Raw genomic sequence first — 288,358 nt, 5'->3', positions numbered from 1 at the left:
TGAATTACCACAACAACCTGTGTTTCGTCTGTCATAGTACTTACCACACTGTTCTAGGATTTCCTAGTCAGGTGTTTATATCCCTCATACTGTGAGTTCATTGAGAGCTGAACTGTGTCTATCCTTTATTTCACTGTAGCCTAGTAACATGCCTGGCACATACTATGCAATCACTAAATAAGTCAGTAGACAAATGAATGGATAGTCTCCAGTTTCCATTTCCCCATGTGGCAGTTACATGACTTCAGGCAGCCATGAGAAAGATATGAGCCTGTTTCTTTCCTCCTTACCATTCCCTGTTTGAATAGGAAAGGAACATATGGGTAAAGCAGAATGCTTAATTATTAAAGGAAATTCTGCAAATTGGCAGAAAACTGGTTAAGATACTCTTTTTTCAAGAAGTCAGTTTTGGAGAAACAGGCTTGATCAATAGAAAGGTCATTTTTATAAATTTAATTTTTAAAAATATGTAGTATATTTATGGTATGATTTCAATTAATAAATACATGTATACATCCTTATACAGAGAAAAAATACTGGAAAGAAAATTTGAATTTGGCATCTCTAAGTTTTTTTTGTTTAATTTTCTCCTTTGCTTTTCTGTCTAGAATGTACTACAGTGCTCATGTACTAATGACATTTTTTTATTCACATATAATTAATGTACAGTGTTATATCAGTTTCAAGTGTACAATGTAGTGATTCAACAATTCTGTATATTACTCACTGCTTATCATAAATGTACTGTTAATCTCCATCACCTATTTCACCCATCCCCCTCCCACCTCCCTCTATAGTTGAGTCTGCTTTTTAATTTGTTCCTTTTTTTAAAAAATTTATTTTGTGTCTTAAATTCCACATGAGTGATATCATATGGTATTTATCTTTCTTTGACTTTTAATGTGTCTTCAGGACTTACTTCTTTTACAATCTTCCCAGATAAGACACTTGGCCAATGAGAAAGGTCCTTCCTCCATTTCTAGTGAAGCCCTTCAACATTTACACAATCTGAGATATATTTTCTCTATTCCTTTACCATTTTCTTGGGTTTTCTGTTTCCTAATTTCCCAATTGTATTAATTTCTCCCTAAAATTAGAAGCTTGCTTTTCACAGATTTCATGGTTTCTAGGATGGAGCTGAACATACAAATGATTCTTCCAAAATACTATTGATTTGATGAATATTGCTTAAGAAGATGCTTTCTACAAGAAATAAGCAAGTAAGAATACAGGTCTGCCCATTCCCAGGAAGTAGGTAATCGTTCCTGACTTTTTAGTCCATTAAAGGATTTGGAACTCAAGTATGTTATTTTACCAACTACAGTGAATGACACATTTTAAATTAGGAAAACAAAGTTTTCCTATCTTCTGAAAAAATCAAAATTACTTACCTTTGGCAATCTTTATGAGAAGTTGCTTCTGTAAAGTGTGTTTCCTTTAAAGACAAAGAAAAAATACAATAATAATGTATTCATTTATAATAATAATAATAATAATGCTGCTCTGTTACTAGATCATCAGTGGGGTTCTTACTAGCCCACTAAAGTTTAAAAGAATGCTTGAATAACTTTGAACTAATCACAGCAAATACCCTGTTCAGTATGTGATGAGAAAGGGAGAAAGTCAGTAAAGATTTTTTTTTTTCCTCTTAAGAAACTCCAGTGTGTTAGAAATATGAAGTTAAGATAGTCAGAATAATACTGTTTTTAACACTGGTTAAGGTTTAGAATATTAAGATTTTGTGCATCATCAAGTATTATACACCACCAAATCCATGTGTTTTGCTGACTGGTATTGCTTGCTGACAATTCCTCTAGTTCATACCTCTTGGAAAAAAAACATCTAGAGAAGGCCTCAGTTTTAGGAAGTTCTTGGGGAGGATAGAAAGCATTTTCATGGAAATTTGAAAATGATCAAAGGACCAGCATTCTCTGATACGGACCTGAAGTCTTGAACTAACCTGAAAAAGACACAGTCATATTTTCTGAGTCTTATAATGCTCCTTTACCTGAGAAAACTGGCAAAGATAGGAGAAATTAATGCCATCACTCTGACCCTTGTTTGTTTGTTTGTTTGTTTGCTTGTTTTTTAGTGTTTGCTTTTGAGAGAGGGAGAGAGTGAGCAGAGGAGGAGCTGAGAGAGAAGGGGACAGAGGATCTGAAGCTGGCTCTGCACTGACAGCAGAGAGTCAGATGTAGGGCTGGAACTCACAAACCATGAGATCATGACCTGAGCTGAAGTTGAACTTAACCAACTGAGCCACCCAGGCACCCAACTCTGACCCTCATTTAAATCTCAAGGTTTGGGGAATTGGCGATGATTCAGAGTATAAATGCACTGTGCCCTGAACACATAGTAGGCTGTTCAATGGTTTTTTTTGTTTTTTTGTTTTTAATATATACATATTTTTTAACGTTTATTTATTTTTGAGACAGAGAGAGACAGAGCATGAACAGGGGAGGGGCAGAGAGAGAGGGAGACACAGAACCGGAAGCAGGCTCCAGGCTCTGAGCCATCAGCCCAGAGCCCGACGCGGGACTCGAACTCACGGACCGTGAGATGGTGACCTGAGCTGAAGTCGGACGCTTAACCGACTGAGCCACCCAGGCGCCCCCAATGTTTTTTTTTTTTTTTTTTAATGTTATATTTTAATTGAAAAGCCAACCTTGAGAATCTAGCTAATGTTTACCTCACTGCAGCCTGAGGCCACATTCAGCAAATTTACTCAGAATAACCAGGAGCGCTACTTAACAAACAATATGCTCTCATATAAGGAAAAGTAAAAAGGTATGAGTGATGTCAAAGGCTCTGGTATCTGGATACAGATGTGCCCTGACTTTTTGTCACTTTTTCTTTTCTCTCTGAAAAAAATGGAAATAAGACCTCTTGTCACTGAACCATCACAATATTGAGTATATAATAAGTTAGCATTTAAAAAGGATTTAGGGTGAAAGGTGCTATGTGGGTTCAAGGTATTTGTTAATGTTATTACTCAATCTGTTCTGGCCCAACATGGAAACAAAAACAACTTCTGTTACAAATAACACAAGTTGTTATAATAACCTTAGCAAAGGGAAAATAAATGAATCTCCAAAAACAAATAGCTATCAACTGGATTATTGAGAATTCATGTCGAGGCTATAAGCTTTTAACACTAAAAACGATGTTCTTTTAATTTTCAAAGAAGAATCATTTGGGGGAAGAAAATAGGTAACATATTAGTACCTGTTTATGAAAAAGTGACATTTGTAGGTGCACACCAATAGATACATTTATAAACAAAGTTTTCATTTCAAGGCTGTATTAAGCAGAAGTTTCCTCTAGCATATTTTTGAAAAGTATATGTAACGAAAGGTGCATGTATGAACTCAGAAAATACTCACGACTTAGACTTGAGCAGATTCATTTAGGATCTTAGACAAAGCCCAAAGATATATGTGTGTGTGTGTGTGTGTGTGTGTATAAAATATTTAAATCTATTTAATATAGATTGTATTAATGTTAAGATATTATATATCATATTAATTAATATATCATTAATATATGATATATAATTGCATTGGTATATGATATAAATCCTGTTTTACCATATTAAATATATACTTATATTTTATGTGACTATGTATAAAGATATTTTAAATATATATTATATATATGTTTGCATTTATATAAGTATATGAATATATATATTTATATTTATATTTTACAATTATATATATATATATATATATATATATATATATATATATAAATTTGAACTGAGAAAACCTATGACTTTATAACATCTGTCTTTAGACTGCCTTCCAATCAGCTTCTAAAGGCTAGACCGCTGCCTTTCCTGCTCTTGGATAGTTATTAATCATGGGATAGAGTCATAAGAAATGTCTTATCCATACCCCTGATATTTCCTTCTATATAAAAGGAATCTCCACTAGCATAGCAGGTCCTGACAACTCTGCCCTTGGGGAAGAAGGAGTCACCAAATTTTATTGAGCCCCTCTATCTTCCCATTCTCTTAGGAGCTGGGTGCCTAGTGAAAGTATACAGTCCACTCTGCTATTTTGGACCCCAAGTTTTAGAGGAGGACTATGTTGTCCAAAGCTGGTAATAGGGCAGGTAAGTCTTTCTAAACCTGAAGTTCGGGATTAGTGAGTCCATTTTCAAAAAATCAGCTTTATCAGTGAGAAAATTGATAATTTGTTTTCCATCCATCTTACTGTATTGTTTTTCAGTGGTTCAGACTCAGCTGAGGAAGAGAAATACCCCTTGTTTGAGTCTCCTAAATCCCCCCCAAACTCACAATACAAGAGGTGGTACACATCTGCCTTTTCTAAGTCAAAGGAAAGAAAGACAAACCTAGGTCTCCAAAGGCTTGGAATAAAGTATTGTGGATATAAACTCAGCAAAATTAAACTCAGCCATTAGAAAATAGAATTGGGTTAGTTTCTTGTGGCTACTATAACAAATAACCACAAACTCAATGACTTGAAGCAACAGAAATTTATCCTCTCATTACTCTAGAGGACAGAAGTTCAAAATCAGTTTCACTGGATCTAAAGCAGGGAGCCAGCAGGGCCATGCTCCGTTGCAAGACTCCAAGGGAGAATCTGGTCCTTGCCTCTTCCAGCTTCTGGTGATTGCTGGCTCTCCTTGTTCATGGCTTCATCTCTCCAGTTTGCCTCCGTGATCACATTGCCTCTTCCTCTTCTTTGTGGGTCACATCTCCTTCTGTCTCTCTTTTATAAGGATAAATGTGACTGCATTTAGGGCCCACTCTGATAATCTTGGAAAATCTCTTCATCTCAAAATCCTCGATTTAATCACTTACGAAGGTCATTTTTCTATCTAAGGTAACATTTGTAGATTCTAAGAATTAGGACCTGGTATCTTTGGGGGACAATTTTTATCTACCACACAAATTCAATAGTCACAGATAAGTATCATTTCTTTCTCCCCCTTCTCTATATTCTGAAATTTTACAATTTAGGATTTTAAAATACATAATTTAATATTACAGTCTTAGAGAATCAAAACAGTAAATTCATTCTAGAGTTGCACCACCCAAATGATATTTAGAAAAAAATATATCATAAGGTGATCACGTTTTCTGTGCATGTGTATGAATTGTCAGATTTTCAAATACATACCATGTGATTTTCTTCCTGAAGTGTTGTAGAGTATAAACTTAAAAATGTAAATGATGTCCACATATATCATTAGCATTATAAATTCAGGACCAAAGTTATCTATAAACCTATTTTTAAAATCCTGGTTGAAGCATTTGCTAAAACAGTTCAAGAATTGGGTCTTTTGTTCTTTATATAGAGTATATGATGGAATTATTCATATCTCTGATAGGAATTTGGAATTTTATCATTAAATTATAAAAAACACTCACCTTTCAGCTAAGAACCATTGGCTTCTTAGATATACTCAATGTCATTTTACTCTTTCTACTCTTTTTTTTTTTTTTTTTTTTTTTTAAGCAGGCACATAGCTTCTACTAAAGCATTCTCACTAGCTAAGAAACTCAAGACCATAAGTGCAATGTTTCAGTTAGGGAAGGCTATGCTGTGATAACATATACACCTCCAAATTCAGTGTCTCACAGAACAAGTTAGCAGATCAGGATGGGAGTTCCAGGTCAGGAACAGCCCAGCTCTATGCAGTCATTCAGGGGACCAGGATGACAAAGCTTCCATCATCCTTTCAAGGTGGCTGTGGTCACCTCCCTCCCAGGAAGCCAGAAGATAAAAATGCAAAAGCACACCATTACAAGAACTCGAGCTCCTAGCAACACCAAGCTGCAAGGAAGAGTAGGAAATAGAGTTTAGCTGTGTGCTTGAGAAGAACAGGGGAAGGGATTTTGGTGAACAGCTTACAGTCTTTGCCATATGCACCATACAAATTTCTGCCTCAACAAAATTAAAGATAACTTATGTAAGTAGTAATCATGGGCCTTTAAGGTTATTACAAGCATTCACACCTGTGAACAGTAAGGATTTATTCTTCTCAAACAACTATTTATGCTTAATCTCAGTAGGGAAGGGAAAAAGGAAAGAAATGGTTTATTTTCTTTTAGTTATCTTGTGTATTAGCTCATATAAATTGTCTCAAATGATGGTAGCTCAGTCTTTTTTCTAAGTAAATTTCAGTATTCTACAATATATGTTGCGAAGCTTTTCTTTCCTCAGTTCTTCAGTCAATTGAGGAAGGAAATAGGCCAAGGAAGTTAAACTTCTTTTCTCAAGGGGCCTAACTATTGGCCCAGGCTGGGTTCCAAGAGCTGAAACAAGGAGCAGTAACTGGTGGGGCTGTCCTTTCCCCCAATGAAGAGAAGAAAAGAAGAATTCCAAGTCTGTTTCCCAGGCACAGGAAGGACCAGGAAGCAAGGAAATTTCCAATTTTCAAGTCCACTGAGCAGAATACAAGAAGAACAGGGTCCAAAACAAAGAGTTCTCCTTTGAGAACCGGCAAGATGGAGTAATCAAGCCTTGCAAGCAGGCTGAGCCTGGAAAGGAGCCCAGAAGCAATGGCATTCTTGGGAGTGAAGTTTCTCTGGACCCTTAGGGAGCTGAGACTTTGACATTCCAACCCTGCCTTCAGCTTGAGATTTGTCCACCCCCTTCATTTGGAGAAGAGCAATCTGAAGCTAAACCACTTACATTATGAAAATGCTGATGCGTAGCACCGTCTTGAAAGGAAACTAAAACAAAACAAAACTTTACAAACATAACGAGTAGAACCACCTGTAGGACTATGAGAAATTAGCTTTCATAGAAAAAAGGTGTTATGGCAAGGCTTGAGAATCAAGTATAGTAAATCTGAATTAAAAAGAGTTTGATTTCGGGGTGCCTGGGTGGCTCAGTCGGTTAGACAACTGACTCTTGATTTTGGCTCAGGTCATGATCTCACGATTCATGAGATGGAGCCTGGTGATGGGCCCCACACTGACAGCACAGGGCCTGCTTGGGATTCTCTTTCCCTCCCTCTCTCTCTCAAACTAAATAAATAAACATTAAAAAAAAAAAAAAAAAGAGTTTGATTCAATTCCTGCCCTTGTCACTAAGTAGCCTGTTATCTTAGGCAAGTGATCTGTACTCTTTAAACCTTAGCTCCTGGTCTATAAAAATAGAAGTAAAAATACTACCTAACTCATGTTTTCTGTGTGTGTGTGTGTTTCAAGATTTAAATGAAAGAATGTCCAACTGTGCTTAATAAGGTATATGAACTCAACAAATACCAGTTAAACATATTTTGAAGAATATTTTAATATTTTTTGTCTTTCTAGGTATAAACACTGTCCTTTATATTAATTAATTAATTAATTAATTAAACCCTTCTCCATAATCTCTTAGACCCTGTTGAGGGTGGGGGTTAAGTTATGACAACTGACATAAGCAACAACATAATATGCTGATTTAAGAATATTCTCTTTCAGACCTGAGTGTTCCCTGCAAACCTAGGTATAGTTGTAAGATCTTAAGGAAGTAAATACTAATGAAAAGATGACATAATTCAAGTAATGTGGAAAAAACTGTCCACAGGGATATTTCTCAGCATTCTGTCGTATGAGGTGTATCATATTGCTGAGAATTCAGGATTCTCTGCAATTTATGTAATATTTCCAAAATAGGCCATCTTTCCCATCATTACTCTGCCCAGATCAGTATGAATTGTATTTTCAAGGACTTCTAGTCCTTTCTTAGGAACCCATCATCACTGGGCATGCCAGTACATCTTCTGGAAGACTGTGAGAACAGCATTTGTTGGCAATCATGAGAACAAAAGAAGATTTTTCTAAAGGTGATGAAGCAGAAAGGGAAAGCAGTTGCCCCTGAGGAACAAGGAAAAATATCAAGGGAATTTGTCTATCTTCTTAGTATCCTGAGGCCTGAAGGTGAGGGGAATGTGCCAGGTCATTGCCTCAAGAAGAGTAGAGAGGGAAGGATTCTGCTGATTGCTCACTAAAGATGTCTTGGAAAAGGAACTTGACAGTCTTAGGAAAGAGGAGTTGCAACATAAATTGGGCGGCAGGTAAAATTCAGATAAAATTGGGAAGTGATAAGATTAAAGAGACTTCCCAAATGAACTGGGAAAATTAGTGAAATCTTCAGATTATTACAAAACTATTTCATAATAATTATAGTAACTAATATTTATTAACCATCTGGTATGTGTCCAGTACCATGCTTAAGTTCTTTACACGCTTTCCTTCAGGTAATACTGTATCCCTAAGAGATAGGCACCAATACTGTCTCCATTATACAGACTGGGAAGCTGAGGGTTGCAAAGGTTAAGTCCTCAGTCTTAAGCGACTTTATGGAATACATCAGAGCAAAAATCACCTACTCAGAATGCAGCCAGGGAAAGAAGTTGTTCATTAATGTATTTTTCAACAGTACCTAAATTCTAAGAAAATTTTGCTCACATCCTCTTGGATGAATTGACAACTAGTTTTGTGTCTGGAAAGACATGTTTCTCTGAGGTCACGTTGCAGCACTTTCAAAAGGGTTTCCCTCAAGGGTGTTTCATCTATTAGTATCAGCAAAAGGATCTCACAGAATGACTAATTTTTAGTAATTGTGACCGGCAAGCCTTTGTTGAGTCATTCTCTTCAGAAATAACACCCTGATTCATCCAATCTGTTTTTAACATTAATTATATTTAACATCTGACACATTCTTTACCCTTTCTTCATATCACTGAATACTAGAGAGAAAATAAGACCAGCCAAACTCAGATTATGGTTAAAATAATAATTGACTATTAGTGATTTATTTCTTTTCCTAAAGTGTAATCTCCATCTTTTTGATTATTAGTGATTTAAGGTGAGAATTTAATAACTTCAACATCTCATGAAATAAAAAATAATTCTTACATTTCAAAAGATAAAAAAGAACATTAAGTGTTTTTTCCTTAATGTTTGATATTAGTTTTGTCCACAAATTGCATGATACAAATTATGTACTTTTACGTTTAAAAAAAATTTTACTGTGATCATTCTAAGAAGTGAAATGATCCGCGAGGAAGCATCTACTTCAAATTAGCTGACTTTCAAGAGGGAGGTGAACCATAAGAGACTCTTAAATAAGAGAACAAAATGAGGGTTGCTTGAGGGGTGTTTTTGGATGGAGGGATGGGCTAAATGGGTGATGGGCATTAAGGAGGGCACTTGTTGGGATGAGCACTGGGTATTATATGTAAGTGATGAATCACTAAATTCTATTCCTGAAACCATTATTACACTATATGTTAAGTAACTTGGATTTAAATAAAATTAAAAGTAAAATAAAATAAAATAAAATAAGCTGTCTTTCTAAATCCTTGTGAAATAAAAAAAAAATAACTTATGATGAATACCTGAGACTTCTAAAATTGTAATGTTTGCATTTTAAAGTATGTTCTGGTCTTTAATTAAAAGTGGTTAGTATTTGAACTCCTGATGTAGGTATATAGAAAGATGTCAGCAACACTGGATCAAATAGACTACTTTCTTCCCCAGACTGATCTCATTCTTTTTAGTATGACTGACACCCAATGGTACATTAGTTTCAGGTGTACAACTTAGTGATTTGACAAGTTTATACACTATGCTATGTTCACCACAGGTATAGCAACCATCTGCCCCATTGCATCACTATTACAGTATCATTGACTGTATTCCTTATGCTCTGCTTTTTATTCCCATGACTTACTCATTCCATAACTGGAGGCCTGTATCTCCATCTCCCCTTCACCCAGTTTGCCCATCCTCCCCACCCTCCTTCCACTCTGGCAACCATCAGGTTGTTCTCTGTATTTACAGTTCTGATTCTGGCTTTTGTTTATTCATTTTTTTAAGATTCTGTTCAGTTATGAGCAGAATAATATGGTATTTGTCTTTCTCAATCTGACTTCTTTCACTTAGTATAATACTCTCTAGTCTCATCCATGTTTCTCAAATGGCATGATCTCACCCTTTTTTATGGTTGTGTATGTGTATTCCATTGTGTATGTATGGTATGTATTTTATGGTTGTGTATGTGTATTCCATTGTGTATGTATGGTACATATGTGTGTGCATGTGTGTGTGTGTGTACATACATACCAAATTTTCCTTATTCGTTCGTCTGTTGATGGACAATTAGGTTGCTTCCATGCCTTGGCTATTTTACATAATGCTGCAATAAACATAGGGCTACATTTATCTTTTTGAGTTAGTGTTTTCATTTTTCCTGGGTAAATACCCAATAGTGGGATTATTGGGTCATATAATATTTCTATTTTGAATTTTTTGAGGAACCTCCATACTATTTTCCACAGTGGCTATACCAGTTCACATCCCCACCAACGGTGCGTGAGGGTTCCTTTTTCTCCATATCCTCACCAACACTTGTTGTTTCTTGTCATCCTGATTTTAGCCACTTCAACAGATGTGAGGTGATATCTCATTATGGTTTTGATTTGCATTTCCTTGATGATGAGTGATGTTGAGCATCTTTTCATGTGTCTGTTGGCTATCTATATGTCTTCTTTGGGAAAATGTCTATTCAGGTCCTTTGTCCATTTGTTTTTTCATTGAATTCTTTGTTCAGATAGACTAATTTAGAGAGAAACCTTTCCCCCACCCCTCAATGAAACAAAAGTGTGTGTAGTAAATATTTGTTGTTCCTGCAAGTTTAGCATCCTTTTCCCTTCCCTTGATAATGTCCCTCTGATTTTCTGTGGGATCTGCCCATCCCCTTTATTACTATCTTGGTGGGACCTTCAAAATATGTACAAAGAGTGGGTTGGCACTTCTCACCATCCCTATTCTCACTTGCCAAGACGAATCAGAAGTCCTAGGAATTCGACCCATGGGCAGAATATGGTTGCAGCTGAGTCTTTCGAGTACAACTCCCCAAAGAGATTGTCACTATTTCTTCACCCAGATCCCTGCTACTGCCCTGCTTCTGTCTCTCTGGAGGTCTGGTTGTGCTTCCATTTCTCAGGAATTGGGAGCTACTCTGCATTCTTGCACTAACTTCCACTCTTCTTTAAGTTAGTCCATTTCTGTTGCTTGCATTAAGTGGTATAATACAATGTCCTTTCTTCTTTTACTGAAAATCTTAAACATTTTTACTCTTTTTTAACCTCCTAAATGAGATCAAACCTTTCCTGAAAGTGTTTTGGTCTTAACAAATAAGACATTTTCTGTTACAATGAACTCTTTTCAATTAAAAGAATCATACCAGAATCTAAATGGTGTCATAATGAGTAATTACATATAGTAAAAACAAGAGTTCTCTCTCATTCTTCATTCATTTTTTCTAACCGTTATTATTTTGAAGTCTCTTCACTGGAAAAAACAGAAAGTTTAACTCTTGTATGTGAGCCTTTTCCAATTCTGCCTTCTAGAAGGTTGATGGAGCCAACAAGAGGTTGTAGAAGGCCCTCTTTTCAGATATTGAAACAGGTAAGAAACCACCTTTTGTCAGGCTAATTGTATGTCCTAAAGAGATACTATAAAGAAGGAAAGCATTTTTTTAGACAATTTGGGTAAAATTCACCCTAGATCTCTATTATCTGGCCACTTGGAGTTGAAAGAATTAGCGGCGTAAGGTTTAAATTGATTAGTTGAGTTGAACATAGATCCAGCCACTGACTGAAGAGTTACAGTTACTAGGCTGGGCACAGGGACTGCCTCTCCCCCTCCCCCAGCCACTAGCAAACGTGCTAACCAGGCTGAGATCACCCTAGATCTCTTATTATATTCCAAACCAACACCCATCATATCTGAAGTGTTTGTTTTTGTTTTTGTTTTAATCCTAAAGTGTACACACAGACAAGTGCATAAAACTTGTAAGTACATTTTTTTTTATTAAATTTTTTTTTAAGTTTTATTTATTTTTGGGACAGAGAGAGACAGAGCATGAATGGGGGAGGGTCAGAGAGAGAAGGAGACACAGAATCTGAAACAGGCTCCAGGCTCTGACCTGTCAGCACAGAGCCCGACGCGGGGCTCGAACTCATGGACCGCGAGATCATGACCTGAGCCCAAGTCGGCTGCTCAACCGACTGAGCCACCCAGGCACCCCAAAACTTGTAAGTACATTTTAAGAGCAATTATAAAAGGAACACATTCAGAACTGTTTTTACATTCAGTATATTTAGTATATCTGTGCACCGAAAGAAAGCTTCCAAGACTCCAGAGGCCCAGGTTCCATGCCCCTCATGTGATGACCCCTAGTCCTTGTCCTTACCCCTACCGGAGCACTTAACCTGCTTTTTCATCTCTTTCCAGACCTCACCCCTACCAGTGTTTACTCATAAAGCTCATTAAGGACTATACATTGGATTATACATTGTTACCACTGTATCCTCACAGACAGGCATGGAGTTGGTCACTTAGTACATCCCTGATAATAAATGAATGAAAATAAGTAAATGACTCATCACTGTCTTCAAGCAGTTCCAAAGTCAGCTGGAGGAGAGAAACTAGTAAAATAACGATTAAATACAATTTTCTAAGTGCTTTGATAAGGAGGCAGTGAGACTCAGGAAATTGGCACCCATCTCAACCACAGCTTCTTGGAAATGGTGTGCTGAGCCTTAGTGGAAGAGTGGGTGTCAGCAGTTGAGAAGGCAACAGAGGAGTAAAATGCAGGAGGAGCAAGGGACTTAGTAGCTTGAAACGCTGTAAAGACACTAAGACACAGTCTAGATCAGGGATTTGTAATCTAGATTCTGCAGATCCTGAAAGGTCCCTAGATAGAATATAGGAGGTTCATGTACTTGGATGAGAAAAGAGATCTGATTTCACTAACTTCGAATGGAAATTTAGTGTTTCTTTTGATTATATGAACGTACATGACAAACAACTTAAGTAGTAGTGATCACCTGTGACTTTGTCAGAGAGACAAATAACAGAACTTCATATCATAGCAGAGTTGTTGTAGATATCTTGAAATACAGTTTTCACTCATTTTTCATTTGATATGGCAGTAAGAGATCTTTAATGTTTTAATAAATACACATTAAGTACAGAATGTCTGCTATGTCCTCTATATATCGTGTGAACAATGGAATGGTACAGGAAATAAAAGACAACTTCTAACAAAGCTCATTTTATTCTATATATGGAGCCAAATTATGTGTCTGTGAAGGAGTATGAGACTGTATATCAGTATAACTGGCTACAAACTTCAAAAGTAATGTATTGGAGTAGCGGGCGTTGGTGGTATGGTGGTGAGCATAGCTGCCTTCCAAAAGTAACGTATTGGAATAGAATAATGTTAACATACATAGACTTGGTGTTGCTTCCAGGAAAAGACTTAAAAGCCCCCCCTTTAAGCTCAAGAGTATCGGACAAAGTAGCATGTATTGAGCATTTAGTAAGTTCTGGGCACTGTAGTCTAGCATTTGCCAGATTTCTCATTTAATCTTCTCAGTAATTTTATTAGGTAGATACTGTTATTAATCTCATCTTACCCAAATTTAGGAAGATGACATAAATTCCTCACAGTCATAGAGCAAGTAGGTGATATGATCCTGCAGGCAAATGCAACATAGGGCTCTTAAATAATTAATCTCCATGGGGACCAGGACCCAGTCTTTTTCTACATGTTGTTCTGAAGCAACTAGCACAGTGTTTGGTATATTTTGGATGTTCATAAGTTTGTCGTTGAGTGCTTTTAACTAAATCAAGACAGAATGCCTTCGATTTATTAAGTGTTAACACTGAAATTCAAGTTAACTTCCTATTTGTACTTTCCATGAAACCCATCACTCCAAACAACCAGCAGCACAAACACAGATACAACTGCACTTCATCATTGCTTCTTTAACCTAGCTCAACATTGACAACAACAACAAAATACATCAATGTATAGAGGGGGTGATAAAAGCATATGCCTGGGTATGTGTGTAAGTGTGTGTTGTTTACCAGAAACTCCTATTAATCATTTAATTTCTTCTTGGCTTTATTTTTTTTTTTTACCACAATACCTAAATTTATTTTGTTGTTGTTATTTGTGCTACCTTTCCTTGGAGAAAACCGAGTCAAAAGCTTCCAGTTGAATTGCCTAAATCCCTGACTTCTTCCTATCAACCTTTTACCAAGGCCAACTACGACTAATATTAGCATTTATAAACAATTACATCAAATGCTTCTCAGAATTCAGATTTTAGAATGCCATGTCCTTTACTGTTAGTAAAATGGATGTTCACATTGTTTCTCACAGAATCATGAGGCTTACCTCAAATGACATATTCCAGATGAATTTTTATTTCCTCTTAAATTTTGTTCTATGATTTCGCAAATTTTTACCAGTCTGTTCCCAGGACAATATGTAGTAGGTTACCTGCAGCCAGGTTCCGTCTTTTTCCCAGGCCAAGCCTTATTTGTCCAGAGGCCAGGTAGTATTTCTTCAGGGGCTCCTTGATTCAAGCAGCATTAACTAAACAAGGGATGTCCCCTACTCAAAGTATGGTCCTCAAAGCAGCATCTGCATTTCCTGGGAATGCAAAACTCAGGTTCTACCTGAGCCCACTGAACCAGAATCTGAGTACATTCTATCCAGATCTGCAGGTGATTTTTAAAAGGTTTAATCTAGCACACTTAATGCTACATGATTGGCAGTGAGTACTTGGGGATGCAATATTGAGATTAAATCCTCAAATTTGGGCTGAGTGGAAAAGAGTAACAGAAGTGACAAGTGAGAATGTGATTTCCTTAGAAGTGGGATACCTTGACTACATTGCCAGTCTACACCCTTCTTCTTAGCTTTCCATCATTTTCTACTCTATCAAAACAACTTTATATTGAATTTCCTCACCACACATATTTTCTAATTTGGTCAGGTCAAACTTGGCATTTACATTATCCTGCAAATGTTGTGTGTCTTTACTTATTGTCTCAGTCAGAGTTCTCTAGGGAAACAGAACCAAAAGGATGGAGATAGATAGATAGATAGATAGATAATAAGGAAGTGGATTGCGAAATCATGGAGGCTGGCAAATCTCCCAAGATCTGCAGGGTGAGTTAATATGCTAGAGACCCTAGAGAGCTGATGGTTTAGTTCCAGTCTGAGTCTGAAGGCCTGAGAATCAGGAGAGCTGATGGTGTAAGTTCTAGTCCAAATGCTGGCAGGCTCAAGACCCAGAAAGAACCAAAGTTGCAGTCTGAGTTCACAATCAGGGAAAAAAACAAAAACCAAACCAAAACAAAACCCTGTGTCTCAGTTTGAAAGCAGTCAGGCAGGAAGAACTCTTTCTTACTCTAGGGAAGGGTCAGTCTTTTTTGTTTTATTCAGGCTTTCAAGGGGTTGGATGAGGCCCATCCACATTTGAGAGGACAACTTCTTTACTCAGTCTATTGATTTAAATGTTAATCTCATCCAAAAAAACAGTCTCACAGAAATACCCAGAATAATGTTTGACCAAATATCTGGGCACGCCATGGCTCAGTCAAGATGACACATAAAATTATCCATCGCACTTAACACATTTCTATACCCTGGGATTCTCCCCCTTCTAGCACATGTCTGTTGCGTACATCAAAGCCAATGTTTTCTGAGAAGCTTTCCTTAACTTTCCTTTGTGAATTTCCTCCTGCTCTCAATTGCCTATAGCACTTAAGGAGTTAATACCACTTGCCAGTTCAGGGCAATTTACTATCTTTCATTTTCTACTCTTGTTTTGGTGTATTAGATTTGTCTCTACCAAACTGGTAGCATCATAAAGGTAGGAACATTGTCATACTTTTGCTGCAGACTTCACAGTACTTAGATTATCCCCAAATCCTAGGTAATTGATTTTTTATTTATTTTCCCAGTTCAGTTCATAAAAGTGTTAATCTAAGTGTTTTAGAAGATTACTTGAATATCCTTTCTACAAGAAGGACTTACTCCTGAAATAAGCATTATTATTACATGTGCACTAACTGGGACCTTCTTGGAAATAACCATGTTGTGGAATTTGTACAGTATCATTTTTTGAGTCCATAAAATGACATCAATTTAGATGTTGTCTTAACTTGGATTCCTAACTGACATAGGTTTTGCTGAATGAGCCTTGGGAAATAGTGTGTTCATACATGTAGCCTAAATAATATTGAGCAGGCAGCAGTTTTATAGTAATGTCCTAGAGGTACTGCAGCTCAGAAGTTTGGAAAAGCAGTTAGTGACATGGTACAGGAAAGACCGTGTGCTGCATAGTGAGAAAGTTTATTTTTTCAGCCCAGAGTCCATGCAGAAATGAACTCTTCCCTCCCAAAGGAGTTTAAAACGTCCACTGGTTGGATCACTCCAGCAAGTCACAGTCTGACCATGGTAGAAGAAATGAGACAAGGGTGGCATGAGAGTCCACAACTCTGAGCTGATAACTCCTGTGTCCTTTTATCCCAGGACAATCAATCATTAGTTCTCCTTGGCACACCTAGAGGAGAGTGGTGGCCTGTAGAGGGAGAGTCAGGAGGTCAGTGAGGCAGAGCAAGTGGGTCTCTGTCCAATATCAGACTGTTGCTGTCGACTGGTCTTGCTGCTAGCCTAGGCATTGACGTATGTCCTCACAGCAGCTCCCAGGGCTAGGTTAATCACATTCTCTCTGGCGACGACACCTGGGCATTGGCTTTTCATTCTTTGATAAACTGATTCCCATGCTCATGCCTCTTTTCCTGGAACTTTTCCTTCTTGCAAAACTTATCCTTACTTAGCTACATTGTCATACTTAAAGGAGAAAAGGGAGTACGATAGAGAGTACAAACGAGGGCCCGTATACTATGTCTAAATACTTAAAAGTTTAAGCCAACGCTTGAATGAAATATGTTCCTATCTATGTCCTCGACCTAGAAATCCAGGTTCAAATTTAAGATGCATCGTAGCCCTTCAGGCACAGTTCTGTCTTCAATAAGAACAGTTGACCTTAAGCAAAATCTTGGCAGATGGCACCATCAACCCTCCAAAGAGCCCAGTGCAGGCCCAATGTGCCCAGTGTCTGTGTTGGGCAGGGAATTCTGGGGACTCTGGAATCCAGACAGTGGTCCTAGAATTGGGGCCATAGATTCAATGGAAAGGGACACAGTTAACAGACAGCTAGAGTCAAATCTCTAATGCAGTGGCCCAGAACAGTGTTCTCTAAGGCAGTACTGAGGCTAGGAGTGGGAGGCAGACAAGTGTCTCTTGTACATTAGTTCAGAACTTTTGCCACTGCACAGCAGAGAAGATACAGAGAAGACAGCCTGGTGGAAAACTCACACACTCTATCAGGTCAGGGAGTCTAAAGCTTTAGTTTCAGGAAATTTCCACACAAAGGAATAGGCATCTGATATTTTCAGCTGATATCAGGAAGAACTCAAATTCTTCACACAGAGCGATTGGGGAAAACTCCATATATAAAGTATGCTTGGTGTCAAATGTATATGTAAGACGTCAGGCCTTCCTGTGATTTTTACTAAAGCCCTGAAGCAAGATTCAGTTTTCCAGAACAAGCAGGATAGGACACAGAGAAGAGAATTTCCAGAATTTAGAAGAAGAATCCAGACCATCTGAAGTCAGATATTATGTTCTTGGTTACAGATCCTCTTATATATCCTTATAGTTTACTGATAGCAAAATGTATGTAGTTCTCCTTTTCAGAACCAGGGTTCAATCATTCTGAATGTATCCTGTTGTTAACTACCTGAATCCTCTCAGGCATATTATCTGTAGATACTTACACCAGCCCAGGAAACTCTCTCCTATACCAGCTCAGGAGAACCAACTATGGCCATCATTCCCCATCCCTACTTCAGTGACTTCAGGATGGTTGCTTGAAATTGGCGTTAGTGGGAGTATATTTTAACACCAGAGAAATCAGCAAACGCTGCAAATCAGGGTTTGTCTTTCCCTAGAGAACCTTTTGTTATGAATTTACCAGTATACAATTGTACCTAGGCCCAAAGTGGGCAAAAATATCAGATCGTAAAAATATCTAACTTAATAATGCTAATTTCTGAGTAGGGTACATGTTTATTACACACACAAGTATAAATTATATTCTTGTATTTAAATCTTATTCCAATATATTTTTGTGCAAAGATACTTTAGATTTTTGTCTTCAAGGGTTAAAAATGAGAACTATCAGTAATTAAACATTGTCAGTGTTATCTCCCAGATTACTTTATCCAAATGTGATCTTAAAAGAATGACTTGTTCCCCAGAAAGGTAAATTAGTTCTGTGTTTAGAATAAAAAGAAGGGGGGGGGGGGGAATACCCTGAGCCTGGTCAGAAAGTGCTACTTACCTTGTTGGAATAATGTTGAACAGCACAAAGGTGTGCTCATATTGATGGTTTTATCCTAGGGTTTGTTTTCTGAAACTGCCTAGAGCGGCAAATCCAAAAACAAACAAACAAACCAAAAAGCAAAAACAAAACAAAACAAAAAACAGGTGTGTGTGATTTCCTCTGGGAGTCTGTCATGCCTTTGGTTCCCCTCTCCTGAAAGAAATTTTTAAAAATTCAAGTCTCCTTCAAGTCCTGTGTCAACACGCCAAAGGCCGACACTGCACACCTGCTTCACCTTCACCGCCTGTCACTCAGCATCAGTGGGGACGAAAGGCACTGAGAGGGAACAGCGAAAGAATGAGCCTCATGATCATCAGCCACCTGAAGAACCTGGCGGAGCTCGGCTGTTCTGTGTCCGAAGGCAAAAAGTTACAAAATTTGGGAAAGTCAGAACTACAGGACACACCAGCTACGTAATTCCTTTACTGGGAATAAGGACTGAAGACAGTTTTTATGGTTTGTCAGCAGTTTCGAGAATATTAAACTCCCATGCCATTCCTCCATCCTTGTTCTGATTTATTTGCAACATCTGTGGAGAAAACCACAGACCAGAAAGAAATTACCTTGACAACTTTCACCGAAAGAGCTGTGTAGTATTTTCTCAATGTTCTAGTCTATACTTGCTCTAAAAACACATTTGTGGAGTGGAATTGGAAAGTTTCTCATTCGAATTTACTTTAACAGTTCTGACCTGACTATGATTAACTTGTCTAATGAAAAGTAAATACCTTGATTTCTAATGAAATTTTAAAGAATAACTATCTTCTTTAGAGTAAGCATTATATTGTAGACAGTTTACTGTTGTTAGGCTTAATAATGCCTCCCCCAACCCCCACACCCCGGATGTCCACATGCTAATGTTCAGAACCTGTGAATATGTGATGTGCCATGGTTAAAGGGACTTTGCAGGTGTGACTAAGTTCAGGCTCTTAAATTGGGAAGAGCATTCTGGGTAATTCACATGGGCCCACTGTAATCACAGGGTCCATATAAGAGGGAGAGTGGTGGGGGGGGGAAGAAGGTCAGAGAGATTTGTATGCTGTGTTGTTGTCTTTGAAGATAGAGCAAGGGGTCAAGTGCCAAGGACTATAGTTAGCCTCTGCAAGCTGGAAAAGACAAGGAAATGGATTCTTCCCTCCAGTCTCCAGGAGGAATGCAGCATTGGTGGAAGCCATTTCAGACTTTGGGTCTCCAGAACTGTAAGAGAATACGCTTGCGTTGTTTTAAACCACTAACTTGCGATTAGCAATTATAGGAAACTAATCTCGTTAACTTTTAGTTAAACATCTCTTTAGCTTTTAGGGGGTAAATTGTATTTGAAGTCCACGAAATTAGAAACCATATGTTTATGCTTCACCCCACACTATCACTTGTCACCATCATATGCAAATAACTATTCAGATTTTTATACCCAAGGTACTTAGGTTTCAACAATGCAGGTTTTATTTTAATGCTAAAGGATAATTTTGAGACTTAAGAACTAACATAGCATCAGTAGACACAGACATATTTGAAATACTGAAAGAGATTCAACACTGTTGAAGCAGATAGGTTGTCAGTTGATTATGAAGACTTTTTGATGAGTAAAATCTCACATTCTGTGGAAATGGAGTTTGTGTGCATGCAGTTACCTGGAAGGATTGTAGGAAGCAAAAGAGTCCATTTTAAGAGTGTTCTCTAAAACTTCAAGGGGAGTCTAAATTTGATTTCCACCACCACTCCCCCTGATCCCCTTCCAAAAGAAAAGAAAAAAGTTGGTGGGGGGAGATGCCTTGCAGGTGGTAATAGCCCAACAGTCATTGGTTTACATGCTGTGAGGAGTGAAGCTGATAAGGCACCAGCAGAGCAATTTCTTGAAGAGACCAGGCAAATGAGGCACAATACTTCAAATGAACCATAAACCCCAAAAAAGAATATAGGTTTTTAACTGACTTTTCTCTGAAAAACTATGACAAAACAAACAGATCTTCTATGGGCAGGAGGCCTACCTTGGAAGCAGGGGCCAGCAAACTGGAGCAAAATTTGTTGTTTTTATTGTTTTCATATGGTGGATATGGATCTGGATCCCTTGAGTGAATGAGGAAGGAATAGTCAAAGGTGGTGATCCCTTCGGTGGGGGTGGGGGGGGGGGGGCATCTCTGATGTTGACTGGCTGTGAAATAAGCAGAAATAAGATACCAGAATCTTAGAAGTTAGATTACCGTTTCTGAAATCTACCTTGATGGGATTTGGGGAAACTACCCAGATTTGGGGATGGAGCAGCATAAATCCTGATCTGTCAGTTTCTCTTTATTTAGCAAATAGAGGGCTGTGTAGAGGTCTCTGGATATAAGTCTCAGAACTGTATGGTAAGCCAAGTGCAATAGCAAGTAGGTCCTGGACCCATTTATACCTGGGGTGGAATCGGTATGTGAGACCCTTAGAAAAGCTGTCAGTTTTCCAATAAGTACAAAAGCCTGAAACCCCTATCTGATTGAATAAGATGAAGGTGTCCTGATGCCCTTTCCTGGAGGGGCTACATTAATTTTCTCTCTTTCCACTCAGTTGCTCCCGACATACTATTCTTATTTTGCAGCAGTAACCAGGGTTCTCTGTCTTACTTCCACGTCTACCTAGCTGGCCAGACTTGTAAAACTCGTGTATGGGAACAGTATGCATCACACCCATGTTCTTTTTCCCCTTCCCACCCACATTAGTAAAAACACTCAATTTAGACCCCAGAGTAGTGGTTTGAAAACTGTTTGTTTCACAGATCCCTTTAAAAATGTAATTAAAAAAAAAAACAAAAAAACAAAAAACAAAAAAACACGTAACTCTCTCACCACACCCAAACAGACTCTCCATATGCACATAATTATACATCAAATGCCACCTATATTTGCAGGAGTTCATGAACCCCTCCAAAGCCCGTTATGGAAGTCCATGTGAAAAAGTCCTGGTGGTAAAGAATTGTTTCACCCTGTCTTAAGGTTGCCAAGGGCTTTAAAAAGGGAGAGAAGGAGAGCAATGATGCATGTGGCTTTTCTTTTTAGATAGCTTGGATCTCTCCATGAGCAGTTGAGGAGTTGAAAAGCAAATAAACGTCAACAGTTCTGAATCCCAACATTGTTTAATGACAACCTTCCCATGTTTGCCGACTTGCTGCTTAACAACAATCCTGTTGACTCTGTGTAAAAAGCTTTCCAGGTCCTCCCAGGTAAATAACCCACTCCTACCGATCACCTGGCTGCCCAACTGAACCTTTAATGCACACAGAATTCATGAAGATGAGTCATTCTCTTTGCCAAATGTACCTTGACATGTTAAAAATTTTACTTCTTCTTGAGATCTTTTCATGTACTAATCTTGGCAAAGACGATTCCAAGAAGGAATCTGCTTTAAGTGAAACTCTATGACTAAAACATTTTCATATTTGTGAAAATTGCAAATATCTAACATTTCTGAATGATTCCAGTTTGTATTGCTCTAATAGGTTTAGCGCATGACCTTCTCGAGAGGTGAAAAGATTTTGTTTTTGCTTACTTCATTTACTGCTAAAGTGAAGTCTCTCACCAAGTTAAGTGAAATTCAGTCATGTGTTACGTGGAACAAGGAGGTAAAATTGTAACAAAATCATTGATTGATTATATAAAACAAATAGGAGAAGTGGTGGGTTTCCTTAGGAAGAAAAAGAATGACCAACAGTTAAAAGGAAGCAGGACTTTTGATGTAGAAAAGACAAGTGTGGAGTGGAGGGCAGATAAACAGCATTGTGCCCTTGCTGGTTGCTGGCTCCAATGCAAAGGCAATTTGATCACTCTCAGTCCAACCTGGCAAGAAGCCTGAGGCTAAAGCAGAGAACTAACCAAAGGAAGCAGGGGGTGGGGCATGGAATTTGTTGGATTGGTTAATCAGGCCCTTCCCTAACAGCCAAGAAGGAAACGGATTACCAGCGGCTGTGACTAAGAAACCTAGGGCCAACAAGACCAGTTGCCTGTATAGTAATATGCCAAGAAGTCTGAGAACAGTTCCAGCATTCACGGTGGTTTTACTCAAGTTTGCAAAAAAGTGGGAATATTTTGGGGGGGGGGGGGGGGGGAGAAGTCAGGTGACAGTTTTTACTTTAAACAGCAAATAAAAACAACAAAATATTTCCCAAAGTCAGAAGTAATTAAATTGCTAGAAACAAACCTAAATGCCAGAGCTCAGATTGAAGGTAGATGGATCATCTAGGACCTGCTCTGGTACAAGGTAAAAGGACCCAGAGTTAGCATTGTATAATGAAGTTTTTAGGAACATAATATATGTTATACATAATTGAATTCCCCCATTACATTCATATATTTGAGGGGGTTCACAGAGCTTCTTGTCACAGTATGACTTACCTGTGGCTAGTGGCAAACCTCAGAGGCTCCGGAGTCCCTGAGGGCTATTCAGGGACCCTGGAAATAGAGAAATGGATGTAAGGGGTATTGCAATGGAAAGCCAATTGTAAAGTAACAACACTTGAAGTTACAAATTAGTGAGAAGTTGCCACATTATAACCAGGTATTAGCAGATTTAAAATGAATTTTGGTGCCTTTTAGGGTTCTTTTTAACTTTCTTGGGTTAGAATCCTTATTTTTGTTTTAATGTATGTTTGTTTATTTATTTACTTATTTATTTATTTAGAGAGCAGGTATGGAGCAGGGGAGGGGCAGAGAAAGAGAGAATCCCAAGCAGGCTCCCCACTGCCAGCACAGAGCCCTATGGAGGGCTTGAACTCACAAACCATGAGATCATGACCTGAGCCAAAATCGGATGCTTAACCAAAGGAGCCACCCAGGTACCCCTAGAATCCTTATTTTTAAAAAGCACATTCTTTTCATTCTTTCTGCAACCATGCCTACAGGAAACCAAAAGCAATATAGTGCAGGGGTTTTACCACTACAAATGTCAAGAAAATGATCTATACTGTTCCTCTTATTTAATAGACAGTTCTTAGAAATGTCATTCAACAATTTGTCCCTATCTTGACTGATTTTAAAATGAGGACTTCTAATTATTTCTGGCAATAAATTGAGAACAAATTTTAACTTAGGCAGATTATTAGATTCTAATATCCACATGAACTTTATCTAAGGAACTGAAGGTCTAAGAACCTGGAGTAAAAAAGGAAGGACACCTGGACTTTATTGTTTTAATTATTATTTTTTTTAAACTCAAGCAGAACCTTTTCCAAGGCTTTTTAATATCCTATCATGCAAAAGTAGGGAAGAGATTTCTAGGAAGTTTTCTGCAGTTTATGAAGGAACTCTGTTTATTGGAATTTATTATAGATCAGGAAAAATGGAACTTTCTGGAGTATCTAAAAGGTCTCTCTTCTCTACATTCAAAATTCACTTTAAATCATTATCCCAGATGTTGTTTTCTTGAAATTTATAGTAAGATGCTTTTGCTATAACTACTGTTTTTGGTGCTCTGGACACAAGAATGATTAACATGTACTTTTAAAAAATGTGAATACTAACTCAAGAAACTGAAGAACTATAAAATTAGTTTTAATACCTGGTGACAATTTGGTGTCCTTTTTAACTGTTGTCTCTTCAATTGTTGTTAATCTACAGTTTATGTTTATCTTAGCCTTAGATTAAAACACAATATCCACCTGACCATCCAATGTGGTGATGTATGGCCACAATAGAATTACCTGGAGCTTAAACATTCTATTAAATGACTCTGAAGAGAACGTATGACAGAAGTGAACCCTGTCCTTTTCATTTTCTTAAATTTCTTTTTATAAGATAAATTAATTTTACATGAGTATCTAGGTATTTGAATAATGAAATAAACTAATTGGATATAAGCCAGCGTAGAACATGAAAGCATTTTGACATGGAATGTCTAAAGCATTTTAAACTCCTCTGAGAGGAATATGATAAATAGCAAGGGTTACATCAATATAATTTATATTAGTGTTAATCACAAAAGGATAAAACCTAATCCAAACACAAACTTTGTAAGAGATAGGATGTACAGCAATATCAATGGAAACTTTATAAGCTAGAAACTAAACACTGCAAGAGTATTTTCAGAGAATAGCAAGCATACTATATCACTTATCTTTTAGAAATATTGTGGATAGAATATTGTAGAAATACTTCAAACTCTACTTGTAGAGTTTGAAAAGAGAGGGAGAAAGAAGGTGTATTGTGGTGTTAAGGACCAGGCCCTTTTTCTTAAGCATGAAAAAGGCAACAGCAATGACCAAGCAAGTGTTGAATTTGTTCTGCCAGGATTTAGGAATAAACTGATAAAGTTCCAAGCAGAGTGACTGTGCATATCACTCCCATCACTGAGAAACTGTCAGGACAAAGCTTCTCAATTATGTTTCCAGTTGAATTATCAGAAAGTGTTAATCAGGGCACTAACTTACCCTTCAGAGAAGTTCCATATTACTCATGGTATTTAGACAATTCTAACTCCAAATAATACAGACAGGCCAGGAAAGAATCAGGGTTCACATTCTGCTGCTGGCCTTTGGAACTTATTGGAGCCAATCTACAATTGTCAATACCTTTTCTCTCTTCTCCTTTCTATTAATCTATACTAATCGTTTGATCATAAATAGGTTGAGTCTTTTTAAGCTAACACAAATATGTAGGATTTTTGTTTAAATCAGTTCCTGAAATTCTCAATTTCTGGCTTATATCTGGTATTCGCTGTGGTCCCACAGAATATGGGCTTCTTTGAGTCTTCTCCTGTGCCTGTCTGTGTAGCTGAAGCTTCTGCCTTCCTCTGCTATTTTGTACCTTGATGGCAACCCCATCTAACTGCATATATTTCTTTTTTTTTTTTTTTTCAACGTTTTTTTAATTGGGACAGAGAGAGACAGAGCATGAACGGGGGAGGGGCAGAGAGAGAGGGAGACAGAATCGGAAACAGGCTCCAGGCTCCGAGCCATCAGCCCAGAGCCTGACGCGGGGCTCGAACTCACGGACCGCGAGATCGTGACCTGGCTGAAGTCGGACGCTTAACCGACTGCGCCACCCAGGCGCCCCATAACTGCATATATTTCTATTGCACCAAGAGATTGAAAGAAAAAGGATTAATCTGCTCAGAGTTGAAAGTATACACCTTGCCAGAAATCTCCATAATTTCCAGGTGTTGATAACCTTAATATTTTATTCAGGTAATACAATGAAGATTAATTATAATTCTGTTAGTGCATACTATAATTATAATTAATAATAATTAATTTTTCTAACCATAAGAATGAATAACTATTACACATTCACAATGCAATATAAATTCAAGGTCTGGATGGAGTGCTGTAATTATCTAATCACAAACACAAACCGATGGAGAAAATTGTTGAAAAAGGGAGGAAGGAAAGAAATTCCATTTGATGTCTAATAAAAGTTTCACAGAATCTTTTACCATGACTTTTGTGGAAAAAAAAATAACCTCGTTAAAAGCACAGGTCTTATTAAAAAATCAAAATCTCTATTTTACACTCACTTACAAAAGTCAAGAGAGTTCAGATGGAGGAGACAAATAGCCAGAATGGAGTAGTCACTTATTTATTCTTTCATTTAATTAATAAATACTCCCTAAAGGGGGAGGCACCGGGAGGGTAAGAGCATTTCCTTTTTCTTCCTCCGATTTCAACCTGTAAATCTAAGACTAAACACCTAAAAAAATAAATAAATAAATAAAAATTTAGGTGCCCACTCCCCTAGACAAACATATAAACACATTGTTGCCTTTGTGTGTATGACTGCATCCTGTTATTGGGGATGCTGTTGATGGAGAGATGGTACAAAAGGTAAGCAGAGAGTGAAATTGTTACCTATGTAAATTGAGAGTATTTGGCCAGTTCCTTTGAAATATGGCCAACTCTTGATATATTCACTAGTTCATTAATTCATTGGTTCATTTGATTTTATTCAATCTTTATTTTCTTTGAAGTATTTACTGAGAACCTACTATGTTTCAAATATTGCCTTTAGTACAGCTAGTCTCCTTTTATTTAAAAAATTTTTTTTTTAATTTTTTTTTTTTTAACGTTTATTTATTTTTGAGACAGAGAGAGACAGAGCATGAGCGGGGGAGGGTCAGAGAGAGAGGGAGACACAGAATCTGAAACAGGCTCCAGGCTCCGAGCCGTCAGCACAGAGCCCAATGCGGGGCTCCAACTCACGGACCGTGAGATCATGACCTGAGCCGAAGTCGGACGCTTAACCGACCAAGCCAACCAGGCGCCCCCCAAAAAAATTTTTTAATGTTTATTTATTTTTGAGAGAGAGACAGAATGCAAGTGCGTTAGGGGCAGAGAGAGGGGGAGACACAGAAACAGAAGCAGGCTCCAGGCTCTGAGCTGTCAGCACAGAGCCAGATGCGGGGCTCGAATTTGAGAACTGTGAGATCGTGACCTGAGCTGAAGTCGGACGCTCAACTGACTGAGCCACCCACGTGCCCCCAGCTAGTCTCCTTTTAAATACTAACTAGCAAGCCAGAAAATTAGTTCCTATAATCTATAGAGGAAATAACTCAAATATGCTTGAGTTTCACTAATATCAAAATATTAACCTGTTTTAAAAAAAATAAGAAAATGAATACTGGAAAAAATACTGTCTAAACTAGATATCCATCTGGAGGTCTCTTAGCATTGTTAGTGATGAAATTGTAGCATAGGACCAACCTTCTAGGCAGGTTAAAAAAAAGCAAACTGTGGAAGAGAATACAATGAATAAGTATACTGTATCTACTACCTTTACTTTGAAACTCTACCTAAAAGAAAGCCTGTCTCTTCACATACCTTTTCTTTGTTTCCAAGAAATAAGACAGGGTCTCTAATGAAGTTCTGTATCACTCTTATCCAAACTGGGAGCTTGGAGTCTCAAATACATATCTTGGCAGTTGACAGATACTTTGAGAGGAAGTTTTGATGAATTTTCTCTAGTAAAGCCAGTTCCCTTTAAGAAACCAAAATTGTGTTTTATGTGTAAGTACATGACAAGTTCTACAGAATATGTTCTCCAGAGATGACTTGATATTTCCTTTATGAGAAATGGACTGGAGGGTGACATCTCTGATTTGCCATCCCTGAGTTTTGCTCAGGGAACTCTGACCATATCTGAGCTTGCATGGGCAGCCTTCCTACTTCTATTCCAGCCTGTTACGGCTAGAGTATCCCAGGCATAGTTAAGGTATGTTTTTAGATTCAAATGGAATGCTTTTGAACCTTATCCCATATACAGTGAGAACTTCACATTCCTCACAATTCTTCCAGAAAGGAAGAGAAGAAAGGAAGGAGAAATGAAGAGAGGGAAAGGATGGTGTATGTTTTTCCTGGTCAACTCTGGTTCTGAACTGCTCATCATAAATTTGTTAGATTGGGATCCTTTCCCCAAGTTGTATCTGTACCCTCCCACATCATCCCTGAAGCAAAATACAGAACTTCCTCCTTGATTTCTCCCTTAAAATAGCATTCTCACAAATCAAAGGAGTATGTAGAACTTTTCATTAAAGGTTTGGGGATAACAAGGACATTGATATAATAGCCTTGTTGTGTCTCTTTTACTAAACTTTCACCAAATTTTTATTCCCCTCACTTTATTACACTCTCTACCCTTGCATAACCAAGAGCCCATCAATATGCCAGCCTAAGCAATGGGCTATCTATTCCTATTCTTTCCTTCAACCAGTACTACAGAATTTCATTGAAGTTTTAGACTTTGCTTTATTCTGCTTTCTCCTCCTACCCACAATAGACCCTTCGAGGAAGGGAACAGTGTTAATTAATTTCTACTGATAGGAGATTTGTCATTCCCCATTTGAGCCAAAGTAGTTATAGTTTGGGTTTTAAGTAACCATTTGTTTTTGTTTTTGTTTTTGTTTTTTTTCTCCATTATATTAGATGGTCTTTAGTTTTAGAGATTTCATTTTTTTATGTCATAGGATCACAGACAAAGCCTTCTTCATACAGATTGGCTTGTGGACCAGTTATGGGTTGCCCATAATTATAATTTCAAGATCCAAACTCTTACCGATCATGCCAAGATACTCTAATTAGGGAAGGGAAAGAAATAGAATTTCTTAAGCATCTGCTCTATGCCCAACATGATAGATTCACAAAAACTGAGCAAAATAGGTACTGGTGTTTCTAATTTTATAGATAAGGAGCCTAATATCAGAGAAATAAGTTGTACAAGATCACATGGGCACTGGGGGCAAGGCCAGTGATGAGGCCCAGATCTTCTGGCCAGCAAAAATGTGTGCCCTCCCATAATATCCTAGTAGTAGGAGAAAAAAGATGTTAAACTGTAGTTTCCAAATTATTTGACCCCTCCGCTGGAGAACTTTGTTCCAGAGTCTTTCTCAGCCTCTCAGATTCTCCCAGCAAGTTATAAGATCTCATTGTAAATTGCCCAGGGGCAAATAGCCTGAGTCCAAAGGATTCTATCCAGGTCCCAACCTGAGGCAAATTCAGGCATCCATTTCAGGAGTCAGTAAGTTAGTACGCAGTTAAGAAAAGATCCTAAAGTCAATTGGAAAATTACATATTTGAAATAAACTGAAAATTAAATTTTTGGATTGATAAGTTTGGAGCAGATGAAAGTATAACTTATTTGGAGACAAGGGGCATGGTCTGGTGGTAAATGTGTACACACACATGCATCTATAAGTAGATACAGACAAATCTACTCTTCCTGCCATGACTTCAGAAAACCACTTAAGAATGGAAGAATGTACCATTATAGCTGCCCAACTGTTTGTGTATAAGTATTTTGTGGTGAAATATACATAACCTAAAACTTACCCTCTTAACCATCTTTAGGGAAGATGTACATCTTTAAATGTACAATTCAGTGGCATTAAGTGTATACACATTGCTGTACAACCATCACCACTAGCCATCGAGGACTTTTTCATCCTCCCCGACTGAAATTCTGTACTTACAAAAGTAACTCTTCATTCCCCCCACCTTTCAGCCCCTGGTCACCCCTATTCCACGTTCTGTTTCGTATAACTGAAATCATACAGTGTTTGTCCATGTATGTTGGGCTTGTTTTGCTTAGCACAATGTCTTCAAGGTCTGCCTTACTGTTTAGCTCCTCTTTGCTGCCAGTAGATAATGGCAGCAACTTCTCTAGGGTGAAATGCTCAGTTTGGTCCTGTCCAGGGGTACTTGAGTTGGATGAATGTGATAAATATGCAGATTAACCAAGCAAAATAGTCTGTTTTCATAAACCTTGGCACTTGAGTAGATCAGCAAAATCCAAAGGGACAGAGTTTTGTAGGTCCCTTCTGCAGATGTACATGGCAATATTTTGACATGAGGAACAAGCATTAAACTTAAAACTTATTTATTTGTTTAGCAAAGATTTACCAAGCTCCTACTATATTAGAGATATCAAGAGAAGGAGGTAAAGATCCTGTCATCAATAAGAGCAATGTGAAAATTTGTGCTCTTATACCTATCATCAGCCATCATTATGAAGCTCATTCTGAGGTGATATATGCAAAAAGATAACTGAAGAGTAAAAAATAAAGGTTTTACTGGTGTTCTCCATGAATACTGTTCCTAGAGAAGAGAGTCATTTTTATTAAAGAGGAAGCATTGTGGTTTAATATAGTTGAGAGTATATTAAGAACAATATATTTCTGGCTAAACTGTGCTTAGAACCCAGTCAACACAAAAGCCAGGCTGCTGTAAAAAGTTAGAGTACTTCCTCAGTTGTAAGACCTATACTTTTTTCTCCTTTTAGAGCTCTAAAATCAAAAGGTACCTTATTACCTATAGATGAAATTGGGTAAATAGAAAAAATTATTCTTATTTCCTGTGGTAGTTTACCTTTCTTTTAAGGGAAGGTTTGTTTGATGTTTTTTGTTTGGTTTATTGGTGCTATGTTTCTAAGAACTTGTTTATAAGTCTTCCATTTGCTAGTGCTTAATGATTGTATGAGCCTAGAATTTAAATGGCGCAAAACTCTGACCTTTATTTTTATTCTTTGTTCTGACCTTCATTGGGGGGTATAGGCACTGAAGCAGAAAAAAGGTCTGAAAATAGTAATTTGTACCTGAGCCTTTTCTGTGGAAGATTCTGGAACTTATCTGCCTGTGTTTGAACCTTGCCTCTTCACCCTGTCTAGATGTGTGATTTGGGATATAGTACTTCAACTTCTCTGTGACTCAAGTCAAGTCACAACTTCTTGTGACACAGAGTCAAGTCACAAGTCACAAGTTTCCTCAAGTGGTGAATAATGGTATCTACTTCATAGCATTCTGAGGGTTAAGAGAGTTTAATGTAAGTAAAGCACTTAGAATAATGCCTGGCACTCACCTCCCAATTATTAGCTGTTACCATTGTATTTTACTTCCTTACTTTCCTGTGTCTTCTTTCTCTCCAGGTCCATGTGTTTAACTATGCCCCTTATTTGGACAACTCTCAAAATTATATGTTAAGTGTGAGCCTTTCCTCTAAACTCCAGATGTCTATATCCAACTGTTTACTCCACTAGGATATCTAAAGGTATCTAAAAATTAAGAGGTCTACAAAAGCACTCACAATATTTCTTAACCTTAGTCAAAATTGTTCCTCCTCTGATTTTCCCAGTCTCCATAGATGGTCCTAGATTATCTTTTTAATCACTCTCTTGGTCTGTCACATCTATATGCAAGCTGTTGGTAAAACCTGTCAGTTCTACCTTCCAAATATGTTCAAATATGACCATTTCTCATGACCTCCACTGCACTTACTCTGGTTCAAACTATCATAAATGCTTTCTTGAACAACTGGATTAACTTTCTGCTGACTTCTCACCTTCCTTCTTATTTCCTATACTCTTTATCCAGAGCGGTCCCTTTAAATTGTGACCTATTGTCATGTTTCTCCTTTGCCAAAGACCCCCAATCATTTCCCATCTACTCCAAGTTATGCTTCAGTCCTAGCACAGCTTATCATTGGCACCTGATCCGGCCCGACACTCCAGCTTGCTTCTCTTCCTTCCCCTTTTCACTCTGCTTCAGCCACTTTGACTTCTTCAAGTAAGTGGCTCAAGTATCATCCTACTCTTGCTAGTCTCTCTTCTGACGAATATCAGGATGGCTGGCCCCTTTATTTCCTTCAGGTCTCTTATCAAATAGACTTGCCTTCCCTGACCCCAGTGTGGAAACAGCATTCATTTCCTGCCTCCCTGTACATTCTTGCTTACTTCACTTTCCCTTTCTCCCTTGCACTTATCAACACCTGATAAATTATCTATTTGTCTTTCTCCTTAAGACCTGGGACTTTTTGTACAGGCTGTATCCCCAGAGCCTAGAACAGTATTTGGCACATAACAGGGGCTCAGTAAACATTGAATAGATGAATAAAATAATGTGTCACTTTCTAAGGATGACTTTGTTGGGACCCTCATTTGAGTGGCTGGATTTCCCACTGCAGATGGATTTGCATTTATTTTATGAGTCTGGAAGATTTTAAGATTGTGTTAAAAAGGGGTTTGCTTTTTTTTTTTTTTTTCTTCTTCTTCTTTCCCCCAGCTTCCTTTGGAGATTTGGACACTGTTTCTCTTACTCACTTGTTCAGAGCCAATCAATGTCACCCTTTAGTCTGCCAAAGTGGTTGCTGAGTGATGAGGCATTTCATCCCTCTGGGAGCTTAAGATACTGCCTATGCAGCATGTACAGTTGCTGCTGGCTATGAGTGAAAATCTGAGATTGATCAAGCCAGAATCCCCTATAAGGGAGCATAGGCAAGGAACATTCTGACTCTGGGTCAGCTCAGAGGGCCTTTCAAGTCTTCCCTTCAATACTCACATGGATTTTTTTAGTGCTCATGAAAGCAACACACCCCAGAGGGTTTGCATCAAATACACTGAAGGATTCCCACAGAGCTTCAACCGCAACTCTGCAGAGAGAGAACTTGGTCTCTCTGGTGACGAACCTCATCATAGACTTTTACAACTTAATTTCTAATAAAATATTATTTGAACCAAGAGAAAAATCCCTTGTGAGTTTTACTGTTCGCGCTGGAGCAGTAAAGAACTCCTTTTTTTTTTTTTTTTTTCCTCTCATTAATGTGATTATTCATGCTTTAGAACCAATATAATGATTACCTAGCAATGTGGTGGTCTTAGTCTGCTCAGGCTACTGTAACACATACCATAGATTGGGTGGCTTAAAGAAGAGAATTTATTTCTCATTATTCTAAAGCCTAGGTAGTCCAAGATCTAGGTCCCCATAGATTTAGTTCCTGGTGAGACCCTGCTTCCTGGCTTGCAGATAGCCACCTTCTGACTGTGTGTTCATAGGGCTTTTCCTCACTGCATGCCAGTTGAAAGAGAGGAGAAGAGATCTGTCATCTTGAAAAAGCACTAATCTCGTCATGAGGGTCCCCACATTCATGACCAAATCTAACTCTAATTTCTTCCCAAAGGTCTTACCTCCAAATACCATCACATTTGGGGTTAGGGCTTCAATACATGAATGAAGGGGAGGTGGTTATGAACATTTAGTTCATACCCATGGCTAAGAGCTTTAAAGCCAGTAATCTGGATTCAAATCTTGTTGACATAATTACTAACAAATTGTATTTAGACCAGTAATTCAACTTTTCTAAGCCATAGTTGTTTCTGTTTTGTTTTGTTTTTTTGTTTTTTAATCTGTAAAATGGATAGTCAACTACTTCAGTGAAGTCGTATTGGTATAGTACTTAGCAAATTGTCTCTATAGAGTAAAAGTTCAGATGGTAGTTATCATTTTTAACTTTTAAATACCTCCCTTTACCTTCTGTAATCACTGAAAATATTCAGGAAAGTATTCTGCTTACAGTGAAATAACCCATAGTTTTTATTTCTGATTTATAATGTATTAAAATGTAAAATACATCATCTCCCAAAGGAAAATGGCTTTATCGGTTTCTAAGTTCTTCTTTTAAAGTGCTAATTTTCATATTACATAGGAAATTTAGCAAGTATTATCTTATAAAAAGAAATATTAGTGTAAAAATTCTACTTTACACTTAAATACTATAGTTTATTTTTATCACTCTAACATGAAAGTAGAGAGTGAGTATGTTCTGACAAATATATTTTTTTCTCTTATGTGAAGAGCCTAGCTAGGTTCTAGGCATATGGTAGAGATTAAGAAATGTTGACTTTATCTCCCCCCAGTATCTGTGTAAACTTCAACATAAAGTCCATAACAAACAAGTTAGCATTTTAATTTTTTTAATATTAGTTTCTAGTTTTAACATTAATATTACCACTTTGTTCATTTGCCTGACTTCTACAATTTCTAAGTCAGACAGTAAGAACTATGATTATGTACGTTGTTACCCACAATGGTCCCTTTAAATTGTTAATCACTGTTCTGTCACTCTTTTGCCAAAATAAATGTTCACTGTCTGCCATGATTCAGTCATTTATTAATTAGGGCAATATTATTAAGCAACTGCTGTGTACCAGGCACTGCTTTAGGTGGTGGACATATAGAAATAAGACAGATGAGGTCTCTTCCCCGAAAGCAAATTAAACTCTAGTGTGGAATGACAGATAGTAAGCACACAAACAACCAAGACAACTTCAGATTTTCAAGAGTGTTAGAAACCAAGACTAAAGAATAATAAAAAAGGGTAGTATAGATTCCTTTGTTTGTAATGTTTGTGTGTGTGTTTGTTTAGAGAGATGGAGGGGCAGAGAGAGAATCTCAAGCAGGCTCCAACCTGTCAGCACAGAGCCCTACTCAGGGCTCAAACTCCTGAACCATGAGATCATGACCTGAGACAAAATCAGGAGTTGGACACTTAACTGATTGAGCCACCCAGGTGGCCCTATAATCCTTTAGATAGTTGGTCAGGGGAAGCTTCCCAGAAGGTGGTGTTGTCTGAGCCAAAATTTGAACTGAAGTAACACGTCAGGTAAAAAGCCAAAGAAGAGGACCGCATTGAGGGGTAGAGCAAACCTAAGATCTTGGACAGTAGATAAGAAGAGTTTAGCATGTTCAAAGGCCGATGAGTAGACCAGAGGAGTTGGGAGCATAATGAGTAATTTGGGTGGGAAAGATGGGTGAGTATGCAGGAACCAGATAAAATAGGGTTATATAATCTAGATTTTGTTAAAATTCAACCAGAAGCCAAAAAAGATTTTTAAGAAGGAGAGAAGTGACATATTTTACTACACATTAAAATGATAAGTTTGGTAATTTTGTGCTTAATCTGCTGCAGAGAACAAAAGTGAAAGCTAGGAGCCCACGTTGGTGACTATTTCCATAATCCAGGCTAGAGGTGATGATAGTTTCACCATAGTAATAATAGTAGAGATAAAGGGAGAAAGCACAGACTCCTACCTAGATTTTCAACTTGAGCAAATGAGAAATTGGTGGAGGTGGGAAGGTAAGAACATGTTTTAACAAGATGGGAAGTTACCAGGAGTTCTCTTTCTGTTACGTTTGTTTATAATATACAAGTATAAATGTAAACTACATTGTTGAATATGGGTCAAGGATAAAGACCCATTTAGGAGCTATTGGCATCTAGGTGGAATGTGAATTTCCTGGGCTAGGAGAAAGTATAGCTAAGAGTGGATGTCTGATCAACCTCTGGAGCACTGCAATATTTAGAGGTCTCTCTTGAAAGAGAGAACTAGCAAAGAATGGGGAGGGAGCACTAAGAAGTAGGAGAAAAACCAAAGAAATGTCTTTGTATAATAAAAATGATTGCTAGCAATTCCTGTGCCAAATACTTTTTAAATTTCCTTAATCTAATTTAATCCTCAATTTCAAGAGGTAGATGCTGTTATTACCTATTTAGAGGCAGAGAAACCAAGGCACAGTGGGGTTATCATTTTACCCAAATTCACACAGCTCATAAGGCCTAGATCTAGGACTCAAAGCTATCTAATTCCAAAGGCCATATTCTTAACTAGGACCTGATATTGGCTCTTTGACTTGCACACGAAAACTCGCTTTCCTATCTTCTTTAAAATTATGTATATGCCAAATGTCACTGGGATGCAAGACTACAGGAAAGTTGGATTTGTAACACAGAGATAAGTTGTTTCAGTGGAGATAGCTTTTTCAGTGGAACATTGGTAATGGAAGATGGATAGATGGGGCTTTCCCAGAAAGTAGGAAGTGGAAACCACAGTGTTAGATGTCTCTTATGCAAAGTTCTGTTGCAAAGCAGAACAAAAATTGGGGCTGCAGATAGAAAGGGATTTGGAACTCAAGGAAGGTGTGCTGGCTAGGTGGTCTAGAAAGCAGACTACAAGGTGGAGATAAAAACACTAGAGATTTATGGGGATAAGCCCTCTGAAGGATAATGAGGAGGGAGCAGGTAAGTGAGGAAAGCCTCTATCTAGATAATGACATGGGTCTCACTCATGTGAAAGGAGAGGGGAAAGGAAAGAGGGATTAAGTGGGAAGAGACTGTAGGTGCAGCTCTGAGGAGCCTCAGTTAGCCTAGTTGGAGGGCTCAGTCAGAAAGATTACCCATAGAGTCATGAAGCAGAATGGCAAGGATTTAGGAGACCTGTGGTGCTCAGTCATTGGGTAGCATTATCTGAGAAGAGGCTTGCCTTGGCCTATATGTGGTGAGTCCCAAAAAAAGTGCTACAGCTGTAGGTGGTCAGCTAATTGAGCTTCTTATAGATGATCAGTAAGACCTTGCTTAAAGACAAACCTTAGTGGCAAACCTCCATGGCCATCACATTAGGTTGTTTTGTGTATGGGCTTTATGATATTTTTGTACTGGTGGAAATCCAAGTATAACAGATAACTACTTAAAATTTATAAAAAGTAGAATGGGACTTAACTTTGCATATTGATGCCTCTAACACCAACATTCTGGATAAAAGAAAAGTTTATCCCAGTATTCATTAAATGGTACTGATAAAAGTATTTTTAAGCATATAAAAATCATTATCCTAGGAACCATCTCAATGAATATCAAATCTGGTCATTCAACTCCTACAACTCAATAGCAAAAAAAAAAAAAAAAAAAAAAAAAAAGGCAAAGGACCTGAACATAGTCCTCCAAAAAGACATAAATGTCCAACTATGTAAAAATATGTTTAATATGTTTGAGAACATGAATCTGAGATATGCAAAGGAAAGCCATGATGAACTATCACTTTATACCTGTTAGAATGGCTATTATCAAAAATAAAAATGTTGGCAAAGATGTGGAGAAATCAGAACCCTTATATACTATTGGTAGGAATGTAAAACTTGTGCAGTCACTATGGGAAACAGTATGGAATTTTCTCAAAAAATTAAAACTTAGTTATTCAAAATAATAAAAATAAAAATCTTAAAGAGATACTTGTATTTCTATATTCACTGCAGCATATTCATTATAGTTAAGATGTGGAATCAATCTAAATGACCATCAACAGATGAGTGGATAAAATGCAGTATATACTTTGGAATATTACTCAGCCTTAAATCCTGCTATATGGGACAGTACAGGTAAATTTTGAGGGAAGGACCTTATGCTAAGTGAAATAATCCAGTCATAGAAAGACAAATACTTTATGGTTCCATTCATATGAGAAATCCTAAATAGTCAAATTTATAGAAACAGGGAGTAGAATGGTGGCTGCTAAGGCAAGAGAGGGGGAAAATAAGGAGTTGCTTTTTAATGGGTATAAAGTGTCCATTGTATAAAACATTTAAAGATCTGTACAGTATAGAATCTATAGTCAACAAAACCATATTGTATTTAAAAATTTAAGAGGGTAGATCTCATGTTAAGTGTTCTTACTTTAAACTACAGGTTTAAAGTATTTTTAAAAATCTGGATACTCTTGAACAAGCAGAGTGAAGGTTTATAAATCAGGGTTCCTCAGTTTGGGACCACCTGAATCCACGTGGCCTAAGACACAGGCTATGAGAAACAAAGTTCTGAAGTAGAGCATGCTCACAACCTTAATTCTCACATCTCAAATGTTTGGCCTCATCACATAATCAAACACTAACTTGATGTTCCTTATGAGGATTTAATTATATCTAAGCGCAAAAACAAGTTGTAAATAAGTAACTATCATCAAAAGATTTTTCTTACTGTGCCCATGAAATGATGATATACTGAAAAGCTTCAGTGACAAGACACCAAGGCAAATTGTTTAAGAGGTTACTCAATTAAACTGTTCTTAAAAATCTAGAAACCCTTGGGGCATCTGGGTGGCTCAGTCAGTTAAGTGTCTGACTCTTGATTTTGGCTCAAGTCATGATCTCACAGTTGGTGAGATGGAGCCCTGCATTGGCCTCTGTGCTGGCAGTACAGGGCCTGCTTGGGATTCTCTCTCTCTCTCTCTCTCTCTCTCTCTGCCCCTCCCCCATCCCTCTAAAAAAAAAAAGAAAAATAAACATTAAAAAAATCTAGAAATACTTTTTCATAGTGAAATGATAAAGCAAGCAACAAATACAAGTCAAAACAAATTGAGGCTTTAATTCTGTGCAAAGCACTAATCTTGTTGCCTGGCTTATTGGATATAAGGTCAATTGCATGGGCTGCAAAAAAAACAAAAAAACAAAAAAAAACAAAAAAAAACAAGTTAGGGATTCGTACTGTGTATTTTTTTCACTGGGCTGAAAAACCAAGTGCCTTAGATTGATGTTATGAAACACACACATACACACTGCAAAATTTAAAGACCTTCACAGATTACCACAAAGCAGACAAGATTTTTCTATAGTAGATCAAAGTATCTATACATTTTTAAGTCCATACAGTGCTTGTGAAACAATAATCTATTCTCTCTCAGAGCTATTGAAGTAGAATAATGTTTGATGTACCAGTTGCTTGGGAATTGTTGGTGAAAATTACTCTAGTAATCTGAGGCAGCATTAAGGCAATAATATGGCAGGTATACAAAAATATTCACAGCTACTCTCTGTTCCCTGGGAATTTAGATGGCTAATCCCATATGATTAATAGTACTTGTTATGTACGGTAGAGGATGATTCCAAAACAATAGAAATCACCAAGGAATATTAAGAGGGAGTTAAAAATGAAGAGAACCTTGCTTTTCTGATGAAAATAGAGATGTTGGCAATCTTGATCAATGGTTGCCAATACCAAGTCCTCATCAAACCAATTCAGATGCTACTTTTAAGAACCTGACAATGGAGGAGTTTAAGTTGATTCAACTGCTTGTTTCCTAACAACACAATAATGATCCCAGTACAGATGACTGACTCCTGACTCTCTGTGTTGCTACAGATTGTTTAGCTGCTACCATGTATTGGAATTATTAGTAGTAGTTTTAATGGGGAAACAAGGAGGAAAAATTCTTGGGTATCATGGTTGCAGACACAAAATTTCTGCCTCTGTGCCCCTTAGAGAAAATTGACATTGCACACACTTGGAACAGCAATATTCTCCTTTTACTACTTTGTATTTGTGAGGGGATTTCCTTCCAGGAAGTGCAGGGACCTAGGCATTCTGTCAAGCTCTAAGCAACACCATGAGTGTGAAGCAAGATAAAATAAGTCTCAGACTAGTAAATTAGGGACAATAACTCTGCAGAGCAAAACTGATTTTGTGTATTCAGGCAACAGGATTAAGTTAATGCCATAAGGTCTTTTTGTGAAAGGTAAACTTCTCCTGGCTGAAGAGAACAGCAATAATTATTCAAAATTCCTGAAGTAGGCCAACCATTTGACCAGAGGGCAAAGAAATCCTGCTTGACTGGCTTCCACTCGAAACCAGTGTCAAGTTCCTGACCTTATGAACTCCTCAGAACAATATTAGGTGGAAAAAGGAGGAGCTGTTCTCTTTAGCTTCTCTCTCTCTTAATTAGAGCAGGCAATGTGGTTATGTTTGTATTGGCACTCACAGATTATTTCTCAGAGGGAATCATTATATTTGATAATAGACTTTCATTCTTTACAAGTTGGATGATATTTTTCATTTCCCTTTTTTAAAATGATGGTATGCATTAAGGAAATCCTTTCTTTGCTTAAAATGAGTGGTGCTTGTAGGTGAACATGTACATTATTGTAGATGTACCCTAATAGTTTATTTTTAAGAAGATGTTAATTTGTTAGTGATCTATTGCATTTTCTAAGTGCTTTCTGAGTGGGACTGGTGACAATTGTCTCCAGAACTGGAAAAAAGTGAGAAACTGACCATCCAAAGTAGTGGCTCTTTAAATGAGATGTCACAGGGGTGGGTGCCTGGGTGGCTCAGACTGTTAAGCTCCAACTTTGGCTCAGGTCATACTTTTGCGGTCCATGAGTTCAAGCCCCACGTTGGGGTGTGTGCTGACATCTCAGCGCCTGGAGCCTGCTTCAGATTCGGTGTCTCCCCCGTCTCTCTCTGCCCCTCCCCCACTTGTCTCCCTCGTTCTCTCTCAAAAATAAACATTAAAAAAATTTTTTTTATTAAAAAAATAAATGTGAGATGTCACAGATCTCCTTGAAAATTAGATAACAACTAGAAAGATACACTCTTGGGAGAAAAAAACTTTATATGCTCATAAAAACTTACATAGAATCTTGGGAATTTCAGGACCCCTTTGATATGCATCAATGGACCCTCACCACAAAGTTTATAAATATAAGCCCTGTATAATGAATGGGTGGAAGGTCTTTATCAAGTTTTGGAAGACTTTGGATACTCCACCATACCTCAACCTATGGCTGAAGTCTTTGGATCTTCCTACTTAGCTCCATTGCTCTGAGCTCTGCCATCAAGAAATATAGCTGGGTGGTTACTAGCAATGACTGCATTCTTCATATGTACTGGTTATAAAGCAAATGTTTTACCCTATCTTTTTCTAAAGGTTGAATTCTTAAAACTTCAACCACAAACAATGCGTTGCAAAACTCACATAGAGCACTCAGGAGTTCACTTATGAGAAGACACACATGATTTCAAAACTGTCCCTAGCTGGGTGGTTTTGCAGTTGCCTCTATGAAATGTTCTGTCAATTTTAGTTTCGATCTTAGGGAAAACATAGCCACATCTTGATACATTCTCCATAATAAGCAGCTTAGATAATACTCCTACTCCTGAATTCAAAGATTAAAATTATCTGGAGAAAGAACTAACTTCTTCCTTCTTGAGACATTCCCTCCAGGGCAGGCCGAAGGTGTACTGGGAAAAGCAGAAAAGGAAAGTTTATCATTTTTCTATCCATAGTATCCTGGGCTGTCAATTCAGCAGCTTTCACAAGAACTAAACCTGCTTTAAAGAGAGAGAGAGAGAGAGAAGAGCTTGAAAGTGTTATGTACCATTAGCTATTCTGATTCTAGTCCATGCCAGGAAGCAAAGGTTCTTATTATACCATGTTCTATTTTTGATCTAATCCCTATCAACAGCCTGAAGTCTCAGCATGGTAATGCTGGGGAAATTCTTTGATGATAATTGGAAACTGCACTGCCTTACCCCGTAAGTTATACAATCTGACTGTCACTAGGAGTGTCATTTGGGCTACAAAGAGCTAGGGATAAGAAAAGTGGGCTTCTGAAGTCTATGTGGAGGGTACTGTAGCAAGTAAGTCAGAGCTTCTTGGGAAAGTTCTCCCATTGGTTAGTTTGGGGATATAGAAAGAAGATGATGTGTGTTCCTACCCTGATATTTTAGAGCCTCAAGACAACCTGGTATACATCATTCAAATACCCTAACAGCACTACCTTTACTTTCTGTGAAAACAACATGATATGGGAAGAAAAGTCACACTACACAGCAGTTATTGAAAACAGTTAAATATAACACCAGGCGTTAAAACCTGGTACCTTTTTGTCATGATAAAGATTGTAACAAGAACAGGAAATGGCACAGCACAAATCCGTTTGCATGATAATCATCTCATGAATGTAAAGAGCATAGGAAATGGAACAAATGTAACTCATTCCCTTCCCACCTTCAAAGTGTAACCTCCTTGTCCTAGTCACATGCCCTACTTATGGTCCTGAGTAAAGCACAAAGGAAATCAAAAGGCTGACTGACACTGGGGGAACAAAACAGCCTCCTCCTGTGTGTGTATGTACGTATGTACGTGTGTGTGCATGCATGCATCTTTCCCCCTCTGAACTCTGTTGCACTGCAGAATTCCTTATACACGATTCCCTACTTGGACCTGAGTAAGCAGTCAGACATGGGAGAAACAAAGCAAGTTAAAAACCAGAGTTATTTGGGAATGGGCACTCTCCTTACCACCATTCCTTGGGATGAGGAAACCCTGACCTTCCTGTAAGTAGAAGCAGGGAACAAAACAAGGTGATTGAATGACTTTCTTCCTTTGAGCCCTCATAGCTTGCTCATCTTAGTAAAGAAAATGGAGCTCTGCCTCCCGGTGTGTTCTCTCTCCCCTTTCTAAAGAGGTTGCAGCTTGACTAGGGCACATCTGAAAGCAGAAAGGTCTCAGGAACACAAGGAAGCCAGAACTTCTGGGGGTTAATCAGGCCAAGACAGAGTTGGTGCTTCAATCCCCCATTCCTCTTTGACCTAGCCAGGTTTTCCAGGAGGATCTGTTTCCCTTGGAAAGCTCTTTAAGTAATACTATGTGAAATTTATAATAAATCATCTTACCCCAAGATGACTGCTTCAGATATGAGAGGGAGTAGTGAGGAACGATGGCTGAATTTATCAGATAAATACTAGAGGAGATGAAAGCTAGATTGCCCGGGGTACTGTGCCCATACCACGCCTCAACCAAGTGTCACTCACTCTGCTCAGCTGGCTAATAATTTCTTACATGCCATCCAACTAGCTGCACTACACATTTTCTTCTACTGGGGATTTGTTCAGACAAGCAAGCCTGAGTGTACTTTCCATTTCAGGCATCCTGGATGCCAATCCCTTCCAGATGATATCCAAATTACCAAATGGCCCTGATTGGTTAATAAGGAATTCAGCAGTGTTCCTTACCCTGGTTATATGTCACTTGTTAAGTGATGTTGAGAGATTCCAGGTGATTTCACATCATAAGATTGTGATTGGTGGCCACCTTATCAGATCCCATGAAAAAGGTTTCTGTGAGGCACATCCGTTTCCTAAGTATCCTATCTTGATTCCCAAAACAGATTACATTGGAATTGTGTTTACAAAGAAAAGAATGAAGCCCTAAATTTCAAATGGCCTAAAATTAAAGTAGATTATGAGCACTGAAAAATGATCATTTGGGAACAATCCTACGTGGAAAAAAAAGTGTATACTGGAAAACTGTCTAAGTAGTTTCTAATTTCTAATGCATTCCTAGGGGTATGTGATTGTGGTCAATCAGAACAATGGGTCTATTAAAAAACTATATATATATATATATGTATGTATATATATACATATATATATGTATATATATATATACATATATATATATACATATATTTAAACAGTCTACAATGATCTTTTAAAAGGTGATATGATTGGGGTAACTAGAATGTAGGTCAAATTATCAAACCGATCTATATCCTCTAAATTTTTATCTTATGATTTTTTGTCCTTTTTCATTCCTAAATAACCAGCTTCTATGTATACCTTTGCAGCACAACTATTTCTTTGCATTCTTTCCCTCTTCTGTGGAAGACATCATGATTGTTTAGAAAGAAAACTAAAGAGCAGGATGAAGAGGCAGAACTCACTAGCTGAGTAGCCTAGGGGGAATCCTGGGGCATTTCTGAGCCTCAGTTCTCTGATTTGGAAAGTGAAGAAATGGGTCTACTTGATATCCAAGGTCCCTTCTAGCTCTGAAATCTAAGGGACACTGGGTTTTTATGAAATCTAAGCCCATGACATAGCCATCACCCATATCTGTTGTTGATACTGTTCTGTGGATTTTTGATGAACGTCACAGTGAATGTCTTTTAAGGAGGGCATTACCTCCTCTCTGTGAATATTCAAGCTCTGTGTCTCCTATTTCTTGCATATAGCTCTTTATCTTCACGGGTGAAAGGTACTTACTTGCCTTCAGTGTGTATTTGTTTGCTCAGTGTCTATTTTTAAGGAATAAAGACATGAGAATAGGAAAGAAAATTACGGAGTGAGTTATATGGAAATTTTGCAAAGCACAAAATGGACCTATGGTGGAGACGAGGAGGAGGATGGATGGGTTTTTTAGTTAGGGCATTGTATATAAAATCTCCAAAGTAAGAGAATTACATTTTTAGCAACTGCAATTGGATGAATGAATGAGTTTGTGAACATGAAGCTCTGAACTGTATTTGGTGAGGAGACTTTTGACTTCTGCTAACTCCTTGGATCCCGGTTTTACATCAAAGGATAATAAATCTTTCTCTGAGTTTATAATTAGAGAATATTAGAAATAATTTTCCAATTCTGAAGCATGAACTGCAACCACCTTTCTTACTATAGAGTAATGCCATCTCTACATAATCTTGAAATACCCCTAAATGGAGCTATCCAACTGCCAGGGATGCCACTATTCTCTGCCATCTGCTGTGTTCCAGCACTCTCTTGAGTAACCCAAGTCTGTTTCAAAGCCTTTCACACTGTGGAACCAGAGATAAGAATTGTCTTGAGCTTGCACAGACAATAAATACTGACCACAGCAAGGTGCCATTTCCCATCCCAGAAGTGGTGTCAACTGAAAAGGGAACTTTCTTTGATCTTATCCAGGGACTTCATGCCATTTTAAGTTACTCCATTTTGGCATTCTGTTTCACAATTCTACAGTCATCTTGGTTGGTTTATTTAAACACGTGAAGTCACTGTATTTCAAGTTCTCACCTCAACAAATTAACTGGGAATTCAAAGCACTCATCTTGTGGTGTGCAAGGATATAGAGAAAGTGCCTTGAGTGCAAAGACAAACTGGTAACAAGATGTCATCTCTATTAGTAGCTCGTGACTAGCATGACTCTCTGTGAATCAAGTGATATCTTCTAATAAGACTTTAGACGTGTGATTTTATCCTAAGTTGGGCTCTGGTGCCAAAATGCCTTTGGCTAAACTAATAAACTGGTGATAAAGCAGATCTGATTTTATTACTGAAGATTAAGAAGGCTATGAAAAAAGCAAACCAAACACTACAAGATATAACGCTACTGCCTAGTACAGAAATAACAACTAAGAGGCTAAAAGAATACAAAAAAACAAAAAACAAAAAACGTAAAACACAATTCTCCCAAAGATTGTATTTTCACTGCCCTACTTGCCAAAGATAATCAGAACCCAGAAGAAAAATGCACCTAAAACAACACAGGATAACAAAATAGAGTACATACAATAATGCTGAGTATCCTATTCCTATACATTTGGTAATCTGTACCCCTCTGTTAGAAAGATAGGAGACCAAATTAGTGGAGGTGGTGACAAGAGAGCTGCGACAAATAGAAGGTTAGTGTTGGCCATCTTAACTGTGGACCTATGCACCTGGTCATAGGTCAACGTAGGTTATATTTATGACTCACATAAAATAGGTTGAAATGTTGCTCATATTCATGCATTTGAGCTATGGGGAGAAGCCTACAGTATGTGTTATAGGGAAGTCTGAGATAGTCTGATAAAACTCAAAACATGGTCATATTCACACATTTGTATGTAACATATCTCAACTCCTTTTAAGCTAGGGAAAAGAGTGCATTGGTTAAGTTGGAACCAAATGTACAATGTTATCTTTGAAAATGGCCCGAGGGATCCATTTGCCTTTACTAAAATGAGAAAGGCTCTATTAATAAAGTAGATTTTTATCTGAGTATTGAAGAAAGTTTAGAAATGCATGTAGATGAGAACATGGTTAAAGGTTTATAGCCAAGTCATGGAGAAGCAAGTAGGAAAAACAGGGAGAAATGGAACAGTAGCTAGGTATGACAATGGGAATATTGATAGATGACCTCAAAAACCCAATTCAGGCACTTGAGGGATTTTCAGAGAAGAATTATATGATTCCGGCAATGGAAACCAGTAAGTAGCATTGAGATGAACATACCTCCAGAGAAGAGGATCTTGAATATTAATGGTGAACCAATAAACAGTAACTAAAACCACAATCAGCATAAAATAACAAAATAGGGTAAATACAATAACTCTGACATTATTAGGGAATGGAATTTGCTGGAGCCTGACATCTCTGAATATTCTAGGACTAGGAAAGACAGCTGCTAGGGGTCAAAGGCTGGCTTTGTCTACAGTTAACTAAATGAAGTGTTCTTCCCCTCTTTTTCCTTTTCTCCCCTACATATTTGGAAATGGATTTTATTCTGATTTTAAATAAGTAAAATATGACATGCAAAATAATGATATGGAATATGTCCTATTTTTTTCTGATGCCAGAAGAACTTCAATTTCTTGGAATGTCTATTATTGTTAAAAATGTTAATAGGGATGAGCAGGGAGAGTGCAGAAGAATGATTAACAATTATACAGTATCTTCAGTGTTGGGAACCATGCAAGGGGCTTTGTATATGTCTTCCTGTATATTTAATTCTGTGTAGATATTCCAGTTTATATCTTCTTTTTTTTAAAAGAAATACTGCATATTATATATAATATTCATCCACTTATTAAAGGAAGGAATGATTCAGGACAAAACCCAGTGTGAAATGGCAGCTGCATGGGAATGGCAGTTTTAAGAAAAAATTAGGAATTTGGGGTTTTTTTTTTTGACAAGTTTAACACTAAGCTATATAGGTGGATATCTAGATAGTGATTTTACAACAAAAAAGAAAAAAAAAAAAGGATCTAGCAAAGGAAGAATCTTATACTGTTATAACTAGAAAGTTCCAGACATACATGGTTAGATTTTAGAAGAAAGATTCGGACAGAAAAGCTAGGATTTTGAATCATTTGCTACAGTTCTGAAACATTACTGCAATTTTAATCTAATCCTATTTCCATGGGGTGATGAGCAAAGTTTGTAGACGATTAGGAATCTTGAGCAATATTAGTATAGATGCAAGATAATCTTAAGCAAGACCCATATTTCTGTAATAACTGGAAAAGCTAGGTCTTTATCTTAAGACATCTTGATTGGAAGACTCACTAGTTATAAAGGAATTTTCAGTCCACAAATATTAAGTGCATAGGTGTGTAGGTCACTATGCACATTCCCAAAGGTGCCTCAAGTTGAAAACGCGAAAATGCATTTTCTCTGAGATGTTTTTGCATTAAGATTGAAGATAGTTACCGCAAATGAGAAATGCTAGTGTGTTAATTCCACTCTTTTTTAGCCCTTTTTGTGGGGGTCTGTTTATGGAGCACCTGCGATTAGATAAGACAGCAATTTCAAGTTGTGTTAAGTGAGTAAGAAATGTTTGCTGTTTTTCAAATTAAACGTGAGCCCAACATTGTCAGGTATTGCACCTGAAAAAAAAATCAATTTCTACCTAATATTACATTTTATTTTGTCTTCAGTAATAAACTGAATTAGAATTTCTTAGATTGCTAAGTAAAGTTACAAAAAAAGGAAAAGAGAAAAAAATAAGTATGTGATGGTGTTTTACTCTTTGTAGAGCAGTTTTTATATATTGCCCATTTTTTTTTTTATAACAGAATAAATACTACGGTAATGAGTGTGTAAGCAGGAAATTCCCTGAAAGGAAGGCTGCAGAGGAATAGGTGTTTACCAAAGTATTCTACATTCTGTGTTAGAATCAGTGGGAAAAAACGTAAGGAAATTCTGTAGTTATTTCTAGTAACAGCAAATGATATATTGTGTTGAGAATCTCAAGGCATATTTATGCAACCAATATAATTCTGTCAAAAATAAAACCCTAAACTGAGAATACTCAAAACTACAAATGGCATCTGAAACAGGAAAATGGCTCTGTAGAAAATTTCTGAAAAACCTGATCAAGCATTATTAATGCTTAGCAGTTGGATGGAAAGTCCTTTAAGTTTTTCCTTACTATAATGCATCTTATTATCTTTTCAGTGATATTTCTCATAGTGCTTTCAAGTTTAATTGAGCTTAAATATACCATATGTAAGCATATAATTCATGATTTAGAAATGCAGAGAAGCAGAAGTTCACAAATTATGGAGAGAATAGAATATCACTTGGCATTTAGATGAAATGTTTTCCCTCAGTGTACTTTCAAATCCATTACCCTGTTTTATTTTAACAACATTCCTAGAATATGGGTAATTTGGCCTTTAGCATTATTCACATTTTACTGTAGAAAATGAGCTTACTACCCGCCCAAGGAGAGTAATATAGAATTTGTATTCAGACTACAACCCTATCACCTTGATGTTCTTTCCAGGAAAATTTGCTGCCTTTCAGAAGTAGAAGCAGGATGGACTTCAACCAAAAGTTGGAGATGACCCTGAAAAGAAGAAATTATCTTAAAAAGAGAGATAGGTGGCTTGGCAAGTGAAGATAGTGCAGTTTCATAATCCTTTGGGTTGGTTTGGCCAGCATTTGTAATCTAACCCCTCACTGATGTTTTGGAGAAATAACATTTTCTCTTATGGTATTTTTGTACATATTATCTGCTTTCAAAAGTATTCTTTACCATACTATATCAAAAAGAAGCTTTAAAATAATTTGAATTGCAATGGATTATGATACAAATTGCTCCTGACTCCTACCCTGCTCTTTTTCCCTAAAATCACCATTTTTATCACTTCCAATCTGGAGGTGTATAGCATTTGACAAAATAAGGTGGCTATATTTGTAATATCTCCTCTGTCCTTAGAAATATTGCCTGTGTATGCCACAACTTCTAAATGGCTGTGTCCTGTGATTTTATACTATCTTTTATAAAGCAATGATCATTATGCCAGTTAAGATGGATGCTATTGTAAAAGAGTTCTTTCCTAGGAATTTTTGCTATAGCTCCTCTCAGTCTTTATTTCTGTAGAGGAAAAAAAATGGCTTGTTCATTAAAAAAAAAAAAATATATGTTTTACCCTCAAAAATTGGTGAGGCTGAGTCCCCTGACTGGCTCAGTGGGAAGAGCATGTGACTCTTGATGTTGGGGCCATGAGTTTGAGCCCCATGTTGAGTGAGATGACTAAAAATAAATAAACCTTAAAAAAACTGGTGAGGCATAGTGTATCTTACCAATTTTTAAGAGATATGCTATATTTTGCATATAGGTATATAAGCCCCCCTAGTGAGAGTTATACTAAAATTTCAATGGCAAAACTTGTTATTTCTGTTACTAAAGCATCAATTCATTGTTTAAGATCGAACAATTATTGCTTCTTAAGATGTTAAACAAGTAAACCCTCCTTAACCAGTTACTGACTTACTGAATTTTCCTCAATTTTTAAAGTAACCCAGGTGAGTTAAAACTAAGCTAAGCATAAAGACAGTGAACCTTACAGTTGAGTTCTAAACCACCTTTCAAAATTATTATCCACAGCAAGATTTTAAGTACTTGAAGTATAAGGGGTAGTGTGATACCTTATATTTTCGTCAGTCCTCCAATATCATTTATTACAATACCAGACAAAATAATAGATGTTCTACCAATGTCTGACTGTTTTAAAAACACATGCTTGTATCATTTACCTCGTCCTTGTCTTCTTAAATGGTTTATTTTGCCAAAGCACTCTGATGGGAAATTATCTCAGTGTTTGTCAATTAAAACATTTAAAAATTAAACATTGAGTTTCAGAGGAAAGGAAGATGCCAGAACTGGCCAATAAGAATAAGTGATAATTCTGAAATAATGAAAGGGTGTAGCAGGAACAGCAACAGTCAGTTTTACGCTTGTGAGGAAATGATGAGTGGGAAATTTGTGACACCTGACTAAAAATCAATGCTCCTGGAAGGTGATATAATAGCTCTGAGCTGGAAAAAAAAAAAAAAAAAAAAAAAAAGTACAGGGGAAATCAAAGCTGACACGGTGAAACTGCACAGAAAGAAGTGGGTAGAATAATGACAATGTCAAGCAACTAATGGATCTAATGAGGCACAACGCGATGGCACTAAAGATCTCATGTCTTCTAAAACAACTAGTTAATTTAGCTGACTAATTTGCTTACTCACCTTTTCTAGTTAATCTCTAAGGAACACCATGATGGTCCTCTTCTATTATATTTTGTATCATTTCTCACAGAATCCTCAACATGATGATTAATATTAGAAAGGTTACCCTTGAAAAAAAAGAAGTAAATGTTGAAATAAGGCCTTTAAGTTCCTTATTAACGTGATAATCCTCTAACTCCAAAAGAATTCCCGAAGTTGCTTTTCTGTTGGAGAAAATACACAGGACAGAGAAATGAAAGTAAAATGTGCACCTGTACCTTTTCTGGCTCCAAAAGAACTAATTGAAATGTGGTAATTTGTACTCTGTTAAGAGAAGAAAGCATCTTATCTAATGTGAAAGGTCTGCGTTTGTGCTATCTTCTCTTTATGTTAAATCATTCCCAGACTCCTGTTTTGGTTGGAAGGAGACTTGTCAATAGCTTCTTTTGCTTTCTTCTGTTTTGGAAATAGTGGGTGCAGGTATAGAGGTGACTAAAAGAGAGGGCGCCTGGGTGGCTCAGTGGACTTCAGCTCAGCTCATGATCCCCTGGTTTGTGAGTTTGAGCCCCGCATCAGGCTCTGTGCTGACAGCTCAGAGCCTGGAGCCTGCTTCAGATTCTGTCTCCCTTTCTCTCCCGGCCCCTCCCCTGCTTGTGCTCTGTCTCTCAAAAATAAATAAGCGTTAAAAAAAAAAAAAAGAAAAAGAAGTGACTAAAAAAGAACACTAATTGAAAAGGATTCCAAAGACTTTTGGGCCTTGCCAAGCAAACCTTAAAATTGCAGTAGAGTTAATTGTTTTCAAGATAGCAGTCAGTGCCTTTCTCTGAAACTGATTTAACTTGGCTAGAGGATAAGCATCTCTTTTGGTGAGTTAAAGGGTCTCAAAATACAAGAGATGTTTTATCTTGGATAAGCTGATAATTTGTCCTACTTAAGCAAGTAAATGCAAATTTCCTTGTAAAATTCAGCGCTCATTAGCTCATAATTAGGGTAATAAATCTGGAATCACCAAACAGATCAGTGAAAACATCATAGTGTTAATGTGAGAGTGAGCTGATCCTGTAGGAACCAGTGGAGAGTCTGCAGAAATCTATTCAAATTCTGAATGCAACACTACATATAATTATCATAAATTTAACCCCCAGGAAGAAGAGGAGGGAACAAAGGCTGGAAGAGGGGGGGCGGGCCCGGGCACGAAGACACTTTAAGTCCATGTGAAAACTGAAACCTCTAAATGCATTTCTTAACATAGAGAATTCTTACACTTTAGAACTATCTTTCAGTGGGTCTTTCACACAAATTTTCATACATGAACATTTTTGCAAGTAAGCTTTTATGATGCTGCTGGGGGAAACCAGTGGCCTGGAGGTACTAGCAATTAGTCAGAATTCACATAGTGAGTCAAAATATCATGTCAAGAAGAAAGCCCAGTACGGGACTCTGCAGAGCAGAAAGCCCACACTACACCCTTAGTATACAGAATTCTGGGGTGGATAGATAATTACTCTAGAGATGAGAGAGAACTGAAAAGTCGCAGGAAATCAAGCAATTCTGCTTTTTTTTTCTGTTAACACAAAAATTCTAATTCTGTGCAGCTTATTGTACGCTTATAACATACCTCTTGTTCCACTTGGTTCACAGATTGTCTGCAAATATGTCCCCTCATCCCTTAAAGCTCATATTTATTAACTGATACCAGTCTAAAACATGCTTGTACATGCTTTGTATTTTCTGTTCATTTTCTGTTTGCGCTCCACCCAACTTGTTCATTTTCCTCATCATTCAAGATTTAGAAAAGGTTGATTCATGTCAGTCCCACATCATGTACATTGACTAAAACTAACTTCAAGATTAGGGTAGACCTATCTTCCCTGTAGAACAATCTGGAATTGCCCTTAGACTCCTTTGACATGTATTTGTCTGAATCCATGGGACGCTTAACTGAATTTCTTTGTGTTCCTACTGAGACAAGTGGTATGTTAGATTCTGACTCTTTCCAATCTTAGCTGAGGAAACATAATGGACTTTCCAGTGATTTATTTACTCCAAACAAGTTGCTACCACTGAACTGGAAATTCTTCTTCAATTATCCGTTTGGGTCTGATTTGGGATTAAAATGCAGAAATTTAGCCAAGATGAAACTATTAGCAATTTAGAAAACTAGAAATACATGTCATGTCTTTGAAAAGAGAACACGAAATGCCAAATAAGCAAATATGACATCTATTTATATTTATCCCTAGAAAGTAAGCTTCTGGAGAAAAGACCACAGTGGAATCGTAGTGTATGCTAATGCATGAACAGGAAGATAGTCATCATGTAACATTAGCCAAAAGACCAAATGTGCATGATGGGCACAGATATATTTTTATTTTGGATTTAACTCCTTAAAGGTCGCTGTTCTTCTGGCTGCAACTTAAAATACTTAGAACACAAATAAATGAGAACTAAATCCAGCCTCTTTAATGAATTGTTTTGGAACTTGAATTCTCTCCTCCAGTGCCTACATTTAATAAAATCAACTTAAGTGTTTCTTTGCTCCTTTCCCGTTTCTTTATTAAAGATGTGATTGGGGTGCCTGGGTGCAGTTAAGTGTCCGACTTCAGCTCAGGTCATGATCTTACAGTACGTGGGTTTGAGCCCCGCATCAGGCTCTGTGCTGACAGTTCAGAGCCTGGAGACTGCTTCAGATCCTGTGTCTCCCTCTCTGCCCCTCCCCCCGCTCATGCTCACATGCTCCGTCTCTCTCTCAAAAAAAAAAAAAAAAAAAATTTAAAAAAGTGACTACTATCCTTGTGTGAGCATTTAGCACGAATTTACATTTCACCAATGTATTCGTACCTTGCTTCTTGGCCTTTTAGCAAAGTCAAAACTTGTTGCCAAATGCTCGTGCACCACCTAGAAGCCCCCTGGACAAACTATTGAATGTGACTCAGTTTTTCACACTGGCAGAAATACCCTGCCATTTTCCAAAATACAACTGCAAGCAGCATTTCTCCCTGCAGGACCACAGGCATCATCCGGTGTTAAAGAGCTTATGCCCAGACTGATATTTAACTAAACTGGAGGTGGGGGAGGAGGGCAAAAATATGTGTTTCAGAACTAATACAATGTAAAACTAATACAACTAATACAATGTAAAAGAACTGCCTTTAAATACTAAAGGCTAAGCCATACACGTAGAAGTATAAACGTGATGGGAATAGTTTAGAATTTTTGTAGGTTGCTTGCTTGTGTTGCCAGATTATGTTGTCAACATGGTTGCTAGGACGAAATGAGGGGCTGAATCCCGGAATTAGACCTCCTATCCCCCAAATACTCACCCCCATCTCAAGTTTTCTTTCCGATAGACTATTTTCCTATGATTTATTGTGTATCATAAGAGACAGCATATTGGGACCTTTTTCTAAATTTAGATGCTTCATATTTATTGTGGGGAACTTGGACAATGCAGTGAAGAATAATCCCTAGGCTTCTTGCAGATTTAATCAGTGGTTCCTTTTGTTATTTAAGACTGAAAATACTAAATGCATTGAATCTTTTTAGTTCAGTAAACAAAAACAACTAAGAACACAAAATTTGTCTTTAGATCTCATCCTCAATTCTATCCTCTTCTGGGATCTCAACTAAAAAACTTTCTGTCCCTCCCTCTCTCCTTTATACTTTTCTGTGAGCTGTGCTACTATCCCTGTGCTACTTTCTTCAGGGGGTTTGCAATTAAACACATCCTTCTGACCCGGGAATGTAAAGCTTTGTCCCTGTGACATTTCGGTTATTAATACTATGTTTTTCTTAAGAGACAGGCTCTGAAAGTAAACTTCATTAAATTTGTGATGGAGGAAGTGGTAGGAATTTTGTGCTCATCACCATGCTCTTTTTTTTTGCACTGGGGATAGTCAAGAGGCTGCTCCAATGGCAGCTGCAGCACACTCTTTTCCAGGAGGTTGTAGATAATAATGGGACTTAGAGGTGGTTTGATATTCTTCTAGTCAAAATTGAGACCGAGAACTCCTGGTGAATAAGCAGGGTCTGCTGCTGCTAAATCATGGCTTCCCTCTCTTCTTTTCTTGTCATGGTGCCCAGTGTCCTTCAGATACAAAAGCAGCTGGGAACATGTGGAATATGCATGTGTCCTACAAGCATAGGTCATGAGTTTCTCAAGGGAGAATGATTTTCTTTTTCATTTAGACCAATTCAGGAAAAATTTATAAGCCATTTAAAAAAATTCAACATTCAGTATAGCTTCATTTGGTCTTTTGTGAGAAGTATACTCACTCCACTTAGATTACCCATTTAATGTCAGTAGAAAAAACTGGAGCCACTTCTTAATTACTTAACATGTTGAGATTTTTCATAATACAGGACAATTTTCTAACTGCATCCTGAAAATAGGTCCTCTATTACATGGAAAAGTCAGGAAGATTATAAAACTGAGTTAGGAGTTGCTCATCATTGACGTGGAATCTGATCTTTAAGTCATTCAGAACAATTAATGTCACAATTTCTATGAAGGGAGAATTAATTCCTTTGGAAGTGAGGACAGAGAGTTTCAAACTTGAGTCATGTGAGAAGAGTAGGAATTGAGGATGTGAATCCAATACTTAATTTTTAACATGAAGGCAAATGTCAAGATTATCTAATTCAGCCTCTCAGATTTTATAGACAAAGAACCAGCTCAGTTACATAACTTTTCAAGGGATTTCGTGGCAAAAGCTGGGGAGTCAGATGACTTCAGTTTGATTACTAGCTCCAGCATTTTCCAGTTGTGGGGCATGAAGCACGTGACTTTAGCTCTCTTTGCCATAGTTGTCTGTCTACAGAATTGGGATGATTTTGTAGTACTACCTCATAAAGTTATCACAAGGAATAAATGAATCTACTCATATGTTTAAACCTTTCAAACCCATACTTGTAACTGATATGCACTCAATAAAGGATAACTTCTTCAACTCTCCTTCAGTGTGAGGCATTTTCATTTTTCCTCGTGACTTTTAGACTAATTTAAAGAATATTGAGATCTCTCCCATTTATACAACATTCCAGAAAGAAATAGCATCCCTATGAAGTTTAGAATTAAAATATGTTTTAGTTCTTGTTAGAAGTTTAAGTGGTCTTTAGCATGAACTTAGGCCAGACTTGAAAACCTGTAGTAACTCAACATGTTGAACAAGCATTTCAGGCCTGGCTAAGCCTTGAGGAATGGGAAAAAAGGAAGTGGAAAGCCTCCCCCATTCAGAGATAGTACTTCCCCATGCTACTCATAACTCAGACAGATCTGTACTTTGAAGAGGAGAGGGATAAAAAGATAAGAAAAGTAAGACTTTTCTTGCAACTCTGCCTTTTTTTAGAATTTCTCTTTTTGTGAATATCTTCCTCTCTCTTTCTAGCTCTCTGCCTATCAGTCAAGGCCAAAATCTTCATGAAAATTTCCCAAGATACCCAGCCCACAGTCACCTCTTAGTTTCATGAAGTTCTGGCATTTGTTGTTGTTCCATTCATTTGGATATTAATTCCAAGCCACACTCTGAGAGCTCTTCTGCTGCTTTAATAATTGTATTCTTACTTTTCCTGGGCTAATGTTTTGTTTCCCAACTAGGTTGTAAGGAACTTGAAGTTTCTGGAAGGTAGCTTTGTCTTTTTCAATTGGTTGACCAAGGAAAGAAAAGGAAAGGTAATACAAAAAAAGAAAAGTAAACACTGTAACTCAGAGGAATTTGCCAGAACAACTCAAATACCAGCTTTGCTCCATAAGCCCCACCCCAAAACTAAGCAGGACTGAAATGGCCAAAGCAAAGCCATAACAAAGCTCAGTAAATATTTAGCTTGTCTTAGACTACCGCAATAGATTCCTAACTAATCTTCTTGCCTCCAATCTCCCCTGTCCAATCTGTTCTCCACACAACTCCTCAAATGATCTTATGCTGGGCACCCAATAATCAGTTGTTTAACAGAATTCACTAAGCATATGTTTTGTCCAAGGAAAAAGTTACCTCAGTGATCCAAACAATTATATCAATCTAAGGCTGTAAGGGAAAAGGGAAAACTTTGTCAATTTAAAAAGTATAAGAACCTCCACTTAGAAAACAAGGTTTTAGTACAATGTATGCATTGTTTCTAAATTCACAAAGATGACTGCTAACTAGAGCTTGTTGCTTGTTCTTTGCTCTTTCAGCAACCATGGCAAAATAAATTTTCATTACATGACTCTGTATACAGTATTCAGTTTGATCATTAATTGTCTTAATGGAATAATACTGAGGTTAGAAACTGTAATTTAGGAAATAGTCTACATTACATAGATTCATTTAATCCATCAACAAGTAGATATTCAGTACCTACTATATTCCACATGCCAAGACTGATAAAATACAAGAGAAGTTAAGTCAAATACTGGGCTGTTATGAGAATCTTGTTTTGTGTTAGGCACGACAAAATTAATGCTTACAGGTAAAATCCTACCTTTTGAATCAGTCAGAGTCCAAACAGGAAACAGCACATTCAAATTAGGAAAGTTTGAGAACAGCATGTTGTCCCTTTTATGAACTGGGTGGAAGGAAACGATGGGCAGTGTGGTACACCAGTGTGAGAGCAGGGCCTGCACAAGCCTTAGGCTTGCAGAGGCAGTGGAGAACGAGGAGTTATCGGAATTTGGAGGCAGAAAAGTTGCTTGTGAAGAAGCAGCTGGACAGATCTGAAATCTTTGAAATCCATGGGACTGGGGCCTTGAGAGATCCAAAGCCCCCCACTCTCCAGCACTCCCTCTTATGCTTGAGCAAAAGTCAGAGTGAAGGGCCTAATTTATTGGCATACACACACTTCAGCCACCCAGGCCACAGAGCCGCAGAGGATGGAGCATAAATGCAGAGGCGATGCTATTCAGCACCTCTTTAAAATTTTATCATTGGCATCTATGCCACTCTGTGTATGTTGGTTGAGCAGTGCAAACTCTTGATGGATGATTGATTTACATTGCATTTTGAAAACGGCACTATTATATTCTAAGGTTCCTAAGGCAAGGTGTCAGAGAAGCTGTCAATCACGTTTATAGAAAATAGGAAATTAACAAAGAAGAAAAAAGATCGATTTGAACTTGGCTATGCAAAACGTCTAGTAATTTCAGCCATATATATTAATTGCTTACCATTTATGCCTAATTACCATGTAGCACAATAATGTGTATCATTAAACATGTGTCAAAGTCACTTTACTTACTTTGCAATGTTAACTTTAAACAATTAGCTCAGCTCAAGTTTGGACAGTTTTTGTAGGTTTTGACTCATGTAGATGTTCTTTCTTTTAACTCAAATAAAACATTTGCCTCAATGATATTCTGCCCGATCATGTGATTTCCAGAGACTGAGAAAAACTGAAAAAAAAAAAAAAAATGCGGCATATCTTCTAGCAGTAATATGACTTAATTTAATAGTACTTAGAGCCAAACCAAAGCCCAGGATTGGGTTATCACCTAATTCCAGCCATGATATAAAGCAGGGAAAAGCTCCTGCCAGACCCTTTATAGCTCTTAAGTCATAGGACTCAGTATGCAGTGAACTGGCATCAGCAGGATCAGATGGGCAAGGGGTGTGCTAATTTTAGCAAATGTATCCTGATCACTAAGGCCATATTCCATTTTTGTGCTTGAACTAATTTTTGATTGTACCTTAAAACTGGAGACAAGCTGACTTGCCCTCAAACACCAACGGTTAAGGTTACCAAGATGTGTTAGTACCACATATTTACATTTCCAGTAAAGATTGATTACTGAGTGTATGCATTCATTCTAAGCACTTATCAAACAAAAATTTCTTTTTTATTCTTTTATTTATTTTTGAGACAGAGCATGAGTTGGGGAGGGGCAGAGAGAGAAGGAGACACAGAATCTAAAGCAAGTTCCAGGCTCTGAGCAGTCAGCACGGAGCCCCACGCGGGGCTCGAACTCACGGACTGTGAGATCATGACCTGAGCTGAAGTCGGACGCCCAAATGACTGAGCCACCCAGGCGCCCCCCGCAAAAAAAAATTATTTTGCCTTGATAAACAGAGAATACGTATAGTCCACAAATTCTAGATATTTTACATTGCCAGACAGAGAATGCCTGAAATACATTACAAGTTGTTCTAAAAAGACACAGTTTAATTCTATCAAAAAGCCATATTCAGCAGTGAGACTGACCCTGTAATTAGAATAGGCTCAAGATACTATGTGTTACTCATTTAAAGAATTAATTTGCTTTAAAGAGATGTTCCTTTCATCGCAGTAAATAGTTACTTTGCTTCACTTCTGGATAAGGATCTATACTCAGAAATTCAACAGTTTGAGCATCTGCTGAAACATGGGCCATATTTCATGGACTCCCAAAATATCAAGATCTTCAGGGATTCTCTCCTCCATGGGGATTAATTTTCTAGGGTCTCATGAGACCTCTCAAAGTTACTATCTCCTCATTGCAGGCCTTCACTTGTGGTAAGAGGGAGAGAATGGTTGCATTAAGTCCCAGTATGTACCAAGAGAAGCAACATGGTGGATGTGGAGAAAGACCGGTTGTTTGCATTTCGACTTCATCCTTGCATGCTGTTGTGTTATTTGACCTTTAGACAGTCTGCCTGCTGTACAGTGAAGACTGCTAAATTAATCACTTAAATGCCAACAGGCATTAACTGACCATGGTAAACAAATGATGCAAATAAGACAGCTGAGGGTATTTTTTATGAGTTGAGAACACTTACTATATAATAATGTAGGGAACATAGCTGCCCTATATTGTTTGCCTATTTTCTACTATATGTTTAAATCCATCAGGTTATTATTTGAACAAGCATGTGAACTAAACCATATACCCACTATATACATGAAGTAACAGACACTAAATGGAAGCAGAAACATTTATCCCACGTATCGTTGCATATATAGGAGGAAGAGCCTGGGATTGAGACCAAGTCTGTCTAGTTCTAAACCTCATATCCTTTCTACTTTTCTGTAAACCTTGGCAATGCGTTTCAGCATTCCAGTTACAGTTGGGTTTTTTTCTCCATGGAGATTTCCCCATTATCTTGTACACACAAACCCACAGCTTACTCCTGACTCTTCTTCTGACCTTTGTTCCTTCTTAAACATCTGACTCAGAGTAATCTTTCTGAAGCAAGACACTGAGATGAATGAAGCAGAAGTACTATTATGTCATTTGGGACAACGACCTATGGGCTGTGGTCAGCAGATTACAGCCTGGAAAGGTCACAATTTGGGGGTCAGAGGTGATGATTAATATGATGTCTTCTTTTATCAAGAGTTTTAAGAAATGTCAGAATGTCTAGTCATCCAGGTTTTCTAAGAAATCTGACAAAATAATTCTTTTTCTCAGAGTTTGAAATAATCCACTTAGGTGCTCTGTAGCCCATGCTTTGGGGAGACTGTCAGGAATGAACAATTACAGATGTCTCCTTTTCCAAGGCTCATTCTGGCACCTGGGCCTTAGATCCCATCACTTCCAAATTCCTCAAGAAACTTGTTTCTACATGTTTTACCTTCATCTCTAGAGTCTTCAGTTTCTTCTTCATTTCTTTCTTTTTTTTTTTTTTTTGCCTTCAAACTTCACTAGAAAAACTTTTAGTTTGTTCTGCTGTCCCCTCTAGCTACCATCTTATTTTTCTCATTCTCATTGCCAAGCTTTTGAAACAAGTGAATTCTATGTGCTGCCTCACCTTTGTTTCACACAGTCTCCCTGTGGCTTCTGACATTCTGGCTGCCCCACTACCCTTTCACAGAGGCTCAGTGGTTTTCTGTTTGCCAGACACATTGGACAGGCTTCCTTCTGGCTATCTCAGTGCCATATTAACTGCTCCCTCCTTGAAACACTGGCTTCATGCTTAGTCTCTCCCTACAACTTTCAGTAGCTTCCTTTTCTTTTTTTTCTTTTGTATTTTTTTTTCTTCTGTTTTAAGGCTTCTATGTAATGATGACTTAATGAGCTTATTCATCTTCCTTAGCTTTATTGAGAGGTAATTGACATACAATAAACAGAACATATTTAAAGTGTACAGCTTGATGTTTTGATATTCTTATACACCCATGAAACAATCACTACAATCAAGATAGGAAACCATCAGCCCAACCACTTCTTCATGACCCTTTGGAATCACTCTCTCCTCCCTCTCTAACCGCCCCCATGCCCTGCCCAACTTCATCCCCAAGCAACCACTAATCTGGTTTCTGCCACAATAGATTAGTTTTCATTTTCTAGAATTTTTATAAAGAGAATGATACACCATTCTTTTTTGGGCTGGCTTTTTTCAGTCTTCATAATGACTTTGAATTGCTGTTGCGTGTATCAGTAGTTCATTCCTTATTGTCAAGTTTAAATTTGTTGTATAAATACACTAGAATTTATCTACTCATTTCAATTCTATCTAGTCTTTGGTAGACATTTGAATTATTTCTGATTTTTGGTTATTACACATAAAGCTTCTATGAACATTTATGTACAGCTTTTCTTCTCAATATATGCTTTCATTTCTATGGGATAAATCTCTTAGAGTGGGATGCAAAAATCACATGATAGTATATTTAGCCTTTTAAAAAACTGGTAAACTGATCTCCAGAGACCTGTACACCTTACATTCCCACCTGTAGTATATGAGAGTGTTAGCTCTTCCAAATCCTCCCTAACACTTGGTATGCTCTATATTTTAATTTTAGTTATTCTAATACATGTGTAATAGTATCTCATTGTGGCTTTAATTTGTATTTATCAAATACCTAATGATAGTGAACATTTTTGTCATGTGTTTGCAATCGGTATATTTTCTTTGGCGAAGTGTCTTTTCCATCCTTCTGCCATTTTTTTTTTAATTTTGATTTTTTTATGTTGCGTTTGAGATTCTTTACATATTCTGGATACAGATTCTTTAGTAGATATTTTCAGGTTTTCAAATATGTTTCACCCAGCCTGTGGCTTTCTTTTTAATAGTTTCAAATAGTTTTAAATTTTGACAAAATCCAATTGATCAATTTTTTTTAATATTTTTGTTGTCATATCTAAGAAATCTGCCTTGCCTAAGGTCACAAAAATTTTACATTTTATTTTAAAAGTTTTAGTTTTAAGTCTTACATTAAGGCTTGTGATCCATTTTTAAGTAATTATTATATATAGTATGAAATATTAATCAATTTTCATTTTATGGCATTTGGGGGTCCAGTAGTTCTAGCACCATTTGTCAAAAAGACTATCCTTCCACCACTGAATTGCCCTCGAAGCTGTGTCAAAAGTCATTTGTCCGTATGTGTTTGGGTTTCTTTAATTCATTCCACTGGGTTATTTGTCTATTATTATACCAACATCTTTATGTCTTCATTACTGTAGCTTTCTAATAAGTCTTGAAATCAGGTAGTGTTAGCCCTCCAACTTTGTTGTTCTTCCCCTTCCTTTTTTTTTTTTTTTAACATTTATTTATTTTTGAGACAGAGAGAGACAGAACATGAATGGGGGAGGGTCAGAGAGAGGGAGACACAGAATCCGAAACAGGCTCCAGGCTCTGAGCTTTCAGCACAGAGCCTGATGCGGGGCTCGAACCCACGGACCGTGAGACCATGACCTGAGCCGAAGTCGGCCGCTTAACCAACTGAGCCACCCAGGTGCCCCTTCCCCTTCCTTTTTAAATTCCCTACTGTGCCTATTCCTGTAGGTAATGCTATTGACATGAGCTTTTCTCTCCAAGCATGACCGGACTTAGTGAATTCTGGAAACATTCTCATGATTTTCATAGACCCTTTTTTGCTAAAGCCTCTTCATAAAAAAGCAGAACCACTAGTCCCAGCTTCTCCTTTGAGTTCCAGGCCTGCAGTTCTGCCAATAAATAGACAAGTATATTTGGAAATCCCATTCTTCAAGCTCTGAACTTTCTGCACTTCTCTGACATTCCCTACTTCCCTTCCCTTCCCTTCCCAGCTTCATTATGTCCCTCCCACCATTCTTCTCTCTGTTGCTCAGATCTTCATCTTTGACTTAGCTCTGTCTTACTTTCCCTTCTCCAATGAATCACTATACCCTAGCCATTTTTTTTTTTTTCATTCAAAATGCCTCTTATGTATGTTTTCTCTTCTCTATTCTCATTGTTAGTTCATATGCTCATTTTCTCACGCCCACACTTGGCTGACTGAAAGCCCAACTGACTATCCCATTTCCAGACTCTTGCTGCCCAAACTATTTTCTCATATTTATGTTTCTCTTTCTTTTATATGTTTATTTATTTTGAGAGAGAGAGCAGGGGAGGACAGAGAAAGAGGGAGATAGAGGATCTGAAGTAGGCTCTGTGCTGACAGCACAGAGCCAGATGCAGGGCTTGAACTCATGAAGTGAACCACAAGATCATGACCTGAGCTGAAGTCAGATGCTTAACTGATTGAGCTATCCAGGTGCCCCATTGGATTTATATTTCTAAAGCAAATTTACTCCCAATCACACCCCGTCCAGAAGTTTTCCTTTCTAGCTTTGTTTCCCTCTAACTCTCTTCTAACTTGCTCCAGATAGCTACTTTTTGAACTCTTATTATACTCACGAAACTGATTGGTTTTCTCAGAAAGTATTTTCTCAGTAGTAGGGGATTTTAAGTAACATTTATTTAAAGACTTTGTAGAAAGGCTGTGATATCCAGGACTATCACAGGCTTTGTTTCCCAGCCCTACTACTCTATTTAAGCTGTACTTTTAGAGTTTTCAGTGAACTCAAAGACACCCAGTCATCTGACATGAATAATTTTATTTTATTTAAATTTGTCCCTTGTTAGAGCACCTGGGTGGCTCAGCTGGTTAAGTGTCTGACTCTTGATTTCAGCTCAGGTCATGATCTCACGGGTTCGTGGGTTTGAGCCCTGTGTCAAGATCTGTGCTGACAATGCAGAGCCTGATTGGGATTCTGTCTCTCTCCATCTCTCTCTGCTCCTCCCCTTTCTGCTCATTCTCTCTCTTTCTCTGAAACAGACAAACTTCAAATAAATAAACTTGAAACAAACAAACTTGTCCTTTGTCCTACAGCCATACAAGAATATACATCCTATAATAAAAAACACAATAAAAAATAAGATCTAATGAAAATTCTCTGAAGTCTCTAAGACAAGTAGACCAGTTGGACTAGTGTTCTGTAGTGAAGAGGACAAATTCCTGTGACTATAGGTAACTAAAGGAGAATTTGCAGAAATGACAGGTTAATAAAGTTCCCCTTTCCTCAATGAAGAGTTCAATAAATGTAGTTAAGTTCAACTTCAGTAAATGCCCATTACTCTTTAGATTTCCCAGCCCTAATTGAAAGTCATGGGAAAGTAACATTTATCATAACCAAAACAAACTTTAGAAGTTTCCTTCCTTATGATATTTTGTAGAAGAGATAACACATAGAACATTTTCTAATAAGTTTGATTCTCCTGTAAAGGAAAATAATATTTGAAGATCAATTATTTTGAAAATAAAAGAAATCTTAGAGCCTTGTTTGTGGATACAGAGAGACATGAACTAGGAAATGTATCTTCTGCTGGTTTTCAAGACTGTGGTATCTTGAATAGAATTATTAATATTATGAAAGTACCATAGTTCGGGAAAATATCAATGTTGATTATTCTGGCATAAAATTCTCTAGAGGCAGGTATTTATCTGTTTCCAATTAGCACCTAACAAAACACCTTATACATAGTAATAAGCATTACAATATGTATTTAAAAATTGAGTTCAGTGATACAATTTCCCCAATAGTAATAATACCAACATAGTTAAACAACCCACTTCAAAGGATAAAATATATTCCTAATTGGCAGGAATAAAATGAAAAATGAAAAGACACAGTATAATTCAGATTTAATCTTATAAAAGCTAAGAAAATAAAATGGACAACCTGAATCAGAGCAGGGCACCTAATGATACAATTTTCTGATGGATTATGTAGGTTTATTTTTAAAGGCTAAAAAGTAAAACTTAGGGGAGCCTGGGTTGCTCAGCTGGTAGAGCATCCGACTTCAGCTCAGGTCATGATCTCACAGCTCATGAGTTCAAGCCCCGCACTGGGCTCTGTGCTGACAGCTCAGATCTGGCCTGGATCCTGCTTCAGATTCTGTGTCTCCTTGTCTCTCTGCCCCTCCCCTGCTCACACTCTTCCTCTCTCTGTCTCTCAAAAATAAATAAACATTAAAAAAAAAATTTAAAGCCTAAAAAGTAAAAATTAAAAAAAAACAAAAAAAAAAAACCAGCACACTGTGTTTGTAGAATGATTTTCTTCCAAAGAGTGCAAGTTCTTTTTGGAAAGCCTCCATATTTTCAAGGACGTGCAGGTTCAGGTACGTGACTGTGTGTGGGGTAAAGGTGTCATAACCAGAACATGGTGTTTACAACACTAGGGCCTGTAGAATCTCCTGCAGTGCAACTTCATAGTTGCTTCAAAGTATGAGAGAATATTAAGTTTCCTAGAACTCTCATGAACAGAAGGTGTCTAGCTTATGTTTCATCTTCTTCATGTATGAGGAATAAGGGTTCAAGAAGGGGTAGTGCCACAGTTAACATCACATACCGAGCTTGCTCAAACATTGGCTGACTACTCGAGGTCTATATTGCATTAACTTTTTACCTGTTCAGGAAAGAGCAGGAAAGTGCAATGCTTTGTTTGGATGAAAACTCAAGAATTCAGGTAAGCCAAATCAAACAGCTTAGCCAAGAAGATGATTCAGCTTATTAGGACTTCGGCAGGCAAATGGGGGAAAAAAGGAGAGGAAGGCAGGGAGGGAACTCTATTCTTCCTCAGAAAACCAAAACTCCTTCCCCCTAGAAATCAGCAGGAAAGTTTACTTTTGTAAAAAAAAAAAAAAAAAAATATATATATATATATATATATATATATATATATATATATATGTCATTTAATAGAGTCAGCAGAGTAAAAGTTGAAAAAGAGAGACTTAGAAATAAATGTGCATGCAATGTGATTTCTGATGATTTTAAAAGACAATTTGAACATGAAGAGGTTTGAAGAGACTTGAAAAGGAAAAGGGGAGGGATGTAAGAGCGTGAACTTGTCCATTTAAGCATGTTTTTCCCCCCCAGTCCTTACTGCTCATCTGAAAACAAGAAGTAGAGCAGGTCAGGAAAGGGGTTATGGTTAACACTGCAAGATGAAAGATAAGCAGCCAGGCAGTTAGAAGCCAAAGCATTTTATCTAGAAGAGCAGGTCTGGCCTTGTTTCCATCTTGATAAGAAGTAGATGGGAGAGCTTGTTTGTCCATAGACTAGGATGGGGCGGCAGGGCTGAAGGAGGGGGATAGGGAAGCCAGGGGCTTAGCTATGGAGTTGTGGCGAACCACTAATGTAGTGATAAGTGCCTCTTTTGTGTTACCCGTCTACCTGAACTTTGAAATTGTTAGACTTGTCTGTTTAGATAGCATGGCTGTGTTTCTTTCCAGTGTGAAGACTTAAAATATACAGAAGGTTTAGGTGACCCGAGCAGGTTTGTTATCGAAGTCTAAAATTTTAAGACAATGGCTGACCAGCTAGGCCACTGACTCAAAACTTGAAGAAAATGACATCTGAACTTAATTCCTCTTTAAATGGTATATTTATCTTTATTCTGAAGCATATGCACAGTATACTCTGAATTTCTTTTTAAAACTCTGTTTTCATTTCACTTCAATTCCTTTTTGTAAAACAGATTATAATTATAGGGGCTTCTCTTTTCATACTGTTCTAATCTGATCTAACTGGTTCAGAAGTGGTTTTTAAAATTATTAAAACTGACAAAGTTCTAAGATCACTTAGTTTTGTTCTTGGTGTTGTTGGATAAGAGCCAAGTGGTACGTTTCCTGGGATTTTATTTGCTATTACTTTTAGTATCTTGGTCCATCATAAAACTAAGAAACTAGAAATTCAAAATGAAATGAGTTGTTTCCATTTTTTTTAAATAGGCCTTTGCAATTATTTTAATGGCTAATTGAAATGATTTTAATTATGCTGGGCTTATGCTGCTCATGCATTAATGCCATTAATTGCTCATGTACAATTTATTGAATAAGATGATTAGCACAGGATAAAGCATTGCAGGATAGAAACAATCTATAAATGTGTTGGAGTTTTTATAATCTATACGACTCAAGAGAGAAAGCAGAACATCTGTAGTCCAAATGGTTAGATACTAAAACAAGTCTGTATAGATGACAGGTCAGAGGGAAGATCTTAAAACAATGTATTCTTAGTTATCTTGGCTACTTTACAGATTGTCTAGCACCTTGAGTCTTATCTTCTCTCATCCTAAGGCAATCCCTATAGATAATTAGCTGTGGACACTCCCTTCACCACTGGGAACAATGTCCAGAAGGCTCCACCAAGAGAGTTCTCTTTCTAAAATGCTCCCTACTTAAAATTTTTCTGCTATTATCTTTTGCCCTTGGCTACTCAGAGTTGTACTGGTACTGAAAGCTTGAGACCTGAAGAAATTTTAATGATGATGATGATAACAGCCTTTATTTATAGGAAACCTCCCAGGTGGCAGGACTCTATAAAGCAATTTACACATGCTGATTCTCCATTGGTTATAAATACGCTCTAGCTACTTGGCCCTAACTCAACTTCCTTTCACAGACAAGTTTTGCCAAAGAGTAATTACTACTTGCTATTCTATCTCCTGACCTCCAGGATGCTTTTTTTTTTTTTTTTTTTTTTTTAATTTTATTTATTTAGTTTGAGGGGGACAGTCCAGGATGCTTTTGTTTTTTTCTTATTAAAATAATGTTTATATACACAAATTTATAAGTGTGTAAAAATTAAAAAGTAAAATGTATTAATAATCTAACCACCCCACATAAACATTTTGATACATAATTTTCTAAAAATTGTCATTCATATCAATACATATGTACACATTATTTACAAATGAAATCATTTTAGTCATTTGGTTAGTAATTTTTTTCTAATAATCCATTGATATATTTCCATAATGTTAAATAGTTAACTTGTAACCATGAAAAATTATGTAGTTATCAGAAGGCATGGATATATAACTTTTTAAATACATCTTATTACCATTGAATATTTTGGTTACTTTTGTCTGTATTGATTTAGCAAACAATATAAATACTTTATAGCACTTACTTAATTCTTGTAAAATCCAATTCGGCTGCAAAAACCTTACTGATAATGGTAATCCTTTTACTATTTTATGGATAAAGAGACTGAGGCACAGAATGCTTAAGAAGCTTCCCCAGATCACAGAGCTAGTAAACAACTGTGATATGGCTGCTCTCATACACAATGCTGCATTGAATGTCCTCATTTCTTATTTTTCCATAGAAAATTCTCTAAAATGAGAATGCTGGTTTTTCAAATGCATTGGCAGCTGACCTTCATAAGATTGACACTTTTCTTTACCACAGCTGTATATTTGCAGAATATAGACCATACTGGGTGTTATAATTTAAAGTTAAATCTCATGCTGTTTTAACTTGTATTTCTCATTCACAATCCTCTCAATCTAGTGGACTTTTTTCAGTCCTGTTCCTTGAGCATTCCATAGCATTTGATAATATTTGATCACTCCCTTCTCATGCAACTCTCTCCTGCTTCTGTGTGATATCACCTCTACTACTCCCTTCTAAGTTGTATTAACATTCCTTCTCTGTCCCTTCACTGATACTTCTCTCTGACCTCCTTTTTAATTTTAGTGTTTCTTAGCTCTCCACTTGATTCTCTTCTCATGTTGCAGTCTCCCTGGGAAATCTCATCCATTCCCATGACTTTAACAATTTAAATGCTAATGCCTCACAAATCTTTATCTCTTCTCAGACATCTCCCGTAAATTCTAGACTTATATAATGTAACTATCCATTAGACATCTTCACCAGGGATATTCTCCAGGCTTTTTAAAGCAGAGTATGCTTAAAATTAAACTTACCTTTTTGCCTCTAAACCTGCTTCTCATCTCATATTTACCACCATACAACCAAACACCTAATGTGAGACTCATTCTAGATTTTAGATGCTGTATTTACAGTAATGACAAATAGCAACAACTGTGAATTAGGTAAAGCTGGGTTTGAACCTCACCCATGCGACTTAAGATCTTGATGACCTTGGAAAAGTTGCCTAAACTCTCTAAACTTCAGTTTTATTATCTATAAAACAAGGATAAAAATACATACTTTACAAGGCTGTTGAGAAGACAAAATGGGATGATGTATGTTACATGTGTTCTTTTCAGAGTTGCTCCTATACTAAAAGCACTCACTAAAGAGTATTGCTTCTTTGGGGATAATGTCTCACTTCTCACATCCAATCAGTTTCTAAAGCGTGTTGTTTCCAATTCTGTAACTTCACTCCAACAATCCTTTCTCTCTTTACCATCCCTGCTAATAATGTCTAATTAGGATCTAGTCATCTCTGCTCCCTGTTGAAGTTTTCTCTAACTTGGCGGTCCTCAACCTTTTTTCCTGTCATCAAAAAGCAGGATGGGTGATGTTCACATGTGGGATTCATTCCCTCAGGCAGTCAATGTTAAGTACAATTCTAGAAGTTGAGGCTGTAACTCTACCCTTTTCTTTCCCTCGCCAAGAGCGAGCACATTAAACTGAAAGAAAGAGTAACATCATTAAAGGGGTTTTTACTTGGATCAGTTCCAATTTATTTTTTAAGTCTGGTGCAAATCTGAGTACTAGATTTTTAGTAGCAAACTGCTCGTGGCACTTCTGTATGCTGCTACTTCATGGTCTAAAGCTTTGTGTTAACCAGCTGCCTTTACCAATTCTCTTGCACCACACTAATCCCATCCTCCACACTATTGCCAAAGTGTGCTAGTTTCTATTATGTAGACTTTACTATGCGCCCTGCATTTTCTATGGGATGAAATTCAACTCCCTTTAGTTTGGCATACAGAGGACTCCAAATGTGGCCCTTTTTAGCTTCTTCAGGCTTTTTAAATTTCTGTACTTCACCTTGCATGTGGACTCTTAAAACAACAAAATAATTGTCATCTCTTTCTTCACTCTATGCCCCCCACCCCCCGCCCCCTGCCTTACTCCTCATCCCACTGTAGTCTGCTTTAGGCTCCAGATGCTCCCTCAAATGTGCCTTTCATCCTGGCCACCCACAAACTATACTGCTAAATGTACTGGGTATTTTTCCATTCCGCAACAATGGGCACTTTGAACACTCCCCCTCCTCCTAATTCTTGGGCTATTCCCTTATTAAATCACATTTTTGGCTTTTTAAAAATTTTCCTGCCCATACTTTAATATTCTGCCTCCAGGACTCTTCCCTATGCAGTTTTCTCTTTGTCCTTCTGTTCTTTATATTCTATTAACCATCTTTGGGAGATTATCTCTGCTCTGGTTCCAAATACTATTTGTATACAGATGTATACAGATGTATATAAGACCACCTGGTGGTCTTATAAGTGACATAATAAGCACAGTGTTTCCAGAAGGCTCTTCATCATCCCCCCCACCTCCCTCAACAAAACTTTTCTCATTAAAGCTGCATACTTCTGTAAATGGCACCACCCATTTACCCAATCTCTTAAGCCAGAAATCTATGATAATATATACTTAACCTCTCCCATTCTTTTTTGACCCCTCTATTTCAACCAGTTACATTTTTTATTGCTTATGCCTCACAAATGTCTCTAAAATCTGCCACATATCTCCAGATTCATAGCTACTACCTTAATGCAGGCTGCCATTGTCTCTTACTTAGATTAACTTATCTCCTTCGTCCAACTTAGTTCCTCACCAACCCGTTCTCCACACTCAACTGGTTCTTTTACCTCAATGCAAATCTGATAATATATCCCCCTATTTAATTCTAGATACAAAGATTTAATAAGACTGATAAGGCTTTCCAAGACCTGGATCTGGTCCTGCCTACCAGCCCAGACTACTTTCCAACTCCACTCTCATGCTTATGGGGTCCATAAGCTACACTGCACTTTTTTTAGGTCCTCCTATTTGTTTTTGTCTCTGTTTTGCCTGCATGAGATGCTCTCCTCTCCCTACTCCCTTCCTTTGCCTGGTTTATTCCTACTTTAGAGTTCCTATCCTCTAGGATTGATAATGTCTGTCTCCCCACTGTAGATTTCTAAGTTCCCAGTACTTTCCATATCATGCATCACATTTCTTTACTAGAGGCTCTCATCCTGTATGACTGTCAATAATTAGATTCTAATTGGAGAGCTATAAAAATGTTATCTACATATATTAAACATTTATTTTAGCCTAATACATTTAAATGCACCATTACTCACCAGTTTTGGGTTTTGTTTGTTTATTTTTGGATTTTTTTTTGATGTAGGGCTATGGCTTTTAATTTGGAGATGGGTCCATTGACTGGAAGTTCTTTGTCTTTCTTTACCATGTGTAAGTTCTAGTTTTATTTTATTAATTTTTTTTTTTACATTTATTTATTTTTGATAGAGAGCACAAGTGGGGAAGGGGCAGAGAGAGAAGGAGACACAGAATCCGAAGCAGGCTCCAGTCTCCGAGCTGTCAGCACAGAGCCTGACACAGAGCTCGAACTCACAAACCTCGAGATCATAACCTGAGCCGAAGTCGGATGCTTAACTGACTGAGCCACCCAGGAGCCCCAAGTTTTATTGTATTTAAAGTGGAGTTATAACTTCAGGTGAAATGAAAACTTAGATGTTTGCCAGCCAACCTGAATGTAGAATTCTCTGGATTATTAAGACTTTCTTCTGAGATTTTCGTGGTAGTCTATCCTATACCTAGTTGTGTGTGTTTGTTTGTTTTAAATGTTTATTTTTGAGAGAGAGAGAGAGTGTGAGTGGGGGAGGGACAGACAGAGAGGGAGACACAGATTCGAAACAGGTTCTAGGCTCTGAGCTGTCAGCACAGCAGAGCTCGAACTTGGGAATGGTGAGATCATGACGTAAGCCAAAGTTGGATGCTAAACTGACTTGAGCTACTAAGGTGCCCCAATCCTATATCTAGTTTTGATAGAAAAGTTTTTACTGATTCTTCTTTACTGAGTCTTTCCAAATATTCAACTTAATTTTGAAAGGAACAACTCTTTCATTTTACACTCTATTTCACTGAATTATGTAAGCAGTGTTTAATTATATTATGTGGTTACAATAATAAGTTAACTGTCATAAATAGTTTGGGCACAAACACAACTAATTCTTGGCAAGGATGCAACTCAACCAATGAGAGAAGTGTGTAGGCTTACTGGAGCATAGCCAACTGCCTGTGAGCTTTCACTGAGTCCTGAATATTAATCGGTTTGCTTAGCAAAGGCGATTGAAAATATTAGTTAATTTGCCAAATCAGTTAAGTGAGGGTCTGTTAAGAGTGCTTTGTTATCATAGTTGTCTCTTTTCCACATTGACTTAGGCACTGTGAGGTCAGGAGAAGCATGCATGTCTTAGAAAGGGACCATCTCTCTTTTTATCTACCACTACACCTACCACCATGTGCTAGACACAAATATTTGCTGAAGAAATGAAGATATTAACAAACACGTGGAATACATACCTCTTCTAGCCTGTCCTTTCTCCACTATAGCTCAAGTGCCAATTTCTTAATTTATGCTGACTTTCCTGACCTTTCCATCCTCCAAAGTACAATGTGTAACTTTTTTTTCTGCCCCACTGTACTCTACACTTACTCCCAATATACCACTTAAATATACTCTTACTAACATTTGATTTTGTTTCTGTTTCTCTTTAATCTGTGACATATCTCCTGACAGCAGAAAAATGTTATTTTTATAACTTGTGTTTAATATATGAATGGTACATGCTATTTATTCAAGAGCATTAATTAAAAGAATAAATAGTTCTGCCATGTAGGTATTCTTGTCATCACTTTAGGTGAAGAAACTGAGGCCATAAAAATTGAACATTTTAAGTCATAATACAAAACAAATGAATCTTGAGGTCTCCTTTACCTGTGGATCCCAAAGCTCATGTTCTTTTAACACTGTTATATCTCCTTCAGTCAGTACAATAAAACCTCTTCTAGGAATGGAAGTAAAGCATTTCCTGGCCCAAATCAATCCTTCTCACCTGCCAGCTATTTGTGAATATTAATATTCTCTCTGTTTTTTTTTTTTTTTTTTATTAGACTCATAGGTAAACGTCAAGGAGGAAGGGCAGATGAAGAATGCTTAGGAAAAAGGGTACAAACCTGAGCAATAAGGAAAAGTATGTGGTTTGAATTAGAGGAATGTGGAGGTTGAGGTGGGAAAGAGATTGCATAAAGCAAGTCAGACTCAAGGATATAGATTTACCGTATGGCATTACTTAACCCATGGAATGAGACATCTGTATAAATTATCCATGCCGTTATTTCCCTCCATGGAGGATACTGTATTTCCCATGTGTGGTTTGGGAAGGCTTCCTGGAGTAGATTGATTTGAAGTAGTATCTTGAATGGTAGAGAAAAATAGAGCTTAGTGTTTGGAAAAAGGTATTTAATCTGCAGACTGCAAGGCCAGTGATATTGAAGGAATTGACAAAAACAAAAAACAGGCAAATCCCAATGGTGGGTAGTGTGAGAAGCTACTGCAATAGTGAGTGGTAGAGAATCTGTAGAATCTTTTTATTAATGATTTCTCCAGGACCTCCAACTCTGTAGCACTGACCTTTGAGTTCATCTTTGATTTTATCCAGATCAGACTTTCCTAGTACTCCTCTTAGTTCTTAAGACAACATACCTTGTGCCAAATCTCTTTGTTCTCAAACTAGTAACTTCATGTTTTAGAAAGTTCCGATCTAAAAATCAATTCTCCAGTTTTTTTTTTTTTAACATTTATGTAACTTATTTTCTTTCAGCATACTTAATAAAGTAGAAGTTCAACTTTTTGTGTGTTATACCACAGATGAACTATCTTCCGTATCATCTGTTTAAAACATGTCTAGGATATACTACTATCTTTCCTACCTCTCCTCATTTTTAGCTTTTTTGGCAAAGATGTACCTCCTTGTGGTCACCTTCTTCAATATCATTCTCTCTATATAATCATCTCTTATTTTTCTTGGCTACTTATAAATTCTCTTCACCTACAGCAAGATGGGTCAGTGGTCTCTTACTTTTCCAACTACCAATTTACTTCAATCGCTTTAACATGAATTTTCTTCCCCTAAAATTAAATTGGCTATCTTCACTAAAAATTAAAAATACAGAATGATCCAAAAACATAAAATATAAATATCATTTTGGTATACTTTGTTTATCTTCATGTTTAAGTCCCTGGCCCATCATTTGTTGACTACACAGATTTAGGTAAGCCATTAAGTCCTTTTAAGTCTGATGTTACTCTAACTACAAAATAGGGTTGACAATGGCATCTACATCATATGATTGTTCTGAAAATGAAATAAAAGCACCAAGATCAGCACAGCAACTGCTACATAAGAACTTACTAAAAGGTAGCTGTGGACATTATTATAACACAGGAATATGTATAGAGTTTAATTGTTAGGATAGATCATAGATTTGCTATTGAGACCTTGGATATGTGGTTAGTCCAAACTGAGATGCACTGTAAATGTAAAGTACGAACTGGATCTCTAAGACTTTATGAAAAACAAAGAAGGTAAGACATGTCATTAAGTTTTCATATGTTTACATGTTCAAATGATAATATTTTAAGTGTACTAGATTAAATAAAATCTATTAAAATTCATTTCACTTTAATTTTTTAAACGTGGCTAAGAGAAAAACTTTAAATTACATACATAGCTTATATTTGTAGCACCTATTACATATCTATTGCATAGCACTACTACAGATAATGATAATCACACTCAGGAGTGGGTTTAATTTTACTTAGAAGTCCTTTCATAATCTTTGTATCTCAGGTAAAATTGTTGTCATTTATAATAAATGTTTACTAATTCTTACAATATATACATATTTAAAATATTTTGACACCTTTTATTATAAGATATATAGAAGATGCTCTCTCTTAGGATTACAGATTTTAAATGATCAACTTATAATTTGAAATTCTTTCTGTGTCCTATATTTGTCAAATATTCTTATGTAGCCTGTGAAAATAATAAAGATTTACATGGGCATCATATATTTATGTACCCAGTTAATTTATATCTGTGTGGGCAACTGAAGATCCATGTGATAATAAATGGGAAAACTTAATTTTACTATAAACTATGCAGGTTACCTGATCTATGGTTAAAAAGTGGTCCTAGAGAAGCCTGTGTAAGGAAAAGAAATTGTCTAAAAGCTTTGTCTGGATATAGGGCTGCTCTACAACTGTATACCCTGCCTCTTAATTACGACCTTGAACATCATTTGACTGTGATGAAACCCTAGTCCCCAGTATGTGATTAAATAGTTGTCAAGAAAAGAGGCTTCTATAAGGATAGTCACCAAAGGCCTCAGGATGAGGGCCTCAGTTTCTGTCTCTCCAAACTGGGATGAGCTCCAATAACCTCTATGTCAAAATAAGATAATAATACATAGCACATTGAAATAAGTATAAACATATACCTACTTTTTAAAATATTTATATATGCCACAGATCTTAAAATAATAATCTTAGATATTAGTCCACCACATAGATAACAAAGAAAAACAAACTACTCAAATGTTCATGAGGGAAGACACATGACCAGACTTCCCCCATCTCCCTGTCCCGTTCCAGCCTCCACAGCTGAGGTGTATGGGGACTCCCACTCGGGCCAAGCAGTGCCCTACATTTGTGCAGGTTTAGGATCTCTGGTTCTGCTCTTTGTTTCTCTTTCTTAGACATGTTCAAATTCAGAGGAAGTGAAAATTGAGATACATTTCCCTTAAAAGTCCTCTGTAACGTAATTTCAACCTAACATTTTATCTTCCTGAAAACTTTTCAACAAAATTTTCCAAATATTTCTTAAATACCACTTTTTCTAGGAGTCTATTCTTGGCTTCTAAACCTTCCACTATGAGTCCCAGGCCATTTGTACCTCTGTCTTAACCCCTGGTGACATCTTTGCTTTATAGTCCTTTTTATATAAGTTTCATTCCTTCTACTGTTGTACACATTTACTGATAGAACTCTTTTATACTTTACATTTTAACCCCTTGAGTTTGACTTTAACGTTTGCTTTCTTACTGTTCTCTGTCCCTAGATGATCTCATCTACTCTGTGGCTTCAGTGACCATATGGTGTATAAATACACACTATATGAAATTCAAGTGGAGTTTATAAAACTTAGGCTCAGATCTCTTTCCTGGTATTAACCCAGTATCTTTAATTTCCTATCAGACTTCTCCATTCGGGTATCATACTAGCATTTCACACTTAACCTGTTTGATATGTTTCTCCTCTTTCTACCCCTCAAATCTGTTTCTCCCTCCATGATTTTGATGTCAGTAAATGGCACCACCAAGCACCTGCTTTGCCAACTCAGAAACTAGAGTATTAGCCTTAATTTGTCCCTCTTCCTCACTATGTGCATACAATCAATGACCAGTCTAACATATTCTACCTCTTATATATCTTTGGAATCTGACCACATCTCTTCATTTTCAGACCATTCCCATAGCATAAGCCACCATTATCTGTTTCCAGAATTTACTGCAGCAGCTTCTACTTCCAGTCTGGCATCCGTCCAATCTAATCTCCTATTGAAACCCAAGCAATTTTGTAGATCTAATTATGTCACACCCCAATAGAATCTTTATTGGTTCTTATTTCCCTTGGTATAAAAATAAAATTCCTTGAGTTAGAAAAACAAAGCCCTAATACCTGACTTTACTTATCTCCAGTTTTATCTCTTGCTATATTCCTCTTCTTATCCTATGCTCTAGCCATATCAAATATGCAATCCCCTAAAGGTAACCAGTCATATTTATTTTCTTTCTTTCATTGTCTCTGACTCTCTTTTCACTTTTCCCTCGTGTCTGTCTGCCTCTCTCTCTACTTTCCCTTCTAGGACTTGGTAGATGTCTCCCTTCTGCTTAGAACACATGTTCCATTTTCCCTTCTCACACTTCTGTCATCTTCAATTTTACTTCCATTTATCCTTTTGGACTCGGCTTAGATGTCACTTCTATCAGGATGCATTTTCTCACTCCAGGGATAAATTAGGTTCTTCTTCCATTTGTCCCCATAGAATGTTACTTTTAGATTTTTATTAATAACTATCATGTTTTACTCCTAATGTTTCCTTTCTCACTGTAATTTACTTGAATATAGGGACTGTGTTTTATTTAATAGTATGTCCTAAACACCCAGTCTGGCACATTAGAAATACTGAATAAATGAACTCCCTATAGCAACATGGCAGCATGCAGTAGGCATTCTAATCCCTTATCGATGATTTTACCAGTGAATACTGTAACAGGAAGCAATCACACAGAAAGAAAGTGATAGCACAGAAAGGAAAGGGAGAGAGCTTATGGTCTCAAACTTTCCATAAAACTAAATCATCTGCATATTCTATCCTCTTATAGTCTCATCCTATAGGCTAATTCTGTAGACATTTCCCTAAACTCTAAGGACACAAAATGACGTTGCCAAGAATCCCAGAATAAATAATGTTCACTGGGCCAGAATCCTAGAATAAAAATGTGACCATGTTGCTCCAAGCTTGTTCTTTTAGTACCAATTACTAAAATTAGTAATTTAGGAATTTCTTCAGGGTCCTCAAAAACAACTAAAAACTTTCCATCTTTAAATGATAACAATTTGTTTCTTTCACCTTGACAGAATCAGGTTTAAATATAAGTTTAAAAATGTGTACATTCTTTGTTTTCTAAATGCTCTTAATATTACTCAATAAAATAATCCAGAATATTTTTCACACTTAAATAAAAACATAAGCTTCCTTTACTTACAGTAAAATATCAAAAGGCCTTGTTGTATCATGAATTAAGTGTTACTCCATATAAGTCAGGCTTGCTTTTGTACATAGTGATAAATGGGGTGGGATAAGCCATTCACTCTTACTGTCATTCAGATGGTCAACACTGTAGCTGTCCTTGTTTCTCCAAATTGGTTTTATTATGGAGTTATGCCATAATAGCTGGACAAATGGGATAAATTCAGATCTCATAGACCAAAACAAATTAAGAAGCTAAAGCTCTTTTCTTTTCCTAGACGACTGCATTTGTAATTTACGCAGTCTCAAAAGAGTGAAAATAAGTCTTACTTAAAAATAAGAAAAGTGGGAAACAGTCTTTGCTTCTGAGAAATACAAGGATTATTTATAATTCAGCCTCCAGAGAACTAAAGAACAAATAGCAGAGAAACAGAAACCAGAGTATCTACACATTTGAAATGTAACAAGCGAATAAATTATACTGGTTGTATGTTCACGCTGTCCTGGTATATTATTAAAGGTGACAATTGTCCAATAGCAGGCTGATAGATTGCCATTACTGATACATGATGCTTGGATGGGCTGGGTTACCATGGGACACCAGCAATTGCCCAAAGCTACTTATAAACTTCTATGTGGTGACTAATAATCGTAGATGAGTTATACACACATTAGAAATGTAGTTGGCAGGGCCTACTGATATTAATATGAGCCACATGATCATAACAGAAAACACATATTCTTCATTATCTTGGTCATTTCTGGAGGCTTGTTTCTCTTTTCTTTTCTTTTCTTTTCTTTTCTTTTCTTTCTTTCTATTGAGGATAATTTTGCCATGTTTTCTGAGTCAGATACAGGAGTATAACATAACTAGTAACTGTAGTAACTAACTGTACTAGCTAACCAACTGTAGTAACTAACCCAAACTCTTCACTGTTAAATTTTCTATAGGTTAGAAACTATGAACCAAGATAAATTACTCTAAGAATTCAAAATACAATAGCACAAATGAACATTTTATTAAAGCTTAGAGATACCATATTGAAAATGGTCTCTGAAGATAATTTTTTTAAAGGCCACTTTTTTATAATTAAGGCAGAGAATGTTTTTCAGCATATTATAAAGAGAGATGTGTCCACTTTAAAAGATTCTATTAAAAACAAAGGAGATATAACACCATAGCGCTCGCTCACCTTTATTTCATAAGAATTAGGCAACAACTCACGTCATATCTCAAAGACCCAACGAAGGTACTTGAGATCTTGCAAATAAAGTGCTATTCTCCCTTTACCCATGCTTGAGGCAGTTTTTCTCATGCTTATTATGTGATCAAGCGATCACGTTCTTAGCTATAATCAGATTTGTCGAAACATTAAATAAGAAAGCAGAAGACTCTGGGCTTATACTTTTAGGTTTGACAATATATTAGTGTTATGGTTTAGCCGAAGTACCATTTGTTAGAATGACTACAAAGCAGTTTGGCTAAGAGTTTGGAAAATCATGAGTCATTTGCTGTCCCAGTTTTTATTTTTCCCTTGAGTGTTATCAAATGATACTAATATATATTCATGTTACAATCTGATGGAAATAAATAAATAAAACAGTGAAGGGAGGTGGGATGGGCTGGGGGGACAAGGGATAGACTGTTGGAAGGCCAAAATATCAGGTTACTTACTTACATTGTAGAAGTAAGAGAAGGAGAACATGATGGTACAGCAACCATCGCTGAAGACTGGAGAAACTTGTCAGGTCAAAGCCAAGAAATTCCAAATGGCTGTACATGTCTCATTCCTGAGGGCAGACAACATGAGGTAGGATTTTATTATAAATATATCACTCACTTTACAATAGATAGAGTTGAGACTGGGAGGGAATCTTGGAAATGCCCGTATGCTATAGAATTAACAGTAAAAAAGTAAGTTAGTAGATAGGTTTTAGCACTACACAGAATAAGCGTAATATCCAGGCAGCTCACTGACTTTGGAGGATATAATAGAGTGATAGCATTGCAAACCCTTGGTATATCATGGCCAGAGCTTCTAGTATTGATAACTTCATATTACTCTTGATGAATTATTCAAGGTTTTTACATAGGAAGACATTAGAAAACAAAGTGTAAATATAGGAAATTACATTCTGTAATAAGGAAAGAAAATGAATATTTTGTATGAGGGTACAGATAGTTTTAGAAATGGGTAAAGAATTCCATCAGTTATGAAGGATACTTGGTAAATAACTAAAAGCCCACACTTAAGTAAAAGAGTCTTTAGGAAACCAATTTAGGATAATTTATGCATTAAAAAAATTTTTAACATTTATTTTTTGAGAGACAGAAACAAAGCATGAGCGGGGGAGGGTCAGAGAGAGAGGAGTCAAAGATTCCAGAGCAGGCTCTAGGCTCTGAGCTGTCAGCACAGAGCCCGATGTGGGGTTCAAACGCATGAACTGTAAGATCATGACCTGAGCCGAAGTTGGATGCTCAACCCACTGAGCCACCCAGGTGCTCCTAATTTATCCACTTTTAAACTTCCTGCAGAAAAATTTTTTTAAATTACTGCCACTATTTTTTAAAAATGTTTATTTATTTTTGAGACAGAGAAAGACAGAGCATGAGGAGGGGAGGGGCAGAGAGAGAGGGAGACATAGAATCTGAAGCAGGCTCCAGGCTCTGAGCTGTTAGCACAGAGCCCGATGCGGGGCTCGAACTCATCAACTGATGAGATCACGACCTGAGCCGAAGTCAGGTGCTCAACCGACTGAGCCACCCAGGCACCCCTGCAGAAAAATTTTAATTCCAGGTTATTGGTGCCCTTCTACTTAATGCTGTATTTCTCAGCCTTACTGATTCTTTGAATTCATTTGGGATCATTCTGTTTAAAAATTAGAATGAACAAAATGTTACTTATAAGGTATGTCTGCTAAAAGAATATTTTTGTTGTTCCCTACTTGGTAATATTTGCTGTCTTAGTCCCTTCAGGCTGCTGTAACAAAATGCCACAGACGTGGTAGCTTAAAGATAAGAGATTTATTTCTCACAGGTCTGGAGGCTGGAAGTCCAAGATCAAGGTGCCAGCAAGGACATATTCTGGTGAAGGCCCTCTTCCCAGGTCATAGCTGGTGGCTTCTTTCTGTGTCCCCACATGGTGGAAGGAACTAGGGAGCTCTGTGGGTCTCATTTAAAAGAACATTCATCTCATTAATGAGGGCTCCACCCTTATAACCTCGTCACCAGCTAAAGGCCTGACCTCCTAATATCAAATTGGCATTAAGATTTCAACATATAAATTTTGAGGGGGGCACAAACATTCCTACTATAGACTTCCTATTCTCCTTTGTTTTTTTTTTTTTTTTTTTTTTTTTTTTTTTTTAACGTTTTATTTATTTATTTATTTTTTTTTTTTTTTTTAATTTTTTTTTTAACGTTTATTTATTTTTGAGACAGAGAGAGACAGAGCATGAACGGGGGAGGGGCAGAGAGAGAGGGAGACACAGAATCGGAAGCAGGCTCCAGGCTCCAAGCCATCAGCCCAGAGCCCGACGCGGGGCTCGAACTCACGGACCGTGAGATCATGACCTGAGCTGAAGTCGGCCACTCAACCGACTGAGCCACCCAGGCGCCCCTATTCTCCTTTGTTAATGGGGCTTACCAATCAAATGCTGAATAAACTTCTTTAGAAAATAAAATGCTAGGCTAAGTATATCTGGAATTAAAGTCTAGTTTTAGTTTTTTCACTTACTTGGGGTGTTTATGAACAAAATCACAACTGATCTGAACTTGTTTCCTATCAGTAACATGAAGTATCAAATACTCTACACTGCCATGAGAATATTGAGAGTGAATTAGATAAAGCCCGTAACAATTGTGCTAATTTGCAAAGTACTTGTGGAAAAGGTCATAATTTAAACTCCTATATATTCTGTTTGCATTAAATTACTTGTATTGAAAGAGACTATATTTCAGATTAATCAGAATTGTGACAGGATGAAGAACACATAGCAAATGGTGCAGCAGGTCATACAGAGAAGAGGGGAATGACAAAAAAGTTGATATAGACACAGATGAGGACAAGTGTGGGAAAGGAGCTAGAAAGAAATGTAGATGAATTACATGACATGGGGGAGGGGGATGTGTGGAAACACCAGGAAATTAAGGGAAAACAAATAGGGAAAAAAAAAAGGACACTCACTGCCTGGCCTGGGAGAATCCATTTCCGAGATGTACATCCATGTTTACTGCTCTAAAAGCCAAATGCCCTAGGTCCCCCATCTGTAATTTTGAATGGGAGATTTTAAGAGTTGGAAGCTCCGTCATTTATAAAAGCTGTGTTGGCCAGTCTTTTAAGCTTTTATATCCACCAAACCTGAAGCAGTACGTGGTGGGCCCAGGGCATGGATATAACAGGGACTGTATTCCCATGTCCTCTTAGTTATATTCTCCTGCTTCCTCATCAAGGGATTTCATGAAGCACTCCCAATGGAGACAGGGACTCTGAGTCCACTCTTCATCAATTGAGATAAAATGACAAGTGATTACTGCCTTGTCAGTAATAGGCTTACCTAAGGTCCAGTAGAGTCCAATCAACACCCTTACTGTACTTCCTTTACATCTTTGGTTCTTCCTGAAGCACTCAAAAATCTTGTTTCTTTGCATATGTTCCAATCAGTCAGATGATCAGGTTCATACAGCTCTTTTAAGGGTTTCTAGACCAAACAACTCAACAGCAATATGGGCAGGATCTGCTTTTACTATTTTGAGGGACTTTGCCTGTGCTTGACAAAATTTCAGGTTAGAAGCAGTTGGTCTGATCTAAGACATTCTAGGATTATAGAACATCAGTAGGGGAAGAAAAAAGGTTAATCTTTCTTTTTCTCAGACTATTTTTATTTTCCAGGATCTCCCCCCACCCTGACATTTACCCATTTTTCTATGGGATTATATATACTTTATCTCCTTTGTCAGTTTATCCCATCTGCCTGTTAGGCTACTTTAGGGAAGCAAGTTTTGTGCCAAATGGAAGAAAAGCAGCACAATTAAATTTCACCCAATATTATCCTCATTGGTACTTCTAGTGAAAAGTTAAAATCATAATGGGAACTTTTAGTGGGGCTATTAATAAAACATGTTACTGGAAGTTTAATGGGTGCATCTTAGACCTCCTAAGAGCAAAAGGTATAGTTGCTCACATCCTAAAGATGGTCCTTTGTCTTGAGCATATTGGTATATCTAAAAGTCATATCAAGATTTCAATTATTTGTCATTTCTCAGACCCTACTGCAATAGAAAAATCAAAAACAAATGGCATCTTTTTAAAGTCTTTTTCATTTTGCTGTTGTCAGTATTATAAGCCAGGTGAATCTGATAAATATTTCTTGTTGATTTTCAAGGAATTCTTCATAAATGTAATAATAGTAATTATTTGTTAGGTGCATCTTTTTTTTTTTTTTTTTGCCTTGCTATTTTGTTACCCTTTTCCCTATAAATTAGGTATTTTGAATGAAAAGACCATCAAGGAAGGAAAATTTCATTTCTACTTTTCATTCTATGTGAAATTATTGGGAAATGTGATCAATAGCCATGAAGATCTATAAACAGTTATTGGTGAAGAAAAGTTCTAACAACTATCTTACATGTTACAGTAGGCTTGAAATTGTCATAAGCATACAGTAGGCTTGAAATTGGGGGATAAGCAAACAGCTAAATGTAAATAAAATGTTTGCAGTCATATGTGCTCTTTTACATTTCTGGTCACTAAGACATCGGTAACAGAACAAACTTCTCATGGTAAAACATAAGCTGCGTTTGTAAAATCCGAGAAGTTTATGATTCATATAGTGATAGTGTAACATAAAGTAGAACAGACAACTAGCTACATTTTTGCCAATGTGATTGAACAATGTCTATGACCTAATTCTTATTTAATCTTGGTCTGACTCCTATGGAATGCTAGATTCCAATATGGTTGACCACTTGTTGGATCACTAACTGTGTACCTTAGAACAAGTCACAACTTTCTGCCCTCAGGGTTCTTCTATAGAGGACAGGTTCTGACATACAAATCTCTTAGATTAAGGGTAAAATGAGATCTATATGAAAACTGTGGAGTAAAGAGATGCCATCATTAACAAGTCATGGAATACTTTGTTCCCTGCTCTGGTGGACAACGTAGTAAAGATGGAAATTTCTGATCTCAAATGTATCCCTCTCTGGGTCAGGAAGTGTGACACATAGACCCAACAGCAATAACTTAAATAAGCCTGATAGTATTCAACAGTTTAATCTTCTGTATTTGGAAGATATGTTTGTGTACAGAGTTTTCACCAGAAAGTTTTTATAGCAAACACTTTATGTCAGAAGTTTATTTTATTGGTAAAATATTAAATAATATACAGAATTAAAAACTGCACTTACACTTCTGAGAAGAAATAAATCTTGGACAAATTATATGCTTGTTCCTGAGATTCCCTAAATTTATTCCAGTAGCTGTGCACTCAGACAGTACAAACCTTTATAATATAATCCTTTTCACAAAGTATTACAAAGTTTCTGCAGCTTTAGTTGTACACACATACAGACACACACTCACACATGCATATACAACACTCATACACGTATACACAGTACCCACATACATGCACAGAACATGTATGTGTGTGCATTAAAAACAAAATACAAGTCCCACATTTTAGTCTGCAGTGATAAAACTGTTTAGCAGAGGTCTCCAAATTGGTATATAGCAGAGCTGACTTGTCACACAGCTGCAAAGACTGTTTCAGTATTTCCATAGTAAACCTCATTTTCTGAGGTATTGTATTTGAACTTTAAAAAAACTACATTACACTGAGCAAACCTGACATACAAGTCTGGAATTTTAATTTTACATATATATTTTTATATATTTCTTTTCAAAACAGTTTTTATTTTCCCAAATTATTAGTTTGAAAAAAAATGAGGTTTACTGGTTTGACCTATTTTTTTTTTCTTTTGCTTCTAAAACTCAAAATATCCTAGAAACTGTCAAGCAATTAGTTTTTAAAGTAGTCTAATTACCTTTGGTATTGTTAAAGAAAAAAAATCTAAAATGGCCAAGACACATACTGTACAAATGCAGTAACTGCCTTTAAAAGAAATGCCAAAGAAATGTTATCTTTTAACAAAACATGTATTTACATTACAGCAGTTTTACTACAGGGACACAGGTATAAAAAAAGAAAACCAGTATTCTACATATAAATATGTATGATACGAAAAATACTTCTTAATTAAATTTGTATGAAAACAGTGCTCCAAATATTTCTTAAAAATTGTCTTCAATAGGTGATAGGTGTTTAAAATTGAGCTAAGTGCTTTGCTTTTATTTTAAAGTTCATTTCCAAAAGAAGGAAAATGAAATAAAAAATATTAGGTTCTTAATTTAAAACATTGGACAAGGGCCTAAGAAGAAAATTCAGTCTTTAAGAATTGCAACTTTTTCAACTTGAGGACACATTTCTCAGGCAAAAGATTACTAATTTTAATGGAAATTTAGCCTAAATAAAGATACATGAGAATAAACCAGTGGCTTCCGCATCCTCTAATCTTTTTATTATATGGTGTTTTTTTCTTTGCTTGTTGTGTCCTTTAAACTAACATGCCATGATCTTCAAGGATTTCTTTTTTGCCATTAACTAAAGAAAGAATAGATCAGTTAAAAAAAAATAACCATAGTTTTTAAGACTTCAAGGAAAGTATTGCACTTGTACAGAAAGAAAAGAAAAAATATCTTTTAAACTAAATAGCAGAAGCAATCATTCGGAGATTGCAATTATAACACATGGTCTAAAAGGTCCAAGTATTAAGAGCAAATATGAAGCCTGGAGAGCCCCCTCCAAACCTGGAATATTATTATAGTAATGTTAAAGCATCTTCTCCCGACTGGGAGATTTTTAAGACTTTTTGCTTTAGACTTTTAACATCTTTCTAAACTCTTGCAAAAAAAATTATTTAATCTCTCATACATTTTAGGAGGAAAACCAAATCAGAACACAAAACCCAACAGAAAAGGAAGGCAAACATACCATATTATGATGACATGATCTCTGGCGTCCTATTTTAGGTACCCAATATTTGAAAGTGAAAGTAGCACAATGGTTATATACCTTACTATTTTTAATCCAACCACTTCTCTTTTTAATATAAAACTACACTTGAGTATAAAAATATGTCAGCAAATTATACAGCCAACAAAAAATCACACACAAAAAGTTAAGACTTAAGAGACCAATGAATCGGAAGTAAGAGTTGACCTAATCTTCAAACTAGTGGGGGAAAGAGAGGCAGAGATGTCCAAGAGGCAGTGATGGAAAGGATATGGACGGGGAGAAAAGGGTGGTTGGGGGAGGAGAACAAAATTGAAAAGGTAACAAAGAACTTAGTTACACAGAAGGGGAAGTGATTTTATGTTCAAAATCTGAGAGTGCCTGACAGTCAAAATGTTTTATCACAGTTTCAGAAATTGAACTACTTAACAAAAAGACACAAAATAATACAACAAAAAACAAAACCCAGAGTCCTTCCCTTGTTACAGTGTATTCATTTTTCAAAAATCCACTTCCAGTAAATTAAGTAGAATCCTGATAAGTGCATAGTAGGGGATTCAGTGACCTCCACCCGTCTGAGAAGCTTTTCTTACTGTGTGTCACTTGAGGTAATTTGAAGGGCCCAATTAACTGCAAACTGGCTTATCTGTACCTTTATGAAGTTATATGTTGTGTTTTATGTGGCTTAGCAGAGGGCCTCTAAATTTTGTATCTTATTCACAATAAAAAGGACATCTTAGAAAACTAGTCATTCACGTACCACTCTCTGTATGGGGTAAAGGTTAATTCACAACAAATTTATACAGAAAATATACAAATGCAATGTTATGGGAGAAAAATCCCATAAACAGAATTAGGAACTTATTTCTAAGAGTGCATGTGAAAAATATTCACAAACTTACAGTACAGCAAGAGAAAACTAAAAAGCTAGAAATATAATGTTACATAAAAACCTTATGGAAATCCCAAAACTTTAGGTTACTGCAATAAATGTAATAAAAATATTCAAGGTGTCATTATTTGGCCTAGCAATACACTATGATAAAAAGAAACACTAGCATATCACAGCTTCTTGGTCATATGACATTTGCTTTGTATAACAAGCAGCTCATTTTTATTTATTTATTTTTTAAAAGCTGTCATATCCTAACACATCCATTGCAAGTAATACACAATCATGGCAGGAAACCATTTGAGATTATGCTTTGGAGAATAGCAATGTGATATGACTATTCAGTTTTGTTTTGTTCAAGGAGAATTAATTACCTGCTTCTTTACATTATTCCATAAAACATTAATAGATTAGGAGACCGATTCTCAGACTAGGACAACACTAGTCTATAAATGAAATTTCAAAACAATACTGTATTTTATTGACCAAAATTCCACTAATAAAGCCTGTGTGATACTAGAACAGATTCTTCCTTAAAATCAAAACAAAACCACATACCATAATGCAGTTCACAGCTGAAATTTCCCTCTATGCCATATTTTACCTACATGATCTTGTAATGGTATTCAGAAATACTATCAAACTAATAAGATTAAAATCTGGTTGCAAAGTTTCCTTTTACTTTAAACAGAGCTGAAATTCTCTGATTGGAACTTCCTCTAACAGTTTTGCCCTAAGAACATGAAGATGTATTATATAGTACTCAAATTTAAGTGGTTTTTAAAAATACATAATAAAAGTGTTTGTAGAGCTACAACAGCTAACCAACACTCTCTCAATGCATTTTAAAAAGGCACCAATATCAAGAAATTTTATAAGTATTTAATACATTAAACTCAGGATCTTAAGATACCAGTTACTGTATATTTTAATTATTTTGCAGAAACTGGAGGTTTAAAAACATTTCTGAGATAACTCTCATATATACAAATTTTAATTTCACCCCTACTCTTTTCTTTTGCATTTGGGGAATTTTTTTGGATAATCTTATACAGATAGTACTTACTAAAAATAATATATAAAATATAACTAAAGAGGACCACAAATGTAATGTATCTCTTCTTGTACAATGAACATTTCAAAGTAAAAAAAAAAAAAATGTAGTCAGTACCTCTTATAATCTAAGTTCTCTCTTGAAACTAGGGGCATACAGGGTTTTTTTGTTTGTATTTTTGCAGCTTTTTCTGTTCTTTTTCTACTTTACAGAATCATTTTGGAGATAGGATGACATAACATTTGGAAAATCAGTTAAAATATATTTTCATCTAAATGCCTTCACTGATGTCAACATATCATAAAGACTTCATAGTTTTGTGAGGTGTAGAGTTGAGACATGGTAACTATATACCAAAACATCAAGCTCACTAAAATATTGTCTTTTTCCATTTGCCAACACGTAAACATTAATCATTTTTTTTGTATCTTCCTATTCAAAAGTTATTTTTGTTTCCTTCGTTTTGGAAGTTATACCAAATCAGCTTAAAAATCCTTTTCTTGTTTGTTTAGATTCATTCTGCAAGTAGATTGTAAAGGCCCAAGGTTTTAGTTTAATAGTTGAACTAGTCCTAAAGACATACTAATAACTTCTTTAATATTTCTTAATACAATCTGGTAAAGTAAGTTTACTAAATTTCTCAGGTATGAACTCTAATTTTAACTCTTTAAGTGCTCTTGCAAGACATGTGGTGACTCTAATTGCTTCTTTTCATGACTTTTCGTCAAAGGAGTGTGTATGTCCGTACGCACACATGCACGCACTGACACACACGTACAATTGCTTGTATGCATGGAGGAAAACCATTTTCTACTTTGTAGCCAAATCTAAATCCTGGTCTCTCGCGTTCTGTCCCTCCAGAAAATTCTCAACGGAATGTTTTAACGACTCGAAATCTCTTCCAATCTGCTTATTGGTCATCTTCGCCATTCTAAAAAGCCAGGCTAGAATTGCTTTTTAAAAGTGATTGACCACTATTAGAGAGAGGCAGCTAATTTACCTCCAACAGGAGCTGGAGGTAAATTTCTGGGCAAAATCAGGGCGAAGCAATGTGATGAATTTCTGAATTTTTGCCAAACCAGAAGAAAGAGGCTAACCCATTTTTATGCCCCTCCAGTACTCTAATGTGAAATCTCACCTAAATAAACTGGGCATATAACTGTTATGTAAAATTTGATTTATTTGGTGTCTGAGCCTCATATTTATTTTTAGGCCCTACCAACTTGCATATTTCCTTTTGTGAAGAAGGAAGCATGCAAATATAGCCATTTAGAGTCTCCCAGAAAGCACCATGCCCACAAAAATTCTAACCTGCACATTTGAATTGACCTCGTCCTCATTTGTCCCTGCCACACCCTGAGCCATCTTTATCTCTTTCTGTTCCTCATATCATGTAGCTAAGAAAGTACAAGTATACACTTGTAGCAAATACACTCTCACAAATATTGTCCCTTTGATAAAGTAGATTCTCAAATAGATGAAATCAGAAAAGGAGTACTGTCTTCATGGGGGTACTACACAACTCTTTAGGTCCACCTAAAATTCAGCTTCATCCCAGGGTAGGTAGACACATGATTGTTCATACACTGAAAAAAACAAATAGTGAACAGGAAGAAAATTCATAGATGATGCCAGCAGAAATCCATACACAGCCAAAGTTATGAACACACTGCCATCCACATTTCCTTAAATTGCAGTAAAACACAAAATCAGTAACCTTACATTATTTACCTTCCTCCAAAAGGGAAAAAAAATATGAAATTCCAATTTTTTGAGTGGTTAGTGTAGGGGGAGGTAAGGAAGTCTCAAAAGCATACTTTACCTTTGAATAAACTGTGTGTTCACAATGTACCAAAGCATGCAGAAGGGGAAAAAAAAAAAAAAAACAGTATTCTATTTAAAACGTTTCATGTCTCTGTTTTGGTGCATTCTCTTAGATTTAAAGGACTAGTTTGGACATTTCTCCAAAAATAATTATAAGAGGAACGAGTAAAGGAGAGCTGAGTTAAAATCATCTTTGCCCAGCTCTAGCTGTGTTAGTGCTCAGAAGCTGTTTAAATAAGCAGATGATAAATGAGAAGATGAGTCAAGAGCAGTATTGGGGCCGGATGTGCTTCTCTGTCCTTAAGTCTCTAATTTTGCTAGTTCTCACATCATTCTGCATTAAAAACATAGTTTCAGCCTCCTATTTAATGATTTTTTTAAGAGCAGTTATCAGTTACTGCTTAACAGAATCAGTACTCATAAATGGCTATCAGATAATCCAGCCATGGTCAGGCCTGTCCTCCCTCAACACAAGCAGCAATTTCTGTATCCAGGTATGTCCCCCCAAAATGACTTGAATTGATCTCATTTTTCCCTTCCCTCTAATGCTGTTGGACTGCACATAAAAAAACAGAGCACCTTTTTATAAATGAAATAAAAAATTTGCACATGAAAAATGATAACATATGTATGGATTAAGAGTTTTTTTGTTTTGTTTTGTTTTTTACTAAGGTACTGAGATTCATTTCTGACAAGGACTTATAAGTAGTTGAATGTTTTTGAGATGGAAAACTGTGCAGGACATGGTGACTTTTGCTTGGAGGTTAGGTTACATTCTAGACCCCAAAAAGTGTAAAAAATAAGCTGTTTTTTTATCTGTGGTCTAATGTGCAGGTTACAAAGAAGTTCCCTTTTCCTTGCACCAAAAGTGGTAAATGTTATTATTCAAGAAATACTAGAATAAATAGCCCTAGTTCCATAACCTTATGGGGTTCAAGTTACCATATTCAGGTCGAATTAGTAATTGCTCCGAGAGTTTGAGAGCAAAAACCTATAGCAAAGAGTTTCATGATCTTCTACTCAAGTAGTAAAGGATGATGGACTATGGATAGAACACTGGGTGGTCACAGCTTGAAAAAATCAGTGGGAAAAGAGAAATACCAGAAAAGGGATTTCTGAGTAGTTTTTTTACTCCTACGGTTAGCCTAATTATATGTTTCTGCTGACTGGTTAACACTGATTAAATGCTGATAAAGTGACAATCGTAAGCATACTTTTAGAAACAATTATGTACACTATGCCGCCATCACATTACAACTTTAAAAGAAGACTTCCAAAACAAATTTATGAAAAGCAGAGGTCCTTTCTGGAAACTACTGACTGCCTCTTAGCCACTCTTAGACCATATGTTATTCTTAAAACTAGATAAAAATACTACTCATTAAAGGTGTTAAAAGTAAGGCTGCCAGGGTGTCTATAAAATACCAGTCATCAAAACTATGGAAAACAGTGCTTAAGTTTAGAAAAATAAGATCACAGGACCTCAGATGTATTGTAGGTGTCCTCAACTACCTGTAGTTTACAAGTTTTGCTATATGGTACAGTGTATAACATACCGTATTATAAATTCCATTGGGGAAGTAAACATAGAACCCACAACAACTCATCCAAGGATTATCACTGAAATTAACACATGTGTTTGTGTTCCATGATCTCTAGAGGAAAAAAAAAGTTTACATTTTGAAACAGTTTCTTCTTTGAAGAGTAAAATTACTTATACCACTTTAAACTGTGGAAGTTCTACCCAGAAAACTCCAAACTTCCTTGCCTTCAATCATAATCCTGAACATCAGTGGCAAATTAGAATCTCTTAGGTGAACCTATATGAATCAAGTGATTTTTTTTCCAAAGCATGATATACCTTATATTTATGCATGGCAGAAATGAACCGCTCTTAAATTCCCACGTTACCAAGAACAATATCCCCTGTCCCTTCTCTCTTCTGTTTCTTCCTTATTGTAATTAGGCAGAGTAAATGACACTGCATCCACAAAATAAGAATTAATGACAGTAATAATATTAAACAAACAAAAATAAAAGGTATGTCGACATCTGAGGGAAGGTGGGATTGTAAGTGCAGTATTTCTTCATGTGCAGTTTGTTACTTCATAGGGGTCCCCTTTGGAATGAAAAGGCCTAGTGGAATGTGTGCTCCCCTCGAACAATGTGTGATGAAAACTCGTAACGGTCCTGGCTTCTGTAGCCACAGATGTTGCATTCCAGTGGGTCCCGGTAGCCATGGCAACCCATATGAATGGTGTACATGACATGGTCTAGGAAAAGGACTCGGCAGTGCTCACACTTGAAGGCCCTAATCTGTTCTCCTTCTCCATTGAAGACCTTGTAGATGTCCTTCAGAGAGCCCTTAGGAGCCTTGGTGGTATCCAAAGCCTTGACATCCTCCTTCATGTAAGCTGGGCTTTGTTTCCTCTTGGGATTTAAGGCAGGGTTTCCTTGGTAGGACTGGTGGTCATCATGGCTGCTTTCTGAGTCTGTAGAATCCAGGCAGCTATTGCTGGGAGAGGCCTCTCTTTCCTGGGGTCGACTCTTTGGTCTGATGAGAGAGAGAGGACCATCCATGTTGTTTTCATGACTATCGGAGGTTTCCCTGCTAATGGGTCTTTCTATCCTATTTGGATGATAGACCTGAGAATAAGCTGAACTTATAACCGGGGCCACCTCAGCGATTGTGCTTGGCGGGTGCTGCATCAGTGGGTGAAGGGCCTCAGCTCCAAGGTAGGTGATTGCATTGTTGATGGCTTGGTCCATCATATGAGACTGCATTAGCTCAGCCTCTTTCTCATATGTTAAGTTCATATCAAAGTGAATGTCTGGGTAGCTGAATCGCATGAGCTTTTCCCCTGAAAGGGGGAGGGCAAGAAAAGTAAAAAAACAAACAAACAAAATACAACAAAATTAGTGACTGGATTAAAATATAAATGTACAAAGTTAATTGTCTCCATTTTCTATAATATGATATTCTTTAGATCAAGCATTTGTGCTCTTTAATTCTGCTAAGACTCAAATACTCTCAGCCTGCAAAAAGGATTAGTAATAAGAATTTCACAAGCCATTTGCACTTGTTTTAATGCCATCATGAAAATGCATCTAGCCAGAAAGGTATGATTGAGTGTGTTATCCTATTTTCATTCTCAATTAGAATTTCCACTTGTCTAGAGCTCAGCAACTGTAGGCAAAAGCAGAAATACCAGGTGAAAATAAGTCAGAGACTATGCTTGTTTTGCATATTTTAGACATCAGTGACCAAGCCACAAAGAGCATAAAAGCGAGAGTGATCTGATTATAACATCTGTCACTTCATTGTTATATACGGTTAATTTGGTTGATTTAACTGCTACATTAGAAAAAAAAAATTATAGAGTCGACATTTGTCACCCTAGAGAATTCAAAGATGACACCATTAAAACACTGTTAAAAGTTGTATTGTTTGATAAACTGAATGGAATTTAGGACTATTTAAAAACAGGAGTTATTTCCACAAGTAGTTTATTTACAAACTTGGAAAATAATATATTTGTTGTTTTGTTTCTTGAAATGGGGTATTCATCATTTTTACACCATCCCTTCCTTGTTTAGACATATGGGCAATGGTGCTGATATGTACACCCATTGTTAGTTTTCCATGCTTTATCTTGATTGAAGTATTTTTGTAGTTTTCCCTTTAATATCTACTTCAACAAATCAGTATTTTACTTCAACACAGTGTCTAAAGATTAACCGTAAAAGAGCCTTGTGCATAGAGCAGGAGAAGTCATTTTAATTTTTCTCCTTTAAATGTTTCCAGCTTTGGATGGTGTATTTTATCTTTTTAAAATTCTGCCACTAAAACAACATGGTCTCCTACTAATTGCCTGGTTACTTTCATAGGTAAATCTTACAGATAAAGGCTTCTTAAAAATATATGTGGACTTCTTATAAATGTTTAGTATGTTGTTATAGATGGATGACTAATTTGTAATGTTGATAAAAAAATGTTTATCTACAGAACTGCATTCTGGAAAAGCACTTTTGGATCACTAGTATTATTTCAGGTTTGAAAAGAGGTCCCCAAAGTGAGATTAGGGTTATAATCGGAGTAATGAAAATGGAAGAAAAAAATGATGAGACCTGATCTCATGGCATCCAATTTAAGATACTGCAATGTTAAGACTTAAAAAGTTAAGCTAGACAAACCTAATCTATATTCTCAAAGAGCTTACAGTTTAGAGAGAGTGACAATGATTTAGGAATCATTCATAATACAGTGTGATATGTGCTATGAGGTCAAATAAAAGGAATATATATTAAGGGAGTAAAAGAAGACTTCTTGAAGAAAGTAGCATCAGAGATAAGAATGTGATGACAAATATTAGCCAAGTAAAGGAACGTGGGGGTGGAGCAGCTGGCAGGAAAGCTCAGAGGCAAGAGGGTATGACTTGTTCAAGGGATTACTTAAATTTCAGTATATAGCTGACAGTGGAAATAGATGAGAAAGAGAAGATAATAACAAGGCTCATTCAACAGCTAAGGAATTTGAATTTCATGCTGAGAGCAATACAGATTAATAGGGTTAAATGGGAAAGTGACTTGACTAGATATTTATTTATAAAGATGGTTTAGGAGGTTATTGCTATAAAGATCATGGTGGCCTGAATTAGTATAGTGGTAGTGGAAATGGAGAAAACCCGATGAAATGGAGAGAAATTTAGAAAATATAGTTTCTAGGGCTTGGTGATTATCTAGACTTAGAGAATGAAAAAGAGAAAGAAGTTAAACATGGAGCCCGTTTCTTATCTGGGAAACTTAGTGGATAGCAGATAGAAAAGATGATGAATTCAATTTCGGAAAACTATGAGTAATAGTCGTGGTCCAGTAACTGCTGAGTAGAGTCTAAAATTTAGAAGAGAGATATGGGCTTGAGATGTAGATACATAAGTCATCAGTTGATAGAAAGTAACTTCTGAAGCCAAGAGAATAAAAGGTATAACCCAAGCATTGGTAAAGTATGAAGATGAGAAGGTCAAAAATAGAACCTGGGAGAACACCAAGATTTTTATGCCTGCCCACAGACCAAGGCAAGTTGGATTCCTGCACTGGGCCCCATGTTTACAGAGTCCCTTGCTCCTCATGGAATGAGGAATGTGTAGAGCCAAAGGAATATGCCTGTCTGGAGATTACTCCCTAGACCATACCCTGGATACCCAAGACTGAAGAATTCCTTTCCCAAATGGCACTGAGTTTGCACTAAGGGTTAGCATAGTCCTCTTCATATGGTCTATCTTCCTGGTATGCACACACTTAGGCCTGAGGAGAGGCTAATACACTACTCTTTATGTGCTGTGTGTGGGGTGCAATGTGAAAAGAAACTGAATGTGCAGGCTGAGGTGTCCACATGCATATGCATGAGGCCCCTTTTGGTACTAGAAAGAAACAGAAGTGGGTCTAAGAGAGAGGGCTGGCTCCAGGTCAGGCAGTGGTTCTGCTCATGCTGTCAAGGTATGGTGTGGAACTCTAAAGGATCAAAGCATTCTATATTTATTTGAACTCAGTCTTCCAAGTTAGGAAGGTAGAACAATAGTTTTTCAGCTTAGGGGCATCTGGGTCTCTCAGGTGGTTAAACATCTGACTCTTGGTTTCAGCTCAGGTCATGATCTTGTGGTTTGTGATTTCAAGCCCTGCATCAGGCTCTGCGCTGTCAGCATGGAGCCTGCTTGGGATTCTCTCTCTCTTTCTCTCTGTCCCTTCTCCTCCCTCCCTCAAAATAAATAAACTTAAAAAAAATAATTTTTCAGCTTAATTTAAAATATTAAAACATTTAGGCATATGAATGGAGGCCTTCATTAGTACTTTTGCCCCATCTGCATGGCTGTTAAGGGTAGATTCATAATGAAGACTGAGAAGGAGCAGAGAAGCTAGAAGAAATGCAAGAGATCAATGTCATGGATACCAAGGAAAGAAGTGTTTCAAAAGCAATGAATTATTCAAGAGTGGCAAATGTTCTCTCTGACTGATATAAGATAGTCTAAAAAGGGTCCACTGCACTTGACACTATGGAAGCTGGTGACGTTGATAAGAATCATTTCATGGGGAAGAAAACCAGGTTGCATAGACTAGGGAATGAGTAGAAAGAAAGAAATTATGGAAAGCAAGCATAGAGAACTCTTTCAACCACTCCATTTTTTGAAGAGGAGAAAGTAGGTAGTAGCAGGAAGGAGATTTGGTTTTGAGGGAATTTTTTTTTTAAATGATGAGAGTTTATCACATTAAATACTAAAAGGAAAATGCCAATAGAGGGGGAAGACTGAAAATACAAGTGAGAAAAAGGAATAATAAAATGTAATGTATCGGGAGGGGCAGGGGGGAGGCTGTGACAGAAGAATTCCAGGGCACAAGAAGAGGAATTAACCTTAATTTAAAAAGAGGGATACTTCTTTCATTGAAACAAGGAGGAAAAAAAGAAAATATTCCTATAAATGCACTTAATCCTTATAAAATTAGTAATATTATATTGAAATCATTGCAAATGACTTTATTCCCTGTAAATTGAGCTAGAATACCATCAAGAAGTGAGATACCATGTTTGTGGAGAATAAATGTTGAAATGGCTATAGGGTTCAGCAGGAGAGAGGACTATGCAGGAATGGGATCAAAGTAGGACTGCTACAATGTGGATGGAACAACTGATATTTGAGATCACTTATTCACTGATTCATAGTGACCAATTTGTAAGGCTGTGGGATTTTCTCCAAAAGTACTAGCAGCCCTGTAGATATGGGACAGATGTTTCTCTGCTTTCAATAGAGTGGGGTTTCCTAGTGGGGTTTCACTAGGAGAAGGTGATAGAAAGACAACAAAGTAAGAGAGTCAAGAATATTGTTAACAGAGTAGTAAACATGATTAACCATGGAATCTAAGCTGATAATAAAAAGAGAGGAGAACACAAAAAGATAGAAAGTTCAGGGATCATTGGTCTGTAGGGCTTGAAAAGGTCAAAGAATAGTATTTAACTGAGGGGCATGGTAAAAAGGAATTTATAGTGAGTGTGGAGTGATGAAATTTTCATTTCAAAAACCATCACAGTGACAATGTGTGATTGCTTTTTATATACTACTCGAAAGGATAATCCAAATAAAAAAATACCATTAAATTCCTAATAAGAATCTAATGTTATTATTTTAAAATCAATATGTAATTAGGAAAAAATCTGTCCCCCTTTTCTGAGGACATAATCAAATCAAATTGAGAATAGCATCTCTAAGTCATAGTAAACATTGAAAATGTTACAAAGAACAAAACTAAATAGATTCAGAAGACATAAAAAAAAAAAAAACATTTATATAAAGGAAGAAAGACTGGAAGAAAAGTTACTTAGGGCCCAAGGCAAGCCTTTGAGTATTCTTGCAGGGGCTTTATCAGTATCAACTGTGATCCCTTAGGGCCATTCTGTAGTCTTTTTTTCAAAGAGCTCTGTCAATAAATCTCTCCAGCTTGTCTTAAAATGGTATTTTGGTGTTTTGTTAGTTCTGCGATTTCAGATTGAAAGGATATCTTCTCTAAGTGATTGATTATTGGAGTAAAAGAATTTTATTAGCCTTCCCTCCCTGAAATAACCAAAGATTTTCCACCGGTCATCACTCAACCCATATCAGGATGTTCCACAATACTCTTTGACAATAGAATATGAGTATCTATTTGAATATTTTTCTCTTCTAATTTTTACCCTTTATAGTAATAAAATCTATAAGAATAGATATATTACATATATAACTAATGGCAATTCTTTATATAGAATCACTATTTTTATATATTCTTTTTAAATTTTATTTATTTTGAGAGAGACAGAGAGAGAGGGAGAGAGAGAATGCGAGCAAGGGAGGGGCAGAAAGAGAGGGAGAGAATTGTAAGCAGGCTCCATACTGTCAGCACAGAGCCCTACACAGGGCTCAATCCCATGAACTCTGAGATACTGACCTGAGCTGAAAACAAGAGTCAGAGGATTAAAACCAATGGAGCTACCCAGGCACCCCACTATCTTTTATACATTCTTAAAAAACTTAGATGTTTTTTGCATCTAAGGGCTTGGAAATGAAAAAGAAAAGTCTAAGCACAGTATATTTAACTTTTTGTTTCAAAACCATAGGCCAGATGAAAACAAAGATCCAAATATGCAAGATCTTGAATGTAGGTCGCTGCATTATTTTTCTAATGCAGCATTTTGGGGGAAAATATTTCTCTTAATTCTAGATAAAATAGTAAAAGCGTTAATCTCATGTAAAGAAAACAGTTTAAAGACCTAGAACTAGTGCAAATTGGAAAACATCACAAAACTGGCTAACAGATGACACCATTCTCCTTAAGTATCTTTATTTTGTAAATAAATGGACATTTTTACATACTAGTGTACTTTATAATTTAGTTTTGAGGTAGCAACTTCTATCAGTCTTTCTTTAATTTCCTAGGCCCATATATCTAAAGGTGTGTGTGTGTGTGTGTGTGTGTGTGTGTGTGTGTGTGAGAGAGAGAGAGAGAGAGAGAGAGAGAGAGAGAGAGAGAAAGAGACAGAGAGAGGGAGGGAGGTACACATGGGACAGCATAAAACAGAAATGAATAATGGACAAAAGAGATGGGTATTTATCTCTTGAACTGAAATATACCATCTGTAGTTCTAATACATGGGAACATACTTCTCATTAAAACCACCTTTGAAGTAAAATCATTTGTAATGCTTACCCACAAACTTTTGTGGAGTGGAGCTTTTACGTTTTCCCATATTCCCTGTGAGCTTCTCTATGACAGCAGGTCTCTCAAAAGGCACCAGAGAAATATTGTTGTCCATAATAGGCTCTTGTTCCTTACAATCTTCCATAGGAGGTACTATGTAAAACCATACAAAAAATGCAATCTGATAATTTCTTCAACATTTTAAAAAGATACAAAGCTGGATTTGCCATCTCAATATGTGTTAGATAAACATAAGCTAGTATGCTTGGATAAAAGTAGAAAGAATAACCTTTAGTGTTAAAGTACACTCTTTAATTTTACACACACATACACACACACACACAGAGGGGATTTGTTTTTATTCGAGTCGTTCTCAAATCAATGACAAACTGTTGGCCACTATTGGTGGCAAACATGTTCATCTTGTTTCTCATCTTACTCCTCTGAAAGTGTTTTTAACATTGATTAAAATCAATACCACTTTAAGACTGCACTATTCTCAAGGCTTTTGGAGTTTATTTTTCTAAAACAAATTAAGTAAGTCAACTTGTTTTGCAGGAAAGCTTAAACAGACACAGAATAACAGCGCGATATTTAACCAGGTTTTTTTTTTTTTCACCCATGTATTTTCCTGTAGCAGATTTTCTATTGATGAGACAAGTGAGCTATTAGCCCTACTGGTAGTAGATAAATACCTGCACAAAGCAGCCTTCATGAAGGAGTTTCAATTCTGAACATGTCTATACACAGTAAACTGTGGCAGCTTTATGACTCCAATTTATTTTAAAAAGAGCTCTTCAGCAGGATAAAACATTCCATTTCCAAATTGGCATATTTGTTCACTAAACTGCTCTAACTCATTTGACATAAACTCTCCAAAGCTGCTTCCTCTGCATCACATTTGTCTAAGTTGCTAGGGGCTAATAGAGTAGTTCACAGATATTGACATTACATATTGACATTCATAGTATAGAAAGAGGATTTCACAAAAGTTTTTGCATAGAAATACTGTCAAAGGATGTTTAAGGATAGAGTAACATCTGAGACAGATGAGATCAATGATTGAAGCCAGAGTTCACAGGAAAGACCATAACTTATTCTTGATTATCGTTACTTTCTCTAATTGTACCTGTGCCAGGGCCGTTTGGGAGCCTACAGGATTCCTATTTTAGAATATGTTTACTTGTTCAGCATACACTGTAAAATGATTTATTCTGCTCCTTTCATTTGTAAAGGAGAGTTCCACTGTGTGAAACACAATACATTCTCATTTATAAGACCAGACACTAAAGTAAAATGAGAAAGCAAGAGATGAAAGTTAAGAAAATCTGGTGAACCATTCAGGTGACCTACTTAATAACCAATACAGGTTGCTGATTTTGAAGAAATGAAAAATGGCAACAGAAAAATCTTTTCCTAATTTGGACATGTTTAAAGAAATCTATATCCAATCTAAATTTTGGGTTAACCTAGTATATTCTAGTGGATAGATCAGAAGAATTTAATCTTCAACCTTATAAGATATGGCTACGATTGGCAAGAGATTCTGCAATTACTGGATGTTAATGTAAAAGGAGATTATGAGATTCAGAAAGAAGGAAATACTCAGGTCATTTTCTATACTGATATAATCCATGATGTTACCAAGTGGAAAAAAATTATATCCCAAGATGTTACACGAAACATTATGTTCTCTTTAGCCAATAACTAAAGTAAAAGCAAATACTTAAAAAGGAAAGCAAAGAAAGGCTGACCAAAAAATTCAAACAAGGGTGGCCAGGAGGATGGAATGGCAGTCGAGAATGGATGTGGTTGGAACCATTAGTTAGATACAGATTATTGTCAAAGTCTTAATTTTTGTTTTGGGTGGTGGATTCATAGGCAATTACTACATTATTTAACATAACTGTCAAGCTAAAAAACAGGCTATGTATGGACTGAAGATGAAAATATGTCACAAACTGGGATCCAAAATGAAAGAAGGAAAGAAAAAAAAAGTTTGTTGTTGTAAATTTTGTTAAAAAAACAGCAAAACTGGTTAACAGGGTTTGCCCCCAAATTGAATATAATAATTAGTTTTGAAATGAGTAATCTAAAACTTGGCAGTTTTGCTCTAAGTCTAACCTTGAATTTTCATATTTGCACACATTTAACACTCAAAACGAAACCTGGGTGTGCGAACTGTCCCACACCACATCCACCTCAATTCAGATGATTTGTCCCAAGTTCAATGAAGCTCATGTGAACTGAAAACAATGACTTTGTCAGAGCTCTGGTCTTGCTTCTATTTAACATCAGCCCTCCACATATCAAATATTGAACCTATTTCTACCATATCAGCAATAATAATAGTAACTGATATATACTATGTGCTAAGTACTGTTTTAAGACTGCATTAAATTATTTAATCTTTTCAATAACCCCCTTGAGATCAGTCCCATCTCCATTTTGTAGATGGGGAAACAAAAACCCAGAGACTCCTTGCTGTTTATGTCTAGTTCATAGGGAATATGTTGAGTTGAACCTAGGTGGCCCGGCTCTAGAGCCTGGGCCCTTAGCCAGTACACTATACTATTTTTTTTGTTGAGATAATTAGACTGTTGACTTTTGATAAACAAGTTTGACATATTTTTAAGGTCTGCCATTGGGAAAAGATCTGATACATTTTCTCAATTACATAACTAATCTGAATTTTTTTTTTTTTTTTTTCTTTCATGGGTCTGGGTGCAATGTTTGGGCTTGAAACAGAAAACAAGTTCTTAAGTTAACTCAATAATGCATCAATCACATAGTGAGAGATTTATCTAGGCTAAGAAAATACCAATAAGCTAATCTTACTTGTTAGAGCAAACTTCATAACCAGATATTTCCTTGACCTTATTTTTGAAGTTATAGCCAAGAGGAAAATATGTTTGTAATTGCATTATTTCATTATCTCATCACATTTATAAATCTTAAAGACAGAAGCATCTAAGAGTGTTCCCAACATAGCCATGTTTACCAAACAATCCACTCAAATTCAAAATCCAAAAAGACAGTCTAGATTAGATCACATGTCCACCCCCTGGCCAGGAAAGGGCAGGGAAGCTACGCTTATAGTCTTTTCATATAATAGGAGGACAGTTCTCTAAAGGAAAATAGAAGTTTGGTTATCAAAAGAAGAAGGAAGTTTTGTAGGGCAGGGAAAAATAATGGATGTCATCTATATTGTCACAGACTTTCTCCATGTTGCCAAATAAAAAAAAAAATCAGTTTATCTTATTTTCTTGATAACATCTGACAGTACTGGCTTGCTTTGAAATCACTCTTTCCATTTTCCATTCTCTGCTCCTACTTATCTTCATGGTTCTTCTTTTTTTTTTTTTTCTTTTTTTCCTTCTGGTGTTTTCTTGGCTTTCTAGATGTCTCACTCTATAGTTACCCATATAACTTTAGAAAACATATTACTTCAGGTTACAACCTATATAATGATGACTCCCAAATCTTTATTTCCTACCCAGACTTCTCTTGAGAATTTGAGATCTATATATTCAACTTCCTCCTAGACAGTTTCACTTGGCAGTCTCTCACAAGTGCCTAAAAGGTAATGTGTTCAAAAGCCGAAATCTCCATTTCTCACCCCATACTTTCTCCTATTTTTCCAATTTCCATCTACTTAGACGGCACCATTATCTACCTGATCATCCATGCTAAATATCTATGACAAATACTAGATTTCTTCCTTTCACTCAGTCTCCTTTCCCTTCTCTCACCTCCTCCTAATACACATACATGGGTGTACTGTGTATTTTAGATTTTACATGTATAGTTGCTCTCAATTTCTAACTGTTTATGCCAGGCTACTAAGCTCTACTTGACCAATCAGGAGATTGTTGCAATGGTCTACTTGCTTCTCTCTTGATTCTTTTATCTCCTATATCTCTAGAAATAAAATGTGAATACAATAATATTTTTTAGGATAAAATACAAAATTCTTTGCTTAGCACAATAAGTCTTTGATATTCTGTTCACAGACTATTTCTCTGGCCTATCACCTTCCAATTTCTTTTGCCCGTACAAACTGGGCTCTAATTATACAGTTACTTGTTGGTCCTTAACTCTCCATAATCTTTTAGGCTTCTATATCTTCACACATGTTGTTCTCTCTGCACAAAAGACTCCTTTCATGGATGGCTGTGTTGTCTTTCAAATCTTCACTCAAACAAAACTTGCCCCAGAAATTTCTCTTGGACACCTCGTCTGGTTTAGACATCTATCCTACATGCCCCTGTAAAGCTTATCAGACTATTGTGTTGGTTTACTGGTCTATTTCTAACAGTAGTTGGTAAGTAACCATAGGGTACAGATTGCATTTTATTTGTGTCTCTAGTACCTTTTATGATATAAGACAAATACAATATTCAAGGTTTTTTTTTACTGAATGACTTTGTGGAGGAAATAATGTTACCGGATGGAAACAAGTTGAAGGAACTTACTAGAGTTTACACGTTCTCAATTATGTTCCCAGACTTGTAATAAAGAACTTCCCTTTCTCAAATAATTCAAAGCATAAACTTAATAATATATGTCCTTGCTTTAAAGCTAGCTATCTTTTGGTTCATGCTTTCATTTTTGTCTCCTGGCAAGGGGGAAAAAGCTAATTACATACTTTACTTTTTAAAGCTTTTTCTTCAAGCTAAAGAGCCTTGAGAAATGAGCATAAAGATAATTTTCAAATAAGATAATCTGCCATAAAATTATTATCTTTATTTCCAAAACTACAAGTCATGAATTTTCTCCTTTTCCCTCAAAGTCAAAAACTTCTTATTCTATCTCCAAAACATGTCTCTAGTGTTTCATCCAGTTCTCTTCTCCTGCTCCTGTTTTCTCGTCTTTTCCTTGGCATTCTTAATTCTAGTCTCTCCTTGTCCCTCAGTCAGTCATCTCTCCTATATTCTACACTGGTGACATTTTTCTTTACAAGAGAAAAATCAGATTACTCCAGTGGAATTCAAACATTGTATTAGCATAAAAGGCTCCATTTTTGCATTGCAACCAATTATGTTAGACTTATTTCCTATCACTTCTTTAAATGCAACTATGTTCAATGTCCGGGAACCTGTGAATGTTCTTTTATACTTCCAAGTGTTAGCCTATGGCAAGTGCTCTGCCTGGAACGTACATTCTCTGTGAATCTAATTTGTGTGATTTTTCTCAACCTGATGTACAAATCAAACACTGCACATAAGATTTCTTTGTTTTCTCTAGACAGAGTTAGGTCAGCTCTGCATTTGTGCTCCTACAGAAGTATGTATATGTCTTTATTACAGCATTTATTTCATTTTATTTATCTTTTTTTAAAAGTACATATTTCCTATCAGACTATAAATGTAAGAAAGAAATTGCATCCAGGTATCTTTATATTCCCAGAATGTTTCATAAAAATAGGCACATAGCAACCCTTCAATAAATGTTTCCTGAATGAAGTGAAAGAGTGCCTCTTTGACTTCAGACATGTCCCTCCCTGGAAGAGCCAACATGGGGAAGAACATGTTTTAGGAATGAGTGGCTAGGAGACATAACTATGTCAGATATGAACCAAAAAAAAGAATAATAATGAATTTCAAAGAGTTAATGGCAGCCACAATGATGGTAATGGCCACCCCTACCACTGAAGATAAGATAAAAAAAATAGACAAGATAAGCAGGATAGTAGGAGAGGGATGGGGATAAATACGAATTTCACCGTGGCCGTCTTTCAAAGGAGACACATGCCAAGCTATGTATATGAGACAAGGTTAATGATGAACTCTGAGAATATTCTGTCCATGTTTTTTTTTTCTCTTTTGGTCAGTTCCTACCCCATACGCTCAATTCTGTATTAAGAATATTAACAAAAGGAAAAGGAGATTAAGGATAATCTCAAATTATTACTACAACATACCTAGAAGTACAGTATGAAATGGTATTAATATAACCTTAAATGTTTAAAACTATATCCAACATGGTGGAAAAACGAGTATTTGGGCCTATAAATGGGCCTAAACCTATGTCGTTCTCCCACCCTCACCATACACTTTGCCCCCTGCTCTACCCAGTACCTGACTGTCTTTCCCACTTTCCCCATTCAGTTCCAGTTTTACAGCAACCTATAGAAGGCTTTTCACCGTCGAGGGCTAAGCAATCTGAGAAATGGAGGTTGGAGCTATAGCTGTTTAAATGTCTCCTCCCCTCCTCAAATACACCTGCTTAAATTTTTTTGTCAGCGCTTATTCTATAACTGGTTAATTTGCCAACGCATAGTTAAATGTTGACTATTTATGTACACTTTACCTTCCCATAACAACATAATGTGTTTTAGAAGAGACTCTGTTTCTAATTCAGATGTGTGTGCAACAGAGTTTCATAAATAACTCAATGAAAAATAAATTAATATAATTAACCCAATCCAATGTCAAAATTGCAATGAGAGAACATTATATGGAAAAATTAGTACCACAAGGTATCTTAAGTTTCGGCATGCCCTCAAGCCTCCATCAGTTACCCTGCCTCAAACCACCTCTAAAAACAATTTAAACAGAAACAGTGTGCTCAAGTAGGCAAACGAAACTTCAAATGCCTGTTAATGCTGATAAGTAACATAACTTTATAGGGTATGGAACATTTAATATTTCTTAATATTTAATACCCTGAAATCTAATAGTGAAAAGAATGGTTTATTTCACATCCAGTCCCACTTAATTCTCATACCAAGCATGTGACGCACACAGATGCCACACAGCCAGGCCAGGCTTACTGGACTCTGAGATTTAGCATTTTAAGTTCCATGCTCTGGACCCCATGCTACACCTCAAGCCCAGGTGATGCAAGCTTGCACTATCAAATTTACTAAGACATAAAGCACAGACAGGTTTTTAAAACTGTTAATAATGATAATATAAAAATAAATGTACTCATTCTCAACAAATAGAATTATATAATTCTTTAGATTATATAAACTACCCTCAAGAAGAAATGCTTCAATTATTCAGGGTAGCAAAGTAAATATTTTAAATTTCCAATTCGACAACAAATAATCACTTGCTGTCCAATAAACACAGTTCCACAGTATGTACTACATAAAATAACACAAAAAAACCCCACAAATAATCCTTGAGCTGTATATAAGTTGCTAAATAGATATTTACATTTTAAAAATGACTATAGCATTCCCCAATTATACTATTTGATATTGACTAAATCTTTTAAAATAAAAGATAGAAGTGCAACAATAAGACTTTCATATGTACTTATATGAAGGATAAAATTAATCAGCATAAAAATATAATTAGGACAAAACAGATGCCCCAAATCTAAAGAATTGAAATTCATAACTTTCCTTTGTAAGGCTGATATACAAACATTAATTTTTCAGTAACACAGAGTTATTAATTGATAAACCTTAGAAACTACCTTCCTACCTGCTATTGTATATTATGGAGATGAGGATGTTTTGCTTGGGTTCTGATTTTTGTGGAGGGAAGTGGGTGCCTAATTTTAATCTAGATCGCTCCCTATACTAGTAGGAAGCAAAATGAGTAATTCCCAAGATAAATCACAAAGCTGATTAGAGAAAGATCAATTATATCACTAATCAGTTACCAAGAGAAATGAAAATACACAACCAACCAACTCTTTTAGGAACCCTACAGACTTACATAGAACCATTTCTAACTACTTGGCACAGCCAATGAAAGAGAAAGAGTAAATGCTCTCTTCCTTTGGTGTACTCAAGGTCGGCTGCCATTATTATGTTAATTCAAACACATGTTATCAGAAATACTTTGGGAGTATCCTAAAAACTCACTATAGGTTGTTTGTCAAGGGTCCCAAAGCTCAACTCATTTCAAGTGCTTAAGAAGATAATCCCATGCAAAGTTAACGCGATCTAAAATTGTTTGAAAAAAAGAGTAAGATTTCATCTTCATGCTCAAGGGTAGAGGAACTGTTTAACCCATAAAGAACTACAGAAGTAGTGAGGGGGAATGAAAATGGTGAATGCCATTTCTACCCACCATGGTGACTCATGACCTGCCCAGCAGCCTCCATGCTGACATTCTGGAGATAGTTGTGGCAGCGTTCCTTGTGCTCCTCCAGTGAACTGCGCTGCTTGTAGCTTCGTCCACAGTAGTTGCACTTGTGAGGTTTACCCACTGCAAAGAGAACGCGAGGTTAGCGTGCCAGCAGTCTCATCCAAAGCAAAATTAATATCTGACTTTTGATAGTGTGGAGGAAGCATTTATATGCCTTTCAGACTCAAATCTCTTCCTCCTCCACACTCTGATTTAGGCGAGAAAAGCTAATAAATTTCTAACAAGACTAAAAGCGAGCAAGAAGATAAGGTAGATCGTACCTTTGGAGATAGGGGAAATACTGAATCAAATTCATGCTCTGACTGTATCCTAGATCATGAGGGGCTGATGATCAGTCTTCAAATTATCTGACTCGTAACACTAACATTTGCCCTTACACAATTCTCTCAGCTTTGACTCATTCAAAAGACAAATCACGAGTGTCCTAGATACATGGTAAGAATTTTTTTAAAATTTTTTTTTGCAGGGGGAGGATAAAGACAGAAAATTTTTACTGAAGAAAATAAAATGCAATAACTTGAATGTCATCGTTTAATGAAAAGATTATTCATGGGCACCAAGGAGACTAAAAAGAATTCAAGTGATGAGAAAAAGTAAAGATAAAAGCAGAGAGTTTCTCTTTTCTTTCCACCTTGGTAATAACTATTCATACATGCAAAACTTTGCAGAAGAGAAGTGTATTCTCCCACATCAGCCTGTTCTTAGGTTACCAAGAACTAACCTACTAGGTGCTTTGAGTCAGAATTATTAACAGTAACCACTGAAGCCCCAACATATTTAGTTATACAATGATAGCAGCATTTTCTAATGCATTTCACATTCAGGAAATGAATTTTCTTAGTAACCAGAGAGCCGTATGTCAATATACCTGGTAAAATACTTCAATGCTCACATTAAAAAAAAAACACAAAAAACTTTGATGAAGGAAAACACATTTATGGAAAGAGATATGTTTAATGTATGTTAAGTCACAAGGATATCAGAGAGCACATTAATTCTTGGTTTTGAACGAATACAGGAGAAAACATAAAACACCAGCTGGTCTGTGCCAAAGCCCTCATCTGTAAGCACAGTGTGAATCAGGTCAGTGGCCCTCATCTGACATAGGAATCACTTTGTTTTGCCCAAAGGACAAACAGACCACTCTTTTTCATAGTCAAAGATAGTATCTCTAACTCCAGTCACCTTACAAACCCATGCTATGACGCTGGTCACAAGAGGAACTGAAATACTGTAACAAGGCAAGGTGTTCATAGCTGCATAGAAATTTCACTATACTGCTAAAAAAAACACACACACAATTTTTTAAATTGTATTTGAGGTACACATAAAGTCACTTATTTCATGGTCATAATTTTTCAAAATGGTGTTAAATAAAAGCTATCCAAGGCAGGATTAGTCATTTCTAAAAATATGAGGCAAACTAACTTCTATTTTTCAGAACCAAGAATTTCTATACATTGAACCAAGGTATCTCTATATTGTGAAAAATCTTTATCGCTGTGTGACAGCATTAAAAATTATAAGAAAATACTTTTAGTCAAAAACATTCATGTAAATAATATATTTATACATAATTGCATTTTAAGATACAGGACTACATACTACAAAAAGCTTTTGTTTGCTATTACGGTTACTTAATTTGGCGGTTTCTTATTGCTGTTTCTCTAGAAACAGGTGAATTTGCACTGAACAAGTCTACCTGTAGCTCACTGTAAACTAGTTTCCTCATCTCTGTCTTACCCTTTGTCACTCCTATTGCATTGTGTCCTAGGATACTATGTTTTACTATGAACATATCAACCTACTGTGCTTTCTTCCCCTTATTTATATAAGCAAACCTGAGACCTCTCAACTTAATTTAACCATAATTCCCTTACACTCCCCTTGGCTCACAATCCTTTAGGAACTTTTAACTCACCGGACAAGGAAGAAAAGACTATATACTTTTTACTGTTTTTGAAACTCATTTTTTTTTTACTAGCCTCATTTTTGAAGTCTATCCTATATTCTCCTTTACATAAGCTTCTCCCATTTTGACATCTACTTTAAAACATCACTCTTGGGGCACCTGGGTGGCACAGTTGGCTAAGCATCCAACTTCAGCTCAAGTCATGATCTCATTGTTTGTGAGTTCAAGCCCCACGTCGGGCTCTGTGCTGACAGCTCAGAGCCTGGAGCCTGCTTCAGATTCTGTCTCCCTCTCTCTCTGCCCCTCCCCTGCTCATGCTCTGTCTCTCTCTCTCAAAAATAAATAAACATTAAAAAATTTTAAAAAAATTGCTCTTTCCTCTTCATCCCAAGTTGAGCAAACTCTTTTAGAAGTATAACCTCAATTTCCCCAAATCTTGATCCGTGCTCTACTATAGCAATCCACATACTGGGCAACATATGTTGGACTTTGATATCCTCTGTTTTATCTCTAAGACATGTACTCTGGGAATGCTCCACCTTATCCCTCTGTCTCTCATCTAATACGTATTGGAAAAAAGCCTATCATGTACAAACACTGTGATGAGGCTGGAATGTAAAGTGGAGAACACTCTCTTGGTGCCTATCATCCTCATGCAACTGGTAGTCTGGTGAGGAAGACAGACATTTAACAAATATATAAGCAATATCTTACAAATTGTGGTAGATTCTACGGAGCAGAATGGTGTGCTAGCATAATGTGGGGAGCCAAATTTAGTTGGATGAAGTTGGATAGGAAGGTCTGCCTGAGGTAGGAACACTTTGGCTGATAACTGAAGGAAAAGTAAAAGTGAATCAGATAATGGGGGTGGTGGAGCAGGGTTGAGGAGAGGCAGTGTTTGAGAATTTCCAGGAACTGCTGTCGTCCTCGTGTTTATTCTCATGTACTCAAAGTCTAGATCATGTCCTTACTACTTTTTTGAAAAAGTCCCTTCAAAGTCTAGATCATGTCCTTACTACTTTTTTGAAAATTATTTTCAAACATCATCAACAATCCTTGCCAGACCTAATGGCTCTACTAGCCCCTGAAGACCACTTCCCTCCTGTCACTCCTTTGGTATTTCTTAAAAATCAAGTTCACAGAAATACTGTTTACATTTACTCCCTCTATGATGAGTTAGTTCATCTGTATGCTTATAAACCATGAGTTATATGTATATATGTAAAACATATACATTCATAGAAGAAGACCAGTATTTTGCATTTATTTTGATAAATATTAATACATTCTCACCATCTCAAACACTTCCATTCTGATATTACTAAAACATTTTTATAAAGTCATCAGTAGCCTCTGAATCACTAAAGCCAATGGACTTTGATTCTAAATCTTCCTAATTTCTTGGCCACTATCAAACTTTCATGTGTCTTGAACCTCCTATTTGAGCTTCTGGGATTATATTTTGTGTTTCCCCTCACTGGCTTCTCAATGACTCTTCCTACCTGGCAAATAGATATGTAACTTCAGATTTTATTCTCACTATAATTAACAGTCTCCCTCTGTTCCCTCTAGGTGAAGCCCTCATTTCAATGAAATGTCCAAACTGTGCTTGGAATAATTTCCCATGTTTGTAAGTAGCTACTGGTCATTTAAACCATTTTAGAATGATGTTGGTGAACCAAAAGATGGAGTTTTCTTTTCTGTGCAATCACAGCACTCTGTCCATACTCTGTTGATGCATTACATAAGATAATTGCATTCTAATTATCCATACGGTATCTATTCATCTCCCTAGTCCAAAAAATGAGCTTTGTCCTAAAGGCAGAGATGGTGTTTTACTCAGTGTTTGAACTGATAGTGCTTGTGGTGGTTATTAAACATAGAAGACACTCAATATGTATTTGCTGAGTAACTGCCCTTCAACCTCATACTATCAAATGCCTTTTGAGTATTGCCTCATGTATATTCCTCTGAAATCTAAAATTCAGCAAATCCAAAATTATCTTCCTCCACAAAATTGCTTTTTTTTAATGTTTATTTATTTTTTAAGAGAGAAACAGAGTGTGATCGCGGGGAGTGGCAGAGAGAGGGGGTGACACAGAATCCAAAGCAGGCTCCTAGATGTCAGCACACAGCCTGATGCCGGGCTCGAACTCGTGAACCGGGAGATCATGACCTCAGCTGAAGTCAGACGCTTAAAAGACTGAGCCACCCAGGTGCCCCTCCACAAAATTACTTCTTTATTCTGACTGTTCTTTTGTGCCGCTGTTACCAATGTTTTAATAATCCAGACTCACAACAAGACAGCCCCTTTTGTTGCCTCCTACCTCTTTTCCCACATCCCAGTAATTGCTAAGTTCTATATACTCAACTCCTTTGATGTTTCTCAAGTTTATCCTTCTTTCTCATTCCCACAACCAATATGCAAGTTCCGTTCTTCATTATCACTAGCCTGGGCTGGCACAATAGACTTCAAACCAGCTGTTTTCTTGCATAATTATTTTAGTCCTCTCCTTAACAACATTTACTGACTCTTAACTTCTATCGAATAATTCCAAATATTCCAAATCCCTTTACCTGGCATTCAGTACCCTATACTAACTGGCCCTAAGTCATACATCCCATCTTCTACCCTAGGATCCAGCCAAAATCACCTGGAGCTTTTACACTTGAGTCTTAGTTCTTTCTGGAATGGCTTCATACAATTTGGCCCTCTTGAAATCCTATTCATCCTTCTATTCCCAACCTCCTTAAACCACATTCCATCTAAAAGTGATCTTTCCCACTAAAGAATCATAACTGTATTGGCCCTCATACCTAGGAAACATTTTATCATGTATTTGCGGTTATTTATATATACATTCATTTTGATCTCTCCCATGTTAGACTGTGACCTTCTTGAGAAACTGGAGCAGTGTCTTATATGTTTTTGTAACCTGCAACAAATTTAGTATGGTGATTTGTTCACAGCAAGAATACATGGGGTTTTCATTAGTAACATCATTTCTTAACACTTTAAATATTTTTTTCTCACCGGCTTTCCTTAAATTTCCCTAAATTTCCAACTTTCAAAGCAGTGCATCTGTATAGAAAATATGAAAATTCACCAAAAATATTTGTAATTATACAATTTGGAGATAGGTATCTTTAGCATTTTTATCATTTTCTTGCATTTTTTCTTGTACATGCAAAGACACATTTTGTTAGGAAATCATGTCACTATACATTATATTTATACTCTGCTTATTTTAATGAATATGTTTTAAACATTTCTCTATGTTATGAAATAATAGTTGCTGAAGTGAGGTAACAGATTTTTCTTAGAGTATATAGAATTATGATAATGTTGAATTAGTTTGGTTAGCATTCTTAGTCCTTTTCTTATTTAATATTTCTCACTTTACTATCATTGTATATGCTCATACTTGAAGAAATCAAATAGTACTAAAGGGCATTTACTGAGATACACAGACTCCCCTACCCCTCATCTAATAAAAATCTACTTTATTGTGCTCTTTTTGGAGTTTATTAGTTTGATGTTAGAGCTTCTGGACTGATTCTTTAAATTTGTTCGCCTTTCCCCCCATGTCAAATATTTTGACTTTACCCTTTTGACAAAAAAAAAAAAAAATTTCTCATCTTTTTCTTTGATTCTTTCTGCTAAATGTTTTCTAGCTATCATGCATTTTAATTTCTAAGAGCTCTTTCCTGTTTTCTTACTCTTTTTTTAAAAACAATAGAATTCTTCTGTTTTTTCTTGGGCACAATAACTTCTCTCTCTGAGCATTTTCTCTCTTAAAGAAATTTTCTTCCCTCTTTATATTGTCTGTTTTCTCTGAGCTTTTTTCTTTTTATGTTGATCTCTGTATTGGAGGACTTTCTTACATTAATGGTGCCTGAATATATATTGTTCTTTCATATTAAATAGGGAGGCACTAAAAAGCTAACTGGAAGTTCAGGAACCGTAGGTGAGGTTTATGAACTATTACAGTGTAACCTCTTTATTGTTAGACTCCCATGTCTTCTCTTTCAATTTCGTTAGAGAAGATGCCTCCAATTTCTAATCCCAAGGGTGATAGAAGCTGGCTGTCCGCATTTGGAAAGGCAAGAAATGGGGCCACAAATCTAAATGTTCAACTGTGGTCTTTTGCATTAATCCTTTGTTTTTTCCCTTACCCTTTCCTTGTTCAGGAGCTCCTAACCCTCAACATTTCCAATTCAACTTCTCCAAGAAATAAACATTTATTTTTCTGTAAGGGGGAGGAAGAGGATTAGCTGGCTGGCTGTACTGGATGAGAGTAACTCTATGGTCTAACAATTTTGTACACAGATTTTTAAATTCCTTTCTATTTACTCCACAGCTCCATCCCTGACTTCAGTAGTCCTGTTTTCTTCCACTTTTCAGGATTCTATGGTGCCAGTTAGCTTGCTACTCATCCCTTAATCCCCTCTATAATCACTAAAGGTTTTAGTCTGATCTTCCTCTTACCACCTCTTCCTCTATCTGCTTTCCATCTTCCTCTTGGCTGCTATTCTGTCCTTTCTCATTGTCTTTGATTTTATGAGTTTAAATTTCTATAAATGTCTACTGTGATTTTCGTGGAGTTTTAAGGAGTGAGACATGTTGCTTTTCATTTCATCATGTTTAAACAGCAATATACAATATCACTTTTATTGTTGGTATAGTATGGCTCCGTAAAGATGTATTGTAATTCTCTAACAACGACAACAAAAAAGGCATGATATATATTAGGAAAGCTTAGCCATCAAAAAAGTAATCACACATTAGTAAAACAGGGAATTTGTGGAAACGTAAAATTGCATATCTCCTCTTTTCTACTGTTACTTATTTAAGTATTCTAACACAAAATCCCCTATTTTCTTTAAAAAAGTTTTTTTTAATGTTTATTTTTGAGAGAGAGACAGAGACAGAGACACAGCATGAGTGGGGGAGGGGCAGAAAGCGAGGGACACAGAATACAAAGCAGACTCCAGGCTCCCAGCTGTCAGCACAGAGCCCGATGTGGGGCTCGAACCCGTGAACTGTGAGATCATGACCCGAGCCGAAGTCAGATGCCCAACCAACTGAGCCACCCAGGTGGCCCCTCCCCTACCTATTTTCAAAGATATTTTAGCTTAACCATCTGCAATGGATCTCAAAATGAACCACAGGCTACCCATGTTAGAATTCCCTGGTGTGTTTGTTAAAATGCAGATTCTTGGGCACCATGCTGGGTCTAGTATTTCTGGGGGTGCCACCTGAAGGTCTGCATGTTTAACAAACTACCTAAGTAATTGCTTTCATACTGAAGTTGGAAAACAGTGGTTTTATAGAAAATCATAAATCATCATGTTCTTTAAGTTTGGAGTTGAGTTAAAATTTCTTTTTAAGGTGAAGAATATTTTTTTTAACGTTACTATAACGATCTTAACTGTATTATCAAAGGAGTTGCAATTAACTTTGCTTTCTAAGAAATTTTGGGATTAAAATCTGAAAACCCTTGGATGAGGCATCATTTTGTTACTGGTATTAATACCAAAAAAGAAGTATTTTGGTATCAAAATTTACTCCTGAATGTTGATTCCATATTTTGAGGACAATGATGCAGTTTAAAGTAAACTTTACATCAATTCTCCTTCAAATAAACCTGTGTGTCTGAATTCTAAAATTCAAGAGGAAAAAGTTCCATTGATCCATTTCTCCTAAATTGCAAATTGTGCTGCTGTCTTTTAAGAGGACTACATGATGTTATTTCACATTAGAAAAAGCAACATAGAAATTAATCATCTCCACTAATAAAAGACAAATGGTTTGACAGGGTGTTGACTGTGGGAGTCTATCTTTCCCAATTTCCACAGCATGACATTAAGTGACAAAAGGAATATGTTGTCAGGACACAGCTAAAGCCATTAAGTCATCTTCTTTTTCCCCCAGCTATAACTTTGAAACAACTGGAGAAAAGACAAAGAGGCAGGTGGACAGAAAGCAGTTGTTTTAGAGTTCTCACTTTCCTGACTTGATGAAGCAGGGCTCAATCTCATGGTAACAGTTTTTCACTGGCTCTTCTAAGCAACCATCTTCTTCACAAATAAAGACATGTTACTCCTGAATTCTGAGTTATAATACATGTAGATTTTTATTCTTAAAAATCAGCTTTACTGAGGTATAATTTACACAAAATAAAATCCACCCACTTTAAGTATACAATTCAAGGAGTTTGGAAGTATATACAGTTGTGTAACCAACACAATTAAACTATAAAACATGTCTGTCACTCCAAAAATTTCATCTTCCTCCTTAGCACCAAATCCCTTGGCAACCATTGATCTGCTTCTGTCACTACAGTTTTGCCTTTTTTCAGACTTCATATAAAACTGATTCATGCTGTATGTAGTCTTTTGTGTATGGTTTCTTCCAGTCAGCATAATGATTCTGAGATTCACCCATGCTACTGCATGTATCGGTAGTTTATTTCCTTGTGTGAATGTACCACAGTTTGTTTATCCATTCACTAGTTTGGGCTGTGTCTAGTTTATGGCTATTAGGAATAAAGCTTCTACAAACATTTGCAAGCAAGTCTTTGCGCAGATTAATGTTTTCATTTCTCCTGGTTAAATACCTACAAGAGGGATTGCTGGGTCATATGGTAGGTATCTGATTGGCTTTATAAGAAACCATTCATATGTTTTCCCAAAATGGCTGTATCACTGCATTTTCCACTACAAACATATTAGTTAATAACTGCTCTAACATCCATGCCTACACAGTATTGTTAGTTTTTCATTGTACCCATTCTAATAGGTAAGTAGTGATATTTTATGGTGCCTTTAATTTGTGTTGTTCTGTTGTCTCACAAGACTGATCTTTTCATGTGCCTATCTGACACTCATATATTTCCTTTGGTTTGCCACTGACACATTTTCTTTAAAGTATCTGTTCAAATCTTCTGCCACTTTTTTTTTTATTGTGTTTTTATTATCGAGTGGTAAGAGTTGTTGACATATTCAGGGTACAAGTCTTTTATTAGATATTGTATATGCTTTGCAGATATTTTCTCTGAATTTGTGGCTTGCCTTTTATTGGAGTTTCTTATGAAAAGTTTTTTTTGATTTTGATGAGTACAATTTATCAATATTTTATGCTTTATTTTTTAAATATTCTGAGAGAGAGAGAGAGAGAGAGAACGAACAAGCAGGGGAGGGGCAGAGTGAGAGGGAGAGAGAGAATCCTAGGTGGGCTCCATGCTCATCCAGAGCTCAATGCTGAGCTTGATCTTAAGACCATGAGATCATAACCTGAGCCGAAATTAAAATTCAGATGCTCAACTGACTGAACTACTCAGGAGCCCCTATTTTTTTTTTTATCCAAAAGATCTTACACTAACCAAATATCACAATAATTTGCTCTTCTGTTTTCTTCTAGAAGTTGCATTTTAACTCTTACATTTAGGTCTGTGACTCATTTCAACTTAATTTGTGTATATATGCAAGGTAAAGCCTATGCCATTCTTTTTTTTTTTTCTTTCTTAGTATTTATTTATTTTGAGATAGACAAAGTACAGAGGAGGAGCAGAAAGAGAGGTGGGGAGAGAGCGAGAATCCCAAGCAGGCTCCATGCTGTCAGTCCTTAACCAACTGAGCCACCCAGGTGCCCCGCTATTCTTTTTAAAATACGGATATCCAAATGTTCTACCTCCATTTATAGAAAATATTATCTTTTCCTCCTTAAATTATCTTAATATCTTTGTTAAAAATCAATTGATCATATATTGGGAGTATATTTTTTGATTCTCTGTTCTATTTCATTCATCCCTATGTCTATCCATAAACCAAAAGAACAGATACTTTTAATATAGTATTCAAATCAGGTAGTGTAAGTCACACACCTTTGCTTTTTCAAAATTATTTTGGCTGTTTTAGATCTTCTGCATTTCCAAACAAATTTTGGAATCAGTTTGTCAAATTCTACAAAAAAGCCTGCTGGGATATTGATTGGGATTGTATTAAACTGTTAGTCTTAATTTCAGGAGAATTAATATTTTAACAGTATTGAATCATTTAAACCATGATCATACTACATCTTTCCATTTCTTTAGATCTTTTGTTTCCCTCAGCAATTTTTTTCTTTTTCTTGCATAAAATTACATAAATTTATCTCTAAATATTTCATAATTTATGAATTTTATTTATTTTGGCTGCTATAGTAAATAATATGGCTTTCTAAATTTCAGTTTCCAATTTTCCATTGCTAGCATATAGAAATAAATTTGATTACCTTATATTTATGTTGCTTCTTGCAATCTTAATGAAATCCCTCATTAGTTTTAATTTTGGGGGGGCATGAGTTCCTTGTTTTTCTTCTGTATAGGTGATTATATCATCTAAAACTAAACACAGGTTTACTTATTCCCATGCAATTTGTGTATCTTTACTTCTTTCTGTTGCCATACTACATTAACAAGATTCCCAGCACAACGCTGAATAGAAGTAGAGAGAACAGACATTCTTGCCTTGTTCCTAAAAGGTAAACTTTCATTCATTAGTAGTATGATGTTAGCTCAAAGTTTTTCAAAAGTAGCTTTTTACCATGTTGAGGAATTTCTTTGTGTTCTCTTGCTGAGAATTTTTTCTCATGAATAAATACTGAATTATGTCAAATGCTTTTTCTGCATCTGTGAAGATGATTATATGTTTTCTTGTCTTTTTTTGTTGTTGTTGTTAATATGGGGAATTACACTGATATTTTTCCACTGCTAAATCAACTTTGAATTCCTGGCATACAATCCAGTTGGTGGTGATAGGTTATCTTTTGTTCATGAGAGATATGACTATATAGTTTTCTTTTATTGCACTGTCTTTGGTTTTGGTGTCAGGGTAACGCTGAACTAATAATTTGTTTGGAAGCATTTTTCCCCCTTCTATTTTCTGGAAGAATTTGTTCCCTAATGTTTCCTTAAATTACTTCTTCCTTGAATGTTTGACAGAATTTCCAGGTGAAGTAATCTGGAGTTTTCTTTGTGGGAAGGTTTTTACCCATAGTTTCAATTCCTGGAATAAATATAAGGCTATTCATAAGTATTTCTTTTTGAGTGAGCATAGATAAATTTTATATTTCAAGGAATTTATTTCATCCACTTAAATTTACTGACATAACGTTTGCTCATAATATCCCTGTATTATACTTCCAATGGCTATAGGAGGTTTAGGGACATCCCAATTTCATATCTGATGCTGGTAAATTGAGTGTTGTGTTTTTGTACTGATTGATCTTGGCTAGAGGTTTATATATTTTATTGATCTTTTCACAGAATCAGACTTTGATTTCATTGATTTTTCTGTATCATTTCCTGTTTTTTTCTTTCATTGATCTCTGCCTTTATTACTATTATTTCCTTCTTTTACACTCTCTAGATTTAATTTGCTTGTCTTTTGTAATTTCTTAAGGAAGCTTAATTAATTGATTTGAGACCTTTTTTTCTTTTCTAATATAAACACATTTACCTTTAGAACCACTTCTATTCTCATCACATTCACATTTTCCTTTATATTCTGAACATATATTTATAATAGCTGTTTTATCAACCTTGTCTGCTAATTTCTCCATCTGGCATTTATGGGTCTGTTTCTATTAACTGGTTTTTCTACTGATTATTGGTAATATTTTCTGCTTTCAATGCATATCTGTTAATTTTTTAATGGCATTCTAGATGTTGTGAATTTTACCTTAATAGATTCTAGATTTTGTTGCATTTCTTTAAGCTGTGATTCACGTGTACCAGTCTGCCGTTACATTACTTGGAATCGGTTCAGTCTTTTTGATGTTTGCTTTTATGCTTCAAGGCAGTTCTAGAGCATGGTGAGTTACAAAGGCGATAAGCTTTTTGAGGATTTTACTCAGTGACCTATTACAGTCCTTCCACATTGGCCGGACAGCAGGGACTATTCCTATTGCTGCATGAGCTCCAGGAATTGTTTGGCTTTCTGCTTTCTTCCATTCCTTTTCCCAGATGCAAGTAGTTTTTTCATACACATAGGTAGATCACTATTAAGCCAAAGAGTCAAGGAGGATTCTGCAAAACTCCAGAGTTTTTTTTCTGTGCAGTTTCCTCCTGATACACTGCCTGCTACTCCTGTATACTCTTAGACCATTGATCTTACTGGATTCTAATGTGTCTCCTCAATTCAGCAAGACTGGCTCTGTTTGGGTTTCCTGTTCCTAAGCATGGCCTGGAAACTGCTTCAAGGAAGGAGGCTCAGATAATTAGAGGACTCTCTACCTTTGTTTCTCTACTCCCTGGAATCCTAGTCCTGCAGTGCCCATTGTTCAATGTCTAAAAGTCATTTAATATATTTTTGCCTGGTATTCTAATTGTTCAGAGCAGGGGATAAATCTGGTTCCTAATATTTCATCATGTTTGAAACCAAAAGCTATATATGTAATTGTATTAAATACCAAGAAAGTCACACTAACCTTGTAAGTTTTGTTACCAATACAATTCAAGTAAGTGAAATGAAGTTTCTTATGTCTAAAATTCTATAATATGTGTTATAATAAATAATAGTATACAGTATAATAAAGATTCTAAGACAAAAGAGAGCAGGGTTACTGTTCCCAACTATCTCAAAAGTTAATATGTAGTCTTTGACACACTGTCCCTCAAAAAAAATCCTACACTAACAAAAAGAGAACTATCAGTATAATTTGTCAGAGCTATAGATACAGATTACTGAACTAACCTGAGCAATAAATTATAAATTGAAGATGCAATAAAGAAAATTTGATAATCCTGACAACTTTTCAATTAGAAAAAATTTGCTAGTATTTTCTCCATCTGTCATTATAAGGAATTAGAACTAAATACCTGCCCCTGTACTAAAAACCCCATATACCTACCCAAAAGGAAGACCAAAGCAAACAGCCATAAATAATTTTGAAATAGGAATGTTTACCATAAATTCATAGGGTGTTATGAAGGTATATAGCACAATCAAGTCTTGTTCACTTATGTTTTCTTGAAATATGTCACTTCAAGAGTTATCCTAGTGAAACCTATAAAACAAATTACAATAGCACTAATACATGTGGTAAATGTTTTATTCTTTATATAGATGTATGTATGTTTACACATACAGAAACATGCAAAAAACCACATCTATATACAGAAAATATATTTACCATTTGTCATGATACATATAAAATCAGCAACAGCATTATGCATATATCACATTCATTTTCCTTCAATAAAATTAAAAGCACCCACTGTCCTATGAATATTTATAATGCAAAAAATGGGAACTTTTTAATGTGATTTTACCTGGCAATTGCTTACAGAATTATAAATTAATCTGAAGAAAGATGGGCACTGAAATATAATGCAACTGATCATTTTTTTGAGTATCCATAAGTTATACTTTGTCTGAAATTAGTTGTCTATTTTTATTGTATGAACCCTCTATATAAACAATTCTAATGTTCTTGATCCCTACTGCTCTATTGCTGCCTCAAAAAAGATTTTGCCAATTCATATTCATGCTACCAGTGTACGAGAGAGCCATTTCACCATACTCTCAACCGGTACTCTGGTTAAAACAGTAATTCTCTAATGTGCTAAGCCTGTGATCCTTAAATTATAATGGGACACTGAAGCAAACTCTTGGGAAGGATATTTTAAAGTAAGATAAACACAGGATATTTAAAATTTTTGAGGGACATAATAATATTCAAAATTCCTCAGACATGCAAACTACTTGCTCAGTTTCAACATATCACATTACATTCTTTTCAATGACATCATATCTTTGTGAAGCTAGGTTTCAGGAGCTGCGGCAACACAAAGCAAGTACTGTGTGAAAATAAATGTGGAACAGCAAATGAGAGTGGAGGTATCCAATCTGATTCTAAGATGTGGGAAGTTGTTCAGTATCCAACAAGGAGCACAATCCCATCAGTAAAAAATTGTGGCTGTTCAAGAATGAAATAAAAATATTATCTTGTCTTTCAACTTATGTATATTATTTTTTCAATTAATTGACAAAACCTTTTTGTTATCTGTTATGTGCCAACCGCCATTCAAAGAGCTGGGGATACATTAATAAATAAGACAGAGGAGGTCCACGATCTCACAGACCTTACCTTCAGATGACAGTGGGGAGAGACGGGCAACATGTACTTGAACCAAAAAACCAAGATAAGTACAGAATCTGATTCAAGCTCTATAAGACTTTAAGATAGAGACAGCAAGATCAAGAGTAACTAGGGGGATGCTCTAGGTAGGGTGCTTATGGAAGGTCACTTCAAGGAGATGCCATTTAAGCAAGTATCTCAAGGATAATGAGGCATCCATACCAACAACAGGGGAAAGAACCGAAGGGAGAGACTTCTAGGATCATCACTGCAAAATCCCAAGAGTATAAAGGAATAAAGGAACCTAGGGTGGTAAAAAAACAGAGTGAGGGATAGAGTGGTATACAACTAGACAGAAAAGGTGAGAAGAACTTCCACTGGCCATGATAAGCAGTTTGATTTTATGAGAATGGAAACCCATTAAAAGATTTTAAACAGAGAAATTACATGATTTAAACTGAGTTACTAAAGAGAATTCTGGCTGCTATATAGAGAACAGATTGGAAAGCAGGAGTATGTATGGTAGCTGAGATCATAGGCTTTGGGGTCAAGTAAAACACAGCTTATATCCCAGCTCTTCCTGAGTAAAAGTTGCAAAAAATATGCGTATGTGGTTTTAATGGCAGGATTTTTACTAGATCAGAGCCCAAGTTTTTAAAAAGTACTCTCACAAATCTTTGAGATTTATAATTTATAATGCTATTAGATTTATTTTATTCTAAATTTCTGTATGTCCTCAAACATTATGGAAATATTTATTTCAGTATGATATCCTTTAGTTTTGTTATATTGAGCACTTTGGTGTGTGGATGTGTGTATATGTGTTGTATGGTTAAAATCTAATCCAAGGTATACACTGTTGGTAAAATATGAATAAAAAAATTAGGTAAAAGTATAATAATAAACTTTACATAAAGAACCATACATATAATACTTAAAACTACAAATTGTGGGGATGTTAGGTAGCTTCTCTCCTATTTATTTATTTACTCAATTATAAAAAATCTTGAGTATAGCTAACACCCAATGTTATATTAGTTTTAGATGTACAACATACTGATTCAGTTTCTTTATACATTATGCTATGCTCACCCTCTGTAGATTTAATTTTCCTTATCTGTAAAATAAGGCCCTTAAAATAGTGCTTTTTACAAGATAACAGCCCATTAAATATTAGCCATTAACTTTTTATTTTTGTAATGGACTGACATTTATCATTTACTAGGAAATACATATAATCACCACTGACCTCTACAAATCTTTAACTTTGTATTTAACGCAAGAAGGTTCAACTGAAAGCACCCACAGATTCATTCATTCATCTGATACAGTATAAGGGAGCCACAGGCAAAACAGAGTAAGATCTCTTCTTGGAGATGCTGAATTTAGGATCTTTCATTTTTTTAATTTTATTTTAAGAGAGAGAGAGAGAGCAAGCAGGGGAGGGGTAGAGAGTGAGACAGAGAGGGAGATAGAAAACCAAGCTGACAAATCAGAGCCCGATGCAGGGCTCAAACTCATGAACCGTGAGATCATGACCTGAGTGGAAATCAAGAGTCAGATGCTTAACTGACTGAGCCACACAGGGGGCCCCTAGTATTCTTATCTATATACTTATTATCATAACATTTCTGTACAAATTAAAGGGATTACTACTGTGATAGATTGATTTCTGATACTTTAAAAAAAAATTTGGGGCACCTGGGTGGCTCAGTCGGTTGAGCGTCTGACTTCAGCTCAGCTCATGATCACACAGTTTGTGAGTTCGAGTCCTGTGTTGGGCTCTGTGCTGACAACTCAGATCCTGGAGCCTGCTTCGGATTCTGTGTGTTTCTCTCTCTCTGCCCCTCTCCTGCTCGCACTCTATCTCTCTCAAAAATAAACATTAAAACAAATAAAAATTTAATTATGTTCTAAATATATATGATTATAATGAATGATATTGGTTTTTATATGCCTCATTTGTAAGATTTTTTTTTAACCATTTGGGAGTTTTCTTACAAGATTTGGCAAGACAGTACAGGCTGTGGATGAACAGGTTTCTTTGACTCACATACACGGATCAAGTAGGAAAATAAGAGAGGGTGGAGGTTAGCTTACCAAAAAAAAAAAAAAATCCTTAAAAAAAACAAAATAAAAAAAACAGTGTGATGTGCCCTTTTGGACACTGAGTAATAAAGTTGGCATGCTGCCCTTCCACTTCTGCCATGAGTTCCAAGAGTACTAGGCCCACAGACTCAGGCATGTGGAAGAGAAAGTGTGAAATGGCCACAAATTCAGACTGTCCACACCAACATCCATGCAGGGTACAAAACTGTGCTAGTCAACTTGGTAATGAGACCAATGTCTATAGAAGACTTAGAAGAATGAGAAATGCCTCCATGATTCTTGCCTATTTCTTTACAATTCCTGACAAGAGAAAAAGATAAGGAGGAAAGGTTCCAGCAGTAAACTGATCTAAAAACTCCCTCACCCAACTTAAGTGCTATATCACATGAGTATGTGTTGTAGAAGATTTCTCTTTAATAATTCCTTCTAGAAATAAGTGTTTGAAATTTAAAGAAGCATGACAACTGCTATTTGAAAAAAGATGAGATCATATATGCTATTAAAAAATTTAATCTCACATACACAAAAAATTTAATTTCTGGGGCACCTGGGTGGCTCAGTTGGTTAAGCATCTGACTTCAGCTCAGGTCATGCATGATCTCACAGTTTGTGGGTTCGAGCCCTGCGGTGGGCTCTGTGCTGACAGCTCAGAGCCTGGAGCCTGCTTCGGATTCTGTGTTTCCCTTGCTCTCTGCCCCTTCCCAGCTTGTGCTCTCTCTCTCAAAAATAAACATTTAAAAATATTTCAAGAAGTTTAATTTCTGAGGGATGTATAAGGTAGAGTATATAATGATTATTGGTCTGGAAAAGAAAAGTGTTCTACTTACTGGATAGAAATCACATGGATTGTCTTACCAGCTAGCTTGACTGAAAGTGGCTTTTCTCTCCTGATCATATTTCAATGGGCAGTGCCTTAAGGGTGTGTTTCAGAGTCCAGAATGAAAATACTAATCCCATTCCCTCTCTCCCGTGTTTATTGCAAAGCATACAGAGAGGTACCATGGGCATCATTATCAGGACTTGGGTGAAATCAGCACAGCACAGTTATGCAAATCATGTGTGCAACTGACACTGCTTGTGTACTATCAGTGTAATCCACCTCTATCAGGCACCTCCAGGAAGGAAAGGGGGGTGGAGGGTGGGGAAAGTTCACACTTGGGAGATCACCCAGAAAGTGGGCCAGGTGCCAAGTTTACAATCAGGTGAAAACAGTTCCTTCTCACGGGAAGTCTGCAGGACAAATTATACTACGCTTAATGCACCATCACTATTATGAATGAGCCACACTGGATTCAATTTCTGAATAATTTAATCCAATATGTCTATCATTATACTAGGCCATGGATTAGTAATTTTTAAATGTGTCTCTTTGGCATATCTGGTAGAAAAGTCATGATAATCTAGTTTCAAAATAACGTCAATATGAAAATAACTGATAATGATACTCTTTTAGCCAAGTACCTAATTTTCAGACATTTTTTACTCTTCACTCATTTCACAAATAATCAAATTGTTAATATTCAAAGGTCTATACTTCAAAAGCTGAAGTAATACTGAAGCAAACGTTGAAGGAATGGGGGAAAAAGGTAGAAAACAAAAGGAGACACAAGAGGGAAAGATAATTTAATACAAGATGGATCGTGATTACAAAAAGCAATATGCACTTTAGAATCCCTTCTAGTTTATGGAGTTCCTGATCAGTCAGTAATTAAAGGAGATGATGTGCCTGTGATAGTGAATCCTGTGGCAAGAAATGACAATATGTTTGAAGGCATTTCATTCTTAGGATGGATTAATAGACTATCCCGTGTGAAAAGACTTAAAACTAGAGTATTTGACCTTAAGTTGTTTCTTTAATAATATGGACAAAAGTTAGTTCTATCTCTCCAAGTCAGATACTGCTTTTGAGCTTTACTTTAAACAAATTTGAAGATGAAGAGCTATCTCTTCTTATCAGTTTCTCTGAGAGCATGTCGTTTATACCTTAAAAATACCACTTGGTTGGTTGAACATTCTCCTAAAGGTAAATGTTCAAATATATTCAAAAGCAGGCTGAGTCATAATATTTTATAGGTATTTTCTCATAATAGTTAAAAGCACAGCTGAACAAAACAGAAATTAGAGTTAAAAATAATGGAAAACATGTAAATGAGTTTATAACAGTACAGTATATAACTGATAATGTTTAAAAAAATCAGTATTGGGAACTAATTACAACTATTCAATACTTATGAGCTGTTTTTATGGATAGAATATAGACCTTGGGATTCCAGGGTCTAAAAAAAATAAAAAGGCAGTCCTTATATAACATAATTAGAAAAAAATGTACAGTGAGGGGAAGTTATTGTTTTAACAGATGGATATTTATATGGTACATCTGGTCCAGCTGCTTTTTATAGGACAAAATAGTTTTAAACTGACAATTCGACATAAAGCACAAAGTTCTTAGGTTAAAACTGTCAAACACTGAATAATAGGCTACAAAGTAATATTGTAAAAATCAGCCTTCCTAAGGTGTTTGGAAATAAACTAGATAACTGTTCAGAATGACCATAAGTAAAAAGATGCAGACTTCAAGGCTCTGGAGGTCTCTTCAAACAGTTAGAACTACAGAGTTATGTTATATCACATAACCTAATTTTACAAAGTATTTATTCTTAGGTGATCTGAATAAAGAATTATACAATAACTATTGGCCTAATTGAAAGCTAAGGTTTTCCTTGAAATACTATAGCAAGTCTTATTGAAAACTCAAAGGACTTATTTTTGAAAAATAAAATGAACAAAAAAATCAAATAATTCCTACACTGATCTGCTTACTCAATTATATTTTATTAATAAATCTCTGAACAATACTTTAGTGTTATAACAAACAAGCATCTTCAAAATATGAATGGTAAGGAATATTTACTTGGCTTTTTTAGAGTACAATAGATTTCCTTGGGACACTAGGATTTTTAATTTTCATATGTTTTAAAAGATTTCATTTTTTAAGCAATAAATGATTTTTGTTACGAATCCTTTCCTACTTACTTTTTCCTCCTTACAATTTATAATGCATATATACTATACAAGTTTCCATATATTAAAAATACATAATCTTCTATTCTGTGTTAAATATTTAATTTGGACACAGCATTAGAGTATGGGAGACATGTACCTGAAATGGCAATTAGAAAAAAATATGCAATTCTAGTTCCTCCTAGAGTTAAAAAAAATAAGTATGCTAAGTATTACTTTGATTAATAGGGGTCCAAGACTTAATTGAAACACTATTTCCCCAGTGTATTGGGTATAGTAAAGACAATTAAAAGGAGCAATATATAACGTAAGAAGCACACTAATCAAATTTCTAGGAATGAAAGGACTATAATTACTTGTTAAACTAAAAATCTAAAAGACAAAACTAATAAAAATCATTTTTGTAACAGGAGTACTGACTCACTGATTCCTCATGAAAAACTCCCATAAAAATGTAATAAATTTTTATAAGGCAAATTAGATAATTTGTGTGGTAAATCTTAAGATTAATGGATAGAGTTTTAAATATAAACGAGTATCTTTTATTTTCCTGTACTCTTATATAAAGAAGTGTAGATATTTTATCACTGGGCTAAAAATTTGGCTGTAATCTTCAGCTGGTATACTGTTAATGATATATTCCAATTCTTTACTTCTTCTTCTTCCCCTCTCTTCCTACTCCCTCTTAGAATATCATTTAAATTCCACATGTAAAAAGATGTGTTTTTTTTTTCCTTTTTCAGCCAGTCATCTTGTTTTGAGTGTGACAAAAAGCAAAAGTAGAAGTAAGGGTGTAATTGCTAGATGTTTGAATTTAGCTAACATATTGCAATAAATAAAGCAATTCTAAAAAAATATCCAGCATCAAGACAAGTAGATAAGCTCTAAATAACTCATAAGTGAAGATACTTTTAAAAAAACAAAACCTCAAACACTGATGGTTATTGTACAAGCATTTTTTCTGAATGGAGAGTATTTCAGAAAAAGGATACAGCATTGTCATAACCAAAGTAAGAAAGTTTTGATTTCTTCTGTTATAATCTTAAGAAGTGGGGAATAAAATATGGGAGTTATTCACAGGAATTATATGCTACTGAAAAAATAATATCATGTTAATCTGATATATTTCCATAAATAATAAAATTATACTATTCAAAAATTATTGTTAGAAAACAAACTTTTCCATGTCAAACACTAGTAAACACTACCAAAGTATTATTGTTCTTTAGGGGGTTCTGATTTATTAATTATTTATAAAACTTGATATCCTTTCACTTTTAAAAAAATGTTATCAATGACTGTAATCAAAATTTAAGGCATGCAATTAAATCAAGTAACCAGGGTTTTGTAACCTTAAACCTATTTTCTATTACAGTGTAAAAAATATCTTTTAGGTACTAATTAGCAAAGGTGAGGGAGGAAAAATTCAATATTGTGTTATAATTTTACTGGTGTTCAGCAATACAGTAGAAAGAGTTTTATAAAAAATACTTTTTTTTTCTAAGTTTATTTACTGTGAGACAGAACAAGCGTCCACCAGTATAGGAGGGGCAGAGAAAGAAGGGGAGGGAGGGAGAGGGAGAGAGAGAGAAAGGAAGGAAGGAAGAAGGAAGGAAGGAAGAAAGAAAGAAAGGAAAGAAAGAAAGAAAGAAAGAAAAGAAAGAAAGAAAGAAAGAAAGAAAGAAAGAAAGAAAGAAAGAAAGAAAAAGAATGAATCCCAAGCAGGCTCCACACTGTGCACAGCCAGATGCAGGGCTTGAACCTACAAACCATGAAATCATGACCTGAGCCAAAATCCAGAGTTGGACGCTTAACCCACTGAGCCACCCAAGCATCCCTAAAAAAATACTCTTAAGTGGGAATGTGTTTTAAGTAAACTTCTGCATATCTGGACCTAAGAGTACAAAATAAGAAAATGTCTTTATCAAGGCTCTTTTTTTTTAAATATTGTGTTTTATTTAAGTTTTTATTTATTTTGAGAGAGAGAGAGAGAGAGCATGTGTGTGAGCGGGGGAAGAGCAGAGAGTGCGGAGAGAGAGAAAATCCCAAGCAGGCTCCACAATGTCAGTGTGGAGCCCAATGTGGGGCTCAGACTCACACGAATGGTGAGATCATGACCTGAGCCAAAACCAAGAGTTGGACACTTAACCAACTAAGCCACCCAAAGCTACCTCTTAAATATAGGTTAGCATGGGGCGCCTGGGTGGCTCAGTTGGTTAAGCGTCCGACTTCAGCTCAGGTCATGATCTCACGGTCCGTGAGTTCAAGCCCTGCGTAGGGCTCTGTGCTGACAGCTCAGAGCCTGGAGCCTGTTTCAGATTCTGTGTCTCCCTCTCTCTGACCCTCCCCCGTTCATGCTCTGTCGCTCTCTGTCTCAAAAATAAATAAACGTTAAAAAAAAAAAAAAAAGGTTAGCAGATAGTTGCAGAGAAGTAATAGTGGTGCTATGAAGGTTTGTGAAAACAAATCCTACTCAATTTTATGCAAATCTATTTTAAAGTTAAACCACAGCAAACTGTAAGAAAAAAACAGTGGGGAGTAGGGACTAGTCTTTTACCCTTTAAGATTTGGCTGTAATGAATGATCAGCAGCCAACTTCTGGCAGAGAAGAAAACACACTGTATTTAGTTAGCATCATATAATATTGGGAGCACAGGGAGATTTAAAGATCAAATTAAGCGATTTGATGCAGTCATATGACTAATTTGCAATGAGCCATTCTAAACCCAGATATTTTGACCTCTAGATAGTTAGTATTTTTTTCTTTATCATTTGGAATTAATAAAGTTTTATAGGATAAATATATAGGGCTGTATCATTTATCCCAGAACATAAAGTATAGATTTTGGAGTTTGACTACGTTGGTATGAATCTAGGCTCTGTATGACCTCTCTGAGCATCAGTCCCTCATCTGTAAAATAAGAATAATAACAGCAAAAAGCTCTCTTGACCAACTGCCTCTCTCTAAAGCCCTGAATTCCTGGAGCTCGTAGGCCCCTCTTTGTATGCCCAAGTAAACACTCCAGTGGTTGAACTAGTCACTGAGTCCTTTGCCAGCTGAACCTGTTATTATGATTACATAAATTATTTAAATTTCCATATTTCAAGAAAATAAATACAAAACTAAAGTTGTTTCTGAAAACTAACTTTGCCACTCCGGAAAGATTCAATAAAGGTGAGTTGACTTAAAAAATACTAAAGAATTGTAGATGGGCAAGGATACTCCTAAAAAATAGTGAGAAATCTTAAAAATTTAGCTGTTGCATAACAAGGGTGTTTAAGTTCTTAAAGACACTGAAAAAAGGGTCGCCTGGGTGGCTCAGTCAGTTAAGCAGCCAACGTTCATGATCTCATGGTTTGTGGGTTCGAGCCTTCCATGAAGCTCTGTGCTGACAGCTCAGAGCCTGGAGCCTGTTTTGGATTCTGTGTGTGTCTCTGTCTGACTGCTACCCTGCCCCCACCCACCCCCCAACTTGTAGTCTGCCCCTCTCTCTCTCTCTATCCCAAAAATAAATAAACATTATAAGAGTATTATTAAAAACAAAAGACACTGAAAATGGAATTAGAGATGATGCATTATGACTGTGGTTTAGGACAGAAAAATTATATGGAATTCCAAAACCAAATTCCTCACTGAAAGAAAAGGGACAGGCCTTATATCAAGAGGTAAATGATTACATAGATTATATATTTTTTAAATGTAAAGACTTTTATCAAAAGAATTTCTCATGTTACTAGACTTACTGCTGTTAATTGATAAAATGCCTGGCTTTGCTCATGTCAGATAAAGGGCTTTAATTAAAGGAATAATCCTTGGGAAGTGCTTCATACAGTGCCTAACATCTAGGAAGGTCTCAAGAAATTCCATATATTATCTGGTAAGTAATTACTGGGACTAAACAATCAAAACCAAGATACTACCTGGTGTCCTCTAAAGTATGCAAGTAGAGTTTCAAACAGGAAAGGGACAACAGAGAATGAATGTATACTGTATTCTCTCTATATTTTTCCTGAGTGTTTTTTTTTTTTTTATTTAACATATAAGTGTACATCAATATCAGGCTCTTTGTTACCAAACTAGTAGATGTGAAAATTTTCAAATCTAAAATACAGGAACCAAAGATGCAATATTAATATTATAGAACACAGTAACTAAAACAATGGACAGTCATTACCCAAAGTGGGGGGGAGTAGGAGGAACCAAAATACTTTGTACTAATTATATTCATAAAAAACAGAAATTAATATTAAAATCATTATATTATGTTTAATACCCTATACTGATCATTTTAAGCACTGGTTCCTAAATTTTAGTCAATCTCTGGCCTATTCTGTTTCACCTTCATAGCCATTTTCACCCTTCTTTGCTCCTGCAGAAAGCTAATTCCTATTGGCTTCATCAGTAGGCTCCTTTGTTCTCTGGCTTCTGGATGGGTTCAGTTAATGTAAGGCATCAAGAGACTGGAGGGTAGAGAAAGTGAGGTCAAGGTGTTTATTTCTCAGTCACAGGTTAGTAGGGGGTACATTCCTCTACTGAAGGTCAGTGTTCAAGACCCATCTCCCACCTCTCTTAATTCTAGTGATCCCTTGATCCCAATGTCCCTCCAGACATAGGGCTGCTAATAGCTTCTTACTATTGCTAGCCTCAGAGTGCTTCAACAATCTTTTGTTGGTTTCCTTTATGACTCACTATTCTCTTGTTAATGTTATCATGAATGTCTCCAAATTTCCCCCATTTGAGTGTCTCATTGCTCCTGTCATGGCCTTGATGGATCCTTACTAGTAGGAGTGGCCCAAGGCTTCAAAGAGTCAAAATGGCATTTTGGCATTAACTTGCTCATATTTGTTATTTTTTTTCTATATATATATATTTTTTAACGTTTATTTATTTTTGAGACAGAGAGAGACAGAGCATGAATGGGGGAGGGGCAAAGAGAGAGGGAGACACAGAATCGGAAGCAGGCTCCAGGCTCTGAGCTGTTAGCACACAGCCCAATGTGGGGCTCGAACCCACAAACTGTGAGATCGTGACCTGAGCTGAAGTCAGACGCTTAACCGACTGAGCCACCCAGGCGCCCCTGACTTGCTCATATTTGAAGAGAACAGAAAGGCCTCCTTAATGGGAAGCTGATGGGATACTACTGTTTCTAGGCATTTGTTGGCAATGTGACTACTTAAATTATCACTGCTGGTAGCATGTAGCCTTTACTTGCTGAAGTGACAATGGTGGTGTTTAGAGTGAAGACTGGTGTGTGATATGGCTATTTCTGATGGCCCTAAGGATTATACAAAGAAGAAAGGACAGTTTGAAGGCCTTGAATGATCACTTCATGTTAGAGCACAAGTGGAATATCAAAGTCCTCTGTTGACTTTAAGAGTCCTTATTTACTTAAGCCTCAGAACAAATAAGGCTAAAAACCAACTCCAGAATCTGACTTGAATAGTTATGGAATTGCTGTAGTAAGTAAAATGGGCAATACCAATACAACTTGGTCTTGGTAATGGACTAGTGAAACATGGGATGGTACTATCTGATCAAATACTAAGGCTCAGAATGTTGAACCCCCAAACACTCCCAAACCATCCTTGCTGGAAGACACAATCCTCACTTCCCACACTGCCTTCTAAGGAAACCAATGTTCCTATAAATCAGCTATCCCATAGTAAGGGACTTTTAATTGCTTTAGCGGAGGCAAGGACCCAATCAGAGAATGGCAATTCTTTTAAGGACTCATTCCTATTACCTCTCATTGCCCCTCGTCTCATAGTAAGTTAGATCCTAATATAACCAAAATCAAGGCTTGATCCAGGTGACAGCCTATACACTGAAAGAACTGCAAAACTACCAATTTGTATCAACAGGAGTCCAGTTAGCATGTAAGGGAATGAATTGATACTAAAGGTTTTATATCAGGAAGATGAACCAAAATGCTAGATTATCTAGGGCCAAATTTATCAAATATATGTATTCACCTGGGATTTGGGACTTAATACATTGCCTTGAGCAAGTAGGAGTGACTAGTTAATTGAATTCTTGATTCAATGATGGTTTGTTTGTAAAAAGTTGAAATGCCACAATTTTCTTGGCATAGCAAAGAGGAAGAAGAACAAAAGCTCAAATAAGTAAGAATAATGGAAAAGATCAATTATGAACCACCCTGTTCAGTGTGCTGCTAACATACTTCTGAAAGCACGTGTGGAGCATTCCCTTCACCAAAGAACTACTCTGGTAAGGAAAGAAGCCACATGCTTCAAAAGCTTATGGTAACCGGGGGAGCCTGGGTGGCTCAGTTGGTTGAGCATCCAACTTCAGCTCAGGTCACGATCTCATGGTTCATGAGTTCGAGCCCAGTGTTGGGCTCTGCGCTGACAGCTCAGACCCTAGAGCCTGCTTCAGATTCTGTGTCTCCCTCTCTCTCTGCCCCTTCCCTGCTCGTGCTCTGTCTCTATCTCTTTAAAACAAAAAAAGCTTATGTTAACTGTCTTCCCTTATCTGGGGAGAACAATGATAGATATTGTAAATAGAACTGAGCTCCCTGATTTAAATGTATGTGTGACCTCAGAGTGGTCGAGGCTCTATGTTAGGAACAAATATCAGGAAGGTGCAATTACCTTAACAAACCATAGGGATGGGGTGATAATCATGATGTTTTGTGCCATAGGGTCCTAGGGCAATGGCTAATCAATTATGGAGTCCCCAAGAATGAAATAAATGGTTAGACTACCAAGCTGCTAACCAACTTATGCAGAAAATGTCTAGGTCTTATGGGCAAAAACTGAACTTGCATAGCCATGGTGGGATTCATGATCTCTTATCCAGTGCCTAGATCTAAGCCTATTGTATTCATAGCCCAAAGTCACATAATTAGATGAAGACAGTCCCTTTTGGAAAAGATCCTGACACCCGGCCATGGATATATGCTATGAATCTTCTTCTAAGTCATTCCAGAATCACCATGGCCATTTATGATGGTGACTATGCACTAGGAAGAGGGAAATAACAAGTCTTACCACATATTATCAGTTAGTGCTATTAGAAATAGCTCTGAGCTGACATTAATCTCTAGAACTCCAAATGCCATTATGGTCCACCAGTTCAAAGCGGGGTGCATATGGAGGTCAAGATAAATATGTAGACTTTACCCAAGTCCATCTTACAGTATTGTGAGAACAAATAAATTAAGCAATAGGAAGAACTGTGGTTTTTTTTTTTAAGTTTATTTATTTATTTTGAGAGAGAAATCAGGGAGGGGGCAGAAAAAGAGGGGGAGAGAATAAGAATTGCAAGCAGGCTCCACACTGCCAGCACAGAGCCCAAGTGTAGGACTCAAATTCACGAACTGTGAGATCATGACCTGAGCCAAAATCCAGAGTCAGACACTTAACCAACTGAGCCACTCAGAAGCCCCATGCAATGGACAGGATTCTTATGTTGGTTCCCTGACCCAGGGCTATTACCAAAAGCTGAGAACAATGCTGTATGGTGCAAATATGAGTCACACGTGTAATTTCAAATTTTCTAGTGGCCACATTTTAAAAAGTTGGCATTAATTTTAAAAGACTTTATTTAATCAAAAAATCATTTCAACATTTCATCATCATTTGCCTGCAAGACCTAGACAACCATATTTAGGTGCTTAACAGCCACAAGTAGCTGGTGGATACCACATGGGAGATCATAGCCTTAGACTTATATCTCTCCCAAGACAGTAAACTAAAACTGAAAGATGTTGGGTAGGGATTCCTACACACACTCATTTATACTGTTTATTGGGCTAATGATGGTTTATACTGTAAGATGGTTCTGTGGATGAATGTAGACTTAATCACATCAAGAGCCAACTACCGATGCAGTTCTAGCTGTAATACCTTTATTGGCGCATATTAACATAGCCCCTGATACCAGGTATGGAGGTAGTGACTTAACAATTTCTTTGAAAAATAATTCCTTATCAACAAAGATAATCTGAAGCAATGTGCCTTCACATTGCAGGGACAGCATACTTTTATTATCTTAGCTTCAGGCTAGGTCAACTCTCCTCTTTGCTATAATACAGTGCAAAGAAATCTTGTTCATCTTGACATCCCACAGAACATCAAGTTGGAACATTACATTCATGGTACTGACTGGACATGGTGAGCAGGAAGTAGTAAATACCTGAGATGCCTCAGTAAGATATATGCTAGAGAATAGATAATTGCCATAGAAAGTTCAGAGACTAGCAGCATTAGTGAAATTTTATGGGTTTAGTGGTCTACACATATTGAATTTGATCTTCTGTAATAAATGCAAATGGCTGCACTTTGCACCTGTCATCATGAAGAAGGAGGCATGTTTGGGTATATTGTTCTGATGTATGTGCTAGGTACCCAAAGGAAGAATGTTTCCACCATGGATCAGAGCTCTGAGTCGGTCATATTGGACTACTCCCTGGCTATTTGGGGGCATCTCAAGCTGCTAAAGTAACAGGGAGAGAAGTGGACTATTGGTTGGTAACTTTTCCAGATTACCAAGATGATTTGGGGTTGTTGCTATGTTTGGAACTCAAGAGATTCAATGGGGCACCTCTTTTTAAAAAATGTGCCCAATAATCCTGGTTACTGGAAAACTGCAGTAGTCCCAGGAAAACAGGACCATCAAATACTCAGTATTTGTAGAAATTAAGATTTGGGTCATTCATCAGATAAAGAATCCTGTCTAGCCCAGGTGCTACAAAACAGGGTAAGCTTAAGGGGAAGGTGGAATTGGTAGTAGAATAAGAAAGCTACAATGATCAATTTGAACTTTCTGAACAATTAGAGAAGCATGGACTTTAGCAGCTATGTTTTACACTGTATATAAAAAAACATTGGCAAATATTTTAGGTTACAGTTGGAAGTATAACTGAATTCATGTCACCCATTGATGAGGCAGTAGCTGGATGACACCCCCCTCATTACTCCATTAAGCTCTCCTTAATTAGCCACTTTGAGTCTGTTTATATATCTACAAAATCATGACTTTGTATACCAATTTGTAAAATCAGTATGATTGCCGCTATGGGTCCATGTCTTTATTTTTTTTGAACCTCAAAGAGGCAATATATTTATTTACAGAATATACGATTTCACAGAAACAGCTTCACTTTACACACACACAATTTATAATTACACAGAACCATGTAAGAAATGTCGTGTCTGGCCTGGTAAAAGCCAATTGGAATGGCCTACTTTTGGAGTGACACCTTTTTCATCCCTCACTTCATTAGGCACCAGTCAGGAACCCCTAGATGAGTCATGACTAATTTGCAAAAAGATGCTGATTGAAACTGCCCAGCTCAATAGAAACAAAAACCAAAGTGTCTTCTTAAACACCACCCACAGGGATGGATGTGTTAAAAGAACAAAAAGGATATCAAGGCAACACAAATTAAGGTGAGTATTGAAATCCTTCTTGAGCGCTGAAGGCATTAAACCTTCTAAGGATAATATAGCAATCCCAGGTAAAGTAACATGTGTACATTAAACCATGATTATTAAAAGCAACACAATTTTGTTAAGAATGAAATAGATGCTTAAAGTTGTATTTTTGCTTCAACTTCATGTAACAGCTAATGTTCATGCAAAGCTATGTTTTATATAATCTGTGGTCAGCTCAGTAATACTTTAATAATCCAGAGTACATGGCTAGCTAAAGGAAGTTACTGTCACATCTTAACATTCTTTCAATAAAGAATAATTTTTATAATAAAGATGTAATTTTCATAGCATAATTTAAAATATAAAATGTCATGGTTGGAAATAAGGGAATTGCTATGAGTCAGGGAGGCAAGTAACTATATATACTTAAAATATTTTGTTTTAATGCTTGAATTAATTTCATTTTTCTACAACTGCTCCACATTGACAAGTTAATATCTAAATTAGTTTTATACATTTCACATTCATGTTAAAAAATAAGGCCTTAAGGATTAATAGGAAAAAATGTAAAAACAGGTAATACAAGTATTACCTCACAATCCACAGCACTCTCTAATACAATTTGTCAATGTAGATGAAAATATCACTTCCATCATATCTTCATATTAAAATTAAATTTTAATATGTCATTATGGACAGAAGGATATAAAACTGGCTGGAGAGTACTCTATATTAATTTTCCGCCTTTAACTTCTTGGTTATGGCAATTCATGCTAAAAGTCAAATGAGATTCATTCAGATTTCTAATCATTCTTTCTCTTTTATGTACTATATTCTAGCATTTTAAAAATATCACACTTACTCTAGATTTTCTAATGATGATTTATGAAGCAGACAAATGTTTCAGAGAAAATCCAATGACTGTATTTTGAGAGTTAAAGAAACAAGGAGCGTTTAAATGAAATATAAAATACTCCACAGCCAATTTGCTAATGAGCATAATATTTTCAAGTTTAAAAATAGTGATGTTTGATTTCCCACTCCCAGACTGGGCACTATATCAGTTGAAAAATATCACAGCTTTCATCTCCTCTATGGTGATATCAGTATGTAACTATGATATTTTACTAGATTTTCTATTATCCTGGATTAACCATAATTACAGAATAAATTATACATTAACTTATGTTATAAATTATTAATTATACTGACTTAATAATTATAAAATTAAAAATCACAGAAAATCCATAGAACACTTGTTTCCTTACTTCAATGGCTTAAAATAAGAGACTTTTCAGTTGACAGTGTTCCTTTTTGCCAAGTCTACGAGTCTAAAAAAGGAAGGGCCATATGCAACTTGCAAGATTTATCAGTTACTCAGTGTACACAAATAAAAATATTGTCTAGATAATTCCTAGCCATATACCAAAGCTATAAATTACTCTGCATCATTCTTTAACACTTTGCTGAATTCTCGTATTTTAGCTTTCTTCTCAAAGAGTCAGTGACACTTACCAGAGTGGGTCCTGAGGTGTCCTGTGAGGGCGTCCCTTCTTCTACAGGCATAGCTACAAAAAGGACATTTGAACGGCTTCTCTCCAGAGTGTAACTTTATGTGTCTCAAAAGGTTTCCCTTCTGAGTAAAAGAAGCTCCACACTGGTTACAGTGGAAGGGACGTTCACCTGCCAAAAGGAAAAGAGGTAGAAAAGATCAAGTAGGTTATACGCAAGTGACCAATTTGCTGTAGACTACTAATTGGTGCTAGGTTCTCTGTGCTGAGAATATTCTCCCCTGTAGGTCTTCTAAACCTTTATCTAACTAAAATTTGCTAATACTAAAGCCTTAAACTTCAGGCCAAGCACCGCTCTCTCTCTTTATATAAATTTTACAGGATTCCTGTCACTGACTCAAAAGAATCAGCAATAGCACTGACCACTGATTGAACAACTAAGTGCCATCACTTTACTGACTTTACTAGTTGCTTTACAGAGAATGTTTCAATCCTTATATTTCTAATTAGGTATCTATAATTTCAATTTACAAATGAAGAACCTGAAGTTCAAGTATCAAAGCATCTGATTATAGTCACAGAGCTAAAAAGTACTCAAACTGATAACTGAATCTTGCTTAGTTGGACAACAAAATCTTGCTCTGTTGTGCCACACTATCTCTTTTAAAGTTACAGAAATTTTAGTTTGGCCTGGAGGGGATCTTTAGTGTAACTCTTTCATTTAGCTGATGATTTATTACCAGGGGGCCAAAAAAGTTCAATGAATGAACCAGGTTAACAAAGCTCATTATCACAAAATCTCTAAAGCTTCACCCAGGCCCCAGGTCTCTCGATTCTCCTAGTCACTAACAGTGAAAGCTTTGGAAAAATTTCTGATATAAACAGTGAAAATCCAAAGAAAATTATTAATCCAGACATTTCCTGTATAATTTTGTTGTGAAAATAATTTTATAGAAATCTTTTCTCTCTTTTCTCCTATTACTGGATACCACTATAAAACTGTTCAAGCCAGAATTATCAGTTTAGTCTATTGGGTCAACTGGTTGTCACAAATGTCACTGAACATAAAAATGCAGTTGAGGAAGGAGTAAAATTGGCAAGTACGGTCAAACCATGAAGAAAATGCTATTTTAAGTTTGCCAGTCTCTAAAGATATTCATGAAATAAATTACAAAAATTAGTACATAAATAGTACAAAGTAGTAAAGCTCAAAGTTTAGAACAGAAAGTTAAAAAAAAACAATTCACTTTTGGTTTAACTGTACTATTTCTGCATTTGAGGTTAGATGAAGATTATAATTTTAATACCTAAAAATTTATACTGAATTGTCATGTTTTATATCTTTAACTGAAACATTTGTAAATAGTGAATAAGGAAACCTCAATATTTGGGTGAGGCCTTTAATGCAAATTCAGTGATTCTTTTTATTAAAGAAAGGTAGGAGACATAAAGATAAATTTTGGCCATTTTCTTGCAGCTGCCACTGCATATTCTATCATATAGATTTGTTATAATACCTAAAGACATTGAGTGATACATCAGGTGTTATCTGAAATTCCTTACTACTTGCTCATCTTGGAACTTTTTATGATATATACCAAGGGAAAAAAATATATATATAATCTGTGTTTGTGTAGCAAGGGTTAAGGTTTTTCTTACAAAATCTGGAGATCTTCTGAGCTAATTTATGAAAAAGTCCTTGTGCTGGTGTGTTAAGTGAAAATAATTTATGTTATGGTTACCTTAAATTTTATCTTATTTCATTTTTTTGGTTCATTTGATAAAACTGACAATTAAATCAATGCTAAATACTGCTTAAAGGAGAAATACTTTACCAAGAAACCTCTTGTATGAAGTCTCACATCACTAATAAAAGTTTTAAAATAAATCTAAAATTGGTACATCTTTACACACACGCGCGCGCGCGCACACACACACACACACACACACACACACACACAATTTAATTCATTGACATTTTTTTCAATGAAATAGCAGTCCATAGGTTTTTAAAATCAGGATTTTCTACTACCCACCCCTGCCACGGAATTACTAATAAAAAAGAAAGAGGCAATTTCTCTGTAAAAATTTTTATACCATAGGAAAATAGCAAATGGAAATTATACTTTTCACTCCAAATATTTGATTTTACTTTTGAAATCTCTCTATGTAGGGTCTTCCAGGCAAGTAACAAATTAGTATGCCATAACTTTAAAATGAATTAAATTAGTTTGGTAAACAAAAACATTTGAAATCATGTTTGCCTTTAGAATATACTCCTCAAACATGCTAACTTAGATTTTCATTAAGCCTCTTACAAGTGAAATATTTAAAAATTCCTAATTTAGACTACTGAATTTGTCATTCCAAGTAATACTAATCAAAAAAGAAAAATAAATAAAACAATAACTATCTTTAAAAAGAATTTTAAAATTCATCTAATTGAGTATATGAGACTAATGCATGACAGGATAATTTCATTTTTACATTTACAAAATATTCCAGATATCTTCAAATATTTTTAGTAAGAATTATTTCTGAATTTATATGATCATCCTTAAAGGGGTCAGAGAAATAAAAAGAGGTCTAGGTATATCAGGAAATATTGTCTGTTGCTGAGTATGTAAGTCTTACATGGGAAGCATTTGCTAACTATATTCTATGGCCATGGGAAATAAAGAAAGGCATGATGAAGGTAACAAGTCATGTTCCCATTTGTGATAAGAGGAAAAGGGCAATGATAATAATTCACTTTTATTTCAATTGGATGAAGCTTTTAGAAATAATCCGCTTTACATGAATTAAGTCTTGAATAGGGATTATGAGATATGTGGAAAATGATCTGATATTTAAGTAAAAGGTTCACTTAGCTACCCATATTGCGTATTACTTGAAACAACACATCTCAATTATTTTTTAAATAATTTGCTCTTTCTGTAATAATAGACTGAATCAACTAGTCCTTTTAGAATTAGTTTAGACTTTGTCTGAAAATATATTAATCATGTTCTTCAAATATAAATAAACGCAAACTTCAGGAAAACATCACAAATTTACTGAATTCACTATATAGTAATTCAATTGAAAAAATCAAGTAGGCTACTGTATCTGTGATAACTAATTCCCCCATGGGGTGGGCACAAAAGTCTGGATTAACAACTCTGAATCCAGGAGAACAATTAATATGTAGCCATGCTATCATTCATTTCCATTCTCAATCTGCTTCTTGTTTTGTTTTTTTGTTTGTTTTTTAATCTAATCTACTCAAGGACCTTTTTGTGGTTATTCCCAGAATGAAGTTATCTATTATCTATTGAAATTATATTTCAATATTTTATATACTTTCATAAACACATATTTCTAGATCTGTGTTTAAATATCCAATTGAAATACAAATATACATGCATCAATTTGCTTTCGTAAATCAAAGAAAGAGGGTGTTCCGTGTTGGATGGAACAACTACCTACAAATATGAAAAATCCCAAGCACCTGTTGAGAGGGCCTTGGAGCAAGAGAATGGTTCCACAAAGCTACAATGTACAAAATAGTGTGCTTAAAACTTAAGTTACAAAGTTGGGAATACTCTACCCCAAAGAAGGGCAAAGTTAAGGATAGACTGTATTTGTAATGTCCGCATCAATTCATGTTTGTGCATGAATTGATTTACTACCCCTACTTCTTCTGCCTATATCCCAGTGAAGAGTGCCTGGAGTATCCGATGACAATATTACCTGATTACCTACTAAAGTAGCAATACCAATGAAATAACACAAAGCCATTTGTAAGACACTGGAATTGGTACTTTAGTAGAGTATGAAAGAGAAAGAAGAAGAAGTGAATTAGATATGATACTCCATGTCATTTTAGTAAACTGGGTGGTTGTGTAGCTTTTTTCACTATCAATTTTATATTAGATATTCTATGAGCTAAACACACAAACATGTTTCCTAAAGGCTTTCTAAAAATTTAAGACCATGCCTTTTATACTAGCTGTAAATAATTGGTAACAGGGGGAAGTTCTAGAATGAAGACAGTAGTTCATGGTATTAATGAGAAAACATTTGGTTAATGACTAGATCCTGACCACATTTTTTCAATCTAGTTTAAATTAAAATTCACAAATAGACTTTCTGTTCTAGAATAGTATTAAAATGGAGTTGAAAGTGTCATGACCCATTCAGATGTATAAACTGGGTCATCAGAAATACATATAAACATAGTAAATGTAAAGATACATCACAATTTTAAGGTCAACAATGTGTGGCAGGTATCCCAGGCTCCTCTAAGAATGGCTATTAACTTTAACAAAAACTTTCCAGATCTGAGGGAAGTATAATGTTTACAATACTCCAATAAACATTTATTAACAATAAAAGTTCACTGAGTTGCAAGAGGACTTTAAATAGCCATTTTGCCCATTCTCCTTGCCTTTGATAGTTGAGTGAATCCCATATTCATAGACCTTCCAGAAATCTGTATAACTAAAAACATTTTCCATGTCAATTTCAGGATTTTCAGAATCAAAATAATTCAATGCTGCTATAGTAGTAAATATCAAATGAACAGTAGAGTAGGTATGAAACTACTTTTGTGTTTACAAACCAACAATCCTCATGACAATCACTGCAGATACAGTGAAACATTGATTAACCCAAATACTCAATAGAGCATACTCAGGTTCTTCAAATTTCCTTGACTCAGACCATAAAAGGCTTATTAGAAATCTTACAAAAAAGTTGTTGTTAGTGTACTTTTCAGCCTTAAAATGCACACTATATGCAATTCAAATGAAAAGTCATTATACTAATTTTGTTTATATGTTGCTAGAAGGGGAAAGTTACACATTGGAATGGGTGTTATCTTCCTCAATATAATCACTGTGAGATAATGAATACATAATAACTATGTAGAACTCTTCTTTTAGAACTGCAATTAACATTACTTAATGAGCATAGAAGAAAAGAAGACTCATTATTTTATAGACTTTTCATATTTTTATTATCAAATATCAAACCTGATCTTTTAACTTTCCTAGGAGAATTTTTTTTTAATTGAATGTTTATTTATTTTTGAGAGAGAGACAGAGTGCAAGCAGGGGAGGGGCAGAGGGAAAGGGAGACACAGAATCTGAAGCAGGCTCCAGGCTCTGAGTCATCAGCACAGAGCCCAATGTGGGGCTTGAACTCATGAACCGCAAGATCATGACCTGAGCCAAAGTTGGATTAACTGACAGGGCCACACAGGCGCCCTGGGAAGAAATTTTTTTCAATTAAGGTAAAAAACATTTGCACTAGTAATATAAATATTTTTAAAATATGCCATTTAAAAAGGAAATTAAAATCAAAACAAAAACTAAACATGTAACTGTATAGTTGGAATAAGGGTACAGGTTCCAAAGCTGATGATTCTGATTAAGATAACACTGATTTTAATGTGTAACTTCTTACTATAAATTTTAAGGTATCAGCCTTAGGGTCATATCTCATCAGAAAATGTTGGTGCATTGAAGATACTGAGCTTGGTATATTTGAACAAAACCAGTCTGGGCATCAGGAAACTTTGGTTCTAGCGTCATAACCACATAAGAGATAATGGACAGATCATTTGACTATTTGGGGCTTCACTTTCTTCATGTGTAAATGAGAGATTTGGACTAGAAAGACTTCAGTGTATCTTGTATCTTTCATATTTTAAGCAACTACTAATTAAATTGATTACTTAGAAATAAATCTTTTAAACCAACTTCATTATGATTTATGTCTCTTCCAGAGAGTACCATATTTAAAAATTCTGAGTATTAGTGATTAATATTTTGCTATATAATACTACTTGGCATTATAGCTAAAGGTATCATTATCTTTATAACAATTTTCATATGAACTTAAAACTTTTTTTAAGAGTTAACTGTCTGATTTTCTTAACATAATCTCATTTTTTTAATTAAATTTTTTTTTTCATTTTGCCAAAGAATTTATAGAGAGATTTAAATAAAGCCTTCTCCTCATTTAGGTGTTTTTTACATTACACAAATGTCAAAAAGTATATATTAAATTAATCCGAGGTCTCTTTCCTTACCCTATTCCATGATTGCACATTCCTGCCAGCATACTCACCACTCTAGCTATACTATACTACACCCTACATATCTCTTCGCAGGAGTTATAATAAAAGAAGTATCACAGGAAGATGGTAACACCTTGAACCAGGGAAAGTATCTCCCTAATACAGGGACCCATGGTAGGCAAAGATTGATTGGAAATTGTATTCCAAGAGGTTAACCAGATAAGGTGAAAATGATCCACCTCTATATAAATGCATGAGTACCATTTTATAGTATAAACTCTTAGCTAGCAAACTATATTACCTGCCCATGGGTATGGTAAAATATGTATAGAAATACAAAAAGATTAAGTTACACAATGAGATTCTCCTATACCTTTTGAACCCTTATCATATTATTGCTATATTAAGAACTGTGGAAACTGAATCCCAAACTTCTTTTCTGATATGCTATTCAGATTTGAAGGCTGGAAGTCAAGACCCAGGCTACTCTCTGCTTTTCAGCAATCCAATACTAGCAGAATTCTGAAAAGGTAGTTTCACCACTGCCACCCCTGAATAAAAAGGAAAGAGAATAGATGTCAGGTAATATCAACATCAGATGTCACAGGCAGTCATCAGGTTATTCTTTCAGCTGCTTACCAGTGTGACTCCTTTTATGTACCATAAGCACATTGGGCCCAATGCAAACCATGCCACAGACGTCACATTTCAGTTTACCATTCGGAAGCCGGATTCCTCCCTCGCCTTGAAGCTCCTGGACTTTCCTGTTGTCAGCCACCTCGCTGCTCTCAATTAGGGGTTCTTCTAGGCCGCTACCTTCATCATGGCCCCTGATCTCATCTTCACGGCTCAGGGGTTTCCTGTCACACTCTTCATCACTCTGCATTTCTAGTTTTACTGAATTTGCTGTAATGAGAGAGAGAGAGAGAGAAATGAAGACATTTAAAATGCAGGTTATGTGTTGTTATCTACACTGCTTCTCCACCCAGTACCATTATATTAACATGGATGGAGATGTTGCATGTGCCAACACCAATGCAATGTCCACACATACTGTGCTCTAAGATATTTTAGTGACTTTAGCATGAAAGTAAAGATGGTTCATAAAACAGAATGACACTTTATTTCTGCATATATTTCTTTCTTTAACTTATATATTTTTTAAGCAAGTCTTGAATTCTGGTATTGGCTTTTGAGCTTGTTACTTTTTGAGACTCAGGTAGGATTCTGCAAGAAACAAGATGAGATATTGCTTAACCCCCTGAGCCATGCAGTCAGCCTCTTCTTAATTTAACAATCATATGATTGTATGAATATACTTCACATTAGGTTTCACATCAGAGTACTTGTGTAAACCTGCTTCAGAACTGAGTAAGAGAAACTACTTGGGATCTTAAGCAAATGTCTTAGATGTATGAAGGCATACTGTCAAGGCAAGTATCTTAAAATGAGACTGAAAACATATTCAATGAGGAGCTATAGAAATGTAAGGCAGAGTGCACAGACCTCACATGCTTGTAAGCTACTTTTTTTTATGTAAAAAAAAAGTTCTCCGTGGAACATATTAGTCTGCAAATCAAAGTATTCCAACTTTAATCTATGCACACTAAAAAGCAGTGAATGACAGGAATGGCATAGCGTGCATGCACACACTTGTGACTGTTAAGAAATTTAATGCCTTCTGTTTGCTGTTTTTGGATCATCCCACAGAAAAGTTGGAATTTTGTTAGCACAGCCCTCATTCTGGATTGCTGACAAAGTCTTTTCACAAAGCAGAAACAGGCTTTAAATGAATACCAGTTTTGTTTTGTTTTGTTTTGTTATCCAGTGATCTTGAAAATTTCTAAAGAAATCATATCAGCGTTCCTGAGCAAAACAAATTATTTGGTACTACTTGAATGGAGGAAATACATTCATAAAAAGGAAGTAAGTTCTTTTTACTGCAGCTTTCTTAGAGAAACCACATATTCTGTGATTTGTTATTAGTACTTTAAACAGGTAGTGCTACCAAAATGGCTCCTCCCCTGCTCCCCTCCTTGGAACTCCCCTAAGAACAGAGGCAGCATGGTGCAAAATGAGATCACTGCGTTGAGTCCAAAGACCATAGCTCTAGGACTGGCTTTGACACTTATTAGCAGTATAATCTTGAACTGAATATTTAACCTCTGAATCCGTTGTCTTTTGTTTGCAAACTACAAATGAATTCAAACTTCAAAATGAAATTTAAGTAGAATAGTTTAGCTAGTAAGAGTACGGATCCTATAACCAGGCTGCCTGGATTTGAATACAAGCTCTGGCACTCACTATAAGCAGTGTCGCCTTCTGCATGATACTTGAATTCTCCATGTACTCTACAAAATGAGGATGGTGATGGTAGCCACTTTCTCAGGCTGATGTGAACATTAAGTGAACAAATGCAGAAAATGGGCTTAACTATTATTCTTCTGGTGAAAGATAATGCTCTGTTTATTCCATAAAGTTTGTGAAGATCAATTATAGTATGTAAACTACTCTAAAATCTACAAAAGATTTTATAGACTTCTTGGCTCCATCTCTAACAGAAAATCTACTACATTGAGTTTTACCCTATTTACAAATCAGTACTACTTTACTGGTTTTTGAGAAGGGTAGAGACATTATTTCATCCATCTTAATATCCCCAACATGCTCAAAAAACGTGTGGCATCTAGGAGGTTTTCAGGCAGTATCCACTGAGATGTTTTAGTAAATTAAGATTTTTTTTAGAATGTTTTATATGTTTAAAAAATACATGAACAAAGAAAAATTAAAGGATAAAAAATGAAAATTATATCCTTTTCTCTCCAAAATTCACCATCCCATTATATTCTCAAAAGCAACCATTATCCTTATTTTCTAATTCAGAAGTATAGGGGTGTGTGTGTGTGTGTTTATAGATGATAGTCTTTTTACACAAACTGGAGTGTACAATTTACCTAACCTTAACTGTGCTTTCTTCATTTAATAATATCTGTTTAATTTTTCCATATTAGTACACAGAAATGCACACTGTTCTTTTTAATGCCTGCATAGAATCTATTTTATCAATATAATTTATTCCTAGGCTCTACTATTACAAGTTTAAGATGGTTTATTGCTAGTATAGACATTATTATATAATATCACATTGAACTGTCAATCTGATAGATAAAAACTGGTATTTTACGATAGATTTTAATCTGTATTTTTTTAAAGGTAGAGTTGAGCATCTATAGACATACATGTTTAAATGTTTGGGGTTTTTTGGGGATTTGTCTATGAAAGTTCTTTGCCCATTTTTCTACTTGGTTGTTGGTCTATGCTCACTGAATTTAAATGCTTTATATATACAAAGGAACTCAGCCCCATGTGTTATATTTTTGCAAAAATACTGGTTAATCTTATTACTCAAGGGTATCTTGGGAGCATATACACTAATTTTACGTTTTGATTTTTTAAAGTTTTCAATTATGATTTCTAGATTCTGTATTTTGCTTCAATAAGTTTTTCCATATTCAAGAAATTTTTCCATGATTTTTCCCCCTGGGAACAAAGGTTATTCTAATCAAAGTAAAACACTAATTTTTGCCCTATGTAGTCCCATATAACTCCCACTTAAAGAAAAAGTTAAGAAAATAAATGAGGAGTATGACTTTATATAGCATGACTTCATATTCCAATCTGTGAGCAAATTGTCCCACATGTTTAAGTGATGTACTAAAGGTTATAAACTGCACAGCAATGCCATCATTCATATTCCTGAACTGGTCAACATCTGATCAGCTACATTTAATGAGTGTAAAGTCTACCAACATTCCATTTCAAGACTGAAGAAATGTACCTTAAAGTGTAGGTCTGAGGGGCGCCTGGGTGGCTCAGTTGGTTAAGCGGCCGACTTTGGCTCAGGTCATGATCTCACAGTCCGTGAGTTAGAGCCCCACTCAGACCCTGGAGCCTGCTTTGGATGCTCTGTCTCCCTCTCTCTCTGCCCCTCCCCGCTTGCACTCTGCCTGCCTCCCTCTCTCTCTCTCTCAAAAATAAATAAAACATTAAAAAAAAAATGAGAGATGGAAAAAATATTTCTATTTCTTTAAAAAAAAAAGTATAGGTCTGAGTCTGAAAATATGGGCCTCTTAAATTTCAAAACAGCACAGAATTATGAAGAATATGACTTGATATTATATTATCTTTTCCCTTAATAATATTATAATACATACATCAAAACATAATACCAAACATGGATAAAATGTCATTAAAAATTATTGTATATTAAAGTTATAGTTAGAACTTTGTCTACAGAGGAATATACTTGAATATTCAAAAAAGCATACATTTGTTAGAACTAAAATACAGAAGAAATGGTAAACCCTAGCAATCTTTTCTCTAGCAGTCTTATACTCTAAGGGATTATATCATGTATGAATGTATACACTACTGCTATAGTAAATACAGTAATTTACATTCATTGATATAGTAAGTCAATAAATGCAGCACATTTTAATATATACATATCAGATTAAATTTTATATACCTATGTTGGCCTAAGTACAAACAAAATCCCATCCTAACTAATATTTAGTCTGCCCTACTAAAATTAGGTTGAAATTTAGGATAAAAAGCAATTAAAATAGGCTTTGAATTTTAATTGTTAAATAGAAAAATTTCCTTACTCAAAGAATATAAAATAAATTTCCCTACAATTTTTTTTCTATTTAAGATGTTTCCAATTAATGCAAGACACTATATTTTAAGTCATTAATGATTAAATTCATGTGTTCAGTAAACCTATATACACCCTAAATTACAATTTATGTATCAATGAAAGATATATGATTATTTATAGCTATAATATATAAAGCTATTATAACTATTAAGCATTGTATAATATTCATAGTACATTTGTTATCAAATCTTTGAAATTAAATTTTTATGCTTCATTATATGGTATTTCTTTTATAATTTGGTAACAGGAAGATAATTTCTATGAAGATGAGAATCTGTTACTGTGAGCAAAATGATATCTCATTACAAATCTCAACACCAAGAATTATTTTTCAAGCTCATTTCCTTGCTATACCTGAGTTTTACATTCTTAGTATCTATAGGAATTTATACACATTGTTCTATAATGACAAATAGTAACTGCTTAGTAAGAACAATATTTTGTCAGAACAAATTATTAGCAATGAAAGGGATGTGAAATAAGATTTTAATTATTTGATCAATTCATTCATTGTCATTCAATATTGTAGTCACAAATAACTATAATATATAGATACTTCAAAATATTCAATGAACAAAATAAAGATGCTTAATATATGCATCTTTTTTTCTTAAGTTAAAGGAGATGATTTACAGTTTAAAAAAGGAAATGTCAAATTTTACAGCATTAATGATCATGAAACGTTAATCATGATTTTTTTTAGTAGACTCAGGTTTATGAACACAGGTCAAACAATAGTCAATAAAAATATTTTTATGTTCAATTTTATGTAGAAGAAGCTCTGAATGTATTTCAGGACTAAAAGTACCACATATATCTTTATGCAAAAAGTTGCTTCAAAATGCAAACTCCCTCCTCTTCTTTATGATTTTAAAGTACTACTGAACTTCAGAATGTAGCTTATAGATGCTACAAAAACACACAATTGCCTCCAATTACAGATGATCACAGCAATGCAGAGAAGTAAAGAGACTTACACAGGGGCTTATAAGTGACTCCCAGGCTAAACAATTTTCAATTATAAAAGTTTCTTCAGTAACCATACTAGGCTCTCTACACTCAAAAGCTTCATAATTCTCTTTGTTTCAAGATACATAATAGTGAATGACAAAGTTACACTAAACTTGCCTTTAATTCACTAATATGGTATTAAATAAAGGTATAGAAGAATAAGAGTATTCAGAATAAGAGATAAGAGTAAACTCAGAGTAAGAATAAGAGTAAACAGATACAGATTACTACGGGAAAAAAGGCAGAAAATCAAATGGGGAAAATTATGTTATTTTGTGAAGCTGTTTTAAAAACTATTTTAATTCAGTATGTTTTATAACAAAAATTTCCTTACCACTATTATTTTACTATGAAAATTTAAAAAGAGAGTTCAAAACTTCATATATACCATTTAAAAATGAAATGGAAAATAAAATGTACAACATTGTTACACACACTCATAGATATCACACCTCTAGAACTCACCCACCTCAACCAATATGAAACAAAGACCAAAACTGAATTCTCTTTAAAAATAAATGAACTAGGGGACCCGGGGGGCTCAGCTGGTTGAGTGTCTGACATCAGGTCAGGTCATGATCTTGTAGTTCATGAGTTCGAGTCCCGCATCAGGCTCTGTGCTGACAGCTCAGAGCTTAGAGCCTGCTTCAGATTCTCTTTCTCTCTATGCCCCTCCCCCACTTGTTCTCTCTCTCTCTCTCTCTCTCAACAAAAATAAATAAAACATTTAAAAAAATTTTAAATAAAATAAATGAACTAGCAAATATTAAGTATAGGCTGCTTGCCTAATAATTTGCTAAAATTATGAAAGTTTAAAATATGAAGAATATTAATTTAAATAAGAAATCCATATTAACAGGATAATACATACTCAGAAACACGTCACAAAAGAGTTCAGGACTAACATATATAATTTGGTTGCATAATAAATTTATTGACCTGAATAGTACATAAATGGAAAGAGTCTCTTCCTTAGAAATTGGACATTTACTATTTTTTACTCCATGCCTTCCTCAAGTCACCCACTTGTGTAAGATAGTATATGATTTCACCATGTCTGGCAACTGATGTCTTCAAATACTAAAGTTCTCAACTTTTACAATTTGGGGGGAAAAGATCATTTTTAATATGAATGGTGAAATATACTCAGTTAATTTTGTATTACCAAATTGAATAAATAAATTCTATCCTGATCCTTATTATGTGGTTGTAACAGATAATCCTATCATTTTAAAATGTCAGGTTTGGGAAATACCATAGTAATCAGAACCTAAAATATCATTATTAAAATATTTTTAATATCTCAAACTTTCTACAACTTAAAATATTATTATTAGTATGACTTGACTTTACTAATCCATGAACAGATTATTAAAATTCCTAGTTTGGAAAATAATGCAAAGGGATTATGATTTATTTGCTGTATTTGAAAAGATATGATATTCATTAATCTAATGGAGTGTAAAATAGGCTTTCTAGATTAGTTAACGTCAAATCAGTGATTTATATCTGTTTAGTTTCCAATAATATTTTTTCAATTTTTAATTTTTAAAGGAAGTAAATACTCTAAGAGTTAAAAGAAATATTTGTTTCACAATGATGAACAAAAGGTAACTAAAGCCATTTTTTAATTACTAACTTGGGGGGGGGGGATATAGGTATGATATGTAAGTGGACTTTTTATATGCTTGGTTTCTGTTGTGTGAGAATTCAAAAGGACACTTAAGGGGTGTTATTACTTACAAGCATCAATTTCTCCCCATCTATGCCAGCTACTTGAAGTGGTGTTATACACACTAATTGAATCAATATGTCTATCTAATAGTCTATGGAAGTTGCTTCTGAGCTAACTCTCTCTCATTTAAACTATTGAAACACAAACACCAAACATGATTAAATCCATGTTAACAGCCCAGCAGCTCTTTAAATAATGTGTTAGAAAAACAAACTGCCTTCAAAACTCTGATGTAAAGCACAATTATTTACTAAGAATTCACCAACAGTCTAAACAACTAAAGTAAAATCACACAAAAAAAATTATTTTAAGGTAGGCGCAGTCGTTTTGTAAAAATCTCAACAAAATTTCACACAGTATCCACTTTTTGTTTCTTTTAACTGTGAATAAATAAATGTGTAAGCCTCACAAAACAGCTCCCTCACAACATCCTTGAAGTATTTGTTTTATAAATGGTTGGACAAGTGCAGACACTGGTGTTGCTAAACTGCAGCTGAGCCATTTATGGGTAGCATTCTCAGTATGTACATCACATCACCACATTTTCTCTTCCTCCCCACCCTCTCTTCTCTTTCTAATAAAGTAAGATTATGGGTTTTTTTTTTTTTTAAACCTACAAGAACTAAATCAAGACAGTGCTGATTTCTGAAATACTTTTATTCTAAGAACAGTGTCATAGAAAGTTTCCCTGTACCTGAAGTACCTGAAGGCAGGAAACCGGACTCTTTACGTCCCCTTCTATCACTTAACTAATTGTGGAACCTTGGGATATTTGTTTACTTTGATTTACCCATCTGCATCATCTGAACTATGGGAAAAATGACATTTGATGTTCGTGAAAACTGCAGACTAATCTCTTTACACTAAGGATACAGAATCCTTTTAATAGTAATAGCAACAGAAAAATAGCTACTTATTACAATTCTTTATTATTTACAAAATATATACTCTGTTTCAACTGATACTCAACAAGGAATGATAGGTAGGGCAGTTATAGAAAAACAAATGGAGGCATGGCTGTTAAGTGACTTTTCTAAGAACACAAAGTTAGTAAATGTTGCCTAGTATCAACTTCAGATCTTCTGCCTCTTAGCTAAGCCATCTTTCTATGACATGATAATGGCTCTACAATTAAACAAGTAACTAATATTAGTATTATAGTATTAGTATTATATTTAGGACAAATATCATTCATGGACAAATAGATCTTTTAGATGCTATTAAACCTATGTCCACTGGCTGAAAAATACTAGGGATTCAAGTCTACAATGGTGAGATGAAATAAAAATACATTAAGTTTCCATAAAAGAAACTACTGAATTAATATTTTCTATCAAGTTTGGAACGTATTTGTCCACTCAAAACAACTACCTCCTAGTTTTTACGTTTGCTTTGGTCATAAGGCAAGGGTAGATCCATGTTCCTGAAGAATTTGTCAATATGTAATCCTCTATCCACCTGACACCTTTTTTTCTATATTCCATGACATGCTATGACTTATCAGTGGTAGGTAAAGACAGCCATTTGAGGAATAAGTCAATATTATCAGTTTTAATCTCTAAACCAACAGCTTATGGAGGATGGCATTTTAGGACTTCCTTTGTGGTCAAGTTTTGACAGTTTTGTGTCAATTGTTATAAAGATAAATCATACCTACGAGCAACTCATGTAATATTTCATTTACATTTAAAGAGGTCTTCACCACAAAATAAGTGCAAAATAAGTGCCCTCTCTATATGAAAAAAAGGAAAAGGAAGGCAAGACATCTGAGTCCTTGATGGTCTCCCACAATGCATGAAATCTTATAGAGTATGCCCATCATCAAACCACATACCTTCATAGCCCAGCACAGTGGTACCATTGTAGCCCAAGGATGAAGTTTCAATATTTTGGCAGACTACTTGTTCATGAGAAATGTACAATGTGGAGGAAATAAGCCTACTTTAAATAGAAATACCACAGGCAAACAACAGTCTGTCCCTTTATCCATCCTTTAAATGAATGACTTCATTAGCCAAGTTCTAAAGATTCAATATCTGCCACGTCTTGCCTATCCAACTCCTTTTTTGCATTTTCATGTAACCCAGAACAACTTAAGATCACCTATGCCATCTCACCCAGAACAGCTTTCTCACTGGTCTCTCTTCTGTCTCTTGCCACTTTCCATTCCCCCAACTCATCCCCCATTATATTCAGTTGTTCGATTAATCTTCTTAAAGCAGAACTCGTATTACTTTTCTAAATGTCTTCAATGAGTGTCCAGTGTCTACAAACTAAATACAAAGGTGTTGGTGTGGAATTTAAGGACACTCTCAAGACAGCTCCACTATAGCTCTCCACCATATGTTCTATTATTAGTCCTTTAGTTGTTCATACTTTTTCCAGTCATTTTCCAGCCATTTTTCCTGGAACTCATCCTGTACATCTCTACTTACTCTTTGTTTCTTGCTGGCTCCTATTATTATTTTCTGGTATCCTTTCCCTATTTCTATCAATATTAGCATGCCATTCAAAGCTACTTATCTGCTACCTTTTTTCATGAAGTATTTCCTGAGCATAAAGGCACATTCTAGTGATTTCATTAGTTTATTTGTCTTCACTCTACATTCCCTGTAGAATAGGATCCTTGAAAAGAAGTGCTATCTTTATTCACAGTTGTAAAATCACTGTACCCTTACATACACCAGACACTCAGGAATTGTTGGACTGTTGCTAATTTACATATTACACCCCTCTTTTGAAGTTACACAGACCATGCATAAATTAACTACAGGGGACAAACAAATATATCAATACAGAGTTGGTTTTAAACATAAAACATTATCAACATAACCTTGATTAAAAGACCACTGTATTACAGGAAAGACTGTAGGTGCATAATATGTCTCCTGATTTCATCATGACAGCCACTCTGTGAAGTACCTAATACTATCCTCATTTTACACATGAGGATGCTCAGAATGGGTGAAGTATGTCCAAGTGACACAACTATTCAGAGCCAAATCTGACACTGGAACCCAGAACTCACTGATGAACAAATTTTTGCTGTTTCCCTTGTGTTACCAAAAGCAAAGTGGTTACTAGTGACCAGTAAAGAAAAAAAGGGGGGGGGGGGGGGATGTTAACGTTAACGAAAAATAACTCTGAATTAGTGTGTGCCATCTGACATGTGTGTGTGCCATTTTTTATGCATGTCTAATACAGGTGTAGTAGTGTGCCAGCTTTGAGTAAAGAGAAATTTGTCTGAGAGCCTGTGTTGGAAGAAGACCAGCTTATGGTGCCAGATTTTCTGAGCATGGATTTTATTTCATATAAGAGCAATCTACTTTGAACTGGTGTTTGGCAACCATCTGCTTAACATAACTGTGGGAGGTTTGTGAAGCAAATTATACTATGAAGTAATATCTTTAATAAGGGGAGTACAAATTTTCAACCAAACTTCTGTAAGAAGTAAAAGCATTATTGTAAAATCCAGCTGAGTGGGCATATTCCAGAAGGGACCCAACACATTGCATTGCCAGAGGTCACTAAGGACGCTTAAACCAGGTCAGAAGGCAGTGCTGCCGGCATGCTAAAGAGAAACAGATAAGAAATGGAGCAGGGTTTCTATTACAGGGCAACAGCAACAGAGCAAAGAACCAAAGTCATGCGACGTACTTCAGCAGCTTTACTTAGTCTCTGAACTGAAGTGACAGAGGAACTCAACAGCTATTCATGCTCTGGGTTCACATATCCTTGGTTTCTTAAATCTGGAACATACATACTCACATCAAGCTACAGAAACTCTTTCCCTGGTGTTCTTCCATAAATACTTCACAACTTGTGTGAAAGAAGCAGAGTTAACATTTCGCTTGAGATGCAGGACTGGTCAGTTAAAAATGTATACCCAATAAAATATATCAAATAGTAACAAAGAGGAGAAAACTCATAGTGGTGATTAAGGAAACTGAATCTGGACAACCACCCAGCAAATTTTAACAGATCAGTATCAGATACTTATTTTCCACAATGTAGCAGCAGCAATTTTTTTTTGTTTTTGTTTTTTAAATAATACCCCTAACGAGTTGACATTTTAGATAGTCATATAAAGTACGTATGTTAACAGGTTAAAAAAAATAATTGCAACATAGGAGGTACTAAGTGAATAATGGAAATGCTGGATTCAAATACCCATGTTTAAGTTCTATACACATGTGAACCTTAACTCACTTAATGTCTCTCTGTTTCCTACTGTGCAAACCGAGGATAATATCCTCTATGTAAAATTCCTAAGACTGGGAAAGCATGCAATCACTTAGAGTGGGCAGTATGGCCTGTGGACCTAGATTCAGTCCCCTTGGGTGTAAGGCCAGGTTCTTTCATTTACTAGCCACGGGACCTTAAGAAACCTGTCTCATTTTTCTCTTTTGTAAAATCAAAATAATGATAATACCTGCTTTGTAGGGCTGTATACAATTGTGTATAGATACCTTTAGAGCTATTTTACTTATTAATAGATAAAATATGAAAGTGCATCATAAAATGTAGGACATCAAATAAACATAAACATACAGGTATGTTTACTATTGGGAAGCACAGGATGATACAGAAGGCTCCATGAGGGAAGAGGCATTTAAGATAGGACTTACAGGCTGGATACACTTTCTTTTTCTTTTTTTTTTTTAATTTTTTTTTTTTAACGTTTATTTATTTTTGAGACAGAGAGAGACAGAGCATGAACGGGGGAGGGGCAGAGAGAGAGGGAGACACAGAATCGGAAGCAGGCTCCAGGCTCTGAGCCATCAGCCCAGAGCCCGACGCGGGGCTCGAACCCACGGACCATGAGATCGTGACCTGAGCTGAAGTTGGAGGCTTAACCGACTGAGCCACCCAGGCACCACCCCTGGATACATTTTCTACAATAAAGAGAAGAGAGATGGCACTCAACATTGGGGGCCATCATAAAGAAAAGAAAAGGCACTGATACATGTTTGAGTGACACCATTTTTTTTTTGAAATGCATACATGCAATGAGTAACAAAAATAGTCTAATATCTAAGAGAGTTTAAAAAGGAATAGGATATAAGAGAATTAACGCTTGTAAAGCAGTAATTTCAAAGACAGTTACTGTCAATTTATTAACAGACTGTGTTTCACAATATGAAGGAGGAAACTCCTTAGAATTCACTTATTCAGCTATTCAAAATTACTAGAGTATGCTCTCTACCAGGTCCTGCAATGCAGCAGTGAACAAGACAGATACAGTCCCTGCTTCCATGGCACTTGTGACATTTATGCACATATGGATATGTGTGTGTGTGTGTGTACCTTTTTTATATATATGAGCAACTACACACAGTAAAATACTGTGGTGAGAATAACTGGTAAGCCCTCTCCCAGAATATAATACTACTACAAAATCTCAGTGCAAAATGTAGAGCATAAATAATCAAACACTCTCATAAGATCACTATTTCAAAAAGAGCTTCTTCTGAATTGGAAGTGGTTACTTTAAGCATGTCCTCAATCTGTGAACCAAAGTTTTGATTATTCAATGAGTTGTCTGCTCCCATTTCCAGATCATCCTTTGGCCAGCTTTTTAAAGCTTGTAACTAAAGTACATGAAACATTCTTAAAGTGATGGCATAGTTCTATGTATCATAGAGACCAAGTGAGATATGCCAAATACAGGGCATACAAATAGTTTTAAAACTTGTAAAGGTAAGTTATTACATGCCTCAAATGTAAAAGAATTCCTAAGTCATTTAAATATACTTATTTGAAAACACTTGATATTTTCTGGTCAGGTCAAAAGTAGACTATACTAACTGGGTTTTATTCCTCCTTCTCTCAGCTTATGATTCAGTGCTGACACCATAACTCTGTCACCTCTAACTGGGCAGGTTACCTTCTAGAGACTTTGTTTCCTTAACTGTGAAATGGAGATAATGTGACTTATTTGTGCAGGTAAAGCCTATCTGCCTGAGGCCAAGGCTCTTGAGGTCCCTGGAGTCTGTAGTACCTGTGATTCTAGGATTCAACCAGATTATACTTGAAATTTTATGCAAAAACATAATTTGTGTAATTGGTAATAACTGTTAGCTATTTAGTATTCAATATAAATTTCTTTATACAAAAAAATCATTGCTAAGACTGATGTCAAGGAGCTTACCCCCTAAGTTTTCTTATAGGAGTTTTACAGTTTCAGGCCTTAAATTTAAATCTTTAACCCATTCTGAGTTGACTTTTGTGTATGGTATATGATATGAGTCCAGTTTCATTCTTCTGCATGTTGTTGTCCAATTTTCTCAGAATCATTTACTGAAGAGACTATACTTTCCCTATGTGTATTCTTAGCTCCTTTGATGTAAATTAATAGGCCATATACACATGGGGTGATTTCTCGGTTCTCTTGTTATATTTATCCATGTGTCTGTTTTTATGCCAACACCATACTGTTTTCATTACTACAGCTTTGTAACATGGCTTGAAATTAGGAAGTGTGATGCCTCTAGCTTTGTTCTTTTTCCCCAAAGACTCTTTTGGCTATTCAGGGTCTTTTGTGGTTCCATACAATTTTTTTTTCCTATTTCTGTGAAAATGTCATTAGAATTTTGACAGAGACTGCATTGCATCTATATGGACTATTTTGGGTAGGATAACATTTTAACAATACTAATCATTCCAACCATCAGCATGGAATATATTTCCATTTATGTATGTCTTCTTCAATTTCTTTTCATCAATCTGTACAGTTTTCAGCTTACAGATCTTTTACCTCCTTGGTTTAGTTTATCTCTAGGTATATTATTCTTTTTGATGCAACTGCAAATGAGACTGTTTTCCCCCCACATGCTTTTTTTTTTTTTTTTTTTTTTTTTACTGTTTTCTTAACATCTCTTCTGATAGTTTGTTGTTTGTATATAGCAACACAACTGATTTTTGTACAATGATTTTGTATCCTGCAACCTGAGTTGGTTAGTTCTACAGTTTTTCTGATGGGTGTCTTTAGGGTTTTCTGTATATAATATGTCATCTACAGGTAAATTCAGTTTTACTTCTTCCTTTATGAATTTGATGCCATTTATTTATTTATTTATGCACAACAGCCAAGATATGGAAACAACCTAAGGTGTCCAGCAATGAATGAACGGATAAAGATGTGTTACACACACAAACACACACACACACACACACACACACACACACACACACACTGGAATATTATTCAGCCATAAGAAAGAAGACAACCCTGCTGTTTATAACTACATGGATAAACACTGAAGGCATTATGCCAAATGACATAAGCTGGCAAGAGAAAGACAATACAACTGTATGTTACCACTTATATGGGAATCTAAAAACAAGTCAACCTCACAGAAACAGAGATCAGAGAAGTACATTGCCAGGGGCTAGAAGATGAGGGAAGGACGGAGAGATTAGTAAAAGGGTACAAACTTTCAGCTATGAGATTTTATAAGGTTTGAGGTTCTAATGTATAGCATGGTGACTATTGTTAACTCTGTATTATATAAATTTAATAAGAGTGTAGAACTTAAATGTTCTCTCACACACACAAAAGATAAACATGTGAGGTGATGCATGTGTTAATTAACTAGGTGGGAGGACTCCTTTCACAACGTATACATATATCAAATCATCACAATGTACACTTTAAATATCTTACAATCTCATTTGTCAGTTATACTTCAATGAAGCTGAAAAAATTTCAGGAAGCATTTAAAAATGAATACTCTTCTTTATACAAAATCTCTTCCTACTTTGAGGTTCATACAAGATCCATTTTAAATCATATAACTAAAAACTCTAGCTTAAAACAGCATTCCTAAATCTATGTCCTAATGTATTTCTGAAGGTCATAGGTAAGAGCATGTTTAAATGTTAATGTGCACTTACATATGTGTGTGTATCTATATACACACACATATATGTACATACACAACACACACACACATATATGCACACACACATATACACACACACAGTATATATATTGGAAACCTAGTTGGTATGTGTTGATGTTGGTCTTTATTAAGCAATAAATGTTAGCTATTTAAGCAAAAGCACAGTGTGATTAATGTGCCATCCCATATATTTCCTTCAGTTGAATACTGGCTGGCATCCAGGAGGAAAAAAAAGAGCAAAACAAACACAACATACTCAAAAAAAAAAAAAAAAAAAAAAAAAAAGTCCTACAACCTTCACAAAAAGCATAAAGTCCTTGAATCAAATAATGTTATAAAGACACTTTTGAATTTTCCCTTTTTTCTGCTTTGTCCCTGTAGGATGTAAACCCTGCCATTATGCATGGCTTGTGGCTGTTTGCAAGCTTCCTCCCCATCTGGGACTAAGAGGCAAATTGCAGGTTTCCAGGGAGGTGGAATGCAGTTCCTGCAGGGACTGCCTCAGCACTTCACATGGACTGTGCCAAGCCCAGTGATACCAGCTACCTTGCTCTCTGGGACAAGCAGCCACAAGGTTTTGTAATTTCAGTTACTGAAAACATACCAGTTGCTAGTTTCAGAAGCCTAGAGTCTTTCTCTGCTTGAAGACCGTAAGTACACAAACCATTACAAGTCATTTTACTTCTTTCTACCTTCAAAATGAATGAAATTATTTCAGGGACACAAGAATACCCAAATCTACATTTTTGTCACATCCATCTCAAAGCCCACTATCCTCTTCCACACTCCTAGTACGTTGCCTTTTTTCAAAGCAGCACATGCTTACTAAAAGCACTTCATTCTGTGGGAGCTGTCAGCAATTACTGCCATGAACTTTAAATCTTTTTCCTCTAACTACCATAGTATTCTAGAAATAATGACACAACTTCTCCCTGCTTTAAAATGTCAAGCTGACCACTCAGAAATTTAAACTGGGTTTCTCCAGGAAGGCCCAAATGAGAAGACATTTCACGAGCCTCCCATTTTATCTCCTTTTCCATTACTACAGTGCCTAACACCTTCACAGTGTAACAACACCTTCTGGGACAAGCTGAAACTAAAACAAACCACAAAAGCTGCCACCTTAACAAAGTTAACAATATGTGCCTGGCAAGAGTAAGGTGTGTATGTATGTATGTGTGTATGTATATATATATATATTTTACTTTACACTATTATTTGAATTAATTCTAGTTTCTTCCTCATAGTGCTATTTCTAAATAGTTTACAACTGTTGCGTAACTATTTTACCTAATGGCAAGATAGCTTTCCTTTAATTGTGCAATAATATGTTAGAAATATATAGCCAGTACACTGTAGTACTTTCATGCATTTTAGGATTAAATTTATTTTCAAATATCTGGTTTCACTTGTTATACTCAAAGAGAAAAAAAAGTCATCTCTCCAAATTTTGAACTAACTTCATTAAACTAATGAAGCTTTACACTCCCAGCTGACACCAGAATTACAGATTTACCAGGTTAATGGGAATATAATAAAATCTTGATATAGTTTTTCCAATAATATAGAAAGTATATGACATAGTTTTAACTATGCTCAATTTTGGCAAATAGAGTTACATTATTTAAGAAAGAGCCATGTAGGGGTGCCTTGGTAGATGAGTAGGTTGAGCTTCTGACTTCAGCTCAGGTCATGATACCACGTTTCGTGAGTTGGAGCCATGCATGGGGCTCCCTGCTATCAGTGCAGGGCCCACTTTGGATCCTGCCTCCTAACCCTCTCTGCCCCTCACCTAGTCACACACTCTATTTCAAAATAAATATTAAAAAAAATAAAAGAAGAAAGAGCCATGTGGAGATCAAGTAAGGCTTAAATGGCATATCTTCAACAATATAAAGGAAAACCAAATTAAGGCAAAGGATCCTGATAAATCACTTTTACCAACAGAAAATTTAGCTTCTCTCTTCAGATATTAACGTCGTGTTACCACTCCATCAAATATTTAGTGTGTGCTTGAGAAGGCACTCGGTTGTACCTCAAGATGAGAGAATTCACTGGGTTTCATGCTGCCATTTTTACATCATCACTTTCCCATTAAATTCGATAAATAAGCAAATACATTAATTGATTCAGTCCACATTCACAGAGTGCAATCTATATACTGGGCATGGCTAAGTCCTAGAGGTACAAAGGTGAACAAGACAAACATGGGTTAGAGTCTGGTTTGAGGTGAAGATGATCCCAACAATGCAGGTGGTTCTCTGATAGAGACTGCCAGGAGAACACATATCTCAGTGACACAATATATAGAATTTGAGAGGAGGAAGAAGGAAAAGACAGGAAAACCAATTATAGTATCCAAGTCTCTCGAAATAGTACCTCTAAGAAAAAAAGAGTCAAGGTTCTTAAAGGCTAAACTCAGTACCAGTGGGGCCACAGGAATATATTCATTACGTGGGCCAGTTTAAAATGGCTAGCAAATGAAAGAGTAGATGAAAAGATAGGGAGAAGTACTGACATTTAGCAAGGTTCCGTTTTGTTGGGTGTCCTTCAACATTAGCCATTTGATTCCCCAATTTTTCTGGTAGGTATTAGCTTTGTTTTACAGAAAAGAAAGGTGAGGATCTGGACCACATGATAATGCTAAATAATACCATGACTCTGAACCAGCCATAATGTATTGACTACAAAGGGAACCAAATGGGGAAAAAATCCAACTTCTACAAATATGCGAATTCAAAGTTCATTTTCAACTGATGGCGTTCAATATTTTACTAGGTACTATACAGACGAATCTTATTGGTAACTGACCTCAGAATAGTATAGGATAAAGATTTACCATATAAAGCAAAATACAAACTCATTTAATAAGTAGCATGCAAATGAGTGAAAAGCAACATAATAAATACAAAACTGCAAAGAATTGGCAGAGAAAAGGAACTGAATGCAATGAATGTGTCTAAGCACTAGATTTTTATGCCTGATTTTAAGGTGGCAAAAGTATGAGTGTTCATTCATTCTACAAAAATGTCTGGGGTACAACTTTTATACCAGATACAGTGCTAAGCAATAAAGATATAGTGACAATCAAATCAGAGATAGTCTTTGCTTTCACATTCTGCTCATATCTGGTGGAGACAAAGGGAGATGACAGCCTTGCATGAGTCTTTATGTGAAGGGAGGAGGTAGTTAGTATAAAGGCAAAGAATGTGTAACAAGAAAGGCCCAGAGCAATTCATTAAAATTTCTACAATTAAGGACTTGTAGCCCTACTGTATAACCTTTTATCGGAAATAACTTCATTTCATTAATGTTTTACTTATCTGAATTTTTGTTCTTAGTATATAAACAACTAACAAAGCAAAATATTTACTGTTGAAAATATATATGTAAGTATCAGCTAGCAATTGTCACTAATAATTCCTAGATTGTCTCCATCACAAATATAAATAAAACTAGCTAATTGCCTGTTTTTACTACCATGAAGGTAGCTGCACAATGTGAATGAACCCTGGGGGAAAAAAACATACACACATACAAAATTTGAATGAAAATTTAAAATGAAACCTCTACAACCCATTATATTCACCATCATTAGCTACAAGATTGCTCTGACAAGTAATAGAACATTTGGTCAAAAAGTAATAGCTTGGTTAAAGTTTCTATGTGCTGATAATAGTTGCAAGCTTTCACTATGCTGCCATATTATCAGTCTTAATGAAATTCACTTGTCAGTTCCATTTTGCAACAGTGAAGGCTTGTACTGCATGACAAGGGTAAAATTAAAATCTCTTTTCTTTTCCTAATCAAATCAGCTAATGATGAAAAATAAGAAAAAAAGAAGTAACCCAGAAATTTCTGTCACTAATTGGTCAAAAAAGATTAGTTTTCAGATTCCTTTCCTTTCCTTTTTTTTTTTTTTTTTTTTTTTTTTTTTGTTTGCACTGGTGAACTCTTTAAATATTACCATTCAGCTGCTTCCTTTAAGTTCATTCTGTCTCCACCCAGTAAATTGAGTAAAACTAGCCAAAAATATGCAGGTAGGGTAAAATACAATGGTAAGGAATAACACAGTAGATAGTCAAGAATTTATTTCTAACCCAGCTGCAGGTTTTATTCACATTACCACTCACTGGGTATTGAACACCTACTGTTGTGGAGTATTCCACTGGGCAGTTCATTCTAAAATAGAAGGCAAAGATACCTGTCTACATATCTGACTTTAATTATGAACCCCTGAGGTCTTACTGAATTTCAATACTCTTGAAAGTAAGTCTAATAAGAGAAGGCTTATCCTGGCTGCAAGAAGGCAGAAGTTTTAAAGGAATGGGTATAAATACTGTCCTTAAAAACCTTAAAGTGTACTTAAACAATACATCATAAGTGCATACACTTCATGATCTGGGGAGAAGAGGGAAATAAAAATTATTTTTCTATTCTTTGAGAAACATCACAAATAAAGATTAATAAAATTAATGTAATTAATGTGGTAGTAGGAAATGATACATAATAAACCAAGCATCTAACTAGAAGATGCCTACACAATACTGTTGGTTGATAATGAACTTCAGTGAGTAAAAATACGGGTCAACATGGTTCTCAGTTTCCCAATGAATAAATGGAGATAAACTAACTCCATATTTACCACAGAACAACTCTGTAAAAGCCAAACAAAACATATCCAAGGAAGTATTATACAAATATTTTCTCAATCATAAAAAATGTTTACAGTTATGACAGAGAATTATTCAACACTTGATGAGCAACTGATAGACAGCATGTTATACCCTTGAAGGGTGTACCTCTTATATCAAAAGTAGCAGAAAATCAATGTACATATAAATATCTTTCCAAAATGCAAACTTCATACTAAATATACAAAGTTCAAGTCAGGAAAGTAAAAACCACATTAATTTCTGAGAAACCAAAGGTCCATACAAATTTATAAATAATGTAAATTAAAGAAATTCAAAATGATGTGAAGAACTGTCTCTAAAACAAACATAATCTGGAGGTTGAGGAAAAGTAAAATTCATTTTTTAATCCCTGGGGTTCAAAAACATGTACCTATTTGACCCAATGTCTATAATCTATTTTCCCAGTCCCTTGAATATATGTATTTTTCTATCCTCTCAAATTTAAAAAGGTAACAGCCTTTTTAATTATTTTGTTGCAAATGTCCAGAGCATTGATCTAAATATTAGACCAATTAATAGCATAGCAAAATACCAAAAAGTAAAAAAGACCTTTGATGAGACAGATCCATCTCAAAGTAAAAATATAAACACGATATTAGAATTTTCTTATTCTTTCCCTTCATTAGTAACCCAAAAAAAACTAAATCCAAAGGAATAATATTATTCTTATGTAAATATCATATACAAATATTTGTGTCAAAAATTAAAATCCAGACTTAACATTAGAATTCACAAAAGCAAAACTCTTAAATCCAATAGACCAATTACGTATTCATGTTTTTTTTGTGTGTGTGCATGTGTGTACTTAAGACTGGCACAACATTAATGAATGTATAGATGTTATGGTTTAAGTTTCACTTAGAATTTAGATTCTGTGCTGTACTTTATTATTTACCAAGTTTTGCTACAGTAACAGTATGCTAAATTTTCTGAAGTTGTTACAATTACCAAAAATACTCAAAATCTTCCCTTTATACAGTCTGTAAAAATTTTACCTTTAATACGGTAATGTAAAAAATTATGACAATTATTGATCACTATAAGCTTTAAAAATTATTATCACTAAATATAAACCTAATTTACTCAGCCTTTTTTTTTAGCTCCAAGTACAAACTTTACTACAAAGATGTAATAAAACAGTTTTTTTCTTAAAATTAACTTTTAGTGATTTGAATTATAAGTGTAGATTTCTAGGTAACAATTAAAAAGTGGCGTACAAATTAATTGTTTCTCAGCCATCTACCATACTGATACCCTGTTATTAACATGATTTGGGCAGTTTCACCTAAAAAGAAACACTTAAGTCTATCCTGCCTTAATTTTGTTCTATTAAAGTCCTATTTTGTCTGTTCACTTAATATAGCCTTATCAGTATTTTTTTTAATTTTTAATTTTTTTTAACGTTTATTTATTTTTTTGAGAGAGAAAGACAGCATGAGTGGGGGAGGGGCAGAGAGGGAGAGAGAGAATCTGAAGCAGGCTCCAGGCTCTGTGCTGTCAGCACAGAGCCCAATGCAGGGCTCAAACCCATGAAATGCAAGATCATGACCTGAGCCAAAGTCAGAAGCTTAATCAACTGAGCCACCTAGGCGCCCCACCTTATCAGTGTTTTAACATATGTTTCATTCCCATTCATTAACATTAAATATAAAATAGTAAATCCCAGTGGGAAAAGTTTCCTAATAGTTTTTCCATATATTCACTACTGAAGCAACCTATTGGAACATGCTGTGTTTATATTTATTAGCAAAAAGGTCACTTAAACACTTAGACATATCAACAGAAGTATTTAAGATTAACCAAGAAATATGTGAAAAGGCGAAGTATGTTTGTGTTGCACTCAGCAGAAAATACATATATCTTATGCCATATGTGAATTCAAATATAGATTTTATTATAGTATCATTAATTTAGTTGATTTTTTAAGTGACAGTTTGTTGTGGATGTTATCTAAATACATATTTATCAACACTCACTTGAGAATTCTAGCACAAATACTGTTTTTGTTAGGTAGTATAAAAATCTTCTTTAAAAATACAGCTAGTTATCCTCAAGGGAAACAGTTCATTAATTTTTCATTAACTGCTATTTTATGTTAACATCATAACCACTCACTAATTTATATTAAGCACAAGAAGTATATATTACTCATCCTCATTTGGGTGAAAAAAATACAGATAAAGTATTTCCATGTGACTTCTATCTTTGTATAATTTAAGTACTGATGATATGCAACCTAAAGTATGTGGAAAGAAGATTTGTGATCTTTCTTCACCTGGCATAAATATCATCAAAAGACTTTGGGCATAAAATAATCACAAGCAAGCACTGAGTGTATGCCACCATCCACACACTGGACTTGATCAAATTTAGGTTAATGGCACACAGCAAAGAGCAAAGTAGAAATGGCATCACAGCAATTCATATACAGATATTAAAGCACACAGACACACTAATACCTATGGTTTTTTAAAAAATAACTATTTGTAAAAAAAAAAAAAAAAGGTCCCCACCCCCTTTTTTCCACACACATGAAATCACTTAAACTAAAACTTGACTTTTGTGAACAGGCAGGAAAAAATGAATGAGGCTTAATAAAACCCCATTACAAAACTTCAATAGTGTCCAGGATGAAGTTGTCACAAGGATTACCACATAGTTTTTCACCCACACAGAAAAACCTACTTCTAGCTATTCCATTTATTCCAAAACACTAGGACAGGAAAGGGTTCCTTATATAAAATGCCATTTCTAAAAAATAAATTAACAACAATAAAATTCCTAAATACAAGATATAAACAAGGTATGAATAAGACAGACAAGTATTTGTGTAAGGACTGCACACCACACAACTGTACTACTGGAGCTGAGACAGAATTATTTGGAGGTAAATAATGTGTATCAGGCATATAATGCATACATGAAAATTCCATATTGACGGCTTGCAATGTAGTTATGTTGACATAGCACTTGTATTTCGCCCTTATTTAAAGTAAACGAGATGATGTATGTGATCTGCTTTTTAACTTTAAAAGCCAAATGCATGTATTAACTATGGCTATTAGGATATATTGAAATTAAATATTTGATATATCAATTGTATACTGACTTCCTTGTATTCAACACTGAGGAACGGTTGTTCATTTTCAATTGTTCAGGAACTTTCTATATTTTTAAAAAATTTTTTATAATGTTTATTTATTTTTGATAGAGAGACAGTGCGAGCAGGGGAGGGGCATAGAGAGAGGGAATCCAAATCAGGCTCCAGATTGAGCCGTCAGCACAGAACCGGAGGTGGGGCTCAAACCCATGACCCGTGAGATCACGAACAGAGCCAAAGTCAGATACTTAACCAACTGAGCCACCCAGATGCCCCAAGGAACATTTCTGTATGTTGTTTTACATTAGAAGAAGCTTGAGAGATATCCTACTTCTTTTTAACTGAATTCTACAATTCACTATAAAAAAAAAAAAAGGTATATGAACTTAGAACAAAGTATATGGAGGCACATAACTAATGAACAAATCACTTCGAGAAAAAATATGATCATTATAGAATATAAGATTGTTATACATTAGCACAATTTTACCAAAAGGACTATAGAAAATCTTTATGCAGACTGCTTAAAAATGATAGAAATAGCCATCTTACATAGGTGAGATTAACCAAATCTGGTTTAAAGAAGGGTTATTTTAATGATTTGCCAGTGACCTAATTCTCCATTTCAAGAATTCTAGTATCAGGGCTGTGTGGGTGGCTCAGTTGGTTAAGCTTCTGACTTGATTTCAGCTCAGGTCATGATCTAATGGTTTGTGAATTCAAGCCCCACATCAGCCTCTGTGCTGACAGTGCAGACCATGCTTGGGATTCTCTCCCTCTCTCTCTGGCCCTTCCCCACTTGCATCATCTTTTTCTCTCTCTCTCAAAATAAATAAATTAAAAAAAAGAATTCTAACATCAAAGGAATATCAGAACGGAGGACAAATATGTATACTAATTGTCATCCGTTTATATTGTTGGTTCTTAAAATGTACTCCCCAAGATACAAATGTTCCGTTATATAAAGCTGAAGTATTCCACAGCTAAAAGCAAAATAATGCTGTTTTCTTCTCATCACAGAGAGTCAATTTCTAGAACTTTCCACAGTTAATTTTTTTATAAGAATTTATATTAAACTGCTATTAACTAAGTCTTACCTATAGTGAATGCTGGCAAACAACAAAATGAATGAAAATAACAAATGAACATGAATGACAAAAACGGTTTCTCAGTTTTTTAAATTTCCTTCTATGTATTTATTTTAAAAAATCATGTTCACACCTAATTTGACTGATAGAATTACATCTTTATTTCTGTCTGAAATCTAGTTTTTATTTTTGTTTTTAAACCTATTATATAAGTAAGCTGGATCTCCTTAATAAAGAGATCTTATATTCCTTTCCAGCTTTAAAGCTTTATGATCGAACTAGAAATCCCACTGATGAATCTACAGATTTTTGCATTCTCAAATCTCCAACTGTAAACAGATTAGCCATGTAACCTTTAAAAAAATCACGAATACATGCATATATGTTCAGCTGTGTGAATTTTAGAAGTTTAGAAACAACTAAAACTTTTAAGGAAATTTGAATATATGGATAGCAATATTTTACCTTCTATTGAAATGTTAAAATAAAAATACACTTTTAAAAAAATGTAGGATTTTCCCTCTTCATGTTACATTAGTTCTTTGGTCCATCGCAACAATTATTACATTCTTTTCAGAAACAAAACCTGTTTTACAGAGATTATGAGACTACTTTGTCTGAGTTTATATTACAATGTAATTCATACTTACATAGTTCGACATAGTTCACAGAGTACTGTCAAATCTGCCATGTAATTAGATCTTTACAATATAATGTAAATGTATTCCAATACATACAAGGAAACTGAATCCCGGAAAACTCAACTGACTTGAGTAAAATCACATAACTAGTAAATTGAAGAGCCTGGGCTTAGATTATGTTGGCTTTTTGCTTTTGTTTTTGTTTTTATTCCATGTACTGTGTTTCCCTTTAAAAAGTGAGGCCAGAAAGGGAATTTTATGTTTTGATGAAATAAAGTGAATGACCACAGAATTTTGACAGTAAGTTCTTTATCTGCCCCGTAAGTATGGGCCAGACGGACAACCTACCAAACAGGATGGAACTCTGTTGTCATTTCTTGCCATACCAAGGTCGTTTTTCTCTGTGCCAATCTGACTGCCAAACTCTGTTCTCTAAGAGTTTTCTGTTTCCAAAAATAGCTTACATGGGGAATACCAACTTCTGAAATATCAGTTTGATATAAAAGAACAAGCCCATCATAGTTGAAATTAACTCTATTAAAAAAAAACTGCAAATACTATATTTACTGTTTTTATTGTCTTTAATTTTCTTTTTTATTTTGAGGGGTGAGGTGAAGTAGTATCTATCAGCAACAGGCTCCACACATAAACCACCATCATTGACTCCTTGCATATTACCAAGAAGGGAAGTTCATAATGCCCCACCCACCACAATTGGGCAGACTATGTTTGTCAGTCCACATAAAACTATAAATTTTGAATAAAATAGGCAAATTTGTCACTTTTTTTTACAGCTACTTCTATTTTTTCCAAAGTACTAACACCTAATTGTTGTCCTTTTAACATCCAATGGTGCTCCATTTTAACATCCAATTTGTTCTTTCCACAACATATCCTAAATGAACAATACCTGTATATGCTTTCCTATCACCTGCCCCAATCAAAATTCACCAATCATTTCACCCATTCACTGGAACTGTGGCAAAAGCTTTTAAGAAACCAATTACCTAATCTGATAAACTGATGAGCCATTTCTAGCAAAAATGTGATTAACATTTAAAAACCCATATGTACCCCAATTAGATTTCCTATAACTTACAACTAGAAAGTTCAAAGGAACAAAAGGAATAAAAATACTTTTTTTTTTAATTTTTTTAATTTATTTTTGAGACAGAGAGAGACAGAGCCTGAATGGGGGAGGGTCAGAGAGAGGGAGACACAGAATCCGAAACAGGCTACAGGCTCTGAGCTGTCAGCACAGAGCCCGACGCAGGGCTCGAACTCACGGACCGTGAGATCATGACCTGAGCCGAAGTCGGACACAACCGACTGAGCCACCCAGTCGCCCCAGGAATAAAAATACTCTTAACAGGAAAAAATGGAGCTCCTGGGTGGCTCAGTCTGTTAAGTGCCCGACTCTTGATCTCAGCTCAGGTCATGATCTCATGGTTCCCATGTTTGAGCTCCGTGCTATCAGCCCAGAGCCTGCTTGGAATTCTCTCTGCCCCTCCCCCGATCACACTCCCCTCAAAATAAATAAATAAACCAAAAAAAAAAAAAAAAAAAAAAAAAGAGGAAAAGTAAAAAGCACCAAGCTTGAACTACTATATAGCCTGGAAAAAGTATACACATACTGTACGTTCAGTTCTGATGTGATAACATGAAAGAGTCTTTCGCTCACCCAGTAATCCATAAACATTAACTTTTAAAGAAGTTGGAGACTTGCTTTAAAATAATCTTTGAGGGGAGCGCCTGGGTGGCTCAGTCGGTTGGGCATCCGACTTCGGCTCAGGTCATGATCTCGCGGTCCGTGAGTTCGAGCCCCACGTCAGGCTCTGTGCTGACGGCTCAGAGCCTGGAGCCTGTTTCAGATTCTGTGTCTCCCTCTCTCTCTGACCTTCCCCCATTCATGCTCTGTCTCTCTGTGTCTCAAAAATGAATAAATGTTAAAAAAATTTTTTTTTAAATAAAAAAAATAATCTTTGAGGGACAGTAGCTTTGGTATAGCTGAGGAAAAATACTATGAATTGATAACTAGTGAAGCTGCTTGATGGATACATGAAAGTTCATTAAAAATCTCCTTCTCTAGGGGTGCCTGGATGGCACAGTATGTGAAGGTCTGACTCTTGATTTTGGTTCAGGTGATGATCGCAGAGTCGTGGGATGGAGCTCTGTGTGGGGTTCTGTGTTGGGTGTAGAGCCTGCTTGAGATTTTCCTCTCACCTTCTGCCTCTCCACTCCCTCTCCCTCTCAAAAAAAATAATAATAAAAATCTATTTCTCTATTCACATTTTCCATACTAAAAGTAAACACAAAAAAGGGAGAGAAGAATTAGTCAATCAGTCAATTATTCAATCCAGGGGCAACAGTTATGAAAAGGAGCAATGTAATTGAGAACTTTGAAAATGGTTGAAATAGAGGCGCCTTGGGTGGCTCACTGGGTTGAGCATCTGACTCCTGATTTGGGGCCAGGTCACGATCTCAGGATCAGTTCACATGGGGATCTGTGTTAAGGGTGGAGTCTGCTTAAGATTTAAAACTCTCAAGGGGTGCCTGGGTGGCTCAGTCAGCTAAATGTCTGACTTTGGCTCAGGTCATGAGTTCACAGTTCATGAGTTCGAGCCCTGCACCGGGCTCTGTGTTGACAGTTCAGAGCATGGAGCCTGCTACGGATTCTGTGTCTCTCTCTGTGCCCCTCCCCTGCTTGCACTCTGTCTCTGTCTCTCAAATAAGTGTTAAAAAACATAATAAGATTTTCTCTCTCTTTCTCTCTCTCTCCCTCTCTCCCTCTGCCCCTCTCCCCATCATGCTCTCTCTCTAAAATATGAACTAAATTAAATTTTTAAAAAATGGTTGGGGTGCCTGGGTGGCTCAGTCAGTCAAGCATCTGACTTTGGCTCAGGTCACAATCTTGTGGTGTGTGAGTTTAAGCCCCACACTGGGCTCTGTGATGAAAGCTCAGAGCCTGGAGCCTGCTTTGGATTCTGTGTCTCCCTCCCTCTCTCCGCCCTTCACCTGCTTGAGCTCTCTCTCTCAAAAATAAATAAACATTAAAAAAATCTTTTAAAGCGATCAAAAAGGAAAAAAAAATATTTAACAATGTAGGACAATAAGAAATAAGGATAAAATGTAAATGATTAAGACTGTGTAAAATAAATGAGAACTAAATATTGGAAAAACACTTTAAAGAATTTCTTAAATCTAGTAAAATTTCATAGATCTGATTAATGATTTTGAAAGGAAGAGAATTAGTTTTCAAAAACAATGACAAATTTAAGAGGAAGTATATGAGTTAGGCACGGCAAGAAATGGTTTATAGTAATGAAACAAACTGTATGATACCAAGCACATCACTGACTCAAAATCCTAACTAACTCTAATAGGCTTGATAACTGCAACACACATGGTAGGTATGGGGGGAAGGCCACTTACTAAGTTATTTTTAGAATCCATTTAATAGGAAATGGAATGTTTGGCAAAGTCCTGATCTATTCTTAAATTAGTCCAAATTATTAAGAATTTTTATAAAGAAATTTGTAAGTGTTCGGCTAGGATTTTTTTATTATACATCTATTAAAACTGATAAAAAGCAATTCAAGTTTTATTCATTTGCCCAACATTTATTAAGTTAGGTGGAATCATAAACCTAGAGGCTATAAAGATGAATAAGGTAGAACCATTGTCCCTGAAACTCAAGGGGAGACATAACAGGCTGGGGAAGAGCACAAGAGGTGGTTCAGGAAAATTTATAGCCTACAGAGCTGGCCAGTGGTTATCCTAGCAATCCACCAACTGGAGCCTGGCCCAAAGGTACAATGGACTCAAGATATCAGCTGGAATAGAAGGAAAAAATAACAGATATATGAGTACGGCATTCTTAGATTCAGTTTAATTCTAATATCCACAATATCCTCAGAGCAGATGAAAGGTGACTGGCAATGATCGTAAAGGAAGCAGCAGAAGCATCCATTCTTTTAAATATTTATTGAACTACAAAGAGCTCAGTCTAGTGGAGACAGAAAATCAACAAATAATGAGAATATGATGTGATAAGTATACTTTTAGATGTGTATACTTAAGATATAGGGGAAGATATCAAGGAGGGGATGACCAAAAGAGTGTGAGTAAGTTAAGGAAGGCTTCTCAAACCCTTGCTGACTAAAATGCATCTTGGAACATGAGAAGGGGTTTGCTGGTCAAACTGGGTGGAAGGACTTCCAGGCAGAGGGAATAACATGTACAAGTGCAGTAGAATATGAAAGAATGGAACGCACACCCTTGGTGGTCAGAAACTAATCACAGGGAAAGTGGGATTTAAGGGCAAGAAATGCAAAATCCTGGGAGCAAACCACAAACTCAGGCTCTGAGGAACTGAGGTACCAAGGGTAAGCCCGGACTAACATCAAACATAACTGTATTCAACTGGTGAAGCCACCACACAGTTAATTTCCTCCCTCTTTAGGGCCTAGAATCTGAGTCCATTAAAGATATCCAGCTGTTCTGCAAAGTCAGGCAGATCATTAAATATATTTTAATAAGAACTAAACTAGCTCTAAACTATAGACCTAATAAAAGTCTATAAGGAACTAGCGAAACACGTGACCAAGTGAAATGTGAGGCTGATTACAAGTTACCAATAACTGAAGAGAAATTTAAGATTTCTGGTAACATGTCAAGTGGGAATTCATTTTTCTAGTTTTGCTCTATTCAGTAGTGTTGTCTACTATATATTAAAACAATTTACCATGAACTCCAGCAGCAATGAATATATAATGAAGACTTGCTATTTAAAAATTATTGTGCTAACTTTAGGAAATAAAAAATAATAATGATCTTTACACTCAAGAATCTTACAACCAAATTAAGAAAATAAAACAGCTACCCAAATATATGAACAAATATACAAAGCAGGACAATGTCAGCTAAGTGCTTTCTTTTACTCACCAATGTACTTTTTCATTGGCTTATCCTCTGATGTTATATTCATGCCATAAATGATGAGATTTATAATACAAAATAGTGATAAAAGGAGAAAAAGCCATTATGGTATCAGTGCTAATGGTGGCAGTGAACAAATCTTCTGAACAAATTAATTCTAACACTCAAAGTTTATGGGTTTTGATCTTACATATATAGTCAGTATCCCACATCATGCAAATTACTCAGAGCCCTCAGTATATGAGATGTGAAAGAATATTTGGACCATCTGAATTGAACTATTATGAACTGAGAGTTAAAAGCATCCCCCTTCAAAGTTTGAGGAGTATGTGAATAAGAAACATCTGCTGTCAGGGGCACCTGGGGGGCTCAGTCAGTTAAGTGCACAACTCCTGGTTTCAGCTCAGGTCATGATCTCACGGTTAGTGTGTTCAAGCCCCACATCAGGCTCTGCGATGACATTGTGGAGCCTGCTTGGGATCCTCTCTCCCCATCTCGCTGCCCCTCCCTTACTCACTCACTCTTTCTCAAAATAAAATAAATAAACTTAAAAAATATATATCTGCTGTCAACTCTACACAAATACTAAAAGGTTTGTAGATTTTACTGACAATTGTTTTGGATGGGATTTTCAGAAAATGAAGTTGTTACATCCATAGGGTCATTTTCACTACCTTTGACTGTTCAAGGTTTCCTTCTTCATGCTGAAATATGTTTGAAAAACAATGTCAAAGGAGAGATGTTGCTTTGCTTTACAGGGTTATTAGCAATTCATTTAAGTCCCCAACAAGCATTTTATATTTACTTTCCTTCATGTGTCTGCTTATATGATGGTAATTTTATACCTTTCATACAAAATAATAAATTTTAAACCTTCAGTTCATATATGTCATATAGGTGAAAAACTATTAAAAACTATAGCATAGAAAACATGAAACATCAAAATTAAATAATGACAATACTCTGCCTTTTACAATGTTTGAAGTTTAAGTAACCTACATAAGCTCTCATGGAAAGAACAGATTTTGAAGTAAGTCAGGCCTTGGTTCAAATACCCAAGACAACACTTACCATTTACCAATTATTCAAGTATCCCTGTCTAAACCGTCATAAAGTGAGCACACACTCATCTTAATTTCAAATTCCAAAGCTGTCATTTACCAGTTGTGTATCATAGGGCAAGTTAGTTGGCTTCAGTTTCCCTCTCCTAGAATGTTTCCCTGATTAAAACAAAAATAAGATGACAACAGTTACTTCCCAGAGATACTTTAAATATTAAATGGTATAAAGTACATGAAATCATCTCAAATAAGGCCTAGCACATAGCACATAGCAGCACTCAATAGTTTGATTCCTTGCTCCTTCTCTAAAGAATTCCCCTAAACTATAGTTTCCTCACACAGTATTAGTTTAGTTCCTACAGTCAGTGTTAGAAAAGTGCTTGGTAATTATTTTTACTATAGCTTGGCACACAGAAATGAATATCTGCAATCTTGTAGAATAACAAAGCATACAGAAAGTATTTTTTGCAAGTCATAAAATGAGAAAACATATGAATAAAAAATCATCTGTGTCCCTCTAAAACAGGAATATACTTGAAAAAAATCATGACTTTCCCATAACCTTAATGTTCTGTGATGGCAGGTATCAGTCTATCTTAGTCATCTGATGTCTTCCCAACTACCAAAGACAGTACTAGATACGTAGTGGATAGTCCATTAATATTGTCCTACACATCAATGAATGAATGGATATGCAAAGGACATGATTCACTTTACCATCAAATATTAAGAGATTTCAATCGGGGGGGAAATTCTCTTCATCACTCATTTAAAAACCTCTGCAGCCTATATCATTTATTTTTTTTTTAATTTTTAAAATTTATTAATTTGAGTATAGTTGACACATAATGTGACGCTAATTTCAGGTGTTCAACTTAATGATTTGACAAGTTTATACATAATGCTATGTTCACCATTAAGTACAGCTACCATCTGTCCCATTACATCACTATTATAATATCACTGACTGTATTTCCTATGTTCTGCTTCTTATTCCAATGACTTACTCATTCCATGACTGCAGTCTAAAAAAAAAAAACAAAAAAACAGCTTCCCTCAACTGTCTCTTCTTTAAGTATTTTCTAAGATGCTACACAATCCTATGCTTTTGCTGGGATATGTATTATTTGAAAGTCTTTCATACATGAGGGGCACCTGGTGGCTCAGTGAGTTAAGCATCTGACTTCTGCTCAGTCGAGTCGTGGTCTTGCAGTTTGTGAGTTTGAGCCCCACATCAGACTCACTGCTGTCATCTTGTCAGCACAAAGCCTGCTTTGGATCCTTTGTCCCCATCTCTCTGCTCCTTCTCTGCTTGCACTCTCCCAAAATTAAATAGGTATTACTTAAAAAGTCTTTCATACATGAAAAATATTAGCATGACTTTCCTAATCTGAAAAACTGCAATAACAATGACCCTTGTTGAAGTCGTATTTTGCAAACTTTGCAGTGCTTTCCTGTTTCCCTACCACACTGACATACTGCTCTTTGCTCATGCAACATTCCTTTTCACTGGATGTCCTTGTTTGTCCTCATTCTCCTGCTTTCATCATTCCAGGTAAAACCCCAATGTTATTGCCTCAAAGCATATCCCTTTCTGACCAATTTTAGCAAAATTAATGTCTTCTATCAGAGCAGTGATCCCTGATTATAAGAGGAGTGATATGATTTAACTGTCTCTTCTATTAAGCTATGCACTGTGACCTGAGAACAATCTTATTCTTCTCTGCATTCCAAGTACTTAACACAGTACACACACATAGTAATATTCAGAAAATCTTTACTGAAACAAATTGAATCCTTTCTCAAGTTACCCTTCTAATTTGTTATAAAAACACTTAGAAACAGGTGTTATATGCAATTTTTAGTAAACATTTTTTTAAAGAAGAAGATGGGATCTCTCTTTTATCAAAAGGTGCTAAAAGCAACTAAATATTTTCCAGATTATGTATGCTATCAAATAGAAAAGCTTTTGGACACATGCTCATGTTACCAGCCAAATTCGCCAATAAAGTAAGTGATACATCATGGATATCTTACAGATTGAATGGCATGTATAATAACATATTAATATCAAATATTAACATATTTAAATGTGATTTCACTTAAATGAGGTTTTTGTTTGTTTGTTTGTTTGTTTTTAAATCTGGTTTAGGTCTGTCTTTGTTCACTGTATTCTGATTCCAGAAACTATTTTTAAAGCTTACTTACAAAAGCCAGTTTTTTTGTAAACTGGAGTTGACTCGGTTTAGTCAGTGTGCTGGTTTCACTGTGGTGTAATAAAAGAATGAGAGAGTAGCTATCTGTTCAGCAAAGGTGTTGCAGCATTAATGATAGGGAAACTGACCTGAGAAAAACATCTGAAACCCACAACATAATCTGTAGAATGAAGGAGGAGACACTGCCAGTCAATACAATGTACTCCATTTAAGAATTACCTTATCCTGATGTATAACCTCATTATGTTCTGCTATGTGTATGGAAGAGCAGGTCTTTATTCTCCATTATCCTTAAGGAGGTTGCACCCTTGTTAATGATAGGTGTCAAGATCTCCCAAAGAGATGGACTTTACTCACTGGAAAATGTTGAGACTTTCCGGGATCACTCTGGCCAAGTTCTTAAACTTGAGAAGGTGGTGATTAAAAGTTAGCAAGTGTCTCTGTTGTGGTGAGATGTGGGGTAAAGAATGATCACTAACCCAAACTGAAGGCAACATCAAATACTAACTTCACTGAATTACAGAACTCAAGACTGCTTAGAATAGGAATCACCACTCCACTTGGACTTAGGAAAACATTTGAATTTTCACCTCAACATTATACTAATGAGCCGTATGTTCTTCACTATTCAGCAATACTTCTTACTATTTAAATATAACTTAGCATGTAGACATGTAGAATCCAGGGAAAGAATCTCTGGAATGTTGTAACTGTTTGAATAGTTCCTATCCTGCAAATACCTGCATCTAAAAAGAAGAAAGAAAAGAAGAGAAAGAAGGAAGGAAAGAAAGAAAAAAGGAAAGAAAGAAAGAAAGAAAGAAAGAAAAGAGAGAAAAGGAAAAGGAGAAAGAGAGAAGAAAGAAAGAAAGAAAGAAAGAAAGAAAGAAAGAAAGAAAAAGAAAAAGAAAGAAAAGAGGGAGAGGGCTAGGGCGGGAGGGAGGGAAGAAGGAAGGAAGGAAGGAAGGAAGGAAGGAAGGAAGGAAGGAAGGAAGGAAGGAAGGAAGGAAGGGGTGGGCAGGCTGGAAGAGAATAAAGTTGCAAGTGTTACTAATTTTTTAGTGCTAAACTCCCTGAAAATATAATTTTAACAGTGCAAAATAGTATATGACATAAGGTATGATTCACAAAAATCAGACTAAAATAGCACTAAATTTCCACGGACAAGAATGTCACCTGTGGCTGTGGGGGAGCAGAAGTGATCTTGATGAGGTATGAAGTTAGTATAGGTGATTAACAGGAGGCCACTTATTTTTCACACATAAACACTAGCCAAAGTGGGGACAGCTCACCTTTTTTTTCCATATCCCTACAAGATGTTTGGAGATTTCTAGATTCCCTCAGCAGGAACCACAGGGACTAACAACTCTTTCAAAGAGACACCCCACCCCTTATACAATCAGACACCAGACCAGCAGCCCCTGGCTATGCTCAAGCAAGGAATTTTAGGAATGGGGAAAGGAATGGCGTATTCCCTAGAGAGGCTAGCCTGGAACAGGGGTAGAAGGGGGAGGGAAAAAGGGCACCCTTCACATCCCTGTCAGTCAACTATTATTAACTATTATGCTGATGGAATGGAATCTAACCTTATACTGGCCATGTCTGGCTTTCCTCCAGGTTCAACACGATTGCCAAGGAAGAGACTGGTTTTATTAAGTGATCTACCCTTTGCTCTTTAAAGATCTCCATGTTAATGCAATAGGGAGTGTCTCCACATTATATTCTCTAGTATACATTTACTCTGTTCTAAAAAAAAAAAAAAAAAAACATGTCTCATAATACCAGGACACTTAAATTAGTAATCTTAGGTTTTAAAGCAAAGAGTAGGGTAAGTCAAATCAACAGAAAACCTGAGCAAATCAAAAGTCTTGACATACAATGTATGGTGAGATTAATCCTGGTAGAGCAGAGAAATAAATGTGTTTTAAACACTGCCTGTTGCTTCATTTTGACTCACTATTTCTGTGGGAATTTTGATTTGCATAAAGGTATTGCAAACCTTAAGAAGCACCATAGATTAACTCTCAGTCACTAATCATACTTACAATTCAAAATAACCCCACATGTTCTTATAAAATTCAAAATACTGATTTTAATATTTTGTAATTCTAAAATGTATAGTAAGCAACCTCATTTAAATAAGAAAAAAATCACTTTATAGATGTATATGGAAAATGACAATCCATTATTATTTGCTCATTTATAGCCTATTTCATTCCAACATATTTAAAATCAGCTTTAAAAATAATATTCCTGGCATGCCTGAGTGGCTCAGTCAGTTAAGTAGCCAACTTCAGCTCAGGTCATGATCTCATGATTCGTGGGTTCAAGCCCCAGTTGGGCTCTGTGCCAACAGCTCAAAGCCTGGAGCCTGCTTCAGATTCTGTGTCTCCCTCTGTCTTTCTTTGCCTCTCCACTCACACTCTGTCTGTCTCTCTCTCTCTCTCTTAAAAACAAACATTAAAAAAATAAAAAATAAAAATAATATTCCTTTTCCAAAAATAATAGTCAAAACTGAAGATATTTAATAGGTACTAACTTTATGGTAGGCACTATACCATGAGTTTCACAAGTATTATCTAATGTAATCATCAAAACAATAATGAAATAAGTGATATTACTCCCATTTATATTGAGAACACCAATTCTTAAAAAATAAGTAGCTTAGCCAAATCTTATAATCAGTAAGCAGCAAAATCTTAAAGAATAAAGATCTGTGAAAAACAAAAAGATATAAAGACAGGAAAAAAAAAGAGTGTATCACACATAAAAGATCTGCTATACATATCAGGAGTAAAGTCATGCATGATATTCACATATCTGGCAGCTTTGAACCTCGATTACACTGTAAAAGTAGTTTCAAAACTGCACTGTGCTGTAAGAGCATTCTGGCTCTCCCATCCTTTGGCTAAGACCTTTTGGTTAAGAGTCAAGATCTCTATCTGCATGTCTTATAGAAATGCATCTCAAATTCACCTGTTCAAAACAGAATTTTTCACTCCAATCGCTAAATTCACTCTTCTTCCCAGACCACTTCCCCCATATCTGTGAATGACATCACTATTCACAGGGTTGCTTGGGCCCAAAACTAGCAGTCATTCCTAAGATCGCTTTTCCCCCACATGCCATTTCTAACCTACAGGCAAGTCCAATAGGTTCTGCTTACACAATACATCTGACCTTTTCTCATCACCTCATCATTCTCACTCTCGTTCGTGGGAGCTCCGGTTGGTGAGTCCACCATCATCCTTCATGTAGTTCACTTTCACATGGGCCCCCTTAACATCCCCTGGCTTGCACCACTGCTCCCTGTGTCTACATGCCACTGAGTATCCAAAGTGGTGTTACTGTTCTGCTTATTCACACCATTATGACCACACTGGTCTTTCTGTTCCTCATATACACCAAATAAGCAATGCTTTACAATTCCCCAGAATGATCCTGATACATCTTCCTTTTGTAAATCTAATGCTTTCATGTAACAAAACATTTTGGCTTTCAGATCTGCCCAAAAAGTAGCCTCTAGTCTCTAGCCCCAATTCTGTTTGTAATCAGTCATGTGTATGACAACCTTCATTCTGCAAAGGGGAGAAAAGGTAAAAGTACAGCCTAGTATCTGTTCCCTGTGGAACTCCTTCCTGAGATTAAATTTTTACAGAGAGAAATGAAGGCCAAAAAAAATGATGGAACTGTTTCATAGGAAATGAAAATCTGGAAAAGTGATTATGGCTAGAGACTGACCAAGAGGCACTTACTGATATTCTGGGCACTTAGAAGAGTTTGCTTAAAGCCGAGATGATACAGTATGGCAGAATTGGGGAAAGGGTTCCCCACACACACAAAAAATCTCAGAAGCCACAGATGGCATCCTTGATATGAGCCCTGGTTTCCTCCTTACAGGTAGTGACAAGAAAGGATCTTTGCCAAGAACTTGTTGAGCTACAGATGTGGACATCTGGAAGCCAGAGGAGGAATGGCAAGGCAGTGTGTGGTAGTCACAACTAAGTGAATGGTTTTCAGACATCTATGAAGTGACAGTGGGTCCCCAGGTAACTTGGAACACTGTGAAGGGGCTAATTTCCATGAGTCAGGCCAGTGGGGTTGCTACTGCAGAACCTCAACTCCCTTAATCTGTTCACTAAAGTATATGTGTCTTTTTATGAAAGTCACAGGCTGGTGAGGTCTGTAACATCTAGGTTCACCTATAGGTGAAGCCCAGTTCTTGTTGTTGTTGTTGTTTTCTTTTACTCTATTTCTTGTATTTTTTTAAAAAATTTCTAATGGAGAGTAAACAAACATCATCTTTTTGTGTCATCAGCTCTAGACTCATTTATTTTGACACTTACACTTTTATTTGATGCTCTGGCCATATACAGAGGGAATTATATAGTCAAATGAAATTATTTTATGTCAAACTTTATTTTCACCAAGAAATAAACCAATTTAAAAATTAAAGCTTTCTAAAAATTGCATATGCAATCAGTTAAGATAAGGTATGACTGGTCACCTTATAAAGGAAGGAAATCTGGGCATAGACATGCATTCAGAAAAAAAGCCATGTGAACATGAAGGTAAAGATCAGGGTGATGCATCAAGAGGTCAAGGAATGCCAAACCACCAACATCTAGGAGGGAGGCCCGGAACAGATTCTCCTTTATATGTCCCAGAAGGAACCAGCACTGATGACACCTGGATCTCAGATAGCTAGCCTCCAGAACTTTGAAACAATAAATCTATATGGTTTAAGCCACCCAGTCTGTGGTACTTTGATATGGCAGTCCCATAAAATTAATACAAGCTCAGATGAGATACATTCCATGGACCTCAAAGGAAATGCACAAGTGATCAAGAAACTACTGTAAGAACCTTTTGAAAGGCAAAGGAGGCGAATTCTGCAAATCTCAGATAAATAAACTTGCAATGAACCCACTAAAATCAGTAGGCAAATGTTTATGTAACCACTTTAAAAAGAGTTCCACTATGGGTTCACTAAAAATAACATTTTTATTATTGATTCAATTTATTATACCGGTAGATAAAGAAAACGTGAACTTTGTCTATCCTGAACTTAACTGCACATCAAAGAAACCTCTCAGGATATTCTTGAGGTCAAAATAGAGAAATATGCAGGAAATAACATGAGTTAGGTACATTCATAACAGGTTGAACAACCACACCCAAAAAGAATTGATTAAGGAAAGATGTTAACTTGATGAGAAGTCTCAAGTCCTATGCCACAGGGCTACTATAACCGGAATGAAAAAAAGCATGCAAGGCATATTTAGCAAACCTGTGGATGACACAAGCTGATAAGGATACCTGATCCCTGAATGGCTATGTCTGGATTCCAGAAATTATCTAACTGAGGAAACATTGAAGGAATTAGAGATGTTTAAGTAGGAGACAAAGAGCAGAAAGGTAGATATGAAAGCTCAAGGCTAGATATATAGAAGATACAGGATCAACAAAGTTCTTGCAGGAAAGGTCTGAGATCTTAATAAAAAAATACTTCACTTCTCTCTGCCACTATCACTCTAGTTCTAATTAATACATTTTACATCACTATTACTGGTTTTCTTATGTTCACTAGTTTCCCCATTTTTCTTTTGCAATTTTCTAATCCATGTTCTAAAACACAATTATAACCCATCTTTTATAACCTGTAACCATAATAGCGTGCTCTATCATCTCAAGGTACAATTATGGTCATATTAAATGTTTACTTTAAATATAACTGATGAGAGCTCTCACTTGCCCTAGAAGTACAGTCTACCTACCATACTTCAAAGAAGAGTTGAAAGTACTGATTACTTTGCTACCTCTGAGGCTACTGGTCTTTTATCACTCATGAACGCTGGTCTAATACTGGCTCCCTATTCAAGCCACAGTGGTTTACACTTACCATTATCAACTGCTCTTCCTCAGTGTACAATTACCCTCAGGACATCTATACTACTTTCCAGCATTAGCCTCAGAAGCTAAGAAGCTCTTCTGAGTTTGGTCCCCAACCTAGGTTCCCCTTTACTGTCCTCAAATAATGTTTTCCTTAAGGTATTTTTATTTCAGGACTCTTATTGCCCTTTCTTGAGATATTTTTTTAATTAATTTTTTTTGAAATATTCATTTATTTTTAAGAAACAGAGAGGGAGAGCACAAGCAGAGTTGTAGCAGAGAGAGGGGGAGACATAGACTCTGAAGTGGGCTCTAGGTTCCGAGCTGTCAGCACAGAGCCCAACACGGAGCTTGAACTCATGAACTATGAGGCCACCCAGGGGTCCCTGTTTTTTTGTTTTTGTTTGTTTGTTTGTTTGTTTGTTTTTTGTGGGGGAGATAGGGCCACATAGCTCCATCCCAACAGAGACCAGGTATTAGTTTTTTCTCTCCCAGAAAACCCTGAGCCGTGCTCGCTTCGGCAGCACATATACTAAAATTGGAACGATACAGAGAAGATTAGCATGGCCCCTGCGCAAGGATGACACACAAATTCGTGAAGCGTTCCATAAAAAAAAAAAAAAAAAAAAAAAACCAAAACCCTGAGCATCTTATGTAAATTGATCTCCTCCTCCCTAGAAACCAGCTTTACAGAGCAGAACATACCTGCATTCCCTGGAGGCAGAAGTCTTATATTAATGAAATCAGAAAACTTTCTACTCTACAACAATGACTGTGTACTTGCTCTACATTTCCAGAACTAAGGAAGCCATTTAAGTAATACAGAAAATCAGCCTTTCTAAGTTTAAAAATCTGCCCCTCATCCCCAAAAAAACATAAATCGAATCCTGTCAAGGCAGTATTCAAAATCTTTCAGTAGCTGCTCATTTGAATTAGGATAAAAATACAAACGTCTTCCTATGATCTACAAGAAAGTATAATGTCATAGGGCTCCTTCCCACCTTTCCAGCCACCGGGCCCATCCTTCATCTTGCTCAAAAATACTAGGGCCGCTTGGGGCGCCTGGGTGGCTCAGTCGGTTGGGCGGCCAACTTCGGCTCAGGTCATGATCTCGCGGTCCGTGAGTTCGAGCCCCGCGTCGGGCTCTGTGCTGACAGCTCAGAGCCTGGAGCCTGTTTCAGATTCTGTGTCTCCCTCTCTCTGACCCTCCCCTGTTCATGCTCTGTCTCTCTCTGTCTCAAAAATAAATTAAAAAAAAAATGTTAAAAAAAAAATACTAGGGCTGCTTGTCTTCTTTCACTTCTTTGATGAACAAAAACACTTGCCTACCTTAGGGTTGTTGCACACAATGTGTACACTAATCTCTCACACACTACAGCTCTGTGTGTACCCCCTCCTTACCAACTCTTCACCTTAAATTTCACCTGTTCTAAATATTCAATGTAAACTAAGGCCCTAATGCTCTTTTTCATTATCTCCCTGTTCTTTGACTTTGCAGTACCTATCATAAATCAGTATTATACATTTCTGTGTATGCTTAATTTTTAATGTCTTCTCATATATTGGACTGTAAGCTGTATAAGGCCAGAGCCACGTCTGTTTTGTTCATTACTGCAGGGCAAATTCAGTGCTTGGCACATAAAACATCAGGAAATATTTCAAAACTGAATAATAACTAGGAGTGCCCAACAGCACCACCAGCTTTACAGGCTTGGAAAAAATCTTCAGTGTACATCAAAGGTTTTGCAGAAAGGACTCCTGAGATAGAAAGCAACATCAACTACACAAACTCTAACTTTCTAGTTCTGAAACTAATACTTTATAAGATATAGTCTGCTGTATGGATTCTAAGAAGAGGAGGTCATTATAATCTGGGACGTCAGTACAAGTTTCAAGGAAGAATTACCTAAGATAAAACTGAAATAGAACTTAACAGAAATCTTTCACGTGGAATCGCACAAGAGAGAGAATTTCAGAGGTGTGAAAATGAACAAAGGCAAACATAAGAAGGGAAAGGAGAACATCTTATGTTAGAAGATCAATCTGACTCATTGGGAGAGGTATGGAGCAACAGGTTAGGCAGAAATGGTAAGGTCAGTTGATAAAGAGTCTGAACTGAGTTCCATCTCTTGATCAGAAGAGTAAAGAAATTAGGAAGAGCCACCTGGATATGATGACTCCGTGAGAGGGAAAAGTAGGCAGAGGTCAAGGGCCAGTAAGAAGCTACTAATCTACCATAATAATTATGAAACTCAAAGTAAAGACAGGGGTGATATTTTCCATATCAATTGCATAAACTGGTGCATGAGGAACAGGCAACAGTTCCCATAAAAGATAGCTGCAGGTGCCCGGTGGGGGGGGGGGTACTCAGCACTTGCAGATGCCAGGGTAGGGGATGACTCAAGGGAACTGGGGAAAAGGCTATTTCTCAAACCTGTAGAGAAGCATTTTAATATTTTAGCAATCAGTATAACTGTACCTGTGAGTACTGGGTGAATATCATCCCCAAGTAAATAAAGCCTAGATGGGACAAGGGACAGTAGGATAAGAGAGGACAGGATCAAATCAAAAGAAATCTCAAGGGAAACAAAATAAGAAACTAGAAGACTAAGTATGAGAAACAAAAAACATTAAGTAACCAATGAGTTCAAGATTTCAAGCCTGAAGAACCCTATAGAGTACAGGGTTATACTAATGACAGAGATAAGATATTTTACAAAGAATAAATTTGAATGCAGTGGCAGGGAAAAAATCTGAATTTTTAATGTGTTGAACTTGAGATGTTATAGTTACTTGTAAACATCATAAAGGCAGCTAGAAACATAAATCTTAAATTCAGAACTCAAAGTTGAAGACTTTGAGAAAAACTAAGGAAAAAACAGTTTAAATGTGATAACTGTAGATAAGCTCTTTAAGTAAACACTATAATGAATGATAGATTTTAGAATAAAACAAATTAAAATTGACCAAAATATACCATTAAATTAAAAATTAGGATGTTATATAATATTGCAAGCTGAACAAATCATTCATTAAACCCAAAATCCATTTAAAACAGTGATCCTCAATCCAGGATGCATTCTAGAATCATTTGGGTAATTTTTTAAAATCTACTGATTGCTATGGACTGAACTGTGTCTTTCCAAAATTCTTATGTTGAAGATGGGGCTTTTTGGAGAGATCATTAGGTTTAGATGAGGTCGTGAGGATAGGACCCTCATAATGAGGTTAGTCACCTTTTAGGAAGAGATACCAGAGAGCTTCCCTCTCCCTCTCTCTCTCTCACCCATATCCTTACCCTTTCTGTGCCTTGTGAGAAAGCACTGAGAAGGTGTGTATAAGCTGGGAACAGTCCTCACCAGATCAAACTATGTCAACATACTGACGGTTGAACAATTAAATGAGAATCACTGAATTAAAAAATATTCTAAGACTGGGGGCACCTGGGTGGCTGTCGGTTAAGTGGCCGACTTCCATTCAGGTCATGATCTTGCGGTCCATGAGTTCGAGCCCCAAGTCGGGCTCTGTGCTGATAGCTCGGAGCCTGGAGCCTGCTTCTGTTTCTGTGTCTCCCTCTCTCTCTCTGCCTTCACACCACCATTCATGCTCTGTCTCTCTCTGCCTTTCAAAAATGAATAAATGTTAAAAAAATTTTTTTAATAAAAAAAATATTCTAAGACTGCAAAAATAAGTAGATCCAAATTAGCCACCCAACTAATTTAATTGAAATATTCTGATAAGAAGATCTATGACCTAGGAAAAAAAGTGTTCCACACATAGTAAGCCCTCTATAAATGGTTGTTACATGAACAAAATGGATAAATGAGAACTGCATGAATGACTAACAATAAAATGATCTTATGAGGGAAAAGTCAAACATCACAAGCTGAAAAAATATAAAAATTTAGTCTTCAATGGAGAGGAACACAACAATAAAGGCTTACCTAGATAATGAAAATAGTTTAAACACCGAAGAGTCAAAAATTTAAAACCATGCATGTATTACTTATTTTAATATTACATGCACCTTTAATTGTTGAATGGTACACAATAAACATTTCAACAATCAATTCTAAAACTACTTTTATGAAAACTAATACAACTTTGAGATTGCTTTTTTAAAAAATTTTTTTAATGTTTTTATTTATTTTTGAGACAGAGAGAGACCGAGCATGAGCATGGGAGGGGCAAGAGAGGGGGAGACACAGAATCTGAAGCGGGCTCCAGGCTCTGAGCTGTCAGCACAGAGCCTGACGTGGGGCTCGAACTCATGGAGTGTGAGATCATGACCTGAGCTGAAGTCGGATGCTCAACCGACTGAGCCACCCAGGAGCCCTGAGATTGCTTTTTGAGCTAGTTTTACTTAAGTCCTACTTAAGTTTCTTACCATAGATGTCTATTAATGAAAGGCTGAAGAACAAGTGGACATTTCAATTTATGCTAAGTTGTGTATTTTGCTATTCCACTAAATCTAAAGAAAAATAAGTTATTGCATGTATTTCAGCAAAAGCAAACTCAGGAAAAAAATTTGAATCTAGTATTTCTAGCTCATCTAAGGAAATTGTTTCCATTTGCTAAAGAGAAAATTACAGGTATTGAAAATATAAATATTATGACGTGGAGTAAAAGAATACCATTTGCAGTTTCCTTAGTATCAGTTGATACTTGTAAGGAACCTATGTCTGGGTTACAGTGACTACTTAACATCATGCCTTTGGGAAGATAACCTGGAAAACATGCTCAGAAAAGCATAAAAGAGGAACTGGAGAAGAATGGATAGCTGAAATCTCTAAAAACAGCACCCATTCTCTGAGCATAAGTTGTTTGATCAAGAGAACATCATACTCTAAACTTGATACAAATTTAATAAACTTACTGGCTAAAAGACTGACTCTAAAAATGTCTAAGAATATGTAAAAATATCTAAGAACAGCAACTCTAGCGTGGCCCCCAAAATAAAGCTGTGGATAATTATAGGTAAAATTAGTTTGATATTTTTCTTTCTTAATTTTTTTAAATTTTTTAAATGTTTTATTTATTTTTGAGAGGGAGACACAGCATGAGCAGGGGAGGAGCAGAGACAGAGGGAGACACAGAATCCAAAGCAGGCTCCAAGCTCTGAGCTGTCAGGCTCCAGGCTTGAACTCACAAATCATGAGATCATGACCTGAGCTGAAGTCAGACGCTTAACCGACTGAACCACCCAGGTGCCCCAGATATTCTTCTTTCTAATTATCAAAGCAACAAGCCCTCATTATATAAGATCGGTGAACACAGAGATACAGAAACATCCACGAACCTACCCCTACTTTTAACATTCATTTTAGCACATCTCTCCATCATATCTTTTCAAGGAGAGTTGAAAATAAATAAATAAATAAATAAATAAATAAATAAATAAATATAAATAAACAAGTTGTAGACATATATAATATACGCTATATACTGTTTTACTCCTCTAAATTGGTATAAACCTTTCCCACTGTTATATAATATTTCATAAACAGAATAATGATAACTTAAGCATTATTTCCAAAAATAATTTCCAATTATAATGTTCAGTGACCATAATCTTCTGTCCGTATTTCTGCCTAGTTTCTTAAGATCAGCGTGTTTAAAAGAGGCACTAGCATTAGTAGGTTAAAAAACCAGCATGGACATTGGGGGTCCTGTATATATACTATAAAATTTCTTTTGAAAATAGGGCATGAATTTATACTACTATGAGTATGAGTAATATTCAAAAACATCAATATTACCAATAATGTTATCAAATCAAACCAGTGCAACATTAGCAATGTAAAATAATCTCACTGGTTTTCATCTTTCTAATATCATGAGTGAAACATGATATTTCTTGTTATAAGGTGTATTTCATGATGCAACATGAACTTGGAGAAGGATGAACGTTTCCTTCTTTTTTCTTATTTTTAAAACATTTTAAGATGAGTTTGTTGTGCAAGCTATTAACTCATGTGATAAAAATGTTGAAATGTGCCAATATCAGTCACTGAAAGACTAAGCTATTGTCTTTATATTTTAAGAGATAATACATTGAACAGGTAGTAAAATCAAGGCTAATGGTATACTTTATGTAATAACATGGCTTACTGTGCTAATTAATACAACTGTGGAATCATTTTAGATATTCAAGTTAACTATTGTGTTTCTGGCGTGCTTGGGTGGCTCAGTCAGTTAAGCCACCGACTCTTGGTTTCAGCTCAGGTCAGGATCTCACAGTCCTTGAATTTGAACCCCATACCAGGCTTCACACTGGCAGGGTAGAGCCTGCTTGGGATTCTCTGTTTCTGTCTCTCTCTCTCTCTGCCTCCCCCCAGCTTGTTCTCTTTCTTTCATTCTCTCAAAATAAATAAATTTTTAAAAATTATTTTAAAAACATTATTGTTTGTAAAAATATGCAATAATTGGAAATAATCAGACTCATAATGTAAAATGATAAATATTTTAAAACATTTTATTACTAAAAAATCATATCTAAATAATCAAAATAAAATTTCATCTCTGCTAAATTACCAAATAAAGTAAAAATAAAATTCTGTACAGTTAAGCAAATAGTTACACTATATAATCTGTAATGTAAAATGTAATACAATTCTATTTCTCTGGGCTTATTTTTTCTACTATATTTACTTTTGCTGATAGTAACTTAAATCCCAAGGTTCATTCCTGATTTAGTATTTTTTAAATATCCAGAAACCTCCACATTTAGCTTTCATGTCCAGTAGACAAGTTAGTTAGATAACTTTTAAGATCAATCATATCCATGAGATTATATGTCTTAATAAAATATAATAATTTTAATTAAAAAACTAGTCCCAATTTCTTCATGTATTGGGGCAATAGTGATTCCTTCATTAGAGGTTGTTGTATTACAGAACCTGGCACATAGCCCACAGAGGTGCTCAATAAATATCATTCCCTTATGTTTCACTCCTCCCTCTCCCACCTTTCTGTCAGTATATACTTGTTGACAAATAAGTTATTTACTTGTAATTAGACGTGGGATTAAAATAGGATATAATTACATATTTACAATATCCATCGCCAAACATTTTTATATTCTATTAACAGTTGAATATAATCCACTAAAGTATAGGATCATATGAAAGGATCAAATGAACCCTTTTCCAACTCAATATTAAAAAACAAAAGATACTTTGCAAAAGATTACTTTCTGCAAGAATGATTAAAATAGTTAATATGTATTAATTAACTTCAGAAAATCCCACAAGTTAGGTCAGGTACATGAGTCTATACCAATGGTTCTAGACCTTCACTGTGGATCAATTTATTTAGGGAAATTCACAAATCATTATTGACGCCTGAGCCCCACCCCTAAAGATTTTGATTAAATTGGTCTGGAATGGGCCAAAACATTAGGATTTTTTAAACATCCCCAGATGATTCTAATGTGTAGCCAGAGTTAAGAACCACTGAACTATATATTACTTAAGAGGAAATAAGTTATAGAGGAATAAAGTGACTTGCAAAAATGTATAATGGAAGTCAGTAAAAAATCTGAGACTAAAATCCAAGTCTCCATTTACAGTAATTATAAGGAAATCTCATTCTACAGTCAAAAGAGGTTTGTGCATCTGATACTGCATAACCTGGAAATATTTAAACACTTCATTAAGTACATTTAATCTACATTTAACTTTATGCAAAATACTTAACAAAAGATCAGCCTTACTATTTCCATGAATTTTTTTCATTATGCTACATTAATTACAGAACTAATATTTCCTCTGCTTTTACTCTGAAAAATTAAAAAGAAAAACACTCAAAGTCTAACATAAAAATCAGCAATTACTTTTTGCTATATAAAGAGAAGTTAAGTCGTCATAACGTATGTATTCTATACAAAAATGAACAGACAGAAGGAAAAGATGTGAATAGAATCACTGCCTTAGGTGATGGGCAAAGAGTCCCCAAAGCAAAGCACTCTCTTACTCTGTCCTGGTTAAAACCTGTTTGTCTAGGGATTGGCTCAGCTGCTCCAGTTCCAGCTTCCCAGCCTTCCAGGGTGCTGACGTGACCTCAATCTTCTCTTTGCTGGAGCTGTATCCAACTAACAAAATCCAACACATGCAGGCACTTGTTTCTCCATTATCCAGTGCCTTCAAGGGCAGCAGAGAATCAGGAGTCAGTCACCTCTTCTAGTTCTGCCCTTGATAGTTTTTATCCTCAATCTTTAAGCACTGTCCAAAGGCTATCAGGCAGATGGACACATCAATGATCAGTGGTAGAATTAACCAAATGAAGACAAAATATAAATCCAACTAAGTATTAACTAGTTGAATTATAGATTTTTAGAGAAGTGAAAACATCTAGTAAACCAACTGACTTTACCCATCTACTGATTAAGATCCAAAGGCTTATTTCACTGAGGACTCTACATGAGGAAAGTTAACTTTCGTCCTTCTCTTCCTGCCTGTCTTCCTTCCTTCCTGTTTTTCATTTGCAAAGATAAAGAGAATATAGGTTATTGAAGAGGCTGGGGAAAGGGAAAAATATCTGAAGCATTACTTTATTACATGCAAATATTATATACATGCTTCTTAAGAGCTGAGTATCTACGTCCACATCAAGAGTAGGGATGTTGGGGCGCCTGGGTGGCTTGGTCGGTTAAGCGTCCGACTTCAGCTCAGGTCATGATCTCACGGTCCGTGAGTTCGAGCCCCGCGTCGGGCTCTGTGCTGACAGCTCGGAGCCTGGAGCCTGCTTCCGATTCTGTGTCTCCCTCTCTCTCTGACCCTCCCCCATTCATGCTCTGTCTCTCTCTGTCTCAAAAATAAATAAACGTTAAAAAAAAAAAATTAAAAAAAAAAAAGAGTAGGGATGTCATTTTGATAAATCACTTCTCATCTCCTTTTTGGGAAGAAGGATTCTACTTGACAAACAGTATCAACTATAACTTGAAAACATTATCCCTAAAATTCTACGTTATTAGTAATTTACACTAATAGACTTTGAGGTCAAAATCGACCTGTGTGGTGAAGCCTCATCTTAATCTCCTCGGCCAATTTACCACTGAAGATCTCCAAATACTTGAGCTTTCTTCTACCTCCAACCAGCTCCTGATTTTAAAGCATGATACAAGTAAAAACATTAAAATCTACTGAAACATAAAAAACTCTCTTTTTTGCTTCTAGGACTAAAAAAGAAAGTCCTAAAATTCTGGAATATAAATTAGAAAACACCATCTCCTAGCCCAACATACAAAATTTACCATGTTTAACAACCCTCCCCCTCATCCTCATCTTTAGAATGAGGATAATATGGAACCCACTCCAATGTGCTTTTTTCACATTGAGATAAAATAAGCTCATACCTGGAACATTATAAGCACTTAATAAATGATACTTAGGCATAAGAATAAAAGTTCTGCTGGTTTAGATGCAATAAAAAAATTAGCTTTCATTTTTCACTTTAGTTTCCTTTATAAAAATTATATGGTTATTTACACAAGTAGGTTATATAAGTTGGTTTGGGATATGTTTACATTTTAATGTATGGCATTTTTAGGTAATTGACACTGGGTACATAGATGACCCTCCTCATGTCATCTAAAGCAGTGCTTGTCAAACACTCTGTGAAGGACATTTTTGTTTTAACTTCCAATTTGTCTCAAATACCTTCACATAATGCAAAGAAGTGAAATTTGAAAAACACAAAATACAATCTCCCAATTTTGTTACTGTGTCAAGTTTTTACAAAAGTTTTAAACAACTTATTTAATTTCTGTATTTATTTCAAGACAGACAGGTAACAAACACTTCCCAGTCCACAAACCACATATCAAGTAGGCCCTATATCTTTGTTACAGAGAATGCATACTTGAATTTAGAAATGATGGCTAGTGACGGTTTTGTAATAAACTAAAATTAGAATTTAAGAATCCTTCTCATGAATGATATTTCACTCACATGGATCTCAATTTAACTCAGGTACCAATTTTTAAAAAGTATAATAGTCAGTATACTATATTCATCCCTTCATAAAAAACACATATTTATGGGCGCCTGGGTAGCTCAGTTGGTGAGGCATCCAACTCTTGATTTTGGCTTGGGTCAAGATCGAACAGTTTGTGAGATCGAGCCTCATGTTGGTCTCTGCACTGTCAGCACAGAGCCTGCTTGAGATCCTCTCTCTCCCTCTCTCTCTGCCTCTTTCCCTTCTCAAAATAAGTAAAAATAAACATTAAAAAACTCCACATATTTAATTTTTGATCTTAAAACATCATTGAAGAAACGGCACTTTAACTTAATACTGATTTAGAACAGAGAAGTACACAATAACTTCTATCCCGTAGAACAGTCACTAAATAAACTATGAGAAACAAACAATAAGAGTAACCTCACATGTAAATAATTAAAAGAAGTTCCTCATACTAATGTAATTACAATATGTTTTGGACGTTTGGCAACTTTAACAAAACCTGTTGCTACTGTACCTGTATAGAGTTAAAGAAAAGTCCCAATAATATAAGGCCAACAAAATCAATAATACATTAAATTGTTTATTTTTCCTAATTGAATATATAATACCTATTTCTCTTCTTTTATGGTTTCAACACAACTTCTTATCAGTTTTGACATTAATGCCAATAACTTAACAATATAGACCCTACCTACACAGAACTTCACTAGGGTTAACCTTTTATATACTTATATCCCTTTATTGATGAAAGAAAATCTCCTATATGCCTAACCAGTTAATAATACATTCAAACCAAAATGAGATGGACAGAAAACATTCTTGTGTCTATAATGACAAAGTTTGGTTTATCAATAAATCACTTCATACCTTTCAAAACTGCCTTTAAAAAAAACTCAGAAACCATGAAATGTTTTCACTAGTTATTTAAAACACTACATAGTATTGAGGATTGGAGATGAAAGTGAGAGGCAGTCTCTCAAGCAACATTACTTGTTATTTCTCTAATCTGTCGTACGGCAAACTAGAAGTTTCCTTACATAAGGCAGTCCAGGAAAGGTATGAGAGATGGAGTGGGTAGGCACCTTCACTCCAGACGGCTTTAAGAATGCACTAGGAAAAGGACTTGTGATCTACAAGCTTCCTCCACAGTGAGGTTTTTCTAGTGACTGACACAACCTACCATGAAGATGATTCTGAGATTACAAAAGCAAATTAGTTTCAACAAGAGAAAAGCATTTCCCAGGCCCAAATTAAATTCATATTTCATTTCAAAAAGCAATGTTTAAAAACGCTTAACGTCCAAAAAATGAAAATAACTTCAGGACTCAAACACATGAGGCCACAAATAGCTATCAGATGAATAATCCAGGACCTTTCAGAGTACTTTTAATCAGTCTCTGTACTCCATCACACATGAAATACAGTACAGCTTGTTCCACATTTGGTCCAAGATGCTAATGATAGTAGCTGTGGCAATCAAATCAGTAGCACAAATGATAGTACATTCACACCTAAAGTGCAAAGGAACATTCTTACCGCTTTATTCTCACCTTAGCTCTGTCTAAAGGACAGAAAATAATGTCATTCCTCCCTTAACAAATAAACCCGCCATTTCAGACAACTGATCCATGACGGGTTACTAGTATTCAAAACGGACAGTTAGAACAGTGTCACCATGCAAGCCAATAGGAAGTGATTTCCAGGCTGAGACTTGAATCTGATACACAGAATTTTCACTCTGTTGGTTAGAACCAGGGAAGAAGCACATATGATACATATTTTTAAAGTTAAGCAATTTTCAGTTTTTTGGTTATAATATATTTTAACTGGAATTTGTGAGTGGCATCTTTCAGGTGGGACACACGTATACTCCCAGAAATAATTGACTGCTTTCTGTACCCAGGAAAGCCAAGGTGTGGTACTGGTAGGAGTTGCCAAGGTATCTGTTTGCCCAACTTTTACCCAGCGGGAACAAAAGTAATGATAAGCTCTTGAAGCATAAAGTGAAAGCGGAAAAAGATAAAATTGCAGATTGGATTTCCAATATTGAATTAAAATGCTCAGTGCTGTATAGTGCTTGACGGTACAAACAAAAATACACCAAAGCAGTCCACAGTTCACCAAGGCAAGTCTGGAGGTTATTTCTGCACCTCTTCTTTGTTTCTGACATAGAAGCAATATGAAATTTTAAGAAGAAATAAGATGTCAATCTCTTAAGTTTTCAATAACTCATTATCAGAAACTAACAAAAAGAATACATAAGAACCAACAGTATACAGTAAAATGAGTCTTAATAAGACTGTACAATATTTAAGAGAAAAGGTCTCAATTATATTGAATCTATAGAAAAATATACTCTTTATTTAACTAATAATGAAATATTTTACCCCTTTTGTCACATTCACACTATACCAGAGGAAGGGGGAGGTGGCACAGAGGAAAGTAGTGCTTCCTCAGTAATACTCTGCTACCGTGCAATAGCATGTGTGAAGGCACCAAGACAGAAGCAAGTATGACAAATGAGGTAGATGAAAAGAGTACCTTTTTACTCTAGAATACTGTGGGATAGGTAGTACTGGAAAAATAAAAGTAGTAACATGGCATGGAGGCAAGGAAATAACCTGAGGCTTAAATCCATAAAGTGATCACAGTAATGGTAATATAAACATAAGAATTAAAAGCTACTGAGAGCCCATCATGTTCCAAATACTATACAGGAGGTTTAAATATACATTTAATCTAATTCTAACAATCTTAACAAATAAGCATAATCCACTTTTCTTTATATAGGTATGTCAAGTGAGGCTCAGAAGTATTAATTTATTCATACAAGGTCACTCAGTAGTTAACTATTTTTTGGGGTAAATAATGATAGATTGTGATAAGTGATGACAGAGAGACAGACAGACATGTATACATGTTTATCACAGCTAATGGAAACCCTGTGACTGTCTCCAAAGCCTGGACTGACAACTTAATAAAAAAATCATAAAAGGCTAATCAAAAAATATTTTATTAATGCTTACAGAAAATAATCCTCTGATTTATCAAATCAGCAACTAAAAACGAAAGGCTTAATATAAGCTCAGTGGGCACTTAATAAAATGTAGACAGAATGAAAAAATGAATGAATGAATATAAAATGACAAAGGATGAATGGGCTTTTTTTTTTTTTTCCCAAGGAAAAGAATAGGAAATCTCTAACCTTTCCTATTGCTACTTCCGTTCCCTGAAAGGAAAGGTCTTCTTAAAATAAAACTACATCTCAATCTTTAGTAAGTGTTTGTTTTACAAATTTTGGACAATTAGGGAAAATAAGAGAAGAAAATATAATATTTGAAGGGAGCTTAACAATGAGCTATTTTAAAGGTATATAGATTTGCTAAACATGTTAATTTTTATCACATAGAACTATTACAGAAATACACATTGTAGAATTCTTTATTAATCACAAAGTGATCAGATTTATTAAAAAAAGTTAAAATTACTTTGAATTCTCTAAAAAAAGAATATTATATTTTGAAATGTACGGAATAAAAGGAATGCTAATTATGTCATATAAATGATGTATATAGTTTCTGCATAAAAATTGAGTTGTTCCTTTTATTTTAATGCTCACACACTTCAGATTCTATTTGTAATAGAGATAAAAAGCAAGGAGAAAAAAAGAGTTAACTGTTCCATACCCATAAGTACTGCAACTCTCAGAAAAGCATTACTAGTAACAGTTAAAACAGAACCTGTTCGTCTCTTGAGCTACCACACAAGTGTTTTAAAAGTTTTGCTTTGCTGTGGTTTTAAATCTTAGTGTAATCTCCCTACCACTGCTTCCAACGGGCAAAAAACAGAGTGAAAACTCAAATACGACAGTAAGCCAGAGGACAGAGACAAGGCTCTCTCAGACCATTCCTTAACAAACTTGTTGATGGTCCTGTCTACACCATCCTAACGCCTGTTTCTCTGGCCTTGAGCCAAGTGTATCATTTTACTCTGAGTGAAGAAAAAGAGTTTCATTCTTCTAATCTTGTACTACTTTCACCCTGACCTTGTAATCTTGTTTTTCCACATTTTCTAACTACTCAAACAAAAGCCTTACCCCTAAAATATTCATACAGGATAAAAAAAGAAAAGAATGCAAAGGAGACGTTCTCTTTATAGATAGTACTCATAGTACTGGGCACTATTTTAAATACTGATAAGGGCAAGCATGGAAGCAGGGACTCCGTTTGCACCCAGTGAATTCAGGTAATGTAGCCATTGTTCCACATTGCTATGGTCTGGTGACAGGAACCCCAACTAGAACAAGCTTGCCCTGCATTTTCCTTTGCATTTAGATGCCAACTTTGATAAGGTCACACCTTAAAAGATCCACATAGCATGCAACACACAGATAGCAATAAAGCCTTCAGCCATTCCCATAGTCAGATAGTCAGTAAAAAGAAGAGGAAATCAGAACAACATTCACATGCACAAACAGATTTACACTGCCAACCCATTTGTAACTACAGCTATCTAGATCCCTCCTCACACCAGGGACTAAGTGGGGCCAACAAGAGTAATGGAGAGACTCCACCCCTCCTCCCCACCCTGTTCCTAATCCCAGAACTTTCTCAAAAGAGCTCAATGCTTTCCCTCATTGGTCTCCTTTCATGAGTATCCCCCCCCCCCAAAAAAAAAAAAAATTCCTTCATTACTCTGTTTCTTTCGATTCTAATGATTTCCTGAAATGTCCAATTCCTGACCCTTTATTCCCCTGAACCTCCTCAAAGATTTGACTCCTCTACTGCAGAGCTCTCTCCCATGAGCTACCCATAGAAACCAATTCCCTTGACTGCCTTCCCTCCCAATCATTCCCCGAAGATCCAATCCACTTCACCCCTACTGTTTTCCTTTCCAACTGCTCCCAAAAGAACCTGACATCACTATTAGTGAAAATACACAAGAGGTTTGGGAAGAAGGGGAGAGCATACCACTGTAGCAAAGAAACCACACACACACACACACACACACACACAAATGAAGGAATGACATTCTAATTCCTAAACTGGTTTTTCTCTTACCTGAAAGTTTTGCTTATACGTAATACATCATACCATCTCTGATACAGTCATACCTTCCCAAATTGCTTGATGAAATGATTTTATCTAAAACATCTAAAGAAGTGCAATATATGTGCGTGTGTATGTGTGTCTTCTAATAAAAACAACACAACTTACAGAAAGCTTACTAACTTACAAAACTGTGACAAAAATCAAAAGACTTAGGTACAAAGGTCCTTTTTTTACCTCCTGTCAAACACTGGAAATCAGAATTCTGAAAAGAAACAAAACTTCTTCACCCAAAACTACTGATAGTTGGCATCATGCTCAAAACTCCTGTTGAGAATGCCATGCTCCAGCTAACAGTTAAACCAAACTATCAGAAACTCTATTTCATTGTAATGTTTGCAATAAGATTTAAGCGTTTTGAAACAACTGCTTTTACAGTATTTAATTTTTGCCTACTTCAGATAATAAAACATCCCTGGACAAAAGATAAATGCATAATTTGTTTGAGAACTTTTTTCAATCTCTATATATATTGTTATAACCAGAAACAGAGATAAAAATTGAATGATTCCATGATTCCATTTTTTTCCTTTTTTTTTTTTTTTTTTGAAAGAGAGAGAGAGAGAGAGAGAGAGAGAGAGAGAGAAAGTGCAATTGGGGGAGGAGGCAGAGGGAGACAGAGATTGAAAGTCTTAAGCAGTCTCCATGCACAGCACAGGGCCTGGCATGGGGCTCAATCCTATGACCGTAGGATCTTGACCTGAACTGGTATCAAGAGTTGGACCCTCAACCGACTGAGTCACCCAAGCACACCAATTTTTTCTTTTAAGATATAAATTTACCTAAACATTCTTTATTTAAATTGTTAAACTTCATAATTGGCTACTTTAAAAATAAAACATAAAAAGCATTACTATAATGACTGAAAATAATGAATCAAATAATAAGTATTCAAATATTTTTAACACAGATCCTATAATTTTTTTTTCCTGTGGTTTCTAAAACAATGATTTATGGACAGAGGAGAGCAAAAGCTTCCTGATTAATTTAGGACATCTTTGTTTTCTCCAAGTGAAAAGATGGTCTAACTACTTTTAAGAAACAACATTTGTTTTTAGTCAGTTTTCCATTCTGATACCTAATATTGAAAAGCCCTTTGCCACGTGGAAAATATAAAAGTAAAGGGTCCCCAAATCTCACTCTCCTATATCTAGTTCATAGCACTATGATGAACACACTAAATAATGCATGTATTTAAGATACAATAATATGTAATACTTGGATAAATGTGTTAAAAAGCATCTAATTTTTAGATATTCTAGCCTAAAAGATTTTTAAAAATTTACTGTAATTTTCACTCAAAATTCTCTATCATTTCATCAATCAAGTCATTATATGGTAAAGAACAGATATATCATGCTATTAATGAAAAAAATCATATATACAGAAATTAATTATGTCACATGGAAGGGGAGCAAATTAGCCTGTCCACATCCAGAAACAACACTTAATGCTCCCTTAGATACATAATAAAAGAGGGCTATCACAAAGGGCTTGGACTGTTCATAAAGGACAATCAAAATAATGGACCTCTGAAGATACTTTGTAATCCCTTGCCCTTGAGAACTTTAAGGCTTAACAGGGCAGAAAAACAAAAAAAAATATTTTTTATTTGAATGAGATTTATTACATTTATTTCAAGAAAGAGATGATAATTATAAGGTCTCATGGCTTCAAGGTTGTAACTTTTTAGGGAGGGGAATCTTTGAACTCCAAACTGTATACCTCATTTTATTTTCTTTTAATTTTTTTAACATTTATTTATTTTTGAGAGCAAGAGAGAGAGAGAGAGAGAGCACGAGTGGAGGAGGGTCAGAAAGAGAGAGGGAGACACAGAATCTGAAGCAGGCTCCAGTCTCTGAGCTGTCAGCACAGAGCCCAATGCGGGCTCAAACTCATGAACCACGAGATCATGACCTGGGCCAAAGTAGGATGTTTAACCAACTAAGCTGCCCAGGCACCCCCACATACCTCATTTTAAGTATGTGTGCAGACATGCATTTTTCCAGTTTTCATTAAAATTCTAGAACTGTAGAACTGTCTCTAAATGTTTCTCTCCCTAAAGAGAAGATTCGGTCAACTGTAGTGAAAACTTAAACTTAATAGGTAAAGTATGTGAACTGTGGTTCAAGTTCAGTTAATGCCAGAGCTTTCATGTGTCAGAGTTTTCTGTGATAATTTGGATAATTTACCCTGATATAAATACATGTATCTTTCTTATGAATACTCAGCGGAGGAGAAAAGAAACATACATTACACATCTATATTTCTAAATTCCTTGGAGAGATACCACAAAAATCCTAGATCTTGACAATATTTTAGAGAATTTTAAATAATAACTGGAACATGGAATAATACCTTCTGAATTGGAAGTTAAAAGACTTGACGTTTGTCTATTTACTAACTGTGTAGCCTTGAGCAACTCACTAACTTTTCTGTGTCTCAGTTTTCACATCTCTATGTGAAATGAAGGGTATTGGAATATCTCTGAAAAGCTATGATTAAATGAAATGAAAAGAATCAGGGACATGAGATCCTAAATTAGGCAAAAGGTAACATAAAGACAACAAGGACACCAAATTGAATTGTCAGGAGCATGAAGTGAATATAAATTGAGGAAAAATGATTGAAATGACTCGATGGAAACCCACCAGACATCCTTTTCAGTATTTAGCTCACTAAATATTCTTCACAGTAGTCACAATGGGTGTTATATATGATGTCAACTAGATCAACACCAGCTGCTAAGAAATGAAATAACAAAAACTATATAAGACATAAATTATTTCACTGGAAAGTAAGGGATTTTTTTTTCAAATTAAGCAGAAGTATGACAGAACTTTATACTTTCTTTTCAATTTCTCCTACATTTACATAGAATAAAATACCCTTGCTTAAATTAGCTTAATATGCTACTTTTACTCTCCCCAATATCCTGTGATCTGTATTTGATCTCAATAAGCAGATTTACTTGAAAGAAAAGGCATAGGGATCATATTTTAAAAAACCCTGAGTTGTGGCCCACAATTTCAGAGAGCTGAGCTACATGCTGAGCTACTGAACTGATGTGACCTGAGATCTGATCCCCCTGTGGTAGCCACCAGGCTACAGTGGTAGTGTTACTTTACCAAAATAAACCCCTCCCCAATACAAAAACGTGCCAACAGTGCTTCCAGGTGCCAACTACCACTCTTCTGGAACAAGATTCTAGTAACAAAGTTAGTACAGTTTGAACTACTTTTTCTTTAGAAGGAGGTACATATATTTAGATTCTACCCATCCTTAATCTATTCTCAAAGTATCTGTAAAAGTACACTGCATGTATATGCAACACCTTCATTGTAGAAAATTTGAAAATCTAGAATGAATAAATATCACAATTCCAACACTCAAAGACCACTACTAACATTTGATATATATTCTTACCACCTTTTCTCTATAAAATAAATATATATATACATGTTTATACATAGTGGGCTTTTGTTTAAAAATTTAAGGTCCTACTATTAAACTTGGGCAGTCTTTTAAATTTCTGTATTTTGCAAAGTTTCTATGCCATAATTATCTTTATAGCACATGATTTTTGATAGTTGAATCTTATTCTATCCAGTGAATATGCCATTTTAAAACAATCTACCATTATTTAAAATATTTCAAAGAATTGAAATCTAATAGTTAATTCTCCATGTTAAATATTCAATTTGAGATTATTTTAACAGTTGATCCTCTCAAACTCTGAGTAAAGGAAAAATGCATGTACCCACAAACTTATGTAGTGAAAATATTGTAATCAATCTCTCCATTTTATTCAAATAAATGAAATATTATAGCGAGTGGCAAACTGGAAATATTGTCTTGTTAACATTCATCTTGGAATTTTAGGGCTGCATATCATAATTAATATAACCACAGGAATAATAAGTGCTTGTGTGCAGTATCTTTTATGCTGAGTGTTTCTTAAAGACATTCACTCTAATCCTGACTACAACCTTCTGAGTTAAGTACTGGTATCTTTTCTACAAAGTGAGAAACCAACTTTCTGAAAGGTTAAATCATGCATACAGCTAACAAATGAATTCTACCAAAAAGTAGGATGTAGCTCTTGAATCCCATATTGAACACATGTCCAAAGATCTCATTTATGTTTATGTCCTATATATTTATATTTGTTAACTGTATTTTAATGATAATGAAAATAGGGCCCTAAGACTCCACTCTTACTATGATGTTACAGCATGGCAATTTGACAATGTTTTACTTCAGAGAGATAAGTATAAGCAAGGTAAAATATATGCAAGGATTTTTAATGATATTATAACTTTCAGTGTTGCATGTTAAACATAATAATGTCTGGTAACTTTAAGAAATATTCCAGTCCCTGACTTTTGTTCAATATTATTTTTTTTCACTGCCACTTACACACATTTTTGAATAATAATTGTTTGATGGTATTAAAGTATAAGAAACAAGACATAAAATGCAATTAAAATTATTAAATAAACATAAAAATACTACCAACAAATGATAAGAGTGTGAGGAATCTGTATTTAAATTGTATCTGGGGAAAGCAAATCAAGGGATTATGCTAGTCTTTCACAGTTCCACTTGCAAGGAACTGTGGGGCTGACATTTGGTTCCATTCCACAGAAAAATTATGTTCTCAATGAACTCACATGAGTTTGTTATTTTTTGTGTCTGTCTTTTCTCTTTTTTTTTTCTTTTGGTTGAAGAGATCTATATTTTCATAGCTCAAAATTTAAAACCATATAAATAGAGAAATGTCTTGGTTTAAAAAAAAGGTTATAGTGAAGAATCTCGCTTCCCAGTTCCCTATCTACTGAGCTCCCATCGCTCAACCTACAAACCACCCCCCCCCCCCAAACAATTAACCAACTTACTGTTTTCTTACATTTATTTTCAGTTCTTAGCAATATTATTTTGGAAAGCTTTCAATATTCATAATATTCCTCATTTTCTGTACTCCTGCATGGTATTCCATTATGGATGTACCTAATTTACTTAACTATTCCTGTACTGATCAAGACACTGTCTGCAAAATGATTCCCACCTTTTGCTATTGAAGACAAAGCTTCAATGAATAAATTTGTACATTTAACATTTTACAAATATATCATAATATAAATTTGTAGAAATAAGAATATTAAATCAAAGCTTATATGCATTTGTTCCATTTACATTTGAAACAACTTACATTTGCATCAACAGTGGAAAGCCCTCATTTCCTTGGAGCCTTGCCAATAGAGCAGGCTAATATACATTTGGAATTTTGCTAATGTACTAGATTAAAAAGGTTGTCAGTGTAGTTTAAGATTTCTCCTATTTTGAATGAAGTTGGAAAAATTCCTTAAAAGTGTAAAAGTCCATGTTTTGTTTTTTTTTCTGTGAACTATGGGTAAGGACACTTTGACCAGATTTCCATTAGGTCTTTGTCAATTATTATGAGATGTTACATATCAGGGAGATTGGATCTTTATTCATGAGTTGAAATTTTTACCTTCAGTTTGTCATTCATCTTTTTGCTTTGTTTATGATATCTTGTTGCTGTAAAGTTTTAAACTTGTAAAATTTTGAATATTTTCATCTTTAACTGACTTTTGAATTTTGAGTTTTATTAAAAAGGCATTCCTTATACTAAAGCCATAAGAAATCCATATTTTCTTCCACTACTTTTATGTTTTCACCTTTTACATTTAAATATCTGTTCTAATTCAGTGCTTATCCTGATGTTCAGTATAAGACAGGAATAATATTGAGTCTACTTGTCAGAGAAAATCACATTTCTTCCCATTTTAAAATATTCTTTTGTATATTATTTAATATAAATAATATTCAATTCAATGAAAGTTGTATATTAATTTTGAACTTCCCTATTACTCAATTATTTTGTTGTTTGTCATCATTTTTCAACTGATTCTCTGAAACTTGTGGGTATAAAATCTTATCATCTATAAATAGCAATTACTTTGTCTCTTTCTAATTTTTATAACCTATTTTCTTTTATCTAACTACACTGGCAATCTCCTCTAGCATGATATTAAATAATAGTGAAGAAAGTAAACCAATTTTTTTCTTGTTTTTCTGATGCTAGTGAATATGCCACATGTGTTTTCTCACCAATCATAATAGCTTTGGTGAGTATATTTTATTACATTGAAGAAGTTTCCTTTTAATTCTATTGTATTGAATTCAGAGAATGGTTTTTAACTTTTTATCATAGGTCTTTTCAGTGTCTATAAAGTCAATATGATTTTTCTCCTAATATGATAAATACTAGCAACTGTCCTACTATTAAACCATCAGTATATTGCTGAAATAAACTCCACTTGTTGATAATGTGTTTCTACTTTAATGGAATCTAGACTGTTAAATTATTTTTTAGAAATTACCACTTATTTTGGGCTACGATTATTATTTGACCATATTAAACTACTAGAGGCCAAGTCTTAAAGTAATAAAAAATAACCAACCGAAAAGATCTGGGAAGGTGAACTTAAGTTTGGGCTGGAGATCAGATACACACTGATTGATTATATTATACTGTTATAGTTCCACTGGTTAGAAACTATGGGGCTAACATATTCAGTCCTACTCCACAGGAAATTTTATGTTCAGCAGAAGGCTTTTATTCCAATGCTGTGTGGGTTTTAATTTAATATAATACATTAATTCAACTAATAAAGAATTACCGAATACCTATTATTTTCAAAGCATTGAGTGGCCCTATAGTATAGTTCAATGGCTTGCAAATGTTTTTTGACCTAGATACACGATAAGAAATACATTTTTATTACAACCCAATATACATGTGTATCTATGTGTGCCTGAATATATATTTGTGTATATGAAAAATGGTTTAATAAAACAATACACTTATATATAATATACACTTAACATATAAAATGTTACTTTATATTCTATTTTTTTATTCCTTATCATTTTTATTAAAGGGCTAGTTGCAACACACTATATTGATTTTCTAACCCATAATAAGTTGCAATCTGTAGTTTGGGAAATAGTGTCACACTAGTTACTAGAACTAGCTACTTGGCTACTAGAACAAGGATTCTAGAGCCAGACAACCTAGGCTTGAATCAGTTTTACATCTTAATGGCTTTTAACTATAATTCTATCTCATCTATAAGATAAAGGCAACTAAGTATAATTCTATGTCTCATGTATAAGACAAGAGCAAAGTATATACCTCATAGAGTTCTATGAAAATTTAATTAGTTAATACTTGTAAATACATATTTCAATAATAAAGTTGACTGGTTCGATAAATTACTTCCTTGAGCTTTCAGCTGCCAAAAGAAAAGCAGCATCTGAGGAAAATAACCTCCTAAAATATAGAAACTGAGGAAAAAAATCATTAAAAACATAGACTTCCTATCATCTACTAGAAATAATTATGAGCATTCCAGTATGAGCTCAGTGTCTGATCTGGGCCATGTCTTCTTTTCCAAGGCCTTGGAAATAATCAACAAATATTTGCTGAATTAAATAAGCATTATGGTTTCCATTTTATTCTCCCTTTATATACAAATGCACATAAGTCCTTTTAGGGGCTATATGAAACCAATATGCACACTAAAAAATTATATTTTTCCAGTACATTATAAAGAAGTCACCAGGCATTATGAGTCTTAATTATATACATTTTGACTATTCCACAGAAATGTATAACTATCTCTTACAGATATTTATAAGACGTAATCTTAGGCTCCAGATTTTCCAATCTGTAAACTAGATAAAGAAATCACTTTTATGCTATGTTTCTTACGATACTTATGAAAACCTTCTGGCTTATTGCCTGTCCCCTATTCCTTACTGCTTCTGATTGAGTAGTGAAAGAGATAATGGTACCTTCAACGTAACTACAAGTAGGTCAAAAGGAATTTAGTGACTAAGTTTCTGGAATACATGGGCTCAGTGTCTCTTACCGATAACTTCTACAGAAGTTGGTGGCTTTAAGAGAGGTGGTGTGAATAAATATCCTCCTAGGGAGTAGAGAGAGCTTGCCCTCTCCAGATTTATATGCTAATTCTTAGGGGATTTAAAATGAAATGGAGACAGACACAGGGAAAATTCTATATAAAAGGGTACAGATATCCAGCTATCATTCCTACAATAACAAAATTGAGCCTATTTTATCCACCAAGCCTAATGCATACCCATGCTGGCTCCTGGCACAGCTTTAGCAAGAGACAATCCAGGTGATAGATAAATCATGGTACAATTCTAACACAGTTTGAAATGGTAGGCAGAGTAATCTTCACAGTACTTAGGTGTAGAAACATCCTAAATCCAACCTGCAGGAAAGAGTCCCTTTATTCTCTCCTTAATTCAGGGTATTCTAGGCCATCTCCAAAATGAACTTTGGAACCGATGTTGAAGAGGTATTTATTAGACCTAATTTCACTGTTCTGTCATCTTGCTAGAATCCATCCTCTATACATATCAAATGATATTAATATTTAGGCTACCTCTGGTAAATATGCTACATTAATTTCAAGTATAATCTCAAGAAATCCCCTAATTATGCAAGTGTCTGTTTCTCCAAAAACCAAAGACAGTCATGTTTGAAAGTTAATTTACTTTTGAAGTTAAGAAAATTTTTCTCTATACCCTCCTTCCCTTCTCCTTCCCTCTCCTCTCCCTGTCCCTCTCTTTTTTCAATTGTACACACTGACATTTCACACATTTTTTCCTAACTGTGTTGGAGGGATAGAGAGGTATTTGTTTAGTTTTAACATGTTCCTAAATCTGAGTAGGACTGTATTCTTACATGTGGCACCTATTCATCAAGGAGGGGCAACGTACATGAGTTTGACAGAAATAAAGAAAGGTAAATGGATATTTTTATACTTATCACAGGGATAGCAAGTGCTAGCAGGCTGGCAGGACACCCATCTCCCATTGAAACTGCGACACCACCCTCCTCCTAAGAGACACATAGCAACCAGCCCTACCTAATACACCTGCTTGAGCCTTGATCTTTGCCCTCAGATGGCTTCCTGAATTCCTTCAATAGTGACATCCACTCCAAAGTTTAAGTTCAAATAACAGCTGGCTGAAAATTTTCAGTGTTCATATTTGTGAACCTGTGTATATTATAAAGACAAAGGTGTTTTTATTTTTTTTTTTTATAAAAAGCTCCAACAGTTTTATTTTGATAGATCCTAAATGTAAATCACTACAGAAAAACCTAAACGAGTACTTTGGTTAAGTAAAATGTTAAGAAAGACTAGCTTTTGTTATTTTTTGTTTGTTATTATTGGGGTTTTTGTTTTTTGTTTTTTGTTTTGTTTTGTTTTTGTTGTTTTTGTTTTTTGCCTTTCATGTTTCACCCACTGATTACTATTGGATTGACTGGAGAAACAGATTAGTGATCTTATTAAGTCAATGTGTGATGTACAACACTGTATGAACTACACACATTCACAAAATAAAGTATATGAATAAGAATGTGAAAATCAGGTAAGAGATTCCTTAAAAAGAGACTCCCTCCAAATGCATGAAGATCTGATTCTCCAGAGCATCGAATTTAATACGACTTTGATTACAGCATAAACTTCTTAAGAAACAAAAATATAAGCCTATGCAGGAAAAGCCTTCTAGAATTAAACCAAATGCACATTAACTCTCTTTTTTAAGTTTATTTATTTATTTTGAAAGACACAGAGAGCGAGGGGCAGAAAAAGGGGGAGACAGAATGCCAGCCAAGCAGGCCTCACAGAGCCTGAGCAGGGCTTGATCTCAGGAACTGTGAGATCATGACCTGAGCTGAAATCCAGAGTTAGACATTTAATCAAGTGAGCTACCCAGGTGTCCCTACACATTAACTCTTAAAAGCTGCAAAAGAGAAGTTTCAACCACGCTCTAAGAAGACAAAATCACAACTAAATTAGGTAATGCCAGGGCAGGGTAGCTGTGGAAAAGCTGGTAATAAATGTGTATGATCAAATATATTATATCATATTTCATGTTGTTATATAGGTCTTAATCTAATTTCATTCACTCAATATTCAATAAATGTATTGAACTTTTAGTGTATGCAAGGCACAGGCCAACAAAAATAGAATTACACATTTTTATGCCTTAGATATGAACTGGTCCTAATTTGAGGGAGGAGCGAAGGGAATAATAGTGACTAGAAAGAAAATAAGACTTCTAGTCCCCTCCTGAATAAACATGCTATCTTATTAGTTAGATGAAATCCTATAGGCTTGAAACAATGGAAGAATTCAATCACAGATGGAATATTTCCTTTTATTTCTCTGCCACCCAGGGAAAATGTCTGTTTTCATAGTGAGGTCTCTCAAAATGATAGCAGACTAATCAGTACAGGTTCTTGAGATAATGGAAGCTCTCCTGGCTAAGCAGGCAGCCTGCCCATCAACTTCAGATCCACATATCTCCCGAATTACAATCAGAGACTGGGGTTCACACCCTGAAACCAATCCATCACTTTCATCTCCTGCCTTAAAAATATATTAAAGAGATAGGTGAAGGCACTGCATGACTCAAACCATGTGGGTCTCAACAAACATGTCCCATTTACTCTCATGGAATAGTCATACTTGGCGTTAGACCAAGTTTTTCCCATCAATACCAGAAAATAATAGAAATGCTGTATGCCAAATGTCGGTAAACCAAGAAAGTCTAAATATTTACACAAAATAATACACAGAATTATTAATAATTAATAATTAAAATAATAGATCTTATTTTAAGACATTTTAGAAAAGAAGTAGCTCTCTCAGAATCATCATTTGGGTGTCTGATAGGAAAAAATGGCTGTGTAACATCAACTATTTTGTAGTTCAGGAAACAGATGAACATAAGGGAAGGGAAGCAAAAATAATATAAAAACAGGGAGGGGGACAAAAACATAAGAGATTCTTAAATATGGAGAACAGACAGAGGGTTGGTGGAGGGGTTGTGGAAAGGGGGGTGGACCAAATGGGGGAGGGGCATTAAGGAATCTACTCCTCAAATCATTGTTGCACTACATGCTAACTAACTTGGATGTAAATTAGAAAAATAAATTAAATTACAAAATATATTTTGTAGAGAAGGTACACAAAAGCGGGGTAAAATTCTTAGACATACGGAAGCGCTGCTCTTTGCATATGAATGAATGATAAATGATACTTTGTTAACTTTCTGGTTAATAACACTATTTGCAGGAAAAACAAAGTCATGTTATTAACATCTTAAATGGTAAACTCTCCCTTAGTTACAGGAGCACAAAGAGATGAATGAGTAGGTTCATTATCACTGAATGAAATATTCTGTGGGTGTTAAAACTCATAATGAATATGTGTGCTCAGTAACATGAGACAGTGTTTAGAATGCATACTGTTGAGGGAAAAATAATCATATCATAAGTTATTTTTATTATATGATCCCAGCCATTCCTATAGCAAATGACCTGGATAGATATACTATGAGTTGTTAAATAAATAAGATGCAAAGCACCTAGAACAATGCCGGATATACAGTAAATGCTATATAAGTATTTCTACTACTATTGTTTTGCATAGTAATTGGTTCTGATTATGAGATTGAGTGTTTTTCCCTGTTTTCACTTATGCATATTTCTTTTCCCCTTAATTAACCTGCATTCATTCTATTAAAAAAAATTTACAGTTAAGTATGTATGTATCATGAAAATATACGTTATTAAACTCATCATTTTCACATCCAATAATCACAATGCAGGAAGATTAACCCATATTATAAATCTGTCACATAACTGCAGTACCCAATAATTTTTATTCAATGGCATTTACAGTAGAATTTGGTAGGAAATAAGCTCAGAACTAAAGGTATATAGAAAGGGAAAGAAACAAACATTAGAAGTTTGGACATCTGAGTGTTCAGTGCTGTACTGGTAAAGAAATTAATTTCACAAAAGCTCCTGACCCCAATAAACAAACCAACATGCAAATGAGCCATCATTACTCAACACTGCCTCCCTAACACAGAAAGTGACAGGAGCTACTGCCATTCATCCAACAGTTATTTAATAATAGCATTTCACATTTATGGGATCACTTACTAGATGCCCCCAAACTCTGCTAATAGCTTCATGCTTCATCTCATTTAATCCTTTCAATAGCCCTACAAGAGAGGCGTGCTTCACAATCTTTAGATCAAAGGGAGATGAAGCACAGAGGTTAAGTAACTTATCCAAGGTCATACAGCTGGTAAGTGGAGCCAGGATTGGATGTAGGCAGAACCGAGGCCCCAGCTGCTAGTCACAGTTAGTTATTGAGCATCTACTATGTGCAAAATGTTAGGGACATCAAGTAACTGATGAGTGCCCCAGCAACTTGCCAAGTTGCTTGCCCTAATAAGACCAGGGTCTCTAACAACTCTCAATCTGAGCCCCCGCCTTTAGCACCACAGTCACGATAACTGCATTTATCACCACTACCACCAGAACTGCCATAATTCTGTTAGCCATTCCTGACCATATAGGAAAAACGTATTCCTCAGGTTCTGATTTGTGACTTGAAATGTATTTCCTCATAAGTGATTAGTTTGCATAATACTATTAAAACTACTGAGGGGCACCTGGGAGGCTCAGTTGGTTGAACGTCTGACTTCAGCTCAGGTCATGATCTCATGGTTGGTGAGTTGGAGTTCTGCATCTGGCTCTCCGTAGTCAGCGTGGAGCCTGCTTTGAATTCTCTGTCCCCCTCTCTTTCTTCCCCCCCCCCCCCATGTGCACTCTCTCTCTCTCTCAAAAAAAAAAAAAAAAAAAAAAAAAAAGAAACTATTGCTTAGATAAATGTCACATTAACCAAGCTTTCATGGACTATTCTGGAAATTTAACCATGATTTTGCCATGGTTTCATATGAAAAAAATGCATTCTTTTATTCCATAATTTTATTTTTAAAATTATATTTAAAAACAACTGAGGTTTTTTTTTTCCTTTTAGTATCCAGTTCTACAACGTGCAGAGATTCACATAACCACCACCATATTCAGGACACAGAACAAAACTACATTCTTAATAAAAAAGAAAAGTGGCTTATAAATGGACTTAAAGGTAATCCCTGTTATATTAAAGATCTCCTGTTTCTTTCCCTCCTGTTCTGTGTCTTCCAGCTGATCAGGTATTCCTTCCTTCCTAGGAAAAATGCCCTGGATACCAAAATAAAAAGGTTTCGTGTATTTTTGCAAAATATATTTTTATACTTTTTGTCTTTACAGATACTTAAAGCTGTGGTTTTATGGGGGCTCTATCAAAATGGCTGCAATGTTTTTCCATTGCAGAGTTTGCACAACTGTGGAAAGTATTAAATGAGCACAACTTTTCCACACTACACATGACTGAGCAGTGTTTGTCCAAAGACAAGGGCTGGGTGGAGGTCTCTGGTCTGAGATTATCAAGCGCATATTTATGTAATATTCAAAAACATTTGTAAATGTGTTCTGTATTTATAAAACTATAGCCATAAGTTTCTTATACTGAAACAACAGTAAACAATATCAACTCAACAACCTGAAAAAGGTAGTTTCAAATCTTATTAGCTCAAGCTCTAGTATAGCTTTATAGATACATTCACCTAAGACTCCCCCATACCTCCAAAATTAATTGACACAGGGTCAAAGAATGGCCAAGGAGTCATTTCCAGATTCTAATATTGTCTAACACTTTTTAACCACAAATTAATCTTTAGTGCTGATGTTTAGTACTCATGGGGAAAAAAAAGTCTAAATTCAGGTCTGACACTGTCTTCAAGCTGGGAAAACAGTTACATTGATGACATCGATTTGGCAGAAAACAAAATAATTTTCACGGCCCCGAACTTCTCAATACACTCCAGTGTGATCTGGTGCCTGAAATTCCCCTTACTAGAAATTTATCACAACTTGAGACTAAGTTTCTAAAAAAAACCTCTATTAAAGAAGCATATGTCCTACAATAAAACAATGATAATCCATTAAACAAAGTCACTTCCTAAAATCTCAGATTGAATGAGTTTACTTGAATTGTTCTAGGACAGGACAGAAAGCTCAGAAAAAGGTTCCCTTTTCCATAGATGAGTTTCCAAAACCATAGATAGGTCTTGATTTGGATGAAAAGGAGTTGTGAAGACACTTATCAGAATCATGCACCCTGAGAGGAAGGCAGGACCCAGTGGGACAGTGAAGCAGCAAGAAAGTACCACAAGGGAAGTGGGTTTTTAAAGAGGAGTGCTAAAGAAGAAGAAAGGAGAGCAAAAGGGGCCCAAAGACAATTCAGGTACTTCACTACAGCTAGCCTTATCTACATAACCTTTGCTGGGGCACCAGTGGCATGCCCCTTCCTGCCTTCTCAGTATTCATCCCACCACAACCTCATTTTTTTTTTTTTTTAATGAAATAGGTCAGCTTAACAAAGGGCAAATAAGCGAGCTGAAACAAATTTCCTTAGGTTTAGCCAGGGGAAGTTTCAACAGAAGTCTAAAACCATGAGCCAGCACAAACAGGAGAGATGCAAGTGTGGGAGAGAAGAAATATGAGAAGGACAAAGAAGAAAGGGTGTACATGTTACAGATGACACATACAAGGAAGTCCATTCGAATTTTGCTTATTAATACTGCAGCCTACCATGTAGCCCAGTTACAGATGGACCCATCTCAGCCACCTCCAAATGACAAGAATAAGCATGCAGCAAGACGCGAATAGCCTTGAGTGCTGAGTATAAGACGATCTCTAGAGCTCTGGGTTCAGAGGTGACCATCCCCTATGGATCCTTACTGCATCCTGTTAACGTATGGGCAGGTGAAAATTCGCCCCTACTGTTTGATCTTTCTTCCCCTCAGCTAAAGAAGCCTTTCCACCTCTTGCCTTTCCTCAAAGGCAGCCCCCACTCCCATCCACTTCATGAAAGCCCATTCAGTCTCCCTTAGTCACTTGTTCACAAAACACTGGGGAGGTGTGTACCCATTCTGTACTATGTAGAGTGGCAATATTATAGGTACAAAGATAATAAGACACAGCCTCTGCCCTGCAGGAGCTTAGTCTGAAACAGGAGAGATATAAAACAGCAACAATAGAATGTGGTAAACAGTATAATGGAGAAATACACACACTCAGTGCTACAGGAATATGGGGAAGTAGCTAAAGTTTTAAAGAAGCAGTAATATTTGCTCTTTAAGGATTGCCTGGTGGAGAAAAAGAGACAAATTCAAGGAAAAGGGAAGGGTTTATGCAAAGAAAAGACAATATGAAAGAACTTGTTATGTTTAAGACATGGAAATGCCTATACCTGAAGAATGGTGTATGTGCAAGGGAATTTCAGGAGATGAAGATAAAAAGATTGTGTTGTTTAATAAAGGAAGTACTATAAACTACTAAATAGAGCTTATAAGCTCTATTGTAGCTCATAAGGTATGAGGTACAGTCATGGGTATGGACAGCCATGAGGTTTTCAGGAAGAATAATGATAAACAGATTTGCAGTATACAAATCTGTGACAAGATTACAGAAAGGTGATTAATTCTATGAATACAACTAGAAAACAGATGACCTCCATTTTTTTCTGAAAAATCAGTGTATCCTCTGCCTTAATTATATGGATATAGTTGGGAAACTCTGTTATGTTTGCCTGAATATCTCAAACTCATGTCTAAAATATTCAGTTGGTAATTAACTTTTTACTTATTTATGATTTCTCTGTTTCATTCTCCTTAAATTTTTCTTTTTTTTTTTTTAATGTTTATTTTTGACAGAGAAAGAGACAGAGCATGAGCGGGGGAGGGGGAGGGGCAGAGAGAGAGGGAGACACAGAATCCGAAGCAGGCTCCAGGCTCTGAGCTGTCAGCACAGAGCCTGACGCGGGGCTCGAACTCACAGGCCACGAGATCATGACCTGAGCCAAAGTCGGACACTCAACTGACTGAGCCACCCAGGCGCCCCAAAGTTTCATTCTCCTTAAAGGAAGAATGGGTTTTTCTTCTCTGTCCCACACACAATACACAGTATTTTCATAAATTATTTACTTAATTCAATAAACAATAATTGATTAATATGCATAATAATTACCCTATAGGATCTATTTATAAATCAGTTTTATACTTTCTGATTTTATTTCTACCCATTTTTTTTTATTTTTATCAATTCTATTTTGTCCTGTGATTCTGTTTCTCATCTATTCCTACAGACTACTGAAGAAATATAAGGTCACCCAGGTAAGTCTTTGCACAAGTGCATTTAAAACATGCATCTCTTCTTTCCTTTTGGCTCTAGCTCATGGGGATATGGCTTGCTATCTTAGGCAAATCAGTACTTGGGTGCCACACTGATACCATTAGCTATATTTCTTACATTCAGTAGTAATTCAATGTGGAAGCTGGAATCCCCGTGAAACTGTTAAGCAGCTCAAATAGGATATTTCTGGTTGTTCACCAGTATTTTTTCTAACAACCAGAGTCGATAAGTAAAAGGACACTCATGAAAATTTTGTTATTACTTTTTTAATAACTGCTCTTGGCAGACTGGTCACTAAATGTTTTGACAGCTTCATCGAGGTGCAATAAAGAAAAACATAACTACAGTACAGGCCTTTTATAAACACAGCATTGCTTTAAAATGATCATTAATGTGCAGACAACTAAGAATAATATTTGTTACCATTCTTAAGAGTTCCTTCTCAGTTTGGTTAGAACTGAGCGCTAATCAGCTGTTGAAATCTAAACTGATTATTTCTGAAGTGTCAACAGATGTACAAGCTCCCTGGCTGAAACAGGAACATGTATCTATTTTTCGTAAACAGGCTGAAGGAATACAACTGAGAAAGAAGTGGAGAGAGAAAATATTCAGTCTCATCAAATGTGGCGTGAAAACGTTGCATATAGTTTTACAAAATGCCCCCAAAACAAAATTCACTGAAAGGCCAAGAAAAAAGAAAATGACCAAAGGCAGGCAGAGAAAAAGAATAAAGACTTTTTGTGCCTATTACAATAAAACGACATAACATATCTTTACATTTTTAGTTTTTTCTTGAAAAGAGCAACCACTATTACCTTTCTCCCACCTCCTGCAAACCCTAAAGATACAGTTCAGTCAAATTCCTGCACCATCATCGAAAAGTAAGAAATATTTTAGTGTCTGATAGTGACAAGCTACAATCCCCTTGCTCCTTGGAGCAACCACTATCTTCTTTCTAAGTACAGTCCTTTCCAATTCCCTGCATGTATACTACTGGGCAGTGTTTCCTAAACTTGCCAGAGATCAGGGTCACAGGTTCCTTCCTTGAAGATTTTGACTCAGTACACCTGACATGAGGTATGGGACTCTCTATTTTTACAGGCAACCCAGATGATTCTTATGATCAAGCAAGCTTGAGAAACAGGGCTCTATGACAAACTATTTTTAAAATAACTTGGTTATAAGGACTATTCTTTCCCAGAATTTCATAATGTCCCTTGCCATGACAGGAGACCCACTGTAATAGTGAACTTGGGAAGCACCCCTATCAAACCAGCAATGGCAGGATTAAATGGGGCAGCACATTTCCTAAAGGTTTATCCAATCATTTCTCTGCCAGTAAATGCCCTATTTAGGTAATTCTCCAAAATAAAGCAAAGACAGGTCTGACAAAACCTAGCTGTCTAATCAAGAGAAATCCCCACCCTCCACAAGGCTAAGTTTTACCACAAGTGATCTGGAACACTTTACATCTCTGTAGCTAGGGTCAACTCCTCCCCAAATGTTCACACAAAGACAAAGCCATCTAATTTCCCTATTAAATGTGAGTGAGTCACCATCCTAACAATTTAGATTGTTAAGGTGCACATATTGAAATATATGCTTCCCGGCACAATTCCATATCCAATTACAATAGCAAATCCAATAAAGGCACGGTAAAATTGTCACTTAGGCAAGGGAGAAATAGGAAGTCATGAGCCAGTTCAAATATTGCTAATGTTCTTGGAGGAACAAACGTGGATGCCTAAAACTCCTGTCAGGAGACTCCAAATTATCTTTTCACCTAGGAATCTTTCCTAAGAAATTTCAGTTGGAAAATTTTGAGAAGTTTCCACATCCTGAGCTAAATGAATCCCTGAAAGATGATCCTATTTCTTTTATATGAATTTTGCAACATTTCCCTATATGCCTTTTTACTTTTAAGTCCCACTTTTAAATCTCAAAGCATTAAAATTTAGAGTAACATAGTAACTACTAAAACATCTATGCATAAAACTAAAATTTTTCATTCCATTTGAAATGGAAACATAATCAGCTGATTTCTGCCTTGAAAACACATATAGTAGTTTTATGGCAAAATATCATCTTAACTATACTTTAATCGGAACTGTCAAATAAAAGACTTAAAAGTCATTTAAGGATAAAATAACTAAAAGTAGCATTAAGATGTAAGCTACTGAAAATAAATCCAGGGATTTTTGTTTTGTTTGTTTTGTTTTGTTTTGTTTGCTACTTAACCATACTTAGATGGTTTACTTGTAGCTGTTTGGGTGAAGATGGAAAGACAGGGCATATATGTTACCCCTGTGGCATTATCCCTCAGAAGAAATTAAGATGGTCTTTTAAAGACAAGGGTCAGTGCAAAATTCTAAAAACCTACATGAAAACCTAGTCTACAAGCACTAATACAGAACAAAGCATTTAAAATTCCCCTTAGATTTTTAGTTTGTGTCTTAGCAAAAAGCAGTGACATTCTAGAGAGGCAGATGAGAGCTCAATGTAAGGAAGAAGTTTCTGCAAATCAGAGCCGACCAACAATGCAATAGTGAGCTCCCTTCCTCTAGCTCTGGAAGCAAACAAAATCCCAGAGACCACCTGTCGTGCATGCTGTCAAGGATATTCTTGCTTTGTTTAGGAAGTTGTTCTAAATGACCTCTAGGGCACTTCCAAGTAAGTGTTTGATTCATCCGGGTTATTTTCAGTGGTCAGATGAATGACATGGGTACACACACACACAGAGCCCCAGAAGAAAACTTGGAAGCCCGCTATTTTTAAATGTGACTTTTGTAGGCAAAAAAGCAGAGGTTGAATCAGCTATATCCTCAAACCACAATTCTAGGGAAGGGAAAAGGGGAAAGAAGTCCAAGTTTGTTCTACCTTAATATTCTCTTTGAGTTAAAAGAACAAGCCCAGGTCCAGGTGACTTCTAGCATATTCCTTAGCAGGCCACCACACTTTAGTTCTTACGACAGACTAGGAGCTACAAAACTAGAAAACACAGTTGGATGCTCATGAAAAAACATATTTGTCATACAATAAACTTTCTCTGCTCTCATGTATATTTCAGTTTCCCACGTGAGTAAAACACAGGGCAAGTCTAAACCTAGTAGTTCCCGGAAAAGTGTACAAGAAACAAAAAGAATACTAAACTCAAGATTAGACTTAGCCTGTGAGTTTCCAGGCAACTCAACTTATCTACGGAAGGCTCAGGGATGTCCATCAGTCTTGAAATAGGAAAGAAGGTGAACTTGGGTTCTACACAGGTAGCTCTTTACACCCTTATACCTTACCTAATACCTTAAATTAATACTAATTAAATTTAATTAATAAAACAATTTTTAAGTAAAACTTTAATTCTGTATTCTTTGCTTGCTACTTTTTATTTTTTCCTCCAAGTTTAACATACAGTGCAATATTAGTCTCACATGTACAATTTCGTGATTCATTACTTATATATAACACCCAGTGCTCATCATTACAAGTGCCCTCCTTAATCCCCATCACCTATCTAACCCATGCCTTCCAGTAACCATCAGTTTCTTTATAGTTAAGAATCTGTTTCTTGGTTTGCCTCTCTTTCCACCTCCCTCCATGCTCATTTGTTTTGTTCACATATGAGTGAAATCGTATGGTATTATTTGTCTTTCTCTGACTGGCTTATTTTGCTTAGTGTAATACTCTCTAGCTCCATCCACATTGTTGCAAATGGCAAGACATCATTCTTTTTTTATGGCTGAGTAATATCCCATTGTGTATATATAAAACATCTTCTTTGTCCATTCGTCAGCCGATGGACATGTGAGCTCTTTCCATAATTTGCCTATTGTTGATAATGCCACTATAAATATCGGGGTGCATGTATCCCTGTGAATTAGTATTTTTGTATTCTTTGGGTAAATACTGAGTAGTACAATTGCTGGATCATAGGGTAATTCTAACTTTTTTTTTTTTTAAGTTTTTATTTATTTATTTTGAGAGAGAGAGAGAGAGAGAGAGAGAGTGCGAGCAGGGGAGGAACAAAGAGAGAGAATCCCAAGCAGGCTCCACACTGTCAGCATGGAGCACTATGTGGGGTTTGATCTCATGAACTGTGAGATCATGGCCTGAGCTGAAATCAAGAGTCAGATCCTTAACCAATTAAACCACCCAGATGCCCCTATTTCTAACTTTCTGAGGAACCTCCATACTTTTCCAGAGTGGCTGCATCAGTTTGCATTCCCACCAACAATGTAAGAGGGTTCCCAATTGTCCACATCTTCACCAACACTTGTTATTTCCTGTGTTGTTAATTTTAGCCATTTTGACTGGTGTTAGGTGATATCTCATTGTAGTTTTGATTTGTATTTCCCTGATGATGAGTGATGGTGAGCATCTTTTCATGTGTCTGTTAGCCATCTGTGTGTCTTCTTTGGAAAAATGTCTACTTATGTCTTCTGCCTATTTCTTAACTGGATTATTTATTTCTTGGGTATTGGGTTTTATAAGTTCTTTATATATTTTGGATACTAACCCTTTATCAGATATGTCATTTACTAGTATCTTCTCCCATTCCATAGATTTTTAGTTTTGTTGAATGTTTCCCACTTCTACTTTTTAGATACACACTCTTTCCTCCTAAAGTAATTGCTGCTTCATGGACAGCCAGGTTTCATGATATAACAATATTTCGTTCGCTTCTGAACTTTATCGAAGTACTATGCTAAATACCTTGGATGGACTTCTTATGTGATTTGCCAAGATGAACCGACCAGTAAAACAAAAGCTACTTATGCTATACAGTATTTAACATTCTAAAGTTTTTACTTATCATCAAATGATTGGCATCCTTCCATTAAATCTGCCTCAAAACATGGACACCAAATAAAATCTTTTTTCTTCCTTTCTCAAAGCTCTTAATAAAGATTTTAATTATAATTTCTCCTGGAAGCTAAAACAGAATTGAGCCTCAGGGACAGAAATTAAACACAGATATCCCTACCAAAAAACATTTGAAATAATGTTTGAGTAATCACAAATTAAAAATGTCAAATATCCCTACATACTATTTTCTCCCCTTCAAATTAATCAAGATCAAAAAAATTCAATGTTGTCAAAGATAACAAAACAGACTCACAAGCTACTTGTGCTGTGAACTGGTAATTTTTTCAAAAGGCAATCTGACCATACTTTATCCACCAAAATGGTTATTGCAAAGATTTCCTGACACAGCAAATCTACAGCCAAATTATCCTAAGAATGTATGTAAAGGTAAATGGATGGACAATGACATTCGCAGTAACACTATGTATTTAAGAGCAAAAACCTAAAAACAAATAAAATATTCATCAGTGAGGACTAGCTAAGTAAATCATAGTGTATCCTCAGTGTAGAACAGAATTACCTGCACCCAAGAACTAAGTGCTGATATGAAAAAAGAAGTCTCTAAATGAAAAATCAAGTCATAAGTCAGTAGGCACAGTGTAATCCTACTTGTATTAAAAGAAAAAATATATATAGATGTGGTAATCTGTATTTCAGCTGAACTAGCACTATACTGAACATGCTAGAATATATGATAAAACTATGGAAAGACAATTCGTAAATCAGTAACATGAGAAAGTGAGGTTGGGGATTACATACATAGGCTGTGGGACTTTTACTTTTCATTTTATATCTTTTTCCACTTTTTAAATTTTATACTCCATTCCCATATCACTTTTCTTTAGAATCTTTGTAGGCTACTCTTCAGCCCCAGAGCATGGCAGAATTTTGTAACACTGGCCACATCCCTTGCGGGATGAACCTCACTACCCACACCCTATCATCCCCAGCACTATCATGCCCTAACACCAAAGTTCCAGTTCGGAACTTACGTAATGGATGGTTTCAGAGCTGACATTTCCCCCACCACACTTTTCTTCTTTCTTCACATCCTTATGTTTTTTTGTGCTGATTTGAACCTCTATTTCTCTAAAATATAAGCTCTTTTGAGAACAGGGTCAATGCTGTCCTAATCCTCACTTCCCCCAATAGTATCTAGCACAGTGTTTAGCAGGTGCCAGTAATAAATAAATGTTAAATTTGGTTTTTATGAGAATATTATAGCTCTAAGGTTAAAATGTATTTTAAAAGGAAGAACCTGTCACTTCCCTGATCATGTAGATCTGGTAATAAATCACCTTCATATTACAGAAAGAAACACTAAGGTACTTCAAACTTACAAATAATTTGCCATTAAACAACTAAGTAAAAGATGAAGACAGAAACAGTAAATAGGTCTAAATAATTTTTTAAATGTTTAGATAATATATAGCCCTTCATTAGGAGGCCGTATGGGGCAAGATAACTCAGGCAAAGAAAAAGAAATCTGGTTGAAGAAAAAAATGTTATAATATCCTCATTTCCAACAGTGTCAACTACAATTTCAAAAAAAAAAAAAAAAAAGGATTGGTTTCAGCTCTGGGTACACATTTATAACAGTAAGTAGGAACTACACATCAGAATGGAATGATTATTGATTTCTTAATGGATTACGGCTGCACAAATTTACACTCACCAAAAAACCATCAATCTTTGGGTAATAATTATAAACCTATCACAGTACATACAGCATTCTGACTGAACTGAAACTTACTGCTATCTGCCGGGAAATGACCAATTTTCTACTTCTCCAGCTTCAACCACAATACAGAATGGTGAGCAGCTACTTACATCAAATGCTATTATAGGACATGGTTTGTAACAGCCACAGTATGTACCATCTGTGAATTGCTATTAGAGAGGTAAACAATCAGGTCCTAGTGGACTTTTTTCTTATTATTCATTAGCTATGAAAACTGTAAATAAAATGAGCATCAGGCAGCTACACTTGTCAAAGACCTATCATTACCAGTGAGTTGTGGAGAAGGGGTCAAGGGCAAGCACACATTAACTAAAGTCATGTTGTTTTGATTTTATATCCCAATTTTAAACCTCTCCCCAACTCTGCATCAGAAGCACTAAACCACTAAGCTATAGAGGTTAGGTCTCTTTCTAAACTTTAAATGTGTTCTCGGTGAATCACATTTTTACTAAATGCCAAGTGGAACACCATTACAATTAAGATATTATTTTCCTAAAAGAAAACCCCACATGTCAGTTCCACCTAGCAGTCTTTAATCATTGGAGAATGATGTGATCCATTATTAATCAATTAAGTTTCTAATTCTCGTATTTTCCAGCTGTAGGGTTTACATAACACCACTTGCTTCCAGATAGTTAATCCCATTCTGAACACCTAACTGATCTATATTATACATATACAGTCATAGAATGAAGACAATTAATCGAACTCAAATAAAGGTAATTTGGACTCAATAGTACACTTGTTTCCATTTTCTCTTTAAATATTTTTTTTAATGTTTATTTATTTTTGAGAAAGAGATATAGTGTGAACAGGGGAAGGGCAAAGAGAGAGAGAGAGAGAGACAGAGAGACAGAAAGAGAGAGAGAGAGAGAGAATGAATCTAAAACAGGCTCCAGGCGGGGCGCCTGGGTGGCTCAGTCGGTTAAGTGTCCGACTTCAGCTCAGGTCACGATCTCGCGGTCTGTGAGTTCGGCCCCGCGTCGGGCTCTGGGCTGATGGCTCAGAGTCTGGAGCCTGCTTCCGATTCTGTGCCTCCCTCTCTCTCTGCCCCTCCCCCGTTCATGCTCTGTCTCTCTCTGTCTCAAAAATAAATAAACGTTAAAAAAAAATTAAAAAAAAATAAAAATAAAAAAAATAAAATAAAACAGGCTCCAGGCTCTCAGCGGTCAGCACAGAGCCCAACACAGGGCTTGAACTCAGGAATGTTGAGATCGTGACCTAGGCTGAAGTCAGACACTTAACTGAATGAGCCACCCAGGCGCCCCATTTCCATTTTCTCTTTAGATTCTAATCTACCATCAGAATTTTTTGGTTAGATATATTAATTTTATTTTCTGAAAAATTATAACATAACTTTTCACTAAATTAACTAACAAAACAATATGTATTTCCAAAGCATCTTAGGAACTAAAGAAATTAGATTTGATTGTTTTTATAAAGCATTCCTTTTCCTAAGTACTCAGAGACTATTAAATCACCATGATAATCAACCATAATAATTAAAATGCCACTAAGTATAATATAAAATCAAACAGAAAAGCTAAATAAAGTTACCATTAAAAATATATTTATGAAACAACAATGGATTTGTGAAACAATGAAATTTACAGATGTCAAAATTTTTATTTAATAGAAAATATTCTAAATGTTGTAACAATCAAGTCAGAAAAATAAATGTATTCTCTAGAAGGCAAGAAATAACTTAAGACTAAGATAACATTACTTGTATCTCAAGTAATATCTTAGGAACCATGTCTAATAAGTATAAAAACCACAAACAAATATTTACAATCTACAAACAATAACAGCTAATTGTGCCAGAAAATGAGCTAAATGCTTTATGTAAGTTACTGCATTTATTTCTTAAACCTTATGAAAGGTTTAACCTCTTAAGGTAAAACCTTAGAACCTATTATTTGTAGCTGAGGGAAGTGAATGTAGAAAATCCAAGGAATATTCCCAAGGTCACATAGTTGAAAAACAATCAAATATCAGTAATTCCTAAGGCTTAACTTTAAAGTAAGGAGCAGAGCTAGGAATCAACTCCATGTCTATGTAACTTGAAGGTCAGTACTCAACCACTTCCACTAGATCTCACCTCAAAATACAAGAACAGCTGCACCCACAGAGACTGCTGTCTTTTAGTGCAGACAGGTACCCAGTATTTGTGCTAAGTGGAGTAAATAAATTAATAAAAAGGAATGAAAATTTTATGTAAGGGCAGGCACACCAAGCCAAAGCCAGAAGACAAGGCTTTAAATCATTGTTCTACTACTCTAACCCCAGGTGACCATGGGCCTAATATATAGATTTCTAAAATGTAGGCTACAGAATGGATATTACAATATAAAATACTGTGTTTATGATAAAGGTGCATGTGTGCACACACACACATACACACACACACACACACACACACACACACACACACACACACACAGAAATCTATTTATGGAAGGCAAAGGATAGGAATTCAGTTAGCTGCTGAGCCTACCTCAAATCACCTACTATGTTCCTGGTTCTACTCTGGGCACTAGGGCTATGTGAGTAACCGATACAAATGTTCCTCAAGTTATGTGTTGGGAGAAGTGACAAATAAATAAATTAAATAATTTCAGATACTACCAAATATGACCAAGAAAATAGAGTAATGTCATAGAATGCCTGAGGGAGCTTATTTACCCGGGGTGCTCAGGAAGTGCCTTTCCAAGGAGGCAACAATTAAGTTGAGAGAAGAAAAGAAGGAGGCTTTCATGCAAAGCTATGAAGCAACAGTGTTCCAAACAGAAGGAACAGTAAGAAAAAGACCCTCAAGGGAATAAATCTGCCGTGTCCAAGGAGAAAAAAGATAGAAGGTATTTTGAAAGTTTAGAGAACAAGAAGAATGAAGGAAGAGGAGTTCAGAGATGGAGGCAAAGGCCACAACCTTTAGGATCTTGTAGACTTCAGAAAGAAATTTTAATTTTATTCTACTTTCAACGACAACAAAAAAAAATTGTGTTTGAAGCGATGGATTGTTGTGATGTGATTTAGGTTTCAGAAAGTCCACTTCTCGCCTACTGGGTGCATGATGGGGAACAGAGGAGCAGGAATGGTAACAGGAAGACCCGGTATAAGATTCTACAATATTTTAGGCTGAGGGGATTGGGAAATGATGGTAGCTCAGCCCAAAGTTGTCGAAGTGAACATGGTAAGAATCATGCAAATTCAGGATGTATTATTTATTTATTTATCAAGAGAGAGAGACAGACAGACAGACAGATGCCAAGAGCCCACACAGGCGCTGGGAAGGGACAGAGGGAGAGAGAATCTTAAGCAGGCTCCTCGCTGGGTGGGGAGCTTGACGTGGGGCTTGATCTCAAGAAACCATGAGATCATGACAGGAGCTCAAATGAAGAGTCAGACACTTAACCAACTGAGTCCCCCAGGCACCCCAAGATATATTTTAGATGTGAAGCCAAAGTTTCCTGAGGCACTGGACTTGGAGCTTGAGGAAAAGGAACAATACCAAACGTAGATTTGAAAGTCAGAGCACCATCAGTACCTAAAAAATAAATAGAGAAGAGGACCTGCAGATGGAGGCAGAAGTGCTGCTAATGGATGAAGGTGAGCACCAGATGTTTCCTGTTCACTGAGTCACTGGCACCCACTGATAATGACACTTCTAATGAAGCCAGTCCTTCTCTATATTGTTCTCTTAGAGGCAGTAGACACTTCTCACATTTCTACCAAAAGCTTCTAGCTTTCTGATTTCAACTAACTGGATTATTTCCTTTATCTCAATAGCCACTAGCCTAGAAAATCAAAACACACGATAAAAATAGAAACATGGAAATATATAATATATAATTTCCCAGCCTAGGGTCTCATAGGCAGAAAAGTAAAAACTCAAAATTCAAAGTATAAGAGCATTCGAAAGCAACAAAATGCTTTATTATAAAGTGATAAATACAATTAATAGGAATCAATCACCAGCTTTGTGCCCATCTAGATACATGATCCTGAAAATATATTAATATCCCAAATATCCATGAACTCCACACTTGAAAAGGATGCATCTGGAGGAGTGAAGGTTGTCACTGTCCTGAAGAGCCACCCAAGAAAGTAACAATGCTCATTAACTGATTAAAAACAAACTAGCTAGCAGCTAAAAATGTTTTGCAGCAATTCAAATTCAACCACTCACACAAGAAAAAAAAAACAAATAGAAAAATCACAGATTGATTACCACAAAGGGTTCTTTTTCAGTATAAAAATGCAGATAACCTGTTACCATTAAATTGCTCCTAGATGAATACACACACTTTCATTTTAGGTAGGATTAAGTACACTGCTTTCCTATATATGCCAGTTAAGTATAATGGGCTTATTAATTTATAGAAACTTATGTTAAGAGAACTACATTTCATGAGCTTCCAAATGACATACAATTTTGTTGTAATTTTTTTTAAAAGGGAAATCACAAGTAGAGAAGCAATAAAAAGAAGATGATCTTTTACAATTAAAAAATGAGAAGACTTGGTATTCTCCAAGCTATTAGATATTACTGCCTTAATTCTTGTGGCTAGAGGAATAATTACAAACAATGTTTGCAAAACTAGATAACCATTGCTCATCCAAAATTGCTTGGACACATTTAAACAGTATTTCATAAAAGGATTCAGATGAAAACTGCAAAAGAAAAACTTTTATAAGGGTTGTATAACTGATCCTAGGTACTGTTATGATAACTATATCATGGACAAATGTGACAATTAACACAGTTGGTCTAAGAGAATTGAAGTCTGACCTCACAATCTAGCATAAGCAGAACTGTACAGTTTTAAGTAAGAGCCATTTGATTCACAAGTTTTTAAACGATCTTTGGGATTGAGCTACTGGATGAGAGTTCACTGAAACAGCAGCAATATGATATCCCTTTTCATATGTGTCTGGTAAACAGGAAGGTAATGATTTGGGAGAGTTTAGATCATGAAGATTGAAAATCTTGAAAATAATAATAATTATTATCTAAAGTTATTGTTATTATTTAAAGTTATTACAAGTAACTTTAAAAGTATAGACTTTCTAAATAATACCAACAAATAATCAAAATGTCTCCAGGTGAATTTCATTTCTTTTTATATATATATATATATATATATATATATATATATACACACACACACACACATATACATATGTATGAATATATATATAACTACACAGATATACATACACTCATATATACACATATATTTACATATATACACATACACATAAATTAGACATACATATAATGCTTATTTATATGAATATAAATATATGTATATGCAATATATACTTTCACATATATGTAAATAAAGTCAAGATTCTCTACAGGTCTTTTAAAGTCTTTTATAAAACCTATTTCTAGGGACACCTGGATGGTTCAGTCAGGTAAGTGTCTGACTCTTGATTTTGACTCAGGTCATGCTCTTATGGTTCATTAGTTCGAGCCCTGCATCGGGTTCTATGCAAGCAAGCGTGGAGTCATTTGGGACTCTCTCTCCCTCTCTCTCTTGTGTGTGTGCACGCATACACATACACACACACACACACACACACACACACACTCTCTCTCTCTCTCTCTCTCTCTCTCTCTCTCAAATTAAATAAATAAACGTCAAAAACAAAACAAAAAAAAAAAAACACCTATCTCTACATTCTAGAGAGTGACACTGGCCTGAAAACATGTAATTTTATGAAGCCATGTGAAACTTTTAAGTAAGTACTTGAAACTTTTACTCCAATGTAGTATTCTGCAGTATTCTGCTTGAATGTGTGTTGAGAAGAGAGTAAGCTAGTGCTAACTTTAGACCATTTATTTTAAAACTGCTCCGTGGGTAAAAAGACTAGCTGGGTGATTTAGTCACTGATATCCTCATCACAGATAGTGCTTAAGTGTCCAAACCTGTGGTGATAACTTACAAGAATAATTGAGATCTGTCTCTAATGTATCCAGTCAGATAAGCAACACATATTAACTCATAATATATTTAAATTAACAGGCAACTTTCTTAATTGAGAGACTTCTATGTATAAGGCACTGTGCTAGCTAGCTTCTATAGAAAACAGTAACTAATATTTCTTGAATTATTTCTTGAAATCTGTTAGGCAGTGTGACAGATAGAAGCTTTAACTAAAGTTATTTTATTAATCCTCACAATAACCCCAAGAGACAAGCATTAACTTTCCCTCATTTATAAATGAGGAAGTGAAGACTAACACACAGCACAGCCAATAATATAAATTCAAGCCTGTTCATCTCTGTCTGCTATCCTTTGGCAAGAGATTACAGTCATTTCCCCTACCCTCAAGGAGATTCCAGTTACACAGGGGAGATAAGATGAACACAAATAAGGGAGTAAAGGTAAAACAAGATAGGAAGTGATAAAGGCTCCCTACTTTTTTTTTAAATTTTTTTTAATGTTTGCTTGAGAGAGACGAGAGAGACAGAGCAGGAGCCAGAAAGGGGCAGAGAGCAGGGGAAACACAGAATGCGAAGCAGGCTCCAGGCTGGCAGCACAGATCCTGCCCCAAGGTTCGAATGCACGAACCTTGAGATCATGACCTGAGCCGAAGCTGGACACTTAACCTACTGAGCCACCAGGATGCCCTGAGGCTTCCTAGTTTTTAAAGAAGAAATTACTCCTGAATAAAAAGGATCATTTAGCTTGAGGCGCACCTGGGTAGCTCAGTTCTTGATTTCGGCTCTGGTCACGATCTCATCATTTGTGAGTTCAAGCCCCACTTCTGGCTCTGCGCTGACAGCATGGACCCTGCTTGGGATTCTCTCTCTTCCTCTCTCTCTGCCCCTCCCACACTTGCACACAGGCTATGCTCACTCTCTTTCTCTCAAAATAAATAAACTTAAAAAAAAAAAAAAAAGATCATTTGGTTTGAAAGACTGATTACACTGTCACTATGCTAACAGTAACCCTGACCCAAGAAAAGCTAAACTTGGACATGAAAAACAAAATATGTATCTTTAAATGATCTCATTGGGATTTATAAAGATTTCTGCACCTTTTAACCAAATGACCTATGAGTAGTCTGTTTATATGTACTCTGCTATAAAATCTTTTGTTTTTATTTTTTTTAACTTTATTTATTTTTGAGACAGAGAGAGACAAAGCATGAACGGGGGAGGGTCAGAGAGAGAGGGAGACACAGAATCAGAAGCAGGCTCCAGGCTCTGAGCCATCAGCCCAGAGCCCGACGCGGGGCTTGAACTCACAGACCGTGAGATCGTGACCTGAACTGCAGTCGGACGCTTAACCGACTGAGCCACCCAGGCGCCCTATAAAATCTTTTTAAAAGAATATCCACTTTTCTCCCTGATTGCTCACAAGATAAAAGGGGGAAAATGGCCATTAGAAGGGTCTGATACACAGCTGAGAATCCCAGATACACAACAGGGTGATGTGTTATGATATAGGACACAGAGCACCATGAGTATGGAATTTATGAAATTTCAGAACCATACTGGGAATTCACTCACCAATACATCCAGTAAATAAGTAAACAAGTCCCTGCTAACAGATCACTCTGGGCCAGGTCAAGAGGAGGGCACACCGGACAGTCAAGTCCTGCCTCAAATGCATCTTCTGAACTGCCGTCCTCAAATGAAATGCATTACCACTACTGCGCAATTACCATTTCAATTATATCCCTCACAAACAGAGCAGGTTTATTTGTGATTCGCTTTAATTAGGTAATTTTAGTTTCATTTCTTTAGTAATTGATTTGAATACAACAGAATTAATAATTGCCTCATATCTGCACAGACGTTTCTTTTCAAACAAGGACTGACAGCACTCAGATGAGGAATGAAAATATCTAGTCATTGATGCAGATATCTTGTGTTTTATTGGCAATGCTTTTCACTCTTTTTTTTTTTTTACTATTATTACAGTTGTTGGTGTAAAAGCATATCCTTCGTAGAAGACTATTTAATATAACATGTTTGTGGAGTCTATTTCTTAGCTATTTGATTCAAGTTTTTTCTTATATTCTTTGTATCTAACAAAATAATACCTACCATTCTGGTTTACTTACCATGTGACAGTCACCATTCTGGAGACTTTATGTATATTATTCCTAATGCTCGCCACTCCTCTGACAAGGCAGATATTAATGTCCCTGTTTTACAAACTGAGATGCCAAGACATGAAATATCTGCCTAGGGGTCACAGATCTGACATACAATACCAGGACTCAGTTTTTTACACTATGGAGGAAGGGGAAGGGAAAATTCATTTAATCCTGTAATTTAAAAAATATATATGCTTATTATTTTCTAGTAATAAAATGCTTAAGTACTGCCAGGAAGAGTAAATTCCTCAGGGACTGCTTAAATAAATATTTAAGTTCACGTTTTAATGAGCACATTGTACGTTAGATGTGAAAGCATTTCAAATAGTGTAAAGTATCTTAAAAATAAAATGTTACTTTTAATAGGCTTAAAAACAGTTTTCTTAAGCAAGTTAAACATATACCCTGATCTTGTTTTTATTATTTATGAGCTTAGCAAACTTTTCATTCAACAATAATACATGTGTAAAGTTCGTCTCATGTCTGATAAATTTTTACTGCAGTATTATCACCAGGTTAATTTTAGAAGAGTATTCCAGTGGGTAAAAGCCAACCTGGGAATTCTAAGTCTCTGACAGAGTATGGTCTCAGGAAAGTCTTTTAAAACACTCAGTGCTTGTGTCTTAGATACTTCAGGAGGAAAATGGAAAAACAACAGATCAGAGAACAAAAACTGGATGCAAAACCCCATCTCATCTGCTCAATATCAAGTTCCTTCCTCATTGCCACCTCCCAAGAGGGAAAAAAAAAAAAAAAAAGCAGAGAAAGTTCTTACTGTTTCTGTCAGGACTATGGCTTTCTCTAACTCCCTAACCCCTTTCCCACTGAAGTGAAATAAAAAGGCAGCTGAGGGACAAGACCAAAGTTTACTGTATTGGTGATAATTCAGAAATACAACCAATTAGGGTACCTCTCACACACAGTATATTTATTTCACAGTCACTTTTGCAAAAGATAAAAGAAACAGACTAGTCCTAAGTGACCATAAGTAATACCACTGTTTATGATAGCAAGCAACCTACTATAGGTGCTAACAACTTCACTGCTTCCATCTACCCATCTTTCTAGAATGATACCCAGAGTACTCCAGTTATTCTAACCACCCCATCTCCTACTGCCTGGCTTTCAGATATCTGAAGAAGTAAACGTCTTTCTATTGAATCTCAATATTTATCATTCATCTTCTACTAGAAACCATTCCAACCTTATTGCCCATTCTTCATCATTCAAACAGGTAATTTCTTTAATTAGTTCATAAATAAATTCTTTATACTTTCTGAAAGAAGAAAAAAAGGAAGGAAAGATACTATTTTTCTTTTGTCCTATTCCTCTCTCTGGTAGATCCAGGAACTCTAGTGGATTCTGTGGCTTACCCCTCACTGCTGCACTCACCACATTTATTCTTTCTTTCTTCTTGAGCTAGCTGGTTTTTTAGTTCCCTTATACTTCACACCTCTGCTCTTCCCGTTCATATAATTGAAGTTATTTTCACAGGTCCTACTGCCATTAGTAACATACCACAGCTGTCTTGCCAAAAACAGTGTATCCTTAAAAGATTTAATATAAAAGTTAGCAATACTCAATGGAGTTTTAAATTGATGAACATGAGGGGCGCCTGGGCGGCTCAGTCTGTTGAACGTCAGACTTCGGCTCAGGTCATGATCTCGTGGTTCATGAGTTCGAGCCCCACATCAGGCTCTCTGCTGATGCAGTGCAGAGCCCACTTGGGATCCTCTGACCCCCCTCTCTCTCTGCCCCTCCCCCACTCATTCTTTTTTTTTCTCTCTGTCTCAAAAATCAATGAACATTTAAAAATATTTTAAAACTTTAAAAAATAAACTGATGAACATGAAAAAGAGACTAAGGCACTTTTTAAAAAGTAAACATGATTGTCATCATATACAGGTTACAACCTTTTTTTTTTTTTAGAGGGAAAGAGTGTCAATAGAGGACCAGGGCAGAGAAGAGGGAGAGGGAGAGGGAGAAGGAGAGGGAGAAGGAGAGGGAGAAGGAGAGGGAGAAGGAGAGGGAGAAGGAGAGGGAGAAGGAGAGGGAGAAGGAGAAGGAGAGGGAGAGGGAGAGAGGGAGAGAGGGAGAGAGCGAGAGAGGGAGGGAGGGAGAGACAGAGAGAGAGAGAGAGAGAGAGAGAGAGAATCTTAAGCAAGCTCCTCGCTCAGCGCAGCTCCCTACACAGGGTTCGGTCTCATCTCATGACCGTGAGATCATGAATTGAGCTATAAAAGCAAGAGTCCGACACTTAACCCACTGAGCCACCCAGGTGCCCTTACAGGAGGGAGGGGATAACTTACTCCACTCAGATTTATTTTGGTATCATAATGCTATGTCTCCTTACCATTTCTGGAAGTACACTGATATGTATATTACTTCAGTATCTCATGGTATGAATGAATATCACTCATAAAAAAAAATGCAGCATATATTACTTTATTTGGAAATTCCACTGTATTATAGCAATTAAGAAAATACCTTATACTAAGACTAAATCTAAAATGGTATTGAAGGAGTCTGAAGACACCATTTGTATATGAGAATACCCCTGACTTCAGTATTTATCATTAATGGCAATAGTCTATTTTCATTACTGTATAACATCATTGAAATTTCAAAGTTAAATCCATGTGATCAGAGCTATCATTGGTTCTTACAGAAAAGTTTCAGACTTTTTGTTTGAGAAGATGTCTGACTGAATTAGGGTGTTTTTTAATTACACAAGTAAAAGATCTTTTGTGAAAAATCCAAATAATGCAGAACTATTTGGAATAAATGATAAAATGCCCCATTTACTCTCCCAGACTCCAAAATGAATTCTATCAATAGTGTGATAGTTCTTTCTTGTCCTTATTCTTTGCATTCACATGTATGCACATATACAAATGCGCACATAAACACACATATGCTTTTAAAACATATATGGCACATTCTTGTACATACAGTTGTATGGCAGCAATTGTTTAGTTAATGAAAGCTTCTCTGATTTGCTGAAAAAATATTATCTCTTCAAATTCATTACCAGCTATTGTACTCAAAACTTTGGGGCCAACTAAAACTACTCAAAGTCATAAAAATGTTTTTTTTATGCAAAGAGCCTTACTGTAATAACAATTTATGTAAAAATAATTTATTTTAAATTGTGTTTTTTTTTGGGGGGGGGCACAGAAAGAGGTTTCTTTTTTGTCTGTTTTTGTTTCCAAAAAACTGAATCCAAAAACTGTCGTTAGGTCATTAATGTGTCATAGTTCAGACAGATCGTGGTGTGTAATTCATATTTTGAGAGTTTAAAAACAGCAGACTCCCAGAAAATATATTCCTTTTTCTAGTTTGCAGTTATGTCCACACAATATCTATTACTGCTTTCAAATATTTTGCAAACATTCAGCATTAGAATAGAATTCATTTCATATTTCAAAATACTATATTAGAATCAGTTTTTAAAGTGTTTGGATTTTAAAGCAATACCTAAAAATGACCAGGTATGATTGGTTATAATGTTTATTTTTTAAACAAGGATCTTTATGAAAATCACCACAAGAAAAAATTCATATTGTTGTAGAAGAAATGAATGGCACCTCTTTAGAACTCAACCAGAAATTCTTAAAGCTAATTCAACAGAAACAGAGCAATGCAGCATCCTAGCACTTCAAAAGATGACCAAGTCCTGCATGCTGTATCTTAGTAAGAAGGTAGGGTTGATACAGTGAGGTGTAATAAGAACTATAACTTCCATGACAATAAGAGAGCAATGACAAAAATGTCAAAGGTGTAGACACCCAGAATGTTAATTTATTAGAACGTGACTTTACACTGATTAATTATATGCTCCACAAAATATCTGGAGTGCATAAGAAAAGTTAATTGAAGCATTTCATTTTGTACATGCCACTAAAATTAGTTTTAAATAAGTGGTAGAGAACTGATTTCAAAATTATAAGTATGTGGAATTCAATCTGTAAACTCTAAATGTGCTATATAAAGATAATAGTAATGAAGATGATTATGGTGACCAGAGAATATTCATGGAAACATTTACATTCACTTGATTCCACTGAACATGATTGTATAGAATTAGAAAACTTAAAAGCTGTTTAGAATCTCAAAAACCATCTTTTAGGGGCTGATCTGAAGATTACAAAATTTTGGGGGTGGGGGGGCCTGGGTGGCTCAGTTGGTTGAGCATCTCAGCTCAGGTCATGATCTCAAGGTTCATGGGTTTGAGCCCCACATAGGGGTTCTCACTGACACAGTGTGGAGCCTGCTTAGGATTTTCTGTCTCCCTCTGTCTCTACCCTTCTCCCGCTTATATGTGTTCTTTCTCTCTCCCTCTCTCTCTCAAAAATGAACATTAAACAAAAACATTAAGATTACAAAGTCTTTTTTTAGAGTGAGACACGGTTAAAAACAACACATTCCCAAACAGACAAAATCACAAGTTAGGATTTCAGAATTATTTCAATACTTAAAAATTTAACTTTTCAAACTTCCTCAAATAGGTCAGAAACACATTACTTAAATATATATATTGAATATAATCATAAGTATTTCCTTAATTCAACAAATAACTACTAGAGAATGAAGAGATAGGGCATGGTCATTTTCCTCGAAGATTCACATCTGGAAAATCTATGAGTAGCATTTCTGTAATCAATGTCTGGCCCCCAAATAAAGCTGTATGCTTTGACAAATATTCTCAAATTCACATCCAGTAATTAAGATAGCCTTCCTTATTAGCTAAACTAAAATACCGTACTTTTGTATAAAATCTCATTTGCTATCATCAGACTACTACAATGATTTCATGAAACTGGTGTAGTATTTGTTCCTCTTGACCTATAAACTAAGAGAACTTCTAGATCCCCAACTAACTTAAGGTGTCCTTCTCAGGTGGCAGTGCTATCTCCCATCTTCATTTAAAACTTTAAGGGGCACCTAGGTGGTTCAGTCAGTTAAGGGCCCTCCTCTTGATTTCAGTCATGAGTTGGAGCCATATACAGCCTCATGTTGAGCCCTGTGTTGAGTCCCCTGTTGGGCTCCTCACAAGGCATGGAGCCTGCCTAAGATTCTCTTCTCTTTCCCTCTCCCACTGTCCCTCCCCAGCTCGTGCTCTCTGCTCTCACTCTCTCTCTCAAAAACAAACAAACAAACAAACAAAAAAACTGATTTTAAGACGTCTTAAATTGCTGACCATATCACCTATCAACGTTTCTGTGAAGAGAAAATAGAAGTTTGAATTTAAGGTAATAGTAGTTGGAGTATCCTTGTATACATTGTAAGATTATTTTTAGAGTTAAGCTATGAAATCAACAATCAACAAATCTAAATCAGGAATGTAAAATTACACTGAAGAAAATGAATCCAACCTAGGCTAGCAAAATTGGTTGTAACCTGATTACACGTAATAACATGAGTTAAAGACTGAATCCGGAGGATTTAGCCAAGGAAGCTGAGAAAAAAAATAACTCCTACAAGTATTTTGGCTGAACCTATATCTATGCAATCTAAATCCATGTCCATCCAGAGAAGAAGAAATTAGACAATGGACTTAACCATAATGACCCAAATGGCAATGCTATCTCTACCATGATGCTGAACATATTAGACTCTCTTAGTCTGAAGCCATTAAACATTTGAATTACATAACTAACTCCTTTTCTTCAGATTCTTTGCTTACCAAGTGACCTTTGCTGATCACCCCTATAGGTCAGTTCACAAGAACAAAATGTTCTGGTCAAGCCAAATGGAGTCATCCAGATCCTCTATTATTTGGTTGGGGTTTTTTGTTTGTTTTATTTTTAATCAATGTACAGACATAAATTGGCCTTCTGATTTTAAATATCAATTTTATAAACTTGTTTATATAAGTCAATCCGGAGATCTGAATCCACTCTAAGTGTGCTGCCAATCAAGTTTCAGAACTTGTAAGGCTTATGGCCAAATCTTGCATCATAAAAAATTTCTTGGGGAAATGTTAACCTTTGGGAACCTACTTGAAAGCTTGTTGCATTTTCATCACTGTTTCACTGTGCATCTTCAAATTTATATACTTTTGAACAACTCTTGGTGGTAAAAGGTGAGAAGCAATTCCTTCATTTATAATGGATATAACTCACAGTAAGTATACCACACTTATTTGCTTCTAAATGCAATAGGATTATTAATGTCTCAAATAAAATACGGATTCATTTGGAACCTGAAAGACAGTATCCCTCTCTACAAAACTCTTAACATATTTTTTGTGCCCCAGCATCAGCAGTGCATCACACAAAGTAACTCCTTAATAAATGTTTACTGGATCAATGATTGAAAGATGAAAAATATCTCTCTAGAGAGTTCTGAATCTCCATATACAGGAAATCTCAGATGAAGTATTTCCATCATTAACATTCATTTGGAATTCTATGGTGTCTCAGGTAATCAAAGCTTACATTTTTAAGATGGAGTTCTATTATGGATATTTTGAGATAATAAATAAATTAATTAAGATGTTTTCCATATCACATCCTAGGTAATTTTACCCCAACAGGCACAGTATTATAAACTTAAAAACAAGTTAAATAGGTACTAAACCATTTTCAAATAATATGTATCATGTATGTATATTTATCTTAAAGTTTAAAAAAAAAAAGCCCTGGACAAAAATACTAAATATCCATCTATCAATGTGGCAGAACTGGCCAGGAGCTAACAAATCATTCCTCATCTCTTTTAATTATATATATTATTATATAATTATATAAATTATATTTATAAATATTATATATTTATAAAGAAACAGGTTACAGAGTAAAGACAAATCATTACAGTAGAAGCACTGGAGTATATGGTATACATTAAATTTATGATTTTTAAATATAAATAACCCTAATAGATATGATACTAAATATACCACAAAAACTTAAAGAGAAGGGCCAGCATATTTTGTTTAAAAATCGGTGAGTCAATCGCTTCAACTAATCCAAATTCTGAGACTAGCATAAGAAGACTCCATTAAGCAGAAAGAGTTCATTAAAACCTGTATTCATACATTTCAATATAGAATTTTGACTTAACTGGGCAAGTAGGAAAATAAAATCACTGATCAAATGCTGGGACTGACTCGTGGAATAATTTTTTCAAAATACTAAACTACTGTTCAAGTAATACAGTAGCAAATAACAAAATCACAAGCTACCTATGAGATTTCCAGTATAATCTGTCCATATGCCTGATTGCTATCTTCTTCCAAATCCTACATGTGCTTCAAACTCTCTGGATCCAGAATTAAACTAAACTAAATCTTTTCCTGGAAACCTCTCCAGTATTTCCTATCCTCCCTAATGGAACCTACTACCATTTATCCAATAATCTAGGAGTCACCATCATGAACTTCCTTCTCTCCTTAATCCTACTATCCAAGTCCAATCCACTTTGAGCTATGAAATATTTCCCAAATCCTTTTCTTCCTTTTTGTCCCCACTATCACCAGCTCTCACAACTTCTCACTCAACCATTGCAATAGCTGTTAAAAATACCCCTGCGTCTAGACAGGTCCTCATCCACAATCTTTTTTTCCCCACAATACAGCCAGTGTGATCCATGTCAATCAAAAGACAGAAGTCATCTGCTTTGTTAAAAGCCTTGGCTCCCTTGAAAATGAAATCCAAAAATTTCTCTTATACAAGATATTCCTTCATCTTGCCTGATTAATTGTGCAGAGTCATCTGTGGCCTCAAATCCTGGGCACCAACCTCACACTCTAGAAATACTAACCTGCTTTTATTTTCCAGAACATGCCATGCTATTTCTCAGCTCTCACGGTGGATACTTCATTTACTGAAAAAGCCTTCCACTTCTCTCCTAAATCCTCTTCCTTTGATAAGTCTCAGCTCAAGCGGCCTTCTAGGAAGACTTTCTGAACTAGTACCACCTTTCATTCCACGTAACAATCAGAACACTGAGCATACCACAGTATAATGCTCTGCTTAAACGTCTTTCAAACTAGAATGTGAGCTCCTGGAGAACAGTGTACTATTCACCTCCGGATTTGCCTTGCAGTGCCTGATGCATAAAAGGTAGCTTATAAACTTGCTGAATTAATCAATTAGAATAATACAGCAACATAGCAAATGCCTAGAACTGATAATCATACGTTTCAAGCTTACTTCAAAAGTGAAACAAGTAACTATTATCCCCAAACGCACAATTAGCAACAATCAGGCCTACAATGTGATTAGGTACCACCAAATAAGAATTTATGGTACCACCAGAAGCATCAAAGGAGGTGAAATTTTAGACGCAGATCTTCTTTTTAATTTTTTTAAATATTTATTTATTTTTTGAGAGAAAGAGAAACAGAGCATGAGCAGGGGAGGGGCAGAGAGAGAGAGACAGGGAGACACAGAACCCAAAACAGGCTCCAGGCTCTGCAGTCTCAGCACAGAGTCCAATGCAGGGCTCGAATTCATGAACTGTGAGATGATGACCCAATCCAAAGTTGCATGTTCAAATGAATGAGCCACCCAGGTACCCCTAGATGCAGACCTTCTAAGAAAGAATTGATTATATATATAGATAGGTTTCTCTATCAAAGGAACTTTTTCTTTTTCCATTCTTAATGACTGGTATCCTTGAAGCACCAAAGGTAAGCAATGATTTTCGTTACATATAACCAAAAACATAAAGCTGTAGCCAGGAACACTGAAACCCAATAAAAAGAATTTCCAACACACAAATTCTACTTCTTTGTTAACCAAAATCTTCACACATGCTTTAAATAATAGAAATTCTTTTCTTCAATTTTTACCCTGAATTCTTAGAAACCTCTGTCTCTGTTCCATGGATGTACATAATAAAAAGGAAAGAGCAAATGATCTGAATTTCAAACAGAAATGGATTTGAAAACAAACTCTTTTTATTATGAGTCACTGATCGATGATAAAGCAAAGACTCTTCTGAGTGATAGCAGCAGTGATTATTTATTGCATCTAAGCATACACCAGCAACTGTGCAAGTATTTTGTACGTATTACTTCATTTAAACCTCACAGCGGTCCACTGAAGTAGGTATGGCTTATCCCTGTTCTACAGATAAGGAAACTGAAGCTCAGAGACATGAAGTAACACATCTAAGGTCACACAGCAAGTGGGAATTCTAACACAGGCATGTATAACTCCAAAGCCTGTATTTTTAAACACTTACAATCTATTGCTTCTGTGTCTCAGTTTTCTGTAATTATAAAGTGGAAGAATTACTTCCCTCACAGAGCTGTTATGGAGACTAAGTGAAATAATATGGACGCATCTAGCATAGTGTTGGGCATCCTATATATATTCAATAAATTATGCTCTCCGTCCTTTCCTCACTCCAGTGTAAACATTTATCATAAGGGATATATAGTTCCCAAATACTTCTTACCTATTTCAAAGCATAGACATTCTGAGTCTTGATTAATTCCAAAAGGAAAATACTACCAGGTCCATAAATATATTTGATCCAAACAGATATAAAGGGAAAAAAAATCAAAGAAAAAACCCAACACATTCCACCTAAGTTGATGACTGTCGCCCTGCTATTGATTGTTCAGAACATCATAAGATCAAAATATATCAATATTTAAAGTTAGGAGAAAAGAGCATGGGACCCAGAAATCTCAATTCATTACAGCTTGAAGGAAGACTCCCAAAAGAACCTAATTAATCATGTTACATTAAAAAAAACCAAAACGTACTTCCAGTAGGGAAGACAGATTTGGAAAAAGACAGAGGCAATAAGGATAATACTTGTATAATAAGTTGATTTGTTTGTTGAAGACAGACTTTTATGCTTATATTGAAGCAGTCTAAAACTGCCAGGAGGGGGAAATGAGGGGCAAATAAAAATATACAGCATTTTTACTGTTAATTCCCTACACATACATACTTCCTATAGTTTCTTTTTTTCCTTTTGGTTTAGTTCATAACCATGATACTTACCTCTGATAGGTGTAAAGAAATAAAATCAAACTTGGGGCGCCTGGGTAGCTCGGTCGGGTAAGAGTCCTACTCTTGATTTCAGTTCAGCTCATGATCTCAGGGTTCATAAGATGCAGCCCCTCACTGGGCTCTGTGCTGACAGTGAGGAGCCTCCTTGAGATTCTTTCCTCTCTTTCTGCCCCTCCCTGCTCTCTCTCTCAAAATAAACTTTTTTTAAAAATTTTTTTAATGTATATATGTTTTTTAATGTTTATTCACTTCTTTTTTTTTTTTTTCAACGTTTTTTATTTTTGGGACAGAGAGAGACAGAGCATGAACGGGGGAGGGGCAGAGAGAGAGGGAGACACAGAATCGGAAACAGGCTCCAGGCTCCGAGCCATCAGCCCAGAGCCTGACGCGGGGCTCGAACTCACGGACCGCGAGATCGTGACCTGGCTGAAGTCGGACGCTCAACCGACTGCGCCACCCAGGCGCCCCATAATGTTTATTCACTTCTTAAGAGACAGAGACAGAGTGTGAGCAGGACAGGGGCAGCGAGAGAGGGAGACACAGAATCTGAAGCAGGCTCCAGGCTCTGAGCTGTCAGCACAGAGCCTGATGCGGGGCTTGAATTCACGAACCATGAGATCATGACCTGAGCCGAAGTCAGACGCTCAACCAACTGAGCCACCCAGGTGCCCTTAAACTTTTTTTAAAAAAGGAAATAAAATCACACTTTTCTCTTCATTTCCAGACTAGTAAAAAACTAAATGTATGCTGGATGGATATATATATATGTATATACACACATATGCATCTAAGTACAATAATTCAGCACAGAGTGAGTTCTTACATCAAGCCCATCTGGTGTTATATTAGGGTGTATATCCCATGGAAATCCAACCAAGAGTGACTGCCAAACGAAGCCACAGAAGACAATTCAGAAAGCTGGTCAGTCCCATAATATAAACAATATATATATATATATATATATATTTTTTTTTTTATGTGGGCTTTGGAGAATGGGGGGAAGGTTTTAAAATTTTTTTTTTTTTAACGTTTATTTATTTTTGAGACAGAGAGAGACAGAGCATGAACGGGGGAGGGTCAGAGAGAGGGAGACACAGAATCCGAAACAGGCTCCAGGCTCCGAGCCGTCAGCACAGAGCCCGACGCAGGGCTTGAACTCACGGACCGTGAGATCATGACCTGAGCCGAAGTCGGCCGCTCAACCGACTGAGCCACCCAGGCGCCCCTAAACAATATTTTTAAAAGTGCATGAGAGCATCTGATATCACTCTACCTTCATAATAACCTTCCTCTACTTCTATAATACAGTTTTGTCACCAAAACATGAATCAGTATTGGACATGGCAGGCACCCTGAGATAATAACATTATAAAGAGATATCAGTTAAGTGATGTAACTAACCCACAAGGTAAAATCACAGTTTTATGTCCCAATCCTGACAACTCCATCCTTCTGTTAAGGGACCTAAAAGGCCAACTGATTTCTTCAGACCTCCATTTCTACATAAGAAAAATGGAAATCATAATACACTTCTGCTTCACTAGGCTCTAAAAATGGAAACTAGCTAAGAAAAAAAAATGAATGTGAAGCACTCTGAAAAGAATAAACTAGATTCCCTGACCTGATTATTGGTCAGAGTCTTGTAAAACTAGAATTACTACTTCTTCCAATTCCACACATGCCACCTGGCCATCAAACTGACTGGTAAATAGTATTGACGGCAAAGGTGATCCACGTAAAAAGTTTTAAAGCAATAGAAACAAAATCTGTGTCACAATGTATTTTCATACCATTAACTACCTCCAAGGGAAATCTACTTATTGGCATTATAAAAGTAGAAGATAAAACGTGTAAGGTTACAAATTTTTGAACCTTAAATTTTGTTTTAAATAGTCGGCAGCACATATACATAGAGCAGTTTGAAACCGATATGGAAGCAACTATGCAAGAACTGGAGAGGAGCTAACCCAGAAACAGAAGGAATCACAAAGGCCAAAATACAATATGGATTATTTTTATATTGTTCTGTCTGAGTTGTCTGTTGCACATTCTTAACTTTCAGATTCTATTTTTAAAATCACTTAACACTGTGTATTTCCAGTAGCCATCAAGGCATATACTGTCATCCCTGACACTGAAGATTGTCAGCAGACTCAATATGCACACTAATGATCTCAGGCAACAATGCCCATCTTCTTTATCAAAGAGATCTTATTCCAGAAGAAAAAGTCTAAAATTCTCTAAGAAAATTCATTCTAAAACATAGGAAGTAGCTACTGTAAAATGGTAAGATCCATATCGCCCCTCAATTTTTAAGATTATCTTACGTGCTAAATTTTAAAACCCCAAACTGTCAGACATCATAACATTTTTAGTTTTCCCCCAAGTTGCCGATGTTCGTTTCTAGCACTGTCAAATAATGATAGCTGCTGTCATTATTTTTTATACAATAACTGGCAGCAAGTTGTACAGACACCCTTCATCTTAGAACGGTCATCAAATAACCTAAATTAAGGACTAGTACTTTGTGCTAAAACTGATCACTTTCCTAATACCAAAGTAAATGGGCTATCACTGGTTATTGATACTTTATTGCCAGAATGTTATTTTATTTTTTAAAAAAATCAAAGGTTTTAATTCTTTTAATTTTTTTTTTCTAAGCTGCTTTAAAATAACTTTCTTCCTCTTACACATATAGTCCTGTCCTCTCCTTGCTGCTACTGAAGGTTATCTTATTCTGTCACAAAGGTAGTCCCATTACTTTGGGCTTGAACACTTTCAATCAAAATCGCAATTGTTTTTGGATGCAACAGCCCTTCAGTAAGTATATTCGAAGACATAAAAAAAAAATTACAGAAAATAAATAAGCTATTCTTATTTGATAAAGTTCAACAATTGCATTTAAAAGGATTCAGGAAAACTGGTCATCTCAGACACAAGTGATCTGACAGGCCCCACACACACAAAAACTATTCCAAATCACAGAAAAACATCTGAGTGACCGATTTTAGGTCTCTTGTTCTAAGTAAGAGACAAGAGTCCCTCTTCACCACTATTTGCCTTGGCAATCTAAAATGCTGATATTCTCCTAGATCTAACAGAAAGGAAAAATGGGTATCTTCTCCATCTAACACCTAAGTGGGTAACCTAGATACTGTAAATAGAGGCTACATAAAGGATGCAACACACAGCTCTGAAGTGAGAGCCAAATATTTAACCTGCAACTCTTTGGAAAAAACACGAAAACATGTGCAGCTTAGCCAAAGATTGTATTAACATGGGATTGCCACGGGCTAGTAAGTTTGGGTGGGTGGGGGGGGGGGAACTCTTTACCACATAATTTTACTGTTGTTGGGTGAGAAAAGCTCAAATGTTAAAAGCATAGTTCTTATTTGTTCAAATTGATCATACCCACACTCTGCGATGTTTACTTAAAATAAACGGATGAACTGCTTTTTTGAAGAGTACTTGTAAAACCAGAATCAAATTCACAAATAAAGCAGCCAATTAACAAGTATTTTCCTGCTGATATCCTAGTGGTGGCCAGGGGATGACAGCTAAGAGTCTATGATTATTCAAAGTTTCTAAAGTTTCTAAAGCTGACAGCTAAATATTAAGCTAACAGAAATTTTCGTATCAATCTATCTTTACTCTTTAGGAAATGAAACAAAAATTATCAGAGAAATAAAAATCTATTCTACCAAGGAACTAATAACATTAAATGTTAAAATATAAAAATCGTATTACCTACACTGTAATAGTAGTACAACTTTTGTTAGATTATAGCCAACTAGCCAAAAAATAAATAAATGCTACAAGATGCATTACAAAAGATTAACACTATAATTTAACATACATTCACTCACTCACTATTAGTTTTTCTTTCTACATGATAAACGAATTTCAAAGACTGCTTCCAGAACGAAATATTCTGGGAAATGCTTCCCAGTAATAAAAAGATAACTTTTATGTAAGTAAATTCACATAGTTCAATCAAAATTTCAAGCCAATAACTAATATCACTTCAAGTTAATGAACTGCAAAATGTATTCAACAGTACTGTATATACTTTTGCTTATAATTCAGAAGTCTTTACTATTTACAAAACCAGTAGTTTTATAATAACCTCAAGTTTTGAGAACTATAAGAGGAAACTGGAAAGGAAAATTCCTTCTCTCTGGATAATCAGAATTAACTTGAAAATATATTCATAATTTAGTAGCTGATTCAGTTTCCTTCAGTTATTAAATCTTTGTTTAAAAAAAAAAAGGGAAAAAATTTCCTTTCCTTCACACATCACCCAAATAGAAAACTTTCAAATTAAGTTATATTTACATATAAGCCAGATGTCCTTTCTACACAAGAATATAACACATACAAAAGTATAAGGGAAACATAAGATGTCAAATTACGTTTAAGGCATAATAGAGCATTTGCACCTAATAACTAAACTGATAAAACATTATAATTAAGAGAAAACAAGCCATATTCTTAATGAAGTATTTTGTCTTCTGTCACGGACAGCATACAAGTTGCTCTTTTATTACACAAAAACAATGTTTACTACATCAATGAATGACTCTATCAAAAATAGTGGCCCAAACGGTCTATTCCTGCAAGTTCAAAACATCCTTCCTAACGTTCACAGTTCTTCCCTGGATAGTCTAAAACAAAACGCTTTCATTTTGTTGGAGAAATGGATTTAAATCAGATCCATAAATTTTCCATTACACTTCACTTCCAATGCTTTAGAGGAGAAACTTTCACATATTAAAAAAAAAAAAAGTAACATTGCGATTCTACCACTGATGGATTAGCTTTACACCAAGGCAATGGTAAAATCATTTCATTTTTCTACTGTGAAGAGTCCTTTGGAAGTGACTTGTTTCCATATTCTTTTATCCAACAACAACAACAAATCTAGTCACAAACCTGGCAAGTCAAAACAATAACCAGCAAAGTCTAACATTTCTTACCTGATACAGGTAAGCACCAGCTCCCAAATGCCACCTTGGGATAGGTCAGACTAGTAAGCAGGCTCATGTTTTATGATACTAGAATGGACAGGAATAAATCTGTGTTGTTCTTTCTTTAGCAAAATCTATAGCAGCAGCTACACCACAATGTGAGAGGACCCCCAAAGACCTAACAAATTCAAGTGTGTCGCTAGAGAAATAGGAAAAAAAAAATCATAAAATGAAGACTTACTGCTTGTCATGTGACTTGGTGAGGCGTGCTGTCCATTGGGTGTGCTTGAGGTGAGGTCAATTGCCATAGTGGAGTGCTCCCTTTCAGGTGAAAGCTCATTGTCACCTGCTTTCACAAAATAAAATCTTTTGGTCTCTGTTCATTGTCACATAACATCTAATCACCAACTTTGCTTCATACATGCAGAGGCATGCACAGCTTTGAAATTTTAATGTAACCCATTTCTGCCTTAAAAGAAACTATAAGGAAATATAATTTAGAAATATATAGCAAATGAATGAAATGAGGAAAAGCCATGACCAGCCCACAATAAAAAAACTACAAAATCTGATTATCACAGTATTCTTAACTGTAAAACACGAGCAAGTGGAATAGTCAATTTCTAAAGTATTTTTCAGTTGAAAAACTAAATTTTCTTTGAACACCTAATTTAACCATTAAGCATAGAGCATTTATAATGAGCATTTTTCCAAAATACTATCGGAGAGTTTGATGTTTAAAAGGAAAGTTTCCTAAAAAAAGGTCAACTTAAGGAGCTTTCACATTATGTGTGTGAAAAATTAGGTTACAAAGTAGTAAATATTTAGCACATGCCATATTAGTAGACATATATGTAACCTGACATTCTAAACTTAAAGTAAATGAAAAACCCCAGTAGAAAAGTGTTGATCTGCTAAGCTACTTACTACTGATTAAAATGTTATCATGAATAAAGTGTATTTCTATATTTCCTTCGTTTTGCTTCTGTGCTGTTATTTTCTCCAACTCATTTAAAGGTGAAATTGTGAACAGATAGAAAATAAGAGTATAGAATTCTTGACAAACAATAGTTCAGAAAATAAAATACTAGAAACACAAATGTAACTTTATTACCAATAACAAATTAATGAAAATGAATACTTACACGTTATATAGCCATCAATAGCCTCTGTTTCCATAGTCAAAGTGCAGTGCTGCAATACAAAAGATTATACCCTTTACACAATGATCCCTTTCAGTATCTGCCATTAAATGCTTAACTTATTTGAAGCTCCAAGCAATTAGCCCATGTTGGTGCTGCTGCAACCTGTGCCCAAGAAACATACTACAGTGTACTGTATGTGCTCATTTGCAAGTCAGTGAACTCTTTCTGCAAATGATCTGATTCCTGCTGGAGATAGGATAGGAAAGATAAGTGTGCTGTGAGATGGGCTGTAGCAAGAAAGGAATGACTCTCTTAATCAGAATTTACTTAAAGAAAGAAAACAAGAGGGTACACCTCAAATGTGCCAGCTTTAACTGGGATAGAAGTATTTTACCAGTCACTACTTCCCATAATCACACTGCAGTTTGAGGACTTCCCTGGTATACAGATAGCTCTATTCACAATTGTTGCAAGTTGGTTCATCATGTTCTAAGAGGGAGGAGGGAGGACAAACAAACATAACAAAACAAAACAAAACAAAAATTTAGTGCCCAAGTGTGTCTGGAAGGTTTCTGCAGCAGTTACCTTACTCCCAGACTTGTAATGACATTTTAGCCTACACTAAGTTCTGTGGAAGCACCTGTTCAATGTAACCTTAATTTCCCGCCAGACCATGGTTGGATACAAATGCCAAGCCAACTTAATAGATTCTGATTTTGAAAATTTCATAAACTTTTTGCTCTCAGGAAGGGAATCACTTTTTTAAAGTTTGGGGAATTATTTCCATGCATCAATGACACAAAACAAGAAGTTAATTCTCAGAAACAAAAGTAAATTGTATGAGATGACACCCCCTAGCTTTGATTTCACATAATGAGAAGATCGATAAGCTAACTGTATTCTTTGAAGGAAAAAGTTTAAAGAATTGACATGTCCTGAGGAGATTTTTACTTATTTTTTTTTCCTTTGGCCCTGGTCCTTTTTGCCTTTAGTTTCAAAACTCTCTCTGCACCAGCAGCTAAATTATTCACAATGAGCCATTTCTGTATTGATCGCCAAGTATATTTAGCCCTGGCTCCTGGAATTTCTCCATTACTTACTGGAAAACAGGCAGCTTCACTTCTTGTCTCCAAAACCACTTCCCTTCTCCCTCCCCTCCCCTTCTTCACCACCACCCTCCCCACTCCCCCCCCCCCAAAAAAAACTTTTCTTTCTTTCTTTATGGAATAGTCAGATCAAATTCCCAACTCAGTCACTACATAGCACTTAAATTTCAACCTGCTGTACTGTTATCAAATTCTTTCAAATTATGATTACATAAGGTTTTCAAGAAAGGCATCCGTAAAGTTTAAAAGGGGAGCAGTTTCTTCGGATATTTTACAAATGAGTTTATCTCTTTAAAAATGTACACATTTAACACACACATATTAAAAAGAAAGAAACGTCAGAGAGAAGCGAAAGAAGTCTGCCCCATCAATGAAATGGTTATTAACCCTCAGAGGAGAGAAAGAAAAAGAAAAGGAGAAAGAGAAACGAAATGTACATACAAAAGAAATTGTCCTTTGATTAAAAAAGATTCATCACCATTTCCAGCTCTGTCGGGAGATCTCAGCTTCTTCTAACCCCTCAAAGAGGAGGTGACAATGTCGGGCTGAAGATAAACGGAGAAAGAAAGAAAGAAGTTTTTGTGTTTCCCCCTCTCTCTTTCCCTCCCTGGCCCCCTCCAAGCCAAGCCCCCTGCAGAGTTCAAGGCGAGGAGGAAGGAAAAGCACTTTACAGGTGGGTCATTCCGAGCCCAAATCCTGCAAACAGATCGGCTGATAAACAAAACCAAGAAATGAGAGAGAAGGAACACCCCCCTCTCCTCCTCCTCCTCCTCCTCGTCCTCCTCCTCCTCCTCCTCCTCCTCCTTCTACCCCTCCCCCTCGTCCCTTTGGGATGGTCTAGTGGGAAAAGTCACTCAGGAATGGCACCACGTACTTTCAGGAAAGAGGAGAAAAAAAAGAGGGAGAGAGAGAGAGAAAGAGAGAGAGAGGTCAGTCAGTGCTCCAGCAATGCGATTAACAAGAAGAGAAAAAACTTGATCCACCGGTTCCTTAAGAATCGACCAAAAGCTAAGACAAGAAAACTGAAAGAAAAGGGGGGGGGGGGGGGGGGAGTAAGAGGGGAGGGACAGTCAGGCCGAACCCAGCAAGGAACCTAGGCCAACTTCACAGGACTGTTTTTCGCCCTTGGCAAAAAGAAAAAAAAAAGAAAAAAGAAAAAAAGAAAAAGAAAGAAAGAAAAAGAAAAAAAAATTAAATCTTAATTCCATCTCTTTCGCCCATACTAGAACCTGTCAAAGTGATTTAACTGCTGCCTTTTCACATGTGTCATACCAGGTTTTTTGCTTTTTAAAAAATTCCAACAGGATCTGGATATTACCTTCTATCAGGACAGCTGCAATTTATTCCAGGCTACTCAATCTTTCTTGGAATTCAAGTTAAAACAAAGCAAAACAAGTCAAAATCCATGACAGCTACAGAGATGAAAACTGATTAATCGATTAACATCCCCGAAACAGATTACAAGAAGGGGACGATAAATTAAGGCAGAAGACATCATCTTCAACCCGATTCCCTGAGCGTCCCTTTACAGAAATCATTATCCTAATCATAACCACAATCCATCCCGCCCAGAGAAAAATATCTATATTATCATTATTACTGGTTAACAGCAACAAGTCATTTGATCACATCACAGTGCAAAACGAGACGCTATATAATTACACTTAACTTTGAAAACACTCCCCCCCTGCAAATCAGATACACATATTTATATATAATCTATGAATCAGAAGACAAATAAAACAAGAGCTGTTCTTCACCACGCAAAAGCCAAGCGGAGATTTACCTCAGCAGTGCATGCAGTAAAATAATCCCATCACCCTTTTGTTTGTGTTTACTGTTAGTGTATCCTCTCTCTTTCTTTCTTTCCTGTGCCTAACGTGTGTTTGTGCACTGCAGTTGGTGGTGGAAACTAAGGCAGTGGATCTGTAGCTAAGGGTAATCCTGTTTTTACTTCCTCCATCTTCAGCGAGGAGCAGGGTTAGCCCGGGACAGCTGGTCAAACCCCGAGAAACCGATCCGCCGGAGCCCGAGCACATCTCCCCCGCCGGCCGGGCTCGCGCAGACGCCCGCGGGCGGAGGGCGGGCTGGCGGCGGCTGGCGGCGGGGCCCGGGGCGCGGGCAGGCGGACGTGCGTGCGCGCGCGCGCGTGTGTATGCGTGTGTGCGGGGCCTGGGCGCCAGTGCGGGTGCGTCTGTGTGTGTATGTGTGTGTGTGTTTGTGTGTATGTATGTGTGTGTGTGCGTGTGCGCGCGGGCTGGCGAGGGCGCGTGTGCGCGTGTCTGCGCTCTGGGCCGCTCGGCGCGCTCGGCAATCGATTACAGGACAAGTGCTGCCCGGCGGCTCCGCGACGCGCGCACTCCCTCGCGCCCACCCGCGCGCCCGGCCGCGTCGCCCCCGGCCCTGCGGCCCCCAGATGGCGAACCCCGCCCCCAAAGCGGGACCAGGTAACCCGCTTCCGAGAGTGCCACGGCGACCCCAGGTCGCTCCCTCCACCCCAGGCCATAATAAATCTCACGTTTTCAGCCGGCTGGGAAGGAAGAATTGGAGCGGTGAGGGGAGGTTCATTTCGGCCGCTTGAAGTTTTCTTTCAAACTGGGATTTGTGACGAGGCCGGGCCGAGGGAGCGGAACGAAGATCCAGGCGCCCGACGCGGAGCTCAGGCATCGGCGTCCTGGCCGGAGTCGGGTGTGCGCGTGGACCCACCCACTCAGGCTTCGCAATAAACTATGCGGTACAATTTCAGAAAACGGCTCCGGGTAGACCAGGACACGAATCAGGATAGAGGGGTCCTCGAGAACGGATTTGAGAAGTAAATTCAGGTCTGAGATGAAGCTCAACTATTTTGAAAGTGCTTTACAGTGCAGTTTTAAAATTAGAGTGTTTACTTGCTTTTTACTGCCCAGGGCTTGTGCCGCATTCACCAAAGTCAAAGGAACGGGTGAGGGTCCAAAAAGTTGGTCCCAGTGACGTGTTGGCCGTCAATATCATCAGGTACAGCACAGCTTTTTTATTTGGGAAGAATGTCTGGACCGTCATGGAAAAAGCAAATGCATATTTCTTCTACAAATAGTAGCATTTAGCATCTTACTTGACCACATTTGCAAAAAAGAGGGAATAGAGACTTCTATAATTAAAGGGAAAAGGAAAATGAAAGGAGCTGAAAATACTGAACTGTGTAGTCTGGGTGGCTTAAGTTTGAAAACACATGAAATTATCAGGACTGCCAAACAGCATTTCTGAGAAACCGTATCACAGATTGTGAAGAAAATCAATGCTGAAACAGTTAGGAGGAGGCATCATACTCCTACTCCTTTCAAGAATCCCAAAAATAGTTGCTGAGTTGTTGGGTTGTTTTTTTTTTTTTTTTTTTTTTTTTTTCTTCTTCTTCTTTCCTGCTGAGGAAAGCGAAATGCTACATTGAAAATAAAATCATCAACTATATCTTAAGCACTAGTCTGTATGTCTATAAAATTTTGAATCGTGTCTTTTCTTTAGATTTCAGGGAAGGAATTAATTCACATTAATAAACACCAAGTAACAGATACCATAGGACTTGGGTAATAGCTGTATTTAAGTTGCATTGTTAATTACTTAAGAGTTTATGGATTGTATTTTTTAAAAACAATTGTACCAACAGGCTCGTTTTTAATTATGGAAATTGGCAGTTGCTGCCATAGTGCAACAAAGATTAACCGATTTTTCATTGGAGAACAAATTATTTGGGCTCAGGTCAGCAACAACTTGCAGTTCCTGTGATTTCTATATTGGTAAGTCAGGTGTTTTTGTTTTTTTTTAAACCTGTTATCTAAATAAAAGTAATTTTCCTGAAGTCATATTTGGGACAGCTGTGAACATAGAACCCCACAAATCATTCTAATCATCCCAGTAGAGAGCAAAGATTTTAATCCTAAATTATCTTAGAAAATTGGCATGTTGTTCATAATATATAAATTCCCAATATATAAAGGGTAATATAACTTCCCTGAATTGCCACAAGTCCTTCCTAAAAATTAAGACTGTATTTATCTGCAAAGTTATGGAGGTCCTTGGAAAAGCTGAACCAAAACATATTCAGAATTAAGATGAACTATCTGGATAGCTTAACCAATTTAATTACTAGTAGAAGAGGATCCATTGTGAAGTTTTAAGAAAGTATCCTCAAATTTCCCAAAGCTACCACAGTGGAAATAGTCCTTACCCCTGGCTGATAAGAGCTTAATTTAGCTCCCTTGAAAGCCTATCCTTTTCATGAGTTGCTTTCATTGGCTCCAGAATCACCAGAGGCACACTCTCTCCCTCTAGTGGCTAAGCATTCAGGCTCTTTACATTTGGTGGCCCTGTCTCCCCAAGAATGGGGGATTTGGGGCAGGGAGCAATAGCTCCCAAATTTTAGAATGGCAAAGATCTTATAGCCACTTAGACCATTTGGGGGAAATTTTTACCTGTTTTTAACATGTTTCTTTCTTGTTTGCAGATTATGGTATGTCCAACTCACCCCCAAAAAAGTGAGTTATGTTTACATACTAAGACTAAGGGTTCTATTTCACCTTCTGCAGTTGAACAGTCCTGGCTCTGAGACACAAATGTACTTATAGAAAGGAGCCTTTGTAAAAACTGTAGTAATTCACTTTGCTCACTGTTTTTCTCTGCAGTATTTATGTGGTGGTTAGAGGATGTATTTATTTCCATCCTTTGCTGTAACTACACTGCACACATTTTTAAAGTACATATAGGGTTATACTATGCATAAAAATATACCACTAGGGAAATGCAGTACTGTATGTATATAAATTTTCACTTTGGGGAGGTAGTGAGGAGGTGGGGAGAAAACATAACCCACACCCACCATTTTTCAAATAGATGCTTCTTTCTCATCCTTTGTGTCCCATCCTACCAGAAACTGTTCCTTCCCAGCACTAACCCTTATCCTAGCTCCTTGCACATTTCTTTCATTGTACAGTCTGTAAATATTTTTAATTTGCTGGGTTTAAAAAAAAAAAAGTATCCCCCCCCACTAGAATGTCTTCTTTTTAAGAGCAGAGATTGTGTCTGTTCTGCTAACAGTTGTTTTCTCAGAAATAGCACAGTGTTTGGTATAGAGTTGGTACTCAATAAACCTTTACTGAATGGATAACTATGGAGCCAATCACATATTCACTTAGCTTCATGTGTTAAACTGTTGTAAGGGCCAAAAAGGATATGATAACAAAGATACATTCTAATTCCATAAAGATTTTGGTCAAGTCTTGGTTCATAAGTCATGTTACAAATATTAACAAGTCAGCTCTGGGTTCTGTCCACATGAAGAATGTGAACACCTGAGTAGACGATATAACTTTTACAAATATAAATAGGAAGAATGGTTAAAATTGTACATAAATATAATTTTTAGTAAAATACACTTATGTGACCCCTGTTTCAAAAACAAATTATTTCATGTTATTGCCTAATAATTCATGAACCTAGTTGACTATCAAAGAATGCAACATTTAATTCTATAATCACTGAATGCAAGTAGCAAAAGAAATTTTTAATTTTTGTTAATGTTTATTCATTTTTGAAAATGAAAAAACACAAGTGGGGGAGGGGCAGAGATAGAGGGAGACGCGAAATTCGAAGCAGGCCCCAGGCTCTGAGCTGTCAGCACAGAGTCTGATGCAGGACTTGAACCCACTAATCCGTGAGATCATGCCCTGAGCTAAAGTTGGATGCTTAACCAACTGAGCCACCTAGGTGCCCCAGCAAGAGAAATTTTTAAAATGTAGTGTAGCTAAAAGGTGCATTATGAAGTATTTTGTTTTCTTTGGATGGTTTATTTCATCTGTGTTTGATTTAAAAACCCTAGTACCCTTTAAAGGAATTTTAACAAAAATGAATTTTTTCATTTTTCAAGGAATTTACTCCATGTTTTTAAGAGGGTAAGAGGGGACAAGTCTACACATTGCAATACTTTCCTAATAATAAAGGAGAAATTTTTGGAAAATAATTATATATTAATTATTTTTACTTAGATGGCTTCATTGTGCTAGACACAGAACATAATCACCCAAAGTAGGTTCCTTAAAGTAACTTAAATCCCTGAAAAAAGTTAAGATTAAGAAGCACACAGGCAAAATGTTTTAAAACTGATTGCTTGTTTTATTTTTGTCAGTTGTTGTTCTCTTTGAAGTGGTGTTCTCTTTTAAGCGGGATATGGAACAATGGTCTCATATTCTCCTGTCGACCTAGATTGGCACTATGAAGAAGCAAGCAAGCCAGAAATAGAACCATAATTTCAAATAAAACATTCTAAGATACCAAATCCAGTTCATAAGTAAGACATATTAATACCTCCTGACCACATTGATAATCTGGGGTCTGCTGGGTGGCATGTGAGTCCTATATGGTAAGGGTCTTCTCATTCCATCCGCCTTGAACAATAGTTTCTTTTAACAATTCTTAAGAGTGTCACTTTGCAATTAGAGATAAGGTTCTTGTGCAAATACCCATGTCCCTAGAAAAGGTAACAGGGTGACTTAAATTCACACTTTGATAGAATAATATCAGATTGCTTCTAAAGAACACATTTTGATGTAGAGCAGAAGATAAGCTGTCTCTATCCCAAATGGGAATTATAAATTGTGGGAGTTAAACTTAAGGCCAGGGGGGTGAGGACTGGAGAAGTTTCTGAATAAAAATGAAAGTGTACATTTTTAAAGATGTCATCAGAATATACCATAGTTGCTTTAAAATGCAGATGTGTTCAGTATTTGAGGAAATGAATTCTATTAATGCAAAAATGAGAGAACTTTGAGCTGGGTCAAGTGTAGATAGTTGATGCTTAAAAAAAAAACTGTAAAAGGCATGGAGGAAAAAAATTCTTCTAAAACAACCTTAAAATTTATGAACATAAAAAGTATAATGAGGTTATTGAACTCTCCAAAAAAGTGTTAGCACAAGAGAAGAAAGAAATGATTCAACTTTCCGAAGACACAACTCACATATAGAAAGGATAACAATAAGGAGAATGCATTGTCTAGTGAGTATTAATTATTTATTTTTAAAGTATATTCATTTATTTTGAGAGAGGGAGAGAGAGCACCTGAGTGAGGGAAGAACAGAGAGAGAGAATCCCAAGCAGGCTCCACACTCCCTGCACAGTGCACAGAGCCAGACACAGGGCTTGAACCGATTCATTGAACCAGGAGATAATGACCTGAGCCAAAACCAAGAGTCAGATGCTCAGCCAACTGAGCCACCCAGATGCCCCTAATTTAAATATAATATAATAAACACTCTCTGGGGATAAGAAGGAAAACCAAAAATGATCATCTGACTTTGGAATTGGGAAGTGAAAATAGGGCAGATTAGCCTAGAGACCTTTCATACCAAGAGTTGGATTCTGCTAGAGATACCCATAGTCAAAGAAAGCAGAGTGATGACAGGTTACATCTCAAGGAAATACTTCATAGTTAAACCAGTGCCAATAGGAATATGATCCAGTTTTGTTTGGTTTCATTTTGTTTTGTTTTGTTTTAATCCCGTGAAAAGCTTTGGAATTACATGTCCAGTTTTTGTGAGAAGCCTCAGCTCCTTGTGAACCAAAATTCTTTCACAGTACAGCCGAGTCTAATCATATGTTTAAACAACCCCATATAGACTGAAGAAAATAGAAGACCACATTACCAACAAATAGTGAAGAAAAGAATCCAGGGATTCAACCTTCCCCCTCTTTTATAGCCAGATGGTGACAACTTAGGGAATTAAAAGCCACACAGGGATAGAAATGGGGAGCCGTTTCCTGCTTGATAACTCTGAAAGACAGTGTGTGGTTTCGAAGAGGGAAATTAATCAAAGAAAGGTCATTTACAGGTAGTAAAGTCAGATGTCACCTCCCCCAATTCTCATGACTTGTGGTTTAGAGAAAGGTTAGCTTAATATAGAGGTTAGTGTGGCATTCTGAACTGTCTCAAGACATGATATATGCAGATGAGAATAACACCATCAGTATCCCTCCCCTTAACAGCTATGTTTAGGCTTCAAAAAGGTATTTAAAACTTGACGTCATGGTGAGGTACTAGGCACCTGGGAAAGTCCCACTTAGTAGACTATATCATCAAAAGTCCTATAAACTATATTGCAGATATAGTTTTTAGCAGAGAGTAAGAACATTGCAATACTTCATTGGAAGATTATGTTTTCGAAATATATCATTTTTGAGAAATAAATCTTTATGCAGAATCTACAACACTTTAGATTGATGATATAACTGATCTCAAAGTTGGAGTATCAGGGCACCTGGGTGGCTCAGTCGGTTGAGCATCCAACTTCAGCTCAGGTCATGGTCTCATGGTTTGTGAGTTCAAGCCCCATGTCAGGCTCTATTCTAACAGCTTGGAGCCTGGAGCCCTCTTTGGATTCTGTGTCTCCCTTTCTCTCTGCTCCTCCCCTGCTCACGCTCTGTCTCTCTCTCTCTGTCTCCTTCAAAAATAAACATTAACAAAATATTTTGAAGTTGGAGTATCAGTGGAACTAGCTATATACCATCATTACCATTATTATAGGCATTTACTTTATGCCAAACATCATGATAAGCATGTTACGTGCATTATCTCATTTAACCCCATAGCCATTTTTAACAGAGATAATGTTAGCCCCATTCTTCACATGCAGAAATTGAAGCATGAATACATTACTATCTTTTTCAGGATACCACAATGTTAGAGCTGGACTCAAAGACATGTTTTAAGTTTTAAAAAGCCAATAGTAATAACCACCATGATATACTGTCACCTAAATAGCCAAATATACTTATCAATCATACAGAACTGTTGATCCAGTTAACCCCAGCCCTTTAGGTAACTACTATCTAATATTGAACCACTTGGAAGAAAACCCAAATGTCTACGATATTCTTAGAAGTTTATTTGAATGTTTTATCAATATAGAACTCTACCAAATCCAGTGCCTATCTATGTGAAACATAACCTATTTGACATCTAATACTTTAACATCAGGTATTCATCTGTACCTTCCTTGAGTTCTTCTGAACCAGTGAATGACATGAGAGAACCACTGAGAGTGAATTAAAAGATAATCACCCCATAAAGAACTGAGTATCAGTTAATGGCGACAAAGAGATAGAGACAAGATCTTAACTTTAAATTCTGGATCACCAAGCACATTTGCACTTTTGTTTCAAAAGTGATCACTTCTGATTCATTGCTTCCCCAAACATAAGCATCAAACTCCTTCCTTTTGTAGACTTAACTCACCTATGTGTGCAAAGAATGAGTGACTGACTTTGTGTAGTGAATATTGTGATTTAAAATGGTTTTGGTATTCTTAAATGACATTTTGAATTCAAGAAACAGATTTTTTTTTTCTAGTGGAGAGCAGCTCTCAGTTTATAGTAAAGGTCAATTTGAGCATTTTGCTAGGATCCATTAAATGAAGCCTGTGAGATTAGGATTTTTTTTCTGTTTTAATTTACAAATTGAATACTGGAGTAGAGACATGAAACTATGCTATTTTAATTAGGTTCTTCTGTCCCCCTTTGCATAGGTATAGAAGTTATGTATTTGTTCTCTCACAGCAGGGTTTTTTACTAAAAACAAAAAGAAATAATACTTTGATAGCAGAGATTCTATTTATGAAGGAAGCTGATTGATGGCTTTGGGGGAAGTTTGTTTTAGCACATTTTGAATAACCTGTCTTAAGGCAGAAGAGCTTCCCAAAACATCTTGAAATAGCCCCAAAATAAAATGAATGAGGGGTCTGGTATGTTCATAATATATTCTTAAAAATAATTGAACATCTCCTGATACTTATGTTCAAGAATAAATGCTTAACAGAAGACTAGTTAAATACTCAGATAGGAATCCTCTTTCTTCAAAGCTTAATATATCTGAGAGAGGGGTACCCTTCTCCCAAGTCTTTGAGAATATTCTTGATGTGAAGATGGACACTGTAGGCTACAGACCTGGTACCATTAGACTGTCTTTCATACGCAGAACCCTTTGATCAATTCCAAACCCAACATTGTCAACTTAGTAATGTTTGCACTTTCCTTGTGATTTTCCTATGTGGGGATAGTATGCTTGAAAATTATTTTCCTTTATGTATAAATGTTTCTGGGTTTATATAGTCATGTCTTAGGAGTTTAAATGTTTTTAGTTGTCCTAAGTGCATCTATAAACTTGTGTTTCTATAACCGCACAAGGCTAAAGGCAAGACCCTAGATAGTAAAGCTCAGTAAGCTACTCCATTCCTCACATGCACATGACCATCGTCATCTGCCCAGACCTCTCTCCTGACCCTCAAGAATATCATGGTCTCATCCTTTTTCCTGTTTTAGAACTTCTGTGAATTATTCAGCCTCAATCAAGCCAGGCTACTTAAGGAGATTCATGAGGGACAAACAGCATTTTTGAGATAAGCTGTCTAAATGGGATCATTCAGAGATCTGACAGGAAAACCAGGAGATCTAAGAAGATGGAAGGAAGAGAAAAACAGCAACAAATTCTGCCTATAGTGATGACAGCAGAAAACAGATCAGAGTCATTGGGAAGACCATAAAGTGAGGAAATACAGGCTGTGAGTATAGAGCAATAATTTCAATGAGTTTGGCTTTAAAAAGAAAGACAGAGGCTAGTAGCTGGAGGAGGATATGGGGTTCAGGGAAGTTTTTTGTTTTTTGTTTGTTTGTTTTAAGACTTCAGCGTGCTGATCAGAAGATGCCAATAGCAATTTAGGGATTGGAGATAGAAAAAAAAATTGGTAAAGTGAGGTCCCTTCAGGGACAGGAAAAAAAAATATCTAGAGCACAAGTGAAATAATTAGCTTCAGATAGGGGAAGAGATACCCCTTATACTTAAGAGAAGTAAGAAAAGATGAATATTTGCAAATAAGTCTGTTAGTTGATGATAGGAAGTTGGGGAGGGTTAGAAGAAGGTGTTATTAACTGAGAAGGAAGGGAATAGTGGCTGGATTGAAAGTTTAACAAAAGTGAATAAGCTTGAGATGGTTGCTATGAAGAATGTGAGAGATGGTAACTAAAAAGTATGTGGAAAATAGATGGGCAGAATAGAGGAAACAGTTGAGTCTGGTGACCACAAATAAACCATCCGTATACTTGATGCTATAACTTATAGGTGAGCTCATAGACCAGGTATAATGATTTTGACAATATGAACCACAGGATTGACCCAGTAAAGAAATGTAGACAAGTAGGGAGCTGTAAGACCCTGAACTAAAGTTGACTTTAATTAAAAGAAAGAAAATAATGGACTGTTGAGTCAGCCACATAGAGAAGGATGCCAACAGAAAGGGTGCCAACCAATACAAAAGGTAGAGGGATATAGAGACCTTGAGTCCCATTGGGGTTGAAGAGCTTGTCTAAAAGGGAATACTGAGTGAGAGATATAAAAGTATACAGGACTGTGAACGGAAGTTTGATATTTCTGTTGAATGACAAGATACTAGGATCCAGAATGGAGGTTGAGAAGTCACGACTTCTGGGGGCTGGATTATTAGAAAAGGGATAGGATAATCAGGAAGTTATCTTGGGTCTTGGAAGCAGAGGAAGATATTGAACTAGGTGCTTAAGTCTTTGGAGAGCTAGTCCCTGTAAGGCTAATAAATAAGAACAAGGAGGAAGAATAGTGAGGAGGTAGAAGTGAAGAAGGACACCAGAGGAAATGGAGTTTTACACAAAAGTATAAATATTCTAATATATATACATATGTATATATACACGTGTGTATATATATATATATATACACACGTGTATATATATATTCTGAAAAAAATATATATATTTCAGAATACATATATTCTGAAAAAAAATGGTTCGGGTTGTATAGGAGATGCTGATCCTATTTTCTAACCCTAAGCTAAGTGAATTATAGGAAAATCAGTGGCCTTGACTTGAGAGGACTATAGGTGGAGTGACCTTGACATCTGCTTTGTCAATAATACTCCCAATTTGCACCTGTGGTAATGACATAACTATTAATAGTGCTTTCTTTTAGTTCTGATTTCTATGTTAAACTACATGTTCACCCCAGCTTAAAAGGGAGTAGTGGCCTCAATGGAGAGTTCTTTCATTTAGGAAACAAATATTTTTTAAATTAGTGAGAGGATGTAGTATGGAATTTCTTGCTTGTTTTGCTTAAGAGAGGAGTTTCAGGGACCATGGTAAGAAAGGTTTGGGAGGGGAAGGAGCAGAGTTATATTGAATCAGAGGAGACAGCAAATAGTGTGGTTGAACTGAGAGTGTGGCATGATGAGTTGGCCTACTTGGAGCTCCCATATTCCATTTCAATTGCCTTATCAACTTTTTGACTCCTGTGATCTCGAATCAGATTGACAGCCATGCCTTCAGAAGTTAAATATGCCTATTATTATTTATATCTTTACTTTGTGGCCAGAAATTGTAGCACTGTAACACAAGGTGAAACATTCAAGAGGCCTAAATTGCTGCAGATCATGGCTATACAATGGCTCCTAATTGGAATGATAGCCTCCTAACACTTGCTTCCCCTGCACTTACATTTTGAGTTTTCTTTCTTCAAGGTTTTGGCATATTTGGTTTTCTCTGCCAACTCAACACCATTACTTCCTTAAAAATCAGGGTAAAGAAACAAGGCAACTTCTGACCTCTGGATCTTCTGAAGACTGGTTTATTCATCAAAGTCATTAGATCTTACCAAACATTGTATACTGAGAACTGATGACAAAAGGAATAGAGTACTTAAGTCAGATGATAATGCCAAAAACCAAACAGTAATGGCCAATCTTGCTGAAACCAAAATATTCTTATGTCTCTAGTTACAGCCATAGGCTAAAATGCACCTTCAAAGACCAATATAACAAGTAACCATATTAGAATTAAATATTTTTCTTTTGTAAAAGAAATGGTCCCACTTTGGTTCAACATAGAAATCCCTATTACAACATCTTCATGGGAGATCTTTAAGTCAATGAAGTCATTTGTATTTAAGTCTGCAAATAATACACTGTAATGCAACTGAGGCATAAAGCTTATTGATGTAGCTTATGGAAACATAAATAAAGCCATTTCCCTGAGTTATGGACATTCTTCATTCACCATGACAAATAAATATATAAGTTAAAAGGAGTGGCTTTTATTCACTTTCTAAAAATATTCATTCCAATTTACAAATAGACTGTTCTTAGGAATCCTTAAAGCAGTAAGCTTGCAACATCAATTTAAAATATGAGTCATTTATTTAAAAATCTATACAGTTTTTCAGAATTACCTCATGATAAGAAATCAGCTTCACTGCCTAAAACCATGGTTCACAAACTTGTTTTCTGTACCTAAACCATCCAAAGGTTTAACATATTTCTATTTAGTCACATCCTTCCTTGCTTGAAAAAATTCTAATCAGCGCTTACTCTCCTACCCGTAGCTTCCCACCCCATCCTAGAGGAGTATCAGAGTATTGGAAGTATTGTAGCAGTTTGAAAATAATTCTCCTAGAACAGTGTTTTTCAAATGTCAGGTTGAAACCCAATAGAGGGCTATATATTTAGTGTGTCATAACCAGCATTAAAAAAAAAATGAAATAGAATGGAATAGAGTACATCACATACAACAGGGATAAATAAAAAGGTAAAGTTTGATTTCACAGATACACATATCTATCTACTGGGTCACCACATAAAATGTATTTTTACTCTCTATGGATTTCATGACCAAAAAAAGGTTGAAAGCCACTGTTCAAGAAAATAGATGAACAAGTTGAGGTCTATCACTTGATTGAAATACTATATAGCAGTTATATACTACCACATATGTCAACATGGATAAAATAACATTATGTTGGGTGAAATAAGCCAATAGTAAGAGAATTCTTACATTCAACACTTAAAATAGTATTATGTATTATTTATTTACATATATATGTAGCAAAAGTACAATAAAATGGAAAAGAAAGATACCACTCCCAGAATAGCAGTAACCTCTGGGTTGAGATGGGATGTACCTACAGTGTTTGATTTCTTAATAAAATTCCAGAAGTCAGGAGACCTTTGTACTGTTTTCCTCTGATTGGTTCACTTCATTTCCCTGATAATTATTTCTTTGTATGTGAAATGAAAGAATAGTACAAAAGAGGGGCGCCTGGGTGGCTCGGTCGGTTAAGTGTCTGACTTTGTCTCAGGTCATGATCTCACAGTTCGGCAGTTCTAGCCCCATGGCAGCCTCTGTGCTGACAGCTCAGAGCCTGGAGCCTGCTTCGGATTCTGTGTCTCCCTCTCTCTGCCCCTCCCCCGCTCATACTCTGTCTCTGTCTCAAAAATAAACACTAAAAAATTTTTAAAAAAGAAGAATACAAAAGAGTGATCAAAATGTCCAGCTGGAAAGAGAGGTGGATTGAGTTATGAAGATTTGTTTTAATCATATAATATTTAACCCATAGAATTTAAATGATTTCTCAATGTTACCAGCTAGTTAGTGGCAGAACTCAAGCTAAATAGAAACAAGTCGTCTAAAATCATACTCTTTCATTTTCTACCATTTAACTGCCTTTGATGAAAGGCAAAAGGACATGGCATCATTTTATCCAGGATGATAAAGTCAAAAGATCACCGTCATCCTCACCTTCACCACATAAAATGGGCTTGCTGACCCAAAGGTTCTTCTGGTGCTACCAAAGGAAAGATTGAATTCTTTGAAAAGGTCAAATTTAATTAGTGTGTGTGTATTTATTGTTACATATTGAAAAAGTTATGATCACTGGTTTCAGGTGATCATTCAGTTTAGTTTAGCTACACCTTATCTTAAATAACTGATGGTGGCCAATGACTGGTCCCCTGTAGTTCTTTGATTTATAAATTAGATAATATGAAGGAGTTCTGGTCAAGACTGATTTGTAGTTATTGTTAGAAGTTGATTAGTGATTGATGCCCCAATACTTCCAAAAAGAATTTGAACTCATTGTAAATTCGGAGAACAGTAGCATAAAAAAACTACGTATAACATGAAAGAAACTAAGAAGCAAAGGGGAAAGAAAAATAATCAAGAAATTCTGTTTATAAAAAAACCACAATTGAATACAAAGCTTGCTTCTGAACTCATAGCAACCAAGCAAAAGAGGAAATACACTAATTGCTCTAATTACCTAGGAAGCCTGTGAAGTCATTAGCCCAAACACACACACAAAATTTCCCAGCTCAGTGCTCCAAGAGAAATTGACCCAGCTGATAATGACAAAAGTGTCATTGATGGCATGGTAATCAAAAATCTTGAATCAGAAAGCCTAGGGTCAAACCTCAGCTCTACCATTTACTGTGTTACTTAATTAGACAAATGTCTTAATCTCTGTCTCCTCATCTATTGAAACTGGATGGTAATAATAGAATTTACCTCATAAGGTTTTTTGTTTTTAAATAGGATTAAGTGAGTTGATGTTTGTAACTGATCAAATCAAGGCGGAGAACAGCCCTACACCCTGGTAAGAGTTATATTGTGTTTCTTCAATAAATTAAGCAAGCAAATCATCTGAATAGAAGTTTTTAAAGGACATTCTTAAATTACTGTGATTGCAGTTAGAAGTTGATTATAGTGACATACAAGCTGACCGTTGTTCTGTCCCGTATGTTTCTATTTATTTCCTTCCCAATTTTTAAAAATCTTGTTTCCATTTTTAAAAGAAAAATTAGAAAAATAAACATAGTCTCTGCTACATGGATCAGAATACATATTTCTCATGCTTGCTCTTCAGAATGTAATTCTGATAAAATATGTCAGATTCAGGTTTTTTTTTTTTTAATACAGATTTCAGCCAACTATAAATTAGAGCATATGTGTCATTGCCTAGAAAAACCTCACATAGCAACAAACAGCTAAATTAACCCACGCTCATGTAGGGGGTGCAAGGTTTTTGACAATTTGCAAACTAAGATATCTCCCCCAGAGTGCAGACACTATCCAATTTTTGTTTGTTCACCCTCATTGGAAGTCTTTAAAATGGAAAATTTGACATAAGCATTGTTTAATGAAATCAAAGATAAAAAAAAAAAAAAACTAATTATAGACAAAAACTTTTGTATATGAAAAGACAGCATATTCTAACATATCATATTTATAAGCATCTTTAGTTCTGTTTAATTATTAAACCACATTTTGTATTGTACCCCTGAACTATTTTGCTACTATATGTTATAAATACATGCTTTATAATTCCATTTAGGCTAACTTAACATCTACTATCTACATTAATAATGTTTGTATTTAGCTCACAATAAAATATATGTTTTTCAGGTATGTGTATCTTATCTCCCTTACTATAGTGGAGCAATGGTAGAGAAAGACTGGGTCAACATTTTTTATAATGGTCTTATGTCTTAATACAATGATCTACACAGATTTGGTACAATCTTTGTTAAAATTATCATTGAGATTGAATCCTTCATCAGTAAAGTAGTATAAAATATTCCAAAGCTGTCTAGTCATTCATTCATTAAAAAGCACCTTTAATGCAATTTCCTTTCTCTTTTGCTATTTTCAAGTATCTATGCTATTTTATTTTTGATTTAGGTCTTTGCACATTGGCTAAATCAAACCAAACTATTATTGCCTTTTGCAGTTATTAAAAGTCACTTTGTTTTCTTCTCTTTGCAGTGTTTATAAAAAGCCTGTCTCTGGAGTGTTTTTACTCCTCTTCTTTAGAAGTTATATTATCATAATATTTCAGTTCTCACTATATACCTCAAACATTGGTGTCCATTTAGAGTACTGTATTCATATTATGTACTTTAAAAAAGTGAGCTTATGTCTTAAAATAATATATGACTTCGGTATGATCACAGAACTAAAACTAGGATTAAACACCTGTTACTTATTCTCAATTTTTTTTAACCCAGGCTAGAGAACATAGTGAACTTTTAATTTTTACTCTTTTATTTGTATGTTTTCTTTTATGTAATTCTGGTATTTTTGCATTTCACGATTAAGTTAACAAATTCAGTTTTCATTTGAATGAAATGAAAAATTAATATGGACATTAAATTGAAAGTAAAGCAAATAGTATATGCTATTACTTAATAGTAATGCAGAATTCTGGACTAACGTATCTCATTCTTATCTTTTATGTTTTTATTTGAAAGACTGTTCTATAGTAGATTTCTTTAGGAGTAATATATTTTAGGAATGGTCAGAATTGTTAGCTTATCTCCTTTCCACTCAATTCTTATTTCTCATTTAGCTATAGAAGAATTTAAACTTCTTTTGGCAAGGGGCACCTAGGTGGCCCAGTTGGTTAAGCATCTAACTTCGGCTCAGGTCATGATCTCATGGTTCATGGGTTCAAGCCCCATGTCTGGCTGTGACTGCTCAGAACCTGGAGCCTGCTTCAGATTCTCTGTCTTCCTCTTTCTCTCCCTCCTCAACTCATTCCCTATCTCTCTCTCAAAATAATAAACGTCAAAAAAATTTTTAATAAAAAAATCAACTTTTTGGCAAATTCATATTGTAAATTGGATAGAGAGATTTTTTTTTTTTAAATTGCAGGGACTGATACCTTTATCATAATTAATTCATTTTATTATTTAAATTTTGATTAATCCCAAGAAATATTTGAAGTTACTGTGGGAGATATTTGAGAATCTGAAGAATTAATTTAGGATGTTATCAATGACCGTCAAGGAAGAGAATTAAATTCAAAGTGACATAGTGAAAGCATTGTAATATATTTTGACACAACCCATTCATTTGATATATTGTTTATCCTATCTATATATTTCAGGGGGTCATAATCATAAACTTTGAATATCCTTTTTTAAAATCTCTAATTATTGAAGTGAAATTAATTGTGATATGAAATAATAAAATTGTAAAGAATTACTGTAGCTTGCAGATTATTAATTGTTACTGAGCTCTGATTTTTTAGTAAAAGTTGATTATGTTGCTACCTATCTCCATGGACAGAATAATGTGTGTTTTAGAAAAATTATCCAATGTACCTTATAATAAAAGGCGAAAACTCTTTTCAATAGAATTAATAAATTATTGCTTAGATTTATTCTTAACAAAGCAATTTTTATCAAGCCTTATCTAGCTAAGTACAATAGCAACAATAGGGGGAAAGTCAGAATCTCTCTCATTACCTGCTTCCATAATTGTGCATGCATAAAGTATGCTTGAAGCCTTTGTAAGGAGAGATCATACAACCTGAATACTAATTTTGTGAGTACTGTAATTTCACGTCTGTTATCCATGTTCAAGCTGGTTGTGCTTTGAGGAGCAGCTGAGGCTTTATGGAAAACTTTGTAAAACATTCTATTTAGAACCAATGCTTTTTCTTTGCATTATGTGCTCTGCGTATTTTTCTTCCTTTGTGTTTTATTTTGAGAACATTTGTATGAAAACAAGATCTTTGTTTCTTACAAGCACATCTGCTCTTGCTGCTTCTAGATTACAAGAAGTCATCATCCTCTGTGACATCATAATCATTTCCAAGGCAACCAGTTTGGCTCACTTTAAAAAAAAAAAAAAATATGATGAAAAGTTAACAAAATGTCAGCAGCAGCGAAGTGTTTATCTCAAAACATATACATAATAACTTCCCAGTTTTCTGCACCTACTGTATGTGGCCTGTTTATTTCAAAACCCGGAAGCTGTAGCCTATTGAATTTAATTACCTCGGAGTCCAGGAGACTGTCAATTCCATTACTCACAATTTAGAGGAAAAACAGAATGCTCAAGAAAACAAATTCTGAGGTGACCAACTTTATTGTACCTCAATGACCTGTCACATGGCGTGGCTGGTGCTAGTTCAATGAGGGAGGAAATATATGAGACCTTGGTGTTTTATGTTCTACAGTAAATAATGATATAGATTTGAATAACAGCTGGAAGGATCTTGAAGCCTTTTACTTGGAATGATTTTATGAACAGGCACTACATTCACTCAGCCACTTCAATGCTGTCACGACTGTGATAAAATGTGGCTTTGAGAGGCCTCAGAACATAATCATTTGGATAGCAAGCCAAGGCTGCTAAAGAGGACTGGAACCAGGATCAGATTTTGTGGCATGTTCTACTACATCAATATTTTTCAAAACTATGAAGTTTTAGTTCACAATAACCAAGCAATCCATAAAGAAATATTTATTGAATATTTGCTGTGTGCATAGCACTGTATGGGTGATTGTGTGTGATATAAGGCAGTACACATGCAATCCCTGACTCTTCTTTGAGATGGATATCTCCCAAGCCCTTCTTTGAGATGAATATCTACTTATTAGTATCATCTTATTTTTTTTGGCACTACTAAAATACTTTTAAATTAAATCCTTTCCCCTTCTATTTAAACCGTCCCATTTTATGTTTAAAGGTATCTATGTCATATGGACCACATTAGCTGAGGATACCCAGTGGTCTGTGCCCAAATCAGCTGTTCTATGTTGAATGCTAAGGAAATCTGGAGAGAGAGGGCTCAGAGGCAGTTGTGGTCTGAGTGCACTTGGACTCAGAATGGCAGGAATAGGATTCATGATCCTAGACCTTAGTATGAAGCAAGTGTCAGCTAAACTGGTAGCAAATACACAAAATTGTAAATCTGAAGATAGATCAGAAATGGGAAAATGGGCCAAAGTCATAAGGGCAAAGCATCCAAATCAAGGGAAGAAAGGCTAGGGGATGATGTATCTAAACAGAAGCCGGGCAGGTGTTGTGCAAAAGTCAAAATGGCAGGCAAATGCAATAGGTCTGGGCAGAAGGGTAGTCAATATTGTAGAGGTCCAACTGCATGAATCAGGGACTCAGTCAAGCAAGACTGAGCTCAAAACTGGCATAGCCACTCATGTAGGACCAGCGACCAAGGCAGGAACCAATTAAAGATGGTCTAAAGTATTAAATGCCCCATGATTGGGCATAATTTATGTATATATTTATACATGTATTTGTGTATTCTCTTGTTCAGTGCTAAGACTGAGCTATTAGACACAAGGGTTAATAAAACTGATAAAGTTGATCTTATGAAACATTATACTGGGTAAAACAATAAATAATTAATTTAGCAAATAAATATATTACTTAAATGTGTATTATATGTCAAAGTGTTGCAATAAGGAATAAAGGAGTCAGGCTAGAGGGTTGTTACTTAGATATCACTGAATATAACATTGAGTTTTAGAACAGTTTCTTGACCCCAGTTCTTACCCCCAGCCTTTATGGCCTACCAACTTTACAACTATTTAATATACACCTTTATTCACAGCTTTTTTTTTTTACCAATCACTGGCCTCCCCACACCCAATGATTTCCACCACCAATACCTCCTTTGCATCCTTGATTTATCCCATATGTCTGTCCAGTCTCCAAGATCAACTGACATCCTTAGCCTGATTTGTCTTGTTGCCACTTAAGCCCTCATGATGATATGTCCTTAAGTTAAAACTAGCTTATTGTGAGGGTGGAAGCTGGTTCTGTTCAGAAGAGCCTAACACTTGTAATAAATAAGCCCAAATAGCACCTGGGTGGCTCAGTTGGTTGAGCGTCCGACTTCAGCTCAGGTCATGATCTCACAGTCCATGAATTCGAGCCCCGCGTCCGGCTCTGTGCTGACAGCTCAGAGCCTGGAGCCTGCTTCCGGTTCTGTGTCTCCCTCTCTCTCTGCCCCTCCCCTGCTCATGCTCTGTTTCTCTCTGTCTCAAAAATAAATAAAAACATTTAAAAAAATCCCAAATATCTCTGTGACTTAACACATTAGAAGTTTATCTGTTGTTCAAATGTTTGATGAGATTCAGTACCTTTCCAACCTTGCTCAATCATCCCTTCAGGGGATCAGAGTCCTCTTCTGACTCTTCTGTGTCTGCCTGGCAGACAAGGAAAGGGAAAGAACAGAAGATCATGAGGGAAATTTCTGTCAGTCAGTCACAGAACATTGTGCATCCTTTCTGACACATTTCATTGGATAGAACTCAGTCATATGGTATACCTAACAACAAAGGAGGCTAGGAAATATAGCCTAACTGTGTTCCCTGAAGGAAAAAGGAAGTACATTTGATGAGTCAATAGTGTATCTTTTTATTCACCAAATAAAGAGAGGAAGGAAGGAAGGAAGGAAGGAAGGAAGGAAGGAAGGAAGGAGAAGGAAGGAAGGAAAAGAAAGAGAACCATTCTAGTCTTTATCCCACACAAAGAATTTATTCCCCATCTCCCCAAGTGAGATCATTCAAAGTGCCATCCAGTCACTGAATCTGCTTAAAGTCCAGAATTTTCAGGCCCGTGTCTCTCTGTCAAGTTGTGGCTCTGTCAAGCCCACTAAGGACTTGGTCTCATGAGTATGTGACCTGTGCAGTCACGTAGGTCCCCACCCTCAACTGGGCCCCTCCAATTGGTTTAACGCTCTGCTCTCACCTCATGAAATTACTAATATTTTTACCATTGAACTTGTGTTTTGTAAGTGAAGTCCAATGGGCTAATGGAGCACGCACATGAACAGAGCAGGTGTGTGCAATATGTACGTCCTTTGTCCCTTGCTACCCCATTCATGCGCAGTTTGTGTTGCTCATGAGTGCAGAATTCTGGAGGACCTATGATGCTTGGGAATTTAGCAAGACTCAATGTGAGTACAAGTTAAGCATGCTGTTTCTGTGGTTGAGTAAGCAGGGGATTGACCATGCTTCCCATTTGAACTGGAAACTTGCTTTGAACACAGAAAGAAGGCAACGGCATTCTAAGAAACCCAGAAGATCCAAAAACTCTATCATATCCTTTTTCCTTATGCTATCTTTCCCTGTATTAGCTAACCACCTACACTAACATCATGTTGTAGAAGGAGAGGGGAAGATTGGGAAACCATAGCTTCCTCTTGCATTCTTTTCTTACCCATCAGTAAGCCAAAGGCACATAGTACTGAAAGAATGAGCACACAAGGAAAAGCAAAATAAAAATAGTTGCATTATTGTGTGCTACATTTCCACTGCTCTGGTAAGAACAAAATGGATATGTGTGTTTGAGCCACAAAGTAAGAATTGTATAATTTCATTAATTCCACACTTGAGTTAAATGCTCTTGTATTTGCACTTAAAACTGGTATTGCACAATAAAAACATGAATAGTAAAATTAAACATTTTTTTATTTAGAATGACATTAAGTAGCAAATATAAAATACTATGATAAGTCAAAACATAGTGTAAAAGAAAGGATAAGGCTTTATATTTTAGTACTTCCAATAGCAATATTTCCCTGCTTATTGAATAAGGAGTTCAAATTTTCATTTTGCACTAAAACATGCAAATCATGTAGCCTTCCCTGGGCCTGGTGCTCTATGTCCTCTCTCCAGTACAACTGCAATAAAAGCTTTCAGACAAAAAAAAAAAGGGAGGGGGGGGAGAATAGGATAAACGTATCAGTCAATGACCCACAAAAATTATTAAATCCTTCTGGAAAGGCCCCGTGAAGGGTGACTAACCAAGACAGGAATAGTTTCTTGTTCTGTCCCTGATTCTTCTTTCTCCAGCCCTTTTCTCCTCTCTCTGAGAGTTTCTTCCTTAACCATTATCTTCCACAGAAATATCTGAAATGGTTGTTGAAGAATTCCTCTCCTGTGGACTGTGCAGCTTTCATATCTCTCTTCCTCTCTAAGGGTGGTTTTAAGGCCTTTTTTTAGCCCTGGCTCATGGTTTCATTGCCACTACAATTTCTTCAAAAATTTTTTTGGTAAGTTTCTGATCTATTTGCTTTCAATTAAGTCCATGTGCCTAGGTTTTTTTTAACAGTTATTAAATTTGGTTTATTCCTTGTTTCCTGGTCCCCATGTTTTTTTCTTTAACTTAATGACAGGTACCTTAAGGCAATCCAAAACAATATGCTATGAAACAATATGCTAACTTTTCTTTCTTTCTTTTTTTTTTTTTTAACTTTATTTATTTATTTTGAGAGAGACAGAGAGAGTGTGAGCAGGGGAAGGGCAGAGAGAGAGGGAGACAGAGAATCCTAAGCAGGCTCCATACTGTCAGCACAGAGCTTGACCTGGGGCTCAAACTCATGAAACTGTGAGATCATGACCTGAGCCAAAATCAAGAGTCAGACGCTTAACTGACTGAGCCATCCAGGCACCCCTATGCTAATTTTTCTGATAGTTACTGAAGGGCTGAATTGTTTCAGAAATCTCACTGGCCCTTTGTCATTTGGGGCCACTTGTATTCCAGGTCCCAAAGGTATCAATTTTTCAACCAAAGAAGGCTCTAGATCCCTGAACTCTCTACTCCTGCCATTTTCGGCTTGAAAACTGGCCCAAACTCACCTGAGTACATGCCTTTCTTGCTTAAGCGGTGGCCAACACACCATCATGCTGACAGTTCTAACTACTTCCTTTGAACTATAGGCTCAGGAGCTTGTGACCTGTCTTCCATGTTGTCCCATGACAGCTTAACTGAAAATCTTTTGAAGCATAGCAGAACTTTCCAGATATCTAACCTACTGTATTGTATCCTTATTAATGTGGCAAACAAAAGCAGAAGTGAATGGCAGATAGAATTAAATTTCCTTATAACCTGCAACCCATTGACAACTACTTAAGGCAGGGAAAGTAAAACTTTCTCCAGGAACTCCCTAGGGTTTTAATGTTAATGATTTGCTAGAGAAAGAAACAACCTTAGCTTGAGGATAGCTAGGCCTCCAGTAATCTGTGAGTCTTTAGCATATGAAAATCTCTTTGGAAACTTCCCCTTGACTTTACCTCCCCCAATTCCCAAGTATATAACCAGTCTCTCCACTGGGTCTGGGGAAGCTCTTCCTGCCCACTGGTCCTGTCCCCATGCTTTAATAAAATCACCTTTCCACCAAAGATATCTTCAAGAACTCTTCTAGGCCTTCAGTTCTGAACCACCGCCACTCCAAAAAACCTGATCACTCACCTTCTGCTGGTTGGTCTCTAAACCAATAGCACTTATCTTGGGGTTTTGTTAGAACAGCAACACGTGTCAAAGTATTAATTTCTGTACTTACCAAGGGAAGATAGCTGCTGTAACTAGACACTAAAATTTCAGTGCCTTAACATATTAAAGCTTATTTTTGTCACACTACACATTACTGTGGGTTCAGGATCAGTGACATGCCACTAAGTGATTAAAAGAACTAGGCTCTTGGGGCGCCTGGGTGGCTCAGTCGGTTGAGCGTCTGATTTCCACTCAGGTCATAATCTCATGGTTTGTCAGTTCGAGCCCTGCATCAGGCTCTGTGCTGACAACCCAGAGCCTGGAGTCTGCTTCGGATACTGTGTTTCCCTCTCTCTCTGCCCATCCCCCACTCATGCTCTGTCTCTCTCTTCTCAAAAATAAATATAAACATTTAAAAAAATTTAAAAGAGAACTAGGCTCCTTCCATCTTAACTTATTTTATTTTGTATGATCAAAACTTATATTTATTGAAGTCTTGGTTTAAAACTCTTTGCTTGAAACAATCAAAAGATCTGTTTAGAAGTTCAATTTATATTAATGCTTTCATTTAACAACTGAAAAAGACCACTCACAATTAGAGGTAGAACCAAAGGAAAGAAATATTTGTCTACACTAAAATATATACATATACATATATAGTTTTCAATCACATTCAAAAGTTTACACAAAGATTTTGTTGAAATTTAAGTTTCCACCTTCTCTGATGTCAATTAGTAATTCTTACAAAGCAATCAAAAGATTGACTATTTTGGTTTTTTTTAATTATTTTTAGTGTTTATTTATTTTTGAGAGAGAGAGAGAGAATGAGCAGGGAAAGAGGGAGACACAGAATGTGAAACAGGCTCCAGGTTCTGAGGTGTCAGTACAGGGCTCCAACCATGAGATCATGACCTGAGCCGAAGTTGGACACTTAACCGACTGAGCTACCCAGGTGCCCTGACTGTTTGCTTTTGACAAATGGACTTCACAGTCACTGAAATATTTTTAAGCAAGTCAGAAAATTGTGTTTTTTAAATTTTCTAGGTATCAGGACATGGGAGAGATTTTTAAACATGGCAGATTTACTTATACTGTTTCAGCTACAAAAAGAAAGAAAGAAAGAAAGAAAGAAAGAAAGAAAGAAAGAAAGAAAGAAAAAAGAAAGAAAAAAAAACTATAGTAGAAATCATTTCAAAGTTCCTTTTCAAAATATGCCCTCCACAGCATGAGATTTTTTAAAGTAATTACTATTTCAGTCTTTGTTAAAACATTACCTCTACCATGAAAAGACTGATTATTTACATTTTTGCAAGTGTCTGTTAGGCAGTATCCCCACTGGTTATCATGGAAAATGTCACCAACCAGAAGCTGACAGTGTAGCCCACTGAGGTCAGTCTTTCAGGGCACAGAAGAGAGTGAAAGAGGGTGAAGAGTAGAGCAGGAGGAGCCAATGAAAGACATCTAGCATACCCGTAAAATCATACTCATACACCTGTGAACTGCAAGATACTGAAAGTGAATGAATGAAAAAGAGTACCATGGTCAAGAACTCTAGTCGTGGAACCCCTACACCTCACTCAGAAAAACTTGATATTATCGTGTGATAAGAGACTGATCGGAGTCTCTAATAGGGCCTCTTCTTTAAACAAATTGAGAAATAAAATGGCATGGGCATATGAAGACAAATTATCATTTTATTATTAAAAGTCTAGATTAGGGGGGCGCCCAGGTGGCTCAGTCAGTTAAGTGTCAGACTTCCTCAGGTCGTGATCTCGTGGTTCAGGAGTTTGAGCCCCACATCGGGCTCCGTGCTGACAGCTCAGAACCTGGAGCCTGCTTCAGATTCTGTGTCTCCCTCTCTCTCTGCCCCTTCCCTGCTCATACTCTGTCTCTCTCTCTCTCTCTCTCTCAAAAGTAAATAAAACATTAAAAAAATTTTTTTAAACCTAGATTAGAGAAGGTAGCTTAATGTGAGAGCCTAGTGGGCCTGCCAACAGGGCCCCAGAATGAAGAAGCATACCCATTCAGTCTAGGCATTGCTAGACCAGGGCAGGCCTCCCTAAGAAAGAAGACTGCTCAGGTAAGACTGACAGCATTAAGTCAGAGGAGTGAAGAGACTAAAGTTTGCCTAGGAAATTCCCTTCTAATAGAAGCAAGGTGTGAGAAAACAATGTTCTCCTCTACCAAATTTCACTTGAACAGATCTAGTGAAGGTGTCAGGGTCAACCCATATATTCAATATCAGTATAATTCAGTGTACTTCTTTTTATTTTTTTTTAATTTTTTTTTAACGTTTATTTATGTTTGAGACAGAGAGAGACAGAGCATGAATGGGGGAGAAGCAGAGAGAGAGGGAGACACAGAATCGGAAGCAGGCCCCAGGCTCTGGGCCATCAGCCCAGAGCCTGACGCGGGGCTCGAACTCACGGACCGTGAGATTGTGACCTGCGCTGAAGTCGGACGCTTAACCGACTGAGCCACCCAGGCGCCCCAGTGTACTTCTTTTTAGATAAAAATACATATAACTACAAGTTCTAATGTTTTCTTCCTCTAATCCCTAGAGACTTTTCTGCAGACCCCTTAGGGTTCACATGCACCACTTCGAAACCATTTGGCCAAAGAATATGCTAGTAGACGAGTGTTGGCAACCACCGTCGTAGCTCAGTTTCTGTTAAGCATCCTGGCCAAAAGCAGGAAGAATTTCATACCTTGTGCTTCGTTTGCCTTTCACACTATGTTGACTGTCATCCAGGTGTGCCAGAATCAGGTTTAGCCCCAGTCCCATTCCCAACCACGTGTCATGCCCATCTTCCAGGGAGTGTGTTCTCTGGTCCTTTGCGGATAGCCCAGAATCCACCTGTCACTACTGCTCAGTTCTAAGCTGAGTGCTATTGACAGCATGTCAGCCTTATGATTATATATGAGGGACAACACATTATGTCAATGCACTTAAGTATTTTCTTTATCGGGTATGAAGGTTAGAATGACTTATTTTTTATCTGCTTGACTCAAAGCAAATCAATTAAGAAGTTCTAAAAAGAAAAAGAAAAAACATCTTATAAGGCAGTTTACACAGTGAATAGGATTTTAGGTTCCTAACCAATGGCTTCACAGTAAGAAGGGGGTCTGAAATGACAGAAAGACTAAAATGAGAGATAAATGACACTTATACTCTCTTTTATAATTTTGGGCCACAAACCTATTTTTTTTAAATGGTTTCTTTTAGAATATATTTAAATTTATGGAAAAATAGTTGCAAAGACAGTATAAAAAGTGGGCTGTTTAATTCTCAATAGTTCTCAAATCCGTTTAAAATTTGTTTACTTGTTTGGATTTGGTTTGCTTTTTATTTTTTGAAGTCATGTGCATTTAATGTCACTTCAACATTTCAGGACAATAATTCCAAGAACTGTGTAAGAAGACACCACTGCCATTTTCCAAGGATTTAATTAGAATGAGAATTCAGAGCTATGACCTCTGGCCTCCTTAAGTAGATTTAGGAGAGTTGAAATTTGCTCCTCTGGGCAAATATTTTAGGAGGCGATGAGCATTCAGCTTTGTTTAAAATACCACTTGTCATCAATATACCCAAGAGACTGACATTTTTAAATTTTTTTAATGTTTATTTATTTTTGAGAGAGAGAAAGACACAGCGTGAGTGGGAGAGGGGCAGAGAGAGAGGGAGACACAGAATCTAAGTAGTCTCCAGCCTCTAAGCTGTCAGCACAGAGCCCAGCATGGAGCTTGAACCCACGAACTGTGAGATCATGATCTGAGCCAAAGTTGGATGCTTAACCGACTGAGCCACTCAGGCACCCCTTTTTAATTTTTATTAACATTTATTCATTTTTGAGAGACAGAACATGAGTGGGGGAGGGGCAGACACACACACACACACACACACACACACACACACACACAGAATCCAAAGCAGGCTCCAGGCTCTTAGCTGTCAGCACAGAGCCCAATGTGGGACTCAAACCCACAAACCTTGAGATCATGACCTGAGCCAAAGTTGGAAGTTTAACCAACTGAGCTACTCAGGTGCGCCTGAGACAATTTCTATTTATTGCTTAATGAGAGAGAAGGTCGAGTCTACTGGAGTGTCTTTCAGCACCAGGAAAAGAAAGAAAACACACTGTGAGGAGTAGACCACTCTTTGAAAGGCTAGAAAGGTCACCAGTCTTTGGATTAATTTGTAGTATTTTAGAAGCTCGCTGTCCAATCATCCAAAGAGAAGTATGAACTCAAAATAAGGGAGTGTGGTTGCCCCTTTGCCACGCAAACCTCATGCCTTTAGAAAATATGCTCTTTGGGGGCAGAGGTCGTAATTCTCCAAGTAGAAATTGTACCTGCCACATAGTGGGCACTCAGAAAAATTTGGCAATTCCTACTCTGTGTAAAAGAGTAAGAAGAGACCACTGAATTCTCAGCAGAAGAGAGAAGCTTTAGGAAGAGGAAATTCATGATTTAGCTTCCTATTTTTAAACCTGTGGACTCTGTAGGGAAAATACACACATGGTCCAAAAACTGAACAGAAGTCATTAGCTCCTGCATAGATCATGGAAAACTGTTTCTTACTGAAATCTAGAGCATCCAAATGATGGAGTTTACTGTGTAGCTGAGAATGGCCACTGGCTAAGGAAGATGCAACATAGAAAGTCTTGTCAATAGAGACCAGTGGTTCTCACCACACGTGGGGGAAAACAGTGAGCAGTCACCTCCACAGAAGTTTCTCCTTACCTAGGATGGCTCTGGCAACTACTTAATGTGGTGGCGGAACTTGATGTAAAAAAATGCTTCTCAAAAAATGCTGGACAATTCTCACTGCTTTATATCATGAGACTTCAGGTCTTTGCAAACTAACTGTTGGAAAATATACATGTTAATATTTCATGTAATAATAATTGGCAAGCTTCAGGGTCAGTGTGTACCTCTAGAGAGTATTTTTCAGCTTTTAAGCAGCCAAATAATCATATAGTAATTCCTTAGAGTAATAGGTCCTCTTTATATTATGGATATCTGATAATGAGAATATTTAATATTTCATGAGCACTTACTAAGTGCTCAGCAGAGTACTTAATACTTTGCTCTAGTCTTTAAAACAACCACATATGGTTGTATTACAATCCCATTTTAAAGATGAGGAACTGAGTCCTAGAGAAATGTTAAGAAATTTGCCCATCCTCACACATTTAAAAAAAATTTTTTTTAAGCGTATTCATTTTTTAGAGAGAGAGACAGAGCACGAGCAGGGGAAGGACAGAGAGAGAGAGAGGGAGACACAGGCTCCAAAGCAGGCTCCAGTCTCTGAGCTGTCAGCACAGAGCCTGATGGAGGGCTCAAACCCACAAACCGTGAGATCATGGCATGAGCCAAAGTTGGACGCTTAACTGACTGAGCCCCCCAGGTGCCCCTGCCCACCCTCACACATTTAATAGGCTTGGATTCAAACCCAGATTTTGTAAGTTCTAGAGCCTGTAAGCTTGATTACTACATCACATTCATAGAAAGCCTAATATAATAATTTGTGTGCTTTCTTCTTACATTGTTCTATTATTTGTTTACTAACCCATATAGTTTAAACAAATGTAGCATAGTCATATGATAGGAAACTTGAATTAGGGTTTGTTGGCTTAGAACCAAGGTTTTCTTCATTTACTTCATTCAATGGAACTGTGGTATGCCCTTCTTTTGCACTTAGCACTCGGTAGAGGATACAAACATGACATAAACCCTACCCTCAGGGATCTTATATTGTTGAGAATAAGAGCCCATATATACATACGACAAATTGAATAATCATAAAATCTGTATGATAAAGTTCTAAGTGAGTTGTACAGACAAGTGCCATAGGAGTTCAGAAGACAGAGGGCTGGGAAGTCTTGTGGAAGGGGAAGCTGAATGATTCCTTAGAGTGAGTAAATTTGCATAAGTAAACAAGTGACAATAACCTACTTCTATACCTACTTCTTCCTACAGGACAGAGGGTGCACAAAGATTGCAAGGTATAAATAATCATTGATATGTCTGTGGGGTAGTAATTAACCAGTTTAGATAGAATGTATAATTTGTGCTGGGGAAAAGGGAGAAAGTAAGTGAAAATTAGAAACATGTAAAGAAAGCCTTGAAGGGCCATCCAAAGCTTCACCCTTGTGGGGCAGACGGAGGGAACTGGCACTAAGAAGGTTGTAGCAGGAAGGGTAACTGGACCCAGAGAAGTGGAAGGGATCAAATGACGAAGCTCTGGATGGAGGGGAAGAGTAGGTATTTGGGAGAAGGACAGATGGCAGGTAAATTTATGGGTCAATGAGGGAAAGGATCTAGACTGAAATCCTGATGAGTCTGAACCTTTGAGAATGCCACCTATAGAAAGCTGGTCATGGTGGAAAGCCATTATGGAGAAGACACATAGCTTAGTAGATTTGAAGAAAGCAAAGAATTTGAAATTAATTATATAAAATGAGCTTTCAAGAAAGTGTTGGAATTGTTGAGGATGGCACCCAGTTTTAAATACCAGAAGGAAAATATGAGCCCAATTCTATAATTCTGAAAATAACAAGGGAGGGTCAGGGTCTTTTGAGAGTGTGGAGGCAGAGAAAGAAAAAGAAATGCAAAAAAGTTAAAAAGTGGTTTACTTGGATATTTTAAACCTCAAAGGAAGGAAAATGGAATAATAATGGTGTGTTAAGTATCTGGAGACTCAAAAATCAATCAATTTCTCTTTTCCCCATTGAGTGATATGAGAAGGGAAAACAAAGGTGTAGTCACTAGAGGTTAAAAGTTGTGGTATTTTCTGAAGAAATTCTGTCTTGCTTAAGGAGAGTGGGAAATGAAGTAAGATAGGAAAATGATGACTCCACTTTTAAGATGCTTTGGTGACAACTGTAAATAAGGAACTGCAAAGAAGAGTTTAAATAAGTGAAATAGAAATTGATAAGACATAATAGAAAGAATGGACTCTGTGGGAAATGGAGACTTAATCAAATTTGAAAGTTGGGAAGTTGTGGCGGGGTGGGGGGTTTGGACTTCAGACAGCTCATGTAAAGGATAGGAATTATGGGGAAGAAGTTGGTTAAGAGCAACAGAGACATTGCAGTCACATGTCAGACGAGGCAAGCATGTCCATGAACACAGTCACACAAGGGCCAGTTTTAATATCTTGAATAGAATGTTTCATAGTTCATTAAGCACCCACCCTCACCCACTGATCAGGTTTCAGGTTTGGAAACCTTGACTTTGAGTGGTTACTTGGAGAAGTGGAGAGAGGAAAGGGAAATTTTTGGTAAGATAGAAGCCAAAACAAATCTACCTTTCTCTCTCTGAAATGGAATGATTGCTTGGGAGACTGGAATAGCTGGCATTTCATCATTTCTTCAGTCCAGCAAATTGAATATAATGATGTCCTTAACTTATAAAGGATTTTGAAGTGCCTCCTGAAATCATCAAGAAAAGAATGCTGTGTATTTATGTTTCTGTTCTTCAATGGTTCACCTCAAATGCCACTACTTCTAAGAAGGCTTTTGTATGGGAAGGAGGGTGTGTATGGATGCATGGAACAGACTGTGGTGAAAATAGTTGCTTGCCCCCTAGTATTCTACCCTCATTGTCTAGAAGCCACATGTTCTGAGTGAAATTAAGCCAGTTCAGCTTCTCTAAGATTGGACCCTGGTTAGCTGATGCCAATTTGAGTGATACAGCCATGGGACCCCACATCGTAGAGACTGGCTCATGGATGATGGGTCATGTCAATCAAGGCTTTAGGCTGCTTCATATATGGGATTCCCCTGTCAGAAAGATTGGCCGAGTGTGGTTGGCCGAGGACTTCAGTGGTTCAGTTAGAAGGAAGTTCAAGACTTTAGTTGGTATTTGAGGCAAGAATATTAGCCAATAATTTTCTCACTTTATTTTTTGCTTACTCCCACCCACTTATTGTCATTGTTGGTAACCATTTTGTAACAAGGTTAACTAGACTTGGAATAAATTTGCTGCACTAGAAAAAAAAACTGGAGAAATAAAATAGCTCCTTGGTGAATACCATAGAGCTGCTGGATCAAACCTTACCTGCAACTTTCACTACTAGTGATATTTTCAGTTTGTAAGTCAATAAATTACCTTTATTTATTTTTTTTTTTTTTCAACGTTTTTTTTTTTTTTTTTTTTTTTTTTATTTTTGGGACAGAGAGAGACAGAGCATGAACGGGGGAGGGGCAGAGAGAGAGGGAGACACAGAATCGGAAACAGGCTCCAGGCTCCGAGCCATCAGCCCAGAGCCCGACGCGGGGCTCGAACTCACGGACTGCGAGATCGTGACCTGGCTGAAGTCGGACGCTTAACCGACTGCGCCACCCAGGCGCCCCAATAAATTACCTTTATTGTCAAGACTAGTTAAGTATCATAACTGAGACACCTTTTTGAATTACATTTATACTCATCTACTAAAATATTTTATTGTCCCCATTTATTTGAATCTTAGCACATACAGACTTGCCCTGAATTTATTTGCCTACGTTTCTTATCTTTTCACACAGATTTTTAGCACTTTGAGGGCAAGGACTGAAAATTACATATTTCCATGTTTTCCCTAGCTTTCAGAATACTACTTTGCATATCATAATTCTTAATAATTACTTGTAAAATGAATAAGTCAAATTTATGAACTTGTGCATTTAATTTCATTATCACAAAGCTGTAATAAACACATATTAATAATTCTCAAACTGTTGACTAAACCAAGTATGAAACCATCATTGTTTTGTCATTTGATTTTTTGTTTGTTTGTTTGTTTGCATGTTTCTCTTCCTTGCTATTGGAAATGCTGTAACGGTAATTTCTGTTTTTCATTTTCTTTCCCATAGACCACAAAATTTTTTTAAATGTCAAGATAGTTCATATAAAGTTCTAAAGATTAGCAAAAAAATAATCAGTGTTATCAGTTCCGTTGATGTAATTCTACCCAAAAGCTGAGTATCTTGAAATTTTAGTTAGCTAATGCAGCCTTATCTTGGGTAAAGAAGAGATTTCCATGAGGATTTGGATACATTGAGGATAGCTAAAGCCCAAAAGAATTCTACCTTGCTTTTAATTTAAACCTTGACTCTTACCAGATATTTTGCCTTGGCAGACTTAATTTCTATTGGTCACTTTTCTCATCTATATAAAATGGAGATAATTATATTATCAATCTTACGAGATTGTTATAAGAATCAAATAAATTAGTAAAGCAAAGCACTTAGATTAATGTCAGATGTAATAAGTACTTTATAGGTGATAACTGTTTTTCATCTTCTTCCTCTTTGGCTCCTCCTCCTCCTTCTTATTTTTCTGCAATATTGTTCTAAAATTATGGTTACTACCATCTATGTTGGGAAGCAATTGCAGGATTTTTCCATGTAAAAACAATTTATTCTACTTTCAGGTGTAAGAAAACATTTTATTTGCTATTTCATGATAAAAAATAATTTTCCCATGTACCCAGCTATAGATAAAACCTGGTTGGACTCTTTTTCAGTCATGTGTCCATGCAACAAATAAGTCTACCTATGAGAATATTAACAAATAGATGTACCCTGGAAGAGAGTAACAAACTTATAAAAAATATGATAATCATATAAATAGAAGTTACTTTTTCCATAAAGTAAACACAGTGATCTTAAAAAGGAATTTAACGTATGAAATTTTTTTTTAATTCATAAAAAGTAGGTTGTAAAAGTTCATCTGATTTTTATTTTACTTTATTGCTTAATAAAGCTAATTTAAAATTAATTACCTTTTATTGAAATGTTCATTGAGATAATTATATACCAATGTGCATTTGTGTGATACAACACAGAGAGATCCCTATACATTTTGTTCATTTTCTCCCTATGGTAACATTTTGCAAAACTGTAATCTGATATCACAAGCAGAATATTGACAATTATACAATCCAGAAATCTCATTCAGATTCCCAGTTATTTGTACTCATGTGTGAGTTTGTGGACGTGCAGATGCACATGTAAATTTTCTCATCTCTCTTCGTTCCTGTATCCACCACGGTCAAGACACTGAACAGTTGCAACACCACACCCATCTTTCTCCATTCCTTTCTGTACTTATTTTTGGAACTAAGAATGAGTTAATAGGGAAAAAAAGAACAAAGCAATCCTATGAATCAAACACTCAACACATGATAGTTAAACTACTATATTATAAATTCATTCACAGATAGTCATGCATTTCTGATGTAAATTTCCCTGAGAAACATTCATTAACAGGCATCTCTATGTATTTCTGTGAATACACATGCATTTCTCTAACATCTCTACACATCTTTATTTCTCTCTCTACAATAGAATTGAGAATATAAGGACTCATTCATTTATTTACTCCATACTCAGTTGTCATTATTTGACTTGTAGGGATCTATTCAATATTATTAAAATCAAACCAGTGACTTTGCTATCTGATTTAAATGCTCCAAGCTCTTATTTCACCTTTTATATACAGGATTTTACCCATGTTTATTAGATGTACATGACATCAAGACCCATTTATGGAAAATATTAAAATATAAATGCATACTGTATTTTATTTTATTTTGAATAGATAAGATATTACATGTGTTTTAAATACAAAATGTCGAAATATAAATTATACCTAGATTATCAATATCCTCTAAAAGTAAAATCGTAGTCCAAAAACTGATTAGTTAGTAAATGAATTTATCAAGGTGTGAGAAATTATAGAAAACTTGAGATTTATGGCAGCAAAATGGAAATACAGGAAGATGAAACCAAAAGGTGTGCTGTGTACCCTTTAAATAATTTCAATGAAAAGAAACCAGTCATTCAGGAACTACTTTGGAGAGTTTGCCTAGCTGTGTTCCTTTCCCAGGCATGAGTTCTGTCAGCTGAGATCTCTGGAGGTTTTCTCACCAGGAAATGGAAATAAGCCCATTTGGAAGGAGATAGAATTCCATTTACAAATGGAAATATTTGTAAGAGATTAAATATTGATCAAATTTTGCTATATTTATTTCATATTAAAATCTATATGTATAAGTGCTTCATCATTGAGTTCAGTTTCTGTAGGATTGTTCAGTTCAAAAAGCAACACAGTAGAATTTGTTTCTACTGCTATACAAAACTAATGCTTCTCATATAAAATGATGGAGATAATGTGTTTTTGTCATTTTCTGGTGTGGCCAACGTGATGAAATATGGTAGGCAAAATAACTGAAAAGAACAAGCAAAACTTTTACTCCAACCCTCAAACACCCTGTGTCTCAGCTTCTTCTTTTGTAAAATGGCAACATAAAAAAATCTACTCTACAGAGTTGTGCGAGCTAAATTAGTTGACATGTGTATATAGTCAGGAACATAATAATCACGCAATGAATGTGAGCTGTTGCTAAAGCGTCATATTTAAAAAATGTAATCTCAACTTGCATTCTGATATCTTCATTATGTGCAATTATACTGAAAAAAAATTGTATTAATAATTGTTAAAAAAGTAACGTCAGAGATATTGCAATAATACTCTGAAACAATCATTGAAAATTAGCTGAGAGGCACCTGGATGGCTCAGTGGGTTAAGCATCCGACTTTAGCTCAGGCCATGCATGAGTATTAACCCTGCATCAGGCTCTGTGCTGACAGCTCAGAGCCTGGAGTCTGCTTCAGATTCTGTGTCTCCCTCTCTCTCTGCTCCTCCCCCATTCATGCTCTGTCTCTTTGTCTCTCAAAAGTAGATAAACATTAGAAAATTAAAAAGAAAAAGAAAATTAGCTGATTTTGCTATTAGAATTATTATGTCTTCATCATAAGATTTAACAATAAATGATAAAATTCACTATATAGAATAGAATTACAGTGAGACACATATATAAGTTTGCTAAACAGCCCTCCCCCCCCCCCATATGTGCTGATAAGGAGCAATTATCAGATATTTCAAAGTGTTGCAAAATCTTACAAATAAACGGTGAGTGCAGTGGAAAGATTGAGGTAGAATGGTTATACGGGCTGTTAGCCTTGGTATGATATTTCATTTCCCTTTCTTTTATTTCCTCTGTCATCATTTCTCTACTCGACATTTCCCAGCACCTTGCTATCCGTTATTGCTTATTTATCATATACCATATTTAATACCAAGCATGACATTGTATTGATCAACCCATTATGTCTTTCCAGCTTGTCCATCTACTCTGTTCTGATGGTTTTACACATTAGCTTTTTTGAATGATGGTGTAATTTGATTCACAGTCTCTGGTACATACGGCTTCTTGAGAATATATTAGGCACCTCTGTCAACTGCTGTAGTTCTTTCTGGGCAAACAACAGGAGGTTTCGCTTTTACCTGCTGACCACTTCTTATTCTCCTTTGCAGGCTTTTCTTCCTCTGCCTGTTTCGTACGTGTTTTTCCTCGTGTTTTTATCCTAGATTCTCTTTAACTCTTAATCTTCATGATTTGCTTAGATGATCTCTTTTTCAATAGCTCCAATTACAATCTGCATAGTAAATGGCTTCAAAATCTAAACCCCTAGGCTAGACCTCTGTATTACTGCCTTATGAAAACTTGTGATGTCCTACAGACATACACTCAGCAGGACCACACTGAACTAATTATCTCCCAAGCCAATCTATTACAGAGAATGACACCCATAACCACATATGTTAACTCCTCACTCTGCTTACCTCCCACAGCCAATTGGTGATCAATCCCTGAAGAATCCACCTCAAAACAACTTTTTCATTTGTTGTTTCACCGTTTTACTCCCTTTATATTGCCACAACTCTATTCCAGGCCACTGGCCTCTCTTGCTTAGATTATTGCAAATCTTTCTAATCAGTTTCCCTCCATCTGAAATATTCTCAAGGATGCTGTCAAAGTAATCTTTCTTCTTTTTGTTTTCAAAGTAATCTTTCTTCAGTGTCAATCTAATCGTGTCACTCTTCCATTTAAAAACCTTCAATAGGGGCGCCTGGGTGGCTCAGTTGGCTAAGCGGCCGACTTCGGCTCAGGTCATGATCTCGTGGTCCGTGAGTTCGAGCCCCGCGTCGGGCTCTGTGCTGACAGCTCAGAGCCTGGAGCCTGTTTCAGATTCTGTGTCTCCCACTCTCTGACCCTCTCCCGTTCATGCTCTGTCTCTCTCTGTCTCAAAAATAAATAAACGTTAAAAAAAATTAAAAAAAATAAAAATAAAAACCTTCAATAACTTCTTGCTCTCAGAATAGAATTGAAGTTCTTTGTTTTAACTCCTAAGGCCATTCACAACCTGACACTATCTATGAGTGAGGATGTTTAATGGCAAAAGCATAAACTTTGAGATTAGATCCTGGATTTAGATTTTAACTGTTCATTCATCCTTCCTTCCTTGCATCTGGCCATTGATTCATCAATCAATGGATTGATCCATCCATCCATTCACCCATTATTGAGCAATCACTGTGTGCCTGGCACAGTTCTTGCCTCTTTGAAGAACACCGACAAAGCCTACCCTCCTGGAGCTTTTATGTTAAAAGTACAAGATGACAATTAACAAGAGAGCAAATGTAACATATCAGATCATGATAGACTGCTCCAGAGTGCTGGCTGTGATGAGACTGATGTGCATATTTAGTGGCATTGAGAGAGATGGAAAAAAAAGGGCAAAACTTTCAGGTAGAAGAGTACTGAATAGCTCTTTTTTCCCCAGCTAAGATCATCCTGAGGTTAGGTGTCTGGGGGCACTTTACATTTTATTTATTCTAGTGCCTAGAAGAATTTCTAGTTGCTGTGTAGAGAAGAGAGAAGAAACAAGAATGGAAGCAGGGAGAGACTTAAGAGGTTGTTTGTAATTGTTCAGAATACAGATAAAATAGTAATGATAGAGTAATGATAGAGTAATGATAAAGTAGTTAATGATAGAGTACAGATAGAATAGTAATGATGGACGTAAGGAGAAGTGGTTTGACTCCAAGCATATTTCAAAAGTTAAGCCCACAGGACTTGCTCATGGATTAGATTTAAGGATAGGAAATAAAAGAACTCTCAAAGATGGCTTGAAGGTTTTGACTTGACAAACTATGCATGCTGGAGCCATTCACTGAGATGGAAAAGAATGAGGGGAGATCGTATTTGGATTTCAGAAGGGAGAATCAAAGATCAGCAATTAGCTATGTTGAGATGCCTTGTGCACGCCCAAGTGCAGATGTCAAATAGGCAGCTGGATAGGACACTATGGAGTTCAGATGAGTAGTTTGGATTGGGATGTAACATTGGCTGTTGTTTGAGATAATGGTTCTAAAGCCACAGGACTGAATGAGGATATTGGGCAATGAGTGTTGATCAGAAGGAATGTGCTAATAAAAGTTTAATGAATGGCTCTGCATCAAAAATGTGTGTGTGTGTGTGTGTGTGTGTGTGTGTGTGTGTGTGTCTGCATCAGAACATTAGTCTACTCCTTTAGACAGAGCTTGTTCCATTTAATTTGCCATAGTCCCCACTATGCACTTGACTATGCATATAGTATTACACAGGCCTTCTTCATTCATCTGTATTATCTGTCTGGCTATTTAGACATTGGAGTTTGTTAAACAGCAGTAGTCCTTCTTTCTGGGTCCTTTTCTTTTTTTTTTTTTTTTTTTTTTAAATATACTCTATCCAGACCAGTGTCAGCTGTAAAAAGACAAGCTAGAAATATTCCACTCTCTAAATATGTTTTCCAATACGTGTAAAGATTATTTTTATTACCTTGAAATTCTTTAATTTCTTCTTGTTGAACTGAGAAGATGGCACGCTGTATATAGCTGCTGGGGTGTGGGTGGCTCAGGAGTTGTGTTTCCAAGAGAAATTACCAGGTTGCATTGAATAATTATATATAAGCTTTGGGTACCTTCTTGGGGAGGACAATATTGGTATATAGGAAATATCAATAGGTTAGTTTTGATCAGTCCTTAAAGTTGAGACTGACAGGTTAAAGGAGATTTTTAAAAGGCCTTTTCAAAATATGGTAAGGAAGACCCATTTTACCTTAATTTTTTAAACTAAAGCAATAATTTTAGATGTAATAAAAGAACCACAAAAGTAATTTATTATGGAAATGATTCAGTGTGGAAAAATTATATTCTGAATAGTCATGAACTGGATTTGTCAGCAGGTGGATGTAAGGACCAGAGGGTTACAAGTAGATGCTAAACACTGTCTGAATTAATTACCCTTTCACTGAGGGCATAAGGTTATCTTACAATCATATGCCATAATTTTTAAGGGATTCCCCCCCCCCCCGGAAGATGTATGAGGTAAAACTAAATAGCAGTGAAAAATATTTCACATTAAAACCAGAACCATTAATTTATAGTGAAATAGAAGTCATGATTTTCTCTCTTTTTAAATTTTTATTCCTCTTTCTGTTCTTTTTGTTCTCTTTTTCTGCTTCACCTGTGTTTCCTTTCATGGATCTACTTGTGATATTTTTCTTTGCCCTGCAGAGCTTAGATATAATTTCCTGTGTGGTACTCAATACCTCCAAGACCTAGGACGCACCTGGAGAGCTATGGTACTATTTTGAGGTAAGTTATAGCATAAAACTGCATTAGCTACCTCATTTGTGAAAATTATACCAAATTCCCAGATATGTGGTAAGCAGTTGCTGGTAAAAACACAATCCTAATGGTTTTCGTAATTGATGTTTTCAAAACCAGAAATAATTCTGACCATGTTGCATCCTCCTTTTAGGACTTTAGTGGTGAGAAAGGATTCTGTGTTTCTGAGGTTTAGTAGTATTATATTTAGACTTTTTTTGCTGCTTTATTTCTGTAGCAAAAAGACTTAAGTTTTTTCTTATACTAGTTTGTGAAACACTAATGGAATATAGATGCATATATAGGTAAAATATATGTATATACACGTTAGTGGTAGTAGAACTCCAAGAATGAATTTTTGTAGCAGACAATTCCACATGCTCTGGAGGATGAGCATTTTTCAGCTAGTATGATACTTTTAAGAGAGGAGGGGCCTAGGTGGCTCGGTTGGTTGGGCATCCGGTTTCGGCTGAGGTCATGATCTCACGGTGAGTGAGTTCAAGTCTCACATCGGGCTCTGTGCTTACATCTCAGAGTCTAGAGCCTGCTTTGGATTCTGTGTCTCCCTCTCTCTCTGCCCCTCCCCCGCTCATGCTCTGTCTCTCTCTGTCTCTCAAAAATAAATAGATACTAGAAAAAATTAAAAAAAAAGAAGACATCATTACATCATGCTGTTTGCCTTTTTTCAATAAAATGCACAATTCAATGAAGGCTCTTCCAGTTAACTTTTAAATTATTTTGTCCTACTTTAGAATAGCTTTTGGAATTCAACTTTCTGCAGTGCTTATTGGTCTACACATTAATTATAAACTGCTTGACCTTAATCAATTTCTCTTCTATCTATTAGTCCAAATTCATACTTAGTGTTTAAATAACTTAAGGGACATGATATGACTCATGCAAAACTTCCATTGACTTTTACTGGAGTCGGTGAAATTTTGTCAGACATCCAGAGTCTAAGTCGTTACTACATCCCAGAATACAAACTGCAAACGAGAAACTGGTGAACTTTGTGCCATATAGCAGGTTAATGCTCTTTTAATGTTTTTCCTGGTCTCAAAGGGATTTTTTGATAAATATGTAGCATTTATAATGACATTTAGATTCCTGGTAGATAAGTATTAATTTATAATATATACATATACTTAATGGTTTTATTATATAAAATATTAACATTACCATTTATTATTATCATTATTGTTATTTTTCTTTAACATTAGTTTCTAGGCACTGAGATGGAGTCTGTGTACAGAAACAATAAATTTTTGCTGACGGTTCATTTCTAAAATATTTAGGCATATTTTAATGGTATTATGCAGCTGAAAAATGCTCCTCATATAGTTATCACTGAATAAAGATTACCTAGAATAGGATGAAACAAAAGGAAACTAGCAATTCCAGAATGATGGTGGCATAAGGGCACGGATTCTATCCCCAACCAAAAAAAGTAACTTTTGTACAAAATAAAGGAAACATAGGGGTAAGGTGGCGTGGAATGAGCGGGAGGACACTTGCTCTGGAAATAATATCAAACACAGACCGCCAATGTCAAAGATTTTCTCCCAAATAGTGTAGAATGTAGAAGTAAGTTAAAAGAAGATGCCCGGGCACCTGGGTGGCACAGTCAGTTAAGCACTGACTTTAGCTCAGGTCATGACCTCGAGGTTCACGAGTTGGAGCCCCACATCAGGCCTGCTGCTATCAGTGCAGAGCCAGCTTTGGATCCTCTGTCCCCCTCTCTCTAACTCCTCCCCCACTTGTGCCTTCTCTCTCTCTCAAAAATAGACATTTAAAAAACAAAAGTCAAGGGTGCCTGGGTGGCTCAGTTGGTTGGGCATCCGACTTTGGTTCAGGTTCATAGGTTTGAGCCCCGTGTCGGGCTTTGTGCTGACAGCTCAGAGCCTGGTGCCTGCTTCAGATTCTGTGTCTCCCTCTCTCTCTCCCCCTCCCCTGCTCATGCTCTGTCTCTCTTTCTCTCAAAAAGGAAATAAACAATAAAAAAAATTAAGAAAAAAAAGATGCCATTTCTTCCCAACCTTATGGGAAGTAGAGGAAATTCTGGCAAAGCCTTGCTAATATCAAAGATCCCTCTGGCTGCAGGCCAACTCTGATGATGAGGCCTTGGAGCTGCTTTCCTACCATAGTTCAACAACATTCCAAGGCCCTGCTGGCATCCCTGGAATGTAAAGTGAGCACCCAGGCCCTCCTCACTGTTTCTCTGATCTGGCCTTTTGAGAATTGCCTGAGTTCCTTCCGCGGAAGGAGGGCATCCCTCTCATATAAAAGGATAAGTTTGAAATAGCGACAGGAGGTGGACAAGAAAATAAAGCAAAACATTAAAAATAAAGGAAACAGACAAAGTATGGAAAACAAACTAAGGTGACAGAAGAAGTTCGCTTTGCATCAGTTACTGTGGGTTGCAATCCTAGTTCACTGACTACTAGATGTGTCCTATTAGGTTTCTTAACCTGTTTGTGCTGCAGTGTTCCTGTCTATGATGAACACCGACATGTGAGGAATGAATGGTAATATATCACTTATATAAAAGGAGATTGTGATAGCACCTACCACATACTAAGTATCCCATAAATGCCAAATGCTTTTATTAAATTAAATAATTTATTGCATTTTGTTTAAATTATTAAATTAAGTATTGCTATTATTAAATTTTATTTATTAAATATTATTAAGTCTAAATGAAAATGGGGTTAAACAACTCATTTAGTGAAAAGATGCACCCTCAAATTAGGTTGAAAACTGTCTCTATGGTGTATAAAAGAGAGGAAACTGAAACAAAGAAAACAACAGAAAAGTTAACTGCTATTACCCAGTCACATTCACTCTGTGCAGGGCTATCCCAAACATGGGATAAAGGCCATACTCTTCATCCTTTGGCTTGTCCCTGGCTACAGCAGGTTGGGTCAGAGGTGGACACCTAAGCAAGGACAACCAGGCCACGGTCTGGCTGGTGGCTAATGGCCTGCACTGTGTCTTGACTGAAAAAGGTTTGGGAGAGGAGTAGATTCATTTCTTAAATTGGGGGGATTTCACGAGCTGAGTCGAAGAGTGTTGGAGTGACTGGTAACTCCTTATAGCCTTAAATGAAGTACAGCAAAAGAAGAGGTACATAGAAAGAAGCTTGCCCTGGGTTTGGGTTTCTCTGTGGCTAACAGACAGGAAAATGTATGGATATGGTACATCTCTGTTGCAGGAAGTGGTTGCCACCCTTGCTTCCTGCTCTGAGACCACTATGTGACAACATCAGAGTCCTCTGTTAAGCTGTTTTGTTTTGTTTTGTTTTGTTTGTTTTGTTTGTTTTGTTTTGTTGTTAAAATTGGGATCCTGACAGGGAATAATGTTATCCTGGATAGAGAATGAGGAGAGCTGGGAATTCTTGGCACCCTAGCCTCTATGAGCTACTTTCCAGTGCAGATCCTCTCCCACTTGTGATGAGACTTCCCTTTATAAATCCATCCTGTGACCAAAGCTTGGAATGCAGCAAGGGCTTTTGGAAGTAAGCAAAGGCAGATTAAGGAAGAAAGGCCCTTTACTACTGATGTTTCCCTTCAGGGCCCTGAGGCTTAAGCCTTTATTTCTAGAAGAATGGGGAAAGGAGGAGCTAGTCCCATTTGTTGCTAAGCAACCAAAGCTTTGCAGGCCTGTTCTCAGGTCACGTTTGCAGCTACTGAGAATCAGTGACAAGGTGGCTGTAGCAATGCAGGGAGAAGTCGCTCATTTCAAAATTTCTGGTTCTGTATTTTAAACAATGGAGCTTTCAAGAACAAAATTGACCAGAAGCCTACCAAAGTTCTTCAAGAATGATATTTTTTAGAAATAAGCTAGACTTAAGAAGGAAGGGTAAATTTCAGACTCACACCAACCCAGCAGGGCATCTCATCTCCCCATGCAAAGTCCAGGTCTAGTACCCAAAGGATGTCAAGAAATATATACAACCTGTTAGAAAGAAAAACAGAAACTGACCAACTAAATAAAGGACTTCAAAGGGTATTAGAATGAATGGAAAGACATTGCATATCATTTTTGGGAGGATAGATATTGTAAAGGTATGAATTTTCTGTGAATTTATTTGTAAATAGGGACCTTCTCTGTTTTGTTTGTTTGTTTTTGCTTTCCTTACATGAGAATATAATCCTCATTTGTTTGGAAAACTAAATATGTAGGATTATGCAGAAGCATTCTGAGAAGGAAGAGTGATGATTAGGAATTTACCAGACATATTAAACCCTATTGCTAAGATGTGACAATTGAAACAGTGTGATAACAGGATGATAATTGATACTGTGTGATAATAGCATAAGAAACAGGCATATCAATGGAAGAGATTAAAGAGTCCAGAAGCAGACACAAGTAGGAATTTAGCAAGTACTATAGGTGACATTTCAAATCAGTGCATTGAATGACATCTCCAAAAAAATATTTTGGAACAAATGGCTTACATTTGTAAAAGTATAAAGTTGAAGCCCTACTCCCATTTACACCAAAATGTATCCTAATCTTATTTCACATTTAAAATCAGATTTTAATTGAAAAAATGAGATCATAAAGCATGAGAAGAAAATTTAGGTCAATAATGTTATAATCTTGAGGTGGGGAGATATGTTAGTCAGCTCAGACGGCTCAGACTGCCGTAACAAAATACCACAAACTGGCTTAAGTCACAGAAATTTGTTCCTCCCAGTTCTGGAGGGGAAATACAAGATCCAGGTGCAGGAAGGTTTGGTTTCTATTGAGGCTTCTCTCCTTGGCTTGCAGATGGCTGCCTTTTCACTGTGTCCTCAAAATTCATGTGTTGAAGCCTAACCCCCAATGTGGCTATATTTGGAAACAGTGCTTTTAAAGATGTAGTTAAGATAATAAAGTCATAATGGTGGGGCTCTGATCCAATATGATTAGTGTCCTTATGAGAAGAATAAGAGACACCAGGGATGTATGTGCACAGAGAAAACGCTTTGTGAGAAAATAACAGGAAGTATTTTCTAAGTACTATCTGAAAGGCAGAAAACAGTCATGGATTTCACAAGAAATAAAAGGAATTCAAAGAAAATAATAAAAGTCTAATTTTTCATTAATTTGATTAAAAATAATTGCTAAGACCGGGCATTGGCAAGACCAAGGAGATACAAATATATAACAGTATGTCACAGTGTTGGTGGGAAAGTAGGCTGATATAAATCCTGTGTAGGGTACTTTGGCAATTGGCAACATATTAAAAGAATGTGTATGCCTTCTCCCTTCTTAGACTTCATCCTGAAGAAATAGTTTTATTGGTGGGGGGGGGGCATAAATGAATTTACAAGAAGGTAAGTTGTTACAGGGAATGAAAATAGAAAACAAATTTGATGTTAAGAAATAGGAGACTGGATGGACCAATTAAGACACCAGTTACACAATGGAATACTCTTCACTCATTAAGAAATAATCAGTTCCCTGGATTATGGACAAGAATCTCTAAGACATAATGTTAAGTGAAAAAAAAAGCAGGTTAGACTATGTTCCCATTTTTGTAAAACATATAAATAGAAGTATGTATGTTGAAAAATGATTATATGTAGCTTGAACTGTTTACATTGAACATATAATATTTTGCTAATCAGAAAAGAAAGCTCTTTTTATTTTTAATCGACTATTGTAGAAATTAAAAGTATATTGAAATATATTTTTAAAAGTATCTAGAAAACATATTTTTTAACTGACAAAAAATAAAAGTAGATAAAAGACTCTTGCTTAAGGAGGCATAGACAATAGGAAAAAGGCCTTTTAAAGACTGTATAGGTTTAAACATTTGGGGAAAACAGGCTCAAAGCTTTCCTGTGAAACCTTTCTCTGTCTGTAGATGAAATGTGATAACAGAGAAGGGCCCCTTGACACTGATGAGAAAGATTTTGAGAAATACAGTTGGATGGTGGAGGTGAAGAGTTTGCCCCACAATGTTTCT

The 288,358-nt window shown here is 36.1% G+C and overlaps 1 protein-coding gene and 1 non-coding gene across 15 annotated transcripts; one reads left to right on the top strand and one right to left on the bottom strand.

Annotated features, from left to right (window-relative positions):
- Positions 1 to 82,270: 82,270 nt before the first annotated feature.
- IKZF2 (IKAROS family zinc finger 2) lies at positions 82,271 to 245,583 on the bottom strand. Of its 14 annotated transcripts, none has more exons than XM_060623403.3 (9): positions 245,479 to 245,583; positions 243,402 to 243,505; positions 241,855 to 241,903; positions 240,951 to 241,058; positions 141,387 to 141,653; positions 134,688 to 134,855; positions 104,530 to 104,667; positions 96,506 to 96,649; positions 82,271 to 90,636 (listed from the first exon to the last, which is right to left on the bottom strand). In XM_060623403.3, exons 3-9 carry the CDS (start codon positions 241,886 to 241,888, stop codon positions 89,912 to 89,914), a joined length of 1,584 nt encoding a protein of 527 aa, XP_060479386.1. In that variant the 5' UTR covers positions 241,889 to 241,903; positions 243,402 to 243,505; positions 245,479 to 245,583; the 3' UTR covers positions 82,271 to 89,911. The 14 variants fall into 14 exon arrangements, with proteins under 14 accessions (XP_060479386.1, XP_060479380.1, XP_060479384.1 ...); XM_060623397.3 differs by having other exon boundaries at positions 243,439 to 243,505; XM_060623401.3 differs by lacking the exon at positions 245,479 to 245,583 and adding an exon at positions 244,747 to 244,951.
- On the top strand, positions 180,256 to 180,362 carry LOC132673956 (U6 spliceosomal RNA). The gene has a single exon (XR_009608289.2). It is a non-coding gene; the product is annotated as a U6 spliceosomal RNA (small nuclear RNA).
- Positions 245,584 to 288,358: the final 42,775 nt, after the last annotated feature.

The sequence above is a fragment of the Panthera onca genome, chromosome C1, assembly GCF_046562875.1.
Source record: "Panthera onca isolate mPanOnc1 chromosome C1, mPanOnc1 haplotype 2, whole genome shotgun sequence".
Taxonomy (NCBI): Eukaryota; Metazoa; Chordata; class Mammalia; order Carnivora; family Felidae; genus Panthera; species Panthera onca.
This window is presented reverse-complemented; position numbering and strand designations above follow the sequence as displayed.

Bases quoted from the DNA above. Each gene is read 5' to 3' on its own strand.
- IKZF2 (XM_060623397.3), bottom strand. The intron at 134,856-141,386 runs GTAAGCAGCTGA...TCCTTTTGGCAG, and splicing joins ACATAAAAGGAGTCACACTG to GTGAACGTCCCTTCCACTGT. The intron at 96,650-104,529 runs GTGGGTAGAAAT...GGTTTTACATAG, and splicing joins GCAGGTCATGAGTCACCATG to TACCTCCTATGGAAGATTGT.